Genomic DNA, 214,928 nt, shown 5'->3' on the forward strand with positions numbered 1-214,928 from the left:
TTCCGTTCGGGTCATGCAAGGCCAACCACGAAATCCGGATTCTTGCAATTTTCAGCGGCCTCAAATGCAATTGAGGATTTGGTACTGAAATAAATGCTCGTTGTTGTTTCTCGTTGCCTCTTGCACTCTGGCGGATTGTATGGATATCTGGTCGGAGCTTTGTACTCAGGTTTGGAATTTGTTACTTGTTTCTATCAAATACAACACAGACCGAAATCTGAACGTCGAGCTCTGCGTTTTTCATTCCGACTCGCTCGACAGACCAGGCCTCGCCATTCAGATCGCTAGATACTTGAAGGTTAACCCCTCGAATCGATGGGTGGACGACGCGCCCAGTATCGAGCGCTTCGTGCCTGCTTCCACACTTTTTCGAGTGAACACGGTACTTGTTCTCTTTGCGTTCTGACGCACAAGAAATAGGAATACTTGTCAAAACGTATATGGAAGCAACGCGGTTCTCGTCACTGAACAGTTATGCTAAATAGTAATAATTTCAACATAACTCCTCGCCTTACTCTTACTACGCGTACGCCCAGTGTACGAATTTCATCTGTGTCACCTCAATTTCGCTCGGCGCAGCCGCTCAAGTGTATTTTCCCTATCGGCTCATACAAAAAAAAACACCTTTATAAAGACACAGTGGTGGTCTCGTTCTCATCTCGCATAGCTGCTGGCATTTATATCATAGCTGCTGAGATACCGGAGCCCTCAATTGCTTCCCATGTGAACGAACCTGGAACGAACCAAAGAGTGTGCCCAGTATTGAAGGTACCACGCCCCCTTGTAAACAATGCAACTCGGAGATGTAAACTATACCAGGTAAGATCGACGAGAACATACTCACCTTGTTGAGTGTACTCTGAATTTGCTGTTTGCGCGGGACTAGCGTCACTCGACGTGTTTGAGCATCCTTCGATCTCATAGAAGAGCGAAGCGAGTGAGAAAGAGTCATCTAGTTCTTCGGGTGGGAGAAACGACGTGCAGGTAAGTAAGCATCAAACGAAGGAAGAATCATTCATTCACCTTCTACGGGATCAGCATGAACGTTCGAGCCGAGCAACACTGTGTTGGTGACAATAAATATCAGTTATTTGGACTACGAGAGTTGGAAGGGAGTATAGCTGACGTTCCGAATCACCTTTGACCATCGGCAAAGACGGTACATCGTCCAAATCAGCGGGAATTTCGTGCTGTTCTGTCCATATCATGATAATCCATCAATAGAGAGCGGACTCCAGAGCTAGTCAACTTACCTTCAACTATCTCCTGAAAGCGAACCTCGGCAGGAACGACATCATATACGGGGTAACTAAAAGATTGTGCGAAATCCGTGCTTGCAGGGTCAAATCCCCTCACGATTTGGTAGTCACGAACGGCTTTATAGATCTTGGTTGACCAGGATATTTGGAGGGGAATCACTTCGAGGGAGAGCTTGAAGGGAAGGCCGAGGTACTTGCACATGTCTGGCGTGAGCGGAGTTTGGCCGGTTGGGTCGAACGACCAATGATAGACAGCATTTGAGGAAGGACGGAGAATGAAATAAATCGGTGTGTCGAGTGATTGGCGTCGTTGACGTTTGCGTTTGGATTGCTGAAGTGTGCCTCTGAGCTTGAAGTAAGAGAAGACGAGCTCTGACGACGTTAATGCAGAACTCCCAGTGTCCAATAAATACTCACTATAGCTGGAAAGGTCCTCGTCTATCGAGATGTTGTGGGCGTGAAAAACACTCGACGCTTGTGTGAGCCAAGGGACCGATTCGTTAACAGAATCTACTTGTATCTTGCGTCGATTGCCTCTGAGACGGAACCTAAAAATAGATCAGTCAATTAAGGTCAATTCGACAGAGGTTTGCCTTACCTTGTTGCTCTATCTGGCATCCGTTGCCTTTTGCCAAGACAATCTGTCCAACTCCGCCACCGTACATTCTCGAGGAAAGCAATCGTCGAATTTATCAAAGTTGAAATGACTTGAGTGCGACGACCGAGTGCGATATCATCAAGTGTTTCAACATGACCGGCATAACTAACTGTGAAAAGAAGCGCCCGATCGTTCTTCTTGCTAGCGAAATATCGAATGACGACGTCTTCTTGCAGGAATTCCACGTCGGAAGGAACTATGACATTGGACTTTTCATCCCTCCAATCCCGACATTTTGGCCCAATTGGTCCACGACAGAATCTTCCCTGCGTAGGATCCATCCACAGCTCGTTCCTTGAACATCCCAAGCTAGTCTACTTCATTTATTGGTTAACATTGATTATTAAAGCTACATTGGCTACTCACTTTCAATAAATGGATACAGAATAACCCCACCCAACCTAGTCCAATTTCAATATGTGCAACAGGTACGAGCTCTGAAAGTGCATTATCATCGAGAGTTCATAATTCAGCGAATGGATATATACCTCCACAGAATATCAATGAAGGAACCGACGACCTGTCGTAACCAAAAAGTGGAACATCCCTACCAAAATGGTTCATGGGGCGCAACCGAAAGATTCATAGCATACCTGAGCCAGTCCTTTGAACATCGCGAAAAATCCCGCCTCCATTCCTGTCGAATCCAATCATCATGAAATTATGGCAGACAAACCAGCCCTCCATGCCTACCTTCATCGCACTTCGCCCGCGATACGTCTTCACAGTGAATTTCTTCTGTCCAAAGGGCCCAGTGATGTTGAGCTCTGCAGTATAGACCGCCATTTCCGTGTCGTCCTTCCCATTTGAACACAGCCGCCATGAATAACAGACTCCGTCCTTGCTCTTGTATATATCGCCCCGCTTGATTTCGGTGTACTGAGAGCATGACATGAACAACCAGCTTTCATACAGAATTGCACTGATGCATACCTCGGAAAGTTCTGGTAGATCTCTGCTAACCTTCTTGTTCTTGCCTCGCGTCTGAACGATGTTGTTATGGGTCGTGTAGTAGTTGTTCTGATCCCTTCCGACATTCGAGAAGTTGCCCTTGCCGATCTTGACTTTAGATGCACCGGTAAAGACCTCCATGGGGTAAAAACGTGCTGGAGTGGTGTCAGACGGAGAAAGAATGGGAAGGTGGTAGTACTAGTCGTAGAGGATGAAGGGCAGAAGGCACATGTTTGAATGCTGTATATATATCACGACAGACAGAATAGATCATCGCCATCATCGTCGCCTTGACACTGCTTGAGGGAGATATCGCGGCCTAAAGTTAACGGGAGAAGAACGTCAATCTCTGACTGCCAATGGCTTGATGTCGTTGTAAAGTACCGGCACAAGCGTGAAAGGCATTGCTCCACATATGGAAGGAAAAGCCCTTGCTTTGTATCCTATCTACATACTCACACAGTCGATGCAGATAATCAGGTACTAGCTAGGGTTCCGGGCTTACACACATCAGCATTTGGGCACTTTGATGGCGCGGCTGCCCCGGGTTTCGGCGGGTTTTGGCGAATTTTTGGATGATCACACAACCGCACCACCCGACAATTCCACACAACCTCACAATCCACATATATAAATTGTACATTAATGAATAATTTTATTTATACATGAGTTTAAAATCTGCCAAAATGATGAATGAAAAGAATTACTATAATTTAGAATGGTCTTATGGTGAGTGGTAAAGTTTAATGGTAGAGATTTGGGTGGTCAGACAGGTCCATCAATCGATTGCGAATAAACGGACTGGGGTTGCTGATGGCGTGGTTGTCGGTTGTTCCGGGTTTTCTTGGGTTGCACAACCCAAGAAAACCCGCGGCAATCAAAGTGCCAAAATGCTGATGCACGAATGCTCGCTGCGCTCGGATGTGTTCCTGCCCTTCACCCAGCTAGGCGGGGCTTTGCCCCTGCACCCCATCGCCTTTTTTTTCTTGAGAAATATGCACCGCATGCGGCCCGGTAGCTCGCTTCGAATCTCAGTAGCAATAGAAAGTAAAATTTCATTGTCGCCATGTATTCTAAATCTTTTTCATTCAAATACCACTGTGTTGACTGGGACGATTACAACTCCACGTTGTCATACAGTTTCTTGAAGGTGAGCAGGAATGAAACGTCGAATCTTATGGTAGCGTGTACATTTTTGCTTTTGCCGACATTTCTTACAGCGATCGGAAAAGGTGTGTTGAGTGCGTCGGGGTATGAGCGCTCTAATTTCAGCTCCTTACAGAGCAAGCTCCTCCAATTTGTCTTAGCACGATGACAAGTCTTGCATTGGTCGTGACTGTGTGTATTGCTGAATGCGTGAAGCAGTTGAACTACGTTGCAGGACAGGCATCTTTTCCGGGCTGGTGGGTGAACTGTGAGGGATTCTTCAGTATTGCTATCTCAAGGAACACTGGGGAAAACGGGCATGATGGTTTATGAGATTGTAAGACAATACAGAAGATTGAAGATACCTGGCGCGCGGCTATATCCTCTACGACTGAACACCCTGTATGTACTATTCTGTTTGGGGATATGCAACATTTTCGAGTACCACTTCCACACACCACTTACCGTATCAAAAATTTGACTAGAGTATTTTAATAGTGCTCAAAATGTTAACCTGAATTTATGAGGATTTTAGGATAGCTGTAAGAAGCCTCGGAGAGTGTCCGAGGGTGATTCGAGAAGTGCAAAGTGTTTTGTCACGTATCGTCACGTCTGGCAAGACTTCGGCAAGTAGCAAAGCTCGCGCCAAGCCAGCTTCGCTTACAGGTCGATTTGGGACCTCTGCTGTATCGTTTGGCTTATTCCACACTACCGTTCACTCCCCTGCCTCTGAAACCTTGTATCTAATGCTAGTGTTTTCGTTTACACTTAACTACGTATCTAAAATTTTGAGATATATTCCGGAATGTACCGTTCCTGGGCTGTCACGCTGTAATCACAACCAGATCTGAGCTATATTTTGAATTTCATTTCATATCCTTTGTCTTTCAGTGGCTACAACTGTACATACAAGCTCATGTGTAGTCTACGGATCCTACAAAAAATTGCCAAGCCCACAAATAAACGGGAAGACCAAGTTTTATCCAATTTTGCATATCCTTGTCATTTGCACATCGGAAACCAGAATAGTATTACCTTCCCTATCCGACATATCTTACTGGCGGTGAAAAAAAAACATGTCGTAAAAGTGGTAAAAAAGTATCGATTTCTGTCATTAAACTTCATAAATGGGTGATAATAGGTCTTCTCTTTTGATTTTCGAGGTTTTGGAACAGGTAGAATGGAAGATGAAAGGGCTGCTCGTCGCCTTTGGCAACGACCACACAGGTCGCGTAACGTTGAAACGGAAACGACAAACAATTACAATCAAAAGTGGACCGGCCCCCCACCCGACGATAATAATTGCGAGCGAAGCGAGCAATTATTACAGAAAACACATCCATAGACCGTCCGCCCGACAGACCAGGCACAACTATTCGGATCGCTACAACTGAGATACTTCATTCCTCGAATGAACGGGGTCATTAAAGCGCCCAGTATTGAGCACTTCATGCCCACTCGAAGAGGAGAAAGACGATAAGTAAATGGAGGAAACCACAAGGATGACTAGTCAATGTACATCTAGAAGCAATGCGAATTGGAGGTTATTGGCGGTTGTCCAGACGTCCAACCATTCCCTTCGCGACTGACTCAAACTGGCTCAGTTACTCCATCCATCCATCCAAAACATACTCAGGCCTTTTTCTAGTTCCCGCCCTCTACTACATTCGCCTGACCGTTTCAGTTCACGTGGATCTTTTAGTGACTTCCTCAGCTTCTCTCTTCCAGTTCCTCCGTGATGCGAAGTCTTTCATTGACAAGTACTGTTTATTCAACAGGCGGTGCGTCTGGAGAATCAGGCACCGGATGAGCTCTGAGGAGATGAAACTGGCATACTCCATCCCTGAAGTGGATGGAGAGTTGTCGAGGATTCTGGCGTTGCGAGTGGATGACAGTTGGTGGCCATTGAGGGCTAGCTTGGGCAGTGGCTCCGTGGTGACAGGGCGATATGTTCCATTTGATTTTCCACCGGCAGCTGTAGTAGAGGGTTGGTCAAGAATGAAAACCAATTGACTGGAAGGGAACCTCAGCGCTTGGTATACCAGTGGTAGCGAATCAAAGTTCACCACTAACAACAGGAGTTTTCGCAAATGCGATTAACGGAGAAGTGAGACTGAGGTACCTGTGGTGGCAAATCATTGAGGTCCGTATCGTCTTCATTGTTTATGAGGTCTGGCGGAGGGGAAGATCCGATGCATAGGCGAGGTGGTGTAGTTTGAAATGGCATACCGTTCATCTCGACAGCTTCAGCATCCAGACCGAAACTAGAATCACGACGTTCAGCCAAGATCGTCTCCTACTCATCCAACGCCACTTCGTTCGTCTCCTCGACTCCTCGTTGCTCCTTCGGGTTCCATCGTTGAAACAGGCCGCGGCGTAACGCGTTATTTATCCTCCGTGCAAGTTCGACGCTGAGTTTGTCGAAGGTCCAGCGGGAATGGGTGGGTTACTTTTGAGACGTAGGTGTAGTCTCGGACCATCCTGCCACGTGCCTTAACCTCCCATATTGGATAATGTCTATGGATCTGTTTTTTTAATTTCGTTGATTATGTTCATCCGGTCGTGAGGTATGGGATTGAATCGAGTACAGATAAGATGTTGATGATTCAATTTAAAACGACAACGACTCGGACTCGAGCAGCAGGAGGGGAAGGTGTTCTTGAACCATTTCTAGGTCGTACAGGCGGCGTGAGAGTCCGATTAGGGGTGAAAATTTCCAAGATTGAATACGGTCGCGGTGAGAAAAACGGAGTGGGAAGACCACGTGGTCGCGTCCACTGATCAAAGTCAAGAGAGGAGGGGGGTCAATACCCTGGACAGTCCGATCCGGGATGTACCAAAAAAGGGTCTCATTTTGGCCGACACTCCGATCCTAGTGTACCGAAAACCGGCCAAATTGAGCACCATGTACGATCCCTAATGTGCTGAAATGGCCTAGTCGGTAACCAAGTCCGATCCGTATGTACCAAATATTGGCTCGCCAGGGTTGTCCTGGCTGAGGGTAGGTACTTGACCGTTTTGATCTTTTCGACATGTCGTATACCCTAAAAATTAGTAAAATAATCAGGTGAGGTTGTATCGGTTATGTACCAAAAATGGACCAAATTTTCCCCACCCGATCCATATGTACCGAAAACCCGCCCAAATTAGCCGAAAAGTATGTACCAAAAACAGCCCAAATTGGGGTCAAACGGATCGGACATGATAGCCAATAGACCCCCCTCCTGTCAAGAGCCTCTTCAAGAGCACCTCTCTCCTTCCTATTATCTTCGTGGGAAGGCATCTCCAACGTCCATGCATTCAAGAAGCACTCAATCTTCTGTTTCTCTCCCACTCAACGCTCCATCTCAATGCCACCATTCACACCTCTCTTCATCAATGGACAAGAGGTCTCCTCGAGTACTGGTCGCCAGTTTGAGGTCCGCAATCCCCTTTCTGGCGAGGTAGTAGGTACTGCTGCTTCAGCAACCAGCGAAGACTGTAAAGCTGCAATTGTCTCGGCATCCAACGCATTCAAAGTATGGTCACAAACTAGCCTTGGGACTCGCCGAGATCTTCTTCTACAAGCGGCCGATCTTGTAACTACTGACAAATACAAAAACAAGATCCTACAGTGCGTTAGAGAAGAAACAGGTACATCTAATATGATGGGAACTTTCAGTTGGATGATTGCAGCGGCATATTTGAGGGCTTCTGCGACGCTTGTGGGGGATCTGCGGGGGGAGAGGTTTAATTCTGATCGGAGCCCGGGAACGGTGGTGTGGACGGAGAAGAGGCCATTGGGCGTGATGTGCGTTCAAGCTGCAATTCCTCCCGTTGATTTTTCTAATTTTCCTTTATTCACAGTTTCTCTCAATCCCCTTGGAACGCACCAATCACTCTCACCCTCCGCGGCGTCATCGTTCCCATTCTATGCGGCAACGCTGTCGTATTCAAGGCAGCTGAACTCAGTCCTCGAAGTGGCTCGATCGTTTATGAGCTGTTTAAAGAGGCCGGTTTTCCCGATGGTGTTTTCAATTTTGTATCCATCTCTCGGCAAGATACTGTACGCCACGATTGACTGCAGAAATTATCGCCCATCCTTCAGTGAGGAAGATTACGGTGAACTGTAGCTTTTTCATACATATTGACTCAAGCGTTTGAGCATTAAGTTCACGGGAAGCGACCGGGTGGGAAGGATTATCGCCATGGAAGCACCATGCGTTTTGGCATTAGGTGGAAAAGCTCCTGCGGTGGTAAAACATGATTTTCTACATGTCGTGTTCCATTCATCACCTCATATCCCTCTCCATGTCCTCAACGACGCCAACATTAAAGAAGCAGCAAAATCCATCGTCACCGGCGCCATGCTCCATTCTGGTCAGATGTGCATGTCTACCAGACGTGTTATCGTACAAAGCAGAGTTGGGAAAGCTCTCACGGAAGAAATTATCAACCTTGTTGGGCAACTGAAAATCGGAGATCCTAATGAGGAAAAACTGGGATCACTTTTCTCTGAAGATCACGCCGAGGGCGTGTTGAACTTATTGCGAGAATCGCAAACGGCAGGGGCCCAAATTTTGTTTGAGAGTGTGTCCAGGCAGGGGGGTGTTGTGGAACCACATGTGGTGATGGAGGTGAAGCCTGGGATGAAATTGTGGGATCGAGAGTCGTTTGGACCTGGTAAGCATTTATATTCTAGCCCGTTCGTTTGTCTTACCCTTGTAAATTAGTGCTTGTCATTTCGGTCGTCGAAACTGTTGATGAGGCTGTGGAACTCGCGAATGCTTCGAACTATTCGCTGACCTCTTCACTGTGGACGTCCGATCTCTACAAGGCTCAGGAAGTCGCGTCGAGGATTAATGCGGGTAAATCTTGAGCTTCCTTTCCTATGCGTATTAGTTCTCACTTTTTGGGCGAATGCAGGGTACACGAACGTCAATGGAAGCACGATCCACACTGAACCGACACTCGCAATAAGTGGCTTAGGGTTCGTCGAATCCACCACTCTCATCCAGTTCCGTTGCTGATGGTCTATATATCAAGCGGCTCTTCGGGTTACGGTCTTTTCGGAGTAGATGACTTCACGTATGAAAAGTCGGTGGTGGTTCATCCGGCGGGACAGCCGTCATTATTATTCGATTGAAGTTTGAATTCTGGCAAAGATGTATGACTAGGACAAGAATACTATGATGATACGTGCAGCAAGTATCTCTTTTCAAAAGGAAAGTTACAATAGTAGGTCCTTATGTGTTGTCGGTTCAACAGGAGGTGTGCATGGGATAACCTATTCGGAATATAATTGACATCCTCCCCAACTTCAAGTTTCATCGATCATCCCCCGATTCCCACCCTTCATTCGGAATCTGTTTTCGATGCTTCATCCTTCTAGGGCCTAGACACCCGATGCAGAGTCGTATTTACATGGTATGCGAGCGCCTTTAATTGAGTATCTGATCATCTCTCGCTGCCGCTGAGTACCTTGGACTCTCAAGTCCACACTGGAAGCATGCGGGGCCGGACACCGACATTGTACATTCACAAACCGTAAATTCCGAACCATATTCATTTTCGGCCTCTGTTGCGTCTTCACAAACGCCTCAGCCCCCTTGAACTTTCGGGTCGTCTTGGTGGATCAGTACTAGTCTGTTTGATTTATCGCAGGTCTTTGTCTTAGGAGTTTAGTATTTATCGCCCCCCCCCCCCCAAGCCTCATTTCACCAGCTACACGGTGTCGGAAAATGTTATATTCCTATCGAGTATCCCTAAAAAAATGAACATGTCCATAAATACTTGAATTTTGAACTTTCATTGCTCCACAAGACTAGGTAGGATTGCTACAGCCGAGATATCTGAGCCCCCGAATAAGCGAGGCAAATAACGCGCTTATTCGTATGCGCTTCATGCCTACTCGCAAAAAACAAATCAGACAGGAGTTTTAACGTGGAAGGAAGTGGGAGCATAGCTCACCTTTCTGAGTTTTTACTCTGTTTGCCTTGTTCACGGATCCTGGAGAGAATCGGAGAGGTACTTGTGAATGGGAAGTGAAGTATGTGGTCACATATTGAGGATTACCTTCGGCCTTGATCTCATGGAACAGCAGATCGAGCAAGAAAGAGTCGTCCAGTTCTTCGGGAATTGGGTCTAATAAAGATGCAGACAAGTAGGAGCGGGACAAAAGCAAGAAATAATATTTCACCTTCCCCCTGATCATTGTCAGAGAGGTTTGAGTCGAGAACTGCCGTGTTGGTGGCAATGGATATGAGTGGTTTGCATTTCAAGTTAGATCCGAGTAGAGCTCACATTCCGAGTCGCCTTTGATCGTTGGCAAAGATACATCTTCCGATTCGGAGGGAATTTCTTGTTGTTCTTTTCATAAACCATGCGTCAATGGAGAACATCAGATTCGCTAATCAACTTACCTTCAACTATCTCCTGGAAGCAGTTCTCGGCAGGAACGACATCATATACAGAGTAACCCAAAGATTGTGCGAAATCCGTGCTTGCAGGGTCAAATCCCCTCACGATTTGGTAGTCACGAACCGCTTTGTAGATCTTGGTTGGCCAGGATTCTTGGCATGGAGCCACTTCGAGGAAGAGCTTGAAGGGAAGGCCGAGGTACTTGCACATGTCTGGCGAGAGCGGAGTTTGGCCGGTTGGGTCCAACGACCAATGATAGACAGCATTTGAGGAAGGACGGAGAATGAGATAAATCGGTGTGTCGAGTGATTGGCGTCGTTGACGTTTGCGTTTGGATCTCTGAATTGAGCCTGTGAGCCTGACAAAAGGGTAGGCGAGCTCTGATCGAGTTAGAGTGGAACCGGGAGTGTTCAAGGAATACTCACTATAGCTGGAAAGGTTTTCATCCATCGAGACGTTGTGGACGTGAAAAACGCTTGACGCTTGTGTGAGCCAAGGGACCGATTCGTCGACAGAGACTACTTCCATCGTGCGCCGATCATCTCTGAGTCGGAACCTAAAATGGATCAGTCAATGAAGGCCAATTCGACAGAGGTTTGCCTTACCTTGTTGCTCCATCTGGCATCATTTGCCTTTTTCCGAAACAATCTGTCCAACTCCACCACCGTACATTCTCGGAGGAGGCAATCGCCGAGTTCGTCAAACCGGAAATGACGCGGGTGCGGCAGATTGGGATATCGTGAAGTATTTCAGAATGACCACTGTAAGCAAGCATGAAAAGAAGCACCAGATCCTCTTCCTTGCTAGCGAGATATCGAAAGACGACATCTTCTCTCAGGAAATCCACGTCGGAAGGAATTGTGACATCAATGTCTTCTTCCCTCCAAATACGACACTTTGGTCCAATTGGTCCACGATAAAATCTTCCCTGCGTAGGATCCATCCACAGCTCATTCCTTGAACATCCCAAGCTAGTCTACATCATTTCTTGGTCAACAGTAACTATCAAGGCTACATTGTCCACTCACTTTCAGTAATTGAATGTAGAATAACCCCACCGCTCCCAGTCCGCCTTCGATATGTGCAACAGGTACGAGCTCTGAAAGTGCATTATCATCGAGAGTTCATAATTCAGCGAATGGATATATACCTCCACAGAATATCAATGAAGGAACCGACGACCTGTCGTAACCAAAAAGTGGAACATCCCTACCAAAATGGTTCATGGGGCGCAACCGAAGGATTCATAGCATACCTGAGCCAGTCCTTTGAACATCGCGAAAAATCCCGCCTCCATTCCTGTCGAATCCAATCATCATGAAATTATTGCGGACAGACCAGCCCTTCCACACCTACCTTCATCGCATTTCGCCCCCGATACGTCTTCACAGTGAATTTCTTCTGTCCAAAGGGCCCAGTGATGTTGAGCTCTGCAGTATAGACCGCCATTTCCGTGTCGTCCTTCTCATTTGAACACAGATTCCACGAATAACAGACACCGTCCTTGCTCTTGTATACATCACCCCGCTTGATTTCGGTGAACTGGGGACATGCCATGAGTAACCAATTATCCGTACAAAATTACACGTACCTCGGAAAGTTCTGGAAAACCCCTGCCAATTTTTCTCTTCTTGTCCCGGGTCTGAACGATGTTATTATGGGTTGTGTAGTTATACTGATCTCTTCCAACGCTCGAGAAGTTGCCGTTGCCGATTTTGACTTTAGATGCACTGGTAAAAACCTCCATTTTAGGACGATTTGGGTCTGTCATTGACAATGGAATCGGAAAAACGAGGCGTGGTGTGGCAGACAGAGGAAGAATGGGAAGGTGGTAGTAGATGATGAAGGACGGGAAAGCACAGGTTTGGATGCTGTATATCTTCTATTGGGTCACGACAGACAGAATAGATGATCCTTCATCGACATCGCCTCGACACTGCTTGAGGAGATATCGCGGCCCAAGATTAACGGAGGAACGTCAATCCAATCTCCGGCCGCCAATGGTTTGCAGTGCCGGCACAAGAAAAGGCATGAAAATGCACCACGGAAGGAATACAGAAAACTGCCCCCGATTTACACTTCGACGCGTAAGAATAACGTACACATCATGCTAAGATTCTCCTCAAGCCAGCAGTTCGTCAACAACTGTAGAAAAATCGGTGATAACTCTGTTGGCGCCGTATAAGGTACAAAGAGGTAGTATATGCTTGCTATCTTTCATCCGCTTCTCTGTTCCATCTACTGCCTTGCCCCGAGCCTTCATCCATCATCTCTCCCAATTCGCGCCCATGGAAATGGTTCATATAGCAGATCCTTCGTTATGTTAAGGGAATGATGGCCCTAGTGCGTGATTGAAGGTGAGCTTGGTGGAGGGCAGGTAGGCATTCCAATCTGAATCTATTAGAGCTAGCACTGGGCCGTCTGAATCGCATAGTCGAGCTGGTAACAGCTCCCGTCAAAGCCTATCGTACGCTCGAAACATTTGTTGGCCGTTTATTGTAGCCTGAAAAAGGGGAGTTTGGAGCGAAAGATTGAGAGGGCTCATTTTTCGCTTCTTTGCGTTCTTTGCGTTCAGTGCCGGTGAGGTTCAGGCCCACAAATGGGGCCGTGAGCAAAGAGCTGGGGTTACTGCACAAGCCCATTCGTGGCGCGTTTAGGTTTGACAAGATACGACTTGGCTTGAGTGCGGGAGTACGTGGAGGCTAGTTGGAGAACGAAGGTGTTGAATTTTTGGATCGATGTGTAAACACCGGGCTCGTAGTACTTGTAAGTATCCAATAGTTTAGGACACTTTACCGTGGTTGGAACCTCGTAGTGCGTGATCTGTGTTCAATGTGAGATAGACGAAGCTTGGCATCGGTAACGGATAGGAGACGAGGGCGCTCGCGAGAGGCAGATGATGGCAGAGAGATAGAGGATCTAAAGAAACCCTCGATGTGTTGGAAGCAACAGAGACTAGAAATGGGAAATGGATAGTGACGCTTCTAGTTCATGCAACGGCGGTGTGTGACCGACGGATGCAACTTGAGAATCCCGACGAACGTGCCTGCCAGGTCCCTTCAGCGAGTCACTCCATTATCTGCAAGTCAAAACTTCAGCCCACCGTCCAGCCAAGTCATCCCGAGTTTATTCCTCATATATTTCCTTCCGTTGGAGACGAAGACGATACGATGTGCGGTCCAACAACAGCTTCCCCCGCTTCTCTTCATCTTTAAGTGGATCGTGACTCCTGGCCTGCGTACTCGGATGTCCAACTATCATTTTACCACCACCACCATCAAACCACAAGCCTCTAGGATTCCAGATAACCAGCACTAAGTAACAGGATTTTCCCTCCCTCCGCGAGCGCGAAGTATGCTCCCAATAAGAGGACCTCCATCCAACGCGATATATAGTTTCGTGGTTCCAGGGAGTGGATATAGTCCGCGAAAGTGGCTGGAGTGAGAGTTTGCCGTCCTCGGGACGTGTTTTGAATGATTACGGAAAGTTGACATGGGGTGCAAAGAAAAGGATACATCGAGGACAAACTTCAACTCGAATTGGCGTCGATAGAACCGGCGAGTAGCGACACACCGTTCGCGTTCATGGCTGGTAGCCGAATAAGCTCTGGTTAGTGTGCATCGACGATGAGTTCCGCTTCCGGCTCTGGATACGATGGAACTGTAAGTAAAAGTAAATATTGAAGGTGTTGATATATAGAAGTACATCCGTACCAGGTGTGTCGTAGTTTTATACAAAAAATCACCTCGTTGCGACATAGGTCTTCATCTGTAACGACAGTATTTGCTCCTAAAAAGATTTTGCAAGTTTCAAACGGGGTGTTCCAGCGTGAAGGGAGTCAACAGCAACGTACATAATGAATCCTCGACATTCTTCCGTTATATCGTGTAAGACAGCACCAATGCTGCCATGTCCAAGGGGCGTCGAATTCGACCTCCATTGAGCCACCTTCTTTCTCAACACGAGCCTAGAAACGACCAAGAAACGACTCGGATGGTTTCTCGTATTAATGGTCGAGAGCTCGAGACCTAGACTCAAGATGAGAACGAGAATTCCGAAAAGAATATAAGTGCTGTACCTGCGTATCGAGATTGGATATTAAGCTTTGTTGAAATTTACGGCAATGGCTCGTCGTCGTCGTGAACGTTGATGTGCAGCTCGAGGACGACATTGGTGCCTGGTGCCTAATCATGAGGCCGTGATGAGTGGCTGTGTGATACCGTGAACTCACGAGTGCCCACATTTATACCACGACGCCTCCATCCTCATTCCCGCAAATCGCCCAGTACCACCTCCCGTCGACCGTTCAAACTTTCGCATCATCAAATTTCCGACATTCGGCGAAGGAAGAAATATATTGCGATGAATCGTTACTGCGTGGACGGCAGATGTGTAAAACACGGAGGGATGTCGTTGGCGGTTCCGTACTATAAGGTATGAGAAGGATTTGACACACCAGTGAACCACGACAAAGACGACGAATGCGTGAGATCGTATCGAGAATGAGCTGCTATCTATTCGTCTCGCTCTCGGTATGTTGTCGAATTTTCTCCCGAATCTCTACTCATCCGAATTCTAGTTCATAATCTCGAGCCTCGAGCATGAATTTTAGCCATGCATACTTCGACTGCTCCCTCGAGGATGGGCTGATCTCGTTGTCAAGAAGAGATGATTGAGACCCGGGGCCTAACCAGTTAACTGCTGGCTGGCCATATAATGGAAAATTAGTGAAGGACAGAGTATCCCTCAGGTTCGCTACAAATTCGGCAAGAGCTGAGCGGTCCGCATTCAACAGATCGCTGAGGGAATCGAAATCTGGAACTTGAACAGACGTTCCTGAAGTTTCAAGGTACCAAATAGACTTTTCGCGACATATTTCCCTGGATCGCATTCCAGGAGTTACGAGTTGCAACAAAACTAACTTATATTGTGTTTGTTTCGCAGATACACTCCAGACCTTGTAGTAGTACGAGAACCTGTCAAACCAGTCCAAGAAATCCGACTCCTCCTCTTCCCTCATATCCCATCCTACGTGTCAAGTGGTCGATTAAACCTTGAGGTGTCCTGTACGAGCCGTCCGATACCGTATAGAATCCTGTAAACCCGAAGGCGAGCCCTGAACCGACGATTTAATTTTTGCCCTGAGCATCACCATTCGTGATTGCAAGCCGACCTCCGCTCTGGGAGGGAGGTTCAAGTTGCAAAAGCTTGGTCAACTGAACCAGCTCCTCGGCAGTCGGCAGAATAGCCGGGGTCAAAGAAAATGTATTCGTCTCTGGGTGGTACGTCTGTCCAAGCACCACGAGAGGTCCATATGACCAGACTCCTTTAGCAGGTGCATCTTTTGGTGCCGTGTAGTTGATTGTAATGTCACTGGTGGTCGTAAAGTCGAGCTGAAGGTAAAGCGGAGAGGCATTCTCAGTCAAACGGTTGAAATCCCACAACAGTGAAAGGTAGCTGCTTACCCTAATGGAATTGGTGATGGCGCGCGAGATCATCATGTCCGTCTCGAGGTTCTGCTCGAACCAGACCAAGAGTTTCTTCTTGGGTGTCAAGAAGACGTCTCCAGACAGAACTGGTTTCTCAGCAACGTAGATGGAGCTGTACTCGCTGCCGATAAGCGCGTCAACACCGAAGTGGATGGGGTCCGTGTACTGGTTGTGAACAGTGAATCCTGCTGCAGGATTCACTGGCCCAGATGCAGGGCCGAACACGCCAGCGGAGCTCAATGTGATCTCTTGACCTGCATTATTGATTCAGGGAACTGCGAGAATTGCACAAAGCGTGCAGTGCTCACCTCCCAAGATTGGGTTCTTCTTCGTGGATGCCTCTACCAACGCGCCGTCTGAGAACGAGTTCGTGCCAAAGACGCGGTAACGGTCTTCGAATCGGAACGTGTTCTGGAACAGGAGTTTGCTGAACGAAAGGGAGTCAGCTACAATCCAAGGTGAGTGAACGTGTTCTTACTTTACACCTTGGAACACGACGTTGTATTTGCCGTTTACTTCCTTTGCGATGCAAAGTCTGTATCCGTATTCCTTGAGTGCAGTCAAGGATTCGTCGGAGATGTAGACTTTGAGGCTGTACTGGTTGTCAGACATGATTGGAAATGTTGTGAGAAGAGTTAATGCTGCTGAGTGCTGCTGCTGAGGATGTTCTGGTCTGGAGCTTTATAGGGCTTATATACCTCTCAGTGAGTTGTGTATCCTCTCACATAATACGAGCTCGTAAGTTGTAACTTGTCAAACTTCATGGTGCCAACGACTGGAGAACCGGCGTTATATCAACGCCGAGTCCAACGTAGTAGAGTTCACTGAGCCGAAATTTAGTACTTTCCGTTGACTTTTACTTTCCGGTTGAAAGACATCTCGAATGCACGTCCTTGGCCCAGGAACAATGACCATATTTTGACTTCTGAACCGCATAGGATATATCGCCGATATACCTTTGAATCGCATTTATGCTAACAATGGATTTGATAATTTTAATCCGGGAATTGCCGGCAGTTGAATCCAAGTACAGTACCACCCGCCGTTTTGATCCGGTCCGCAGAGGTTCAACGACTCTACCACTGGCGGCCGTAAGGTCATTTTCCCTACAGTTTCAGGTCCCTGTACGGTTGCCGAGCTGGGCCAGGTTTATAGCTTCCTCATTCTACAGTTCTCCTCCTTCCGCCGGTCCTCCAAATCTCGATTGTTATTCGTTCTGTCGGCTACTGACCACTTCAATTTGCTATCAATCGACTCACTACAAGAGGCATGGGCGACTAATATCCTCGGAATTCTCCGAGTCATGGAGTCCGAAAGAGGTCGCAAGTTGCTAGAAGTGCCAGTAGAAGACACAGCCTCCCATATATTTAGCGAACGTCTATAATTAATTAAACAATAGAGTAGAATTAATTAATATCAGGGTTACTCGAGAGCTCGTGCGCACGTTCGAGAAAAATCCTGCCAGTGACTGTCAGGAGAGTTGGTCTGGAGAAGCCACCCAAAATCTTTGATTCTTCGTACTTTCCATTGTGGCAAAATAGAACTCTGATGACTAGCTCTATTCTCGCCGCTGTATATTCAAATACGGCATCTTCGGAGGCCTGCAGTGGCGACAAAGACGACATATCTACTATCTCACTTAAGCTTTCGAGACTCGACAGTTTGGAACGTCTCCGAACTGTCAAATCATGAGTCACCATGCAAGCTAACAATATTTGGTTGGACCTTGGTCTAGAGAGGGCACAAAGGGGTACGGTTGCAAGTTGAAAATACAAGTGTCACGGCATATGCAGGTCCGTCAGAATCGCTTTACAAGTGCGTATCCGGTAATCTCAATAGTGGTAAGTTACCTGCATTGGTTTACAGGTGGCGCATATGTCTGATGTGGGAGCGGCGAACAATTCACATCACTAACGGCGTGCATTCAAGATGTCTTTCCGGCAAGTAAAAGTCAACAGAAAGTACTGAATTCGGCTCAGTGAACTCTACCAAGTTGGACTCGGCGTTGATTCAACGCCGGTTCTTGGCACATGAAGTTTGACAAGTTACAACTTACGAACTCGTATTATGTGAGAGGATACACAACCCACTGAGAGGTATATAAGCCCTATAAAGCTCCAGACCAGAACATCCTCAGCAGCAGCACTCAGCAGCATTAACTCTTCTCACAACATTTCCAATCATGTCTGACAACCAGTACAGCCTCAAAGTCTACATCTCCGACGAATCCTTGACTGCACTCAAGGAATACGGATACAGACTTTGCATCGCAAAGGAAGTAAACGGCAAATACAACGTCGTGTTCCAAGGTGTAAAGTAAGAACACGTTCACTCACCTTGGATTGTAGCTGACTCCCTCTCGTTCAGCAAACTATTGTTCCAGAACACGTTCCGATTCGAAGACCGTTACCGCGTCTTTGGCACGAACTCGTTCTCAGACGGCGCGTTGGTAGAGGCATCCACGAAGAAGAACCCAATCTTGGGAGGTGAGCACTGCACGCTTTGTGCAATTCTCGCAGTTCCCTGAATCAATAATGCAGGTCAAGAGATCACATTGAGCTCCGCTGGCGTGTTCGGCCCTGCATCTGGGCCAGTGAATCCTGCAGCAGGATTCACTGTTCACAACCAGTACACGGACCCCATCCACTTCGGTGTTGACGCGCTTATCGGCAGCGAGTACAGTTCCATCTACGTTGCTGAGAAACCAGTTCTGTCTGGAGACGTCTTCTTGACGCCCAAGAAGAAACTCTTGGTCTGGTTCGAGCAGAACCTCGAGACGGACATGATGATCTCGCGCGCCATCACCAACTCCATACGGGTAAGCAGCACCTTCCACTGTTGTGGGATTTCAGCCGTTTGACTGAGAAATGCCTCTCCGCGTTACTTCAGCTCGACTTTACGAGCACCAGCGACATTATAATCAACTACACGGCACCAAAAGATGCACCTGCTAAAGGAGTCTGGTCATATGGACCTCTCGTGGTGCTTGGACAGACGTACCACCCAGAGACGAACACATTTTCTTTGACCCCGGCTATTCTGCCGACTGCCGAGGAGCTGGTTCAGTTGACCAAGCTGTTGCAACTTGAACCTCCCTCCCAGAGCGGTGGCCATCTTGCCATTACGAATGGTGATGCTCAGGGCAAAAATTAAATCGTCGGTTCAGGGTTCGCCTTCTAACGGTTTATTCGACTTGACTTGATTGATTTCCCCTCGACAAGTAGGATATAGCGTGAGGGAACAGGAGGAGTGGGTTTTCGTTAATTGATTTGATATGTTCTCATAGTATAAAGTCTGGATTGTATCTGCGAAACAAGCACAATATAGTTTGGTTTGGAACACTCTATTCGAGCGGAGAAGAGTCGTAGGTTCGGCGGATCGGTATCGAGTTCGGCAGCGCAGGAATGTGGCGATCGCAAAAGCGTCATGTAAATGTTTGGTAAACTGTGGAAGGTTTGATATGTAGTGAAGGAACCTTCGCAACCCGTGGATGACATGACGTCGAAAAGATTCATAAATGACGACCGGATAGGGAGGGGCATACAAAAGTCCCCCGAAAAGCAAAGAACGGAATTTTTCCCTCATCCTGACGAAGACTGTATCATCAATTAGGAACCTTCCGTTAAGGTTCCCAGATCCCTTTTTCACCATCCTCCGGCGTTGTGTTCTCGAGCTGTTTATGTTGATGCTACGATGACCGGTTTAGATATCGTCAAAGATGTATGTCACCACGTACCAGGCTCTTCACAACAAACGAGACTCCTCTGAGCTCCGATCTATCCTAAAGCTCTGTGATTTCCGGACATTGAGACACTGTGGGTAGAACCTGTGGTGCAGTAAGCTCTCAACGACTCGGTCCTCATAATTGGGTAAGGCAGCTTACATTAACCCTCTTGTGTGGTATCCCCTGCCCCAGTCAACCGCTCACAAGCTCTAACTGATCCACTATTCGAAAGGGTCGAGCCGCTTTCAGAAAGTGGACTAGCCTCTGGGTTCTCGGCTTGGAACGTTGCGCCAAATTGGAATGGATCAACCTTTCTGTCCTTGATATAACCGATTCCAAGGTAAGCTGGCAAATAAAATGTGAGAGGAATGATGGCTCCCTTGGTGCGAAGATTTCCGTTCGAATGCGGGGAAATCGCGTTCAGTAAATATTCTTGTCGCAAGGAACAAGTCATGGATGGACTAGGATGCCGTGCAGGGTGAATGGTAATGGGATCCCGATGGACAGGGAAGGAGGCCCATCACCCTGTAGTAATAAAGTTGCGGTTCCGTCGTCGACAATTCCCCGATGGACGGTAAATTGTTCGTACACGAAAAATCCTGGACTGAGCCGAGCAAAGACAAGGGCCTATGGATCCGACCCGAGATTACAAGGACGACGGTGTGTTGAGGTGACGATGTGGCGAAAAGGTAAGAAAGGGTTGGGTGGGAAGCGAGTAAAATAGGAATCGATGATAGACATCGAGATATCTGCACTGGGCACAAATGAAGATCCATAACCACAGTTTGATTGTGGGGCTTCGATGAGAATTCTTCCGCTAGCAGTAAAATGAGAATGGCTCGTTTGTCAATTCATGGGTTAAAATGCACCTGAAGGCTTCTCCATGGTTGTTTATTTCACGAATCCTCCAACTCGAATAGAAAGACGCACAGCGGATAACTGCAACCGCCCTCACAAATTCGTGCGTTGGCGGGGAACGTTCAATGTTCAAGCTTCAAGGACAACACGCGCAGCGGTCTGGGGTAGTGAGGATAAGTCAAGGAAATTGGTAGAAAGAATGGCTCGCCATACCGCTGGGGGTTTCAAGTTTGTCGTATCCCAAAGAATCCGTCCAAACGTAAAAACAACCATGCCGTGCACACCTTGCTCGAATGTTGTCGGTATTGTTTGCCAAATTTGTGAGTGACGGTTGCCGCTCTTTGAAGCTTGAACGGATGAAGGATTCCAAGACGAAATTCACACGCTAACATCCTCACTCGGACACTATGAATTCGTTTGACATTCCCGGATTGTACAGTACATTGATTGACTACAGCGAATTACAGCGGATTTCCGACGTCATTTGGTTGCTTAGCGTTCCTACCGATTTCTCTTCAACCTGGTCCTACTGTCCTCCCTTGCCTTTTCCTCGGTTCCGAGTGGTCTTCCCCATTGCTGTTGCCGATGTAGCCTTCTGGAAGACTGTTAGCCAGAAGAACGACGTTTTAATGGACTTCCTTACCTCCGAGTTCTTTGCCCTCGACAGCTGTTGATACCGCTATAATAAAAATGAGTAAACGCAGTATAAATAAACTGAAGCTTACCTCCAGGCCATCCTTATTCTTCTGTTCAAAATCGTCCCAATGAGCTTCGAATTCATCTGCCGACTTGCCCTTATTTTCAGATAAGCTCTGCCAATCCGCCGCATACAGCCTTCTGAGGTTCTTTTCTTGTATGCCGTCAACACTAGATTCGACAAAAAAGTTGGCCGGTGCTACATCTGGTCGAGCTGGAGCGGCTTTGCTGTAGTCGTTCTCGATGCTGTCCGGGTCATCGTCAAGGTCATCGTTACTTCTGTCGTCGTAGTCGCTTGAATTCCTAGTATCGTTGTCGAGGCCAACGCCGCTTATTCCAACATCCACTCCCTCTCCGAAAATTTCGTTACTGGGGGTCGCCTCGGCGGAGTGTTGGCTTGTGTCTGCTCCTTCTATCTCTCCTAGAGTGGATTGAAGATGAGTATGCTAAGAAAACCTTGTATTAGAGGTATAATCCACAAGAGATGACAAGCTTATGCACATACCGAAGTTCTCTGCCTTTTCCTTCTAGTTCTACCCCCGACATTCTGCAATTCTTCCACGGTGAGTCCTTTTTCCAATTCTCTCTGCTTTGCGTGTGAGTAGTATGTGCTCTTTGAAACTGTTTTGCCTTCGGGCAGTCGAGCGCGGCAGAACCTCTGACAGGTACAGATGTATTTGCGCGGTTCCTTGCGTTGGGTGGACATGCTGGTGAGAGGGAAAGTTGCACAAAAGGACGCTAAGAAAAAAGAATTTCATTTGAATGGACTACGCGTGACGATACAGGGAGTAAAAGTCTTGGAGCTGTTGACAACGGAGGAAAGAAGTACTTCGTCAGCGTTTGTCGGACCGCGTCAGAATTATCAGAATTCCCACAAATTTGTCTGCCCGCGTCTGATACTGTCTGATAACGTCCACCGACATCTCATTGGGCTTCAAGCTTCAAGCCTTCAGTATTTCAATTCCAAAGCTTCATGGCATGCCTCAAGATATATACCGATCTTGTACCAGTACACGACGAAACCCTCGATTTTCTGTCTTCAAACAACGCATAGCGGCACTTACGAGTCCCTAGTATCCTTTGATCCTTCGAATATTTAATCCATACCTCAGGGCGGCAATCCATTATTATTTCAAACTCTCCCGCTGAATGCAACGACTTAGCTTCCGTTTTCCCTCTCGAGTCTTTCAAACTAGGCTATTCTTTGATCACTCGGAAGTCTTGGGTTCTCGACGGAATGATATGCCTCGATATTCAAGTTTGGGCTGGTGATGCTAGTTGCGATATGTTGAAATTCGTATCATATGTGGTCGTGCGTTGAAAGGAATACGCAAACAACGTTTATGGTGAACCAAGGACGAATTTTTGGGCTGGAGGGAAGACGTTCGGAGGTTGCGGCTGGTCACTCCTGGGTCGTTATATTCGACTGTTATCAGGTTTTTACATCGATGTCCTTTTGGTTATTCTTTCCAAATTACTCGACGCTGGTCAACGCTTGTTCCTATAGGATTCTGATTAGGGCTTGTCGGAAGGCCCTACAAGTACGATGTTTGATGCTTGTTGGGATCGGCATCGGCGAAGGAGTACTGTGGGATTGTGCATGAACTTACATTCTCTCCGAATTCTGCCGGCCTGGTTATCTTTATCCCCCGACTGTCGTGGTTTCCCTTGGACTATGTTTGTCTTTACCTCGCTCTCCACTGCAACCCGCCTTCGCATCACATGTACCCAATAACGGTAAACTAGCGCCGAGTCCAGCCTATTCCTGATTATGACAGAACAAGGCAGTGTTTTCATCACCATGACGAAGTACACGGCCTCGTGTCTTCTCTTCATCTCTTAGTCCTTGAAGGACTACGACCTCGGCTCAAGTTCCTGGACAATTGAGATTCAACTAACGCCTTGCAAGCTTGGCAAATCACGATCTGTTAGCTTCCAGCTCCATGGCGTAGCCTTTTCTCTCAAAGGACATCGTGAAACTTTGGTGCGGCCTTTTACGTATGATAATCTTCGCAAGGACAGTTGCCAATGTTTTATGTGCAGAGACTGGAATCTAGCATTTATTTTACTCTTGACCGCCTCTTCGGCCATCGACTGATAGCATTTTAGCGTTGTTATGCAAATAATCAACCAAAATTCTGTTGTACTTCGTGATCGGCTTGGATTGAAGTTACCGACCCATATACGTGTAATTTTCATTTACGCTTTCGCGCGGCGCCGTTCAAAAATCGTATTATTATTATTCCTCTCAGCTAATACAACGAAAAGACGTTTATTAAATTACAATGGTCGTTACTCCCATTCTCTAGAATGGTCGGCATCAGATCGCTGCTGCTGAAATCCCCGAGCCTTCGACAGCTTCCCATGTGAACTGGCAAAAGATTGTGCCGAGTATTGAACGCAGCGTGCCTGCTCGAAAAAGCAACACTCAGGAAACCAAACCATGGAAGGCGATCGACGAAGAGGAGATGCTCACCTTGTTGAGTGTACTCCAAATTCGAAGTTTGCACGGGATCGGCATCATTCGACGTTTTTGAGGATGCTGGACACAAGGAAACAACAGAATGAATGGACATTTACAAGTATTTAGATTGGAAGTTTACCTTCCGTCTCATTGAATAGTAAATGGAGCGTGAAAGAATCATCTGATTCTTCGGGACTTTGGACTGAGCGAAAATACGTACATGTAAGTGCGAGCGTGAAAGGAAGGAAGGAAGGAAGGAATTATTCATTCACCTTCTATGTGGCCATTGTAAGCGTTTGAGTCGAGAACTGCTGTATTAGCACAGTAAGTGGCAGCGATCAGAAGCCGAAGTGAGTGACTCACATTCTGAGTCTTCTGGAAAAGCATGGACCTTTGGCGACGGTAAAGCTTCCGATTCAATGACAATTTCGTCCTGTTCTGTTTAAGAAAAGAGCGCATGAGTGGAGATGGTCAGGTTTGAAGATACTGAATTGATTTACCTTCAAGAATATCTTGGAAGCGGTTTTCGGCAGGAACGACATCAAAGATAGGGTATCGAAGAGATTGTGCAAAATCCGTGCTTTTAGGATCAAACCTTCTCGCGATTTGGTATGCATAAAAAGCTTTGTAGATCTTGGTAGGCCAGGATATTTGGAAGGGAATCACTTCGAGGGAGAGCTTGAGGGGAAGGCCGAGATACTTGCACATTTCTGGCGAGAGCAGTGTCTGGCCGGCTGGGTCAAACGTCCAACGACAGACAGGAGTAGGGGAAGGAAGGAGAATCAAATAAATGGGTACACGTAGTAGTTGGCGTCGTTGTCGTTTCCGTTTGCATTCCTGGATTGTACCTCTGAGCTTGAAATAAGGGACAACGAACTCTGCCGGAGTTAGTAGCCTGCAATCAATACTATTTAACAACACTCACTGTACGTGGAAAGGTCCTCATCCAATGAAATGTTGTGAACGTGAAAAACGCTCAACGCTTGTGAAAGCCATGCGCCCTGTTCACCGATGGATTCTACTCGTATCTTGCGCCGATTGTCTCTGAGACAGAACCTAAAAGTAAATCAGCCGATGAAGGTCAATCGTTCTTCGGAAGATTACCTTGTCGCTCCATCTGGTATCACTCGCTCATCGTGAAGACAATCTTTCCAACGCCGCCACCGTACATTTTCAAGGAAAGCAATTGTTGAGTTTGTCAAACCTGAAATGACCTGGGTGTGACTGGTTACCGGGACGTCAACTTGAAGTATTTCAAGATGACTGTAACTAAGCGTATAGAGAAGCCCTCGATCGTCTTGCTTGCTAGCGAAGTATCGGATGACCACCTCTTCTTTAAGGAATTCCACGTCGGAAGGAACTAAGTCATTGATGAATTCATCCTGCCAATCGCGACATTCTGGCCCAATTGGCCCGAGACAAAATTTTCCCTGCGTGGGATCCATCCACAGTTGGTTTCTTGAACAGCCCAAGCTGCGCTATACGATTAATCGATTAACAGTGACCAAGAAGGGCTACAAGTTCCACTCACCCTCAGCAACGAAATGTAATATAACCCCACCGAACCTAGTCCACCTTCAATGTGTGCGAGAGGTACGAGCTCTGAAAGTACAGTGCGAATGAGCCTCAGTGAGCATCCTGATAGTTTCCGGCACAGACCTCCACAGAATATCAGCGAAGGAACCGACGACTTGTTGTAACCGAAAAGTGGAACGTCCCTACCAAACATTTTAGGTCCTCGTGTGGTATAATCGAAATGATCCATAGCATACCTAAGCCAATCCTTTGAACATCGCGTAAAATCGCGCCTCCATTCCTGTCGAATCCAATCATAAAAATTGACCAGGGCAGGTAAACTCTCCACCCCTACCTTCATCGCATTTCGACCGCGATACGTCTTCACAGTGAACTTTTTCTGTCCAAACTCGGATCCAGTTATGTTGACCTCTGCATGATAAACAGCTGCCTCCGTGTTGTCTTTCCCATTCGAGCACAACCGCCAAGAATAACACATGTCCTTGTTCTTGTAAATATCACCCCGCTTGATCTCGGTGAACTAGGAAAATGCCATCAGAGTCGCGATGGATATTTTAGAAGTTACGCAGTACGCACTTCGGAAAGTTCTGGTAGGTCCCTGTCAAACTTCTTTCTTCTGCATCGGGTCTGAACGATGGTCTGATGGACCGTGCAATCGTTGTACTGATCCTTTCCCACATTTGAAAAGTGACTTCTGTTCATCGTGATCCCAGTAGCGCCTGTAAGGACCTCCATCGTTGGATGATTCGAGCCTAACATTTGGTGAAATCGGAAACGAATGTGGGGTGGGGTGGCGGACGGAGAAAGAATAAGGGAGGGGGGAGCGGTAGAAGGTGAGGGGGTTTGAATAGTTGAATCTCATGATCAGCTCATGACAGGCAGAAATAGACGCCTCGACCGTGACATTGTTTGAGGAGATATCCAAAGCAAATCTTTTCAGAGGATGAAGATGAAGGATGAGAACGTCAATCCAATCTCCAAAAACGACGAATACTGATGCAGATGGTTGAAAGTTGGTGTGGAATGTGCCGAAGCGAAGTTGGAGGCATATCATTACGTTCGTCGTTGGTGAATCCGATGGAATAATACATACATACCGGCCCCAATCAATATCGACCTGTATATACACCCAATCTAGCAAAATAACGACATAGATACAATTACTGAAGTTTTCCTTGAAAGATCGTTCGACGATAGAAAAATCGGGTGATAACGCTATTGCACCGTATTCAATTACCAAGATTTGGTACAAAATAATTTGTTTTTCTTTGGTTCTGGCAGATTGTACCGTGCGCTGCAGACCTGTACTTGGGTTTGGAGTTTAGTCCTTATTTATCGAGCTACCGATTGATCCAATTTTGCATAGGTAAGTACATCGGCGTTCGAAGATTTACGGTCCCATCCGCAAGTGTCATTAAATGAAACGCGCCCATTAGGCCGTCTGAACCCGCAGTTTTCATTCTGACCCACAGGCGTCCTCATTTGAATCGATACACCTGAGATACTTAATCCCTCGAATGAGCGGGGTAAACAACGCGCCCAACATTGAGCGCTTCGTGCCTACTCGAGAAACAAAAAGAGACAATAAGCACAAAGAAGAAACCTCGAAGCGAGGGGATTTCTCACGTTTTCGAGTAAGAATGGTGTTTGTTCGCTTTGCGTTATACGTGGATCCTGACGAGACAAGGAAGACTTGTCAACAGACGTCTAGGAGCAATGCGAGTTAGAGGTTGCTGTACCTTCGGCCTGGATGTCCTCGAACAGCAACTCGAGCGAGAGAGGTTCATCAGATTCATCTGGACTTTGGTCTGGGCCGAAACAACATGCAGTAAGAACGTGCGCGACAAAAAGCAAGAAAGCAAGATTTCACCTTTCCCTTGATGATTATTATCGTCAGATAGCTTTGATTCGGGCACTGCTGTAGTGTTGGAAATAACAATAAGTACCAGCGATTTGGGCTAGGAGTTGAAAGTTAATATATCTCACGTTCGGAGTCTCTTTGACGAGCATTGACCAGCGGCAATGGTACATTTTCTGGTGCAGGGGGATTTTCGTGATCTTCTGCGACCTATGGAGACGGACAGACGGATCTACTTACCTTCGACAATCTCTTGGAAGCGGTTCTCAGCAGGAATGACTTTGAAGATAGGGAATCGGCGCAAAAACAGTGTGAAATCCGTGGTTCTGGGGTCCAATCTCCTCGCGTTTTGGTAATCGTTCAAGACTTTGTAGATCTTGGTTGGCCAGGAGTCTTGCCGGTAATCGATCTTAAGGGATAGTTTGAAGGGAAGGCCGAGGTATTTGCACGTTTTTGGCGAGAGCGGAGTTTGGCCGGTTGGGTCAAAGGACCAATGATAGGCGGGAAAATGGGAAGGAAGGAAAATCAAGTAGATGGGTGTGGGTAGTAGTTCACGTCTTTGATGTTTGCGTTTGGATTTCTGAAGTGTGCCTGTGAGCTTGAAATGCGGCCAGACAAGCTCTGATGACCACGCGTTAGCCTGAAATCAGCAGTATTTACAAATACTCACTGTAGTTGGAAAGGTCCTCATCCTCGTCCAATGAGATATTGTGAGCGTGAAAAACACTCAGTGCTTGTGAGAGCCATGAATACTGTTCGCTGATAGATTCCAATTCTATCTTGCGCCAGCCATCTATGAGGCGGAATCTAATACTAGATCAGTCAATGACATCATTTGCTTTCGTGGAAGGTTACCTCGTGGCTCCGTCTGCCCTCGTTTGTTCAGTGTCGAGACAACGACAACTTTCCCAAGTCCACCACCGTGCATTCTCGCTGAAAGCAATCGTCGAATTTGTCAAACGTGAAGTGACTTGGGGATGGTTCGTTGCAGGGATATCTTCGACTCGGAGTTTTTCAGCACGACTAGTATAATTAAGCACGCCAAGAAACCAAAGATCCGCTTGCTCGCCAAGACCAGTCAAGTATCGGATGAACACGTCTTGTTTGAGGAACTCTACGTCGGAAGGAACCATGATATCGACGTCTTGATCCTTCCAAAAGCGACAGTTTGGTCCAATTGGTCCACGACAGAATCTTCCCTGAGTAGGGTCCATCCAGAGCTCGTTTCTTGAGCATCCCAAGCTGCTCTATATCACTGATTGATCAACAGCAACTATCAAAACTAAATGTTCCACTCACCCTCAACAACGAAATGTAATATAACGCCACACCTCCTAGTCTACCGTCAAGATGCGCAAGAGGTATGAGTTCTACAGGTACGGCATCAACAAGATATCCATATTACTACGCAACTGACTGAACACGTACCTCCACAGAATATCAACGACGGAACCGATGACTGGTTGTAACCAAAAAGAGGAATGTCCCTAACAAAACATTCAATTCGTTGTATGGAATAACCGAAAGGATTTATAGCTAGTACCTGAGCCAATCTTTCGAACATCGCGAAAAATCCCGCCTCCATTCCTGTGAATGCAGTCGTGAAGTTACCGGTACAGTACAAATCACAACTCTGGACCTTACCCTCGCCGCGTTTCGACCACGGTATGTCTTGACAGTGAACTTACTGTCCCCAAGTCGGCCAGCTATCATGATTTGCGCAATATACACCGCCGCCTCCGTGTCGTCTTTCCCATTCGAACACAACCGCCAAGAATAACACACATCCTTGTTCTTGTATATATCACCACGCTTGATTTCGGTGAACTAGAGTAATGCCATTAAAGTTCCGTTCGACATGTGGTTTTACACAGATGCACACACCTGAGATAGGTCTCGTAGGTCCTCGTTGATTTTCTTCTTCACTCGTGTCTCCACGATGGCTTGATGGATCGTACAGTCGTTGTACTGATCCCTTCCGACGCTTGAGAAGTTGGCATTGCCAATCTTGACTTTAGATGCACCAGTAAAAGCCTCCATCCGTAGGACGCGTTATTCGAGCCTGTCAATGAAGGACGCGCGGCTGTCAGGAACTTGCAAGTGATGGAAGAAATGGAAGATGGTGGTGCTCGCAGACAAAGGGCAGGAAGACTCATGTCTTATTAAGTATGCTGTACGTGTCATATCAGAACAACAGCATATTTCCCCATAACCCTAATCATTGCAGACACAAATAGATTGTGATTGAAGCGAACTAGGGTGTCATCGCTGCGCATAAGCTTGTGAACTGGGGACCAACCATGAGGCCGTAAAGTTGAGATCCTGCGACTGGAGATTGAGCAGAATTAAATAACTGTGCAAAAATGGAAGAAGCAAATGGGAGAAACTTACGTATTCAACAGCAAACCCGAGATGAACGATGATGAGCATCACGGACAATGAGGAACGCGTCTTTGCTAATATGCCAGTGAGAATCCAATCTCTGTCTTTCCTTAGCCCCACTACGCAAGTCAACTTGAGTCATAAAACGTCCCTCCTAACTCGAGATTCAATCATGCTGAAGCAGTGGGTCCGTGGTCACACGAGGGTTGGTCGAGGGTGAAGGCAATTGACCGGAGGGCGACCTCAGCGGTGAGGATACCAGTGGTGGCGAATTTTCACCCCTAACAGCCAGGAGTTTTCGCGAATGTGATGAACGGGAAGGTGAGACTGATATATCAGTGGTGGCAATCAATGAGGTCCGGATCGTCGTCTTCATTATTGATCAGCTCTGGAGGGGAAGATCCGATGCATAGGCGGGGTGGCCGAAGCCGGTGTAGTTTGAAATGGCATACCGTTGATCTCGACGTCTTCAGCATCCAGACCTTTCAGCCAAGATAGTCTACGATCTCCGACATCACTTCGTTCACCTCCTCGTTGCTCCTTCAGGCCGCGCCGTAACGCGTTGGTTATCCTCTATGCAAGTTGAAGGCGACGCTGAGTTTGTCGAAGGACCAGCGGTAGTGGGGGATTACTTTTGAGGCGTAGGTGACACCAGAGGAAAGTGGCTGTAAGTCACAGAGGGTGCATTTCAGTCTCTGGCAGAGGAGGGATTGACTCATCGAGAGAAGGAGAATACGTTGATTTTCTCTGGTGGGTATAGGAAGGCATTGAGAACGTTTTGATTTCCAGCGTAAGCACTTGTAGGCTGTCAGAAGACATGATGAGGATGTGTATAGAGGGCATGTCAATGATGGGGATGTGTATAGAGGAAACGAAAGGAACCACATGACCGCGTCAGCGACGGTGCGAAATCAAAGCGAAGGACGGCGAGCCTGGCAGTGACCCTCATCATGGCTTGACGCTGCGCAGCTGTTTCTACAGTTGGTGTGACAAACGACATACCTTGTCAACATCGCCGAACCTTCGAGACATTTTCGGAGAATGTGTCTGCATGAGTTATCGGTGTCACTGTTATGGCAGTGTAATGGCAACGGCGAGGGCGCATCGGAGTCGGGCTGACAGACATCGTGTTGCTCATCGCCTGCGACGCCCATCGTCATCCGTTCATCAGGAATGCGTAAGGTCCTTCCGATTTTCTTTGTCCATTTCTAGTATTGATCCTGGCACAGAATAGCTAGGCGCAACTCATAGGCTTCATCGACATCCCTCACGGCAACCGAACGTTCACAAGCTTATGCGCAGCGATAACTCCACAATTCGCTTCAGTCACAATCTATTCTGTCTGCAGTACATGCGCCTTTCTGTCCACGACCATCACCTTCTTCCATTCTTCATTGACAGACCTGAATAACGCGTTCTGATGGAGGCTTTTACTGGTGCATCTAAAATCAAGATTAGCAATGCCAACTTCTCAAGCATTGAGATTGGATTCTTGCTGGCATATTAGCAAAGACGCGTTCCTCATTGTCCGTGATGCTCATCATCGTTCATCTCGGGTTTGCTGTTGAATACGTAAGTTTCTCCCATTTGCTTCTTCCATTTTTGCACAGTTATTTAATTCTGCTCAATCTCCAGTCGCAGGATCTCAACTTTACGGCCTCATGGTTGGTCCCCAGTTCACAAGCTTATGCGCAGCGATGACACCCTAGTTCGCTTCAATCACAATCTATTTGTGTCTGCAATGATTAGGGTTATGGGGAAATATGCTGTTGTTCTGATATGACACGTACAGCATACTTAATAAGACATGAGTCTTCCTGCCCTTTGTCTGCGAGCACCACCATCTTCCATTTCTTCCATCACTTGCAAGTTCCTGACAGCCACGCGTCCTTCATTGACAGGCTCGAATAACGCGTCCTACGGATGGAGGCTTTTACTGGTGCATCTAAAGTCAAGATTGGCAATGCCAACTTCTCAAGCGTCGGAAGGGATCAGTACAACGACTGTACGATCCATCAAGCCATCGTGGAGACACGAGTGAAGAAGAAAATCAACGAGGACCTACGAGACCTATCTCAGGTGTGTGCATCTGTGTAAAACCACATGTCGAACGGAACTTTAATGGCATTACTCTAGTTCACCGAAATCAAGCGTGGTGATATATACAAGAACAAGGATGTGTGTTATTCTTGGCGGTTGTGTTCGAATGGGAAAGACGACACGGAGGCGGCGGTGTATATTGCGCAAATCATGATAGCTGGCCGACTTGGGGACAGTAAGTTCACTGTCAAGACATACCGTGGTCGAAACGCGGCGAGGGTAAGGTCCAGAGTTGTGATTTGTACTGTACCGGTAACTTCACGACTGCATTCACAGGAATGGAGGCGGGATTTTTCGCGATGTTCGAAAGATTGGCTCAGGTACTAGCTATAAATCCTTTCGATTATTCCCTATAATGAATTGAATGTTTTGTTAGGGACATTCCTCTTTTTGGTTACAACCAGTCATCGGTTCCGTCGTTGATATTCTGTGGAGGTATGTTTCAGTCAGTCGCGTAATATTACTGATACCTTGTTGACGCCGTACCTATAGAACTCATACCTCTTGCGCATATTGACGGTAGGCTAGGGGGCGCAGAGTTGTATTACATTTCGTTGTTGAGGGTGAGTGAACCATCATGTAGCCTTGATAGTTACTGTTGATCAATTAGTGATATAGAATAGCTTGGGATGCCCAAGAAACGAGCTGTGGATGGATCCTACTCAAGGCAGATTTTGTCGGGGACCAATAGGACCCGAATGTCGCTTTTGGAAGGATGAAGACATCGACGTCGTGGTTCCTTCCGACGTAGACTTCCTCAAACAAGACGTGTTCATCCGATACTTGATTAGCGCCGGCAAGAATGCCGATCTGTGGTTTCTTGGCGTGCTTAATTATACTAGTCGTACTGAAAAACACCAATTCGGAGATATCTCTGGAATTCACCACCCACAAGTTACTTCACGTTTGACAAACTCGACGATTGCTTTCAGCGAGAACGCACGGTGGTGGATTTGGGCAGGTTGTCGTAGTCTTGATACTGAGCACACGGGGGCAGACGGATCAACAAGGTAATCCTCCAAACTGAAACAACCGGCCTTCATTGACTGATCTATTATTAGGTTCCGCCTCAAAAATGATTGGCGCAAGATCGATTTAGAATCTATCAGCGAACAGTTTTCATGGCTCTCACAAGCATTGAGCATTTTTCACGCTCACAACATCACATTGAATGAAGACCTTTCCAACTATAGTGAGTATTTGTAACCACTTCTGATTTTCAGGCTAACGCGTGGTCATTAGGGCTTGTCTGGCCACATTTCAAGCTCACAGGCACACTTCAGAAATCCAAACGCAAGCATCAAAGACGTGAACTACTACCCACACCCATCTACTTGATTTTCCTTTCTTCCCCCTTTCCCGCCTATCATTGGTCCTTTGACCCAACTGGCCAAACTCCGCTCTCGCCAGAATTATGCAAATACCTCGGCCTTCCGTTCAAACTATCCCTTAAGATCGAATACCGTCATAACTCCTGGCCAACCAAGATCTACAAACTCTTGAACAATTACCAAAACGCGAGGAGATTTGACCCTAGAACTACGGATTTCACACTATCTTTGCGCCGATTCCCTATCTTCAAAGTCATTCCTGCTGAGAACCGCTTCCAAGAGATTGTTGAAGGTAAGTAGAACTATCTGCCCAGCGCCATCGACGATATTACTACTTTATGAACAGAACATCATGAAAATTCTCCTGAATCGGAAAATGTACCATTGCCGACGGTCGATGATCGTCAAGGAGACTCGGAACGTGAGTTATACTCACTTCCAACTCGTGGTCCATGTCACTGGAACTTATCGTCAACAATATAGCAGTTCCCGAACCGAAGTTAGCTGGCGATAATCAGGAGAAATTTGAAGGTGAACAAATTAATGGTTTCTTGCTTTCGTCCGCACTCGTACTTAACTACGCGTCATTTCGGCCAGACCAAAGCCCGGAAGAATCAGAAGAACCTTTCTTGCTCGAGTTGCTGTTCGAGGACATTCAGGCCGAAGGTACAGAAGCCTTCAGTTCATGGTTGCTTCTAGATGTCTATTGACAAGTCTTTCCTGTGTCGTCAGGATCCACGAATAACGCAAAGAGAGCAAATGCCGTGTTCACTCAAAAATGTGAGAACTGCCCTCGATTCGACGTTTTCCTCCCTGTGCTTATTCTCTTTCTTCGAGCAGGCACGAAGCGCTCAATACTGGGCGCGTTATTAACCCCGTTCATTCGAGGAATGAAGTATCTCAATTGTAGCGATTCGAATGGTTGCGCCTAGTCTGTTGAGCGGTCGGAAAGAAGGAAGCACAGTTTTGTTTAATAACACCTGACCATCTACATTGGCTGCCATGTGGGTATGTAGATAGGATAGAAAACAAGGGCTTTCCCTTCCATGGAGCAATGCCTTCACGCTTGTGCCGGTACTTTACAACGGCATCAAACCTATTGGCAGCCGGAGATTGGCGTTCTTCTCCCGTTATCTTTAGGCCGCGATATCTCCCTCAAGCAGTGTCGAGGCAATAAAGATGATATTCTGTCTGTCGTGATATATCTACAGCATTCAAACATGGGCCTTCCGCCGCCCTTCATCCTCTACGACTACCACCTTCCCATTCTTTCTCCGTCTGACACCTCTCCAGCACGTTTCCACCCCTCAATACACTCGAAATCGTTCTACAATGGAGGTTTTTACCGGTGCATCTAAAGTCAAGATCGGCAACAGCAACTTCTCGAATGTCGGAAAAAATCAGTACAACTACAACTACTACAACAACATCGTGCAGACTCGAGGGAAGAAAAGGAAGGTTAGCAGAGATCTACCAGAACTTTCCGAGGTACGCATCAGTTCCAATTCTGTATGGAAACTGGTTGTTCATGTCATGCTCTCAGTACACCGAAATCAAGCGGGGCGATATATACAAGAGCAAGGACGGTGTCTGTTATTCATGGAATCTGTGTTCAAATGGGAAGGACGACACGGAAATGGCGGTCTATACTGCAGAGCTCAACATCACTGGGCCCTTTGGACAGAAGAAATTCACTGTGAAGACGTATCGGGGGCGAAATGCGATGAAGGTAGGTGTGGAGGGCTGGTCTGTCTGCGATACTTTCATGATGATTTGCCAGGAATGGAGGCGCGATTCTTCGCGATGTTCAAAGGACTGGCTCAGGTATGCTTAGGAATCCTTTCGGTTGTGCCACATGAACCATTTTGGTAGGGATGTTCCACTTTTTGGGTACGACAGGTCGTCGGTTCCTTCACTGATATTCTGTGGAGGTATATTCATTTGCCGAATTCTGAACTCTCAATGACAATGCACTTTCAGAGCTCGTACCTGTTGCACATATCGAAGGTGGACTGGGAGCGGTGGGGTTGTTCTACATTCAATTACTGAAAGTGAGTGGACAATGTAGCCTTGATAGTTACTCCTGACCAATAAATGATGTAGACTAGCTTGGGATGTTCTAGGAACGAGCTGTGGATGGATCCTACGCAGGGAAGATTTTATCGTGGACCAATTGGGCCAAAGTGTCGCATTTGGAGGGAAGAAGACTTTGAGGTCACAATTCCTTCAGACATGGATTTCCTGAAAGAAGATGTCGTCATTCGATATCTCGCTAGCAAGGAAGAGGATCTGGTGCTTCTTTTCATGCTTGCTTACAGTGGTCATTCTGAAATACTTCACGATATCCCAATCTGCCGCACCCGCGTCATTTCCGGTTTGACGAACTCAGCGATTGCTTCCTCCGAGAATGTACGGTGGTGGAGTTGGACAGATTGTTTTGGAAAAAGGCAAATGATGCCAGATGGAGCAACAAGGTAAGGCAAACCTCTGTCGAATTCACCTTCATTGACTGATCCATTTTAGGTTCCCTCTCAGAGATGATCGGCGCACGATGGAAGTAGTCTCTGTTGACGAATCGGTCCCTTGGCTCACACAAGCGTCAAGCGTTTTTCACGCCCACAACGTCTCGATGGATGAAAACCTTTCCAACTATAGTGAGTATTCCTTGAACACTGCCGATTCCACTCTAACTCGATCAGAGCTCGCCTACCCTTTCGTCAGGCTCACAGGCTCAATTCAGAGATCCAAACGCAAACGTCAACGACGCCAATCACTCGACACACCGATTTATTTCATTCTCCGTCCTTCGTCAAATGCTGTCTATCATTGGTCGTTCGACCCAACCGGCCAAACTCCGCTCTCGCCAGACATGTGCAAGTACCTTGGCCTTCCCTTCAAGCTCTTCCTCGAAGTGGCTCCATGCCAAGAATCCTGGCCAACCAAGATCTACAAAGCCGTTCGTGACTACCAAATCGTGAGGGGATTTGACCCTGCAAGCACCGATTTCGCACAATCTTTGGGTTACTCTGTATATGATGTCGTTCCTGCCGAGAACTGCTTCCAGGGGATAGTTGAAGGTAAGTTGACTAGCTATGGAGTCCGCTCTCTATTGATGGATTATCATGATATGAACAGAACAGCCCGAAATTCCCGCTGAATCGGACGACGTACCATTTTTGCCGATGGTCAAAGATGACTTGGAACGTGAGCTAAACTCCCTTCCAACTTCTCGTAGTCCACCAATACACTGGTATCTATTGTCGCCAATGCAGAGTTTCTCGGCTCGAATGCTCATACTGATCCCGTAGAAGGTGAACGAATCATCTTCCTTCCTTTGGCGCTTGCACTTACCTGCACGTCGTTTCTCCCAGATCCCGAAGAACTAGATGACTCTTTCTTGCTCGTTTCGCTCTTCTATGAGACCGAAGGTAAACCTCCGATTTAAAGACTCCTAGACGTCCGTTCATTTCTGTTTCTTTTGCGTCCAGGATCCTTAGACACGTCGCCGAGTGACGCTAGTAGTCCCGCGCAAACAGCACATTCAGAGTACACTCAACAAGGTGAGCATGTTCTCCTCAGTGTTACCTGCTATGATTTACATTTCTGAGTGCATTGTTTACAAGGAGGCATGGTACCTTCGCTACTGGGCGCACTCTTTGGTTCGTTCACATGGGAAGCGGTAGAGGGTTCGGGTATTTCAGCAGCAGCCATGTAAATGCCAACGGCCGCGCGATGAGACGAGACTACCTGTTTTGTTGTATGAGTTGATAGGAATAACACAATTGAATGGCTGCGCCGGGCGAATGTGGATACATGCATTGAGTGGATAGCATAATATACACGGTAGGCCACCCAATGATGATAGTCGATACCCATGGCTCCAAGTGCCTATAATTATACGGTAGCGCGGACGAAGTCTTAGGCACATATTTGAATCTAGAAAAAGGACTTGTCAGTTGACGCAAAATCTGAGATCAACAACTAGATGGGTAGAAGGATGAAGCTTACAGGAGACCCAACCTTCAAACTCTGATCGATACCTGCACATGCTTCCTGTGTACAATCTAAGAGCGCCACTAAAATGTCTCTTCCAGAGGTTGCCGCCGTCTATTACTGATTCGCAACTCCCTCGATACAACCGCCAATTCTGCGCCGGTTTCTAGCGGTCGTCGAAAACGTTAGGAACCACTTGAATTTCGATAGGGCCAACTTCCGGATGTGAGGGGAAAGTCGACAGTGAGAGTGACACCCGATTGTATGAGCTGGTGGATCGGCTGTAGGTGGACGGAGACGGTCGACGACGCCTAAGGTTAACGATTTGGATATTGGTAGTGACAGCGTATTCGCTCTGCTTCATTAATGAGAAAGAGGTCAGTTGATGAATGGGAGAGAACATCGGTAACGTTCTTGACAATGGAAGGTTTTGAGGCTTGAAAGCCGCTGCTATTCTTGGATCATTTCCTATAGTTCGACCTTTCTCTTGGCTGATCGTCTCGGAAGAGCTGCGTTCACCCTGATGGATACTGGGATCGAGAGAGGACGCGTCCGCTGACAAACACATCTGCCCTTTGTTGCCCGTGTAGTTGGTCTATTTGAGCTAACACACTGAAGCTCACACTGTAAGTTCCTCTCATCAATTGGTAGGAACTATTGAAATGTTTATTTTCTCAGAGTCACGGCCGGTAGATCATGCATCATCAATTCCACTTCGGCAACACGACCTCTGTTGGTGTCCACCATTTTGCCCTCGGTTCCGGGTCTTTTTGCCTTGATCGCTTTTCGACTCAGCATGTTGAGGCATGTTCAACAGCTCAGGCTACTCGAGTCTGGGTGCTTGCTGCTTTCGTCCACTGAGCAGTATGGATTACCACATACAAAACGACAAACTCCTGACCGGTTGAACATTCTTTACGCAGTTCACCAATGATCAGAACACAGTGAGGTTCCATCCACGAGCCCGACCGCAAAAATCCGCCGGAATTGTACGAGGGGGGCGCGAACACACCAGGGACATTAGATACAGGCTACGGGAGACGATGTTCAGGTTCGGGGCCCTCAACTGCACTTATGACTCACCTCCGGTAGCACGCTCTTCGTGATGGGCAACAAGACCTCCGACTCCGGTGGCAATGAATACCTGGACGTGTATGTGGTTGGATTCACTGTCGATTTGGATTGGTCAATATCCTCAAATATCCCCTTTTCTTCTTCTTTTCAGCCATGACATTTAGCATTCTGGAGGCGACGGCAGGTGTCAAGGAGAAGCAGAGTAATACTGTACGGATTTGGTCAAAGCTGAAGGTGCATCGGCTTTTTGCCTTCCTTCTAATGTTGGTGCTGAACTTCCAACCCAGCGAACACGTAAAACGCTTCTAAACACAAAGGGTCCAACAAATGCCCTTCTCAATCTTTCGCTCCAAACGTCCTCTTTCTCCAGGCTACGACTCGAGGCTGTTCTGCTGTTCGACGAACTTTTTCAGTGTACGATACGTTTCTCAAGAACAAGCCTTCTCGATCTCGGTAATGCGACTCAGACGGCCAGTGCGAGCTCCAACAAATTGCCAAGCTCTTGTCATATGGAAACGGGTCGCGACGCTGTTATTCCTTAACATAACAAAGCCTCTGCTATATCAGCTATATCCGTTGCCAGGAATTGGGATAGTAGATTCCAGTGGAGGCGTCGGGGGCTCCCCCGAGTTCACCTTGGCTTTAACATCTTGGTCTGAGCGGAAGGCGATGAAGGTTCGGAGGGAGGGAGTGCATGGAAATAGAAGCAGATAAAGATAAGAGGAAGCTGCAGTCGGAGTAAACATGGCAGTGGGAGGGAAAACCGGAAGTTCTGGGGGAAAACAAAGATGCCCGTTATGGTTTTCGTCGAGGTATGCGCATAACCACCATGCACTGCAACATTTAACGAAGATTCCCGGCGGAATTATCATTAGAGGTGAAGAATCTGAGCTTCTGACTTCGAATCGCATATACTCCAAGACGTCGCAGTAACACTACTCATATGGACATCCGACACCCGGCTAATGCACCACGCCTATATACCTCTTCTACGGTGCAACAGCACTATCGCCCAACTCTACTACAGTTGCTCAGCAATCTACAGGCTCAAAGAGAACCTTATCATCGTATCTATGTTATACACCTCCAAGTATACACATGTACGTAGGTCTCGAATTACTTTTCCTTCATTGAGCATTTTCACCCAACGCTTGTATCAGGACTTTACAACGACTTCTAACAATTGGCAGTGGTCATTTCGAAAACTGCATTGACGTTCTTCCCCCTTGTTCCTGGGCCGCAATATCCCCTCAAGGGAATTTCTGCCTGTCATGTACAGCATTCGAAAATGTGCCTTCCCGCTCTTCATATTCTGCCACTAGTATCACATTCCACTCCACGTTCGTTTTCCAACTCTATCCCTCAATGACAGACTCAGATCGTTCTACGATGGAGGTCTTGACCGGTGCATCTAGAGTCAAAATTGGCAACGCCGCCTTCTCGAGCGTCGGAAGGGACCAGAACAACTATTACACGACCCATAATAACCTCGTTCAGACGCGAGGCAAGAAGAGGTTACCAGAACTTTCCGAGGTACGCATCTGTGTGATTCCGTATGTGCAATTGGTTGCTCATGGCATGCTCTCAGTTCACCGAAATCAAGCGGGGCGACATCTACAGGAGCAAGGACGGAGTCTGTTATTCGTGGCGGCTGTGTTCAAATGGGAAGGACGACACGGAAATGGCGGTCTATACCGCAGAGGTCAACGTCACTGGATCCTTTGGACAGAAAAAGTTCACTGTAAAGACATATCGGGGGCGAAATGCGATGAAGGTAGGCGTGGAGGGTTGGTCTGTCCCTGAAAAATACATCATGATTGGATTCGATAGGAATGGAGGCGCGATTTTTCGCGATGTTCAAAGGATTGGCTCAGGTATGTCACGAATTCTTTCAATTGTGCCGCGCGAACCGTTTTGGTAGGGATGTTCCACTTTTTGGTTATAACAAGTCAGCGGTTCCTTCGTTGATATTCTGCGGAGGTATGTATTCATTCACAGAATCATGAACTCTCGTTGACAATACACTTTCAGAACTCGTACCTGTTGCCCATATTGAAGGTGGACTAGGATGGGGGGGCCTATACTATATTGAGTTACTGAGGGTGAGCAGTCAATATCAATATTGCCTTGATAGTTAATATCGACCAGTCAATGATCTATAGCACAGCTTGGGATGTTCCCGAAACGAGTTGTGGATGGATCCTATGCAGGGACGCTTCTATCGTGGACCAATTGGGCCAGGGTGTCGCGATTGGTTGGATGAAGACATCAATGTCATAGTTCCTTCTGACGTGGAATTCCTTAATGAAAATGTGGTCGTCCGATACCTGTCAAGCAAACAACATGATCGGGGGTATCTTGCTATGCTTAGTTATACTGGTTATTTTGAAGAACTTGACGATATCCCAACGAATCGTACTCAAGTCATTTCAGGTGTGACAAACTCAACAATCGCTTTCCTCGAGAATGTACGGTGGCGGAGTTGGGAAGGTTGTCTTGGCACAAGGCGAGTGATGCCAGATGGAGCAACAAGGTAATTTTCCAAAAAACAAACGACCTTCTTCGACTGATTTACTTTTGTAGGTTCCGTCTCAGAGACGATCGGCGGATACAAGTACACTCTGTCAGCGAAACAGTCCCTTGGCTCTCACAAGTAATGAGTGTCTTTCACGTTCACAATGTCTCATTGGACGAGGATCTTTCCAGCTACAGTAACGTATTTTCTGAATACCGCCAATTTCAGGCTACTTAACTCCGTCAGAGCTCGTCGTCCCTTATTTCGAGCTCTCAGGCACACTTCAGAAATCCAAACGCAAACGACAACGACGCCAACAGCTCCATATACCCATTTATTTCATTCTCCGTCGTTCCTCTCACCTCCTCTATCATTGGTCGTTTGACCCAACTGGCCAAACACCGCTCTCGCGAGATATGTGCTCGTACCTTGGGCTTCCCTTCAGGCTCTCCCTCCGAGTGACTCACTGTCAAGATTCCTGGCCAACCAAGGTCTACAAAGCCATTTGTGACTACCAAATCATGAGGGGATTTGACCCTAAAAGCACGGATTTTGCACAATCTCGTGGTTACCCTATATTTGATGTCGTTCCTGCCGAGAACCGCTTCCAGGAGATAGTTGAAGGTAAATCAAACAGTATCTTCAGATCGAGCATCATCACTCATGCAAACTTTTCTCAAATAGAACACGAAATTCTCACCGAATTGGAAGCCTTACTACCGCCAAAGCTCAATCACTTCCAAGAAAGTTCAGAATGTGAACTACTTACTTTGTAACCTGGCTACTCGTTCTTATTTTACCGCGGTTCTAGACACAATCAGTTACGACGACCACGTAGAAGGTGAATGAATTTTTCTCCCTTCCTTTCATGCTCGTACTTACCTGCACGTCGTTTTCGCCCAGACCCAAGTCCCGGAGAATCAGATGATTCTTTTGCCCTTCATTCACTGTTCAATGAGACCGAAGGTAAACCGCCGATTTAAAGACTGTTAGACATCCATTCATTTCTTTATATTTTGTATCCAGGACCCTCAAGCATATCGAGTGACGCTAATCTCGTGCAAACATCGAATTCAGAGTACACTCAACAAGGTGGGCATTTTCTGGTCGACGTCGTTTTCCATGGTATAACATACTAAGTGCTACGTTTTTTAGGCACGATGCATTCGATACTGCACCTATTTTTTGCCCCGTTCACATGGGAAGCTATCGAAGGCTCGGATATTTCAGCGGCAGCAATTTAAATGCCAACGCCATCTCAGAGAATGGTAGTATCAACCACTGTACATTCATAAACGTGATTTTCGTTGTATTACCTGACAGGAATAATAACATTTGAACACCCCGTCGCGCGAAGGCAAAAATGAAAATTGACATATGCAGGTAAGAATGGGCCGGTAACTGTAACAGCGACATACAGGATATATTAATTGGAGAACCTCACCTCCAAAACACTACAAAGCCATCAGTCAAGGGTCGAAAAGGCGGTAAAACGGCGTACGCAATGCTCTGCAATCTAAATGAGAATAGATCATATCCCTTGTGAGGATGATCGTATGGAAACGGCCGCATCCAAGTTCACCAGGCGGAGGAAGAGGAAAAAGAGGTTATAATTGAACTCGGATTCTTCGCAGCGCTTCCCTAGAGTAGACGGAGAGTTGTCGAATATGGTAACGAGGTTGATTTGACTTTACTGACAGTTTGTGGCCATTGAGGTTATCAATTTGGGCACGAGAAGTGGATCCGTGGCACCAACTCGAACCAATAACAGGTGTTTCCGTGAATGCGATTGACAGGGAGGTGAGATTGGGACTGATGTTGGTATCGACATCTTCATTGTTGATCAGCTATGAAGGAAAGTTTGTGTCAAGGGAGGTGGCGAATTAGGCGTATTTTGTTTATATTCCCGACGCCGTTCATCTCGACATCTCTAACATCCGAACCAGAAATCACGACCATGGCCCTCAGCAAAAAATGTCTCCGGCTCATCCAACACCTCTTTGCTCCTTACGATTCCATCGTTTGATCAGGCCGCAACGTTGGTCATCCTCTGCGCGAGTTGGATGCGAGGCTGAGTTCGCGGAAGATCCGACGGTTATTGGGGTGTAGTTGACGCCAGAGGAAGGCGCTGAGTTAGACTGTAGAAAGATGACGGTATCGAAAGTGGGGTTCACGGAGGCGTTCATGACTTCCGCTCAAATTAGTCTCTCGCTCTCACCAATTGTCCCAATGCCACTCCAACAAAAATATCTTCTTTAAAACATCAGATTCGGCGATGTTAACAGGAATCAAGATACGTCGTTTCTTCCCAGAACTCACCGATAACAACAGTATAAATCATGATGATCTGAAGGGTTATGCTGCCACCGTCCTTCCTTTTATAAGTATTATCGTAGCTGACGCGGTCATGTGATACCGGTAGTGTGCGTGACATGTTGTGGCATCTCAATTTCGCAAGGTAGGCCTGTGTAGCGAGTAGTTCGCCCCGTTTCTGACTCAGAAACTTTGCGTCCATATCTATTATTCACAAGAAAGAACAACCACAAGGCCTAGGCCTGGGCAAGTGGGAGACCCTTTGTTTCCGAGTTTGGCTACGTGAGTCTGAGTCACTGCCTCCACGTGATGGTGTTACAAGCGCGCCTTTAAATTCCAACCACCATGAGCGATACACTCAGTAAGTTTATTGTTCATTCACCTCATGCTTCCACCTCCTCCCAGTCACAACTTCTCCTCATTACCGCTCGAAATTTATCCAGGTCCCCATTCCGTGCCCAGGAATCGGCCTCCTCACACCCCGGATCGCCGCGATGGCTCGGAACTTGCTAGCTTCTCAAATACTCCTTACAGCAAGGGAACAGCATCTCATTACGAAGAAAAGTACTATACCCATGAGGATATCGACAAGATTCTTTGTTATGATATTGCGAATGACAAAGGAGTTGACTTGACCCTTTTCATGTCGACAGTCCTCCACATATCCAATTCGCCTCCATCTACCGACGTCGAAGTCATTGACGAAATCGTCAACTCTCCCGAGTTTATCAGGCTTCTTGAAGACTACAGCAAGCCTGTCGATCGCGAGCAAGTCAAGTACCCAAAATTCACAGAACTATGTAGATATGCTATTGCCCAGATGGTAGAGAAGAAGACCACGAAGAATGAACTGGGTTTTACGTTGTGTGTCAACGACCCTGAGTATCTTCGCGGGTCGGAGGGCGACCGAAAGCCAGATACGGTCGGTACTACAATTGAGGCAATCACTATCAGAGTTCGAGAGTGGGATTACGAGAATAACGGGGAAAAGAAGAAGCAAAACGGGAAAGAGGTGAAATCACAGTGGGCTGCAAGGCAAGCTTCGACGCCGACTCTCGAAAACATCATCGAGGCGATCAACTCACCTCCCAAAATTCCGCTGATGTGGAGCGACCTCTTCATGTTCGCCGAGTTCAAGGTTGAGGGGTACGACAAACAGGATATAAAGAAATCTAGTGAGTAAAGATATCTTTACTGTGTTTTGGGCTGTGCTAACTATTTGGCGGCGGTAGGCTCTTCCCAACAAGTGTCAGCATCTGCCCCTACGACCTCTGGTACTCGACGATCAAGTGAGTTCACATCTTACCATTACGGTGACTTCCTTTCAATACCTTACCTTCCAGACAGATCGAGCCACCACACTAGGAAGTCCCAACTCACTAAAACCTCCAACTCCCACCCTCCTAGAAGTAATGGAGCTGGCCGCTCTCACGCTACCTCCCGGGGTGGAAGCACAGCAGGTCCTCTCCCTCTGAGTGGCAGTGGTGTGGGTATTTCCGCTTCCGGTGCCTCCTCTTGTGCTAGGAGTACTTCATCCAAACGCCCTCGAGACGAGAATTCCGCGCGAGGCATGGGTCGTCAAACAAAACGACAGAAGTTAACTCCCATGAATATCCGTGTGCAGTGTGCCGGATATGCCCAACTCATGTTCAATCGAGGAGGGATTCGCACCCATGTTATTGGCGTTCTCGTCACCGACAATGTACTCGAGCTCCTCCTTTATACGCGCTCGGGGGGCTGCTTCACGACACCTCTCAATTTTGCCCACAATCCTAGTCTTTTTCTACGGATCTTGCTTGCATTCTCAAGATTGACCCGGTCACAGTGGGGTTTCTTTGATGAACTTATCCCTTGCACATGGTCTCTCCCTCAATACCCGGTCCTTCATGGGAAAACCGATCCGTGGATGTTTAAGGGAAAGACGCTTGAGGTTGGAGAACACAAGTTCAAGGTATCAGATATCCGCGTCTTTCCCCGTGGTTTGATTGGTCGCGGGACATGGACGATTGGGTTAATGGACAAAAGCAAGGAGTTGCTCGGTAAAGCAAGAGCTCGAAAGTTGATCCTGAAGATTTCGAGCGCTCCGACGACTCGACAAGCCGAGAGTTTCTTCATCGAGAACGCGAGGACAGTGGTGGAGGCTCACGTTGAGGATCAATGGGCTCTGCGCCACCTTCCGGCTATACTCGATTCGGGAGAGTTTGAAGGTGCTGTGTCGTTTGAACATCTCTTTGGAGAAGATTATGAAAAGAGGACCCTTCGATACTTGGTTGTGGAAGAATTATTTCCGATTACACACCTCACCGACCCTGAAGAGTTGAGACTGGCATTCAAAGACATTGTCAAGTGTGAGTATGTACTCTTTGTCCACGGCTAGATTCTGATGATCGAGTTCGACAGGTCATCGATGGCTGGTCACTGTTCCGGGGATCATGCATCGTGATATCAGCGTTAACAACTTAATGTATCGCGTGGATGGCGACAGGAAGTTCGGCGTCCTCAACGACTTCGATTTAGCGTGTACTTTGGAAGAAAATCGCCGGGCTACATCTAAACAACGAACAGGCACCAAGCCTTTCATCGCAATAGATCTTTTGGCACTTGTCAAGAGAACTGAAGGAATGGCGAAGCACTTTGTCCGCCACGACCTCGAATCTCTTGTCTATGTCTTCGCATGGATCGTTTGCCGCTATGAGAATGGACAGGAGATCAAAGAACCACCGCTTGAAGAGTGGTGTAAGGGCGACTGGCCTCGTGTAACCACGACCAAACGTGCTTGGTTCCTGGACACAGAACCCGATCCTATCACTCCCCGGTATAAATCTCTCCGTCCGATTCTGATCAGGCTCAAGTCACAGGTTGGGGATGGATTATATGCACTCAAGAGGCATACTGCAAAGATCGACTTAGATCCTCAACTTGCCGGAATTATCCCATTCAAACACGAAACGCTAGACGACCATGTTACATACGTCACAATTCTAACTGCTCTCGATCCTCCACCCCCATACACAGACGTTATCGTCCCATCATAATATTCAACCGTGTTTTCTATTCTCTTAACTCGATTGTAGCGTTCACTTTTTACGTTCGCATACATCTCTCGTTTCTCTCAATGCTGCTTCCTGTACCCCTTGCATCTACATATGTACTTAATATCACTCTACATTACTTCCTGACTAGCTACGTCCACAATAAAGACATTCGGAACGTCGGATTTCTTGGTAGCAAAAGTGAAGGCACGAATTCGAAAACGGTCGACTCGTTGACCCGGCGAGGTCGTGCCGTTACTACTACTTTGAGCTTCAGTTGAGAAACCCCGGGAGAGTTCTACGACATCTCTTGGGATCTTCTGTGGCCTTCTGAACTACTTTCACCAAACTTTTACATTATTTATGGCCGTTGATCTGATGACTTCTGATCTAGCTTACATAGCGCTTGCACTTTCTTCAGTTGCCGCGGCAGTAAGGAACTCACAATAACCCTCGGTCCTGCTTGCCATCACAACCGCCGCTACTTGAAGACCAGACGCTGCCAAAAATGCGCGAAGCGACGGAGGTGAAGACATTGAGTGAAGCTGATGCAACGAAGGAAAGGACTGAAGTGACTTGTTGGCCAGTATCAGGTACTTCCCTTGGTTCCTTTCGTTTCACGTTTTCAGAGTCGTATCTTCCGACAACCTACAAGTGCCCACGCTGGAAACCAAAACGTTCTCAATGCCTTCCTATACGCATCAGAGAAAATCAATGTATCCTCCTTTTCTCGACCCCTCCTTTGTCAGAGGCTGGCCGAATGCACCCTCTGTGACTTACAGCCACCTTCCTCTGATGTCACCTACGCCTCAAAAGTAGCCCGCCCATTCCCGCTGGACCTTCGACAAACTCAGCGTCGAACTTGCACGGAGGATAACTAACACGTTACGTCGCGGCCTGTTTCAACGATAGAACCGAAAGGAGCAACGAGGAGACGAGGAGACGAACGAAGTGGTGTCGGATAAGTTGAAGGCGATGTTGGCTGAATGTCGTTGATTCTGGTTTCGGTCTGGATGCTGAAGATGTCGAGATGAACGATATGCTATTTCAAACTACACCACCTTGCCTATACATCGGATCTTCCCCTCCACCAGAGCTCATCAATAACGAAAACGATACGGACCTCATTGATTTGCCACCGCAGATACCTCAGTCACTTCTCCGTTAATCGCATTTGCGAAAACTCCTGTTGTTAGTGGTGAACGTTGAATCACCACCACTAGCATCCCAACTGCTGAGGTCGCCCTCCAGTCAATTACCTTTCACGCTCGACCATCTCTTGACTGCTGCCGGTGGCAAACAACGGAACCTGCTGTCGCCCTGTCACCACGGACCCACTGCTCGTGCCCGAGCCAGCCTCGTTATCTGACATCCACTCGTAACGCCAGAATCCTCAACAACTCTCCATCCACTCCAGGGTTGGATGGAGTATGCCGGTTTCATCTCCTCAGAGATCATCCAGGGCCTGATTTGCCAGATGCACCGCTTGCAGTAGAAATACTTGTCATTGAAAGACTTCGCATCACGGAGGAGCTGGAAGAGGCTGAGGAAGTCACCAAAAGATCCACGTGAGGGAAACGGTCAGGCGAATGTAGTGGAGGGCGGGAACTAGATAAAGGCCCAAGTATGTTTGGATGGGTGGATGGAGTAACTGAGTCAGTTTGAGACGTCTGGACAACCGCTATCTCTTCCTCCCCCCAGGTACAGCAACCTCCAATTCGCATTACTTCTAGATGTACATCGACAAGTCATCCTTGTGTCGTCGGGATCTACGAAAAACGCAAAGAAAGCCGTTTTTACTCGGAAACATGAGAAATCCCGTCGAGTCGCTTTGACTTTCCTCCATTTACTTATCGTCTTTCTCCTCTTCGAGTGGGCACGAAGCGCTCAATACTGGGCGCGCGTTATCAACCCCATTCACTCGAGGAGTCAAGTATCTCAGTTGTAGCGATCCGAATGGTTATGCCTGGTCTGTCGGGCGGGTCGGAAAGTTACGGGTTCAAACGGTTTATGGACGTGTTTTGTTCAATAATACCTGACCATACATTGACTGTGTGAGTACGTAGATAGGATAGAAAGCAAGGGCGTTTCCTTCCATTATCCATATGTGGAGCAATGCCTTTCACGCTTGTGCCGGTACTTTACAACGACATCAAACCATTGGCAGCCGGAGATTGACATTCCTCTCCCGTTATCTTTAGGACGCGATATCTCCCTCAAGCAGTGTCGAGGCGATGTTTGTCGTGATATATCTACAGCACTCAAATATGTGCCTTCCACCGCCCTTCATCCTCTACGACTACCACCTTCCCATTCTTTCTCCGTCTGACACCTTCCCAGAACGTTTTTACCCCTCAATACAGTGACTCGAATCGTTCTACGATGGAGGTCTTTACCGGTGCATCTAAAGTCAAGATCGGCAAGGGCAACTTCTCGAGTGTTGGAAAAAATCAGTACAACTACTACACGACCCATAACAACATCGTTCAGACGCGAGGCAAGAACAAGAAGGTTAGCAGAGATCTACCAGAACTTTCCGAGGTACGCATCAGTGTAATTCTGTATGGACGACTGGTTGCTCATGTCATGCTCTCAGTACACCGAAATCAAGCGGGGTGATATATACAAGAGCAAGGATGGAGTATGTTATTCGTGGAATCTGCGTTCAAATGGGAAGGACACGGAAATGGCGGTCTATACTGCAGAGCTCAACATCACTGGGCCCTTTGGACAGAAGAAATTCACTGTGAAGACGTATCGCGGGCGAAATGCAATGAAGGTAAGTGTGGAGCGTTGGTCCCGAGCAAACTCATAATGATTGGATTTGACAGGAATGGAGGCATGATTTTTCTCAATGTTCAAAGGATTGGCTCAGGTATGTACGCTATGAATTCTGTTGATTGTGCCACATGAACCATTTTGGTAGGGATGTTCCACTTTTTGGGTACGACAGGTCGTCGGTTCCTTCGTTGATATTCAGTGGAGGTATATATTCATTCGCCGAATTCTGAATTCTCATTGATAATGGACTTTCAGAGCTCGTACCTATGGCACATATGGAAGGCGGACTGGGAGCGGTGGGGTTATTCTATATTGACTTACTGAAAGTGAGTGGACAATGTAGCCTTGATAGTTACTGTTGACCAATAAATGATGTAGACTAGCTTGGGATGTTCAAGGAACGAGCTGTGGATGGATCCTACGCAGGGAAGATTTTATCGTGGACCAATTGGGCCAAAATGTCGGGATTGGCCGGAAGAAGACATCAGCGTCATAGTTCCTTCGGACGCGGAATTCCTGAAAGAAGACGTCATCATTCGATACTTTGTTAGCAAGGAAGACGATAGGTTGCTTCTTTCTACGTTAGGTTATAGTCGTCATTATGAGATACTTGACGATATCCCAACCAGTCACACCCGCGTCATTTCCAGTTTGACGAACTCGACGATTGCGTTCTACCAGAATGTACGGTGGCGGAGTTCGAAAGGCTGTCTTGGCTCAAGGCGAGCGATACCAGCTGGAACAACAAGGTAATCCTCTGTCGAATTGACCTTCATTGACTGATCTATTTTAGGTTCCGTCTCAGAGACGATCAGCGCAAGATAGAAGTAGATTCTATCACCGAAGTAGTCCCTTGGTTCGCACAAGCGTTGAGCGTTTTTCACGCTCACAACATCTCATATGATGAAGACCTTTCCAACTACAGTGAGTATTTATTGAAGATGCCGATTCTGTGCTAACATCAGCAGAGCTCGTCGAGCCTTGCCTCGAGCTCACAGGCACAATTCAGAAATCCAAACGCAAACGGCAACGACGCCAATCACTCGACACACCCATCTACTTCGTTATCCTTCCTTCCCCTGATCCCGTCTATCATTGGTCATTGGACCCAGCCGGCCAAACACCGCTCACGCCAGACATGTGCAAGTACCTCGGCCTTCCCTTCAAGCTCTCACTTCAAGCAACTTCCTTCCAAGAATCTTGGCCAACCAAGATCTACAAAGTCGTTCATGACTACCAAATTGTGAGGGGATTTGACCCTGCAAGCACGGATTTTGCACAATCTTTGGGTTTTGTTGTATATGATGTTGTTCCTGCCGAGAACCGCTTCGAGGAGATAATCGAAGGTAATTTGACTAGCAAATCTGACCCTCTCCATTGATGAATTATGATATGAACAGAACTGCACGAGATGGAACTTGTAGAATCGGGAGATTCACCATTGCCAGCGGTCCGCGATGACCTGGAACGTGAGCTATACTGCCTTCTAAGTTCTCGTAGTCCAAACCACTGATATTTATTGTCACCAACGCAGCGTTTCTCGGCTCGAACGTTCATGCGGATTCCACAGAAGGTGAATGAATGATTCTCCCTTCCTTTGAAGCTCGCACTTACCTGCACGTCGTTTTCTCCCAGATCTCGAAGGACTAGATGACTCTTTCTCGCTCGCTTTGCTCTTCTATGAGATTGAAGGTAAACCCGCGATTTAAAGACTCCCAGACGACCATTCATTTCTGTTTCTTTTTGCGTCCAGGATCCTCAAACACGTCGTCGAGTGACGCTAGTCCCGCGCAAACAGTAAATTCAGAGTACACTCAACAAGGTGAGTATGTTCTCGTCGATGTTACCTGCTATGGTTTACATTTCTGAGCGCATTGTTTACAAGGGGGCATGGTACCTTCGATACTGGGCGCACTCTTTGGTTCGTTCACATGGGAAGCGGTAGAGGGTTCGGGTATTTCAGCAGCAGTTATATAGATGCTGAAGGCTATTGTAGTTCTCAGGGAATGGTGCCACTGTAAGTGTTGTAAGAATAGTTCAATAATATTATATGGTAACGAAGGAAGAGGCCTCGAAAGAATGGACATCCAGGATTGGTGCAGGCGTGGTCTCTAGAGACGTCATAATCAGTACTGCAATGAACACTGAAAGGGAGAAATCGACACACCCAGACTATCCGTTCACCGTGCATACTTGATTTCTAAAAATCCTAAACCTCCAAGTTGAATCGACGACTAGTACAAGCTCAGTAAACTTCGACCAGGCTGCGAGACCACCTAAAACGCTTGCCCTTCCAAAACCAAATTATACTCCACATCTTCCGATTCCCGTGGTGGGCTGACAGATACTGACACTCTAACGTCTCGATGGATGTTCAACCCACATGGAAACGTGCCGACTTGACTACTTCGGGGAGAACTCCTCATCGTTGATAAAGGAGTCGAATCTTCAACGTGGTTGCGCTCGACTGTGAGCCCCAGGCCAACACGAACCATGATAATCAGAGGGGCAAGGGCCTAGTAACAGATGCGTGGAAGTCAGATGTCTAGGACTAAACAGGAATTAGAACAGGAAATAAAAACATACAATGACCTGAGATATCATGCACGACATAATAATAATGGCATCGTCGTGGTCGCCGGTCTTAGCGTCGAGAATATTATAGATGGTGAGTAGAATGAAAAATGTTGGGATGATCATTCCGGATTCCATCCTGTCAACAATGAAGCTCCTCAGTAGAGAAACCAGGAGAACTTGCGAATAACGGACGTTATGGCGATGATGGACTCATATTTCTGCGGTAGATTGCCTGCGATCCCGTTGCGCATGAAGCGCTGTATACGCCTTTTCATCCACCACATCCGACCGACTACAAAGCAGCGAAGATCAGGAATCAGTAACGCTCGCATTCGTCTAAAGCCATGATTTTTTACCGATTAGAAGCGTTAGCAGAGCATTGGCCATTGCAGCCAGAATCAGCGTAGCGGACGTGAACGGCAACGCCTGGTTTGTGAAATTGTACAGGCGATGTAGCGTTGCGAACTGTTGAACCTTCATATACCGGCGCAGTTCGTAGAAATAAACACCTATGAAGAACAACAAGGTTACCCCCCCAGAAATCCCAGGGGGAGGTTGCTACGTACCGGTCTCTGCAACGAAAATACCCACAGGAAGAGCGATAACGAGAAAACGACGATCCCAGATATTGAAGCAACGATAAGCCTAGACATGGCAAAGTACCCGTTATCAGCTGGATTTGGCCACAAAGAAGATGGAAAAACAGTAACTGACCAATACAATAAATGCAGTCAAACTGCCAGTGAAACACAAAGCAGCGATGCGCAGTGAGCGGGTATAATCATACAATAGGGGGACGAAAATAACGTACTCGACGAGATGAAAAACCACGTATTGAATGATGCTGCCAAAGGCGATCCATGAACAAAGTTGATCAGTAATCCATTATCAGGGAGGTGTTTGTCAGAAATTTCACCTGCAAACCTGGAGATTGATTGAGGTAGTTGAGTTACCAGGCAGTGGTATGCTGAGGTACCCCCCTACTACTATCGTTGTATTCACTACGGCAGAGATACTCGCGAGAACAAATAATATGGAGGAGGATATCATGAGAAACATGGTGCCTTCGCGAACTGTCCGTTGTCGAAGGAGGTACATCCCTACCGCAAACAGGACAGTATTGACCCCTGCCATTTATGGATTAACGATTGGCGAGTAAACGTTGAGTAAGTGACTGTACCGTAGAGTAAAATATGACCCTGGAAAGAGGGGGGGAAAAGGTAAGCGTTTCCGCAGACGAACAACACAAACTGAACGGACCCAGCCAACAAAGAAAAGCGCGACCAATGGTGAAGGTAAGTTCAGTGAAGTGTCCATTTCGCTGTTAGGGCGAATCGTAAGGGGTAAAGAGACCACCAAGGACTCTGGTATAAAAGCTTCCGGAATCGTACGACTAATGCCCGGTCCAAGGTCCCAAAGACTTCCGAGCTTGAAACTCACGATACTGGGGGATAACGGAAAGATGAATAAAGATTTGATACCCGTGAGTTGCAGGGTCAATATAAAAACCGGAAGATCCAACTCACTTGAGCCCTCTACAAACCCATGCGTCGACGGAAACCAACGAGGGTCTGAGTTTTTTTTTGCTTGTCAAACCTGTCCCTTCGAGCCACTGGGTCGCCATTGGCTATCGAAGTCAGATCAAACCGGCCTCGACATTGTATCTCTGGAGGGAGAACAACAGATCATGCACAGGATATTGCGCAAGCCTCATCCTCGGATCGCCTTCAAGCTCCACTTTCGTGGTATAAATAACGGCTGAGTGACGGGACGTTGCCCTTATTCTTTCTGGGGCATTTAACTTCGAACGTCTTAACGTGAACAATCGCAAACACTCCATTCCGTCGTGCGATGTGATACTGAAACGACCACGAGGTCTCATATCGACCTTGATTGAATTATCGTGTCTTCAGAATCAAGCGTTAGCAAAATCGACAATGATTATAAAGTCTAGGGAGGACTCACAAGCCCCCATAACGGTGCCCCCAACACTTGTGTCCTTCGTAACCACATCGCTTAAGAAGGAAGCTGCGGGACTGCCGGAGTAGATCGAGTGCATGGGATCAATCCGAGGAAAATCAGAAAGGCTGTGTAGATACGTACCCACCCCACTGAGACTTTCTCTCAACTCTGCACCCAAGTTCCCGCCCAAACAAAACATTGTCCAGCGTAGCTTTCTCCAGGGAAGTGTAAGCGGGACAGGATCCAACGCCACATGCATGTGTCCAACTTCAAGGATTAAGATTAATCGGTTAGGGCTTGAAGGCCCTTAACTAGTACAACGGACTCGAGAAGCGGGGAACGTGAAACTGGGAAGTTCAGCAGTACCTGGCGGCTGAGATCCGCTCGCCCGTTACATCTGCCCGTCATCTGAGTTACAGGATGACCTTCTCCGCTAGTGCGGAGAGCTCCCAACATGCGGTCAATAGCGAAGCGGATCCTTTGACAAGCCACGCATATATAACCCTAGGCCGCACATAAGAAAGGAAGCCGGGAGGTAAAGCTCGATTTTGAGTTCGAGGCTGAAGGCTCTAGGAAGCACCCATCATGACCACCCTGCCCTCGCTTTGAATAGTCCTGATGGTCATGGAAACGTATCAAGAGCTGGAAGACATTCCACGAAATCGAGGCAGCGGTGGTGGTGGACCGGATCAGTGATCGGAGTTTCTGAATCGCACTGGCAAATTGACATCGAGAGAAGCAAAAAAGTAAGCTGAGGCATGGGCGTCGGGCGTCGAGCAGACCATTCGGAGAATGAAAAGGTCGCTGTATATTTCTTGTTCCCCAGATATTTTATCCCTCGGTTCCAAAAGCGACGTAACGAGCTGAAGGATAAGCGTTGATGATGGAAGGGTGACCGGTGAACTGCGGTGGGGTCTGACGAACGTCCGACTCTGTTGATAGCGGAAGCGCTACTGGTTGCTGTTTTGTGATGTAGGGAATCAATTGGGATAGCTGTCGCCTTCTGGAGACAGGTGGACGGTAATGCCGAGCAACATTATCACAAGAAGAGATATTGACTTCCTCCCTCTTCTCGTCTTAATTTCTCGCTCCCTTCCACACTTTTGTGTAGAATCCCAACTCCCGGCCATATGCATGGAGGTGGGGTGGCTGATAATGTCAGGAATTAGCGGCTGAGCTTATGGAGCTTCAGAGAGAATTCGGAGGTAGAGGAAGGCAAATATTCCGTTCTGGGTCTATCAGAACCAGCATTGGGTCATGACCGTATGTTGGGGAGGCTCCAGAATGACACGACACGCTGGTGAACGAGAAACAGTGCGCGTTTCAACAACACAGAAGTTATCTGGGAGTTTTGCCCATGACAACGGTGAAGGCAGATACTGATCGTTATTGGCTCGTCCGGAGAACCAAGATTGAAATAGGCGCGCAGTTGTTTTTGATTCCTAGGGATTGAGTCCAGTTGGAGAACGAATGAAGTGCGACGAAATCTGCGAATGGAAGAAGCTAAGCTTCGGAGATGTAGGCCAGTGCCGAAACGTTCGTTCTTCCTGTCACCGACGTCATCACAGAAGAAAATTTTAAATTTTTTGTGATATACCCGAGGTCGAGGGCAACACGCGGCCTACTCGCTTCCATGAACTCATTCTTCAAACACTTGCAACGACTATATGAACATACTATAACGAAACGATAATGACCAGCATCATGCCATTTCCTCCACGAGCACGGAAATCTGCTGGAATCGTACAAGAAGGACACCAGCACCTTCAACAGACTTCCGAAATGATACACCAACATAGGTTATCTCTTGCTTCTCAGATCCGGAAATTTGATGCTCGTTGGGCTAGGTGCGTAGCCTTGTCTGTGTTGCGAATGAATAACAATCTTATGTTCTTTCGCAGCTTGTTCAATCTAGCACCGGTGTTGAACAAACTCACAAAAGGCCGTCAAATGCCTGCGGAGTTCCGAGATAATGCGCAGGTTCTGTTGGACGACGTTCAGGTTTGAGTTATCCTCCGTATTGCACTACATCGATCTCAATTCCATTCGGTAGCACGCTCTTCGTGATGCACATAGTAGAAAACTACCGAAAATCCCCGAAGAGGGCGATAGCATTATACCTGGACCTCCTCCCCCTGTTCCTATTACCACTGGACGTGTACGTCGTCGCGTTCATTATTTTTTCATGCACTCAGATCCACCTTTTTTAGCCACGAAGTTTGGCATCCTGGAGGCGACGACAGACAGTAGATTCTCAAGCTCCATCCGAGAAGCAGAGCATCGTCGTACGAGTTCGGTCGAAGCTCAAGGCGCGTGGCTTACCGTTTCCTTCCCTCTTAAATCTGACCCACAATCCTTCCAGCGTAAAAGAGCCGTTAAACGCAAGGGATCCAAAAAAGGCCCACTTTCTCGATTCAACCCCTTCCGCTACAAGCACCCAAAACCCCACCCCCAGGAAGAAAACATTACTACGGGGGAGCCTCCTCCTCCAACTAGCACTACCGTTCGACATAAATCGTCTCGGCAGACAATACGTTCCGGCGGGAGCCCCAGATCTTCAAGGAAACAGAAAAGGTCTAAATCGTCTAAATCTTCATCGAATTCTCGGTTACGCGACTTTTACTCCCAAAACCCTGCACCACCGACGATGCCTCGTCTAGTAGACCCCAATTGGAAGCCCCACCTCCCCCCTGCGCCAAACTTTTCTCCTATGAAACTCGATATGAGCTCCATAGGTCGTTATTCACCGACTATAACGAAACCCCTGATGTATCAGCGGCCTCCGTGGCCGGGAGTAGGGATTGTGGATCCCGACGGACCGATGGGAAGCGTAACGCCTAGTTCGCCACAGCCTTATTACCTTGAGGTTGGTGAGAGGGGAGAGAAGGAGAGAATCGGGAAGCAAAAGAGAGATAAGAGAGATAAGAGAAAATCGAAAATCTCTTCTCGTGATGATGGTTTGAGGGAACGCGAACGCGAACGCGAATACAAGGAAGAGGAGGACCGACAGGGTTCTCGTCGACGGCATACACATAAACACCATCGTCATTCTCATCGAGTTCGCGATGCTGATTCGAGTGAAGATTCTCGACGTGATCGTGATCGTGATCACTACCACCGCCATCGATCTTCCAGAGACGATTATAACGATTCCAGGAGAAGAGAAAAAGAACGGGAAAGAGAAAGAGAGATGTCTGAACCTCGTCGTACGAGTACTAGACGACACTACAATGATGCTTCCCGAAGGAAACATGGCTCCAAAGGGAGCTCTACACCGCCTATTTCTCCATCTTATACATATACGACACATCATCGTCATGGTTATCAGCCCACTGTACCACAGATCGTTGAGCGATCTAGGTTTCAGGAGAACTTCAGTGTCATTTCGTGATTGGAACCTTACTATCCATTAATTTTTACTTCGTGTTCGTCGATTGGATTCGGGTCCATGGTACGGATGTATCGACTCCTTACGATATGATTTTAATGTACTCAAGTATATAGTTTTGGGATATAAGAGACGACTACGGAGTACGAAACAGTCGGAAAAACACGAGAACTTTCCACGGGGATCTTCCGTAGAGTACATCAGCGCAGCCATGCGGCGCTATCTATAACCAGTCTTGTCCACCCACTACCACCATATTTCTTCTCATTCTCTTCTGACTACAACACCACCCTTACACCGTCGTTCAGCACCGTCCATGGTGTTCCTCACGGATGCATTCAAAGTCAAAATCGAACGTTGGAGTGAATCAGTATCAGTATAACAAGTCCACGATCAATCGTCATCAGCAGTATATCTGCGGTGCAGTATGCAACGCCGATATAGTACATGTGTCTTCCTGTCCTCCATCTTCTACCACCATGATATCCCATATCTTTTCCTGAACGCCACGCTACCCCCGGTCCATCCCCACGTTTGTTTCTCGATCTCTCAATGACGGATTCGAATTCTTCTACGATGGAGGTCCTTACCGGCGCATCTAATATCAAAATCAGCAACGCCAATTTCTCGAGCGTTGGAAGAAATCAATACAACTACTACACCCAGACTACCATCGTTCAAACACGAGACAAGAAGAGGGAGACTGGCAGCGGTCTACCAGAACTTTCCGAGGTACGTACCTTTTCAATTCTGAATGTACGGATAACTGGTTGCTCATGGTATACTCCCAGTTCACCGAAATTAAGCGGGGCGACATTTACAAGACCAAGGACGGAATCTGTTATTCCTGGCGGCTGTGTTCAAATGGGAAGGACGACACGGAGGCAGCTGTCTATTATGCAGAGGTCAACATCGCCGGATCACTTGGAGAGAAGAAGTTTACTGTGAAGACATATCGTGGACAAAATGCGATGAAGGTATGCATGGACGGTTGGTCTGTCCCGAGCACTGAAATTGATAATGACTGGATTTGACAGGAATGGAGGCGCGATTTTTCGCGATGTTCAAAGGATTGGCTCAGGTATGGTCATGAATTCTCTCGATTGTGCCACACGAACCATTCTGGTAGGGATGTTCCGCTTTTTGGTTACAACAAGTCGTCGGTTCCTTCGTTGATATTCAGTGGAGGTATATATCCATCTCCCGAATTCTGGACTCTCGTTGACAATACACTTTCAGAGCTCGTACCTGTGGCAAATATTGAAGGTGGACTAGGACAGGTGGGGTTATATTATATTGAGCTACTGAGAGTGAGTGGACAATGTAGCCTTGATAGTCAATGCTGAGCGCTGAACATTGAATAATCAATAATATAGAAAGCGTTCAAATGTTCAAGAAACGAGCTGTGGGTAGATCCTAGGCAGGGAAGATTCTGTCGTGGACCCATTGGGCCGAAATGTCGCGATTGGCGGGCAGAAGCAGACATTGATGGAATAATTCCTTCCGACGTTGAATTTCTCAAAGAAGACGTTATCATCCGATATTTCGCTAGCAAGGAAGACGATGGGGTGCTTCTTCATACGCTTAGTTATACTGGTCATATTGAAAGACTGCACGATATCCCGGCAACCAGTCACATACAAGTCATTTCGAGTTTGACAAAGTCAACGATTGCTTTCCTGGAGGATGTATGGTGGTGGGGTGGGCCAGATTGTTTTGACAATGGGCAAGTGACGCCAAATGGCCATGGAGCAACAAGGTAATCCTCTATCGAATTGGCCTTCAGTGACTAATCTATTCTTAGGTTCTGTCTCAGAGATAATCGACGCAAGATACAAGTAGACACCGTCAACGAATCAATCTCTTGGCTCTTACAGGCGTCAAGCGTTTTTCACGCTCTCAACATCTCATTGGATGAGGATCTTTCCACCTACAGTAAGTATTTATTGAGTACCGCCGATTTCGCGCTAATGTCAGCAGAGCTCGTCTTCCCTCATCTCAATCTCACAGGTACACTTCAGAAATCCAAACGTAAACGACACCGACGCCAATTACTGCATACACCCATTTATTTCATTATCCGCTGTTCGTCAAATCCCGTCTATCATTGGTCGATAGACCCAACCGGTCAAACTCCGCTCTCACGCGAAATATGCAAATTCCTCGGCCTTCCCTTCAAGCTCTCCCTCCGAGTGACCCAATTTCAAGAATCCTGGCCTACCAAATTCTACAAACACATTCACGATTACCAGATTGCGCGCAAGTTTGACCCTAAAAGCATAGATTTCGCACAATCTCGCGGTTCACCTATATTTGATCTCATTCCTGCCGAGAACTGCTTCCAGGAGATAGTTGAAGGTAAATTCACTAGTTCTGGAATTTGGATATGACCCTCTCCGTTGATGGATTATGACATGAACAGAACAGCACGAAATTCCCGCTGAGTCGGACGATGTATCGTTTTTGCCGATGGTCAAAGATGACTCGGAATGTGAGCTACTCACTTCGGAATCTGATCACTGATACCTATTTTACCAACACAGCGGTTCTCGACTCCAACGCTTATGCTGATCACGTAGAAGGTGAGTGAATGATTCCTTCCCTCCTTTGACGCTCGCACCTATTACCTGCACGTTGTTTCGCCCAGATCAAAGTCCCGAAGAATCAGATGATACTTTCGCGCTTCATTTACTATTCGGTGGAACCGAGGGTAAACTTCCAATCGACTTCCAATATGTACATGTCCATTCATACTAGTTTCTTTGTGTGTCTGTCCAGCATCCACAAACGCGTCTCACTCCCTGGATGATGTGGATTCTACACGATCCAGTTCAGCAAACCCGGCGTACACTTGCACTCAACGAGGTCAGGCGTCCCCTCCGTCGATGTCGCCCTTCATATGGATTTGATTTTATATTTTCGAGCAGGCACGATGCGTTCGATCCTGGACGCACTTTTTGCCCCGTTCACATGGGAAGCTATTGAAGGTTCGGAAATTGCTGCAGCAGCGATCTAGACTGGAATAACTCTAACCTAACCCAAGCCTGGCCACGAGGTTGAGCAGGAAAATGTTTGAATTGCGCCGAACTAAAAGATTGGAGAGACGCATGTACTACTTTATGACCGTGAAGGTACTGCCATGTTTCATCATAATCAGGAATAATTCTTTATCTCGGGAGTGTGGGTTAGACTTGGCGCAACTCAGTCGTTATGTCGTTGTTGAGAGTGTATGATCGAAGGCGGGTTGCAGTGGGAAACGAGGGAACGATGAACGTAGTCGAAGACATCAAACTGCCAGCAGGAGTAGGGACACTCACGAGAGAGAGCTCGTGAGTTACATTCGACCAGTTCGGCAAGGGAGGGGTTTAGTTTGAGAAAAACAAGAGTAATAATTACAGCGCTGATCCTCCGAGGACGCAATGACGGGATTAAGAAGATAGCCTGTGGTCTAAAGAGAAGCAGTTAACTAGTGAATTGATGAGGCCTGTCGGTTATGGGAGAGACCTGGTCGCTATGCATTAGGATGAAAATTCGGGGAAACAGATGGATCAGCAAGAAATTTACAGCCTTCAGACAGCGGTAGGTTGATGATGGTCTGCGGTATTCTCGTTCGAATGGAGCCTGATATAGATAGTTCCCTGATGCTAAAACGACGCATTTTGGAATTTTTGCTCGAAATTTCAGGCCAAATGACGACGTTGGCAGGTTAAATATGGTGCTGCGACCTCGCCATCCCGCCAAAGCCGGGACGAAGGGCCAACAGTCAACTACTCTTTCCTTCTGCATCAACGCCTCCAGATCTTGGCACTCTACAAGTAGTTTCATTTGATCTTGAATCACGGATCTGTCAACCAATCGACTCAAGGTGTTCAATATCAGGAGTCTAGGTAGTACACTCCGAGCTGCGGTAAGGGGAAGAGGAAGCGACAAATACGGGGAATCGACGGAGAACATGGAGGGATGATCGATGAAGTCCAGTGAGATGTGCTCGGATGTAATCTGATGCTACCGGACCGTATGTAATGAATCGTGTGAATTCTGAGAAATCCGTATCTCTCTCGGATATTTTCTGATGACGCGTCGTTTGTTGGAGGCCTCCGTCTCGCCTTCATCTCTCTAGCTTCTCCGACTGTCCGCAATATCTCGACATCAAAGTCACAGAAGTAAAAACAACTTAGCCATTTCTTCACCATGGCCTAGAGGCTTCGATTCCTTGCCCGAGTTTATGCACATAGGCGTCTGCTGTTGCTCTCCTCACTCATAGTTCCTCCTCCCCTTGCGCCGTTTCCCTTCGCTTTCTTCGACACTGCAGATTCAAATCGTTTCATCCTAATACCAATGACGAGATTGTGACGTAGACCGCACCAAGACCGCACACACGGTTCACCCGTGAAATCCTTATATACAAGCACAACGCCAGAGTCGTCCCCATCATTTCTTCCTTCCCTTCCACCACCAACCCCCCATCTCATTGTCCCACTTCCCAAACGATGACCCACTTCATAGGTACTTGTACCCAAACTCGAACGCCTCATGGAGACTATTGATGCGTACGTGTGTCAGTTACCCTTTTTTCATGGCTGAGCTTGACGGTCACCATCTATAGTCACCGCTACCACAAAACTGAGGTTCAAGCTCCCAAGACCACGATACCCAAACCGAAGAAGGTTGTATGGAAGGTACCGGACTTGGTTTGCCGGAAGTAAGTAGTGCTTTCGTATTTTATCACCGTTTCTCACAATCTTTTAGGTGGTTGTATGCCCATGATTGGAAGAAGGTGCCGGGTAACGAAACCAAGTCGAAGAGCATGTTTTTAGAACACCGGGTCGAGTTTGAGAAGACCGAGAAGGATGGTCGGTTGCTTCAAGGTAATGTGCTTTTTCTCTGCCGTTTCATTTCGATCTACTGATATCTTTGATTTAGCACTATCAGAAGTTATCACACGAGAAGAATGTCGAGGCGAGTTCCTTCCCTCCATACTGGTACCATTCTTTGTTTACTGACTCATTCATACAGGCGGTCCAGGTCAGCAAGAAGGCCAAAGCTGACTCCAGCGAAGGCGTTGGGTACGCGGCAGTAGGATAAGGTGGAATGGATACAGGACTATGTTGTATAGCACAATAATGTTGTTAGATGAAATTGTACATGATCAGATAAAGGGATGGAATTGAATCATACGATTGTCATACGATAACATACAGTAAACTCTGAAAATCGGATGAAGCGCTATGTTATCAGACCTAAATACGGTCCTTCACCCCCACTCAGATTTCCAACGATGTCATCTGATACCGTCTCAAAAACTACCTTCTTAAGGATGTTATTGGATGGAACCAGACGTTATCAGAGTCATCTCTGGATCATCCAATAACGTCTGATGCCATCCGATGAAACCTCACTGGGGATGAAGACTCGGAGAGTCGCTCCGACTCGCGCCTCGCGCCAACCCACCCCAACCCGACGATTACGTTACAATTTGAGTCAGCGTTTCCTGCCAACTGCCATCTTCCGAGCCCACTTGTTCCACCGTTCAACGTTCAACGTTCATTCTTTGGGACCATTTGGCAGAAACAACCAATAAAGGTAAAGTCAACTCCAATCATAAATCAATGAATGCTTACGTTCTAGTTCTAGTCTATTATCGTGCCAGTCGTGGTTTGAAATCATCCAAACTTGAAGGTTACTTGAAGTTTCGCACCTCAGTGAAGTTCCTGTACCCTTTCGTCAGGTCCCGGCAAACGATTTACGTGGAGTCCTACTCTTCTCTTACCCATAGACACCGCCATTTGGCAACCGGTTAAAGGCGAATTTACGTCGTTTACCCACAAGGCTTGACTTGGAAACTACACCATAAACTTTGTCAATACAAGGGTCAAATTTGACGCAGGAAACATTACATGGCACTTCAGTATCGCTGAAATGACGAAGGCCTTATACAAGTTTTTTGACGAAAGACTCTATTCGGTGTTCCATGTTGGTTCCAGGAATTCGCTTTGACATAAATGAGGCTCAAGCTAGCATTTAAGAGCGTTTAACAAAGTTTCAAGCGCCACCGCCACCAACCTACCCGACCATTGATCTGGGAATAGGCACCCTATCATTCATTGTTGCGCTTTACTCCACCGCTTCAATTGGCATCACCTATCATCCACTTCTACCTCAACATGTCAGACAGCTGTCAGTATCTGCTGAAAATATTGAAGTTTGGTTTCCGGTTCCGAAGGGCTGGGGGCGGTATTAAAGCCCACCAGGAAGGACAAATTTCCCCATCGACTCCGACAACTCAGACCCCAACGACACATTCCTTTTAAATCATAAATGAAGGTGAGGTACTTTCACCCAGTCTCAAGCACCGTGACTAAAGCCTCCGTTTCTACAGTTTTTAACTGTCCTCACTGCCTTGGCTTTTGCTACAGTGACTACCGCTGAGCCCATCTATCGAGTATGTCCTCGTTCCCTGTTCCCGACCCCAGCTCTGACATCCCCTTTCCCTATTATACTAGCGGGCTTGCGATACCGATACTAAGTGCCTCTGCAACGGTGTTCAAGGCCTGTTCTGTGGCGACGAGTCTGTCAACGCTGCCTGCACCAATGGCTATGTCTTTGAATGCACCGTGGACGTTGGCAGCGCCTGCCGGTATGGCCACAGGGACTCCTGCAGGGATTGCGGAAAGCTCACCTGCTGAACGGTATTTGGGTCGGAAATTTTGAACATCGCAGCACGAACCCGAGGGACTCTTAGTACGACTCCCGCCTTATAACTTAACCCTCGTTCGTACTTTATACCAGTAATCACTAATTACTTTGTATCATGAGCTTGAACTTGTGCTCCCTAGGTAAATGTCTGTTTTCACCCGTGCCTGATAGTGTGATATGTGAAACTATACAATTCTCGGGATCCAGGAACACGTCTCAGTAGCCTTTCCCTCGTTGCGACCCGAACCCAAATATTCTATCTCCTCTCTAGCTCGAGTCAAGATGGCGGCAACTTGAATTGGACTTGAGAGATCGACCGTCGCAAGAAATTTGGTGGCCCATCTCTGCGATCGACACTCTCACATTTTGATCGGTCGTTCGTCGCTAGCGATGGGCAAAGATGCGATTCGATTAATCATTGTCATTCGGCGGTTCTCCAGTTTCCTATCCGATACTTTTACTTTTTCTGGGTGATACTTCCATCTTTGATGCCAAGGTAAATCTATTTTTATATGGTGGTTCGTGCCTCGCGGCGTCGAAAATCCGACTCCAGAGATTACTTCCGCCTGTGTTGGACTGTAGACATAGATTGAGACTTTACGGGATGATCTGGAGTACGACCCAGTTTCGGACAGCAAGAGCTTTGGGCGGCCTAGCATTAACAGTTCGAGGCAGTCAGTGATGAATCGATGAGCGCTCAGCGTGGCATGTACTAAGATCGCCACCATGTTCTACCTTTAATTGACATACCCAATAGGAAGTTCTGTCGCCCCAAGACTCGAGGAATGTCACTCCGTCGTTGAAAGTCTACGAGGAGGAGTAACCCAGTTTGAAGTTTCTAGTAGAGGGACTCAGGTGAAAGGCCAATTCGATGACAGGCTGCTGCGATTTATAGAGCTGGTGAAGTACTTGTAAATCCAAGAACATTACGACCACGAATACGCGTTTTTGAGTACCGGAAGTTCGACGGTCGATGGTGCCGTGACTTGACGATGTCAGCGGGCGCCGGTCGAGGAGTATTGATATCTGAGTCATGAAATTTTGAAATTTGAAACCAGGCTGTTCTTGGGCGCTGGATATTGCTACAAAGTGGAACGAGCGAGCATTGGATATTGGAATATTGAATATTGAATCGTTGCCAGTTGGGGTCCATGAAGTTGTGAGTTTGACCGTGTGAAGTTCGATCCCTCCTTTTTTCAACATTCAACGTTCAACGTTCAACGCCGACCCGAAGTTCGAATTTGTGAATGGCGCCGGCTACTACCGGCATTCGAGCCCCACAGTGGAGCATTTCCGCGCCATTTCGAGAGATACTGAAGCCATTAGGTGTAGGTGACTGGGATGATGCGGTGTTGGGTTATCGTAGAGGTTTGTGATGATGGAAGCGTGGATGTGTCTTCTCCTGCACATAGATCGTTTCGTGCACAATTCTCCCTGGTGGTGAAGAGGATGTTATCTGCTTTCAGTGGTTTGGAAGACTTTTTGGTACGTCCGATTTCTGCCTGCGTCCGAGTCAATGAAAAAATTTGTTATTCGTAGCGTCTTGCCATCGCTGTTCTCCTTTACATTTCGCATTTCCCTCCCAACACAAGAATGTACGAATTTATGAACTGAGCCGGCATACAGGCACCGGGGGGCTGAAAATCAACCACGTTCCACGTTCGTCATGAGCGATCTCTGGGATACTTTGAGAATTCGAATCGCCCAGTGGCCGCGTTACAGCAAGTTCTTCTTATTAACCGCTTGTCGTCATTATTATTCGAGCTGCTGTGTGCGCGTCCCTAGTATTCGAGTGGGGAAGATGTGCGTTATCTTCAGAGTTGGATGTATCTCTGTGGGTGCGCTTCGGTCAAAAATAACGTTATCCTCACTTGTTCACAGCTTTTCAGACGCTAGCGAGAGAACCCTTATCGAGTTACCCAATCAAACTATCTTCGTCGATCTTCGTCCAAGCACGGTCCCTGGTCCCTCACAGATTCATTGACGACCAAAACCTGCCAGTTTGTCCCCGATGACACCTTTGCTCACAAAAGAAACTGTTTTTATTCAGAGAAACATGTAAAATTATGACACGAAATTTCGATATTAAATCACACTTCAAATTAGGGGAAGCAAAGCCTTGACCACGATGCAGTTTCTCAAAACAGTCCTGGGAGCACTCTATACCTCACAACCTTCCTCCATGTTTCCCATTCCTCCCCGAACGTTCTCTTCATCAACTGGTCTTCATCCACCGTCCGCATCGTCAAGCAAACATTCGTTACGAAGACCGCCATGAAAGCCCATAGTCCCACAACCAACTTCCAAGCATCGTGTTTGAGAATATCACTCTCTCGAACCCACGATCCAGGGGATAGGTGATATACTGTCAATCCGGTCGAGATGAGCCACACGGCAAGGTACGAAGGATGTCGGACGAGGGAGTAAGGGCCTGAAGTTACGAGTTTCGGGCCTTTTAGTGTGGTGTTAAAGGTGAACGATTTCCCTAGGGCGTTATAACATAAGATCCGGAAAAGGCCCCCTACGATACCGATGAGCAATCCGAGAGTTGCGGTGTAGCCAGGGGTTTGGGATATTCCCGTTGGGAGCGGGATGTATTCAACGAGAGGGATTTTGTAGACGGGCCGTAAGTGGTTTAAATAGGTAGTGACGATGAATAGACATTCAATGGAGGTCGCGATAGAATATCCCATCTGTGAAGAAGTTTAGAATTAAAGGAAGAGAAAGGCGGGTGATATCGATCAACCGGGGTAGACTTACCCTGAGGATTGGGTTAACATATGTTGCGACTCGCATTAAGAGCCACTCTCGCTTCTCGGACAACGAGGGTCCAAAAGGTGGTAGGTTCGGGTTACGAACAGGAGGAGAATACTATGGTACTTAAACGCGTCAAAAAATCATTTGATTTTTTTGCGTGAAAAAATTTCCCCGCAGAGTCAGAAAATCATCGCGCAGTTTGGGACATTCGTCGCAAACTCAGCCCCGCAAATCCGCACAGTCATATTCTCAGGACTTGATCGCACAATCAGAAAAATGTTTAATCACACAGTTGGGATTGTGCGCTTTCCCCGCACAGTTGCAATTATTTTCCTCGCACTATTGATTGACAGTCCGGCTATTGTAACCCGGTCAACCCGGTCAGGTTTTCTAGTGATGGCGTGCCTCGGCATTCTTCGGCTGTCACTAGTAAAGGTGACGTCTTTATCACAAGTTATCCGGCAAAAGCCGACAATCGGCGGCGGCGGACCGCTGCTTGCAGTAAACAGTTGACAACAACGCTTTGCTGGCAGCCTTCGTTTCCTCATTCCCCTTCACCGTCATGAACCAGTTTTTTCAGTCTGCTCCAGGTAGTGATAAAGATCAAGGGGCCACGAACTTCAATTTTTCTTTTCACACACCACAACTAACCTGCTTTGAAGGAGGAATCAGACTGGATCAAGACTGGATGAGGGATTGACTATATTTCCTCTATTGGTGGCAAGGGCAAGGCAAGGGTCAACGGTGAGTTCGAAATACTTTCCTCAGAGCCCGTCATCTCAAATTGAGCCTGCCATGCACATATCCTAGGTGTTCAAATGACTGACTCGTCGTCAGGGTTTAATGTTTAACGTCAACATTCATCTTCAAAGCTTCACCTCCGAGTCACTTAACCTCCCTATAATCAGCCCCTTCTGTCCGAACCCATTCCTTACCTCATTCGGGCCTTCATTTTATCGGAACCGGTCCTCAAGTTAAAAAGAAGGCATTAGTGAAGCGAAGGCTTTGACGACCAGTTTTCCCTCTTGACATTCCAGATCACCTTGAACAAGGCTTTCTCTTTCCCTGTATGAATGACGAATGACGTACCCTCTTTTATCTTGAAATTACCTATCGTACCCGTATTCGATAACATTGTAGATCTTGTCATCAGTGAACTCTTACACGTTACAGGGCCTCTGGATATGGTACTTAAACGCGTCAAAAAATCAAGTGAATTTTTTGTGCGGATTTTTCCCCCGCAGAGTCAAAACAGTGTCACGCAGTTGGAGACATTCGTCGCAAAGTCAGCTTTGTGAGATTTTGTGCGGATTTTTTCCCGCAGAGTCAAAATGGTGTCGCACAGTTGGGGACGTTCGTCGCAAAGTCGGCTTTATGAGATCCGCACAATCACAATTTCCGATTTCAATCGCACAATCGAAAAATATCTCACCGCACAGTCCGGATTGTGCGTTTTCTCCGCAAAGTTGCGATTATTTTCGTCGCACATTGAAATTCATATTTTGACGGTCCGGCTATTATTACCCGGTCAAGCCGGTCAGCTTTTCTGCTTCGGCACTCTCTTCGGCAGTCACGAGTAGCAGTGACGTACCCAGAACAACGTGTCCGGCAGACCGACGATCGGCGAGCAGCAGACCACTACGTGCTGTAAATAGCTGACAACAACACTGGTCCTAACACATTTCTTCATCCCCTTCATTGTATTGTACATTGTACTGATTATCTTTGGTTATCTTCTTTGTTTACCAGTTGTTTATTTGTTTACCTACAGCTTTAGTTTATTTGGTTACCTTGGGTTACATTCTTTTAGTAGATCGTCGCTCGTTCTCATACTTTAGTCTATCTTGAAATACCAGTGGTCATCTCAGTTCTCTCAAGTAGTTCTTTCTTTCTTGTGTGTGGTCAGCATTTCATGATGCTGCCCCCACAGTAGTGATAAAGATCAAGGATAGTAAGATATAATGGCCATGAAGTTTAATATGAGCTTTTCACACATTCCAACCAAGCAACCTGCTTTGGAATAAGACTAGATGAAGGATAAGCACATTGTTTCACTGGGGTCTTCACCCAGCTTAACCTCCCTATAATCAACCCCCCTTCTGAGTCCTTACTTATTTCTGCCTTAATTTTATCAGTACCAGTCCCTTTTACATATACCCCAGTCACAATCTTCCTCAAACCTGTCACACTGCATCGAGGAACACTTGTTAATATTTGGCTGATTTATGTCAGGAGATAGTAGAATAATCAGTAAGTACTCAAATTATTGCTATTCATTAGAAGACATTAACTGACAGCACCCAGAAATTACAAGCCTATACCTGAGGCGAGATTAATTTTTGAAGCAATCAGTCACAGGGGAGATATGTGAGTGTGGAGGAAAATTGCTACTAAACATTCTAACTATGGTATTCTGTAGAAGGTAACTGTTTCTCTCTCCCTCTTCTCTTTCTTTCTTGTTTCTTTGAAAGGGTGTGTCTATAAGTATGTAAGGCTAAGTAAGAATACACCAATTGTCAGTATGTACCATTATCGTGTACCCCAAAGAGAATTTTACCTGTACTTGAATATCCTCTCTCTCGGAAACTCAGGTGAGTGTTATGTCATCACAGAAAACTTGACCGGGTAATAATAGCCGGCAAATAGCCGGACCGTCAAATCCTGAATTTCAATGTACGACGAAAATAATCGCAACTTTGCGGAGAAAACGCACAATCTGGACTGTGCGGTGAGATTTTTTTCGATTGTGCGATTGAAATCGGAAATCGTGATTGTGCGGATCTCACAAAGTTGACTTTGCGACGAATGTCCCCAACTGTGTGACACCATTTTGACTCTGCGGGGAAAAAATCCGCACAAAAAATTCGCTTGATTTTTTGACGCGTTTAAGTACCATAGAATACGTGCGGTCGAAAAGGTACACGGAGAGAATCAGGAGGGTCAATCTTGAGACCGTTCCTACAAGGTTTATGGAATGCATGCTGACCAGTAGAGGAGTACTGTGTAGGAAGGGACACTTTGACAGTCCTTTTATACCCCTTCATTCAAACGCTAACTCGGGAGCGCTCGTTCAGTGAATATGAATTTGAAGAATGAGTGCTGAACGGGGTGTACCTGTTTCGGTGCTCCACCGACAAACCCGCTACGCCTATAGTGCTACATATATTATGAATCGGATGTATTTCCACCGTGTCAGCATCCATGAATGTCGTAGAGATGTAGGAATCCCCCCCGTACGTTATTGATTATGCACTTTGCAGGATAGATAACTAAAGAGATAAAATAAGTGTGTACATTAGTGACCGACCTCACGGTGGCCCCACGAGAAGTACACGAGTTCTCGCATCGAGGCACGCCACACGATTGCGGCGACCATCTAGGAAGATCTGAATTCATTAGAACCTGCCACAAATCACAATCTACATCACAACACGCCGCAAGCTGAGGCCGCGCGAAAAAGCTCATCAATCGAATTCACCGGTCGACAATTACAACTCCTTCCTGCTCACACCTCTCCTGAAGAGCAAATGCCCGCAATGGGTGCTCACTATCGGCGGAAAATGTAGCCGATCGCGGTGGTAAAGCTTACGGTGATGGACGTCGACTCTGTACTAAGCGAACAGAGATGGCATCTCCCCCATCTCTGTACATAGTATGAGATGTACCAGATTATAATGAGTTCCTCGCCCCGTACTACATAATAGAAACCACCGTTCGCTTCCAAGAAGCCGAAGAGCTTTTTTAACGCCTCCCCAACGCCAAGTCCCCGCCAGACATACATATATATCGGCTACTCCAGCCTAAGTATGGTGTTTCAACCAGTACTGAAGAGAAATTGTGTACGCTGCTCGCGCTGTTCGTATGGGAACAGGAATCTCCGCAGCCGCAGCCATGAAAACAGGCTGCGAATACCACTGCACAGTGTAGCGTGATCAACGTTTTTTATTTTATTGCCTGACAACAACAACGCGGTGGGACGCGAATATACTTTCCAAAGGTGTGAAGTCGAGATTACGATTATGCTAGTCATGTTTGGATTGGGTTTGGATAGGAAGAGAACTAGGGAGAGCTAGATGACTCGTAATGGTTACGGCCCTAGAGGGAGAATCGAGCAAAAGATTCAAGTATGATTGGCGGATAGAGAACGTCTATGGAACTTGCTAGTAAACCACTCATGAGAGAGGGAAAAGTTCGAGTCCAAAGCCATCGTGAAAAGCGTAATCGGTATCCTCAACTTGAATCATCCCGGTGCCGAATTCCATCTTTTATATCAAACGCAGGACGATATCGGGGAACCACCTAAGAGAAAGCCTTCTGAACGTCGAAGCGAGTTCCATCAACTCGGAGTCAAAGAAAGCAGGGAGCACGACGATTACGAGTTTCCTGTCATCAAATACAGCCCTCGAGAAAGGTAATGGTCTCGGGGGATTTTCGTATTGGCACCTGTGGAGTCCCTTCCACCATTTCTGTATTCATCGGAAAGGTATTTCCGGCAACCCTTGGATGAGATGTATCGGCTGATTTCGAGGCGATTTTGATAAGGATGATTCCGAGCCCGACCAGCTTGCGAGGTTTGCGGTACGATGATGTCGGCGGCGGGATAGAATACTTACCGCCCTGGGACCTATATGTAGGTCACGAGCAGTGCCTGTATCGGTTCGCGGGGGGTTGAATTCGCACGGAAGATCTTGAATATCGAACTTGGATGCCAAATCGCAGTAAGCCCAAAGTAGGCGATTGCATTTTAGGGGAAACATACATCTTCCTTGCCTTCTGGTACTTGCGATCGCCGGTGCCATATGTACCTTCTTCTAACGGTTCGAGATCAACACCACAGCTCGACCTACCCATATATCCTCTTCTCTTTGAGTATCTCCTCTATACACTCCTCTCCCTCGGTCGTTGATACGGATACCCTAGTGCTGTAGGATCCGTCGAATCTCGACGCGAAGGAACTTCTAACGGGGAATGATGTGCACCCGCTGCTTGACCTTCCTGAGGAAACCAAGATGCAAGCTGTTCCCCGAAGAGGTGGATGTATGGTTTCGAGATTGAGGTGTGCTTTGAGCGTGTCATAGTGTGGCAGTAGATGGAATGAATGAATGGAAGCCTCGTTTTTCACATATTGGGACGATTTTTAGAGGGCCTGAGATAATCGTGTAAGCGCGCGCACTGGAAAAGAGAGAAGTGAGGCGGAGGCGGAAAAAACTCACACAAAATGCCTTAGAGCTGCATAAGGCCAGGGAACACTCTACGTCGCTATCCGCTCTGGTAGCAGCCAGCGGAGGTGTTGTTGTTCGGAGGGTTTGAGAATAAGAAACGTTCAATGTGGCTGGTGAATCGAAAACGTCTAGGGGGCTGTGAGGCCTAGAGCGCGGGCTCTAAGAAGAGGAATCCATTTTTCCTCGTTTGTTGTCGTTCGTGTCGGTAGGGTTCTTTACATCAAACACTCTTGGAGCCTGGTTGTGGGAAGGTAGACACAATAACTCTGATTGCGAGAGGGTAAGTTTGCCGCTTGCCATCTTACGCAAGCTGTTCGGGGTGCTCACGACGAAGGGGATCTTCAAACCTCTTTAAAGTCTTCCAGGCAGCTTTGTGAAACATTGATCAAGTGTATCGGTGCAGAGGACGGTCGCGACTGTAGAAGGTCATGATGGTGGTCGCGTCGGAGTTGTTCCGCTGACAAAAGCGCGTCTTTCCTCAGGACGGCCAAGTTGCAGCGTCCGGATTCAACGTCAAACCATTGCCAAGAGGTGGTGTGGGAAGCTCTGGGTACACGAATTCATGCAGATGCTATATCGTGTTGCGACCGATCTGCCGACACTGGGTGCAATGTACTGTAAAACGCATGTATTATGTTAATGTTTATGGTGAATTTATTTTAATTTTTTTTACAAAAATTCTGGTGACTTATGTTAAAATTAAGCTTGTTTTATACTTTAGAATTTTTAGAATAATACTTAAAGAATTCAAACCATAGTACACATGTTTTATATTGAAGCTATAAAAAATTTACATTAAGGTTTATTCAGAAATTATGTTAAAGTCTTGAACATCAAGTATAATATAAGCAAACAAAAATTCTTGAATTGATTATAGAATAATTATGTTAATACCATTCTTCAATATAATGTTACATCAAAAATAGAATAACTCAGGTGCATTATACTATCATTATATTGCTGTAGACATTTTGTGAGAGATAACATAAGTTCAAAATACTGTATTTGAGTTATGGTAGTATTATGCTAAATTATAAGCCAGATATAAGTCTCTCAGACCATTCATCATCTCAACAGGTCATTGAAAGCAAGTTTAGTATAAATACAATATAAATTACAGATGTTTTACTTTACCAGTACAATTGAAAAAAAATGTATAATATAAGTACACTTTAGTCACTATAGATATTATAGAATGCTTATGTTAAATGGTTTCTGATTGAAGTGGAGGTTGAAATTCAATTATCTACACCAACCTATAATGTGGAGAACAAGACATACCACCCGTTGAAATTACCCTAAAAGAAATATAGCTCCTGCCTTCTATACTAGTGTTTATTGTAGTAGCCTTAGCTGTAAGTCTGCATCAATAAGCTTGCTGGTTATGATATAATGGTGCAGCAGCAACAGTGGTGGGTACTGCCAGCGTCCTATCAGCAACTGAACCCAATTTGGTGGTGAATCTTCTTGGCTTTTAAGGGCTTTTTGGGGCTTTCATCACGTTATATGACATAGTATAGCATGATATGACGTAGTTTAGTGTCATCTGACATGGTGTAGCGTGATACGACGTAGTCTAGCATCATCTGACATGGTGTAGCATTCTTACAGTGCCATATTACATAGTACATCATGTCATATGACGTAGTGTAGCGTGATACGACGTAGTCTAGCGTCATCTGACCTGGTGTAGCATTCTTACAGTGCCATATTACATAGTACATCATGTCATATTATATAGTACATCATGTCATATTACATAGTACATCATGTCATATTACATAGTACATCATGTCATATTACATAGTACATCATGTCATATTACATAGTACATCATGTCATATTACATAGTACATCATGTCATATTACATAGTACATCATGTCATATTACATAGTACATCATGTCATATTACATAGTGTAGCATGATACGATGTAGTCTAGCGTCATCTGACATGGTGTAGCATTCTTACAGTGCCATATTACATAGTACATCATGTCATATGACATAGTATAGCGTGATACAACATAATATACTGTCATTTGGCATCATATAGCATTATATAAAATATACTGCCATATTATATGTTACATGTTGCAATATCATACAACCTATACATACATAGCCAGACTTAGGGACCTGCATGGGAATGAAGAGATGTCATGAATCGTTCACTTTCTGAAGCATGTCCATCTGCAAGGAATCCCCAGAAATCGATTTTTGGGCATTCTGGGCATTCTGGGCATCTTGGGCATCTTGGGCATTCTAGAAATCTGTACTCTTCTATTTTGCACAGCCTTGCACAGTCATTCCACAGCTTTTCATAGTCATCCATAGTTATTCCATGGTTATTCCATGTTATTTCCTATTGGTTAAGCTCTATCCCCATGTAGGTAGCTCAGTAGTATATAAACCCCATGTATATTGGCTGAATCCCCAGCCTTATTATTTTGTACCCCTTGTTTCTAGTCTGGTTTGCTACTCTCAATAGAGTCCCTTTGTGTCAGGAGTCGATCCTTGGGTGAGGCGAGCTGACGATTGAAGGGGAAAAAGGAATGACTCCTAGGTAGGATTGACCAGACAAGAGTGAAGTTCTACTGTACACTTGGAGTACTTATATACTACACTACTTAAGGGGTAAGGAGTCGAGGGGGCAGGGGCCTCCCTATCTACAATGGTCTACGGCGATCGCGAGTCGGACAGAGTGCTCAATGGTAAGGGGCTGAAGGGGTGGAAGAGAGGACGATTGCAAGGATCGAAATGATCAAGCACGAAGGCAGGAGGGGTTGTGATAACACGTGAAGTACTATGGAGGAGTACTCGGAGTACGGTGAGTTCGTGACACTTTGCTTTTTCCCTTCTTCTCTCTCAGTGTGAGTTCAGTACTACTCCATAAAGTACTACCAAGCGCTCTTCCCTGTGTCTGAGTTCTGTACTACTCTAAAAAGTACTATCTAGTATTCCCCTCTGTGTGAGTTCAGTATCACTCTAAAAGATACTATCAGCGCTTTCTCCAACACCTTCTTGGTGCTCTCTGTGTAAGTAATTATCTCAGAGTAACTCTTGTCGCCTCGGTGGTCCCCCTTTTGTTGTTAATTGTGTTCTTGTGTGCTCGCCACGTAAGCCTTAAAACCCCACTTGTTGGGTGCAGTGGTTCTAGAGTATTCAGTTCGTGACAAGAGACTGTTGAAACTTGTTCAGTAAGTTGTTGAACATTGACTTGACAAGCAAACACATTTCAACAATATTTTCTTTAGGTGAATAATTGTCAATGTTGGAGTACCCGAGGACCTTCAACATCCTCATACAAGCTTCTCCAATATATATGACATCTCGTTCAAGCATGCTCACTGGTTGCAGAGGTGACTGGGTGATGAGGGTGCTCGGGGTACTGTTGACGAGCTTGAGGCACAACACTGCATTCTAATCCTATTCAGAGGGTCTGTGAAACCCTACTCAGCACTGCAGCTATCACTAAGCCACACAAAACTTCAGATACAGATCTGCACCTCTTGATCCAAGGCTATACTAAAAACTCATTTGGTAGGGAACTATCACGCCCAATGAGATGTTAGTAGACACTAGCGGATATTATCAGACATTTTCAGACCAACTCATGCAATTCAGACAAAATTCAGACACATTGCAACAATGATGTCATGATAACTGTGCCATTTTTTTTTTTTAACTTGGCACTCATTGCTCAGAGAACTTGAAAAATTCTGTTTCAACTTACCATGTCAGATGACATTATACTATGTCGTATCACGCTACACTATGTCATGTGACATGATGTACTATGTAATATGGCACTGTAAGAATGCTACACCATGTCAGATGACACTATACTATGTCATATCATGCTACACTACATCATATGATATGATGTACTATGTAATATGGCACTGTAAGAATGCTACACCATGTCAGATGACACTAGACTATATCGTATTACGCTACACTATGTCATATAACATGATGTACTATGTAATATGGCACTGTACAATGTTATATAACGCTATACCATGTTAGATGACACTATACTATGTCATATCACGCTACACTATGTCATATGACATGATGTACTATGTAATATGGCACTGTAAGAATGCTACACCATGTCAGATGATGCTAGACTACGTCGTATCACGCTACACCATGTCAGATGACACTAAACTACGTCATATCATGCTATACTATGTCATATAACGTGATGAAAGCCCCAAAAAGCCCTTAAAAGCCAAGAAGATTCACCACCAAATTGGGTTCAGTTGCTGATAGGACGCTGGCAGTACCCACCACTGTTGCTGCTGCACCATTATATCATAACCAGCAAGCTTATTGATGCAGACTTACAGCTAAGGCTACTACAATAAACACTAGTATAGAAGGCAGGAGCTATATTTCTTTTAGGGTAATTTCAACGGGTGGTATGTCTTGTTCTCCACATTATAGGTTGGTGTAGATAATTGAATTTCAACCTCCACTTCAATCAGAAACCATTTAACATAAGCATTCTATAATATCTATAGTGACTAAAGTGTACTTATATTATACATTTTTTTTCAATTGTACTGGTAAAGTAAAACATCTGTAATTTATATTGTATTTATACTAAACTTGCTTTCAATGACCTGTTGAGATGATGAATGGTCTGAGAGACTTATATCTGGCTTATAATTTAGCATAATACTACCATAACTCAAATACAGTATTTTGAACTTATGTTATCTCTCACAAAATGTCTACAGCAATATAATGATAGTATAATGCACCTGAGTTATTCTATTTTTGATGTAACATTATATTGAAGAATGGTATTAACATAATTATTCTATAATCAATTCAAGAATTTTTGTTTGCTTATATTATACTTGATGTTCAAGACTTTAACATAATTTCTGAATAAACCTTAATGTAAATTTTTTATAGCTTCAATATAAAACATGTGTACTATGGTTTGAATTCTTTAAGTATTATTCTAAAAATTCTAAAGTATAAAACAAGCTTAATTTTAACATAAGTCACCAGAATTTTTGTAAAAAAAAATTAAAATAAATTCACCATAAACATTAACATAATACATGTGTTTTACAGTACATTGCACCCAGTGTGAGGAAGAAGAGAACAGACGGGAGCTCGAGCCCAAATTTGGTGGTGTCGATTTCAAAGAGCTGGAAGAGGGTATACTAGTAGAACCCAACTTGGATATGACTTCTAATCTTATGGTTGGAAAAGGTGTGTCCCCTCAATCGCGATCATTTTCTTTTGGCTGAACGTGATTCCTAGGGGAATATCTGTTCATCTGAGTATGTTCTAAGAATTTGATATTCACCAGATTCAAGATTTGCATGCCATTCCATACTTGCAGAGCTGCTAACATTGCTCAGAGCTCAACCTACTCAAAATACAGAAACGCCCCACCACTGCCTGCATCATATCGCGAACTCGCGAGCTGGTTCTGGACTGGTACCTTCGACCCACCTTATCGACTAGACGAAAGTCCCGAAGCACGGGATGATTCTTTCTCGCTCGATTCGCTGTTCCATTGAGACTGAAGGTAAACATTCCAAATTTGAATTTCTTTATATATTTTCGTTCATGGTAATTTGCCAAAAAAAAAATTGTTCCGTCCGCGTCCAGGATCCACAAACACGTCTTAAGGCTCCCCAGATGATATGGAGTCTGCATGATCCGGTTTAGCAAACTCGGCATAACAAGGTAAGGCATCTGGTCCTCCCTCGATGTCGCCTTCATGGTTTGATTTACTGAGTGGCTGCTTTTCTTCCGAGCAGGGACGATACATACTGGGTGCAAGTTTTGCCTCGTTCATATGGGAAGCTATTGAAAGGTCGGATAATTTAGGTAGCTATGTAATTTCCTCTCGGAGAGTGGGAGTACCTTGAGACCAATGTCTTCAAAATTTCGGTATCATAACCGACAGGAATGATAATATTTGAATGGAATTTGAACGGGACGCCGCGTAAAACCTAAACATGAAATTACATGTATCGAACGATTTATGATTACAATACCTAAGGCGAAATTGTAAGTCCAGTAACAAAGCTACCGAATATCTGTCGGTGGCCCGCCTACTAAATTACTAGGGAGCTGCCATGCGAGGGCAAAGATGGCAACAAAGAGAGAAATTGAGCGTGCAAGATCCGATAAGAGCTGAGGCCCATGGGGCGGGAGAGCTTAGTTCAATGCCCTAGCTTTCTCAAAGATGATTTTGGCAGTTTCAGATTCATACCGTCTCTTCGTCCATTTCTGCTCCTTGAATGCAACATATCGGCTGGTCAACAGACCGTTCAAATGGCGAATTATAAACATGCTGATAAGAACGAGTGTGGACTTCAAAGAAAGGATAAAATCATTTATTCACCTGTTACCTGATCCCAATCGTAACCGTTTGGATCGAGAACTGCTATAGGGACAACGAATAAGTACCGGTTCAGATTGAAAGTTAGAGGTGAGTATAGCTCACATCCCAAGTCATTGTGGACCGTTGGCAATGGTGGATTTCCCGATTCTACAAGTTCCATTTCGTGCTGTTCTGTTCATATCATAATTCATCAATGGAGAGGGTCGGATTTGCTAGTCAATTTACCTTCAATTATATCCTCGAAGCTGTTCTCGGCAGGGACGACATCAACTATAGGGTACCAAAGAGATTGTGCAAAATCCGTGGTTTTGGGGTTGAATCCCTTTGTAATTTGGTAGCCACGAACAGCTTTGTAGATCTTAGTTGGCCAGGATAATTGGTAGGGAGTCGCTTCGAGTGATAGCTTGAAGGGAAGACCGAGATACTTGCACATTTCTGGCGAGAGCTGCCAAGTCTGGCCGGTTGGGTCAAAAGACCAATGATAGACGGGATCAGGAGATGTCCGGAGAATGAAATAAACGGGTATATGGAGTTGTTGCCGTCGTTGTCGTTTGCGTTTGGATCTCTGAAGTGTGCCTTTGAGCTTGAAATAAGGGTCAACGAGCTCTGCTGATGTTAGCGCAGAATCGGCATTTTCAACAAATACTCACTATAGGTGGAAAGGTCTTCTTCGTCATATGAGATGTTGTGAGCATGAAAAACACTCGACGCTTATGCGAGCCAAGGGTCTGATTCATTGACAGAGTCTAAATCTATCTTGCGTCGGTCGTCTCTGAGGCGGAACCTAAAAACAGATCAGTCAATGAAGGCTGAATTCGATAGAGGATTAACTTACCTTGTAGCTCCGTCTCGCATCACTTGCCTTGTGCCAAGACAATCCGTCCAACTCCGCCACCCTATATTCTGGGTGAATGCGATCGTCGAGTTTGTCAAACCAGAAATGACCTGGAGGTGACTGGTTGCCGGGATATCGCCGTCAAGTATTTCACCATGACCATAACCAAGCGTATAAAGGAACTCCCAATCGTCTTCCTTGCTAGTGAAGTACCGAATGACAACATCTTCATTGAGGAATTCAATGTCAGAAAGAACTATGACACTGAGTTCTCCTTCCTGCCAATCAATACATTTTGGTCCAATTGGTCCACGACAAAATTTTCCCTGCGTATAATCCATCCACAGCTCATTTCTTGAACATCCCGAGCTGCGCTATATCATTGATTGGTTGACAGTATCAAGGCTGCATTGTCCACTCACTCTCAGTAACTCAATATAGTATAACCCCACCAATCCTAGTCCCCCTTCGATATGTGCAACAGGTACAAGCTCTGGAAGTACATTGTCAACGAGAGTTCAGAATTCAGCGAATGAATATATACCTCCACAGAATATCAACAAAGGTACCGCCGACTTGTTGTAACCAAAAAGCGGAGCATCCCTACCAGAATGGTTCGTGTGGCACAATCGAGAGAATTCATGACATACCTGAGCCAATCCTTTGAACATCGCGAAAAATCGCGCCTCCATTCCTGTCAAATCCAATTATGATGATTTTTCCGGGGGGACAGGCCAACACTTCACGCCTACCTTCATTGCATTTCGCCCGCGATACGTCTTCACGGTGAACTTCTTCTGTCCAAACGATCCAGTGATGTTGAGCTCTGCATGATAGATAGCTGCCTCCGTGTCGTCCTTCCTATTTGAACACAGCCGCCAAGAATAACAGACTCCGTCCTTGGTTTTGTATATATCGCCCCGCTTGATTTCGGTGAACTGGGAACGTGTTGTGAGCAACCAGTCGTATATCCCAAATTAATACGTGCCTCGGATAGTTCTGATAGACTCCTGTCAACCTTCCTCTTCTTGCCTCGTGTCTGTGTTGGGCAGTAGTTGTAGTTGTAGTTGTAGTTGTACTGATCTCTTCCGACATTCGAGATGTTGTTGTTCCCGATCTTAACTTTGGATGCACCGGTAAAGATGTCCCTCGTAGGACAATTCGAATCCGTCATTTTGAGATCGAGAAACGAACGTAGGGATGGGGTAGCGTGGCAGCTAGGAGAAGATATGGGATGATGGTCGTAGAAGGCGAAGGGCAGGAAGACGCATGACAAAATGCTGTATAACAATATATCGGGGCTCCATACTTCACAGCAGAGATGGCACTGCTGAGGAATTATAGTGGCCCAAAACCGGACCGTTCAAGACTAGTTGCTGATTGGGTTTAATTTACGGATGAGAACGTCGATCTAGTCGAGAAACAAGGTTGAGCAAACAACTCACATCTTGGAAAAGAACGCAGTTGAACGTTTGAACCGTGAACGTCACGCTCAGCACCTCCGGCACGATTCACACGCATTTCTTTCTCTTTTTCTTCGTGATTCGGCGTAACCCAACAAGGTTTGTGGTTTTTCAGCGTCCGATGCCGCCTGTCGCACTTCGATTTCCTGTCTTTCAAGTAGGCACGATGCGTAGGCTCGTACGTACGCTGCTCGCGCCTTTCCTATCGCGCCTTTCCTGTCGAAGAGTCAGGAATCTCCGCAGCCGCAATCTAGAACCCAATAACTAGACGTATAATACGAGGCTGCGAGTACCACCGTACAGCGTAGCGTGATGAATGTGTTACATTGTATGATGTATGACCAGACAGCAATACCACATTTGAAAGGTGTGCGACATGGATATACTGTCGAGAAACTCGAACAGAGAATAGGCCAAGATTACGATTACACCGGTTAGGTTTGGATTGGGGTTGGATCGGGAGAGAACTAGGGAGAACTAGACTCGTAATGGACGGCAGTCGGGGGGGGGGGGGGGGGGGGGGAATGGAGCGAAAGATTCAGAAATGATCGTGTAAGGAATAGAGAACGTCCATGGAGCTTGCTAGCAAGTGAAAAAGAGAGGAAAAGGTTCGAGTCCAAAGGCATCGTGAAGATCGGTATCCTCAACTTGTCGCTTCTTCTCCCCTACGGTCCTCCTTCTCCCCCTCTCGCCTCGTTCACCTCCTTCTCAGTCATCTCATCCCGGTGCCGAATTCCATCTTGTATCAAACGGAGGACGATACCGGAGTTGAAACAAGGCAACCGCAATGAGAAAGGAAATGGTTCGGGGGGATTTCGTGCTGGCACCTGTAGAGTCCCTTCGACCATTTCTGTATTCATCGGAAAGTTATTTCCGGCGTTCCTTGGCCCGCGATGAGATGTATCGGCTGATTTCGAGGCGATTTTGATAAGGAGATTCGAAGCCCGACCAGCTTGCGAAGTTTACGGTACGATGATGTCGGCGGCGGGATAGAATGCTTACCGCCCTGGGGACGAGTGTCACGTAGGTCACGAGCAGTGGGGGGTTGAACGTTGAACGTTGAACTCGCACGGAAGATCTTGAATATGTACCCTCTTCTAACGGTTCCAGATCAACGCCGCAGCTCGCCCTGCCCATATATCCTCTTCTCCTTGAGTATCTCTATACACTCCTCTCCCCTCGACCCCTCAATTCTTTCATGACGCGCCATAGCAACCACGTGACCCACTCGTAACCTACAGCACATCTCCAGCCTTGGAGCCGGATGCCCCAATACTGTAGGATCCGTCGAATCTCGACGCGAAGAAGCTTCTAACGGGGAATGATGTGCACCCGCTGCTTGACCTTCCTGAAGGAAACTAAGATACAAGCTGTTTACTGAAGAGGTGGATGTAATGGTTTCGAGGTTGAGGTGTGCTCTGAGCGTGTCATAGTGTGGCAGTAGATGGAATGAAATAGAAGCCTCGTTTTTCACATATTGGGACAATTTTTTAGAGGACCTGAGATAATCGTGTAAGCGCGCGTACTGGAAAAGAGAGAAGTGAGGCGGAAAAAAACTCACAAAAAATGCCTTAGAGATGCATAAGGCCAGAGAACACTCTTCGTCGCTATACGCTCTGGTAGAAACCGGCGGAAATGTTGTTGTTCGGAGGGTTTGCGAATAAGAAAAGTTCAATGGGCCTGGCGAATCGAAAAAGTTTAACGGGCTGTGAGGCCTAGGGCGCAGGCTCTAAGAAGAGAGATGCAGTTTTTCCTCGTTTTTGGTTATTCGTGTTCTTTACATCGAGCACTCTTGGAGCCTAGTTGTGGGAAGGTAGACACGATGACTCTGAGTGCGAGAGGGTAAGCTTGTCGCTTGGCATCTTGCGCAAGCTGTTCGGGGTGCTCACGACGAAAGGGATCTTCAAACCTCTTGAAGATCTTCCAGGCAGCTTTGTGAAATATTGATTTGAATGAATAATTCGACAGAGCTCGAGTAATTTAGTGACATACCTGTTGAACCAGGTAGGAAGGTCAGTCTATTGTATCGGCGCAGAGGACGGTCTCGACTGTAGAAGTCCTTGCCCAAGGTCATGATGGTGGTCGCGTCGAAGTTGGTCCGCTGACAAAAACGCGTCTTTCAGGACGGCCAATGCGGCGTCCAGATTCAACGTCAAACCATTGCCAAGAGGTGGTGTGGAAAGCTCTGGGTACAGGAATTCATGCAGATGATATATCGCGTTGCGACCGATCTGCCGAGGAAGAAGTGAACAGACGGGAGCTCGAGCTCGAATTTGGTGTCGATTTCAAAGTTGGAAAGAGTGCGTCCCTCAAACGCGATCGTTCCTTCTGGCTGAATGCGATCTGTTCATCTGAGTATGTACTAAAGTTCGATATTCAATATATTCAAGATTTGCATGCCATTTCATGCTTGCAGAGTTGCTAGCGCTGCTCAGAGCTCAGCCTACTCGAAATACAGAAACACTACACATCACCGCCTGCATCATATCGCAAACTCGCAAGCTGGTTCTGGATTCACTGAACGGTCTATTGATCCGGCTGATATGAAGGAGCAGAAATGGACGAAGAGACAATCTGAATTCGCCAAAATCATCTTTGGGGGTAGGGCGTTGAACTAAGCTCTCCCTCCCCACAGGTCCCAGCTCTTATCGGATGTGTACACTCAATTTCTCTCTTTGCTACCATCCTTAGCCTCGCATGGCAGCTCCCTGGTAGTTTAGTAGGCGGGCCACCGACAAATATTCGGTAGTATTACTGGCCTTACATGTTTAGTTTTTGCTCAGCGCGCCGTTCAAATGTCATTCAAATGCTATTATTCCTGTCGGCTATGATACTGAAATTTTTGAAGACAGTCTCGACTCTCAATGTACGAGGAGGCTACATAGCTACCTAAATTGCTGAGATGTCCGACCCTTCACATGGGAAGGAACGGGGCAAAACGTGTGCCCAGTATCGAATACATCGTCCCTGCTCAGAAGAAAAGTAGCTACTGTAAATCAAACCACGAAAGGCGACATCGAGGGAGGACCAGATGCCCTACCTTGTTGGGTATACCGAGTTTGCTGAGCCAGATCATGCAGACTCCATGGCCATATCATTTGGAGAGCCTTGAGAGGTGTTTGTGGATCCTGGACGCGGACATACAAAAGAAATTTACAAATTACCATGAACGAACATATAGAAAGAAGTATTCAAATTGGAATGTTTACCTTCGGTCTCAAAGAACAATGAATCGAGCGAGAAACAATCATCCCATTCTTCGGGACTTTCGTCTAGTCGATAAACATGCTGATAAGAACGAGTGTAAACTTGAAAGAAAGGATAAAAACATTCATTCACCTGTTACCTGATGCCAATCGTAACCGCTTGAGTCGAGAACCGCTGTGGGGATAACGAATAAGTACCAGTTCAGATTGAAAATTAGAAGTGAGTATAGCTCACGTCCCAAGTCATCGCGGACCGTTGGCAATGGTGGATCTCCCGATTCTACAAGTTCCATTTCGTGCTGTTCTGTTCACATCATTATTCATCAATGGAGAGGGTCGGATTTGCTAGTCAACTTACCTTCGATTATCTCCTCGAAGCGGTTCTCGGCAAGAACGACATCAAATATAGGGTACCGAAGAGATTGCGCGAAGTCCGTGGTTTTGGGGTCAAATCCCTTTGCAATTTGGTAGTCACGAACAGCTTTGTAGACCTTGGTTGGCCAGGATAATTGGCAGGGAGTCACTTCGAGAGATAGCTTGAAGGGAAGGCCAAGGTACTTGCACATTTCTGGCGAGAGCAGAGTTTGGCCGGTTGGGTCAAACGACCAATGATAGACAGGATCAGGAGAAGGAAGGATAATAAAGTAAATGGGTGTGTCGAGTGATTGGCGTCGTTGTCGTTTGCGTTTAGATTTCTGAATTGTGCCTGTGAGCTCGAGGTAAGGGTAGACGAGTTCTGCTGACGTTAGCACAAAATCGGCATTTTCAACAGATACTCACTGTAAGTGGAAAGGTCTTCGTCCATCGAGATGTTGTGAGCGTGGAAAACACTCGATACTTGTGAGAGCCAAGCGTATGATTCGTTGGCAGTGTCTACTTCTATCTTGCGCCGATTGTCTCTGAGACAGAACCTAAAAATAGATCAGTCAATGAAGGCTGAATTCGACAGAGGATTACCTTGTTGCTCCATCTGGCATCTCTTGCCTTGTACCAAGACAATCTGTCCAACTCCGCCACCGTACATTCTGGTAGAAAGCAATCGTCGAGTTCGTCAAACCGGAAATGACGTGGATGCGAGTACTGGTTGCCGGGATATCGTCAAGTCTTTCAGAATGACAACTATAACCTAACGTAGAAAGAAGCACCAGATCGTCTTCCTTGCTAGTGAAATATCGGATGACGACGTCTTCTTTCAGGAATTCAACGTCAGAAGGAACTATGACGTCAAAGTGTCCTTCTGGCCAATCCCAACATTTTGGCCCAATCGGTCCACGACAGAATCTTCCCTGCGTAGAATCCATCCACAGCTCATTTCTTGCACATCCCAAGCTTTTCTGTATCATTAATTGGTCAACAGCAACTATCAAGGCTACATTGTCCACTCACTTTCAATAAATGAATGTAGAATAACCCCACCACTCCCATTCGAGCTTCCATATGTGCAACAGGTACGAGCTCTGAAAGTTCATTATCGATGAGTTCAGAATTTGGCGAGTGAATATATACCTCCACTGAATATCAATGAAGGAACTACCGACTTGCTGTAACCAAAAAGTGGGACATTTCTTGCCAAAGCTGTTCGCGAGGCACACCCAAAAGAATTCATAGCGTACATACCTGAGCCAATCCTTTGAACATCGCGAAAAATCGCGCCTCCATTCCTGTCAAATCCAATTATGATGAATTTTCCGGGGGGGACAGATCAACCCTCCGCGCCTACTTTCATTGCATTTTGCCCACGGTATGTCTTCACAGTGAACTTCTTCTGTCCAAAAGATCCAGTTATGTTGAGCTCTGCGTGATAGATAGCTGCCTCCGTGTCATCCTTCCCATTTGAACACAGCCGCCACGAATAACACACTCCGTCCTTGGTCTTGTAGATGTCACCCCGCTTAATTTCGGTGAACTGGGAACGTGTGATGAGCAACCGGTTATGCATACGGAATTACACATGTACGTACCTCGGAAAGTTCTGGTAGACCACTGTCAATCTTCCTCTTCTTGCCTCGTGTCTGAACGATAGTAGTCTGGGTCAACAGTTGTACATACCGAATTAGAGTACACACGTACGGACCTTGGAAAGTTCTGGTAGACCACTGCCAATCTTCCTCTTCTTGCCTCGTGTCTGAACGATGGTAGTGTGAGTCGTGTAGTGGTTGATCTGATCCCTTCCAATGCTCGAGAAGTGGGCGTTGCCGATTGTGACTTGAGATGCACCGGTAAAGACCTCCATCGTAGAAGGAGAAGGATTCGAATCCGCCATTGGGGGACCGAGAAACGAAGGTAGTAGGGATGGAGTAGCGTGGCGGTTAGGAAGGAATAGGATGATGGTGGTAAAAGACGAAGGGCATGTCAAAACATCAGCGCTGCACAGCAGAGACACTGGTGAGGAATTATAGCGGCCCAAAACTGAACTATTTCAAAGGGACCAGTAACAGTCACTGATTGTGAATGGAAGGTGGACCGGTAGCCTTTAATTTAGTTTACGGATGGAAATGTCGATCTAGTAGACAAACAAGATTGAGCAGAACAATCGCATGTTGAAAGAGCATACGGTCAGCCTACGCGATTCACACGCATCTCTTTCTCTTCAACTTTCCACTCAAGATGACAAGGCGGCGGAGAACTAAGCGCTACGCCTTCCATCGGTCCATTGGGATTCAACTTTCAACTTTCAACTCCCGACCGCGAAGTCGGTTGATACAGTATTGACAGCAACAATACTGCAACACGGACAATGTCTAGCAAAATCGATTTCAAAGTTTACGCACTCGACCTCACAGCCTGGCTCATCAAATCTCGTCTTATGGCCATCATCACTGTCGAGCAGTCGGCGTACCAAATCCTCTGGTTGACAAGGCTTCTGTCAAGTGGCGAGTCTGGTGTCTCAACTTGAACTTGGAGGATAGGAATCACGTGATCTCCTTCGGTTACAATACGAGAAATTGCGCGCTGTTCTCGAAGGAAGTTTCCTCAAATAACAATAGCCCTCGTTGGCTCGCGGTGGAGACTCGGACGAGATGGAGGATTCTTCAAGACAGTCATCAAACTAAATATGCGTTGGGCTGGGAAGTGTTGCGAGAGAGTGGTTTTTGGTCTTGTACGGCTTTAAGCCGTGCTGGTGAGTTTTTCGAGCTCGTTTCCTACCACTTAAATTCACATCGAAATCTCAGGCTGCCCCCCACAACTGACCTTCCAATTTGTCAGAAACGAGATCTCCACGTCTCCATTAGCTCAGTCTGTCGCTCGTCATGGTCGCAATTTCCAGCAAGCTACTTCCATCCCGTTTCCCTTCAAGGTCTTATCCACGACATTCATCACGGTTTTCCAGTTCGAAGCTGCTCAGCTAAATGCGTATGTCTCTTATTTTACGCGATTCTTTGATTTGTTTCGCTCAAGCTGGCGTTTTTCAGTTACGAGCCACCTTCAGCAGTACCATTCACATTTGTAGAAATTAGATCGGAATCATGTCCGAGACTGGTTGAATGTTCTCGACCGTCGTCTTTCGATTACAATACTTATGGGACCCTGAACCATTCGCTTTACGACGGTATCCCTCAAGTCGAGCAGTGTCGGGATGCTGAACGGTGAGCGTGTCGGAAATGTGACACCGCTACCATAACCATCCATCCCAGTGCCCACTCTTTATTGACCTGGTATTCGCCCTGACTTCATTCTGCCATCCCATCCCTCAATGGAGCACTCGGAATCGTCCTACGATGCAGACATTCTCCCCACAGTGGATGGTGGTTGTGGTCCGCTGACAAAGTCGCGTCGTCCTCTCCGCGATGAACGTTTTGTTTGGAGATTCGATGGATCTCACAACTCTGTACAAGAAGATGTAGATGCTATGGCGTGTTGCGAAAACTGCCGGTCCCTCGAGGGAGTGGAGTGCGCGGATGAGATGAAGAGGTCAAATGGGAGGTCGACCTTATCGACAAAAGAGGTGCGTTCCCGCCAAACGCAATCGTTCTTATCTGACTGAGTGTAATTCCTAGGGAATTCGTGTCCATTTGTCTGAGCACGTATGATAAGTTTGATATTCAACATATTCAAGATCGCCATGTCGTTCCATCCTTGAATCCTGAAGCCTGTGTAGAGTCACCAGTGTCGCTTAGAGCTCAACTTACTCGAAATACAGAAACAGTCGACATTCCGCCCTCTGCATCATATCGCGAACTTCGCAAGCTGGTTGTGGACCGGTTCCTCGGACCCACCTCATCTTATTTGCCATTCAAACGGTCTTTTGATCCAGCCAATACGTCGCAGTTCGAGGAGCGACGGAAATCACTTCGATGATACAGAAATGCCGGTGGATGAAGAGAGAGTACCAATCTGAAACTGTCAAAATCGTGCACCGGTCTGGGCAGGAACACCCCCATCTTTCGGGCCAAAAGCCATTAGGAACCCAGCCCCCTACCGGACGTTGCATGTTTGCTGCCATCTTTGCCCTCGCATGGCAGCTTTAGTAGGGGGGCAAGCATTCGGTAGATTCAGTTTCGCGTTAGGTATGGTAATCGTAAATCGTTCGATAGATGTAAATTCCATGTTTCGCTTTTGCGCGGCGCGCCGTTCAAATGTTATTCAAATATTTATTCGCAAAACTTATGAGAACAGTGGTCTCAAGATACTCCCACTCGATGAGATGAGGTTACATATAACCATTAGGCAGATCATTGCTACTAAAATATCTGAACCTTCAATAGCTTCCCATCATCCATGTGAATGGGGCAAAAATTGTGCCCAGTATCGAATGCATGATCATGCCTACGAGTCGGAAGAAAAGTAACCACTCAGTAAATCAAACCATGAAAAGCGACGAGATGGCCAACTTTGTTGGGTGTACATCGGATTTGCTGAGCCAGATTGTGTGGCACCTACGTCATCCAGAGAGGAAGACGTGTTTGTGAGTCCTGGACATGGAGGTACAAAGAAATTTAGTGTGAATGGACGTATTGAAAATTGAAATTTTTACCTTCGGTCTCATAGAACAGCAAATCAAGCGAGAGAGAATCATCCCATTCTTCGGGACCTTCGTCTAGTCGATAAACATGCTGATAAGAACAAGTGTGAACCTGAAAGAAAGGATAAAATCATTCATTCACCTGTTACCTGATCCCAATCGTAACCGTTTGAGTCGAGAACCGCTGTGGGGACAACGAATAAGCACCAGTTCAGATTGATAGTTGGAAGTGAGTATAGCTCACGTCCCAAGTCATCGCGGACCGTTGGCAATGGTGGATCTCCCGATTCTACAAGTTTCATTTCGTGCTGTTCTGTTCATATCATAATGCATCAATGGAGAGGGTCGGATTTGCTAGTCAACTTACCTTGAATTATCTCCTCGAAGCGGTTCTCGGCAGGAACGACATCAAATATAGAGTACCGAAGAGATTGTGCGAAATCCGTGGTTTTAGGGTCAAATCCCCTCGTAATTTGGTAGTCACGAACAACTTTGTAGACCTTGGTAGGCCAGGATAATTGTTGGTAAGTTGCTCGGAGGGATAGCTTGAAGGGAAGGCCGAGGTACTTGCACATTTCTGGCGAGAGCAGAGTTTGGCCGGTTGGGTCAAATGACCAATGATAGACGGGATTTGACAAAGGAAGGATAATAAAGTAAATGGGTGTGTCGAGTGATTGGCGTCGTTGTCGTTTGCATTTGGATTTCTGAAGTGTGCCTGTAAGCTTGATATAAGGGTCGACGAGCTCTGCTGACGTTAGCACAGAATCGGCATCTTCAATAAATACTCACTATAAGTGGAAAGGTCCTCGTCATATGAGATGTTGTGAGCGTGAAAAACACTCGACGCTTGTGAAAGCCAAGGGACTATTTCGGTGATAGATTCTACTTCTATCTTGCGCTGATCGTCTCTGAGACAGAACCTAAAAATGGATCAGTCAATGAACTTGGTCGACAGAGGATTGATTACCTTCTTACTCCATCTGGCATCACTTGCCTTTTGCCAAGACAATCCGTCCAACTCCACCACCGCACACTCTCGGAGAACGCAATCGTCGAGTTTGTCAAACTGGAAATGACGTGGATGTGACTGATTGGGATATCGTCCAGTCCTTCACAGTGACGACTATAACCTAACGTAGAAAGAAGCACCAGATCGTCTTCCTTGCTAGTGAAGTATCGAATGACGACGTCTTCTTTCAGGAATTCAACGTCAGAAGGAACTATGACGTCAAAGTGTCCTTCTGGCCAATCCCAACATTTTGGCCCAATCGGTCCACGACAGAATCTTCCCTGCGTAGGATCCATCCACAGCTCATTTCTTGCACATCCCAAGCTTTTCTGTATCATTAATTGGTCAACAGCAACCATCAAGGCTACATTGTCCACTCACTTTCAATAAATGAATGTAGAATAACCCCACCGCTCCCATTCGAGCTTCCATATGTCCAACAGGTACGAGCTCTGAAAGTTCATTATCAATGAGAGCTCGGAATTCGGCAAATGAATATATACCTCCACTGAATATCAACGAAGGAACTGCCGACTTGTTGTAACCAAAAAGTGGGATATCCCTACCAAAATGGTTCCTGTAGCACAATCGAAAGAGTTCAAAGCATACCTGAGCCAATCATTTGAACATTGTGAAAAATCACGCCTCCATTCCTGTCAAATCCAATTATGATGAATTTTCCGGGGGACAGACCAACCCTTCACGCCTACCTTCATTGCATTTCGCCCACGGTATGTCTTCACAGTGAACTTTTTCTGTCCAAACGATCCATTGATGTTGACCTCTGCGTGATAGACTGCCATTTCCGTGTCGTCCCTCCCATTTGAACACAGCCGCCACGAATAACACACTCCGTCCTTGGTCTTGTATATATCGCCCCGCTTGATTTCGGTGAACTAGCAACCTGCCATGAGCAACCAGTTGTACATACGAATTAACGGTTACGTACCTCAGAGAGTTCTGGTAGACCGCTATCAATCTTCCTCTTCTTGCCTCGTGTCTGAACGATAGTAGTTTCGGTCGTGTAGTAGTTGATCTGATCCCTTCCAATGCTCGAGAAGTTGCCGGTGCCGATCTTGACTTTAGATGCGCCAGTAAGGACGTCCATCGTAGGACAATTCGAATCCGTCATTTTGAGATCGAGAAACGAACGTAGGAATGGAGTAGCGTGCAAACTGGGAGAAGATATGGGATGATGGGGGTAGAAGACGAAGAGCAGGAAGACGCATGTTAAAATGCTGTATAATGATATATCGGCGCTGCACAGCAGAGATGGGCACTGCTGAGGAATTATAGCGGCCCAAAACCGGACCGTTCAAGGCGGCCACTTGTTACTGATTGTGAACGACGGATGAGAATGTCGATCTAGTCGAGGGGCAAGATTGAGCAAACAACTCGTATCCCGGAAAAGAACGCACAGGTTGACTCGGACGGTTGAACCGTGAACGTCACGCTCAGCACCTACGGCACGATTCACACGCATTTCTTTCTCGAGCTCTTTTTCTTCATGATTCGGCGTACACCCAACAAGGTCACTTCGATTTCCTGTCTTTCAAATAGGCACGATGCGTAGGCTCCTACGTACGCTGCTCGCGCCGTTCCCACCGAAGAGTCAGGAATCTCCGCAGCTGCAATCTAGAAGCCAATAACTAGACGTATAATATGAGGCTGCGAGTACCACGATGAATGTGTTTTATTTGTATGAGGTATGACCAGACAACAATAACACATTTGAAAGGCGTGCGACATGGATATACTGTCGAGAAACTGGAACAGAGAGCGGGCCAAGATTACGAGCACGCTGGTTAGGTTTGGATTGGGGTTGTTAGAGAGAATGGGTGGCAGTCGGGAGGGAAATTGAGCGAAAGATTCAAATAAGATCGGGTACGGAATAGAGAACGTCCATGGAGATTGCTAGTAAACGAAAGAGAGAGGAAAAGGTTCCAGTCCAAAGGTATCGTGAAAAAGCGCAATCGGTATCCTCAACTTATCTCTTACGTTCCTCCTTCTCCCTCTCTCGCCTCCTTCTCTCTCGCCTTATCCCGGTGCGGAATTTATCTTGTATCAACGCAGGACGATACCGGGGTTGAAACAAGGCAACCGCATAAGTAGACCAGGAGGAAGCCTTTCAAACGTCGCAGCGAGTTCCATCAGCTTGCCATCAGCTGCGGCCCTCGAAAAAGGTAACAGTATCGGGGGATTTCGTGTTGGGATATCCCTCGAATCCTTACGACCGTTTCTGTGTCCATCGGAAAGGCGTTTCTGGCGTTCGTTGGATGAGATGTATCGGCTGATTTCGAGGCAATTTTATACGGATGATTCTGAGCCCCGAGGCCGAGGGACCAGCTTGCGAAGTTCGCGGTACGACGAAATTGGCGGAGGGACAGGATGCTCAGTAGCTCTGGGGTGTATTAGGAGTATGTAGGTCGAGTCTGAGCAGCGCCTGCAGCTCTGCACAGGCTTCCGGGGGTTTAGAATCGCACGAAAGATCTTGAATATCAAACTTGGACGCCTTCTCAGAACCAACAGATGAGTTCCCTAAAAAATGATAGTCAGCTCAAAATGGACGATCGTAATTTAGGGGGACGCACATCCTCCTTGGCCTTCTGGCGCTTTGAGATACTCCGTGTTCTCGCCACTGCCAGCCTTGTTCCATCAAAGCCACAGCTCGACTTCTTCTCCTTGAGTAGCTCCTTTATACACAACACGCCCATAAACAACCAAGTGACCCTCTGTACCATCACTTCTGATTCCAGTGTCGTATCTCGAATGCCCTAGCGCTATAGGATCCATCGATTCTCGATGCGAAGGAATTGTTAATGCGGAATGAGGCGCTCCTGCTGCTTGACCTTCCTGAAGGAAAGCGAGATCCAAGCTGTTTCCTGAAGAGGATGCATGCATGCCTTCGAGATTGAGATGTGCTTTGAGCGCGTCATAGTGTGGCAGTAGTAACATGTTGCGAGATTTTTAGAGGACCTGAGATGCTCGTGTAAGTGTACTGGAACAAAAAGAGAGAACGAGGCGGAAGAAACTCACAAAAATGCCTTAGAGCTGCATAAGGCCAGAGAACACTCTTCGTCGCTAAACGCTCCCAGTCCGTCGTAAATCAATACCGATATCCTTCACTTCATCCAAGTCTAAGTTGTGTGTAGCCCAGAGCAGCCCGCTCACGAAAGGCAACACACATATAATTCGATACTCCGGCCGTTCGATGGCGGTGATGACAATTTCATGTCCACGACCGCCATGGTTGGTAGAAGCCGGTGGACGTGGTGGTTATGTTCGGAGGGGCTGCGAACCAAGAGAGCTTCAATGCGCCTGCTGACGACAAAGTCCTAGCGAGTTGACTTAAGCCTCAGAGGACCAGGGCGTAGGCTCTAAGAAGAGAAATGTCACAGTGTTCTTCCTCGTTTGTTGTTCGTGTTGTTGGGGTTGTTTAGAGCCCTCTCGAAGGCTGGTTGTGTGAAGGTAGAGAGGTAAGTTGGTCGCTTGGGATCTTGCGCAACCTGTTCGGGCTGCTCACGACGAAAGGGGTGTCTGAGCCACGTAGGAAGTATAATCTGTTTTAGTGCAGAGGACGGTCTCGTTTGGCGAAAGATCCTCGTCGATTCTCTGCCAACTGTGGATTCAAGTAGAAGTCTCGCCTTCCTCGCCTGGTCGCGTCGGAGTTGGTCCGCTGACAAAGACGCGTTGCTCATCAGCAACGTTCATCCGCTAGCTGACGCGTAAGTTTCTTACATACCTCATGCGATTTTATTTGTTTTGCTCAGACTAGCTTTTCCAGTTTCAATCCGCCGGCCTTTCCGGGAGATTTAAATTAGATCGGAACCATGTTGACCGAGCCTGGTTCAATATTCAATATTGATTGTTCACAAATGAGTCGGTAGGAATCGGGTTCAGTCGACTGTAATCAATGCATTTCTCATTGGGATTCAATCTCGACCCTCGACCTTCGTTCATGATTAGGACTCATGGGAGCCCTGAACGATTCACTTTTCGACACCGATATCTCCCCCGAGTCGAGCAGTGTCGGGACGCTGAACGGTGAACTTGTCGGGAAATGATGTACTCGTTGGCAGTTGAAACCCGCCGCATTCAATGGGAAGCGCCTTCGTCCCCTTACTCACGCACTACCATAACTATCGTTCCCGCTCGCCCACTATCTTGAGTTCAATCTGTGACTCCATCCTCCAATGTCGGATGATCATCGTCCCACAATGAACGTTCTTGCCGGTGCATCCAGAGTCAAGATTGGCAGAGCCAACTTCTCGACAGTTGGAAGGGATCAGTACAATGACTGCACGGTACATCAGACTATCATTCAAACACAATACAAGAAGAGGAAGATTGGCAGGTACCTACCAGAACTATCCGAGGTGCGTATGTGTGCATTTTCATATCTCCCCACCACAGGACTCAAATGCCTTGTTTCAGTTCACCGAAATCAAGCGGGGCGACATCTACAAGAGTAAGGACGTCTGCTACTCCTGGAGGTTGCGCTCGAATGGGAAAGACGACACGGAGGCGGCTGTCTTTCATGCAGAGATTAATATCATCGGATCCTTCGGACAGAAAAAGTTCACTGTGAAGACCTATCGCGGACAAAATGCGATAAAGGTAAGAGCCAGGGTGTTGGTACACGGTAACCCGATATTCAAGACTGTATCCAATAGGAATGGAGACGGGATTTTTTGCGATGTTCTCAGGATTGGCGCGGGTAAGATTTGTGTTCTTTTGATCTTACCTGAGGAATTGAAAGGATCTGGCAGCGACATCCCTCTTTTTGGTTACAACCAGTCGTCGGTTCCGTCGTTGATATTTTGTGGAGGCATGTGTCCATTTGCATGATTGTACCGAGCTTTCCTTAACACCGTACTTTCAGAGCTCGTACCTGTTGCACACGTTGAAGGTGGACTGAGGCATGTGGGATTATATTACATTGAATTACTGAGAGTGAGTGATCAGCGTATTATTCTTGATAGTTGTTCACGACCGTTAAACGATATAGTTCAGCTTGGGATGTTCCAGAAATGAGCTATGGATGGATCCTTCGCAAGGAAAATTCTGTCGTGGACCAATTGGGCCTCAATGTCACGAATGGAGAGATGATGACTTTGATATCACAGTTCCTTCCGACCTTGATTTTCTCAAAGAAGACGTGGTTATTCGATACTTCTCTAGCATACAAGACGACCGGCGGTTTCTCGGTGCACTCACTAATAGCTGTCATGCTGAAAGACCGGAAAATATTCCCGCAGCCGATTATACACAAGTCATTTCAGGCTTGACAAACTCGATTATAGCTCTTAGCCAGAATGCACGATGGTGGAGTTGGAAAGACTGTCTTGGCAACAGGGAAGTAATGCCAGACGGAGCGACGAGGTAAGTAATCGTCCAAAAAACCAACCTCCACCGACTGACTCAATCTCAGATTCTGTCTCCGAGATGATCGAAGTAAGATAGAGGTGGACTCTGTCAACGAACGATACCCATGGCTTTCGCAAGCGTTGAGTGTTTTTCACGCTCACAACATCCCATTGGACGAAGATTTATCCAGCTACAGTGGGTATAAGATGAACCTCGTCGATCTTAGGCTAATTTTATCAGAGCTCGTCTACTCTTATTTCAGGCTCACAGGTGCATTTCAGAAGTCCAAAAACAAACGTCAACGACGGTGCCTATGTCCAACCATTTACTTGTTTTTCCGTCCTTCCCCTTATCCCCTCTATCATTGGTCTTTCGACCCAACCGGCCAAACCCCATTCTCGCCAGACATGTGCAAGTACCTCGGTCTTCCCTTCAAGCTCACCCTACAGGTGACTCACTGCCAAAAGTCCTGGCCAACCAAAATCTACAAAGCCGTGCATGCTCACCAGATCGCAAGGGGATTCGACCCTAATACTACGGATTTTGCACGATATCTGGGATGGCCCAGGATCTTCGAAATTGTGCCTGTTGACAACCGCATTCAAGGGATCGTCAACTCGGGTAAGTGGTCTATCTTTAAGATCTGACCATGTCCACTGATGGTACTTCTTTAATGACCAGAACAGCAAGAAATTCCCGCACAATCCGAAGGTTTGCCGTTGCCAGCTGTTAACGGCATGCAGGATGGCTCGGAACGTGAGCTTTAACAACTTGCTCCAACTCTTGGTCTGACCGCTGGCACTTATTGACGCGGTTACAGGTGTTCCCGAGTTAAATGTATCCTGCGATGGTCAGGTGCAAGGTCAACTTAGAATACACTTCCGTGTATGCTCCATACTAACTCGTTTATCATTTAGTTCAAGATCCCGACGAACCAGACGAGCCAGATGGTTCATTTACGCTCGACCTGTTGTTTTATGAGATTCAAGACCAAGGTAAACATCCACTTCCTATACTTCAGAAGTCCTTTTCATAAGTGTGCCTTTCAGGATACCAGGACGTGCACGACCCGCGAAGTGGTGTGAATACGGCATCTACTCGAACAGGTGATGAGTGTTTGATGTTTCTTTCCCCGTGAATAGAACTTACCGAGTCTTGTTGTCTTTCTCTTCAGCTGTAGGCACAACTCGGAAGCGTTCACAGCTGTACGGATTTTTCACCCCATTCATTCGAGGGGTTAGATCTCTAAGCTGTAGCAATCCGGATTGCTCAGTTACCTAGTTCTGTCAAGCGGTTTGGAATGAAATATGTATAATATGTTCTATGATACCCATCAATTGATTATAAGTTAACCAGGTGTTCAAAATCTAACATCTCTGTTGACGACGCGGCGCGCTAATGAGTTGCTGTCAAAAGCTTGTGGGTAGTTCAGTTCGCGCAGGCACGTCGCTGAAAGGCCACTTGAAAATGACCACAGAAGATGGACCAGAATCTGAGTTATGTAAGTAACTGTGGAATTCTCCAGAATGGGCATATAATAATTTGGCAAGCGACACCGTTCTTCCACCGCTGACTGCGTTTGCTCAACTCGAAGAAATGATCGCTCAATGCTGACGTCCTATTTGTCTACTAGTGTAGTAACTACTACGCATATCTAACGATGGGACTCCTTGCATGGTCTCCCGCTGTATTAACGACTAAGATAGGAATCAGTAAAGATCTAAAGACGACTTAAGGGGTTAGAAAGAAGAGAATTCAGGTACGAATGTTAAAATCAAAGCAAAAGCTCAGCAACAGCTTCTAGTTGATTATTGTATTCAATTATTTCATCATAGAAAGACAAATGGCTACGTGATAACATTATTGACTTTACTCACCAGTTACAAATCAAATCCTAGTAGATTTATCGACTTCACGTTGACATCTAAATGACACGAGGCTCAGCGAAAAGAGTAAGGAAGATGAGTGGAAGAGGTATCAGATGGGGTTGCCCGAATAATTGAGCTGTGGCGGGCACTTTCGGCAGTAATAATACGAAGACCGTCGTGATAAAACATCATGCAACGTGAAGGGAGAAGACAATAACACTAACAGATGCTCGCCAGGTTTGCACTAACTAGTTGGAGATGTTTGATAACCCTGCACCTGAAATAGATGGAACGTAAGTCTGAGGAAGACGAGGGGGTAGCACAGCGGATGGGGTCAGAAAGTAATAAAACAGCCTTGGAAGTGTCGTCAAGAAGTACCCGAAGGTATCAGGCGGTAATTCCGTGTATATCATCAGGAAAAGGGGTGTGTTTAGGTCAAAAAGAAGGCGGAACACCTACCACAACACATTCAGGACAGCATCCAACATCTGTCGAGGACCAAAGGCGTTCAACAATCTATATAGGTCTGTAATCAGAACGGGTTCAACCGGACCATATGAAAGATTTCAGTGTTAAAAGTTTTCAAAGCATCGGGCCACATGGGCGCTCATATACTCTAGTTTGAAAGATTTTGAATCATCTCGAAGGGGTTTGTGCATGGAAAAAGAAAAAACTGATAACCCACGCGTCTCCAAACTCGTCCAACCTTCGAGTTGAGGCTACAGATCTTCCTCCTCCCTTTGTATTCGTGTCAAGCTCATTAGCGGCTACAGTTATAGGGCAAGCCTAGGACAGAACAGGTGTCAGCCAAAGGTAATAAGACGGAAAGGAAATTAAAAGAGAAACCGATCAGTGTAACTATGACAAAAAGACACACATCACAACGACGCATAGGTAGGTCGCCGCCGCTCGATAAAAGTTGGAAATTTTCATCTTGTCGAAAGGAAATAGCAGTGAAACGGAGGAAGGAGGACTCACCGTGAGCGAACTTTTGCAGATGTCAAGATAGTGACGGAAAAAATCTTTTTGTCCACACCGCTTTAGGGCAGGTTAGAGATCCCGGTGCCCGGAGACAGCCGGCGCCAGCTGGGAAAAGAAAGTTTAGTGCTGACTCAGCCATAGGTGCTTGTAGGCGTCCTTCATGATGCCACTGCCCACCAGTGGGCTCGAGAGTATACTACTCATATGAGGAGAAGAACTCATTACCGCACTGGGGCACCTCCAGATAGATTCCTGAATGTTGACCAGGATATCGCCATCCTCACCTAGTAAGACGGCTCAGCTCTCGTCCTCGGAGTCGCGACAGCGCTGATGGTTTACCCCCACTTTACTGTCCTTGATTGCGCTTCCTCGACCTCAGGACCTACGGGACATTAATACTTCGCATATACCAAATGGAAATAGTCATCAGTTTACTGGATCACCAATTACAATCAATATACAACGGATCGCACTGTATCGAACCAATTCAAGCCGCTAATGACCGGTCTCCCAGCTCGTTTAGCGGTTCATTTTTCCCGGTGTCTCAAACATAGCTGGAAGTCTAAACACAGTAATCGTCTTACTCAGTTGCGTTTCTGAAATTACCGTATGCCCGCGTGCCTCATGTGTCTCAGTCCAGATCCTCGATTGGGTTCACCGGAATGAGTGGCTGGAGCCCACACTGAATCTCCCCGTGCATAAATGAAGGTACGCTCGATGTACTATCCATCTACTAACAAACTAAACTCACGAAGGAATGGTCGTCCTAGAAGCTGAATGGGGAAATGGAGAGCCAGATATGGCTCCGAGTCCCTGGCCTGCTCCTGGAACTTTGCCGTCAAACTCTCGGTATTTCCGTATTTACGCTCCAGCCGAAGTGCTATGGTGATTACATATTTAGTACCAAAAATCCCTGACGGGATTTGAAAGATTCTATCAGTTCAACAAGCCAGCTAATTGAAAATGTACCCGCTGGTTCTATTATTCTTGGATTTCGACAACCATTTTTGGACCACAAGCTACGCCATTACTGTCAGCGGTATCCGAGTGCCCTCCGAGATCGCGATCCATCTGGAGAAACAGAAACGTCCAGAGGCGCTGGATGTCAATGGTATAAATAATGACAATACCGCATCATGGATCTTGAGCACTCTTCAACGGCAACCCTTTCTTCCCTTCAACCTGCAGGCCTCTGGAATCCCCCCGGAAATCTCACCTCTTCATGTTCACCTCTTGTCTTCATTATCTACTCTTCAAATGTTCATGTTGACAGACCTAATCACAGTCAAAATATCACGCGACCTACAGTCTAACAGGATTGTGCGTAGTCAACGCGGCCAACAACGAAATCGTGCTCAGGATCCGCACGTGCCGTAGACGACATGGAATTATTTTGTATTCGGATTTGTCCCTCTCGACATGCGCAAGGTTCGAATGTCCCCCCCTCCCCCCCCTTACCTCTGCTTGATACACGCCTACCTCACAAAATTCGAGCATCGCGGGTAGCCAGCGATCCACCCGTGGGATACGATTGACACGCTCTCAGTTCCCTCCGAAACCTCACCAATAACTCGGAATATTACCGCCTCGTCATGATCTGTTGTCGGAATGTAGGTACGGTTCTCCCCTTAGCTTTGCCTCCTCTACTCTGTGCTCCGATTCGCTAGGCATTTTTACACTATCGTGAGTGCCAGCTGCTGTCGGCAACTCGGCCTCGTTTTATTTTATTTTCAGATTTTGCTTATCGACTCGCTGAAAGGTCGGCAAGAACACACGTTGGTACGGGTGTATGTAAAAATATTCACTTCTGATACAGGTGAATGTAAAAATACTCCGTTTTTGATACTATGTTTAGGAACAGCGCTCTAGGACTCTCATGTCCGAAATCCGAAGGAAAACCGTCGACGGGGGAAACAAGGAAGCTTCAAACGCTAAACGCCTCCAAAACCCACAATTTGGTTGGTTTCTCCGTCAAGCAATTCAGCCACTGCCACTGCGGAGATGTGAAGGATTTTGCTTTTGAATTCGTTCAATCGTCAATTCGTCAATTTGTATGTCATACATTTGGTAAGTAATTATTTCCAAACATCTCATTGGGTCCTGGGCAGTTCGCGTAGATAGGCATCTTGACGGCAGAAAAGAAGAGGAAGGGATACAAGGCACTGATCCATATAAATAAACGACGGGCTTCTTCAAAGGCCGAATCTTCAATTCGAGGTATTGGATCCTACTACGATCGGCTTTGTCTTGGACAATTTGGCAATGGTGGCATCATCCAAGCCCAGGTGAGCTTTAACGAGCTCAGGTGGGGTTAGTGCAAGCCACTGGGGTCATAAGTAGGGTCAGATAAATCATTTGCTAAAATAGGTGCGTGAAATTGTCAAAAACGAACCTGGTTCAAACTGATATCCTGGAAGCGGTCTGAGAAGAACCGTTAAATATAGATAACAGAACGTATTGTGGTGAAAGAAGTCACCTGTATTAAAGATCTCCAGGAATCTCAAGGTAGAGTTTCCTGTATTCTCCACGTAGTGGCCTATTGATAGTTACGGTTATCTTTCACCAAAAACAGATATAGATGACGTGTTGAACGAACCCATGGCAGTTGGAACGTATCCTAATGGCGACCAAAAAAAACCAATGAACACACTCTCTCAGGTTGCCACCAAATTTAAATGGCTCTCACCAATATCTCCGGCCTAGAATTTCAAAACTGGTCAGCCTTCAAGAATAGATGAGAACGGCGAAGCAAGAAACACGCGCTTACCTGGTAATTAAAGGTCCTCGCATTACTCTGGGACGCAAAAATGGTGACGCGTCCTTCGCCTTCACTATCAGGGTTGGCAATGAATCAGCATGAAGGATCATATCGATGCGGGACTCTGGTAACTCACAGGAAAAAGCTCCATTCGTCCATGGTAGGATGCCACTAAAACACCAATTCAGATTAATATCAGGGCTCCGCCTCTCACGGGCGTACTCACATGAAGTTCTCTACAGGAATTATTGAGTTACTCAAAATTCATGAATATCGGAAAAGATGATCACATACCGGATACCGCCAGGCATCACGGTGACTTCTGCAGCGGCGATCGTCTTCGATACCAGGAAGTTCCTTGAATCCACGATCTTGACGGATCCACCAGGAGTCATTGTTGCATTGAGCTTTGAGAAAGCGAACGTAAATGGATCGGGTACCGTCCCTTGGGGGCTTTTTGGGGCGTCGGAGTCTGGCGCGGGAACTATCGAATAGGGTTGTTGAAAACCGGTAAGCAACCATGTAAAGAGTATGCCAACTCACGAGGAGCCGGGAAAATATATAACTCTTCCGCAGGAATATGTGAGAACGCGTCTTGGCCGACACCAAAGTTCTTTTGTATGACTAAATGAATGTACGTGTGAGCCTCCGAACCCGAAAAACACTTGAAGAACCACGATAGATACGAACCTTCAGCGGGAACGTGTGCAAGCCAGTCCGTGAGCTATCATATATCAAGACTCGGTCAGGCCTCCAGGAATATGAAGCGGGGTTCCAAGGACGACTGACCAAAAATGTAGAGTCTTCGCTGAATGCACCGTCATCGAATATAAGCAGGAATTCCGATCCTTCCGCCGAATCATTCGTGGCCTGGAGGGAGTGAGGAATGCCTGGGGGGAAGAACCAAAGGTCTCCGGGGCCCACGGTCGCTACAAAGTTTCGTCCTTCACTGTCGACAGACGAGACTTGGGTCGAGCCTTTGAGAACGTAAGCCCACTAGCAGGTTACGAGTTACATCAATATTGATCAATACGTTATTGAATGAACGGAAATAGAAACTAACTTCAGACGTCTTATGCCAGTGCAATTCTCGAACGGCACCAGCTTCTAGCCGCATGTTGACGCTGGCCATTGCAGTTGCAATAGGCAGCTGACCATCTGATAGGTTCAGATATATCAGTGGAAACAGGAGAATGATTTAGAAAGTTTGATCCGTACCATTCTGGTTCCTCGCCCATCCACCGGTTTGCAAACGATTGTGACTCATAGCGAAAGGCCATTTCGCGTTGGCAACGCTTCCATGGTCGGTGCTCGGGGGTGCGAATAAATCTGGATTTTGGAGGTCGACAGGTCTGTTGTCAGGCCCCAGTAGAGGAGCCCCGAGCCCGCCGCGAATAGGAGCTATAGCAGGATCGTTTGCGTCCGAGTTCGGGCTCCAGAGTGGAAAGTTGGGATCGGTGGCTGCGAACGGGACAGTGGCCGTCGATTGAGAAGCAGAGGAGGTTTGAGTGGGCTTTTCGATGGTGGATACACCCGAGGAGGAAAGCACGGAGGACGACGGAAGGACGACGGAAGAGGACGCGTCCACGGTGGATGATGAAGCAGACCCAGAAGGGGCGGGTGCGCAAGCCGTCAGCTTGCTGAACAACAAAACTGAGAGCAGGAAGGGTACGTTGATACTGAACATCTTTGAAGACGTGAGCCTCTGTTAGTCAAGAAAGGAGTGAGTATCACCTCGTCTTTATACTCCAGAACCTGCACATAATTAATTGTTGATGTCTCGGTATGACCTTGGAAAATGCGTTCCAAAAAGATCATTCGTGAGGAAGAACTGGTTCAAAACACGTCCGTTGGTTCGTCCTAGAGTTGAGCTAATAGCTCGCCTGCTCAGAGCTCCATGGGGAAGACGTCAAGTAAGTGCACCGATCTAAATCTGATATTCAAGATGAGGTGAACGCATGACGATAAGTACTAAAAATATTTGCTACGTACCATTAACCAGGATAATTATAGATTCTTATCGGAATTAGATGTCCGTGAATAGGCCAAAAATCGGCTCGTCGGCGCTCCCCAATTGAAAGATGCGAGTAACACCTCAAGGAACACAGCAACACCACAGGAACGTACCAGCATTAACGATAAACGTCCTGCAAACTAGTTGTTTCTTGATTCCAGCCCATATCGCCATGTAAACACCTTTGCGTATCGCATCTAGCTCGCTTGCGATCATTACGACCGTTTGTTGCGACTGGGCGGCAGGATGTTTAGAGAGGACGTCCTCCCGATGCCCTCCCGCTTCTAAGCGTTCCATCATTCATTCATGTGAACCGCTAACATCGGCTATTCAATGGTAACCGCTAATCGTCAACCTTGCGCAGTGCACTCCTGCCTACGAGAAGTCGCTTATGAGTCAGGTACATGCATACGAACGGTCCCCGGGAAGACAGACAATAGGGATGACGCCGCGGATGTTAACTCTCATTCTATCAGTATCAGAAAATTGGAGGTGCTCAGCTTGCGGACATGAATTACTTGAGATGCCCATTGTTAAGAGTGGTAGGCCGTGCTACGACGGCGCCACGGGAGAGACGACCCACTATAGTGGTCTCCAACCGCGCTTCCGAGCATACTTTCTGTCTTCTAACCGGGACTTTGTTGCGGGAGAAAAAAACTTGTTCGGCTATATCGCACACTTCCCCGAATAGTACTTCCAAGTGAACTGTTAACGCGTCCCTCGTGAGCACGCAATTACAGAGGCGCAGGATCCTATATACCTTCAAGTATGCCCTCGCAATTAAGGCGGCGGTCTCAAGATCTCAGCAAGGGAGAACCTTGATCCTTGCAGAGCTAGCGATCGAGATTCTGGGGAGACATGAACCAGCTCAAGTCTTTCATGTAGCCATACCCCAGGATGGAACTGGGCACTTCTTTTCTTGAAACGAAGGCGAATCTGAATGTGCATGTGAAAATATTGCACGGGTTTGAAGGGTAGAATCTAGAAAAAACCACGAGCTTTGAGGCTTTTTGCTTCGGAGGTAATAATGCTGTTCCCTTCAGAGGTGGACTGTCTAGGATACGATTCCCGATGGCGGCGGACACAGATACATGTAGAGAGTTTGAAACAATCGCCACAAAGATGAACATCATACCGAGTTCAACATCTGATTCTGTGAACTCTCTGATATTTCGGAAGCTTCATCCAAAATATAATCGTGCAATCAAGATGACGAACTGCAGATAAACGGTGTAGTTCGTCTTTACGTCTGCGTGATATATGCCTCAAGCAGCAGCCGGGTTACGATAGCGGAATGCTATTAAGGTTTCATCCTAACAATCAAGTTAAATAAAATGCGGTCTGATTGCTATAGACATTGTAATAGCGCACCTTCCATTCGACATCTGCAGTGGCTCAGCAGCACGAACAGTGATCCTTGGAGTCAGATTTAGCGGGATAACTGGTCTATTCCAGGCAGGGTTACGATCGGGAAGTGCTATTTTTCATCCTATCGACTGTAAAATGCGATGGGTCTGTTTGATTGCTCCAGAGACAGTGCACGTCTGCCAGACGACATCAGACTCTTCTCTGCTAGGTCTTAGCCAGTGCTCCGCAGAACGAACAGTGATCGATGAATCGATGATCCTTGGAGCCAGGTTTGGCAGAATAACTGCCTTTTTTTGACTCTAAATCTTCAGGTTCGGATGGCTTTGCACTGGAGTGGTTTCTGGCGGCCATGAAAGCAGGTAACATGGTGGACTTGAATAACGCTCACCCAGATTTAAGCTACTTTCCTTAGCCGTAGGTTGGTGTTGTTGTTCCTATTTTCTACCAGTATTTTTGAATTCGTAGGCTAGATCAGAACGTCGTTGTCGTTAGGTACTAAGTGCCGTGTGGGTTGAAACTAAATAAGCCTTGAGCGAGTCTACACAACCGTCACGTGCAGTTGACCACCATTTGATCATGATCAAGCGCTGGGTCTTTTCATAGTCCAACCAACAGATCGAAACGAGGAAGCGTTTCAAACAAATCAAGTTCACATAATACTGACCAAAACACCCTAATGACGAATCCAAACGATGTAAATGCAAGAGACGAGATGTGTTATCAAAATTTGTTCAATGATTATTGACTCACCCAAAGCTGCAAGAACCGAGTAGTGCCATGAGCACGGAGCTCGTAGCTAAATTTGCAGCACTACTACAAGGCGGTTAGAAGAGAAGGAAGGGTAGCATCAGATGAGGAGGAGAATGTCCAACAATCACGGAAGCGAACTATCATTTCATACCCTGCATAAGAGAACAAAATGAACCATACCCTCTCTAGGACAACACTCAAAGATTTCCATCACCATTCAGATTTCCGACAAGATTTCCGACAATGCTCGATGTATTCACCAGGCTCGGCGCTGGACCCAGGTTTTCATCAGAACATTCAACTCGAGCCACTGTCTCAATGTGTTACTGAAGGTCGCTCTGCGTTCTCTGTTAGCTTCTTCAAAACTTTGACATCCATCACTCAATATCAATGTTTGCTATTGATCAGTCAAGTGTCAGGGACCAGATGATTTGGTGAAATTAAACTACGCAAAAAAATAATAATTACAGAAGGTCGCTGCAGCTCCCATACATATGTTGTAGTTGCACTTACCCTACGCTAAGGAGCTTGAACTGCGAAGTTGAAGTGCGCGACTGCAGCCCCGTCGAATTGGCTTAAGTGTAGGGACGAGAGGCCGGAACAAACAAACCGGAAGACTGCCAAACATAGGTCCATTTCGGATGTTAAGTATGCCCGCAAAGGTAGTTTCCGGATCGGTGTGAAACGGCCATCCCGGACGCGTGGAGGTGTCAGGTACACGCCTTTCAACTCCACCACTGTCTCCGTACGGGTTGTCTGTGGAATCTCTCTTGTTCTTAAGGAATCTGGAAGGAGGCCTTAACATTTCAAACTCTTGACATTTAAACAACTCTAGGGGCCGGCACACTAGCACTGGTACAGCCTCATGTCAGCATCGAGCGCGGAAGACTTCGAACAATGTGCTCACATTGCGACCGCACTCCTTGAAGATGAAGAACTGGTAAGGAAGTACAAAAAATCCATAACATGGGGCGTACAGCGTTATCAAAATGGAAGAAGTTCTAACAAAAAGAGAAAAGTCATTCACTCATTTTCTCTGGATACTACGACCGAGTTAACATTCTGCGCGAACATAGATCACTGTGTTTCCATGCAATGATTGCGATGTACCCCTGGCTAGACCCTTCCTCTGTCTACACTGCTCGTACGCTGGGTGCTGGAACAACAACCACATGGTTGATCACCTCAAGAAGGCAGACCATCTGTTTTGTGCGCGAGCTTTCTTAGGGTCTCGACTTCGTCGCTAACATGTATTTTCGCTCAATGTCAGGCGTTGACGCAAAATCAGGTGCCATATTTTGTTCTCAATGCGACGATTTATGTTACAACGCCAAGACTGAAAAGATGTACTTGGCATCGGTTCTGTCAGTTGAAGAGAAGCAGACAAGGTTTCAAGGTTTCCCACAAGCTAAATCGCTGCGGTGGCATGAGAGTTAATTAACCGTTCCTTCAGTTTCGAATAAGCCAAGAGAGCCCTTTAAAGCGTGGTCGCCTTCGGAAGAAGAGCGTACTGCACTACAAGGAACAGTTTCAATTCCTTGTCAAGGTGAGCGATCAAATTCTAGTTTTTGATCACCGTAACCTTCAAATGTTGTTTAAAGGCCGAAGGGGCCTTCTGAATCTTGGTCAGACATGCTTCATGAATGCGGTATTACAGTCCTTCGTTCACAACCCTCTCCTGAGGAACTACTTTTTGGGAGATAAGCATAACAGCAAGCTGTGTAAAACGGAGGATTGCATGTCGTGCGAAATGGACAAGCTCTTCACCGAGGTACAATCAATTTCTTTCGTGACCGAACTCGCTTACACTCCACATAATCCAGATCTACTCTGACGAATTGATGCCCTTCGGACCTGTCAGCTTTTTGACGACAACATGGCAAAAATCGCCCGAATTGTCTGGTTATGCTCAGCATGATGCGCACGAATTCTTCTGTCTAGCATTGAATAGCATCCACAGCTCTAGCAAAGGATCGACAAACATCTCGTGCAACTGTATTATTCACTCCACATTCGCAGGTCAATTACAAAGCGACGTCACTTGTGAAAGATGCCATAACGTCACGACGACGGTGGATCCTATGTTCGACATTAACTTGGAGCTGAAAGATAAGGACAAAGGGAATGACGGGGAAAGTACAACTCTGATGGCCTGCCTACGAAGGTGAGTCGTTTCTCAAGATCGTTGGTTTCTCATTTCGGAGTGAACTATTGCTAGATACACGCAGCCTGAGAAGCTCGGCAACAAGGAGTATAGCTGCGATAAATGTAGAAAGGCTACACATGTGAGTGAACTGTAGCGTTTTTAGCCCATCCTTCTCATGTTCGATCTAATTTTAGGATGCCAGCAAACGGCTTACTATCCGACAATTGCCGCCTGTCCTGAGTTTCCAGCTTAAGGTCATCGCCCCCGTTCTTGTTCATCCCCGATTTGGAGCTCAGCTCTTCATCTTTATAGCGGTTTGAACACAAAACGTCAGAAAAGTCGGCGTCAGCTCGGAAATTGGACTCCGTCATACGATTCCCAGCGTCATTGAACATGATGCCTTACACCACTTTCTCGGAGAAGGATAATTTTGCGTTAGTCCTCTTGCTTGATCTCGACCTGGGGTATGCGAGAATGTGACCTCATCCTTAATCTTTTTTTGGTCGCTCAGAGGTGCGGGACCCGAAGCCTTGTATGAGTACGATCTTTTCGCCGTGATCAACCACGAGGGGCAGATGAACAATGGCCATTACACAAATTTTGCCCGATTTCAAGATCAAGTATGCAACTGTGATTTCTGTTCACTTCTGCGCGTAATAATAACATGTTTTGCAGTGGTATCGTTTCGACGACGACAAGTGAAGACTCTCCCTCTTGGTTTTCCTTCGCGATAAGCTAAAAAGGCTTTCTTTCAGAATCACTCCTTCAACTCTCGGTGATTGTCTAAAATCTTCCGCGTACATGTGCTTCTACGTGAAGCGTCATCTAGAGTATAAGCCCCACATGACACCAGCGTATGTGTTGGTGCGGGAGGCAGAAGCGATCAGAGAAAAGGAGATGGAGAAAGAGAAGGAAGCGGCGAAGGAAGCGGCTCGGATGAAGGAAGTGGAGGATGCTTTGTTGGCTACTGTCTAAGGGATGTTACTAAGTATAACATAATTAAGATAGGTGGGGAAAACGAAAACAGTTACCCCACGCTGCAGATCTACACGTCTTTTCTCCCGATGATCCTGGTTCCATCTTTTTCCGCCCTCTCGATTTGTGCGCGTGAGCATTATATTCCGCGCCCGTTGAACCCTATATTTATTTTCGGCGACTCCTATCCTCGAGCTAACTACAATAAAGCATAAGTACATTCACCGGTACATCCATGAAGCCAAGCATGAGGGGGACCACCTCTGTGGCTCGGTTCAGCTCTTATCGCCGTTTTCTCTTGTGCGTGGAATTAAGCAATACATACGGCAAGTTGAGACTCACATTCCAAGTTATCGAACTAGGCACAATGGCTCTAACCACCCGTGAATTGACCCTCACTTGAGATCTCTACTATATAATGATAAAATAAGGCTTGTACAGCAATCAGGTCATTCATTAAGAATGTTTGGGCGATCGTTCCAGAACAAATCCGAAATTATATCGCAATGGAGGATTTCCAGTCCCGTTTTGTTAGTAGCGTTCTTTCTCTTCCTCTGTTTCTTTGTCTGCGTCCGTTCCCCCAACCTCTCCCCCATGTTTTCTGAGCCAGTCGCCTGATCTTCCACTCGAGCGACATCAACGGGTGCGTTCGTGCCATCTGATAACTGGATTGGAATTAAGAAGGCGCGAGAAAAACCAGAATCGTGAGCGAAGCCTTACATCTATTTTTACAATCACGCTGCCCTTCCTGAAACGTGCATCCACGTCGTTGTAATTTATTCCAAACCTTGAGAACAAGAGTTCATGCTTTTCTTTGGAGGCGGTCCCCTGATCGCAAATTCGAGTGAACGATTGGGAGATAAGACAATCGCTAAATCTGGTAACTAACCCGCAGCGTAGCGTGTGCTTCAGTTGTCGTCTGGCCTCCTTGGTTCACGAGTGCCCAAAAGGCAGTATTGTATAAGTTATTGATATGAGCTGTGGGGTGTAGATATCAATAGTAACGATAGAAATCCTCCGTTGGAGACGAAAGTAGAGGGGGGGGGGGGGAAACGACGCACTATCGGCCTGCCTCCAAGAAAAGTAATCTCTGGTTTCTTTTTCGCCCGGATACAGAACGAGTCTGCCATCGAACGATGGGGGATATTTGAGAGGATTGTCTGGGAAGTATTCCGCCCAATAAAACACATAACAAGACGTGAAATACGATGTCAGAGTCGAGACAATCTTAGCTTGACGGCGGTTATAAAGTGCTGTCGACTTCCGTAGTAAAAAACTGTTCATCCCACAAAGTATTAGAGGAGATTCGGATCATCATATTAGTCCATACGTCGCTTCAGAAAGCGTACTGGCGACAACATGATTGCATACCTGTACTCGTCAGATTCACCAAACCCCAGCACGATGTCCGGATACTCCTCCATCAAAGCTTCAGCGGCACGGTCCATGAGTTTCAAGGCTCTTAAATCATTCGGTTTCGAGAAATTGTGCTGATCAGAAAACCTGAACTTCATGAATCAGCAAATAGACCAAAGATCGCATTATCGCAGCGCACCGATGAAATGAATGCCCGTCAAGTCGGAACACGACAAATGCTCCGGGAAGAAGCGGATCTGGTAGCTCATAATTCTTCACGTATGAGAACCTGGTTCCGGACATGATGAGGATCGTCCTTGAGGGCGTACTGGAGTCCTGTCGATTTTGTTGAGAGCGAGGTTCAGGCGGTTCAGATCGACAAAATTTGTGGCAACGTGATGATCATAATCTGATCTAATCTTATCCTGAGCTTCCTATTCAGGAATGTGACAGACTGTGACACTACTTCATCGGAGTTGGCGCGAAAGCGGCGTTAAGTACTTTGTCCTTTGACAATTACCACGATTACCCCAGGAGTGCTTTGTCCTTCATTATAACTATACTCCGTCGTTCTCTTCTTCTGTACACTTTATTGACGACCTATTCTCTCATAATGAGTGCTACGTCCCCATACAGAGACTACTTTCGTCGTCGGACCATCGGTCGAGCAGCATCTCCACCGACCTGGGCATGTTACGAACAAATCTCGTATGACGATGAGTGCAGTGACAGCTACTCTGATTCCTGCTCAGAGGATGATGAAGACTATGGAAGAGGGGGAGCTGCAGACGACGACGAGAGTGACTCGGATGAGGAACACGTTGCACCCATGAGGGATGGTCATGTAGACGATACCAATGATATCGACATGGATATGGATGGTGAGGTTGATGCGGCCACGGCGAAGAAAGTTGTAGATGCCGGTAAAGACGTGAAGGGAAAACAGAAGGCTGTTGATTCCAACCCCACAGAGCATGAGCCCGACAATAGCGACAGGCGACAACGCAGAAGGCCTCAGCATGTTGTACGTCCTCTTCGACCTATTCTGACTATTCATAGAAGTCAAGGGTTTGTTTGGAACCAAGTGAGTCGCTCATGGTATCGCAGTTGAGGTTGCTGAATCCTATTTTCACGCGTCAGGATCTATTCATCCCGCCATATATCAAAGACAGATGTTCGTGGCCATACTATTTGTCTCTTTACAGCTATTCATTTTCTTTCCACTGCGACTCTAGACGTGGCGTCGTCCCCACCAAATTCTTTTGGTTTTGTGTCAACTTCGGTGTCCTCGACCAACTCTACACTCAGTGATTACGAAGTAGAAGTCGTTGAGATTCGGGTGCAGGAAGGAGAGCTCAAACGCATCATTCCATAGATGAACACTGGTAGACTAGGTACACCGCGACCCCATATTATTTATCTGGACGAATTTATCCTCTGTCTCTATAGCTACTATCATTGCTGCCATGTATTGTTATAGAAGTCATCTCTTCTCATTCAAAGTTCCAAACCTTCTTTAATTCAATCCAAATTCTTTCGAGGTTCGAAGATATATGTTACGCAAGTTGAACTTGAACCAGAAAATAAAGGGACCTTGGACCTTAGTCATCGCCACGAGGCTTTTCGTCGCTATCGCTGCCGACGACCTCGATTTTTTGAAATCGCGTTCACCTGAGGCATGTAATTGTGGTTTCCATCCAGCCACGAATGTCAACGTCAACCACCACAACTCCAGTTCACCATCACCCTCTTTCACCCAATGATTTACCATCTGGTCGTTCGCGAAGGAGCAGGAACTCTCCTGGAACGGACCCACAGAACTCGAACTACCTCATTCTGAAGTCACAATATGAGAAGGAAGGACAACCTGATTGGGATGGGAGCGTGCGGAAGTTGGCGAGGCTCAAAGGAGAGTTGCAAACGAGAAGATCACCAGAATCGTCTACGTCCTTGCCTGATTTATTCAACAGGGAGACCTCGACATCTGCCTCGACTTCCAGGTCTCCCACTAATGATCTGCGAACAGCACCACCTCTTATCGTCGTTGGCGGCGCGGCTAGTGCGGACCAACCTACAGAACCCACCGAAGCATCACCCTCGTTAATTACCTCACAAATTCTAGCTACAAAGTGGCACGAGTACTCGGATGAGGCAATCCAAACAGCCATATCCAACATTAGCTCTTCTTCTTCCCCAGCAGACGTATCTAATCATCCGTACCACGACGTCTTGCGTACGCTGTCGTTGGCGTTGAGCAATTTGTCGCGCGTCAGGATGGAACTTGAGCGAAGCAGGAAGGCGTTGGAGGAGAAGGAAATGGCCAGAAGACGCAGGGCTGAAGAATTGTTGAAGGATCTCATGCAGCCGAGCGAGAGGGACATCGTGAAGCGTGTTGTGAAGGAAATTTTTGTGGACGAAGATGAAGAACTAGAGGTGCAGCATCAGGTGCAGAGAAAGCAGAGTCTTATGGCGAGTTTCTACTTATTTTAGTCTTTCGAGACACGCCTTGACGTCCATAAGTAGTCTCTCGTCGATTCTCTATCTGAAGCTCTCGCAGACGAGTCGCATCTGTCTCGAAGCCTACCCAAAGAGGTCCCGTTTCCGATCGTACCCCAGTCATCTTCTGACCCTATCGCCGATGCCGACTCGCCCAGTATAATGGAACATGATACAGATTCAATATCCATTTCATCGCGAGTTTCCAAGACTTCAATTTCTTCCGAAGCCTCCAGATCCTCTCAAACAGTTGCTTCTCGGCCAAACTTTGGGAACTGGATGGGTGGCCTCTCGTTATGGGGGAGAGGTAGAGCTCAAACGATCAATGGCAAAGAAACTTCCCCTGCTCTTGACAGCGTTGCAGAAGCACTACAAGAAGCAGAAACGCCTGCTTCACGCGTAGGTGCCATTGAAAGGCAGCAACGACGTCGAACCGCGAAGAGTGTGTTTGGTACACTGGGAATATCCATTCTTAACCCCACTACATCGTCCACAACATCTAAGCATGCGAAATCGTCCTCTGTCACTATCGATGTAACGGAAGGGACATGCGCACCCAGCCCTGACGCGGAAGCTCCCGCTGGGGTTGAAGCGCCGGTCGATAATGAGCCCCAGCCTTTAGCGGATGAGTCATCATCAATACGATCGTTTAGGTCCAACCATACTGCCCACACAACGTACACTTCCCGCACGAACGCAACTGACGCATCGTTGGCTGCATCTAAATCATCTAGATCGGTTCCCTCCCCAGTTCAACCGTTGCTATCACCGATCTTCGCTGTTGCCGAAGGTCGTCCCTCATCGCAAGAGACGAGTGGCCTTCTAGATGATCCCCTAGACAAGGTGACACAAGGTACTGTGTCCAAACCTCCCTCCCAAACGATCAATTCAACTTTGGCATCTTCACATGATGCTCGTGTACCCCCAAAACAACTAAGTCTTCCTGAAATCCCTCTTGCGCAACTTCCCCAAGGTTCATCCCTCGCCGCAATTATAAATGCAACCCGCGTCATGACCAGCGACCCTGGAAGCGTTCTATTAGATCAAGGACAGGAAACGAGCGATCTGATTAAACGGCTCGCTTGGGATCTGGTGAGAAATGCCAGAGAAGAAGGTTTAGAGACCAGAAGGCCGATTATGCCCGGCAGAAAACTATCTAAGGCTGTCCAGAATGCTAGTACCATCACAGATTCGCTTGACCCCTCGAGCACCGAAAAGCCACCGGGTACAGGTTTGACCTTTGCGTCGGTGGATAGTGGAGACGCCAGGTCATCGCTTAGTCGGGCTCTCAGTTTCGGCACCTTTAGTGATCAATCTTCTTTGAAGACGCCTAGGGCCATTCCGAAATTCAAAGCCAAACCAAGACTACTCTCATCCGTCATTGTTGCTCCATCATTCGGCGGTGGCGGTATTTCCAGCCCGCTTTTCGGGGGGTTCATCGGAGGAGGAGGAGGAGGAACTATTTCTGGCTCAGGTGCGAGTGGTTCCAACGATTCTGGCGCTGCGAAGGGGGCCGAGGCATCTCAGAAACCCGGTGTTGAAATTTCCGCTGCGAACCCAGCTGGTGCGAGTGGTGCTCTGTCAGGTGCAGGTACTGCGCGCAACAAAAACAGTTCCTCTGTCCCACTCGAGTCTATCATACCAGCCATAGCCAAACCACCAACGCAATATCTTTCTCGGACGTATACGCCTCTTACAGTTCCTAACTTTCGATTCAACATTCCCCTGCCGTCCAGTGCATCCTCTAAATCCGTGTATCACAGTCAGGGTCAGGGTGATGAACCAGATGCCCAATGGTTGTTGGATTTGACTGATCGGTTCGGGTTCATGTATGACGTCTCGAAGTATGATCTACTGTTATTGATGAGGGCGAGGGAGTGTCAATGTACAGCGCCGGCATGTTTGACAGGTGTTAAGATTGCTGATAGGGTGGAGGATAATATGTGGCCTGGGGAAGAGGATGACGAAGACGAATATGAGAGCGCGGGGGTTTTGTCGAGGAAGAAAGCGAAGGATGAAATAGAGATCGTGAAAGGCAAATGCGAATGTGATGGTTTACCGACTCCTTTCTCTTTCAGGTCCCCCTCGCTTGGATCCCCAGTAGTAGAGGACGCGGAAAGTACAAAGAGTATCAAGAGCATCAAGTCGACGTCGAACGATGCGGACTCTAATCTCACCAAACCGTTGTCGACGAAATCTCGGTCGTCTTCTAAACGAACATCTTTATCAGTTTCCGCGTCTGCAATAGCCAGTACGCTTGCGCCATCCTCGTTATCAACCTCTACGACATCGGTATTGTCGGTGAACCCAGACACGCCCCGGCATGTCTGCGCGAATGTTGTACGACGTTTACTTGGCGATCTGATGGATATACACGATGAGCGGCAGAAAACTCAGCGTAAGGAGTGGGACAGTTTTGTCAAGCAACGGCGGGCGAAGGCGAAACAGCAGTCTTCATTGTCGAAGCCTTATTCGACGTCTACTACGAGCGCTGCTGCGATTCTCGGGCTCAGTAGTGGCTATGAGGAAGGAGAAGACGAAGAGCTTGATCACAGTGAGGGTTTGATTGGGTTTGCTCAATTTGGGTTGTCAAGTCACAACAATAAGGATGAAAGGAAAGAGTTCGATCGACTCGTGAGGAGAGGTATTCCTATGGTTCATCGAAGCAAGGTGTGGCTTGAGTGTAGCGGGGCTCTGGAGATGCGAGAACCTGGGTTGTTCAAGGATCTATTAGCCGAGGCTGAGAAGGACAGGCAAGATCAGGCAAAGGGGGCAAGCGTGTTGGTGGAGATTGAAAAGGACGTGGGGAGGACGATGCCGCTGAATGTGTTCTTCGGTGGTGATGGGGCTGGAGTTGATAAGCTGAGGAGGGTGCTGGCGGCTTATAGCAAGTAAGTGAATGGTCGTTGGGTTGTTTGACCAGCATTGACCCAACCCCTTGCCTGGTAGACGGAATCCTACTGTCGGGTATTGTCAAGGGATGAATCTCGTCACATCGACGTTGCTGTTGGTACATGCGGATGAAGAAGAAGCATTCTGGGTTTTGGCTGCCATCGTTGAGCGGTTGTTACCGGAAGACTTCTTTTCCCCTTCACTCCTTCCTTCACGCGCTTGTCCTATGGTGCTTCTCGACTACGTGCAAGAGTACACACCAAAGCTCTATTCACATCTTATCGACCTTGGAGTGGACCTCCCTGCGATTTGTTTCTCCTGGTTCCTATCACTATTTACAGATTGTCTTCCCGTCGAGGTATGTTTGATATCAGTCCGTTCATCTGGATCATTGACTCTTGTTTATATCTTCTTTTCAGACACTTTTCAGGGTCTGGGATGTATTTTTGGTTGATGGTCTTGATGTATTATTCCGTATAGCCCTTGGCATCCTCAGGAGTAACGAGCAGGAACTCTTGCGATGCCAGTCGATACCCGCTGTATATGTTGCACTAGAAAACCTTCCTACGAGAATGTGGGAAGCTGATAAATTATTACAGGTGAGAGGCCTCCTGTATTCAGGTTGGACACTCATCGCTCACGTTTTGTACAGTTAGAAGCTGACCTACGGACTACCATTCTGCATAACGACTTGGTCAACAAACGGAAACTACATGTCGCTTCACTCAGTCAACTTTTATCATAACACACGAACGATTTACAATTCATATATCTGCTCCGTCACGTTTTCTCTCATCCAATCTCTTGTAATAGACGGTCCGTTTGTTGGCGGTTTTTACGGTAGCTCTTGTAATTATTGGTACGTGATACCAGAGTATTATTCAGCATAATGACTTTCGGGTTGAGAAGCCTCCAGATGATGTTGATATTATCAACAGCTTCGAATATGACAGCACTAATACCGCCCGCTAGCCATGCCCCACGTCTCATTGAAGCTGTCCATGCACGATCAGCGTGTAAATACAACAGCATGTCAGCTGAGGGTTTACTCAAGTTGATCATTTCGAGCCGGCTTCGGGGTTTCTAAGTAGTCACCGTCGCCGAATACCGTGAAAGAAAACGAGAAGACAACTTTCCGGGTTCGAACTTCGGAGGAACCGTTATCACCACAGTAGTAGTGATGTTGACATCCGGGTAGATTCAGAATGGCCTTCAGTATACTTAGTAGTACTCACTAGTACTCACTAGCACTGCAGTGAGAGATGCTATGGAACGCTCGCGGGCGGGGCAATCGGATGGTGCCGAGATTATTTTTGCCCACGACCTCACAGCCTGCAGGCTGCGCTACGCTTTCGATTTCGGTAGGGCGTAAGAAGTTCCCTTCCTGGTTCCCTACCTACCTTCATCTAGGGCCTTTGGTCATTGTCACGGACAATGCCTGCAAAATATTCTCATGTCAAGAAACGCCCAAACAACCCTTCGCTAAAGAAGAATCTTCCGAACGGCACCACCACCAACAGTACCGCCAACCATTCATCTCTGAAGGAAGGACAACATGGCGGTCGCGGACATGATCATGGTCGCCATCATCACCATCGAGCAGTCGGAGCACCAAATCCTTTGGTTGACAAAGGCATTTCTCAAGCAATGACCGCCGTCTCTCAACTCGAACGGACGATATCGCGTATCCTGCTCTTGAGATACGAACAGGATATTGCGCGGCTGTTTTCAACGAGGATCTACTCAATAGCCCTCGTTCACCTCCCGACATTTGTCATGCGTTGCGTCTCGTTGGGAGGTCCTGGTTGGGCTGCGCACAATGCAGACTCGGACGAAGTGAAGGATTTCTTCAGGGCAGTCATCAGTATGGATATACGTCAGGCTGGAGAACGTGTTGCGACGAAGAGTATTCTATGGTCTTATACGGCTTTAAGACATTTTGTCAGTTCTTTTCGACCTTTTTCTTTGTACCAATTAAGCTCACACGAGCGTGTCAGGCACTGTCAAACAATGTCCCAGTATGTCAGAAACGAGGTCTTCACTCGCTCCGTCTACTGCCGCATTATGATGCGCTCAAAGCACATCTCGATACTCTTGAGGCCATGCCTCCACCGGTGTTCAGTAAACCACCTCATGTCGCTTCCCTACATGAAGGCCAAGCAGCGCTCGAAGAAGCTTGTGAGATCAAATTCGGTCTGGCCAAGAATAAGTACAAAGATAAAGACAAGAAGGGGAAACAGGGTGGTGGTTTAGATTTCTTCCGAGATCAAGCTGCAGCCGCACTCATCCCTCCCGAATGGTCGTTTCGAGATTCGACGGATCCCACAGCACTAGGCCATCCGGAGTCAACACCCGAGGAAGAAGCTCAGTGGAAGCTTCAGGTTCGATCAGGATATGAGAGGGTCACGCAGACCCTGTGGCGTGTCGCGAAAGAATTCAATGTTCGAGGATATGGAACTTTACTTCGGGAGAAGTTGACTACAAAATGGTGTGATTGTGGATGCTCCACCGATCACTTAGGCGAGGTTTGCGAGAGGACCGTCAGAGAAGATGAAGACGATCGTCGTAGGCTACGTGAACGTGGGAGTGGAAGGGGTAAAGATGCTGAAGGAGACAAAGAGAATGGTCGTGATTGTCGTGTCAGAGTTGGGAAAGGGAAGCAACGTGAGTGGGATGGTCGAGGGAGTGGGGTGTATGGATGGGATACTGAGGAAGAAGAGGATATATGGGAGGTCGAGCTCGACTTTGGGGGCGTCGATCCCGAAGAGTTGGAAGAAGGCGTAGAACCTGACATGACCATAGGAGAAGTCATGGAGCTTCGATATCTCAAAGCCGAGAAGGCAAAAGAAGAGGTGTGTTCCCTTGACATGTGAGCGCTTGCCTTGGGCTGAGTGTGATCCTTAGGGAAATCAAGCCTTCAGGAAAGGTGACTTTGAAAATGCCGTCAAGCACTACGAAGCTGCGCACAAAATTGAGCCGGAACTTCCCCATTACCAGCTCAACCTTGCAGCTGCACATTTGAAACTCTCAAAGTTCGTGGTTGAGTTACAGAATGAAAAGTCCAAGTTTTCGGTGCTGACATGTCCGTCTAGCTGGATCGAGGCTGAAAAGGCTTGCACAAAAGCTCTGGGCCAACACCGTAGCGGGAAGGGGCTCTTCAGGCGAGCCAAGGCGAGGAAAATGCTTGGTCGTGAAGACGAGGCTATGAGAGGTATGCAGCGTCTTCTATTCATTTGACCATATATTGAAGTTTGAATTTAAAGACCTGCGTGCGATTCTGAAGCTTCAACCCTCAAATGCTGAAGCCCGTGCAGAGTTGCTGGCATTACTCAGGGCTCAACCTACTCCGAATAGTCCAAACCAGAAAGCTCCCTATACCCCGCCACCTAAATCAACATATCGGGATTTCTACGTTACTTCACAAGCTGGTTCCTCCGGCTCAGGTTCGGGGTCGGGCTCATCTTCTTCACCATCCAGACCGCCTCCTAATTCAGCCGATACATCTCATTCAAAAGGTGCTGGAAATAGCTCTTCGATGGATGCAGAAAACGACGACGATATTCTATTGGGCATACCAAAACCGAAACCTCCGAAACCGCTACCTTTTCCGGCGACTGCCGCCGATGAGAGGAAGCTCAAGATTGTCATGTTTCCAGCTTCCTTTGACTCCAAGTTGATGGAACTAGCTGCCATGTTTGGAGGTCCTCCTCCTAGTCCATGCGATTTTGGGTCGTTTGGACCTGGGTATAGTCCTGCTTTTAATGCTGGATTTGGAAATGGTTATGGGGGGCCTACTGGGAATGGAAATGGGTATGCTCATGGGTATGGGTTTGGGGTGGACGTTATGGATGAGAAAGGACTTCCTAGTAATGGGAAAGGTGTTAATGCCTATACGGGGAAACATGGACGATGTAGGTGTGGGCGGAGCCATGGTGTTCGGAATCGGGGTAATATGACTGAGAAGGAGGAGAATGATGCGAGGGAGAGGGAGAAGGAAAGGATTGAAAGAGCGAAGAAGAGACAGAAGGAGATGGAGAAGTTGAGGACGCCTAATGTGATCTATCCGAGCTGGGAGAGATACATTGTGAAGAGGCAGGATTAAAACGAGTGATCTAATGCGAGATGACATATGCCTTCGAATGCGAATCGTTTTTTATCTCTTTTATTTACGGGCAGGTTCCATGGATGATGCTGATCTGCCGAGTGTACTTGTATCCTCGCTCAAGTTTTCATGGCGTTAGCCGTTTACGATATATCTTATTCTCCCGCTCCAAACTAACATATACCCTTGACGCGTTCTCTGTTTCATTGTCGACCACGAACAATTTGGTGTTGAGAAATGTCGTTGGATGTCGAACGCAATGCTCAGCACACCGTGTACACAACGCGTGGTGTCTCTTTCTCTATTCCTTTCTTTATCTTTCCCTCTTCGCCTGGAATGGGAATAACCGCCTCCAGAACATCAGTGGTGGTGAACCGTGACAGATTGTCCTCCTTTGGTCCTCCCCATTACCATACAGCCTTCCCTCCTCTCCTTCCTCTCCACTCAAGACAACAATGCTGCGGCGAACTAGACGCTATGCCGGTCCTGAAACACGGAATACAACGACATCAAATTTTCGGAGTTCATAATCTCGACCTCACAGCTGCAGCGTGCAGGCTCATGAAATCTGACCGTATCACCATCGGGCAGTCGGCGTACCACATTCTTTCCGCTTACTTTGGTGGTCAAGGGCGTCTATCAAGTAATGAAGCTGGAACAGACGATAATCGCGTACTTAATATCCTCCTTCTTGATATCAATCGCGCCTGTTCTCGAAGAGACTATTTTCTCAATGGCCTCGCCGGGAGATCCTGGTGGCTTGCTCAACAACAGAGACTCGGACGAGGTGGTTATCCTCGGGACAGTCATCAAGAATGGATATACGTTGGGTTGGGGAGCGTATGGCGGGAGAGAGTAGTTTTTTGGTCTTGTACGGCTTTAAGCCCTGCCGGTGAGTTTCTCATTTACTAGTGGAACTCAGTCCCGCCGCCCCCTCTCAAGTAACGTTCCGATTTGTCAGAAACGAGTTCCCAGCAGTCTCCACTCGCTCTGTCTAGTACCGCACTATGACGCGCTCAAAACTTTTAAGCAAGCCACGATCTCGGCTCTTCAGGGTGGCCAAGCGATGCTCGAGGAAGCTTGTACGACCAAATTTGGTCTGAACAAGTACAAGAAAGACGACGTTCCGCCGAATAACCGGTTCGTTTGGAGCTTCAACCGTACCTTACAGCACTAGGTCAGCCAGATTCAACAGCTAACCAGCCAAGAGGTGGTGTTGGAAGCTCCGGGTACAAGAAGTTCACGCAGGGTAGTGAAGTACGTGGATGAGACGATGAGGAAGAAAAGGTCAAAGGGGAGGCCCGCCGACAAGAATGCGAAGGAAGAGGTACGTTTCCCCCAAACGCAGTCATTCTTCTCTGGCTGAGTGTGATTCCTAGGAGACCATCTGTTCGAGCATGTATCAAAGTTTGTTATTCAATATATCCAACCTACTCGAAATACAGAATCTCGATATCACAATGACGGATTCGAAATTGTCCTACGATGGACGTCCTTACCGGCGCATCTAAAGTCAAAGTCTGCAACGGCAACTTCTCGAGCATTGGAAGGGACTACTACACGAACCAGACTACCATTGTTCGGACCCGAGACAAGAAGAGGAAGATTGGCAGAGGTATATCAGAACTATCCGAGGCACGTATTAATTTAGTATATCCAACTGGCTGCTCATGGAATTTTCCCAGTTCACCGAAATCAAGCGGGGCGACATCTACAAGAATAAAGACATCTGCTATCATTGGCGACTGTGTTCAAATGGGCCAGTTCAATACATAAGTTTCCATGCGTTAATCTCAGATATCTTTTCTTGTTCTTGCGTCTGTCTTATCGGTTCGCTTTCAGTCTTGCGATTGACAGTCATTAGGTTCTCAAAATCAGCGTGGAACCGATTCTTTGACCCTCCATTCACAATCAGACACCTTGGTTCTTTTTTTGGGCTGTGACATCTCTTCAAGGGCTATGGAGAGGATTAATCAGTTTGTTCCACCGATATTCAATTGTTGCGTGGGACGGGGTCCAGTACGGTATGTGGACAGAATAAGTTGAGGGAAGTCTGACTATTAGAGTTTCAATCCAGAGGTACGTATCTCTTGTGTTCTAAACGTTGACCGGATTCCGAAGTTCATCTTTCAGTTCACCGAAGTCGAGCCAGGCCGGACATGCGTCCTGACGTTCAGGTCATGGGAACAATGCAACCGAGTTAGACGTTATAGGCCGCGATATCTCCTCAAGCAGTGCTGAGGCAATGACTCGCATCATCTGTTCGGTCTCAGGCTGTCGTAACCAGATAGAAGATATACAGCATTCAAACCTGTGCCTTCCTTCAAGCTTCATATACTGCCGCTACCACCTTTCTCCGTCTACCACACACCAAACCTCCTTCCTTTTTCACTTCCATCCATCAACTTTGACAGACTCGAAATCGTTCTACGATGGAGATCCTTGCTGGTGCATCCAAAGTCAAGATCGGGAACAACAACATCTCAAGCGTCGGAAGAGATCAGTACAACTACAACTACTACCCAACACAGACACGAGGCAAGAAGAGGAAAGATGACAGGAGTCTACCAGAACTTTCCGAGGTATGTATTAATTCGGCATATACAACTGGTTGCTCATAACACGTTCCTAGTTCACCGAAATCAAGCAGGGCGATATATACAAAGCCAAAGATGGAGTCTGTTACTCTTGGCGACTGTGTTCAAATGGGAAGGATGATACGGAGGCAGCTGTCTATCATGCAGAGCTCAACGTTACTGGATCGTTTGGACAGAAGAAGTTCACTGTGAAGACGTATCGCGGGCGAAATGCGATGAAGGTAGGTGTGGAGGGTTGATCTCTTCCCCGGAAAAATCATCATAATTGGATTTGACAGGAATGGAGGCGTGATTTTTCACAATGTTCAAATGATTGGCTCAGGTATGTACGCTATGGATTCTTTCGATTGTGCCACACGAACCATTTTGGTAGGGATATTCCACTTTTTGGTTACAGCAAGTCGTCGGTTCCTTCGTTGATATTCAGTGGAGGTATATATTCATTCGCCGAATTCTGAACTCTTGTTGATAATGTAATTTCAGAGCTCGTACCTGTGGCACTTATGGAAGCTCGAATGGGAGATGTGGGGTTATTCTACATTGAGTTACTGAGAGTGAGTGGACAGTGTAGCCTTGATAGTTACTGTCAACCAATCAATGATATAGCACAGCTTGGGTTGTTCAAGAAATGAGCTGTGGATGGATCCTATGCAGGGAAGATTCTGTCGTGGACCAATTGGGCCAGAATGTCGGTTTTGGCCAGAAGGACACTTTGACGTCATAGTTCCTTCTGATGTTGAATTCCTCAAAGAAGATGTCGTCATCCGATATTTCGCTAGCAAGGAAGACGATCAGGGGCTTCTTTCTACGTTAGGTTATAGTTTTCGTGTTGAAAGACTTAACGATATCCCGGCAACCAGTCACAACCACGTCATTTCCAGTTTGACGAACTCGACGATTGCGTTCTACCAGAATGTACGGTGGTGGAGTTGGACGGATTGTCTTGGCACAAGGCAAGTGATGCGAGACGGAGCTACAAGGTAAGTTAATCCTCTATCGAATTCAGCCTTCATTGACTGATCTGTTTTTAGGTTCCGCCTCAGAGACGATCGACGCAAGATAGATTTAGACTCTGTCAATGAATCAGAATTTTGGCTCGCACAAGCCTCGAGTGTCTTTGACGCTCACAACATCTCATATGACGAAGACCTTTCCACTTATAGTGAGCATTTATTGAAAATGCCCATTCTGTGCTAACGTCAGCAGAACTCGTCTACCCTTACCTCGAGCTCACAGGCACAATTCAGAAATGCAAGCGCAAACGACAACGACGCCAACAACTCCATATACCCATTTACTTTATTATCCTCCCTTTGTCAAATCCTGTCTATCATTGGTCGTTCGATCCAACCGGCCAAACACCGCTCTCGCCAGGAATGTGCAAGTACCTCGGCCTTCCCTTCAAGCTATCCCTCAAAGTAACTCCCTGCCAATTATCCTGGCCAACCAAGGTCTACAAAGCTGTTCGTGACTACCAAATTGCAAAGGGATTTGACCCCAAAACCACGGACTTCGCGCAATCTCTTCGGTACCCTATATTTGATGTCGTTCCTGCCGAGAACCGCTTCGAGGAGATAATCGAAGGTAAGTTGACTAGCAAATCTGACCCTCTCCATTGATGAATTATAATATGAACAGAACAGCACGAAATGGAACTTGTAGAATCGGGAAATCCACCATTGCCAACGGTCCGCGATGACTTGGGACGTGAGCTATACTTCTAATCTTCAATCTGAACTGGTACTTATTCGTTGTCCCTATAGCAGACTCAAACGGTAACGATTGGGATCAGGTAACAATTGAATGAATGATTTTCCCAATTCTTTCAGGTTCACACTCGTTCTTGTCAGCATGTTTATCGACTAGACGAAAGTCCCGAAGAATGGGATGATTCTCTCTCGCTTGATTTGCTGTTCTATGAGACCGAAGGCAAAATTTTCAATTTTCAATACGTCCATTCACACTAAATTTCTTTGTACCTCCATGTCCAGGACTCACAAACATGACTTCCTCTCTCGATGATGTAGGTTCTGCACGATCTGACACAGCAAATCCGATGTATAACCAACAAAGTAGGCCATCTCGTCGCTTTTCATGGTTTGATTTACTGAGTGGTTGTTCTTCCGAGTAGGCACCATGCGTTCGATACTGGGTGCCATTTTTGCTCCGTTAACATGGGAAGCTATTGAGGGGTCGAATATCTCAGCGGCGGCGATCTAGTAAATGCCAACGGCTATGCAATGTAACTCCATCTCAGAGAGTGGGAGTACCTTGGGACCAACGTCATATTCATGAATTTTGTTATCACAACCGACAGGAATAATAACATCTGAAAAACATTGGAACGGAGCGCAGCGCAAAAGCGAAACATGATCAACGGAAATCTCGAAGAGTGATTTACAATTACCGGCGAAACCGCAAGACCAGCAACAAATCAACTGAATATTTGTCGGTACCCACCTAAACTACCAGAGAGCTACCATTTGGGGGCAAAGGTGGCAGCAAAGAGATGGATTGACCGTGCATCGTCTGGCTTCCCAATAGGTTTCGGCCCGAAAGATGAAGTGTTGGGGGCGTAGTAGGCAAGGAAAGTGAATTCGTCTCGGAATGAAATGGGGATTTTTGACCCGCAAGCCATGAGTTCAATGCCCTACATTTCTCAAAGACGAACTTGGCAGTTTCGTGTTGGTACGATCTCTTCGTCCATTTCTGTATCATCAAAGAGGTAGTTCCGGCGGTTCTTGAATGCGACGTATCGGCTGGATCAAGAGATAGTTTGGATGGCGAATACGATGACCTAGGTTGTACTGCAGATGCCGTCGAAGCATGAGTCGGCATCGAGGTTCCAACAGAGCGAGAGTGGTGACTAAGCTCCTTGCTCCTGCCTTGTCACAGTTCTCCACGTTCGACGCTCGCTCAGCGTTCGAACCTTTTTCACTCGTTTTTACATTCCTTTCGACTTGAGGCAGTCAAGTCCACCGGGTACACGTTCCAATGACTCACCAGAATGAACCTCTGGGCTCCCACCGATCCAACACGAACACTGCACAACCCTCGAGAGGAAATGCACTAGCATTAATCCAAGGTATCGCGATGGAAGGAGCCTCGTCAGGAGGAAATTCAAACCAAAGTCAAAGCGGCCCTTCAACACTCCCAACGCCGCCGAACCGAAGTCAAACTACTACTCAACACAGTACAGGAACGACGGCTCCACTTCCTAATCAAAACCCAAGGGAGCCACCCACTGTCCCCCCTCGAACGTACACACAGGCGGAAATGGACTCGGTGCTGCAACGTCTAGCAGTACTCGAAGCAGTGAGCAGGCAACCGATGGTAGCTAGCACGGAGGATATCGAGCGTGCAAGAGAGCTGGCTCGAGCTACACCTGAACTCTCGAAAAACAAACTGCTCCCAGATCCCGAAGAAGGTTTTAAGGAGGACCCACTGAATTTTCATGAGTAATTCTGTCCAACTCCCCCCTCCCCATATTTCCTGGCGATGAGGGCCACGTACATTCCGGCGCTACAACCAGAAGGCGTAGCGCCACGTAGGCCATTGGCCACAGAAACGGCTATAAGCCACGTTCAAGGCCTGAGAGCCACAGAAATAGGCCAAAGGCCACGGTAAAGGTGTTTCTGTGGATGCCACGTCCCTAGAGCGAGCGGAACATGGGCGTCGATTACATTTGAAGGCGGTTCAACCCCTCCACAGGTGCGACTGCTGGGGAATGATTTCGATGACCATGTTCCCAGCTAAGTACAGACCCTTTGCCGCCAACTCCAAATTGCACTGAGTCATAGTTGCTAACGCTGTCGTGCATGTCACAGCGGTCTCTGATCGAGTGAGCGAGGCAGTCAAGTCAAACAAATACGTCGCCTTGTCAGTAATTGCAGCACAAGCCGAACAGTTTGCCCCAGAGGAGGAGGAGATCACGTTCAAAGACGGAACCTGGAAGGCAAAGCCCCTAGACCGAAAGGGTGAAAGATCTCTGCCCTTCAATAAGTGGGTAGGCGCTAGCAAGGCATACGTCAAGTTAATCCGGGAACACCACGGGAATGTGAGAGCGGACAAGATGGAGACTCACTTTGAGAGCGTAGAGAGCATCTACAACAGTCATGGCATGGCAGTAGCATATCAGTATGATATATGCCAACGAGAATTAGCCTGTGCAAATTCAAGGCACGATGTCGCCCCTCTCGATCTTGCATCTTTAACTCTTATTGCATCAGCATCAGCATCATTATCATCGAGTAGGCTCGAGAATCTCCAGGCATCTGTGAACGCCCTCCAAGGTGGAAGCTCCCGCTCTTTCTCGAGTGGTACATCCTCTCCACAGAAGCGTAAATCATACGCACGAGACCCCTCTCCCATCCCATCAAAGCGAAAGACTGTATCCTGCTACAGATGTGGTGGTTCTGGTCACCTGATCGACTCCTGCAGTGAGACAACCACCAAAGCCGGAGTCTCCTGTGCAGTTGTAGTAAAATGTGGCAAACATCTAGCCTTGGCGGCACCTTCTGGTAAGCTCTTTTGCTTTCGGAATGCCAGAAGCTCGTCATGCCATTTCGAATCCAGCTGCTACGGATTACATGACTGCAGCATCTGTGGCGAGTCAGGACATGGTGCAGCCTCCTGCAAACACCTTGGATGATCACCCATGCAAGATCATCACACCACTTGACGCAGATCTCATTGAACATACATTGAAACAACAAAATCTTCTTGATGACTGGTCTCACGTTGTACATGGTATCCGACATGGCTTCGACGTAGGGATACGAGACAAGCCAAATTGCACATACACTTTTCAAGAACCACGCATCTTCAAAACTAGACCCAAAATTTATATCAACATACATCGCAGAAGAGGAGGCAGCGGGACGATACTCCCGCCCATATACCCCAGCAGAGCTAGAATCATTAATTGGGCCATTCCGAACATCTCCGTTAGGACTAGTGCCAAAACCACATACAAACAAGTTCCGCCTCGTGCAGGACATGTCATACCCAAGGAAGGATCCAAACATGCACTCCATCAATGCCAACATTCGCTCTGAGGACTTCCCAACTGCATGGGGGACTTTCGACAAAACAGTAGACCTGATCCTCTCCCTACCCCCAGGCTGTCAAGCGGCAACGTTCGACATATCGGCAGCCTACTGCCTCACCCCTATTCGTCCAGACCAGCAGTGGGCCTTGTGCATCCTATGGGAGGGCAAGGTCTGGGTAGACCGTGCAGTAATGTTTGGCTTGACCTCAAGTGCAGGCGTATTTGGCTCAGTAGCAGACATGCTGGTTGCCATCTACAGGTCATACGGGTTTCAGGCTTTATTGAAATGGGTGGACGATTTTCTTGTTATATGGTTTCCAGGAGACACATGGACAGAGGAGTACTTCATCTCGCTGACCTCGTGTCTTGGAGTACCATGGAGTCTGACAAAACTCAGAAGGCTGGCAGTGATACAGAGGTATATTGGCTTCGACTGGGACCTGGACACGAAATCAGTGTCACTTCCAGAAGAGAAACTCAAAGCGGCGATGAATCTGTTAGAGGATTGGCAGAAGGAGAATGCCAAATTCACAGCGAAGGAGGCAGCGAGTCTCCATGGGAAGCTGGTACACGTCTCATGCATCTACCAATTGATAAGGCCTTTCCTACCATCAATATCCTACTTCACCGGAATGTTCCAGTCAGCAAGATCACACCTTCGACCAACTCCAGCTGTCCAGAAGGATTTGTCCTGGATACAATACCTGTTGCGGGTGTCAAACCCTATCATGCCATTGAAGCCAAGGGAGCCAATAGACATGCAGTGGTGGGGGGACGCCAGCACTTCATTCAGCATCGGGATAGCGATTGGTCCTTTCTTCGCAGTCTGGAAGTGGGCTCAAGATGTCAAAGTCGGCCCTGGTCACCAATACAATATTGGATGGGCAGAAGCAGTCGCAGTGGAACTTGGATTGCGCCTACTCCTCCAACTGCGCACTGGAGGGCATATAGACTTCACAGCAGAAGACAGAATTCTTGTCCGTTCAGACAACGAAGGTGTAGTTCAGGTTGTACACAAGGGACGCGCCAAGAACAGAGAAGTGAACCAGACACTCAGGCACGTATACTTGCTTCAGGCGCAGAACCAAATTTCCATCAAGGCAATCCACGTTCCAGGCTCCACCAACATCAGCGACTCATTATCTCGTGGAGACATAGCATCATTTCAGCGCAGTTTCCACTCAGCCTCTCAGAACACCTCGCTGACACTACCAACCCATCTTTCACAGATGCTCGTACCTTGGTTTTGATGATGTTTAGCCCATATCAATCCCCACCCAATGTTCCTCTGGGAGTAAATGGTAGAGGGCTACTTGAAATGAAAGAATCACCTCTGCGGCCTAAATGTCACGCAAATGAACGAATCTTTAGGTGGATAGGTACCAACACCCCCCCAGCAAGGGTTCTTGATCATCCTCTGCTGCAGTTCATTGCAGAACGTTCTTCGGAAGCCTCTCTGAAAGATACAGCGGGTTACGGCTCTGGCCTCCGGAAATACCATATATTCTGCGACATCTTCTCAGTGCCCGAGAACAACAGACTCCCAGCCAAATTCCCCATCTTACTCTCCTTTGCACTTTGGGCAGCGACACTACCTGAATCTGTCGACGAGAATCTATCGGAAGGAGTACAGTTTGAACCAGTCTCCACTGACGTGGTACAGAAATACCTGTCAGCAGTCCGAGCATGGCATATCGCCCAAGGATGGAATGCTCCACTGACAAAGGAAGATCACGACAGGATCAACTGGCATCTAAGGGGTCTGGAGCGCTTGCAGGGATCACGCAAGCGACCGCCAAGGCCCCCGTTCACCCCATCTATGCTCACCGCACTCAAGACAACCTTGAATCTGTGCGATCCCTTTGACGCTTGCATTTGGGCAATGGCGACATGTGCTTTCTGGGGAATGATGAGGTTCGGAGAAGTATCGGTGAAATCCAGAGCAGACTTCAACCCAAACGTTCACCTCAAAAGGGAAGATGTCATCTTCGGACAAGATGATCTAGGCAATCCATATGTGACCCTCCTACTACCATCAGCCAAAACAGCCAAGCTTGGTGAGATCCAAAAGGTCCACATATCGGAACACAAGGATCTTTGCCCACTGGCAGCTCTCAAGAACTTAGCAGTTGTTGTGCCAGCGAAGGCGAAGGACCCACTTTTCTCATGGCGAGACACTAAAGGTTGCATCAGGCCCATGGTAAAGAAGGCTGCAATCGATCGCATCAATGCAATTACATCGGCGTGGGGTTGGGGAACTTCCTTCGGCCACTCCTTCAGAATAGGTGGAGCATCTTACTATTTGTCACTAGGGAAGAACCCGGAAATCATCAGGTTAGCAGGAAGATGGAAATCTCTAGCCTATGAAGCATATCTCAGGGCCTTTGAAAAGGTAGTAACAAGGCACATGAACACCTCAGGATTGTAGCTTCGTCACTCAAGTTGGGCATGCAGCGATCCGTCAGCAAAATTCCTGACACGCTGTAATGCCATTACAGCCCTCACGATCTGGTATAACGGGCACGCTCCAAGCTGCCCGTTGTTATCTAATCTCGGGGGTTCGCGACAGTCTTACAATACAGTCACGACACTGTTGCGAGACTGTCGCAAACCCTATATTTCGTTGCAATTTTTTTGGTGTATTTCAACGGATTTCTGGTAAGTCCAGCGAGTTGGAGTGCTTACAACGAGTTGAGAGGGTCGTGGCAGATTGCGGGAGCTGTTACGAATGGTAGGCGTGGTGCAGGGTTGTGGGGGTTAGTACGAGTGGTAGGGGTTGCAGTGGGTTGCGGGGTTACAACACTTTGTACGGTTTTCATCTAGTTGTAGGACGTTAGAATGTATTGTGAGCGTAGTAATAGATTACGGGAGTTGCAGCGAGTTGCAGGACTTACCATGGGTTAAAGAAGTCCTGTCTGTTTGCAGATGTAAAAATGGATCGTAAGAATAGCAACAACTTGTGATAGTTACAGCGAGCACGACCAATTATAGTTAATTTTTTAGTGTGCATCCCTCAGAAATCACTCATAACAAATAATGAGAAACACATTATAATTACTGGCATTTACAACCACAAGCAAGCACAGTCAAAGCAGCAGAACAAAAGAGCAAGCAAGAAAGCAAACAAAACCTAAGAAGAACCCCCGTCATTACCGCTACCGCTGCCACTACCACCGTCAATGTTCCAATCGCCGCCGTCACTACCGGCGTCGTCATGCTCATCACTGGCAGCCGCCCAACCCGCAATAACAGTCCCAATCTCGCTATCGGGTTCAACCTCCGCCGTCACTTCGTTCTCGTTGGTGGACCAAATCTGGCTATCATATAAGGTTAGAAAATGTATAACAAGAGAAAGATAAGACGCACCTGTTAAACCATTGGTATAGTGCCTTCTTATTGGCCTCGGGCATGGCTGCCAAAGTCGAACAGATCAAGTAGTAGAACCTCTTGAGGTTGAATGAGCAAACCACGGGTTTCCAGTCCTCTCCACAAGAGAGAGCGAACCAGGTCTGGAAGAACTTGAGGTCAGTGGGATCGTCGTGATCGTCGTGATGAGAAAAGAAAGATACCTGGGCAATGGTGTACGCCAAGGTACGGTCAGTCACAGCCGTCAAGTTATGTATTTTGGCGTTACCACGGCGAGTGGCTTTGCTAGGAGCCTCCAGGGCGGCACTTGGGCAGAGCCAAAGGGTTCGGAATGCCTACGCCAGACATCAGCTGGGGATAAGCAGGGAACAAAGACACTTACTCATACAATCAGATATCCACGAAACATGGCATCTGTCTGATCGGGGGCCATGCTGGTCCTGCTGTCGATGACAACCAGTCGACACTTGGATAAATCAAAGAGAAAAGCTGGGAACTGCGTGCAATGGAGCCTCACGGCTTGGCACTGTATGAGAGAGATGAGTCTAGAGGAACGACATGTAAGTGAAGTGAACGAAGGAGGAAAGGAGACGTACCGTTTACGATCATCATCGTCTTCTCGACAATCAACCAAGGGCACCATTTCCTTCGACGGGCATAGGAGAGCAGCAATCATTGGATGATTGTGACCGCGATTAGACTTGACCTCACGCTGGAGGGCTGGTTTGACGACGGAGTCGTCGACAATCCTTTGCTGGGGGTTGTTTGGGACGATATTGAGGATATTACCCTTGAGAGAATGTGTGTCTGTTCGACGTGCGCCGCGTGAAGCATCGTTGATCTAAGAAACAGTTAGCTACAAGATTGGGCCGGCAAAAAGGAGAGAGGAATATACCGTGCTGACGAGGATTTGTAAAACGTCATGGGCTCCGTAACGAAGGGCAGTCTTGCACTGGGAGTGTAGGGTAGGGTACCGTTCCTTCCATAGACGATATGTCGAATTTAAGTGTTCCTTTTCTTCCTGAGACCTGGAAATGCGAGTTATCAGTGAATAAAGAAAATTAACGGGGTATATGCGTACATATTCTGTCCAACAGCGAAGATATCCTCCTCCTCGTTTTCATTCTCATCGTCTCCACCATTGCCCTCGTCGTCGTCATCGTCGTCGTCATCGTCGTCGTCGCCATCTTCCCGATCTTGAGGCCACAAGACGCCTTCTGCGACCAACTCTTCCTTTAGGCCGAACCTGATGACGGTGCCGATGCAAGGTGTAAAAAGGTCGATTCCTCGAGGCCACCAGCTACCACATGTTCGATAGGGAGCCAATAACTTTTTATTCCTATGAGAAGAGGTATCAGCGCAGGTAGTGTCGAGTCTCAATGCATACCTTTTGACAATCTTCTTGGACCATTTTGCGAACTTCTTCCGACGCTGCGCCTCCCGATTTGCCTGCCTGGTTTCTTCCGCCAATCGGCGCCGATCGCCTGTGGGATAAGGTCCGTTGGAGTTGTGAGTGGGAGCTTGAGACGAAGCTGGAGGCATCTGGAACTGAAGAGTAATCAGTTAGAGGATCAGAGCAGAGAGGAAGCTAAAGAGAAGGGAGGAGAGGATGGAGTTCAAGAGAGAAAGAGGATGGAGGGAGGTGACGCGAATTTAAGAGGCGTCTGTGTGTGTATGTTTGGTATACGCGTCAGTCAGTTTCTAGCACAAGTGAGTAGATAAGATAACGTAGATCTATGGTATCTACATACAAAAAAAAATACAGTTTGTTCTAGATAATATGGCTACAAGAAGTGGTTGTACTATGATACATATGCCGTCCAAGGTATGGTAGTGTGATAAAAATCAAGATATAGGGCGTATTTTCGTTTTCTGGCCGTTCTGTTTGAGGATAGCATCTCGGACAGGCTTCATTGTCTCATTGGCCTTTGTCCTGTCCTTCACAGACTCCTTCACCCTTGCCAGAGCAGACCTGGGATCCAGTTCGAGCCGTTCGTCAGTCAAACGCTCATCGCCAGTCTCGGAATCCTTCTCAACGACCCCAACGACAATCCAGTGCTTATCCTCGCTCTTCTCACCAAGGTAGAAGTTGGAGAGGCGACGTACGAGCTTCCCAACATGCTCAGGAGTGCCCCCAATGACCACCATCAAGTTCTTTTCAGTGCTGGGTTTGATGGCGTCTGAAGACCTATCAATCCGGGAGAGATCGCTAACGTCTTGGCTACCCGCATTGACTTTGATGCGTGGTACAACTTCATCGTTGGGTTTTCGAACAATGCGAACGTAGTCATTTGTACCACCAACGGCTGCTTCAACATCGAGACCAACCAACTTTGGATGAACAATCCAGTGTCGAGGAGGAGCTGCTGCTGCTTCTGCCTCAACTGCGTTAACAGGGTCTGCAGCAGAGGCCCCGACAGCTGAGGAAACCGCAACCTCCCAGTCTGGATCCCAAGGCCCACAATCTCCTGTTTCGTTTCGTACGGGAGAACATGCTCTTGGATTCCAGGCATCTTCTCCTGTCTCTAGCATCTCCGTCAATTCGTTGGGTGATGGAAGGGGGGTACCAGGAGGAGTACCAGGAGAAGTGTCAAGTAGTAAACCTCTCCATCTCTCATCTCCCTCCTGGTACATTCTCATCAGCTCTTCGAGTGATGGTGTTTCAGGGCCGCTCGGGATATCCTTGAGATCGATTGCTGCGATGCGAGCAATGGAATCGAACAGGTTTTTTAGACCTTCGCAAGGGAGCCAGAACTCGTGGCTACGACCAAGCGGGCGCCAGACGTTGAGGTGCTTCTTCGAAGCAATTTCGACGACGTGGAGGTAGTCGATGACTTCGGAGGGCTGACTTCGATGCGCCTGGAAAACATCCAACTCGATTGTCAGATGTAGTCCGGACTTTGGATCAGGAGACCGGTCCAAAGCCACTTGGCGAACTGTACCAGTCAGGCCCTTGAAGTGAGAACCTATGACCTGCACTCTCGTCCCTATCCAAGGCTCTCTCGCCACTGACATCGCAGGCCCCACGCCGTAGATTCGTTCTTGGACCTCATTCAGAGGCCGCCAATCAACCAGCTTCATCTGCGAACTCGACTCAACTACATCGTTGTGGTTGAGGAGCGCATGACATTGTAGCTCAAGAACGTGTACGCTTAACATCAAGCGTCTTCCTTCCCTTCGCTCTTGCCGCACAACATCCTTCACGATACAACGTCTGTATGTATATGGGCCGCGTTTTACGCTAACGGTTACACCCACCCAAGGCGTATCGGTGTTCGTGGACGAAATGACCTCGGTAGAATTGGCGTGAACTTTGAACTGTACAAGGGTTAGTACACGCTTTGATATAGCACCCAATAAAACTCACCCTAGTCCGGTGAACGGTTTCTTGCGCTACTTCCAAGATACCGTCTGAAGACGAGAACACGAGGCCTTCCTTGCCTTCGTGGATGCCCTTCAAGACGCGAACGAAATCTCCGGGGTCTATGGCCTTACAAGCCTGTCGCACAGGTATGCCGAAATCACCATCGACGAACGAGACCGTACACATTTGGGGAAGTGTAACGTTGATTCGTGGGTCGAGACGCACAAAGGAGCCGGGAACTTTCCTCAGGGACTGTTTGGAGGGGAGGATACGGTCGCCAACTGCAAACTCCCAGTCTTCCGAATGAGGCATCGGGTATTGTTTGACGAGAGGGTGGCCTGAACGATTGAAGGCAGCCTCAAGTCGAGGAGATATGGTGGAGGTTGCCTCGAGCCTGGTTTTGGTGAATGTAGCAGAGAGGAGGCCGTGAATGAAAGTATCGCCTTTGAACGAATAACGTGAGGCATCCACATCGATCGCTGTGGATTTCCGGAACAGACGAGGTTGAAAAAGCGCAGGAACAGGTCTTGTACGAGTTCTTTTACGCTTGCGAGACTTAAACTCTTCGTTTGGATCGTCCAGGCGAGGAACGAGTAAGACATGGTACTTGTTGCCTCGCTTTTCGACAACTAAGGCTACGTCGCCTTTGTACCTGCCAGACCGCAAGCGCACCCATTCACCGGCACTGAATTCATGAGACTCGAACCTAATCTCTTTCATCTTCTCTTTCATCCAAATTTTCCCGCTCACTCCGCCCGCTTCCTGCCTGTTAGGATCCTTCAGTCGGCTCTGATCTTGCGTTTCCTGCGCTGGCTGCAAAAGTGTCTTGTCTATATAACGAGCTTGTAGATAATGGATGAAAGTCGACTCTTCCGTGTCTTCTATGTTGAATGTAGGTGTGGTAGGGTTATTGCCATCTTCTTCCGGTTGATCATCGATGAGGCCTGTGAGAGAAATGAGCGGGGAACCTGTAATATGAACGAGCCACATACTATCAAAGGGTTCATCTTCCTCAAAGTCGTCGGAATTGCTGTTGTCTTGCTCGGCTTCTATATCGAGGAAACGGCGCACGTCCGAAGCCTTCAAAAATCAGCAAATTGAATGTTCTGGAGCGAAGGAGCATACCATATTGCGATTATACTCGTGAACGGAGACTGTGAACAGAGAAAGTGCGATAACTGAGCCTGTAAAATCGACCTTCAGCACCATTGCTTGTTTTTTTTTTTTATTTTTCCGATAAAAAAAAAGTATTTTATAGGGCTATTTTGCTCCTATGTCTTTCTCTCATTCAGAGGACAACAATTCATTGTATCAATACTAGTCTACACTACTAATTGACGAAGAACGAAGGGAAACTTACCATAAGTTCACCAACACAAACGTTGATGATGGAGGTTGAGGAAGAGGAGTGGCATGAGTTGTTTCCCACGCCAGTCATTGTAGTTATTGTGCCGTGCCGGACAGATTTTGTCGAATATCCCACGGGTGTGCTGACCGGCAACCGGACTTCAAGTATTACCGGTCCACGCGGGATAATTAAAAGATAAGATAGTTAAATTAAATCTTATCTTTTAATTTAACTATCTTATCCCGCGTGGACCGGTAATACTTGAAGTCCGGTTGCTGGTCAGCACACCCGTGGGATATTCGACAAAATCTGTCCGGCACAGCACAATAACCCGCCCGCGGGCTGACCGTGGCAATTTATGCAGCGCTTCAACCACAACCACCATCATCAACGTCAGGCTGGCCAATTTCCGCCCATTTCCTCCTCTGTAAGTATCTTTTTTTATATCGTAGAACCAGCATATAGCGTAGAATGCATTGTAAAGCTCTTTAAATACATCATACAAAGAATTTAAGTCTACCGAATCGAAAGTCTCTAAATTTCTTGTTTTTTCACAAAAAAGTCCAGGATCCTTCATGTCACTCGTTGCTGACGGTTTCCTACGTGTTTTCTAGGTCATTTACAGGCCTATTTATTAACCCTCTGTGGCCATTCGACGTTCGTTCGTACACGCTTGCTTGTAAGTCGTACCATTTCGTTATTCGTATCAAAACTAATCATACACAGTTTCTAATGCCTCAATGTGTCGATTGCGGAAACGGGTATAGCATCCATGGACTGAGGGTACACGAGCCAAAATGCAAGAAGAAGAACCAGCTTAGCTACGCGCAAAAGAATAAACGCGTCAAGTTGAACCATCCATCGGAAGAACAACCGGAAGCAGGACCGTCTGGTGGTGATAACGGAACAGAAGTGGAACAGATGGAAGTGGATAGGCTGGAGGGATTTGCAACGGAAGAACCACCAAGGCGAAGGAGAAGAGAGACAAAAGTACCGGCAAAGTTCGAAGACTTCGAAATCTCGTCGATGTCTGCTGTTCTCAGAGGAAGACGAGGGAAATTGAACGTCGTTCTATCGACCCTCGCTACGCCCCTTGCAGTACCTACCCCTCCAGTACTATCTACGCCGCCGTCGCTAGCTATGTCTCCAGCACTGGCTACTCCTCCTCCTCCTCCTCCTCTGCCCGTTATCGAACGGTTCTATTACAAAACTGAACCGAACGACATCGGTGTATACCGCATTTACGACTCTAATGAACCTACACGATGCCCTGATTCTGACGGGGACGTCTCTCGATTCCTTGATGCTCCTACTCTTCAACAAGCGAAAGTACCGAGCCCTGCTCAATATATCCACAAGAGCATGGGTTTACCCTTCGATTTGAAGCAGCCCGACGCACCCGTCAAAGTGGACCCTAAATTCCTTGGGCCATTCGACAACGTCTCCCGCCTCCGATTGATGTCTTGGGCTGCCGAAGAGAAGAGCATAAGCACGGCGTCCTTGAACAGACTTGCCGCTAATGTTCTCTCTCAGCCAGACTTCCATCCCAGCCATTTCGAAGATTTTGACGCGCAGCGCGAGCTGAAAAGACTCGACAAATTCATTGAATTACTTGATGATGACCCAACCAACGTACGCTTGCTGCCTTTCGAAGCGAATGATGTCTGGCGTCATGGGTCGATCTCCATTCCGATGCCCTGCAAAGACCGTAGATTCGACTCGGAGGACGCGGCCCCACAGCTTGTTATCAACGATGTCTGGTACCGCCGTCCATTAGACATCATCAAGTCCGCTGTGAAAGACGAGGAGTTCATGAAGCTTCATCTTCGTCCATTCAAGGAATTCTGGGCTTGGAATGGTCATGTTCAGAGACTGTACGGGGAGGCCTACACATCGAATCGCGCCGTTACGATTGAGCGGGCTAAAATGCAGCGGTTGAGGGAGAAGGACGTTCTGGGCGATAATTTGGAGGCTGTGATCCTTTGGATGATGATGGCCTCGGACTCTACCCACCTCACAAACTTTGGAACCGCCTCCCTTTGGCCTATTTATCTGTACTTCGGTAACCGCAGCAAGTACGAACGTACTCATCCAAAATTCCATTCAGCTCATCACATCGCCTACATTCCCCAGATTGCCGACTTGGCCCGCGATGTATATCGCGAAGCCTATGGCCAGCCTCCTTCAGACGCTGTTATGCGGCATCTCAAACGGGAGGTTATGCAGGCTGTTTGGAGTCTTATCATAGACGACAATTTCCTAGATGCGTACGAAAACAGCATTGTTCTGGAGTGTTTCGACAACATCTCCCGACGCTTCCTCCCCGAATTCTTTTCCTATTCGGCAGACTACCCCGAGAAGATTTCCGTCGCCTGCACAAAGTATCTGGGCAACTGCCTTTGTGTCCGTTGCTTGATTGAAAAGCACCAAGTACGGATGCTAGGCTCCAAGCTTGATATGCAGCGTCGACAGACACTGCGTCGTGTCGACAGCACTGCCCGTCAGAACTTGGTCAAGACTGCACGGTGCCATATATTTAGTGATGGACGGGGTGTTGAGAGCGCGAGGGTGAAAGATTTGCTTGACAGTAAATCGCTCACGCCCATCGTCAACGCCTTTTCGGAGAAACTCTCGCAGTTCGGATTTGACATCTACCAGCTGCTAACGGTAGATTTGCTGCACGAGTTCGAACTGGGAGTGTGGAAAGCCGTACTCATTCACCTAGTGCGCATGCTTTACACCCTCAAGGATAGCTCTGTGGATATCCTGGACGAACGATATCGTCGTGTATCCACTTTTGGACGAGATACTATACGCAGGTTCCATAATAATGTATCGCAAATGAAGAAATTGGCCGCACGCGATTATGAAGATATCCTTCAATGTGCCATCCCCTGCTTCGAGGGCTTGTTCAGATCCGAGAAGAACAAGTCGAACAAGACAGAAAACCTCGTAGCATCCCTTCTGTTTGACCTCGTTACATGGCATGCATACGCCAAGTTTCGTTTGCATACCGATTCAACTGTAGCTTCCTTCGAAGAGGTTACCAAAGACTTGGGCAAGAGCTTGAGGTCCTTCCAGCAGAACGCGAAGAAAATCAATACGCACGAGACTCCCAAGGAGGTAGAGACTCGTCAGCGTCGTGAGGCAGCATCACGGAAAAAGTCTCAGGGCAAGGCAGCTAGCGAGACGGAACCAACAAAGGGAAAGAAGAACACGAAAGCCTCGGCGAAGAAGAAAAGTTTCAACCTTTCGACGGCTAAGACGCATTTTCTTGGGGATTACCCTCAAGCAATCAAGGAATATGGATCTACAGATTCGTATACAACCCGTAATGTGCGTGTCTTTCCAACTCCTCTGTTCCCTGTCAGTCACTGATTAGTGAATCCCCTGCAGAGCGAGTGCCAACACCAGCAGGTAAAGCGTTATTACCGACGAACCAATAAACAGAACCACACTGCTCAGGTGGTTCGCCACGAACAGCGTGACTGAGCCCTTCGAGCCATACATCGTAACATTCCTACTGCTGCAAAGCAGAAGGCCAAGCCCAGGAGGGTGAGGCACCTTGCTGGGGGACGTGAAGCGCTGTCCAAGACGGACCCTTCCGTATGCTATCATATTGCGAACGGGCAAGAATTTCGAGTGAATTTGTCGGAGTTTGATTGGGTGGACGAAGATGGAGATGAAGACCTCGCTCTCCTGGTATGTATCGCACCAACTCTGGATGTTCCGTTTCCTGACTTTATCGATGTAGGACTTTGTTCCCAAACTGAAAGACCATCTCCTCCACCAGTTACTTGGCCTGGATTCGAAGACAGAGTACAGTCAAGATGAACGCTCTCTTCTTACATTCACCAACGATTGCATCTACGCTCACCGAACTCTACGTGTCAACTACAACACCTACGACAGACTCAGATCTCAGGATTCCATCAATCCACGTACCCATCCCGACATCGTTACTCTGAACCCTGATGTGGCCGAGAACGAGGACATTCACCCTTATGAATATGCGCAAGTCGTTGGAATCTTCCATGCCAATGTTCGCCTTTCTCCTTCCCTTCAAACGAACAAGATACCCATAACCAAACGTATGTACTTCATCTATGTACGGTGGTACGAGTTCGACACAACCTGTAAGGCTGGGTTCAAAGAAAAACGGTTGTACCGTGTGTTCTTTCCGCAACCCGATAACCCCAAGGCTTTCGGGTTCCTGAACCCGGACGATGTCATACGTGGTTGTCACCTTATCCCGTCGTTTCATGACGGAGGTGCAGATACAACCACATCTTTGGTGCCATACTCAGCAGCGCGTCAACTAGAGCGCCTGAATACTCACGGACTGCGGGAACTCGAAGAGGATGACTGGAAGTTCTACTACATAAACATGTAAGTCTCCCAATATCTACACTAACGCCGACTCGTAACTAACTCTTACAACAGGTTTGTGGACAGGGACATGGTCATGCGGTATCGGGGAGGTGGTGTTGGCCATGTTCAATTCCACGAATATCTCAAATACTTTGAAAAGGATGCTGGCCTGTCCGAGCAAGCCTTGCCATTGTATGACTCGGACGGCGAGGAGATACCAGCCGCAACGAGCGACGATGGCGATGAAGACCAGCAGGAACTATCTGGACCACAGAACTCGAGTTGTTCGGAGTCAGAGCCAGATAGCGACTGGGTTCTGAGCGATCCAGGTGACCAAAGACCCGGTGAGGACGAAGACGAGGATAGTGGAGATGACGAGGACGAGGAAGTCGATGGAGATGGCGATGAGTACCAACATGCAACTGTATGACTTTGTAGGCTTGCCGACTCGATGTACTATATAAACACGTAGAGTTTGACTCGTAGTTATTCATTTTTCCCATTAAAATATGTTGCTACTGTTATATACACAACAATTCGATAGATCTGGAACAATTGATTGGGATTTTTACGACCCGTTACAATGTATTTGTGAAGTTTTAATGTAATACTACAGTTTTACAAGGTGTACTACGCTTACAACTCGTTAGAACATCTGCAACCCGATATTACACCGACGAACCATAACTACGGTTTGCGACGGTTGTATGGGGTTACAATGGATTGGGAAGGTTGCATCGGATTGTTCTACGTACTGACCGTCTTACCACAGCGTTGCGATCGTATCCCGACCTGTATTTCTCATTCAAATAATTTTATTGAGTCAGTCTGAATTGTGATACTATTGTAAGTCTATTAAAATACTGTTATAAAGTTATTCTAACACTATCTAACTGTAGTATTAAATCATAAACGCTGCAACCCATGGTATTGTGGTTGCAGCGTTTCCAGAATTTTGCTGATGTCACACTGCGGGTCTTTCCTCAGCATGGGTAAGCAGCGTGATCTTCCTGCGTTCCTGGTCAAGCTAACGCTTGCCCTCAGCCCAACCTACAGCTCCCTCGTATATAGCTCGGACCACAATAGACGACGTTGGATGGAATAACCAGACCAGAACCAGCTTGCGAGTCCGAGGCGTGTCAAGTGTTTGTTTCGATTAGGTGAAGCTCCGAGCAACGCTAGCAAGCGCGGACTTTAGAAAAAGCATGCAAATCTTGAATATATTGAATATCGAACTTTTAGTACTATGCTCAGACGAACAGATATTCCCCTAGGAATCACATTCAGCCAGAAGAAACCGATTGCGTTTGAGGGGACGCACCTTCTTCGACTTGAGATTTGAAGAGTTGGGTTCTATATCCTCTTCCAACTATTCGAAAGAATCGGCACCACCAAATTCGAGCTCGACCTCCCGTCTGTCCTATCCACAAGTACCACTCCCTCGACCGGCAGATCAGTCACAACACGCTATAGCATCGAGCTTTCCGCACCACCTTTTGGCAAATTGGCAACGTCAGTAGTGCACCCGCGATTAGGTCCCACGAGTTTTTAGCAAAGCATATTAGCATGAGACGTGTTGAACCTTTTTAGCGTAGCATATTAGCATTGCTAATTAGCCACTTATTAGCAAAAAAAAATTGAGGGAGAAATTTTCATCAAATTAGGCCTTTTTTGGCTCTATGCCCGTCACCGACTCTACGCTGCTATAATCTATGGTACAAATGACATCCAATCTTTTTCTGCAGGAATAGCATCCTCCATGGTGATTTATTGTCCCATCCTTCCCCACATCCTTCACCCATTCATCAGAAGAGGGTGGAGGGTCTCCATTTCCGAGTATAATGGGAGGGCATTTGGTAGGTTACTCATTAGAACTTTAGCCGGTGGAGGTCTCTTGCCTTCTCGACTTCCATTTGTTGAGTTTGAACACAAGAAAATACCAGCAAAGGCCGAGAGACGCGTTCTGAACGCGACAAGATTTAACACTGCCACTCACACGTGACACCTTCACGTCATGGAATTGAACTTAAAATTTAAACTGCTTAAAGAATGTTTGTACATCTAAAGGAGCGCTGTGAACCCTAATCCTATATATAATGGGACAAAGAGACCTGATTATCAGCGATTATCAGCGATTATCTCCAAAAAATGATCTATGCGACAGGACCAGGGTAAATTAAAGCGGAGATCGAAATTTCCTGCGTGCACGACAATGTCCCCTCCCTTTGAGCTACAGTAACGTAGTATTTTTCATGTTCCTGTTTATTTATTCCTACTGTTATCTGACATGCATCTATACTTCAACTGTTATGAGATGTAACTTTCATATTCCCACACACTTTTTTGGTAATAATTTGTCATCTCTCACTGTCTCCTCTCCCCTTCTCTAACTGTACTGTTTTTCCACAGGTTACAGGTTTTTCTGTGCATGGGACAGGGAGGGAATGGGGTAGGCCACCCTGTACAAAGTTCTGTACACAGTACAAGTCCTCCACCTGCTATTTATGTCACCCACTATACAACATGTACTGATTTGGCACAGAATACTTTCCCCATGGGTTTGTACCTGTAAAATGGGATAGAGCATGGCCATACCTGCAGATAGGGAAGTTGGAACAGCACGGGTTGGTGGGTTTTCCTGTGCATGGGATGGGGCTGGAATGGATTAGTCACCCTGTACAAGTCCCATACCCACCATACTTTTTTCCATGGGTAACGGGTAGGACAGGTGTAATTACGCCTCTGACACAGGATGTTCACAGAACAGGTCATGTGATATGAATACAGTGGGCCAAGGGACACAAACTTTCCCCCCATGGGTGATTCATGCTGTTCACTACCTGCAGAACTCCTACAGAGCACAAGTAAGCAGGTGTATAAACATGCAAAAAAACTCGGCACAAAGGGCCGGGTCATAAGCTTGTTAGCAATAAGTAACCTAATTAGCGTCAAATATTTGAGGGTTCTAGGGATACTGCTAATTAGCATTGCTAATAACTTTGACCTAATCGCGGGTGCACTAACAGTCCGGATGATGGATCCCTCGAATCTCCAAAAAATAAAACGTTCATCGCGGAGGGGACGACACGTCTTTGTCAGCGGACCAACTTCGACGCGACCACCATCATGAATTCTACAGTCGAGACCGTCCTCTGCACCGATACACTAGGCTGTCCTTCCTGGTTCAAAAGGTATGCTACTAAATTACTCGAGCTCTGTCGAATTTCAAATCAATGTTAACTTCCCACAACCAACCTTTAAGAGGGCTCGATTAAACAATTCTACCGACACGAAAAACAACGAGGAAAAACGCATTCCTCTTCCTAGAGCCCACTCCCTAGTCCTCAAGGCCTCAAGGCCTCACAGCCCGTTAGACTTTGTCGATTCACCAGGCGCATTGAACTTTTCTTATTCGCAAACCCTCCGAACAACAACACCTCCACCGGGTTCTACCAGAGCGTGTCGCGACGAAGAGTGTTCTTTAGCCTTATGCAGCTCTAAGGCATTTTTTGTGAGTTTTTTTCCGCTTCAGTTCTCTCTCTTCCAGTGCGCTTACACGATTATCTCAGGCTCTCTAAAAGTCGTCCCAATATGTCACCACTGTCACACTATGACGCGCTCAAAGCACATCTCAACCTCGAAAACATACATCCACCCTCTTCAGGAAACAGCTTGCATCTTGGTTTCCCTCAGGAAGGTCAAGCACCAGGCACGCCTCATTTCGTATCACAGTAACAGCTCCTTCGCATCGATATTCGACGGCTCCTACACCACTACGGGCATCCGGATCCAAGGCTGGAACCAGATATGGTGTAGGGCACGAGAGCGTCACTCGGTTGTTATGGCGTGTTGTGAAAGAATTGAAGGTGGAGGGGTGTGTAGAGGAGATACTCCAGGGAGAGGATATATGAGCAGGTCGAGCTGCGGCATTGACCTCGAACCGCTGGAGGAGGGCATACATACAGTATTGCAGACCACGGAGCATCTCAAGCGCCAGAGTGCAAGGAAGACGTGCGTTCCCCTAAAATGCGATCGTCTACTTTGAGCTGACTATGATTTTTTAGGGAAATCATCCATTGGTCTGAGAAGGTGTCCAAGTTGGATAGCCAAGATCATTCATGCAATTCTAACCCCCCGGAAGTCTGTGCAGAGCTGCAGACACTGCTCAGACTCGACCTACATACTCCTAATACCCCCAGAGCTAATGAGCTTCCTATCCCTCCGCTGACGTCGTCGTATCGCGAACTTCGCAAGCTGGCCCCTCCGCCTCGGGCTCGGAATCATCCTTATAAAATCGCCTCGAAATCAGCCGATACATCTCATCCAAGGAACGCCGGAAACAGCTTTTTGATGGACATAGAAACGGCCGTAAGGACTCGACGGATATCCCAACACGAAAACCCCCGATACCGATGCCTTTCTCGAGAGCTGTAGCTGATGACAAGCTGATGGAACTCGCTACGACGTTCGGAAGACTTCCTCCTAGTCTAGTTATGGGGTTGCCTTGTTTCAACCCTGTATCGTCCTGCGTTTGATACAAAATGGAATTCGGCACCGGGATAAGATGACCGAGAAGGAGGTGAACGAGGCGAGAGAGGGAGAAGGGGATCGTAAGGGCGAAGAAGAGACAAGTTGAGGATACCGATTGCGCTTCTCCACGATACCTTTGCACTCGATCCTTTTCCTCTCTCTTTCGTTTACTAGCAAGCTCCAAGGAGGTTCTCTATTCCGTATCCGATCATATTTGAATCTTTCGCTCAATTTCCCTCCCGACTGCCACTCATTACTAGTTCTCCCTATCCAACCCCAAACCAAACCAGCGTAATCTTGGCCCACTCTCTGTTCGAGTTTCTCGACAGTATATCCATGTTGCACGCCTTTCAAATGTGTTGTTGCTGTTTGGTCATACATCCTGCAATAAAATACATTCATCACGCTATTATACGACTAGTTATTGGGTTCTAGATTGCGGCTGTGGAGATTCCTGACTCTTCGATCGCTTCCTATACGAACAGCGCGAGCAGCGTATGCACGAGTCTACGCATCGTGCCTACTTGAAACACAGGAAATCGAAGTGCATGCGGCATCGGACGCTGAAGCGCTGAAGAACCACAAACCGTATGCCGAACCATGAAGAGACAGAGAAGGAAACGTGTGTGTCACTTTTGCATTGCGCGCTGTTCAAGCATAATATGCCGGTCTGCTATTGTAACGAACCGTATGAAAACTACATTAGTAAGTACAGCCCATTGGAAGCTACTTAGATCACTGCTGCGGAGATATCCGAACCTTCAATAGCTTCCCATGTTAACGGGGCAAAAAGTGTGTTCAGTATCGAACGCATCGTGTCTACTCGAAATGTAAATCAAACCATGAAAGATGACATTTACGGAGGAGATGGCCTACGTTGTTGGGTATACGTCGAGTTTGCTGAGCCGGGTCGTGCAGAACCCACATCACCCGAAGGCCAAGACTTGTTTGCGGGTCCTGGATGGACGTACAAAGAAAAATTTACCATGAACGGAGATATGGAAGTATTCAATTTGGAATATATACCTTCGATCTCATAGAACAATGAATCGAGCGAGAAAGAGTCATCTAGTTCTTCGGGACTTTGATCTGGGCGAAACGAGGTGCAGGTAAGTATGAGCGTCAAAGGAAGGAAGAATTCATTCATTCACCTTCTACGTAATCAACGTGAGCGTTTGAGCCGGGAACTGCTGTGTTGGCAAATAAGTCCCAGTGATTAGATTACAAACTTGCTCGTAGCTCACATTCCGAGTCCTTTTTGACCATTGGCAAAAACGGTACGTCGTCTGATTCAGCGGAAATTTCCTGTGGTTCTGTTCAAAACATAACCTATCAATGGAGAGGGTCACAGAGCTAGCCAACTTACCTTCAACGATCTCCTGGAAACGGTTCTCGGTAGGAACGATATCGAATATAGGGAAATTAAAAGATTGTACGAAATCCGTGGTCTTAGGGTCAAATCCCCTCATGATTTGGTAGTCATGAATGGCCTTGTAGATTTTGGTTGGCCAGCATATTTGGGAGGCAGTCACTTTGAGGGAGAGCTTGAAGGGAAGGCCAAGGTACTTGCATGTGTCTTGCGAAAGCGGTGTTTGGCCAATTGGGTCCAACGACCAATGATAGACGGGGTGAAGGGAAGGAAGGAAAATCAAATAAATCGGTGTACATAGTAGTTGGCGTCTTTGATGTTTGCGTTTGGATTTCTGAAGTGTGCCTGTGAACTCAAGAGAAGAGAAGAGGAGCTCTACTGACGTTAGCGCAGAATCGGCATTTTCAATAGATACTCACTGTAATTGGAAAGATCCTCATCCAATGAAATGTTGTGAGCGTGAAAAACACACAATGCTTGTGTGAGCCAAGGGACTGATTCGTCGACAGATACTACTTCCATCTTGCGTCGATCATCTCTAAGCCGGAACCTAAGAATAGATTAGTCAATAAAGGTTGATTGTTTTTGGAAGATTACCTTGTTGCTCCATTTGGCATCACTTGCCTTTCGTCAAGAGCATCCATCCAAGTCCACCACCGTACATTCTTGAAGAAAGCAATTGTTGAGTTTGTCAAGCCTGAAATGGCGTGGGTGTGACTGGTGGCTGTCGGGATATCATCAAGCAGCTCAGAATAACTATAAATAAACATATGAAGAAGCACCCAATCGTCTTGCTTGTTAGTGAAATATCGGATGATGACGTCTTCTTTTAGGAATTCCACATCGGAAGGAACTATGACTTTGGTGCCTTTGACGCCCTCTTCCAGCCATTCACAACATTCAGGCCCAATTGGTCCACGATGGAATCTTCCCTGCGTAGGGTCCATCCACAGCTCATTTCTTAAGCATCCCAAGCTGGCCTATACCATTGGTTGGTTGACAGTAACTATCAAGGCTACACTGTCCACTCACACTCAGTAAGTCGATGTAAAGCAACCCCACCAATCCCAGTCCACCTTCGATATGTACAACCGGAACGAGCTCTGGAAGTACATCGTCAACGAGAGTTCATAATCGGCAATGAATACATACCTCCACTGAATATCAACGAAGGAACCGCCGACTTGTTATAACCAAAAAGTGGAACATCTCTACCAAAAAGGTTCATGTGGCACAATTGACAGGATTCATGACATACCTGAGCCAATCCTTTGAACATTGCGAAAAATCGCGCCTCCATTCCTGTTGAATCCAATCATGACGAGATTGTCAGGGACAGAACCCTCCATGCCTACCTTCATCGCATTTCGTCCGCGATACGCCTTCACCGTGAACTTCTTCACGATGTGCAAACGATCCATTGACGTTGACCTCTGCAGTATAAACCGCCATTTCCGTGTTGTCTTTCCCATTCGAACACAGATTCCAGGAATAGCAGACTCCGTCCTTGGTCTTGTATATATCGCCCCGCTTGATTTCAGTGAACTGGGAACATCCCATGAGCAACTGGCCAGGTATCGAGTTACACAGGCGCGTACTTCGGTGAGTTCTGGTCGACCTCTGCCAATCTTCCTCTTCTCATCTCGTGTCTGAACGATGGTAGTCTGGGTCGTGTAGTAGTTGTTCTGATCCCTTCCAACGTTCGAGAAGTTGCCGTTGCCGATTTTGACATTAGATGCCCGGTAAGGACCTCCATCGTAGAGGAATTCGAATCTGTCATTAAGAGATCAAAGAATAAACGTAGGGATGGGGTAGCGTGGCAGTTTGGAGAAGATATGGGATGATGGTGTTAGAAGACGAAAGGCAGGACACATGTCAAAAGGCAGTATCATATGTACATATATTGGCGCGCACTGCATGCTGCGCAGCAGAGACGTTCAAGGGGCGTAAATGCTGAAAAGAACATATGGACCCCACTGGGTTGTCTCTTTCGCAAATTTAGGATTTGACTCCAATGTACATGCTTAGGCCAAATGTATTTCCACGTGTTCCTCGCCGAAAGGGGAATATTGCTGACCCTTCACAAACACCAAAGTTGTTTTGAGTACAACACGGTCGGCTTTTTTTTTGACGCTTGTTGTCGATGTCGCTACCGTCTCTGCTGCGCCAGTTCGGAGTTCAAGCTTATGATCAAGCTTAAGGTGGCAGTGTGTCACGGCTTTTATGTGGGATGCCAAGCACTCCTTCCCACCTTCTTCCCTGAAGATTGACTCTAAATCTCGCATATAAAGTACGCGTAAAGATTCGATGATCATTGATTTCAGTTTTTCGCGAAGGGAAAGTCGGAGAACCGAAAGCTTTGTGCCATCCCGTGACTCGGAACTCCGAGTCGAGCTGTCCACGCTGGTCAACACATTCAGATTCAACGTTCATTATTCTTCCCGATTCATCCAGTTTTCTTCCTCTCGTTCGATCTGGGCATCATTTCCTGGGCTGCTCTGTATATACTTCCGAATAACAGAGCTTGAATGAATCACGATTCAATCCTGTGCCGCGATATCACCTCAACCTGGCAGTGCTGTGATGGACAATGTCATTCTAGAAGCCATTGGGTTCTAGGACAACGTGCTGCGCCTGATATAAGGCGTACATGGATGATGCAGACAGGCGTCATACGAGCACCTCCATCATAATCTGTTCTTTCTTGTCCACCACACACATCCTCACATCCATTTCGTCTTTTCTCAATGACAGACCCAAATCGTGCGACCATGGAGCTTTTTACGGGTGCACATCTGGAAAATCCAGATTTATTAATTAGTATGAATTAGTATGAATTAGTACTAATTAATAATAATCGATACTAATTGGCACTAATTCAATTAGTATGAATTAGTACTAATTAGTATGAATTCGCTAGGTTATCAAATTAATTCGTACTAAAGTACGAATTAGTGGGCATTAGTAGGTAAATAAAAAAAGACATTTCACCATATTGTATTTTACATACTTCTATTAGTACTAATTAGTAGGCATTAGTAGGTAAATAGAAAAAGACATTTCACCATATTGTATTGTATATAGTGTACTATTTTATTACTATACTATAGTATACTCTACTATGATATTTTGAAGTAGAACCTAACTAATTTTACTTACTTACTTACATTTATTAGTATTAGACTTGTCCGAAATTGTTTCAAGTCCGAAATTTTTCCAAGTCCACTATGCATACAAATATAATAGATATACTTATATATATAACATATTAAAGAGTTACAATAAGGTTATAGTAGTAACGGTGCTTATACTTATAATTTTTCTTAGACCGGAATTGAACCTGGTGCTAGCAGTTATGATTGTGTTACACCGGCGGGTACCCCATATAAGCGGTAACTTGTATTTCATCAGTTCCTGGTCAATTTAGATGATTCTGGGGTGGTTTTGAGGGTTTTTCTACCCCCTGAATTCGATTTTGAGCTTATCTAATTGTTCCCATCACTCCTTGAAGAGATAGTGCTTGTACTGTGTTGAAAAACAGTGTATATCATGTATTTTAATGAGAACTGATTCAATCCAGGTTCATCTGGGATGTTTTCTAGGGTTCTTTGACCCTCTGAATCCGATTCTGGCCTTAGTTAAATTTTCCCACCACTCCCTGAATTGATATCATTGTTTGGCCAGAATTTTAACCATTTCAGCACTGTATAACCATGGTTGATGATAAAAATATTGGAGGTGGGTAGAACTATGTATTTTTGGGTGCTGAACTCGAATTTCCAATCAGCTTGATGATAGGATGTCTCCCTACTGCACTATAAATAAATAAAATTTATTCCAAAATATCGGAAATAATATCCATTTATTTCAATGAAAACTGATCCATTTTGTGTAATCCTGGGCTGGTTTCTAGGGTTTCCTGACCCTCTGAATTTGACTATGAGGTTAGCTGAGCTCTCCCACCCCTCCCAGAATTGATACCCTGGTGTGATTCAATTTCTGACCAATCCAGCACTGTCTGAGTAAGGTAGATGATAGAAATGGGTGAGATGGGTGGTAGTATGTGTTTTTGTGTGCAGAATCCAAATTCACAATCAGATTGATGATAGGATGTTTCCCTGTGACAATATAAATGAAAATATTTTATGCCCAAATATTGGAAATAATAGATATTCAATAAAGAAGGCAAATCAAATATTGAATCACAGGGAGTTTGGGGGAATGTTCTGGATATATGTAAAGGCCTGCCTACCAATTTTTGGACCTTGAAAGTGACAGCTGACCCCCCCCTAGGCAAAAAATGCTAAAAAAGCGAAAAATAATACACTGCATACAGATATTATTTCCACACCAATGATACTATACCAGTAGTTAGTAATATATAGGGGGAGTAGATTCCCAAAATATGTAAGCAATTGGACAATATTGTGGTCTGTGACCGACTCTACAGAGAGCAGACCTGAGGATAAGTAATTTCATCTCAAGTTTGGCCTAGTAGTACCATCAGAATGGACTTCAAGTACTGTTTTAGACCAGTGTTCTGCTTTCTTTGTAAATGTCTTCAGTGATAGAAACACTTACTACACTGTCTTCTAATATAAATCTAATTTACCCCTGTAATTCTGTGTAATAACCTATGCAAACCTTTTGCCCCAATTGCCCCAATTAGTGATTAGTATATAAAGTATGATTTTCTCTACCATTTTGGGTGATTACTTATGGAAAAACTCATATAAGTTTTTGCCCAATTAGTGCCAATTAGTGTCAATTAGTGATTAGTATCAATTAATGGAAATTAGTTTTGGATTAGTACCAATTATTACTAATTATTACTAATTACTACTAATTACTACTAGTATATAAAGTATGATTTTCTCTACCATTTGGGGTGATTACTTATGGAAAAACTCATATAACTTTTTGCCCAATTAGTACCAATTAATATCAATTAGTGTCAATTAGTGATTAGTATCAATTAATGGAAATTAGTTTTGGATTAGTACGGATTATTACTAATTATTACTAATTAGTACTAATTAGTAAAGTAGGTTTTCTCTGATGCACGCGAAGTCAAGATCGGCAGAGGAAACTTTTCGAACGTTGGAAGGGATCAGAAAAACTACACTACGATCCATCAGACTGTTATTCACAGTCGAGAGAAGAAGAGAAAATCTAGCAAGGACCTGCTAGAACTCTCCGAGGCGCGTATTCATGTATTTCTGTATGGCTAGTTGGAATCTGAAGCCATCTTTCAGTTCACCGAAATCAAACGTGGAGACATATACAAGGACAATGATGTCTGCTATTCTTGGCGGTTGTGCTCGAATGGGGAGGAAGAAACTGAGGCGACCGTATATTATGCAGAGATCAATATCACAGGATCCTTTGGACAGAAGAAGTTCACTGTCAAGACGTATCGTGGGCGGAATGCGATGAAAGTAAGAACGGGGGTTTGTTCTGTAACCAAGCATTCACGACCACTTCGGCAGGAATGGCGACGAGACTTCCTGCGATGTTCCAAGAATTGGTGCGGGCGGGGGCGTGACCCTCTGTATCCTTTTGATCGTGCCCGAGAAGCTGAAATGTTTAGTAGGGACATTCCGCTTTTTGGTTATAACAAGTCGTCGGTTCCGTCATTAATATTCTATGGAGGTATGTACCCGAAATAATCAGGATTATCACTCCCTGCTGACACTGTAGCTTCAGAACTCGTACCGCTTGCACAAATTGAAGGTCGTTTAGGAACGGTGGGCTGGTACTACATCGGTTTACTGAAAGTGAGTGGCCAATGTAGCTTTCTTTCTTTTGTAACTGGACACTAACCAACCCATGATGTAGAGCAGTCTAGGGTGTGCGGAAAGTGAATTGTGGATCGATCCCATCAAAGGAAAGTTTCGTCATGGACCAGTTGGGCCTCAGTGCGGTGGATTGTATCGTCATTACCGCCCTATGTCAATTCCCTCGGACGTGGGGTTTCTTGAAGAAGAAGTGGTCATTCGATATCTCGCTACCGTGGAACACGATCGGCGGTTCCTTAACGCACTTAGTTACAGCAGTGGCGACTCTAAAAGGCCCAAAGATGCTACAACCAATTCCCCTCAAGTCGTCTCGAGCTTGACTCATATAACGATTGCTGTTAACACTGCAGATGTGTGGTGGTGGAGTCTTGAGGGCTGCCTTGACAAAGGGAAAACGATGCCAGACGGAGCAATGAGGTGATTCTCCCAAATGAAATCAGCATCCAATAACTGATCTGTTTCGTAGATTCCGCCTCAGAGGTAATCGGCGCTATGTAGAAGTAGTCTCTGATGATGGGCATCCCTCTTGGCTTTCACAAGCGTCGAGTGTTTTTTACGCTCACAACATTTCGTCGGATGAGAACCTTTCCAACTACAGTCAGTATCCATTGAACTCTTAGATGTTCCAGGCTAACATCATCAGAACCAAAGTATTCAACTCACCTCATTTAACGCTAAACGGAACGATCCAGAAATCCAAGTGCAAACAACAAAGACGCCAGTCATGTGAACCCCTTTACTTGTTTCTCCGGCCGTTCAGTTTTCCTCTTCTGCTCAATGATTATTCCCCCATACGTTTCCATTTCTGGTCCTTGGATCCAACTGGCCAAATGCCGCTCTCGCTAGACATGTGCAAATACCTTGGCCTTCCCTTCGTTCTCTACCTCCAAGTGTATCACAGCCAACACTTCTGGCCTACAAAGGCTTACAGATACATCCGTGATTACCAGATTGCGAGGAGATTTGACCCCGAAACTACCGACTTTGCAAGATATCTTGGAGTTCCCATCTTCGAGGTGATGCTTGCCACAAAGAACCATTTTAAAGAAATCGAAGAAGGCAGGATATTTTCAAGGCTTTGGGACTGTTTGACCGCAGATGCTGACCAGAGATTAGGAGCAGAAAAAACTGAACACCTCTGCGAATCAGAAGATTCATCTTAACGGCCGACGCTGTTCACACAGACACCAGGGAACGTGAGTCACTTTCTTCAAGTCGCGATCCGACTATCAAATTAACTCTCCTGGCTTGCGGTCGTAGTAGGCGCAACGCTTCCGGACTCCAAGGAACTGTACGATGATACCCAGGGTAATTAAGCTCCGCATCTCCACGGCTCCTCATCTCTGTAGTTAACTAACTAATTTTTCAGAAACCCCAAACGCGTCCGACTCTCTAAATGCCTCGAGTCCGACAGGGATTTTCACCCAATCCTTGTCGACGTCGCGTTCGAATTTCTGAGTGTGTTACTTTTAATCGTCAAGCAGGTCGCTCACTATTTGCCCTGTTCAAGCGGGTTCAAGAGACCGAGGATTCAGTTCGAGGGAGAGTTCCGTCGTCGCTATCCGATATAGATTGATATATCGATCTAAAGTCCCCATCTACCGCATCTTCCTCCAGTCTTTGACATCCAGGTGCTAGACCCGATGACGTATTCTGATGATACATGCAATCCCATCCCATTTTCTATAGTTCCCCTTGAGAATCCTGCATGTTAAATTATTGAAGTTTCATGTTATTTTAATCACATAGTTCAAGCTCACCATATCGTATATTAGATTGATGTTGTACCCCTAAACAAAAAATCTGTACCTTTTCAAGGTCCAAATGTGTCCGACTCTGTAAGTTACGAGGGCTGCGGATTGTCGAAATTCAGTGTCCAGCTGGATCGCCTTGTTGCCATCGCGTCAAATTCCTGGACTGTTGTGTTTCATGTGTAGTGGGTCCACTATGATATGCGCACCCAAGGGTTCAGATCAGGATCGAACGAGGAGTCTGTCAACATTACCAGACTAGACTGATAGGCATGAAAACCTCCTCCCAGACGGCGTCCAGCGGAGGCCGTAGTGTGTGGGCGGCCTATTTATCGTCCGATATGAATTGGGTAGTAGTAGCTCGCGCATGTCGTGCTACATGTCTCTCCTACGTCTTCCTCCAGTATCCCACATTACGGTGGCCTGGACGTAAAATCATTTTTATTGATAGAAGGCATCAGCAAAAATCTGGCCACGCTGCGATGCCGTTACCCTGAGTAGTGACCATTATCACACTGTGTTACGGGTAGTGAACGTTATCACACTCGTATCTCTCCTTGTCACCTCCATCCAATACGCGGCTAGTCATCACTCTCAAGCATGTGACAGTTTACAGAGCAAGGTCAATTTCAAGTTGAAGGGCTGGAAGGGGAAGGCGGCGAATGTTATCACTACGGCGTGCGTTCTATTTTCCCCTTTTTTAGTTTCCGAGTATTTTTTGATAGTATATGCGCTGTTTTTAGAGAGAGATGGGAGTCCTCATCGTCATTGTCAGCGCTTTACACCTCAAGCATTCCCTGAACTCCCCCATGCCATGGTCAATATTGTGGCTTGTCATCGCTTCTTGCTCCTCGTGGCTCTCAGGTATGTATCTTTTCTTTTTGCTTCAATCTCGCTGCCTGTTGCTCATTATCCCGTCAGGTCTCTCAATCTGGGTCGGATAGTGCTGGGATGCTCTGTAAGTCATGGCCCAACTTTCCAACTACTGCATTATTGCTGATATTTTTTCAGATCTATTTACTGTTTGTGGTGGTAGCCAGACATCTGACGGTTCTACATAATATGTACTTTTATGTACTTAAATGAATGCAATCTATAAGCTTTATTCTTCTTGCGAGTGGCGAGTGCTGTAAAATTGAATTTTTTTTTGAGGATCAGGTGACCTCGAGTGGTAACTCCTTTCCGATAGCTACTATTCATCTAAATTACTATTGCTGGTTTTGATGGGTTGCAGCCATTGTAACGTCTATGTTATGCTCCACAACCCGCTACAACTCCTGGAACCCGTCAGTGGCTGTCACAACCCTCTGAATAGGCTGTAACACCTACTGCGCCTCACTACGCCTCATAACCCGCTGCAACTGGCCATAACTCGTTGAAAACACCCTCGGGTGTGGTAACGAATTGTTCTATGGGTGACAGTATCATGACAGTGTTGTGAAAATGTTGAAAGACCCTTACAAACCCTGGAGTTCTGTTAAATCGAGCTGCCACCCAGTACCTCAGATTGTGGTCCAGACAACGGATCCCGAGGTATACAACGGCGTGGTAGCATGGCCAGATTTTTGCTGATGAGGCAGGACCAGTAGTGTCTGCATTTCTTCTAGATTTGGCAACAAAGATTTCGTGTTACAAACACATTAGGAGCAGAAAGTTCACAAAGAATACTGAAAGTCAACTCCATCAATCTTCAGATTCTTCAAGAACTCTATGTCTGCACTAATATCATCATCCCCCGCGATTCGACAAAGATTTAAAGATATTTTCTTCAATGAGCATGATGGGTCCAAGAGACGTGATTTCAACATAGTCGGAAGCAATCCAGCATGGAAATCACCCACCTCAGGCAGCACCTTGACAGGTAACGTAAAGGCCTGTCAGGCCCCCGAAAAGCCGTGAGAAAGGGGCCTTAGAGGTCTTCTACGCCTTCCAAGTTACCCGATTACCGCCCTACTTCCTTCTACGTACTGCACCTCCTTCCTATCCTTCTACCGTCCTTTACTAGCCAACGTCATGTAGTGCTCACGTTACGTACCAGAATTTTCGAATTTTCAGCAGCTCTACTTTCTACCATCGTGATTTGTCTCGCTCAACATGGTTCATGGCAAGATAACGCGTAGCCTGGGCAAGAGGCGTCCAAAAGCAAGGGGAAACAAGTGGATAGATATACCTGGTAACGCACTGAGAGTTCAGGCAGCTCAGGCTCGAATAGCCTCACTCTTAGCTGCATCTGCTGCACGCAGAGCAGCCAAATCAGCAATACTTAGCTCTTCAGAATCGAGGGAGAATGAGAATGTTGAAGAGGATGAACAGGAAGACATAGAGGTGGAGGTAGTTGGAATGGCTGGGACAAACGAGAACGTCGGGGTGGACTATGGGATGGATTTCACGGATTTCGAGGACAACGACGCGTCTGTCCCTTGTTCTAGTATTACAGTACTTGACGACACGATTCCCAAGAACCCTGCAACCAAAACCAATGCCAGCAAAACACGCGAACCACGCCCCAGGGTGGCCTTTCGACTAACCACGCGCTGGAAAGAGCTTCTTCTGACACTACTGGATTCCCTTGTTCTCTACCATGACAAGACTGTCGGGAAATTGGACCCACTTCCATTGCAAATTTCCTCAAGTTGCTTAACAGGAACCTGTATCCTTAGGCAGTCAACAATACACTGCTATTCTTTCATCAGTACGTATACTATTTTATTGATCTACCGGTGGGTTTCTCACTTGCCACGGCAACAGGTCATCAAGACCTTACCGTTCCATACTGTGAATGTTGGACCTTGCCTCAAGTTCTCGTTCAACATGGACTTTTTCCCGCCTCACCTTCACAACCACGAACCGCGTTTTCAATTGACCTTCTGGACTTCTACCAAATCCTATGGCGGTACTCATGCGATGCCATCACATCATTCTCCAGTTCTCTTGCTATGATGTACAGATGTCGAGGTTTTACCTTGTGTGACCAAACAGTATGTACGTTTCTTTCTGACTTCGTCAGTACCAGCTGATCTGATCTGCTGCAGGGCACCATGCAACATGATCCCATTCGTTGGCCCCTTGGCCCCGCCGTCCAATGGTTTGACTGCTTACAGGACATGTTGGTTCGGAAGATGGACCATATTGTTGAGGAGTTCAAACTGGACATCGCTCCCATCAACGCCCACCTGCAGCCTACACACCTTACCCTGGGAAGCTACTCTGCTCCACCACCCTCTCAGGTACCGTCGTCAGACCTGGGTTGTCCACCCTCCCCCACCTTCCTGTCAACAGAACGGCCACCATCTCCGGTGTCTTGTCAAACCCCCTCACCAGAGAGGGCCTTTACTCCAGCTTTGCTACCATCTGCGAGAGCCGCCTCACCCCATTCACCTCAAGAAAACCCGCCTTGGTCAGAGGGCGAGTGTGCTTCCGTCTTACAGCGGCTATGTCCAGCATGTTTTGGTGGAGATAGGTTTAGACTCTCATTTGACATGTGAGTCCTCCTCCATCCTTTATGGTTATTTGCATCACTCACACTACTATAGTGGGGGAGATGTACACGTGGCTCTAGACGGGAACCTACACCATTGCCAGCTAGTATCTGCTGGCGAGGGTGTTCCGTTCTACGAGTCGGAGCACTTTCTCTCCAAATTTGTGGTGGATGAAATTGGGGATCGTGTTGCGGCAGCTCGTCAAAAGCCCCCAAAAGCTCGCACTCCAAAGGTTCCTGACGAGTCAGTAGACCAGTGTCAGGACTCGTACTATGCGGCCAAAGGAGATTCGAAGCACACATCATCTGAGATCTTCCGTGAACGAGGTTTGATGGGTCTCGTATGTCAACACGACGTACCTCTTCTTGTAGCATCTATAGACACCCCTGGAGAGCAACAGAAGTACTCTATTGCTCTCTTGGAAACCCTATTTACCTTACTTCCCAACTCAGCGACCGTCCTAGCCTTGTACGACATCGGTTGCGTTCTTGACCGAAGCTTGAATACGGTACGTTATCGGTTATTTGATTATTATCATTTTTTACTGATTGTGTACCAGTACGACTTACTCCCTCAGAAGTATAGTTCCAGGCTACAACTAGCGACAAGCATCCTGCATTCCTATGGTCACCAATGGGCATGTCAACTCAGATACAACCCTTGTCTGAAGCTTGGCTTGGGCTTAACTGATGGGGAGGGAACTGAGAGGCTTTGGGCCGCTCTTAGAAAGCTGATAGGTCCCGAGAGACAATCATCAGTAGGTTTATCGATTTGTTACTCCCTGCTATCACTGATCCACTGTAGGCTGCTCGTCAGAAGTGGATGCTCGATCGGGCCTTGCAGCATCTCGCAGAAGAGCGACAACTCGAACTTGGGGCGTAGTGTTGATGTTAAGGAGGCCAAGGCTGAGAAAACTCTAGCAAAGGTCCGTATTTCGTTAGCGGAGCTCCAGGTGTATTGGGAACAACAGAAGGAAGCGCAAATGTCAGTTCGCTCGCGTATGTACTACAGTCTATTCCCTTTACTTTTATTTACTGACTTGACTCACTAAGATGCACCCACTCGGCTACGAAAGGAGCTTGCGAAGATCCTTCAGCTGCAGTCTGAAATAGATACGCTTGAGGAGACAATCGCCGCCACCAAGCATGCCATCGTCCACTCACCCTCTCCATCCACCAACGTCACGGCCACTCTTCCTCAGCTCGAGAACGCTCACACCACACTCAAAGCAATGGCAGAGGACCTATACCTCTCCCTCAACATCTCAGAAGGATTTCCGGAGCTCAAGACTGTTCCGTTTGATTACCTCCAGCTGTTATTACTCACACGGGACCTCAAGATTAATATCCGGAAGCGCGGGATTGGCAGTTTCTTTGAGTGGGACAAGTTGGACCACGCTGTTGGCGGCGGCGACTTTGCTCTCGGTGAGTTGATGGTTATCTATTGATTCACATACGGTCACTGGATTTTCAGCTCAGGAACAAAAGCACACCAACTCACCTGTAAGTCGATATCCAAACGGGCTCCTGCACTTCAAAATTCTATCAAGAAATACAATCAATACATCGAGAAGTTGAAAGCAATGCATAAGTCAACATATTCAGTCCCAATTCCGAGACTGCTCCCGACCACGCTTGCAGCCCTGCGTGATCCAGAAACTTCCCATCTATGGGAGGATGTCTGGATTGCTCGTTCAGATTGCGAAGTTGCCCCACGATGGCTTGTTGACGAATCTGTTCGATCTGGGATACGGGCCATGCTGATGCTCGACCGCTGTCGTGAGGAGAGATCACGACTTGAGGATGAAGCCCGCAATATGAGCAGGTGGTATCACTGTGAGCTCTTTGCTATCAAGGCGGCGTTTTGTTCAGCAAAATGTAAGTAATCTTAGCCTGGATATGAACCATTTCAAACCTGATATCTACACTGTCAGATCAGAGATATAAGACGTTGTTTAGTCTGCTTCTTCAGGGGCACTTGCAGCTTGCCCTTTGGTGGGCAAACCCCCTTCTGTCGCTTTCTCAACTACAGGCAGAGGCGTTGACTCTAGCATCTGTGTCTCCGAGATCAACCTACAGTACATTGGATGGACATGAATGCGAACCGGATGAATTTGACGTGGGAGAGGAGCTAGACGTGGCCACTACAGACCATTATCTGACTGAGATATTGGATGAAGCCGACGGCGACGAAGAAGAAGGGGAAGTAGAAAGGGAAGAGGGAAAGCAAAAGGATGATCAAGTAGATGGCTCCATTCAACTTGTATGGGCAGTGCCGGTGCGTTCTGTTTTGCTTTTGCTCCGCTTCATACAGGTGTTGATACTTGAGCAGTCTGACCCTCCTGTTGATACCGAGCTCCTTCCTCTTCTCAAAACCTTTCCACATTGGCCGGTAGCTGGCAGAATGTCAGCCCCTCGCGTCATCCATACTACCTTGGGTGTTCGGCATGTTTTTACGGTCAGCGAGCTTGATAGGATGGATGATAGCACCTGCCGTCTCTCCTCAGATTGCGTGAACGGCCTTGCTGCTATCCTCCAGGACCTTTTGGCTAGAGACCTTTCAGCAAGTGGCACCTCAATATCATCACCCCGAACTGCCCAAGACGTCGCTATCCTCTCGACGTACCTAGTTCCAAAGGTTTTCTCCGAGGGCAACAATGCGGGCATCTGGCGTCTCACAAAATCCACCAAGTTCTGGACCGCATTGACGTGGATTTTACCAATACACGATACGGATATCAAGCATTGGATGCTTGCCATAATATACCTGAAGTCAGGCCGTGTTCATTTGTTTGACAGTTTGGGTTCTATGGGAATTTGGGACGATTGGCTACCGGTAAGTTGTGAGATTTTCCCCTCACCGCTACACTAACTTCGTTGTTTTGTCAGAAAATCCATATCGTTGTACATCGCCTGATTGCGACTGCCAATGACCACGGCGTGAAGCTAACGCCTCCAACTCCAGGCTGGATTGCATGGCCTCTAATGGTATGCTACTTCCACCTTTCTGCTTGAAAACGTTGTCTGAAGGTTTGAAAAGCTGCAACGGCTCCAGTCCAACGATTACGACTGCGGTGTATGGATCTTATTTGTCATGACGGCAATATTACGTGGAAAAATCATACCCACTACGACAGAGAAGGAGATCATGGAGTTTCGGTCATTGCTTGTGAGATTGATAAGGTATCTCCCTCTGTACAAACCTGTTTCGGCGTCTTCGGATGGAGGTGAAGATGATTTTATTTTGTTGTAGTTATGACTTTGAATATAATGTTTTCAAATATCATTGAAGATTATTAAGAAAATTCGTTGACTGCCTACGATATCAAAGTAATCCATCAGCGCTGAAACCAGAACTCTCGTTTTTCATAAGCCTCTTGAAGCGTCTTGTCTCCCATCGCTGCATGGAATTCAAGCTCTTCTACGTAGGATATGACTGCGCTAATTTCCACCTTCATCAACTTAATCTCTTCGAGCTCTGTAACGGCTCCCTCCGCTTCGTAAATTGACTTCCAGTGTTGTGCCAAGGTCTCAGACCATTCGTGTAGCGAGTCTGCATCTTTTTCAAAGAAGGAAGGAGAGCAATGAGGTCCTTTGGGTAAAGGTTTGAAGTAGGAGTCGTATAACCCCTCAGCATACATACGAGAGGTGTGGTTCACAAGCTTGCTGAAGTCGGAAAATATAGTTCGAGCGTCCTTGAGGTTGGAGATGGCCTTCGTTGAGAGTCTGCTTCTATTTCAACTGAGGATTGAGAGAATGTTTATGACAACCACTTGACATGACGCACCTCATACTGCCAGTAGCCGGTCCCTCTTTCTCCTCTTCTCCTTTCCCTTCCCTTTCAGGCCTCTTGATCTTCTGCATCTTCTTTCTAAACCGTTGAATACATTAGACAGGAAGTTGAATCAAAAATTGTACCAGACTTTTGGTTGCGAGCTTTCCAAATTTCAAGTTCCTTCTCTCGTTTGCGTCTGTGAAAAAACATTATTAGATGTGGAATGGTAAAGAGATTGTAGAACTTACTTGCAGTAACATTTCTGAGACTTGAGGTTGTTAGCAATTCTCCTTTCTTCTTTGTTGTAATACTTTCGAGGGCGAGGCATGGTGGAACGTTTTGGCAACAAGCATAAGCTGTACTTTACACGCGACTGTGGATGGTTTTGACTGTTCACGGTTCTTACTTTTTCATTCAAGCTCCGTAGACCACCATCGGCCACCATTTTTTCCAAAAGTGTCCTATTAATGGCCCTTAGGTCAAATGTCGAACAGCTAATTGAAACATTGACTTGCGCACCCAGAATAAGTCTTGATATGTTGCACGACTATTGGCTATATGCCGGGTGCCGATTAGCCGGACAACTGTACAGTTCTTTGAATTTGAGTTTCAACTCTAATGCACGCTCTGACCTACCACTACAACAAAACTCGCTACTACCACTTGGTACATCTGAGGAGGCAAAAGAATCAGCTGAAAGGTACGAGTCAAGGTACGAGATCACGAAATATTAATGTTATTTGCCGGACTCAATTTACCGAAGGCCGAAAAACATATGAATATATCCAAATTTCACCCGGACCCGAATCACAAGGCCACGTCCTTGGTTGTGTTCACCTCGACTATTGCACCTGTTCTACACCCTGCATACAGAGCTGGAAGGGAGGAGCTACTGCAATTCATCAATGCGGCTCTTGATGTTTGGTTAGCAGTCTGGCCAGAGGACCTAACAAAATTGGAGGATGGGGCTGACAGGCTGGAGGCGGTTAGAGAGGCCGAGTTGGACCAGAGTATAAGGATTGAAAAAATAAAACAGGTGCATCATGTCGAAATTGCCGCCAGTTGTTATTGAATCATAATACAGCAGATTGCCCATCAGGCCAATGCCGAAGCATACGAGTATCAGAACCGCCTCGTCTTTACGCAATCAGAAGATCGGTTTCAAAGTGTTTCCTGGAGGCTTCCCTTTGAACATGTGTTGCAGGATCGACGCTGGGCAACATATAGGGAGCTTCATAATAAGCAGGTTGAAGAAAAGGCACGGGAGGAGCAGCGACGCAAAGACCGTGAGGATAAAACCCCGGAGGAGATGTGGATGCAATCAGCTCTTGCCTTGTTCTTGCCTTGTTAAAGCCCTAGGATTGGTAGTATCGAGTATGTTTTTGTTGTTCAGCACCAAGTCATAAATGCCATCTAAACCCAAAGCGCTGGAGAATCGGCCGAAACGGCTTTGTTTGTTTTTCTTAGTTTTTCTCATGATCATTTTTCTGTTTACATTCTCACGCATCTTCACCATCACCCACCATCTGTCGTCTCAAAACTTGGAAAGACCTGAATGGTCTTCCTAATAATGCAACCTAAACACCCCCCTGTAGAGACCGGTAGAAGATAGTAGCAAACGTGTCTACTCGGCTTCTCCCCAGGAGCTAGTAGCACAATGTGATCCTACTTCTTTACTTCTACTGGTTTCTACGTCAACGCCGCTAATTAAAACTGTCCTGCAAATTTTCTCCCCTTTACCACTCTCTCTTTTTTACTATCTACATCGACTTCAGTGCTCTCTCCGACACTTCCCGCCTGCTTCAAGTAAGTTGATCGTGTTTTGAAACTCTCTTTAGCCTCAGTTTCTTAATTCTAAGGCTCGTAGTTTTTTTTTGTTATTGTACGCGTCGCGACGTGTCTCTGATCTCGGCCAACTTCCAGTAAGTATCCTCAAACTCTCACTAGTCTCGATCTTCCTAATATTATGCCTTACAGTTTTTGATTCTTGACGCATGTCTCATATGTCTCAGCCACCACCACCCTCTCAACTACGCGCATCTTTCCAGTGTATGTCTCAACAGGCACCACCCCCCTCTCAACTACGCGCTTCCACTGCTCCCAGCTCTCCATCAACTGTGGACGAATACAAAAATGTGTTTCCTCCCATCTCCAAAAGTATGCTGCAAGCGGTGAATGTGTTGGAACGCAAAGAGTCGTCTTCCGAACCCCCTCTTCCAAACAAAAGGCTCTTGACACCCAAAAAACACGTGCCCTCATCCATCCATGTGCTTGCAGCACAACGAAAAGCTGCGGCCAATGCACAGTTCCCTCAAAAGAACGCATCAACGCCACCTCCACCATCCCGACCACTACGCTAACGGCACTAAAAACTACTACAAGGTGCAGCAAAACACACTCCAAGCACGAAGTGCGCAAAACCAAACCCAACACTAGCAATTAGCGTAGTTGATTTGTGGAGGTCGGTATCAATGGACGCTCTCAGCAAGGTTCACTGAGAACTCTAAGATAAGACTTCAAGGGTGGGGCTTTATATGGTTCAAAACAAATTCAAATTCTGTGTTCACAAGTCAAAATGACAAAGGCTTTCTACGAAGTTCACTACTTCGAGGAGGTGTTCAATTCTTTCTAAGTTCAAATAGAACTATCAAATTCAATTCAAATTCGAGTCAAAGCGACTCTACAAGTTCAAGGTTCCCAAGTACCAAAGTGGCAACAAATTCAAATCAAATTCAAAGTTCAAATCTAATCTTTTCCAAATACAAACACCAACTTCGAAGAAGTGGGGCAAAGTATGAGCCAGAGTCCCCTAGTGAAAGCACTTAGGCTTCTGTCGTAGGTTACTGGGGAAATACTGCTGCTACCACCCTTCCTTATATACGCCTTTTCGAATAAATAATAATCAAAAGTCGAAGATATGGTAAAAAGTCGAAAATATAGAGAATTCCCTTTCAGAGATACCAAAGTACCCTTAATCAGGTATAGTACATGTCAATTAGATATAAAACTGTCCAGAATATAGCATTCCTTATTTCTTTTCCTCATATTTTCTTTATTCCTGTTCCAAGTCGGATATCTTTGACATTTGCATGTGGATACATCCTGACCCCTTTTTGTTTCCAAGGCGAGTCCCCATGTGCTCCCTTGTTCTCTCTTGTTCTATCCGATCTGGAATAGTCCAAAACTGTTCGATCTACATTCCAGGGATCGTTTCTATGGTTCTTTCCTGGTAGAATGTCCTTTCTGACCGGACTTTGTCGACATCCGCCCCTTTTCTTGTTTCCAGCTGTAAGTTACAGCCACCGGCATTGTTTCTGTTCCTTAAGTCCGAAGTGGACTTTAGATAGTTACATCCGTCTGATTGTTACTTCCAGATGTACTTCTAAGAGTTGTTTCCGTCTTTTCAACCAATATCGAAGAAATCAATAATTTGATAGTAAAATCAAGTGTCCCCATGTTTGCTACAGGTAATTGCGAGTGAGACGAGGCCTATGCAAATGAACGAAGGTTTTTAAAAGGCTGCTTCATCAGTTCCTACAGGTTTCGGAACGTCGAAGACTCTCATCTATAGGGTGTTTCGTACTTTCTGTACTTCGGATAACCCGCAAATAGACCCATGCTTTGACTAGCAGCTTGGGCTTGCTCTAATCCTCATATTATGTTCCCATTTTGATTATATTATATATAAAAATGTTTAAAAATGTGTTTATTTAGGTACTAGTAGAGTATATCTGCGATACTGGAGAGATATTCCTCAAGGATATCATGTCGAAGCCAATCCGAAAACGTAGCAAGCGCAAGGCAAACATCAAGCTCGAGGCCGATTCTGATTCACTCGAAGGTGTCGACAGTGATGAACTTGACAACAGCGATGAAGAAGTTGCAAGTGCTGCACCAGCCACGAATAAAGAAGAGGAGACACCCACAGCTCAACCACGATCCCTACGAAGTACAGACTGTGCCAAGTCTCAGCCTCCGGCTGCTGAGACTGCCACTGTCAAAACTAGGGCCAAGTCCCAACCGCCACCAAAAAACTTGTCATCTGCATCCGTCAAGAAGGTCTCGTTCCAGGATCCAGTGATCAGTGAGCATCTGTTTTGCCATGAAGACCGTTAACGTTACTGACCGCTAGCATAGCTAATGAAGATTCAAGATCTACTAAGGCACCTCCGGTCATCGTCACCAATGATGTGAGCATCTCTACCAACGTTCCGTCTAACTTCACTTCTCTTGAACGCCTTACCAGTACATTCCTCTTGATTACTCAACTCAGTTTCCCACTCTAATCTTTTTAACAGACCTTCGCAACAATACGGCCAACGACAAGCCGGCGATTTCCATGAAAGATCTGGACATGGTCACGACTGGCAAGCGTCCCTCACCCCCTCCCATGGATGAAGTCAACGCAAAGCGACCATGTTACAAGGATCCTACCCCTGCAAAAAAACCATTAATGGTGGCGGCGTCAACTCACACCAGCACATCTCAAAGCACCCCAGTGGCGAGTGTGCAACAAACGTACTCACCAGCTCCACCACTATCGCTGAAACCTCCTCACTTCAGCCCGGCACCTGGCGATGTCTCTCCCGAGCCCGTTCCCCCCTCGCATCCGCAACGTCATGCTACCCCTTCATTGACAATCACCCATCCTCAAAGCCCGGCACTTCCACTGGCTGCTGCGTCCGTTCCCCTTCCTCCCCCACCGCATCCGCAACACCATTCTACCCCTACGATTGCACAACCTCAATACCTGACCCACCCTACTAGTTTCCAGAACTACCCCCATCACCAGCCTCCTCAGCCCCAGTTCTCGCCGGAACAAGTACAGGCGGTGATGGCGATGATGGCCGCATCTGGATACCAGTTCCCGCAATCCACTGGTGCTGCCAACCCGTTTCTGGCACGAGGCCAGGCAGCTCAACCAGGAGGTAGTGTGTATCCTCCTCACTCAAACCATTTTGCTCCCGGGCACCCCATGCCCGATCGGTACCCCGTACACCCGGATGCTGGTTCCAACTACAGGCACAGAGGGGAGGTTGGTCAGTCCCCGTACCAAGGGGGAGACGCCAAATGAGTGTTGGGCTGACTCATATCAGTATATCTGCATTCTGTCCTCACGCTTTTCTTGTACACCCTACGCCTTTCTTGTACCTGTTGTTGCTACGCTGATCTACTAGTACTTATGCTACTCTACTTCCACTATGATCCTCTACTAACAGCCTTTCACTTTATTCCCACCTGTTGTTTACTCAATAAATATACTGTATTTGTTGTGTATTTTACCTATCCCCCACTATAGATGGAGAATGGGATGGAAAGATGCAGACGTAGCAAAAGGTAGGTAGTTACATCGCGTAACTTGGAAGGCGTAGAAGACCTCTAAGGCCCCTTTCTCACGGCTTTTCGGGGGGCCTGACAGGCCTTTACGTTACCTGTCAAGGCGCTGCCTGAGGTGAAATCACCCAGATTTAAATGGAGCTGCCGTAAGGAAGCTAAGGAAGTAACTCCGCAGTGTTTCTGAGTAAGGGTTTGGAGAAGGCTGTCTGCGGAATCGTCGAGACGGCTCGCTTTCAGGTGTTCGACATGTGACACAGAGGAAGACAGTAATAATTGACGTATATCCACATCGGACGCTGTGCAGAATAGTACCGACAGATTCAGTAAACGACAAGCAGAGCGTTCGAACAAGCTGATCCATTGACTACAGCACATCAATCCGTCCAATGTCAGAGTGCTCAATTTCGGGACCACGAGGTGGTCCAGGAGTTGAGATAAGGGAACGAAAGGAGCGGACGAACAGATTAGTGTATGGAGATATGGAAGAGATATACGAGGTCGAGGGTTTAGGGGGGAGTTCGATTGGATGAGGTAGGTGATCTCTAGAAGCTCGAGTTTTGGGCAACTAGCAAGAAATTTCAAAAAGGCATCGTCAACGACGAATTGAGAAGAAAAGTGAATGAGGTTTTTCCATGGCAACGATAGGATGCTAGGCAGGTATGCCTTGGAAATTTTAATTCCGACTCCCTGGTTCCAAAACGCATATCAGACTGAAGGATAACTGCCAATAGCTTTCCAAAAGGTTTTGTCAACTCCAGGTGCGGTAGTGCCGCTGTGAAAAATGCGTACTCTCTCCAAGAGTGGAGCCGCCGAGTGTGACAAGGGAAGGCTCAGGAGGGGAGATTGTGAACGTATTGGAAATTGTACCAGTTTTAGAGATAGATCTCCACCGACAGAGATGTTCTAAAAAATTGAATAGTATTGTCTCCGCCAGAACGATCCTCTCTTCCGATCTGGGCTTTTCATCAAAACACCACACAATTAACGACAATATGAGGGGGCAGGCTGCAGACCTCTCAAGCCATTGGCGAACCATGGTGACATGAAAATGCTTCGGACTCTCCAATGTGATTGTTGACCAAAGAGAGGAAGCATTCAATGCGACCGTCCGCCAATGCCTGCAGACGTGAATGAGGTCAATGAGCGGAGGCACGTCGCATTTCGGCCCAAAGTAGGTTTCAGGTTGGAAGTGTCGAAAAATGTTGGTCAAGATTTCAACAGGGATAGCATTGATCACTGGAAGGGTGGTATGCCCATGCAAAGGCATTTTTGGGATGGCGACATGCTCCTGGATCGCTGGGAGGTTGCTACCAAGCTAAACGACATGGCCATGCAGTGAGTTCGATCATAATCAACATATGTTTCAATGGAACACGTCCCACAATCTGGTTTTTCATGTGTACAGAGTTACCAACGGATCCGATGAAAACTTGTTGTAAAGAGCCAGAGGAACCAAGAGAATGACAAAAGAGTCGTCTTCGAGGTGAAGGGCGAGAGACATCAGGAAAATCCCAAAACACAAATTGGTGCGAATTAGGGATAATTCGTACCAATTCTCCCTAAGGAGCCGAATTTGAGATGGTTAGTTCGCTTGGCAGAATTTCGAAAATCAAACATCCCCCTTTTTTCATTAGCACTAATTTGTCCTTATTACCACAATTTTGCATGCTTTCATTGCCTTTGGTTGGCGCATATTTTCATATTTTTCTTACAAATAGTGACTTATTTTCACAAGCTGAAGTTTAAACCACATCAATTATATTAACGGTAGTTACAATAAAATACATGTAGTAATAATTAATATATACTTAATATATAGAAGAATCAACATTTCTCTGCCAGTTGGAGAGCAAAAAGACCTACATGCCTATGAGTATAGAGTAGAGCAGAAAAAAAGCTTATGACAGTCACCTGAAGACGAGTCAAAAGTATTGAGGATGGTCCTTGTACGTATGGATTTCATGTCATTCTAAAAATCCAGTAAAAAAATGAGCCTGCACCCGGGAACTAGAGGACGAATCAACTTACATCACGAGTTCATTCACGCCGTATTGTCTGAGGTATCTGAAATGTTAATAAATTTCGGCAACAAAAATTATTTATCACTCACAGTCAAAAAGTCGAGTAGTCCCTGCCAATTGGTATGAAAGAGTGATTGATGTTTGGAACGAATATGAGTGTTAGGGCTGGAGAAGGTAAAAAAAAAGGAAGATGGATGGAGGGAGGGAAGGAAGAAAGCGAAAGTTGGAAAGAAATTTTATGTGGACGAATTTATGCCCCGGTCCCGGATTACCCGGACAACTCGGACAATCCATGTGTTCGGATTCCACCCTGAATACATGGGCATCTCGGAGTAACTTCGTAAAAAAAAATTTTAAGTTCACCTCATCACCTGCAGTACACCCAAGTTATCAGTACAACATCAGGCTAGAATGCTCCCTCCTGCTGGTTTATTTTTGAGATTGTGTTTGTGATATTTTAAATATAAAGCTGTATACCAACAAACTTGCCTCAAATATTCTTGTACATTTTATTGTTTGCACAATTTCACATAAGCCAACAAATTTGCACAAATTATTTTGGTTAGAGCTCCAAATTTTACCTAATTTCCCCAAAAGTATCAGAAGTTCGGGAGAATTAGTGCTATTTAGTTCCCACTGTAAGTTAATTCAATCTAATTATGACTAAGGCATGCAGAATTAAATAAATTATAACTAAGCATGCAAATTGGGGGGATTAGTCGGATTTATACTAATTCGCAAATCGGGTTTTTCCTGATGAGCGAAATCAATTCAAAGTTTACACCCGACCTCACATGCACAGCCTGCACTGGTAGCCTGGCTCTTACCCTATGGCCATCATGATCACTGTCCAGCAGTCGATGTACCAAGCCATCTTCTGTCAAGTAATGAGTCTTACTGCGGTGGTCTCAAGCTGGAACGGACAATAATCAATAATCGCGCATCCTCCTTTGATATCAATCGCGGGACAGTCATGATTGCATTGGGAGCGTGTAGGGAGAGAGCAGTTTTTTGGTCTTGTACGACTTCAAGCCGTGCTGTTGACTTTTTCGATCTCTTCTTCTCTTTGACTAGTTGAACTCGCACAGAAATCTCAGGTTCGCCACCTCTTACAAGTAATTTGCAATTTGTAGATCTCCCCGTCCTCCACCCCTGGTACCATGACGCGCTCAAAGCTCACCACGACACCTCGAGGGCTCCAGTTTTCAGCAAGCCACTTCCATCTCGGCTCTCGTCAGGAAGGTCAAACAGTGCTCGAGAAAGCTTGCACGACCAACTTTGGTCTGCACAGCACAAGAAAGAATGTTAGCCACTCGCACCCTCGCCGTCAGGTATCATGTGACATTTCCAACCACTCGTGACGTTGTGATAAGATAACGTCCAACTGCCAGAACACGTCACCGAAGGGACTTCGTGCGATTTTTTTGATATGCACAAACTATTGGTCTAGCTCATGTACATGGTTGCCGGTGTACTATCCTTATATGTACGTTTCATTTTCTTTGCAGACAGTTCCCGTTCAATTTCCCCTCCCAGTTTGTCCACCATGTCCCAAATACGTTTAATGCCTTGATGTACTTTTGGATGCAGTCCACGACCCTCTTGTACTACAGACATGACACATTCCCATCATCGGTTTATATGGTCAATCTGTGCCCGAGAAAAGAATTTTGTCTAGTAAGTTAGTATTATTCATATTAGTATGTTTTGTATACCATCAGAAAATGACATAACTTACCGAATTGTCGGAATCATCAAAGGGTACCAGCATGTCGTGTGGTTTAGACTCAGGTACGCCAGCTGGCAAATCTTCTTCTGCGTCCTCGTCGTCGCTGTTGGTCCCTTCCTCCCCCGATTCCACTAACTGCTCCTGCACTTCGTCTATTTCTGAATATGTTGATTTCATATCAAATTCAGAGCTTGCCCGGCTCAAACTTCTACTGTGAGTCCTTATTGTCGAACCGTCTTTCCCAATAATGACCAGTTCAACATTATCTTCATTTCCACCCGGTGACATAGTTGTCTCAGCAGAATCATGGAGTGGCGCATTAATACCAGGAAGGATATAGAATGGAGAGAAATGATTACGGCGCAAGGATAGGAAGAAGGTGAGTGGTGTGGGGGTGCCAGTTTCGACTGCTTTCCTCACGAGATGTTTGCAGAGCATGAGATGGCTAATTTGATATGACACACAGCTACAAACCCATTCGTCGAGGCTAGTGTAGTATTTTCCGTGGGGCAAGAACAGTCAGATTCAAATTCTGCCTCGATTTCAGCCTTTTGCACCTCTGTAAGTCGTGACTTCTTCCCCAGTGTTGCAAGTTCCCTCTCGTATGCCCGCTCAGTGTCTGGCTTTGATAAATTCTTCCATGTTCTTCTATAGTCCTCCTGCCAGGGCGAGAGCGCTATTGGCCTTCCCTTGCGACGGAGTCCCTTCATGTTGACGATTTTTCTTCGAACTCGTGGTAGCAGATATTGGAGGACAACATGCACAACAAGGTCAAGGCGTGGCCGGTTAAACTGAGGTAAGTCATGGCGCTTCAGCTGCTTCCACGTACTTTCAACAATCATTGTTGTCTTGATTCTAGGAATTGCTTCACAGGTGGCCCGTGCCCAGAGGACCCACTGCTTCTGGGAATACCACCGGTTCCAGAGGTATGCCCAAGCCTGAGCAAGGTGATTATCCCGACAGTATTTGTAAATTTAATCTGCTGATCTCCATGTTTCAGAACAAAAAGTGGTGGACGGCACATTTTCTCCTTAATAGGTAAGCCAAATATTGGTTGTAGTACATCAATAACAATGAATATGTACTTACGGTCACTTGTTCCATAGTTGTCGGAGGTGGATCTGTGTTGGTTCCTTCACATTTGAGAGTTTCGAGCTCCTTTTCTAGCACTTGTAGGTTCGCTTCTAGTTGCGCTAACTTTGCATCTGACTCATCCTCCTTCGCCACCTTAGTTGCGATAAGATTTTTCTTCAAAGCAGCTAGATTAATTCTGATCTTCAATGGCTCCGCAGGTCATTCGGTTTCGGCATCATCCTCATGAACACCATCTTCTAGCCAACCAATCGTCACACCAGGTGCCCATGTAGGGTCAATGAAGTCAAAGATCTTGTGCGCTATATGAGGGTCATAGGCAGCTGGTGGTCGGTCCTCGGTAAGTCGCTTTTCTATATAGCGAACTGCATGCCAATAACATAATTGATGTTTGGCATCAGGCAGCTCGTGTCGACAGGCATTTATCTCGGACGTGTCCGAGAGTGTGAACATGATGTTCGGGCAGCGGATTTTGATAAAGCGAAGAAGGTCCCGTAACATGAGGTCCTTCATACCCGCTGTTGTAGTATCATCATGTGTCGTAAACATCAGTGCCAGCGGAATGGCCTCGCCATTTGCTTCACCAACGACAGTGTATAGCTCGTACCCTAGTGTGTTTGTTTTCCCTTTCAGTATATCGATAATGACTGACTTCGCAAATGATCTTGCAGACATACAAGTGGAATCGATAGCGATTTCTTCCATCCTCGAGGTGACATCATCAAGTATTTCCTTGAAGGCAAAGGCAATGTTTGATGTCCCTTTCAACTCTTGAATTGGAATCACCTCCGTAACAGACTCTCCTGCACATCTCTGGATAAGCTCTATAGCTGATAGAATTTGATCGTCATCTAGCCACCATTTGTGTTGACTAAGTTTTGTCCACTCCTTCCAGACTTGTTTTTGGGTTATCTCTGTTTCGGGGTCCTCCTGAAGTATATAACTCCAGATCTGAAGGTCATACGTTAGTTCCGACTTTGGAAACTCGATTTAAGCCAATGTTTACCTTCGATGGTATATCTGTTTGTGCTCCCTCATAAATTTTCTCCTTATGGTGCGTTGGGATACTGATGTTGAGATATTTAGAGTGTGGATGGTGCCGCATTTTGATACGGGCCTCATGCGGTGTCCCTGTTTGCATTGTAACCCGAGATATCCTTCACAGTTATATTGGTCCATTGTGGTTCGTTCACGGTGCTTATCAGGATCTGGATGAAGCCGTTTACGTGTCATCTCCTTCTCATTCTGTGCACAGAAAAAGACTGTTGTCTTTACATCTGCATCACCTTTTCCTGTTGCCGAAGATTTGTAACTTTTGAAGCTACAGGGTGAGTCATGAATATATCAAAGACAGATTTACATACATGAATCGATATCCGGTGTCTTCGTAGATTTCTCGTGCAATCTGCCGGGCAATAAAATCAATTGACGGCAGTCTACTAACCTCGCAAGGTTCCTCTGTTTCAAAGCTTTCCGGCAGATCTGGATTGGGATCCTCAACTTCACAAACGGACTTCTCCATCCCACCTGAGTCATACTCCCCAAGTTCTGACAAGAGGGTGCCAAGGTCCACAACAGCGTTGAGGACGACTGCCTTGTCTTTGTTCTCCTCTAATGACATTAGCACCTCCTCCCATTTCATCTCAACCTCTGGTATATTATCCCATTTCCATACGGTAGGCCCTGACTTCGGAATATCGCCATTTTTTTCTTCGTTCTGCAGTTGTGCGGACGTAGATTCTCCAGCTCCAGTCGATACCTTGGCAGCCATTCATTTCTGCTTCCTGCGTTCTTGATGTTTCTTGTCTTTTTCGTCACAATCTCTGCATTTTGTCTTGTACCCAAGGTCAGCACGACGTGGAAATGTCTTGATGGGGCCGTAATAGGTGCACTGTCGGCATTTTCTTTGGGATTCTGGCTCCTCGCATGGCAGTATCTCTGTATTTGGTGTCAATCCATGAAGCGTGTGATGCAGTGGAGCCCTACCACAAATAGGCTTTGAAGAAACACCGGTCATGCAAGTCAAAATTGTCAGTCGGACTTGTTCGGTTCACGAAAAGTTGACTCAATTTTAAGGTTGGTACTAATTGCAGGTGAGGGTGCATTGTACATTCATCTAAAGACTCATATTCTATATCATATTCTATGCTGCTATCCTATATTCAAATAAAAAGGAAGAGGAGAGAGACTTGAAAGCTTGAAATGTAGCATTGAATAGTAATGTGGTTTCCTATGTCAAGTAGATCTTTGAATTGAAAAGGCTAGACAAAAATTGAATCAGCAGGAATTTGAGACTATATTGCAGATATAGAGACAAATTTACTCACCAATTTTCAGAGCTTAGAAGTGACAGCTGTCCCCTGTAGCCTGCCGTCGATGAAGAGCGGAAGCAAGTCTCGTCGACGCGTCGTGTTCTGGGCAAATTGGTTATCTTATCTGTTATCTTATCACAGCGTCACGAGTGGTTGAAAGCATCACATGATACCTGACGGCGAGGGTGCGAGTGGCTAACATCAAGAAAGATGAAGTCCCACCGTCCGGAGCTTCAACCGTATCCGACAACACTAGGCTATGTGGATTCTTGATCAAGCGGTGGTGAGAGGGTTACGCAGATGCTATGGTGCGTTGCGAAAAAACCGCTGGTCGAGGTAGCGGGTGTGTGTGGACGAGATGCCGAGGAAGACTGGGTCTAGCTTTGGTCCCGAGAGTTGTAAGAGGGTATATAAAACCGATATAGCTCCAATATCTCAATGTCGGAAGAGGTGCATCCCCCTCAAATACGATTTTTCCCCTCTGGCTGAATGTGATTCCTTAGGGGGATCATCTGTTCGTCTGAATACATTTTAGGTCCGATATTCATTCAAGGTTTGCATGCCATTCCGTGCTTGAGTTGTTGTGCAGAGTTGCTATCCGATATCTAGATTGTTCTGTTCCAGTCTTGCATGCTTTGTTTCCACAACTTTTCTTCTACCCTTTTTCACCTGTACACTCGTATGTCCGCAAAACACCATGCATATGCCCTCCCACTTCTTCTCGACAAAAAAATTCAAAGCTTCAGGACAATCCTTCCCTTGACATTGCCTGCAACCAAATCGTCCATCACCCTTATAAATGATCAGACACGAAATCCGAACAAGCTAGGTGCACGTACTGGTTGATATCCTCGAACCTCCGAACGTCCACTTTGCACCGGATTTTACCAGCCTCTGCTAATTTCAAGGTTTCTTCCATATCTTGTTGCGTTCTACACAACAAGTACGTGAGTAAAGGTATTGGAACATTACAATCCCCATAGCGAAAGACGTACCCAGTCAACGTCCCAAAGATATGCAATAACTAGTATGAATGGCATGAAGACCTGGACACAACCGGTAAACGAAAGGCAGTAATACACTCACCTTTCCGACTAACAGTGGGAATGGAACCTTGAGCACTTCTCCTCCACCAGGTATACCGACGACGGCGAGAGTACCAGCTTTACGAAGATATTGCAATGCATCGTTGAATGGTTGAGGCTGAAATCTTGTTATTCAAGTTCTATCCATTTATAACCGCCGAGGAACTTACATGCCCGGCCGCAACAATAGCAGCGTGAGGTCCTGCGCCCTCTGCAGCCTGTACAACATCTTTGACGAGGTCTTTTGTCTCCTTGAAGTCGATCCAATATTCTGCCCCGAGTTTTGTGCAGAGCTCTTTCTTCTCTGCTCCCGTGTCTGGAGATTACGACAAGATGAGTTAGCTTTTTCGGTGAAAGGAGTTGAGGTTCGATGCCTTACCGATGGCAATAACTCTTAACCCTTGGTTAACGGCGAGTTGAACGGCTGCAGATCGGAGTTTTTCATTCCTGGATGGCTCGGTCAACCGTGAAACATACCCAAATGGCCCAGGCCGCCTCCGGCTCCCGAGATGGCGACCCATTGACCTGCCCTGGCGTTAGTTTGTTTGAGTGCTCGGTATACGGTTAGGCCCTATCCAAACTTAATATGAACGACAACAAAATGAAGAGAACAGGATGACATACAGCACATAGAAGGGGCGTTGCTTCGGCGCTATCTAGGCCTTCGGGTATCGGGGTGACATAGTCCGTGTATGATACCTTTGAGTAGCTGAATATACCTGCTTACTCCGATAGGGAGAGATAAAAAAACGTACGGCATATTCCTGAAACGTGCCATGCATATTAAACCCATGCCGGCGCGATTGGTTGAAAGAACAGCCTGTTAATGGATGAAAAATGGAATCGCGCACGACGGTTTATGTTGCAACACTGACCTGCTTCCCATCCCGTGCGGCACATTTCGCATCTGTGTGGACACTTTCCAATTAGCCAAGAGGAAACAGAGAGAGGAAAGGAGAGCAATTTTACTAACCTCAAACATACAGTAGCGAACCACTTCAACCCAACTCTATCTCCCACTTTGACCGGATTCGTTCCTGACGATGTACCTTCCCCGATCGCAACGACCCTCCCAATCCCTTCGTGGCCACCCACAAGTGGCAACGAAAGGAATTTGCCGGAACCCCAATCGTCATCCCTGATATGAACGTCCGAGTGACAACATCCAGTGTACTCCAGCTTTACGAGACATTCTCCAGGCTTCAAATCGGACGGTTGGGTGACTGGGAAGTCATTCTCAACTTCAATGGGTTGTTTGCACTTTTTGATGACGGCTGCTCGCTGGGTTTTGGGAATGGGGGTGTCATTTGAGGACATGCTGCTGGAGATGAGGAAAGGTAAATGCAATTGATGGTGCCGTCTTTTTATACGAATTATCAAGACCCCCACGCGGTTAACGAACCCGCGTGATCGTGATATTGGAAAATGACCCACCCAACAACCCGAATCCCCCATACAGTACGATCTCAACTAATTTGGAGAGGCGCCAGGGCGCCACCAGTGTTACAACAACCATTCCGACACTATTACTATTAGATGTTAGATGTCCAAGGTCAGTCTGACATGCATCACATCGGCACGAAATGGAAACGTACACGACCAGTAATCAGTGCATGTGGTAGTGCAGCCTATAGTCGATAGATTGGCCTAATTCCTGAGAAATGTACAGGGCAGAGAAACAGATCAGAAGCTACCAATCTGAAAGTAGTACTAGGTGGACCTACAAGTACCATCGATATCGGAGGTCTCTTGTCACACATTCCACCTCCAGCCTCAGGTCTCCTGTGAATCCCGGTTCCATCTCCGTTAACATGAAGGAATCCCCATTGCCGACCTTCACAAACACCAAAATCGTTTTGAGTCTACGGTTGGTCATTTCCTTTTTTTGACGACTCTTGTTGTCGATGTCGCCACCGTCCCTAGCCACTAGACCTCGTGTTGTTTTTGCTGCGCCATTTCGAAGGTTCAAACGTTCAAAGGTGGTGTGTGGCGGCTTCTAGCTGTAGAATGCAAGTTTATGCGGCGACAAGTCAGCGTACGAGGATGCCTTATAATTAAGCATTCCTGCCCTTCTTCCCTAGAAATTGACTCTAAATCTCGCATATAAGATATGCGAATCGAAAATTCGATGATCATCGATATTTAGTTTTTCGTGAAGGGGAGAAAGAAAGCTTTGTGCGCCCGGCCATCCCGTGACTCGCGACGAGCTCGTCCACGACGGTCATCAGATTCCGAATCAACATTCATTATTTTCTTCCCGATTCATCCAGTTTTCTTCCTCTCGTTTCGATCTGGGCAGCTCTGTATGTACTTCCGAATGACAGTGCTCGAATGAATCACGATTCAATCCTGTGCCGCGATATCACCTCAACCTGGCAGTGCTGTGAATCGTGATGGACGATGTCATTCTACTTAGAAGTCATTGGGTTCTAGGACAACATGCTGCGCCTGATATAGGGTGTAGACACGCGTCATACGAGCACCTCTATCATAATCCGTTCTTTCTTGTCCACCACACTGCACATCCTCACATTCATTTCGTCCGTTCTCAATGACAGACCCAAATCGTGTGACCATGGAGCATTTTACGGGTGCACGCGAAATCAAGATCGGTAGGGGAAACTTTTCGAATGTTGGACGGGATCAGAAAAACTACATTACGATCCATCAGACTGTTGTTCAGAGTCGAGAGAAGAAGAGAAAATTTAGCAAGGACCTGCTAGAACTCTCCGAGGCGCGTATTCATGTATTTCCGTATGGCTAGTTGGAATCTGAAGCCATCTTTCAGTTCACCGAAATCAAACGTGGAGACATATACAAGGACAATGATGTCTGCTATTCTTGGCGGTTGTGCTCGAACGGGAAAGAAGAAACTGAGGCGACCGTATATCATGCAGAGATCAACATCACAGGATCCTTTGGACAGAGGAAGTTCACTGTCAAGACGTATCGTGGGCGGAACGCGATGAAAGTAAGGACGGGGATTTGTTCTGTGACCGAGAATTCACGACCACTTCGGTAGGAATGGCGACGAGATTTCCTGCGATGTTCCAAGGATTGGTGCGGATACCCTCTGTATCTTTTTGATCATGCTCGAGAAACTGAATTGTTTGGTAGGGACGTTCCACTTTTTGGTTACAACATGTCATCGACTCCCTCATTGATATTATGCGGAGGTATGTTTAAAACTGGCAGGATCCTCATCCCCTCATCCATACCTTCAGAACTCGTACCCGTTGCCCACATTGAAGGTCGCTTAGGACTGGTGGGAGAATACTACGTCAAGTTACTAAGAGTAAGTGATTGATATTGTCGCCGGTCGACGCTGACCCAATCAATTGTGTTTATAGAGGAGCTTGGGGTGTTCAAGAAACGAGCTGTGGATGGATTTCAGGAAAGGAAGATTTTGTCGCGGACCAGTTGGGCCTCGATGTCGTTATTCGTATGATGACCCGAACACCAAGAACATCACAGTTCCCTTGGACTTGGAATTCCTTGAAGAAGAAGTCATCATCCGATATCTTCTTGGCAAGCAAGACGACCGCGAGCTTTTTTATGTACTCAGCTATACTGGTCGTTCCGAATTACTCAAAGATCGCCCGACAACCAATTACTCCCCCCACGTCCTTTCGGATTCCACAGGCTCAATGATTTCTTTTTGCCAGAATCTTCTGTGGTGGAGTTGGAAAGGTTGTCTTGACGATCGGCAGTTGATGCCAGATGGGGCAACCAGGTAATTGTTCGAAAGCCATTCGACCTAATTTATTGACGAACCTATTTTCATAGATTGCGCCTCACAAACAATCGTCGCTATGTAGAAGTTTCTCCTGCTGGTGACCCATCCACATGGCTTTCACAAGCGTTGAGTGTTTTTCACAGCCACAACATCTCACTGGATGAGGACCTTTCTACTTACCGTCAGTACTTATCGAACACACTTGATTACAAGCTAACGTCACCATCACCCGTCAGAGCTTATCTACCCTTACATTAAGCTCGCAGGGAAGGTCCAGAAATCGAAACGCAAACAACGACGCCGCCGACTGCATGCACCCATTTACTTGTTCCTCCTTCCTTCCCCTTTTTCCTGCCGGTTTGGCAGGCGTTTTTATTCTTGGTCCCTTGATCCAACTGGCCGAATCCCGCTCTCATTGGATATGTGCAAGTACTTGGGCCTTCCCTACAAGCTCTCGTCGAAGATATTGTATTTTCTAACTTCATGGTCTACCAAGACCTACAAAACAATACATAATTATCAAATTGCAAGAGGATTTGACCCTCGCACCACGGATCTTGCACAAACTCTTAGGTATCAAATTCACGCAATTGTGCCTCGCGAGAACCCCTTTCAAGAAGTCGAGGAGGGCGGAGTATCTTCATACACTTGCACCTCCCGAGAACCGCTTCCAGGAGGTCGAGGAAAGTGTCCTTTCCGATTATTTGACCTATACTGACACGAGATTTCGTAAACAGGACAGAACGAAATCTCTGCCAAATCGTTAGATCTACCATTACCAGCAGTCAACAATGTGGAAGCAGACCAAGGTGAGCGATTCTTCTCAACTCCCCGTCTGACCTCATATCGATCCTCGAGATTCTTAGAAGCGAATGAAGTTCTTCCTGACCAGCATCTTGTGATCGTTAGGCCGAATGAAGGTGAACTCTGGTCTCTGCCATATGATTCCTCGTCTTCGTATTCACGACCACTTTTTTGCGCTTTTCAGGATCCAAAAAAGAGTCTGAACTCGCAAGTTATGCGAAATTTGCGCAAACGGCGAATCCAGTGTCTACCCAAATAGGTGAGGATCGCCCTGCCGGTGTCGTCGATCACGTCCGAATTCCTGAGACTGTTGTTTTTTCTTGTAGGCGTAAGGCATTCGTTAGTGTGTCCACTATTTGCCCCATTCACGCGGATCGTATCCGAGAGTTCAGATCAGGATCGAAAGACGAGTCTGTCGACGTTATCAGATGTAGACTGATGTGTATGGAGGCAGTTTGAACCCACTAAACCTCCTCATAGACATAAAACACGCGTGTTGGCCCCATCCCGCACCCAGTGAAAGGGATATTACATGCCACCTTCTGTCGCCCAGTTCATATCGGTCGATACCTGATGCACTACAGCCCCTCTTGGATGCCATTCGTATGCCAATTCTTCGGTAAAAAATTTCAACGTAGCTTACGCATGTACATGTTATGCTCCAGTACTGTGTCCATCTCCTTCGTGTAGTATTCAACTTGCTTACGCGCGTATTCGACTATAACCTGTATCGGAAAGTACTTTACTGTAAAGCCAAAGTCTAGAAAAAGCTCTGGCTCAGGAATCAACCTTGCATCGTTACGACCTCTCCCTCACTTGCAGAATTGCCAGGTGAATAAACGGGCCCCCGGAGAACCTCCCCGCATAAACTTTTTTTCAAGTATCTTTTGATGTTATTACTAAGTTGTTGATCTTTGCACCTAAGTCGAAGAACCGATAGCTTCCCCGTACTAGTAGCACTCCGCTTCCTCGATTGGACCATTCGGAGCAGTAACGACTCGGAACGGTCAGACCAAGGTCGATACGAGAACTCCAATTCCTTCAAGTTCGGCAAGTATTGTCCCGGGGACGAAGCCATAAGGTCCAAAAAGTTATCCCATTTCTTGTCGGTGAAGTTGCACATGAGAATGCTCAACCGAGTTAATGTGCCAGAAAGACTGGCCAAGATGTCAAAGAGGAGAAGGATATTTTCGAAATATATCGATTTAAGGGTTAAGGAGGTGATTGAGGACTCCTTTATGAGTTGTCCGAAGGCTAAGGTCGTTTGGACGCTGAATGAATCCGAGCCGTACAGGCTACACGAGAAAGTCAGGTTTTCTAGATATGGAACTGATATGGTCTTGAAGAGGGGAAAGAAGGGGTCGCAGTATTGAGCTCCCAAGATCGCGACGGAGGTCAATCGGGTAGGGACGACAGTGGCAGACGCCCGGGCCGATTGGCCAAAAAAGCGAAAGTTGATTAGTTGGAGCGATGAGAGCATCGGGGAGTGCCTCACGATGTCGTAAAAATGGGAATATGATGCACCGCGATCGAGGATTAGACAGACTAACGACCTGGTATCGAGACGTGGATAAGAAGATCTTGAAGGATAGGACAGAGTAAGGGTGCGGAGGCTCGGGGTGAAAATTTTGTCAGGATAATCATCCATAGCTTCGAAACCACGAATATCCATCGTCTCGATAAGCGGCAAGGAAGTAGGGAAATCGTGATAGTCTTTCCGGCAAGTCATCGTCACCTCCTTCCATCGATGCGCATGCTTAACCAAGTCCTGGAAAACACTGGCGAAGCTGTCGCTGAGGGGTAAGTGAATGTGGAGAGGTAGTCTTCCCGATTTCTCTAGATAAAACTGGATTAGACTCTGGCGAGTGGCCTGAATATGGGGCTCCGAGTAAACTAGACAACCGTTCCGTGCTTTAAAACGAAGTTCTGAAAAGTGTATTCGGGTCCATAACTGCTGTTCCGAATGTATGATCTTTCTCCATCGTGAACATACGAGACTAAGTTTGAACGCAGGATGGCGTCGTCCAGAAACGGGACGATCCTCGCAGACAATGAAGAAGATTTTCAACATGAGTTCGACAGGCAGTGCATGGATTGATGGGCTAACCATTTCGTTCAGTTGAGTGGTTGCCCAGGACAACTCGTCTCTTCTCGCCTTCAACTCTTCCAATATCTTGGTCATCCTATCAATTTCATCTCCATACGCGGCTAGCTCTTTTTTGCCAGTACTGATATGGTTCTTCAGCCAGGAGACATCTCCATACGACGGAACGTGGTTGCAGGGATTCAACAAAAGATAATTGATGAGCTCTTTCGAGAATGGGTTGTGTCTGGGGGGAAACGTGGAACCACAAGAATCGCAAGTTCTCAGTGGAGACTTGATGAGTTTGAAGGTGTTAACGTTTCGCTTCTAAAGGCCTCAGGTCATGAAGATATGATATGTAATAGAGCGCTGGATACTTACCATTGCTGGCCTTGTATGTGTACGACGAGAGTGAACAAGAGAGGACTTAGTCTCCGGTTACGGTGATCAACAAGCGTTCACCACGCTGAAATGACAAAAATAATCGGTTGGTAAGAGTGAAGAAAAAAGAAGCGAAGAGGGTACAGTCGTTGAGCGAAATAGGGAGGCGGGTTGTGGAGTATGGCAAACACTGGCACCCACAGAAGGCGCCTACACTTGTTACAAGCCATCTCGTCGCACTTGAAGCTTGAAGAGCCATCTCAGTTCGTTATTAGTTCGTTCTTTTCCGAAGACTTAAATCCATTCTGATACGTGTTCATTTTCAATAGCACCCGACTCAGTGTTTCATGAGAGCTACATGTCATTCGATATTTATGACGTGGACAATGAGCTTTCCAAAGACATAGATCTAGAGCAGCATAGGAAGATGAAACGTCAAAATATCGTCTGTTATCATGCCTATTGTTCCTCGATATCATTGACCGCCGGCCCTTTTGTTATGTCTGCTTGTGTTGTCATGCTAGCTGAGCGGTTAATTCGTCTTTTTGTTTAGAATCGCAAATCTCACTGCAATGTAGTTGTCAGCCCCTTACTATTGTTTAGTGGGCAGTTATAACGACCTTAACTTTATCTCTACGGCTCCCAAGTCTTGCCCTCGCAACAATTACTCAAATTCTACTCCCATCGACATCCATTGTGACTTGTTTCCATCATTTCATCGTTCATACTCTTTATCGTTTGTATCACAGCCTAAATGAATCACACACCACTCCCGAGAGTTACGAGCCTTCATCCCCCCGGTTACGACCCTCAGCTTCCTCGGCGAACAACGCCCACGCCCACACCCCCAGGTCTCACAGTCACTACCACGTCACTTGCGGTTGACGTTGAGACGTTGACGAGACGGGCTTCCGAAGGGCCACCGCTCTCTTTCATTCCTCATATTCGAATGGATGAGCTACCATTTGACATGACATCACCCACATCTTCTTCCTCTACCCTCGGAAACCCTCGATATACATATCAAATTCTCCAGGCACGAACCGGTTGGGACTACACAGGGCCTCCCAAGCCACCCATACTTCACCTCGACTGTACCACGACCAGTCAATCGAAGAGATTCGCTTTCGGGCCTGACGAAGTTGATCTTGCTACGATCTGGAAGCCTATGGCTTGGGAACGATACATGGTAAACAAACGCGGTGATCAGGCGATGATAAACACCTGGCACGACGTGCTCTCCCACATCGTCAAGGCTGACGTTCGACCACGCTTTCAGGCGTTGAATTACGACCATTTCGATTACGAACCTGACTTCCTGTATTACACTGATGGGATTCCGAACATGGATTTCGGCTCGGAATCCGCACCTGACGAGGATTTTCGCAGTCTGTTGCAGCATCAACCTGCCGAGAGTTCGCGACAAATCAAGAGGTGGAGATGGACGCCGGAAGGCTCTGTTCTTGTTGAGGGTGGCGGTGAGGAGAAGAAACTCGTCCTCGACTCTTACAAACTCGTTGTGCCGATCTTACAAGGGTTTGCGTTTATCGGACGAGATACCCACCCCCATCATTTGGGACGTGGAGATATCAATCATGTGCCCTTGAACCAGTTGACGAGGCTTCAGCTGAGGAACGTGTTGATGACGATGGGTGACTGCTTAGAGATTATATGGAGATGTCCTCGGTTGGAGTCCCTGGCATTGAGTGGGGTAATTCACGACGGTGTGGGGTCAGAAGACTGTTTATTGGCCAGCACTCCCATCAGTACCGTAGTGTCTGGAATCCGGCATCTGGAGATCGCCGACCGCTGCGACGTCGATATCGTTGTCTTATTCGAGGAATTATCGGTTCCCAGTCTAGAAACTCTTAGGCTCAGTGTTTTGCAAGAGAGTCTTCAACATTTACCTGCCAGCGCGATTCAAGGTCTCGTCAATGATTCATGGATGTCCGTACGTAAATTTATCCTACCAGAAACGGATGGAAAGCTCGGTGCAATGATCACGGAAGCCGGAATGGAGAGAGCACTCAAGGTGGTAGTCAGGGGAAGCTAAATGACGGATTGAGTATTAGGTTATTATTAATATCGATCTGTAAAGTTTATAACATCCCAACGACTCATCTATAGCTAAAATCAAGGCCATCGACAGATAAATCTTTGACAAACCCGAAGTCGGTGCTAATGTCACCCCACTTCCTCGCTAGACGGAGATTCAAGGACACCTGCTGAAGTGCACAACAAAAATGGTCGAGGCGTGAGGTTAACATCGCCGAAAGCAAACCATCTTCAAAAGTACCGATAGTCAGATCCAGCCGCCGCAAGGAGGGGAGTGAGCGGGTTCCCGATTTCCAGGTGAGAGCCTGGATAATACTGCCGGCAGGGGAGAACCGCATGTAGCCTCTGAACTCCTCTAAATATTGTAAGGAGGAAGACAACAGCAAGTCTGGTATATCTGCTTCTGCCGATGGCTGCTCGCTGATCCGCATTGTCTTTAGCTGACATGCCGAACTTTCCAACATATCGATCCAGGAATGGCCACAGTGCCATTCATTCAAAGTCAGAGAGGTCAACGCTGGTAATTCGAGCTGGTCGAGGAGTGAAGGGAGCCCGAACGGTTCAGAAGATGAATATGATAAAGTATGGAGGGACGGAAGGCGGATACGGGATCGAGGGTGTAAACTTGCAGATGTTCGAACGAGAGAGAGGATTTTGAGTCCTTCCAACGCTTGGCAGCCGGAGAGAAAGTCCATGCACGCGTCGTCGACAGCAAACTGAGCAGTGAGTAAGATGAGGTTCGCCCATGGTGCCCCCAGAAGATTTGGAAGAGATAGTTTGGGATCCTCTGATGCCTCTATCCGAATGACATGGCGAACCGAGTCATATGCACCGATAGCTTTCCAAAACCTCTCGTTAGCTTCTGGCGTGAAACTTCTGCGGTTGCGTATATTCACTTTCTCCAGCAGCGGAGCCGCAGTCCGCGATATCGGAAGTTGTAGGAGGGGTGATCGAGAATGGATTGGGAAGTTCGTGAAAGAAAGAAAGATCGATTTCCAACGATGTAAGTATTGTGTAAAAATGGAGAGAATTCGTTCTGCCGTGTTCCATCGGAGAACTTCGTAATTGTCTAAGGTTAATGACAATGTCAAAGGGCAGCTAGTAGACCTCTCGAGCCATTGGTGAACCATTGTGAGATGTATGCGTTTTGGATTGTTCAACACGATCGTCGACCAAAGAGAAGGTGTATTCAATGCAACTGCCCGCCAATGCCTGCAGACGCCAATGAAGAGGGCGAGGGGAGGTATGTCCGGAAGGAGGCACACATGGGCTTCAGGTTGGAAATACCAAAAGATTTGGGACAAGATTTCGACGGGGATCGTGTTAATCGCTGGGCGGGTGAGATATCCGGTTGGGAACACTTTTTGAGTGTCAAGACGCTCCTGTATTGCACGGTAGTCGCTGTCAGGCTAAATGGTACAGTCAGGTCGAACAGAAACAATATATGTTACAATGTAACACATACCACGACCTGAGCTTCGCCGCTTTCCATGTCAATGACCAAAAGATCCGATGAAAGCTTGTAAGGAGCCAGAGGTACGAAAAGCACGACAAATAGTTTTCGAGGATATTCAGAGGTGATGGAAAACATTTTGAGGCAGGACTATTTGGCATGCGTAGAACAAGGTCGTCAATCCTCCAGTCCCTTCCAACGAAAACAAGGTAAGACTTCAATTCAGATGCAAAGTACAAAGTCGCTCACCATACCTCGTTGAACAAGGACAACCATATGTGGATCTTGTTTACTGAGCATTAGAACCATGGATATTATCAAAATAATCGTCCTCAAAGATGTCCGGATCCATTTGCAACAATGAATTCGTTACGAGTTTGGGAGGATGACGGAAATATTAGAAGGAAAAAGCGTCGGCGTGGGAAACGCCTCGAACCTCTCTTCTCAGTAACTCGTCGGGCAATACCAGATCCAACCATGGTCCATCCGGCGGATAGCCCACCTCGTATTCTATCTCGATTCAACAATCAGACCGTTGATGGAAAACTTAATGATGCTCCGTTGATGGTTCTCTTACAAACTTGTGGCGCTTTTGTAGGCTTTGCATTTCGGGAACCATGTTTCATTTCAGATAAAGCTCAAGAAACAGAAATTCTTCCAGAAAGCCAAGTATGGCGAGCGCTATGTCGTCGTGGTCCGAACGAACGCGCTCCCGTCTTGAATTTTACCCGACAAGAGCCGTTAACTCGAAATTTCAAGTCCAACATCGCCAGCGTTTTCAGTCAGCAGATCCCGAAACATGTTCGTTGTACTACCGCCACCACAGCCCACTCGCAGAGGGTCTGCAACGTTGCGCCACTTGTTGAGGATAGTCACTTTAGGATCCAGCTAATGCCGCGCTGTAAAGAAGATGGAGAATGTAACGGTGCCAGGTGGTGTTAAGCGTCCATTAAGCGCGTCGCCACTTCATATTGTTGATCAAATGGACCTCAGTATAGGATTCTCCCGACCCAAGTCTGACCCATCAGGAATTGTCAACATCGTAGGATGTCGATTCTTCAAGTCTGCTCCGATTAATAACCTGAACAGTACAGAGATGAACGTAAACATCCCAGATCGGTGGTGTACGACGTGATGCTGTTTACAGCCGTTCGGGAGTGGAATGTTCATTAATCATACTGACCCGAATGGGAGCTGCTACGCTGCGATGCCAAGAAACCACCCCTTCCTCTAAAACTGATTGACACAGAGACTTAGAGTGTGTGGTCCTTCCTTTTCTCCTCGATTCGCTCTACTGATCCTCCAGATATACAAGCGTAGTATCAGGTTATGATGAATACATGGCCTCCGGACGCACGACGTACTCTTTCACATCCTCAAGGTGGGTGTTCAACCAACACTTTTCAAGGACGGTCATCACGCCTAATACAAACCTCAATCACCATACGTCTACACGACATTCCGAGAAATTAGAATAGACCTCCAATTCCCAAAACTCGCAAAACCTGATGATGGCCTTCCCATCTGTCGCAGGCTGAGATTCCCTGGGATGGGGCCCGTTGAACTCTCCCGATCCACATGCTGGGCTGGGACTCCCGACTATAGCTTAATATCTTCCATTGCTATCCTCCGTTCACGATCGGCACTGTCCTCACGAGTCACTCTTCAAGTTTGGGCCGCGGGGTGTGAAGTCGTTGGGTCATAGAAGGTCTTTTTAAGTACAGCAAGCATGTATGTATCCCCCAGTCCTTTGTGTTTCCACCACCACCACACCACACACCCCTCGATCCTAAACAGCATACTGCACATCCATTTCCCCGTCTCTTGATGTCGGACACAAATTGTCGGACGATGGAGGTTCTCGCTGACGCTACTGGGACCGCCATCGACAGAAGTCATTTTTCAAACGTTGGAAGGGATCAGTACAACAACTACACGACGCACAATAATATTTATACAGGAGAGAAAAGGAAGAAAGTCGGCAAGGACCTGCCAGTTGACCTTTCCGAGGTTCGTGTCCATGTGCTGTGACCCCACCTCTAGGCAACTCTAAAGCCATCTTCATAGTTCACCGAAATCAAGCGGGGTGATATATACAGGGACCAGGACGTTCGTTACTCCTGGAAGTTGCTCTCCAATGGGAGAGAGTCAACCGAGGCTACTGTGTATCATGCAGAAATCAACATCACCGGATCGTTTGGGCACAAAAAATTCACTGTGAAGACATACCATGGACTAAATGCGATGAAGGTAAGAGTGGGACTCGCCGTTCTGTTCACGGTAAATTCAAGACCTCATTTTACAGGAATGGAGGCGAGATTTCTCGCGATGTTCTCAGGATTGGCAAGGGTAGGTTATGTATTCTTCTCATTATACCCAAATGACTAACATGTTTTGTTAGGAACATTCCGCTTTTTGGTTATAACGTGTCCTCGTATCCTTCACTAATATTTCATGGAGGTGTGTTGATTCGCGTGATGATTGCGACCTCTCGCTAACAGCTGTATTCTCAGAGCTTGTACCTCTGGCAAGTGTTGAAGCTCGACTGGGATTGGTGGGGTGTTTCTACATCCAGCTACTGAACGTGAGTGGTCCAAACTATAGCATCATTCATAGCTATTGTCGACCAATCAATGATACAGAAGCGCTTCGGATGTTCAAGGAACGAACTATGGGTAGATTCTAAGGGGGGGTTTCGTCGTGGACCAATTGGGCCTTTAGGCCGCCAATGTCACTTTTGGAGGGATGATGACCGCGACATTGAAATTCCATCCGACATGAAATTTCTCAAAGAGGAAGTCGTTTTCCGATACTTTTTTAACGTGCAGGACGATTTAATGCTTCTTTGTGTGCTTGGCTACAGCCACGTTAAGATACTGAAAGATATACCTGCCATTAACTACCCGCACGTCATTTCAAGTTTGACGAATTCGACAATTGCTTCCACCGAGATATGGCTGAGGACTCATTTCGACAAAGGTCAACGGATTGGGATTGGAGCGCAAAGGTAACCCCTCTGCCCAAAAAGTACAACTGGCCGTTCAAGGACTGACCTATTGTTAGGTTCCGTCTTATGGACGATCAACGCAAAATAGAATTATACTCTTACGGCGAACGAGAGTCATGGCTTTCACAAGCCTGGAGTGTTTTCCACGCCCATAACCTCTCAATGAACGAGGACTTATCCAACTTCAGTGAGTAACTATGGACGACCGTGACGACTGTCCTCAAGCTAACGTCGTCAGAATTCGTCCAATCTTTTTTCGAGCTCCGAGGAACACTACAGAATTCTGAACGCAAACAACAAAGACGCCAACGATGTGCACCCATCTACTTGATTCTCTTTTCTTTCCCTTCTCTCTGCTATCATTGGTCCCTTGACCTAACTGGCCAAACTCCGCTATCGCCAGACATGTGCAAATACCTTGGCCTTCCGTTCAAGCTCTCCCAGCCTACCAAAGCGTATGCTTTCCAATTCTCCGCACCCACCAAGATCTACAAAATCATTAGCGATTACCAAATTGCGAGGGGATTTGATCCCAAAACGACAGACTTCGCGCAACACCTTGGATGGCCCACCTTCAAAATTATACATCCTGAGAGCCGTTTCCAAGAAATTGTTGAAGGTAGACTTAGTATCTTCAGATGTGACCATACTGATGCAATATTTTGTTGAACAAAAGAGCATGAGGTCTGCACAGAATCAGGAGCTCAGTTACTGTGGCCTGTGGTCAGCGGTGTCCGGGAAGACTCGAAATGTGAGCTACTCGACTCGACTCGAAACGTGAACGACTGGTACTTAACATAAAAAATACAGTAGTTTCCGACTCATTGGACCTGTCTGACGGGAATCAAGTCGAAGGTGAAAGGACGATTTCTTTTCACTTCCGTCCACACTCATACTTATTATCTACGCATTCAATGTTGTCGCCTAGACTCAAGCCTCGAAAAGGATTCGGATGATTCCTTTTCGCTCGAATTACTGTTCCATGAGATTCAGGCCGAAGGTGACGGTGACTCTTCATATCCATGAACTAATATATGTCCATCCATAACTGATTCATACTTGTGCGTTCAGAATCCCCGACCACGTCCGACTCTGCGGACGACGTCAACCCAGCGGAAACAGGAAATTCCACGGCAGTTGGAGGAACAATTTACGTGAAATTTGCGCAAGCGGCGAATCTAGGATCCACCCAAATGTGTAAGGACCTCCTTGTCGGTGTCACCCACGCGTTCGAATCCTGAGACTGTATTTTTCAAGTAGGTATAGGGCATTCGTTAGTAGGTCCACTATTTGCCCCGTTCTTGCGGGTCGCATCCGCGAGTTCAAATCGAGGGAGTCCGTCGACCTTATTAGATGTAGACTGATGTATAGACAGTGGTTGTTCTGAACCCACCAACTTACCTCCTCCCAGACGGTGTCCAACGGAGGCTGTAGCGTGCAGACATTAGATGGCGTCCAATATCACGGCGAACTGGCGACAGAAGTATCACGACCATCGGACCGTATTACTACCCCTTCCTCCGTGTACGCACATAGGCGATGCAAAAAAAATTGGGACAGAGGAAAACTGTTCTCACTTCGCAGTGAACGCTTCAACACATTTGATGGCGCGTTGAAGAACCGCTCTAATGTAAAGTCTACCGTGACTACAACAGAACGGTCAAAACCTCAGTTGATTGGGCCCCTTCTCTCACTTGAGCATCTCAATGCTCATTCCAACTTGAGGACGTCCGCAAGTTTATTGGCTCGGAGTTACATTTCGTTTGATATTTGAGAGTCTAAGATCGCATCGACGAAGACGACTTGCTGCCTGGCAAGATGAACAACAGTGCTAGCAATGCTATCCAGACGCTCTTGCAAGGCCGCCGCTGCGACGTCGATAACAAGTCATTGCTGAAAGCCTACACAGCCTTAGTCTTAGTGAGCCGGAGTCAGTCTCTCGAGAAGAACGCCGCCAAAAAATTAGCTGGTGATGTTCTAGCGTGGTAACTCCTCTTGGAAGAATCAATCTTACCGACTGCTGATGCTACGCTTGCCACAAACGTCGGAACACCTCTTAAGGCAGATAGATTTGTAGACGGTGGCCCGGATGTAATACTATTGATAGAAGGTAGGACTAGTGGAGTCCGCATTTCTTTTTAGATATGGCAACAAAGATTTCGTGTACGAACACTACATTAGATGCGGAAAGTTCAAAGAAAATACTCAAGGTCAACCCCATCAATCTTCAGATTCTTCAAGAACTCTATGTCTGCACTGTCACCACCATTGCGGGCCGATCGACCAAGACTCAAATTTAAAGATATTTTCCTCAACGAACATGATGAGTCCGAGAGGCGTGACTCCAACATGGTCGAAAGCAATCCGGCCTGGAAACCACTCAGATATAGTTTGAGCTGCCGTAAGGAAGGTAAGGAAGTAACTCCTTCTTTTTGAGTAAGGGCCTGGAGAATGCTGTCTGCCGACAGTTTGGAGGACGCAAGGGTCACATCCAGCTTCTCTACATGTGTCATGGGGGAGGACAGTAATAATTGACTTATATCCACCTCAGGCCATGCACGAACGTATATCGATAGATCCCGTAAACGACAGGCGGAGCGTTCGAGTAAGCTGATCCATTGACCACAGTAATCGTTCAATATGAGAGAGGTCAATTTCGGGACCTCGAGGTGGTCCAGGAGTTGAGATAAGGGAATGGAAGGATATGATGAACAACTTAGTGTATGGAGAGATGGAAGGGATATACGAGGTCGAGGGTTTAAGGGGGAGTTTGATTCGTGGAGGGAGATGATATGTAAAAACTCGAGAGTTGGGCAACCAGCAAGAAATTTCAGAAAAGCATCGTCAAGGAGGAACCGAGAAGTCAGGTGAATGAGGTTTTTCCATGGTGCCGACAGGACGCTAGATAGGCATGTCCCTAGATCATTTCCCTCGATCCATTCGGCGGATCGGACTGAGGGATAACTACCAATAGCTTTCCAAAGGGTCCTGCAAACTTCAGGCGTGGAGCTGCCGATGTGATAAATGTGTACTTTCTCCAAGAGCGGAGCCGCTGAGTGTGATACGGGAAGGTTCAGGAGAGGCGATTGTGAACGAATTGGAACGTTCCCCAAATGTAGAGCGATGGAGCTCCACCGACAGAGATGTTGTATAAAAATAGACAGTACTGTCTCCACCAGAACGGTCATCTCTTCCGCTTCATGAAGATGATACACCCTTAACGATAATATCAAGGGGCAGGCTTTAGACCTCTCGAGCCATTGGCGAACCATGGTGACATGAAAATGCTTCGGGTTATCCAAGTTAATTGTCGACCAAAGAGAGGATTCATTCAATGCGACTGTTCGCCAGTGCTTGCAGACGCGAATGAGGTCAACGATTGGAGGTATGTCGCATTTCGGCCCAAAGTAGGCAGGTTGGAAGTATCGAAAAATGTTGATCAAGATTTCGGCAGGGATAGCATTGATCGCTGGAAGGATGGAATGCCCGTCCGAGGACATCCTATGGGTGTCAAGACGACCCTGCATTGCTTGGAGATCGCTACCAAACTAAACGGTGTTGGCCATGTAGTCAGCTCGATCATAATCAACAGATGTTTTAACTTTGTAGTACGTACCACGACCTGGTTTTCCATGTGCCAATAACCAACAGAATCGATGAAGCCTTGTTGTAAGGAGCCAGAGGCTAAGAGAAGTCTTCGAGGTGAAGGACGAGAAATGAGGAAAGGCGTCGGCGTGAGAAACGCCTTGAAAGTTAACCAATCTGCTGATTGAAAGCTTGCGATGACTCTTCGGCGCACGGCGATAATCGATAGATAGAAGTATAGACGGCATGATCATGAGTTCCCAGTACTGATCCTACAGGCTACTGTCTACAGCATGAATTTGAACCCTCGATTCAGTTGAGAGATCGGCCCGGTTCGGGACGGTACTTCTCCATGTGGCATTCGGACTCTGTGGCTTGCTCTGACCTCCCCGACTTGCCCCCGACTCTGACTCTGCCATCTTCATGATTCAAACAAGCATACCCAGAAGGTTTGAAGATCCTATCTGCTAGATGATATGGCCTGAATTCTCAAACCTCTACTTAGAATCCAGACCTCATGGGTTTCAGGGTGTCCGATGCTTGGACCTTTACTCAACTCAGTTACGGCCAAACTTGAAGCCCTTTGTTTAAGGAGCCTGTGCCACTACTATCTTCTCCAAACGTGTGCTGGTTCAAGCTGCTGACAATGGAACTCCACAACGTGGCAAGGTAATGTGGATGATTCGGTTAGGGCCAGGCAGTTGTTATAATTATAAAATGCACTGGTGAGTTGTGTGTCACTGTGTTCTGCCTGTCTTCTACTATAACCTCCTCTCGAAGTCTTTCCCCCCATGGCCATGCTTGAAGAAAACTTGGTACTACATGTGCAGGCACTGCAGGCTCGTTCCTCATTGAACGATATTACCAACAAGGCCGTGGGGGTTGGATTTACGACCGTTGATCGATCGTTCAACCCCAAGGAGGGCTCACCTCGTGTTAGCAAATGGGCTGCTGAAGGTGTTCATTCTTTCGATGTCGCTGAGCGCCAGAGGTTGGATGCAGGAGTTGAAAATTCTCCACACCAAGACCGTTTCGATATCGGGTTTCCGAATCGAATCGTTGCCGTCGGTGGAAAGATTTGCTTGGAAGTTCTGGAGAGTGAGCTCGACGCGCAGAGGGAGGTGTGTGTGTGGTGTTACTTTCTCGTATAACCTGAGTCGGCTGATAACCCGGATTTCTCTAGATCGAGGCGAAACAATCTTGCAAACCAACGGTGTTTATCCGCAGAAAAGATATAATTCTTTTTCGCCGCCACTCTCTTCAAGTATTTTTGTGCATGGATTCTCTGTATAACGCGATCTTGGGCTCCAAAACGCTACCACTGGAATCTACCGAACTTGCCCGCGTCAGTTATGATCCTGAACTGTATGATCGCCATGCTGTCCTCGTCTTGGTTGAGGAACTATTTCCGCCTGAGTGTAAAGGCATTGCCGCAAACAGGGTCTATTTTCGCGAGCTCGGTGTATTCGCTTTGTCACACGGGCGTCGTCTGGTGAGCACCCTCGCCCGGTAGCAATATTTAGTCTTGTCCTGAACCAGTATTCTAGCCAAAGTGTGCTGGACGGACAGCTTTCGTTTTCAAAATCTACCCACTTCCAGACACACGCCCACAAGGAGAGCTTGTTACCCTCGCCACCACGATCTTTCCTTTTGAAGGAAAGCCGACCATGACTGACGATCACTCCATTCTCCTTCGCGAGCCGGATTCCGCGGAGTACGAGCTCGTTGGTAGTAAGCTGCGTTTGCGTTTCCCGGATGTCCCGCAGGATTTCTAAGAAATGGACTTTCAACACATCTTTCATTCATCTGCACGCCTGGTGGACGTTCGGCCGTCGCTGACATTCTTTTTTCCTCCCTTTTTATCCTTTCATCTTTGTGGCATTCGTTGATGTTCACCGGGTTGCCCCCTGACATTGATCATAAGGTGTGCCTTTACGTTGCTAGAACTCCAAATATTCTGAGCTGATCACTTCCTCACTTTTAGGTGTGTATCAAAATATGCCTTCTGTTATGTAGAAACAAATGTACGAATATGAGCGGTACGTGGTAGACTCCTCATCCCCGAGCTGAATTGCTGAGGTCGGATTTAGATATGATTTTTTTCATGTAGATACAACCAAGGATTTGATATGATTGTGCTTTTCTTACGACCTAGTCTTTTGGTTCGCCTCCTACAGGTGCGATCGACATGGGAGACCATTTGGCCTCCATAAATGATAGATCAGGCTACAACCGGCAAGTGAGCGTTCCTACCCAAAAACATTTCAGCTTTCAGGCATGATACAGAGAATACATACCATAGCATACCCGTGCCACATTTCGTAGATGGTAAATGCAAAAAATACCGGGGTCCCCGGTGTCATATGCCATGCCGTTACGGACGAGCTTCCCGCTCTCACCTTCCTCTCGCCTCCGGGTCGACCGCATTGTTCAACATGCACGATGACAACAAACACTATTCCTCGATTCACTTCAAATGATCTCAGTACAGGTATCATGCGCTCTCTCTGAAGGTCTGAAGCGAATATGGGAATGTGCTAGTCACGATGGGATATAATACCTTATGAGGTACTCATCCTCACCCACATCATCAGCAGTTTTCCGGAGACCCCAGGCAGCAGCATCTTCATGGCCGCGACGGAGACTGAAGGAATTGAAATCCGTCGAACAACGCCTCTTCCAAAACTCCAAATATCACTCGCCTTGCTCATCTTCCATGCAGAGCCTGTAACCGCGACTGTCATCTACCCTTTCATCCCAGCATTCGTTCGAAGGACCGGTATTACCAACGGCGACGAGAAAAAGACAGGTTACTATGCTGGGATAATCGTGAGTCTATTCCGACTGCTTTTTCTCTGTTCGGACGTCCATGTTGATTGAACGATACAGGAATCCCTGTTTTTCGCATCAGAATGCCTTTCGGTTTTTCATTGGGGTCGTGCTTCGGATCGGATAGGAAGGAGGCCTATATTGCTGTTAGGGCCACTAGGGCTCACTCTTGCAATGTTGGGATTTGGTCTATCGAGAACATTCTGGCAACTCGTCCTATTTCGATGTGCTCAGGGCGCATTCAACGGAAATATAGGTAAGGCTGCACCTCATGCTCTGCGAACACGATCTAAAATTTCTCTCATAGGTGTAGTAAGGACCCTCGTTGCTGAGATTGGTGTCAAACGCGTGAAGAAGATACATTTTGAAAACCGACTCGTTACCATCAGATAACTGACGACACGAATATCGCAGACGCGTTTACGCTGATGTCACTCATGTTGACTATTGGTCATACCATAGGGTGAGTCGGTCCTTACTTTCTTCCCTTCAAAGCCGCTAACAGCGATGACAGACCAACTATGGGTGGACTTCTATCGGAACCTGCAAAGCGCTGGCCTAAAATATTCGGCAATGCATTCTTCACTGAAAACCCATACTTCCTCGCATGTGCAGCCGCTTCAGTACTCGCATTTACCGCATTCGTGCTCTCTTTCTTCTTTCTAAACGAGGTATATGTTTCTTCCTCTCCCTTCTCCTCAGTAATAACCCCTTCATCTCTTTCCCAGACTCTCAAAACCCACGTAAACATCAATCCCAACCGTGAACCATCCGAAGATGAACCACTCCTCGACCACCAAAATACGCCAGATCAGCAAAAGAAAGCACCTCCCTCCCTCTACGCCATCGTCACTTCCAACCCTCCTCTCCGCCGGTGCCTCGTCAGCCACGCCTTCCACGCCTTCACCAACATGTCTTATCTAGTTCTCGTCCCTCTCATATACTCCACCTCCATCTCCAACGGCGGCTTTGGATTATCACCTTACCAAATCGGCGTCGTCCTAGGAACATTCGGCGTATGTAACGCTGTCCTTCAACTTTTCGTCTGGAAGCCAATGCTAAAACACATCGGACCGAAAGAGATGTTTATCCTGTCGTATACATTTCATATGATCAGAGTTATCTTAATGATGCTTGCTAGAATTGCAGCAGCTAGAGCGGGGAAGGTAGATTGGTTCGTTTGGGCGTTGATTGCTATCCAGATGGCGGTGTCTACGTTGGCTGCTACCACATATAGTAAGCTGTTGTCTTTTCCTGTTTTCCGTTTCCATCTGCTTCCCGGTTACCTAATGGCTCCTTCACAGATTGTATATCAATGCTGATCGTGAAAGCGTCTCCGCAAGACGTGCTTGGGACCGTTAACGGCATTCAACAGATGATCTCGTCTGGTCTACGAGGACTGGCACCGACCGTTGCTTCCTCTCTTTTCGCTGCCTCCTTGGCCCTCGACTGGCGGCTTTCCGGAAGTGTTGGCGGTATATGCAGATACCTCGTCGATGTATTGCAGATCTTCCTGATTGGATTCGGTGTTTGGTATTCGTTGAGGCTTCCGCAATACCGACTCATTTAGACCTGTCCTACATGTTGTCGTGATAAACAGGTTTCCCTGTTATGTACATATCACCAGAGATGCTCATACAACCATATTGACTCTCATTTCGAACGGTCGACGTCAGTATCCGGATTCCCACAGGTGAGTTATGGGGCCGCCTACATCATGATCATATCGCAAACTTCGCGGGCTGGTCCTAGTTCCGTTGACTCTCTTGAGCGACACGTCTCATTCAAGGAACACTGGAAATACCTAATCCATAGATACAGAAATGGACGAAGCGATCTACTGCGCATTAAAAATTTGAGACCATCAAAATCGCTTTGGCTGACCTTGGAGTTGAACTCATACATGACTTCCGGTTCCCAGGACTCTCCCTCCCTCCGAGACGAATTCACTGGTCACAGTGGCAGGCTAGCCTACGCGCGCCCACTGACACCTTCATCTTTCGGCCAAAACCTATTACGAACCCAGGTCTTAGCGGACGACACACGCTCAATATCTCTCTTTGCCGTCCTTACCCTTGCATGGCAGCTCCCATGGTAGTTTAGAGGAGCACCGACAAACTTGATTCGGTTGGTTTATCACTGGTCTTACAGTTTCGCCGTTGATCTGTTTTAATCGTAAATCGTTGCGCCAGACTTTCAAGAACGTATCGATGCATGTAGCAATTCCAAGTTCCGAGTCCGAGGTACGAGGACGAGGCTGTTGCTAATTTTTCTGAGCTTCTTAAGGGTGAGAACTTATTTCCTTTTATATCCACTTTGACACCTTCTCTCACCGCAACCGCCATGTCGCCCCCGCTCCTCCCATGAAATCCTTCGCAATTTTTTCACTTCGCATAGTGTTAGCATATTTAGTATCTTTTATAGTCTTCAATATATGGCTACTTGATCTTCGTCTTCTGTTCCAACTTATCTGATGATTCTACGATCATCCTTTTGACCCTTGTGCTTCAGACCAAATCTCGGTGCCCGTTTTTCCACCTCCCCTATTTCATTTCCAACACTTCTCCCAGCGAGACTTCAGCGAGACTTCAAGAATCGTACCCATTTCTCAAGGCCCCGACTCGCTCGTTGCTACTCTTTCTCATCTTACGCGACGCGGATCTCAGGTCGAACGTTGGCCTTCTGGATGAAGATAATGGCGTCATTAGCGATAACAGTGCATTTTGAACGTAGCATGCAATTTTGCCGAAGAAAGAGATTGGGAAGAGAAAACCGCAGAGTTCGAATCGTGAGGTGCGTCTTTCATGTATGTATTTTCGCCTTTTCCCTGCTTACCCAGTTGAACAGCGCAGTGCTTGGTTCTACCCAAATGACTGGTCGCCTATCCTAATTTCCGTGATGGCGAAGGCTTTGGTTCAAACCTCAGCTTCATGCCCAACGGCAGCTCGTTGAGCTTCCTCTCAGCCTTCCATCCTTCTTGAAAGCCAACTCACCATACCAAAAGGGTCTCGCTATCGTACAACTCTCCGAACGAATCACCCAATGCGTTGTATGGGAAGACGATAAAGCTCAGGTCAACCATGGATTCCGACTTCAAGTGCCAAGCTTTCGTTTTTGGCGTCTTCCCGACGACGCTTACGTTCGATTTTCCTTCATTACGGCTCTGCTTTACATTGAAGGCGGCGAAGGTGGCCTTCGACTCCGTCCGACCGTCAATTTCTCCATCCTCAAGTTCTTCGGTTTCGAACAGACATTCAAGAATGCCTTGGCTGTTGAGCATGGGAATGGAACGGGTGGTTCAGACTTGACCGAAGGGCAGTCAGAGGTGGAGGTTAGGATTAGAAGGTTCTGTCTTAATCTCATGCCGAGTTGTTGAAGCATGGATACCATAGTATGTACGTTTCTCTCGGTATCTTTATCGCAAGCGATCCTGTCTTTTAATCGTTTCACTTCCTTCTAGGTGGTGATATCGGTTACCGTTTCGGTGCTTACAAGGAGTTCAGAGGTGCTTTACAGGCATTCTTACCGGCAAATGGCTTCATGTGGGAGGAAGACAAAGTAAAATACCTCCAGAAGCGGATATGGCGTTACCTAGGTCGAGTACGTACGTTTCCGTTCTCTACAAGTTCGACTATTCAAACTGATCGTTAAGAATTCTCTAGATGAACGCCAAAGCATACCTAGAGTATAACCCCACGAAGCCAACTGTCGTTGCCATTTCCGGTTCTGAGAATTCACCCAATATACCGCAGTGACCGCACTCGAAGTTATCGAGTGCGGTGCTACGTCGTCTCGCTCATTATTACAACCAGCAAGAGTGTTTTCAATCAAGTCGTTGAAACCGCTGCAGCGTTCAAATTGAAGGGAGGGTGTCTTGAGGTTATAAACAATTCGCTGCTGAGATGGAGTATCCTTACGTGGCGTGAACCTCAGGTCGAGCGTCGGCCTTCCGGAGACAGGGTTAACTGCTTCCATCTATTTGAATACATGCATTAGGATTGCTAACTACCATTGCCCTGTAGCTTACACATGAACAGTCTAAGGGGATGTATAGTATGCCTGTCCTTGGTGAAGATCCTCGTCACCTCGGACTCGGCCATGCCAGCGGTCCCCCGCTGGCCCACATACCCCAATGTTCATGTTTGGCTTTTGCGCGGCCGCCGCGCTGTTTAAATGTTACTCCTTACTTCCAAGGTACACCCGCACTCCGAGGTTTGGTTACTTAACCGTTGGTATCTATTACTAGATCGCTGCTGCTGAAATATCAAAACCTTCAATAGCTTCCAATGTTAACGGGGCAAAAAGTGTGCCCCATATCCAACGCATCACGTCGCCCACTCGAAAAAGAAATCTGATCATGGAAGGGGGACGACATCGACGGAGGAGATGGCCTACCTTGTTGGGTATACGCCGCTGAGCCGGATTGTGCGAAACCCACATCGTCCGAAGGGTGAGATATGTTTGTACATCCTGGACGCGGATACAAAGGAATTTACCGTCAATGGACATATACAAGTATTCAGATCGGAATGTTTACCTTCGGTCTCATAGAACAGCGAATCGAGTGAGAAAAAGTCGTTTAGTCCTCCAAGGTCTAGGAGAAACGACGTGCAGGTAAGTGCGAGCGTCAAAAGAGGGAGGAAATCATTCACTCACCGTCAACGTGGTCAGCATGATCATTTGAGCAGAGAACCGCTGTGTTGGCAAAAATAAGTCCCAGTGATTAGATCACAAAGTGAGTAGCCCACATTCTGAGTCATTTTTGACCATTGGCAAAGATGGTACACCTTCCGATTCAGCATGAACTTCATGCTGTCCTGTTCATAAAATATTGGATCAATAGAGAACGTCGGATTCGCTGGTCAGCTTACCTTCAACGATCTCTTGGAAGCGGTTCTGTGCGGGAACAACATCGAATATAGCGCATTGAAGAGATTGTGCGAGATCCGTGGTTTTGGGGTCGAACTTCCTCGAAATTTGGTATTCATGAATTTGTTTATAGACCTTGTTAGGCCAGGATAATTGGTAGGGAATCACTTGGAGGGATAGCTTGAAGGGAAGGCCAAGGTATTGGCACATTTCCGGCGAGAGCGGTGTTTGGCCGATTGGGTCCAACGACCAATGATAGACGGGATCAGGAGAAGGAAGGAAAATCAAGTAAATGGGTGTGTCGAGTGATTGGCGTCGTTGTCGTTTGCGTTTGGATTTCTGAAGTGCGCCTGTGAGCGTGATTACAGGGAAGACAAGTTCTGATGACGTTAGTGCAGAATTGGCGGTGTTCAATAGATACTCACTGTAGGTGCAAAGGTCCTCGTCGAATGTGATGTTGTGAGCGTGAAAAACACTCAACGCTTGTGGGAGCCAAGCAGTTCGTCCGCTGACAGATTTTACTTCTATCTTGCGCCGATCGTCTCTGAGACGGAACCTAAAAATAGATCAGTCAATGAAGGTGAATTCGACAGAGGATTCATTACCTTGTTGCTCCATCTGGCATCGCTCGTCTTTTGCCAAGACAATCCATCCAACTCCACCACCGTACATGCTCGATGAACGCAATTGCCGAGTTTGTCAAACTTGAAACGACGTGGGTGCGATTGTTTGTGATATCGTCAAGTCTTTCAGAATGACAACTATAAATAAGCATATAGAAAAGCCCTCGATCGTCTTGCTTGCTAGTGAGATACCGAATGGCGACATCTTCTTTAAGGAATTCCACGTCGGAAGGAACTACTATGACACAGAGGTGAAGTTGTTCCTGCCAATCACGACATTTGGGCCCAATTGGTCCACGACAGAATCTTCCTTGCGTAGGATCCATCCACAGCTCATTTCTTGAACATCCCAAGCTGGCCTATGTCATTGATTGGTCAACATTGTCTATCAAGGCTACATTGTCCACTCACTCTCAGTAACTCCATGTAGTATAGCCCCGCCCATCCCATTCAAGCTTCCATATGTGCAAGCGGTACAAGCTCTGAGAGTACATTTTCAATGAGAGTTCAGATCTCAGAATTCGGTGAATGAATATATACCTCCACTGAATATCAACGAAGGAACTGCCGACTTGTTGTAACCAAAAAGTGGGACATCCCTGGCCAAAACCATGCGTGTGGCATCGAAAGAATTCATAGCGTACCTACCTGAGCCAATCCTTTGAACATTGTGAAAAATCACGCCTCCGTTCCTGTCAAGTCCGATCATTATGAGTTTGCTCGGGACAGACCAACGGTCCACACCTACCTTCATAGCATTCCGCCTGTGTCGTCCTTCCCATTTGAACACAACCGCCAAGAGTAACAGACACCGTCCTTACTCTAGTGTATGTCACCCCGTTTGATTTCGGTGAACTGGGAACATGTAGTGAATAACCAGTTGTATATACCAGATTAATATGTACCTCAGAAAGTTCTGGTAGACTCCTGTCAACCTTCCTCCTGCCTCGTGTCTGAACAATGGCAGTCTGTAGTAGTTGTTATTCTGATCTCTTCCAACGCTCGAGATGTTGTTGTTGCCGATCTTGACTTTGGATGCACCGGTAAAGACCTCCATCGTAGAGCGGTTCGAATGCGTGATTGAGGGATTGAGAAACGAATGTAGCGATTAGCGTGGCGATGATATGGGATCGTGGGCCGCCTGGTGGTTGAAGACGAAGGGAAGAAACTTGCATGTCAAAATGCTATACAATATATAAGTATATATACTTATATTGTTGGCCTTTGACTCGAGATCGATGCGGTGTCGCTCCCCAGGCCTTCTCATCACACCACCGTCAGCTTTCACACCAGACACCAGTCGCTTGCCTTTCTTTGAGGTCGGGTGTCCACGCTCTCCTGTTTCGTCGTGATCCATGGCTGTTGCCATCTTCGCAGCATCACGTCTACTGCTGATTCAACTTTCAGCCACTATAATTCCATCATTTCTTCTTGTCATGTCGGATATGGATGCCTATGGCGTGCCATGAGTCCAGGGTAGGTGAGAAGAGAGATGATTTGAAAACCGGCTGCTTCAAAAGCGTATTATCATCTATCTGTGCAAAGGCCCAAGCTTGCTGATGTTCCAAGTCAAAAGGTGAAACTTCGGCTTGTTATCGGTTGGGACACGTCCATTGTGGCGGCGAGTGGATAGCGACATGCATCATGGCCCGTGACGCAAAAGTAATTTGAATACACCATCGCACCAGCATGTCGCAAAGTTATCGGCGGCCTTGTAAGCGGAACGTTTTTGATATCCTTATAATGCCCTTTTATAGGCTTTTTACGTCTCATCCGGCGAGTTATCCCTCCCGAAAAGCGGCATTTTACGACATGAATTCAATTTTTTACCCTTAAAACCTCCCTTAATTGGTACCTTGCTACAGGAACGTTTTATTATAAACCCCAATTGCCTGATTTTACCTTAAAATCCCTTATAAGCGCTTTTAACCAGTTTCGGCAACTTTGCGACACAGCTTCACAACCAAGAGACCAAGGGCCCCAGCTTGGGCAAAGTAGAACAGAAGGAGAAGGAATGGCAGCTCTCTGTGTCTTAGCACTAGACGGCTTGTAACACGTAAATCTGCAGAAATAAAAAAATAAAAAAAAAACACCATCGCCTTTGAGTAAACATGAAGCCTCTCTTGTAATCACCGGTAAAGGGTGAGGTATCGCTCGCGTAGCTCAGTGGTAGAGCATTGTACTTATGGGTTAACATCATCTCGCCTAAGCAGGATATGCAAGGGTCTCCGGTTCAATCCCGGGCGTGAGCATTTTGAGCTCTAAGCTGATCTTTTTTGGGATAATATATGAAAGAGAACCTGTGAAGACTTCTGTCTGCTCGTCGCGTACTAACTAGCGATCATGGATACTTACGTAACTGGCAAGAAAGTCTGAACGATTTCTTCAGTCTACAGACGTACAACGTTACTTATGCCGACAAGAAATTTTCGGTTCTGAGACTATTTGCCTCCAACTTCAGAATTCAAGGCATCACAGAAAACTTATAGGTGGAACTCCATGTAAAGTCTCTGTCCGGTCCATCTTAATAAAACGCAATAAGCACCTAGTCAAGGAGAGGAGATTACGGAAAGCAGGTTTCACTTACAGATCTGATCTACGCCCCACTCAGGCGTATTAATGGCATCAACATATCCTTCTTGCTCAATCGCTACAGCAGACCAACTAGTGTAATTCTTACTCGGGCCTCCATGGACTACCTTCCTAGGAGTGTTGAGCCAGAAAGAGGTGTACACCTGGACAGCCGGTTGGTTTGAGGTTATGTCAAGTCTACGTGATTCCAGTAAGGACAATGAGGGGGAAAAGCAAGTTCGAAAAACAAACCTGATCCCAGACTTGTCACTCCAAAGCGACGTTCCCGTCCTCGAAGACACATTACGGTCGTAAATCCAGCAATGGTCATATCCCTGACATCCCGGTCCACAGAGATCCTTCGTAGTGTTCCACCTTGCCCCGATCTCCTGTTCATTTCGGAAGTCGAAGGGAGTACCGGTAGCTGAGATGAATTTACCGGTGGGGATTGCGTTTCCGTCGAGATCTACGACTTTGGAGGAATCGACTTGGAGGTGATGGGACAGAATGTCGTTGGTACCATCTTGGAAGGCATCGAGATTCCTAGAAGATGTGCTTAAAACCGGGTACTATGATACACATGTGACTTTCCCCCCTCACCAATAGATATGCTGCGTGAGCATGATGGGCGTCTTCTCGGTAGCAGTGGCGAATACCGAGGTCTTCAGGGAACCTCCATTGGAGACTGAATGTGTTGCCTGAAAAGAAATAAGGGAAATGAGAAAGTGATATCTTTGGGGAAGACCTGATTGGTGCATACGAAAGCGGTAACGTTTCCGGGGAACCCTTCATCAGCGGGGTCGACATGCTTGTACGTTACACTGGTCGGAGACCGTGAGACGATGGTCCAGTTCCGTCGATCCCATCCGAGGATACCGCCATGAAGAGTCACCTAGACACAGCATTATCAATATACACCGTCTCATACGGAAGGAGATGAAAGGTTTTGCATACTTGACCTAAGTAAAACAAGTGAGCTCGAGCTTCAAGGCATTGGCAATGTCATACACACCGTCATGATCATTGGTAGGAATTTGGTATACACCGGGACCAGGGGGCTGCGCATATTTGGTGATAGGAATAGAAAAGGTTCCTTTCGAGCCAGACGAGAAGAGTTGAAGGGGAGCTGAACTAAAAGGGAAAACACACTACACACCGTTCTTCAACCTGTTCGCATAGCGGCCCACGATAGGATTGTATAGACAGACATCAGTTCCGGAGAAGTCGTTGAAGGGTGAAGAAGACTTATGAAAACAGGATGGTTGGGGTCTGTCAATAAGTTGGTCTATCTTCACATTAGCAATAAGGCCAGATTCTCAATTCTCGTATGGGTACTTACATTGTCGTCATAACCCAAAATAACGTCTCTTGCTTTCCCGTTCCGGTCCTTGACCCAAAGCTCAGTCATGGTTGCGCCAACTGAAACGAATTTCGCGGTAATGGAACCATCAGGAGCTGAGAGAGTAGTCACGTCGAACGGCTATAGAAAGGCAAGTTCGATGTCAAAGCCTGTCTTAAGTTTTAACGAGCATTCAAATATACCCAAGCCGGTTCAGCAGCACGAACGAACGACAATGAGGCCAGAAGGAAAGTGGCGAAAGTAGTCGACAACATGATGGCGTAAAATCTTCCTCCTTCCGCAGACAAGCTGTTAAAAAGAGCCTTTGTCGCGACATAAACGGGAAAACGTCGCGTTTATGGGGATGTTTGAGCGTGCCTTGTTCGACGGCGGCTGGAAAATCCGATGACTTTCCCACGACCAAACTCGAACGCCCTTCTTCCTCTGTTCTCACAAGCTCTCCTCATGTGTGCAATTAGAAATCTAGACCTGCATTGTAATCATTTGAAGTATACGAGAATTTCGAGTATTTACTGAGTTATTATGATGTCTTTTTATATACGCGTGGCACTGTATAAAAATAGAAGCTGACTTCGAGTAAATCTGTATCAGCCTGTACATGATTCCCCGTCGGGCCCGCACACTACGCTGGTACGTGTAGCATCGTTGTTTTCATCGGAGAATGCCCGGTTCATCGAATGTATAGCTTCAAATAAAGGGTTATATTCGGCGAGTTGGTGATAGCGAGTGTCTGTCCTCCTGAGAGAAGGCCCATAGAGTCCATGAAGCCATAATGATACATTGTGGCATTGACAAACATCAAACATCAGCACCAGAACCACCGTGACCACGGTGTTCGTCAGTCGGTATAGACCCGTACCCGTGGCAGTACGGCGTTGGTAGGTACTGATACGGCATGACTTGATGAGTACAGCGACCATATGCAACCTGAGTTGAATGGACGAATTCGCATGACATTAATGAAGTGGTTCACGAAACTGATAAGTTGCGGTACTTACCATTACATGCGGATGATGAAGATGGAAGGTTGAGTTGATGAGTTGCGATATAGTACTGAGTTCAATTTCGTTACATTTTTGCGCTCGGGGGGAAGGTTAACACAGTCTGTACCTCAGAAGATGCAAGCACACTGGATCTCATGATGATTACCATCGTTGTGCTCGTCCTTCACCTCTGCTCCATGACCGCGAGCGGGGGGGCCGAGAGTCGTCCCATCTTCGGTCGCGTGTTCGATGCGCTTCTTCGACGTCCCTCCGATTATACATATCTCCGTACCCAGAAGAATTATGAACTCCTCCGTGTACAGTGCTGGGTGTTTCACTACCCTCCATTTCACGCTTCCTGCGCCGTATGAGTGCTAACGCGCGCTCCCTTTCTGTTGACTCCCTAGCTATCCGGGCGTTGACTTCTGGAGGATGGGAACCGTTCATGACAGGAGTAGGTTTCTGGTATGACTGTGAAGGACGAGTCTTCATGGAGGAGGAGGAAGCAAGTTGATGTGTTATCGAAGTAAGGGGGTCATGTAATGACTTTCGGGCACTATCCCGCTTCCTAACAAGAAATAATCAGTAGATATTGGTTACCTTCAGACACAACGACATACCTCCGCTCCTCATTTTCATCGTCAAACACTCCTTGTTCCCGATTCTTGTTGGAATACCATGGGTTCAGATCCTTGCTGGATGGTGCCAAAGCGAACCCTTTCTCCGATTCGCTTGCCGTTGTTTTCTTGTTGACACGAACGGCAGCAGTGATAGCGTTCTACGATATTAAGAGGTTCAGAACACGGATATTGCACAAAATAAAAGATTGGCTTACCTGCTCCAAATCCTCAAAGAAATTTATGTGACCACCAGAGGTCGAGATAGACGGAGCCGTAGGTGGTCGAAAATCCTCGTCAATCTGTTCTTTCTTCTTCCCGCTTGGCCCTCGTTTTCGCAGAAGATCTATGCGAGCCTCAGAATCCTACAGCACAACAAAGTCTTGAGAAGATTATTCATGTAAACCCTACTTTGGGACTCACCGCCAGCATCAGGCGACCTTCCTCCTTGGCCTCTTTCAACTTGGCCTCTTCTTCATCTCGACGAACCTTTTCGATATTATCCCGTCGATACGGATGGTATGATTTGTGATGAGCGATGTTGAGCTTTCCCATTGTTGATGGCGGTTCCGGGGAATGTTGTAGTCATCGAGCGTGACAACAAGCCTCAACAAGCCACCAGCTTACGCTTCACCTGTGAAGTCACCCTCTCATCCCCCATGGCCACTCGACCGACAGTAAGTTCTCTGTAGACCTATGTGTTTCTCATATGTTGACACGCTTGCAGACAAAACTCCCCGCAGGTGCCAACCGTATACTATTTGTCAAAAACCTGAACTACCAAATTACCGGAGAGGATTTATACGATTTGTTTGGACGGTATGGGAGTATACGACAGATCCGGATAGGGAACGAGAACAAAACTAAAGGGACTGCATTTGTTGTTTTCGACGACGTTATGGACGTGAGTTCTTTCCAATCTGTTTTCCTTCCCGTTCTAAACTAGGAGTTGTCAGGCAAAGAATGCACTAGAACATTTGAATGGATTTCATTTGCAAGAGCGATACATCGTCGTACTATACCACATGCCTGCAAAACAGGATGCCGCTGCTGCAAAAGCTGATCTGGCCCGTCGAGAGGAGGAGTTGGCAGCCTTGAAAAAGAAGCACGATATTGGAGATGAATGAGGACTACTTGGCCATGTATTTCGTCTCTTTCCTATTGTTGTGCTGTATCAATAATTACCGTCTGCTGCTCAGGCACTTAGGGCTTGATGAAACGTCGTGAGAGAGCATATGAAGTTGGAAGAAACAAACTTTTCCGAACCAGTATATTGACCTGAATTTGTGAAGTGTCTTGGAAGTGTCATAACGTCAACTAGCAAACGAGTCCAACTTGCAACAGGCCCTGGTTTCATTTGACCCCGAACCCGGAGTATCAAATCTAGGGTTGAACTAGTACCACCATCTGCCCAGGTCCCCCATGGCAAGTAGCACCAGCTAAACTTCACCGTTTTCTGCCTAACATGATTCCTGCTGTTCAACTAGGATATCAGTCTACTCGCCTTGCGGACGCCATTGAAGACATGCAATTCCTGTCACTCCGCGTTCCCTCCGAACCCCAATCCCACCATAGAAAGAATGGATGAATATCTCTCTCAACATCGCAACCGTCGCCCGTCATATAAGGAGCTCACCGGGTTGAAGTACTGCCTTGACTCCGCCAAACAGGACCTCAAAGCATACACCGAAGAAATCCAAAGGATTGGGAAGGTGTTGCAGGAGCTGGAGACTAGGAAGGGAGTTTTAGCACAGGCGACGTCACGAATCGAACAACTCCTTCGCCCATCTATTCTTCGCCTCCCGGTGGAAATCTTGTTGGCCATCTTCTATATCTACGTTGAAAATTCTGGAAGGAATGAGGGCAAATCTTGTGCTCACCCTGCTCTTACTATCGGCCGCGTGTGTTCGCAATGGCGGGATGTTGTGTACTCATCTTCTGGCCTTTGGTCCGAGATCTACGATGAAGAGATCCCGTCATACGACTCTACCAGCGGTCGGCGTTTTACCCAGCTCTGTCTTCGCAACTCTGGGGAATTACCACTCCAGATATCGTTTCTGTCCCATACTCCCGAAATGCGGGAACCATTTCTCGAGGTGGTCAAACATAGCCGCCGGTGGAAGCACGTGACGGTTGACTGCTTTCCAAGTTATTGCGACTTTCCAGCCGATGTTCCTATGCTCGAGACATTGACTCTTACCGGACCATCCCATCGGAAACTACCCGCCATCAAGGTTCTCAGCCCGGCCCTACGCAGGCTCAGGTTATACGATGAGCTGGGAGGTTCGTTTCGTTTCGACACTAGCTCTCTGACACATTTTTCCTTGGAGAACGTGATCGACTTCTTTACCTTTTTCAATATCCTCGAACGCTCGCCCATGCTTACTACCCTTGAAGTAGAAAGGATGACATTCCGCTCGTCAAAGACCCTCGATTCTCCCTTGTCTCTTCCCCAATTAACTTCCCTGGCTATCCGCGATCTAGGTACTCGCACATCTCCCGTGTGCTCATTTTCCAACAATATCGCGGTACCTCAACTCACGAATCTCAGCATCGCTGGCAGATCAGATTACGCCCTTGGCCTTTTTGATCCTCAAATCACATCGTCCCGAGCGATCTCTATCTCACCTCCACCGCTCACCTCTTTGACTCTTTCCTTCCTCTTATTCAATTGTGTTCAGGATCTATTCGATATCCTCACTCCTTTCAATGACACTTTAACGAGTCTGAGCCTCGTTATGTGCTTGCTCGGCTCTAGAGGAGAATGGGACGAACTCCTGAGACGGATGACCTTTCCTCAGTCGGACAGGTTGTTGGAAAACTTGAAGGAGCTGGAATTTGGATATCGTCCGTGGACGCGGGATTACGATACTCTCTTTCTCGATATGGTTGAATCGAGGTGGCGGGTCGACAACTTGACGTCGAGGTTGTTGCGACTACGCGTGGCGTGCAGCATCGACAGCGACAAGATGGGTGTTGCAAATAACCTTTCTGTACTTTCAGAGCAAGGTCTTGAAGTGGATATTTATTCCTCAGAGACTTAGACTCGCGTGAGCGGCACGAAAAGCAGCATTACGGAGCGATGGGATCGTTCGGGCTTTTATCAATCATGGACTCGGAGTGGCCCACATCTCCACTCTTGGTTCACCTTCCCTGGTCGTTTTTTTTACCGATGGATCAGTAGCGGTACTCACCGTGCCCTATGATCCTCGTTTTCTTTCTCTGTTTCCTCTTTGTTCCTCAACTGGCGGCTCTCCGATGGTATTGGCAAACCAATCTCCAGTAGCATATGCAACGACTTAGTAGTTGATCGTTTAGTATCCGTCGTGGCACCCTAGTCGGTGACCCGTCGGACCTCATCCAATTTCATGTAAAGTAGTAGTATTCCGACGAAATACGTACACCTATCTACCTTACTCTACATAGCCATTGGGCATCTAGATCGATGGGATGAACGAACTCCGTATTCATGGAGGAACCTTCGGAGGGACCATTGCCATCATTTTCGACAACCTGGAGAGCAACAACCCTATTAAGAACTTCGTCGACAGCGTCGGCTATGATTACGCCATGGGCCATAGCCCTATTTTCCACATATTTCGTACCGACAATAAAAACAAGTCCAACGAGAAGACATCACACCCTCCTTTCGCGCTGTCGGAGGTCTCTGTATGAACGGTTGATGTGTTGATACGAAAAGCCAGACCTTGAGCTGGAAAAGATTGGTCACCACCGATTCCGCCTCAAGAAATTCGGTGGATATATCAAGTTCCGCTGAAAACTAAGAGATCGACATTTACAAATTCCCTTGGTCGACCCCGCTCGAGCCTATCCCAGTTTAATCCTTCCTCGCTATCGGTTCCAAGTTCCCCTGCCTGAGCGTATCTAATTCTCTTTTTCTCCCTCAGTGAGCACGAAACGACCACAAGGAATCAAATAAGTCTATAACTCGGAAGCCTCCTTGAATACCAAACGCCAAAAATAATCAAACCAATCGTCAGTATATCCACGAAATATCTGCAGACACCGCCCGAACCCCCTGAGACTTTCCAATCGAGTGCCAAAGACACTGCGAAAAGTGAAGAGGCCACTATCGGCGCAAGTCCTCGCAATCCAGACGAAATCATCTGTTGAATACCATTAACGGCTCCGAGTGCATTTGGAGGTGCGGATTTGACGATTAGAGTTGTGATCGCATCTGGGCCAGGTTATAGTAGTAAGTATCCAAAAAAAAATCCAAAACGACTCATTCGAGGAAAATAACCCACTGTACGCAGTAGCAGCCAACGTAGACGCGCCCATCTGCGCAACGATAAACGTCCAAACCAACCAATTAGCGCTCCCCACCCTCGCCGCGACAACTCTCGCAAGCGTCATCATCAACATCCTCAAGGTATGAAATGAATACGAGAGGATGAACATCTTCTTCGGTCCGATCCGCTTCAGCATTGGTTTCCAGACGAAGAGTTGGAGGATGCCGTTACATACACCATATATGCCTAGAACTATCCCGATCTGGTATGGAGACAAGCCGAGGCCACCAGAGGGGATGGAAGTGGAGTATACGAGGGGAATGAGGACTCGGTAGGACATGTGAGTGAGGGAAAAGATAGCAAGGGTGATGAGGGAGCGTTGGAGTGGAAGGTTTGGGACGACGATTTCGTAGATTGTAAGTTGAGCTTTGTTCTGATTTTCTTCGTTACTTCCGGCGAGGAGAGGATCACGTTCTGATGGTCCATCGCTCGACGGAGAAGTATTAAGGGTCTAATAAGAGATGTTGCTATGAGAAGCTCTGGGTGGGAGAGGGAATATTACTTACCTCTTTCAAGAAGTGGAATGCGAATATGAATGCCGTGAATGCACACATCGCCGCGGCTGCACATGCAAGGAAATAAGGATTCTCGCGGAAGAATGGGTGCCTGAATGTGCGAGGCCATTGCTCTGCAGGGTCTGACAGAATACCACCCATGGCGGGCCTAGGACAACCATGAGCCTCATCGTTGAGCAACATAGGATAACAAAAGATATACCCAATCGTAGAGCCTACGTTCCAGGCGAGCGTTAAGAGCGTCAAGGCGTCTGCTAGGTTGGTGTCGTCTGTGAACTGCGTCCCCAGGGTGAGTCGCTAAGCGGACGATATTTGAGGATACAGGCCTACCTCCACCATAAGGGTCTTGACCACACCTAATAAGATCTTGAACACACGCTCTTCAAACAGTACCATCCTATACTCACCTAAATTTCCATTAAACACGCCCTGCGCACATCGGAAAACCACCAACTGCCAAAACGTCTTTGACAACCCAAATCCCAACATCGCAACAGTCAACCCGAGCGGGCCAATGAGCAAAATCGGCCGTCTTCCAATCCTATCTGAAGCTCTACCCCAATGATAGACAGTAAGACATTCCGTGACAAAAAACAGAGATTCCTGTGATCATCGTCAGGAAATGAATGCTCATCGAAGGGTTTGGAACGTATGAAACTCACAATAATCCCAGCATAATACCCCGTACTTTTCTCATCTCCACCCGTAACCCCAGTCCTGCGAACAAAAGCGGGTATGAAAGGGTATATAACTTGTCCAGTGACTGGTTCTGCATGAGCGATCAGGAGCGCGACTGTCGTTTGTAATTTCGGGAGAGGTGTTGTTTCGCGTCGACGCTCCGGGTCTGTAGGTTCTACTGCCATCTGCAGCTGCAGGATTCCCTGCACGGTTGCTCACAACGACGATGGATGGGACGGGTGTGCAGTGTGATCATGACTCAGACTGTGTTGAAAAAGTAAATTAAAATTCCTTTTGCGGCTAACCGATCGAGAGAACGTGACGTGGGCGTCTGATCATGAATCGCTTTGACATGCGGAGTCTTTTTCGAAAATTTCGATAGAACGTTCTAGATCTCTGGGAAAGGACTTCTCGAAGCAAGCGGGGTAATCGCAATTACAAGTTCGAAAACTCCTATTTTGCATGCGGAAGACGAAACGCAAACCACAATCCAAGCAGAGTGACTCCCATCAGTACAACATACACAAAATATCCATCCAAAAGCCCCGACTGCAACGACAGAGCGAACAGAGAAGACGCAAACGCTGGTCCAACCGCTCTCGTTCCAGACGCGATCATCTGTGCAAGTCCGTTCACAGTCCCAAGTGTACCCGCCGGCGCATTTTCCACGTATATAATCGCCAACGGAGCTGTAAGGGGGCCCCCGGGGGCGCTCAGTGTCACCAAAACAAAGAGAAAAACAAACACTCACTGTAAGCCGTACTAACCAACAACGCCATCGCCTGCTGTAAGACAACAACAACCCACACAGCCGTAGTAACACGCCCCGCTCGTCTGACCATCACCCGTAATATCATCAATCCCAAAAAATCACCCAAGAAACTCGCGTATGCTACAATAAACATCGTACGAGCACCGAATTTTTTCACTAGCCGCTTGCCCAACGTGACTGAGTTGAGAGCATTGCAGACCATGAAAACGCCTAGAATCGTTCCGATACGTGAGGGTGCAAATCCTAGCCCTCCCAACTTGGTTGAAGCGGAGTAGATGAGGGGGATGAGGACCACATGGCTTATGTCTGACAGAGCTAGGAAACCTTGACAGGTGAAGGCGATTTTGAGTTCAGGTGTTAGAAGCGACCGATACGAGGGCCGTTGAGGGAGGCCATCCTCAGGCCGTGTCGCGACCGACTCAGTTGATACGGTTCCATAGCCGTTTTCAGTATTGTTTTCGGCAAGCAAAGCTCTATTTTCTCCAGATTTCCGATCACGATCACGTTTCGTTTTAAAGTGCGGGTGAGTCTGAACATCAGAATCAGTATCGGCCGGTGTTAAATGGGACTCTGGAGAAACGAAGTACCTCCTTTAACCCAAGTAATGCCAAGACAAACGCCACCAATGAAAGGAGGCCGGCAATAGCCAAAGGCAGGAAGTACGGATAGTCGATAAAGAGCCACAAGTTCCCGAACACATCAGGCCATCGTGTCGCGGGATTGGCGAACATACCTCCAATAGCGGGTCTAATAGAAACAAATGTTGAGCACGCAATTCCGCTAGCGGGTTGTCCTTGTCGGATTATTTTTACTTACCCTAACGTTGCGCCCGATGTCCATGCAACCGAGATGAGGGCGAACGCGTCCACCCTGTTAGTCTCGTCCGTCAGCTACAAAAGAAGGAAAGACAGTTGGGATCAAGTCAACAATTTGCGTCATCAGCTCCGTACCTCCGCAAGAACAGTTTTAGACACCCCTTGTCAAAGCATAAACATGTATTGAGTTTTGAATTGACTTTGCATTAAGTTGAACTTCCGAACTGACCGATGTTTCCGTTGAACATCCCCTGGGCGCATCTGAACACTACGAGGGGCCAAAACGTCTTTGACAACCCAAACCCCAGCATTGCGAACGCGAGGCCAAGTGGTCCGAGGAGCAAGACCGGCTTTCGCCCATACGAGTCGGATGCGCGGCCCCATATAGCGACAACCAGGCTTTCGGAGAGGAAGAACAAGGATTCCTATAGTTGACTCCCGTCGTCAATACATAGTTCATGGGAAGATGATTTGAAGAACTCGCTATAATCCCCGCATAATACCCTATCTTGGTTTCGTCCCCTCCCGTTACGCCAGTCCTTTCGATAAGCTCCGGGATGAACGGGTAGATAACTCCTGCAGTGATTGGCTCGACGCCTTGAATCAGAAGTGCAAATAGGATTTGAAGTTTTGGCAGGGGCGTCACGGCAACGGAAGGTGGTGGTGATGGTGATGCTTCAGGAGAGCTGGATATCGATGATTCGTTATCGTTCGACATGGACATGAGACTGAATCACAGTGTCAGAGCGTACTCTTATAATAGGGAAGATATTTAAAACTGAGTCATAGTAGTACCCACCAATAATGAGTCAATGATATTGTTTTGACGCTGTAGCTGAATATTGACTCATAAGTACCACTGGCAGTAGAAGGTGTCCTTGATGCTATGTTCCCGCTGACCCAGGTCCTACTTTCAGTTTATTGGAATTCCAAAGAAAAAACATACTGACTGAGAAACGTGCGTAAGGCAACCGGGGTTAGATGAGTGCCACTAGAAAAGCAGTTGAGGGAGAAGGGAAGGACGATGTGGTTCAACATACAACTTCCGTCTCCATCGGTTCCAGTGTCACGGTTGACAGGACCGGCGACCGAAAAACCACGTTGTTACGTCACATCGCTTAATTAATTAACTTCTGACTATATGTAAATACCTGAGTTACTTTTGTGACGTAGATAGCCAATGATATCCAATGGTATCGCTTTTCGCTTTTTAACTTCGTTGCACTCCCGGGCCGAATAACAGTTACAAGAATTTTTGCATGCATGAAAATAAAAACAAGGGTATGACTATAGAAGAAAAGAACGAAAAAGAAAGCGTCCAACAGTCTACATACTATTACATTTTGGCTCCTTCCTCCTCCTCCATAGTAGTATCGGGATTCAGTTATCACTGAATAAGTTTATAATTCGGAAGCTTAAGCGAATACCAAACTCCAGCCGTAATCACCACCAGCTGAATCAAATCCGCCATATACCGACAAATCCCGCCCTCACCACCCGTGACCTTCCAGTCAAGCGCCAACGATACCGCGAATAGAGAGGACGCGACTGTCGGCGCCAATCCCTTCAACCCGGACGAGATCATTTGTTGTATCCCGTTGACAGCTCCCAGCGCGTTCGGAGGAGTAGATTTGAGAATCAGCGTTGCCGTCGTATCTACGCGTGCCCTAGCTTCAGCAAAGAGCCCATGCAGAGGAAGGGGGGGGGGAGACACTTACTGTAAGCAACAGAAGAAAACATAGACGAGGAGATCTGCGCAGCGATCAACATCCACACCATCCAATCGACAGTCCCCGTAGTCGCTACTGCCATCCTCGCAAGCATCAACATCCCTATCCTCACTATGTGAAACGAATACGAAAGAATGAACGTGTTCTTCAGCCCTATACGATTCAACATCGGCTTCCACCCAAACACTGGGAAGACAGCGACACAGACGCCCTCGACGCCCAGTATCGCCCCGATTTTGTATGGTGACAGTCCTAGACCGCCGTTGGGTATCGATGTGGAGTAGATGAGGGGTACGAGGACGGTATAGGACATGTTCGTGAACGAATAAAACGCATGACAAGTGAGTGATCGTTGCAACGGAACATTAGGGATGATGATTTCGTGGAGTGTGGGTGACGGTTCATTCGGCGGTGGTAACACTGGCAGCACCGGGTCGTGGTGGTGAGTTCGTGCAATTTCTCGTGGTCGTGGAAGGAGGGGATCGCATTCTGATGGATCCGTTTTGTGTTCCTTGTCGGAATAGTCCCTGAGAGTCTGACAATATGAAAAAGAAATGAATTCAGTAAGTGGGGGACCGTTGCCAACGAGAATGTATTATTATTTTTTACCTCATTCAAGAAGAAAAAGCAAATGACAAATGTGGCGAATGCCAAAAATGCTGGCCCAGCACAAGCGAGGAAATAGGGGTATTCTCTGAAGAACTCATTACCGAATATACGAGGCCATCGTTTTGCAGGATCTGTTAATAGCCCACCCATAGCAGGCCTACGGGGGGCAAATTTAAATGAGAAATCTATACAATCACATACGGGGACGTAATTGCTTACCCGATGGTAACCCCAACGTTCCACATAAGTTGCAAGAGCGTGAGAGCGTCCGGGAGGTTGGTATCGTCGGTAATCTATAAAAATAAAATGAACAGGAGTTTCTACGCGCCGAAGAGACCGATATACCTCTGCCAGGAGAGTTTTGACGACCCCTGATATAGATGTCAACATCGAGAACAATGAATTCATGAAACATCCGAGTCCACTGACCAATGTTCCCGTTAAAGACGCCTTGAATGCATCGAAAGACCACCAGTTGCCAAAAGGATGTAGACAAGCCGAAACCGAATGTGGCAATCGCCAGACCAAGCGGGCCTATCAACAGAATCGGTCGTCGTCCCAGTCTATCTGAAGCTCGACCCCAATGGAAGACACAAAGACATTCCGAGATAAAGAATAGAGATTCCTGTTACGACGACGTCGGGTCAACCTTCGGCATCAGTGCGCGCATAGACTAGGACGGGACGACTCACGATAATTCCCGCATAGTGTCCAGTCTTCTTTTCGTCGCCATTCGTGATCCCGGTTCTACGAACAAAAGCGGGTATAAACGGGTAGATAACAGTCGCTGTTACAGGCTCTGCATGGGAGATGAGAAGCGCAAGGGCTGTTTGAAGTTTTGGGAGTGGCGTCGTTCTCGGACGGCCGTTTTCGTGTTTTGCGACCGTCATCGTGACCTAGGCTCGACTCGTTCCGGATTGATACCACCACCACCAGGAGGGAGGGAGAGGGGATGAAGGATACGCTGCATCCTTTCAAAGCTTTTAATCGTATCTGATTCCCCGAATAACGAATCTAATCTTTTGCTCCCGCTGCCGGTTAGGCATGATGGTTCTTGAACTCGGTGCTCGACAGCGGAATAGAGAGTAGTATTACACGGTTCCCGTTATCATACCTGTATGGAAGGCAACTTCTTCGACAGATATCTGATGGACCTTTTCTTTATATAACCTGAACCCTGAGTCGAGGAGTCGGATTGCCTACCCAGCGTTACCCACAAGCGTGATTGCAGAGAAAGAGGAAGGAAGGGACGGACACAGCCACTTGGCGCCAGCTCGAATCCTGAGAAAATGGTCGTGGCTGTGCGTGGAAATTCTGCTGGGACCCATAAATGTCCATATCACAACACACGTCTTCTCAAAACATCACTCTCCTTTAACCTTCCATGACCACTTGGCATTGAGATAATTTCTGCGCAGAACTGGTCTGCACATCGAGTGGAACTGCGAGTTGCAGCATAAACCCACGTAATACTGAACAAAAAGAGCAAGTTGATTATTCGAGTGGAGTCGTCGGTGGAGGATGAGAACGGAAACAAGCACTTCTCCCCACTGTGATGCATACGATTGCTTGTAAGACTGGTGTAAAAAAAAATTCCACGGCGTATGACTGCTCCGGGTAAAAGGCCGGTAGAGGCGATTTTTTGGCCTGCGGTGAGTGACGAGTTTCTTGTAGCCCTCCTGACCTTCCTCGCAGTCTCGTACGATTCAAAGGCCATCACATACCTCCAAAATCGGTCTCCAAACTAATGTGAAGTGGCGAGTGAGGGTCAACAAAAGTGAACCACACGGACTCGATGCTCCCAAAACAAGAGATCCGAGTCTTCGATGACGATACTCGCGGCTTCCAACTCGTGTCTCCGATCAAGGAGAAGGCCTACTGGTTACTGGTAACCCTGATAGACTCCATCGCGGGACCCGTCATATTTAAATACAAAACCCGGCTTTAACGTTCGCGGCCGCGCGACTGTTCCTTCAACGCAAAAGACGCCCGAAGAATCCAATCCTCCTCCTCCCGAAGAACCCACTCGTAAAAAGTTCGATTCGATGTCTTCATCTTCGTCGCTGAAACATA

At 46.9% G+C, this 214,928-nt stretch overlaps 57 protein-coding genes and 1 non-coding gene across 68 annotated transcripts; 31 read left to right on the plus strand and 27 right to left on the minus strand.

Annotated features, from left to right (window-relative positions):
* Positions 1-504: 504 nt before the first annotated feature.
* E1B28_011711 (uncharacterized protein) lies at positions 505-3,349 on the minus strand. 4 transcript variants are annotated; one of them, XM_043160798.1, is made up of 12 exons: positions 3,253-3,349; positions 2,851-3,187; positions 2,611-2,796; positions 2,511-2,554; positions 2,406-2,464; positions 2,284-2,354; positions 1,858-2,231; positions 1,677-1,807; positions 1,254-1,631; positions 1,139-1,195; positions 845-958; positions 505-780 (listed from the first exon to the last, which is right to left on the minus strand). In XM_043160798.1, exons 2-12 carry the CDS (start codon positions 3,007-3,009, stop codon positions 683-685), a joined length of 1,671 nt encoding a protein of 556 aa, XP_043006565.1. In that variant the 5' UTR covers positions 3,010-3,187; positions 3,253-3,349; the 3' UTR covers positions 505-682. The 4 variants fall into 4 exon arrangements, with proteins under 4 accessions (XP_043006565.1, XP_043006564.1, XP_043006566.1 ...); XM_043160797.1 differs by adding an exon at positions 1,024-1,062 and having other exon boundaries at positions 505-958; positions 2,851-3,349; XM_043160799.1 differs by adding an exon at positions 1,024-1,062 and having other exon boundaries at positions 1,127-1,195; positions 2,406-2,554; positions 2,851-3,349.
* A 4,015-nt stretch (positions 3,350-7,364) lies between these two features.
* E1B28_011712 (uncharacterized protein) lies at positions 7,365-8,074 on the plus strand (the record flags this gene model as incomplete). Its single annotated transcript, XM_043156769.1, has 2 exons — positions 7,365-7,804; positions 7,861-8,074. The coding sequence occupies 2 exons, from the start codon at positions 7,365-7,367 to the stop codon at positions 8,072-8,074; spliced, it is 654 nt and encodes a 217-aa protein (XP_043006568.1).
* Positions 8,075-8,201: 127 nt separating this feature from the next.
* On the plus strand, positions 8,202-9,139 carry E1B28_011713 (uncharacterized protein; the record flags this gene model as incomplete). Its single annotated transcript, XM_043156770.1, has 4 exons — positions 8,202-8,676; positions 8,727-8,861; positions 8,920-8,983; positions 9,040-9,139. The coding sequence occupies 4 exons, from the start codon at positions 8,202-8,204 to the stop codon at positions 9,137-9,139; spliced, it is 774 nt and encodes a 257-aa protein (XP_043006569.1).
* A 583-nt stretch (positions 9,140-9,722) lies between these two features.
* E1B28_011714 (uncharacterized protein) lies at positions 9,723-12,464 on the minus strand. Of its 3 annotated transcripts, XM_043160803.1 has the most exons (13): positions 12,005-12,464; positions 11,770-11,955; positions 11,669-11,712; positions 11,564-11,595; positions 11,442-11,512; positions 11,019-11,389; positions 10,839-10,969; positions 10,416-10,793; positions 10,297-10,362; positions 10,193-10,231; positions 10,069-10,137; positions 9,964-10,002; positions 9,723-9,900 (listed from the first exon to the last, which is right to left on the minus strand). In XM_043160803.1, the coding sequence occupies exons 1-13, from the start codon at positions 12,182-12,184 to the stop codon at positions 9,818-9,820; spliced, it is 1,689 nt and encodes a 562-aa protein (XP_043006572.1). In that variant the 5' UTR covers positions 12,185-12,464; the 3' UTR covers positions 9,723-9,817. The 3 variants fall into 3 exon arrangements, with proteins under 3 accessions (XP_043006572.1, XP_043006570.1, XP_043006571.1); XM_043160801.1 differs by having other exon boundaries at positions 10,069-10,231; positions 11,564-11,622; XM_043160802.1 differs by having other exon boundaries at positions 11,564-11,712.
* A 2,513-nt stretch (positions 12,465-14,977) lies between these two features.
* E1B28_011715 (uncharacterized protein) lies at positions 14,978-15,433 on the minus strand (the record flags this gene model as incomplete). Its single annotated transcript, XM_043156771.1, has 1 exon — positions 14,978-15,433. One exon carries the CDS (start codon positions 15,431-15,433, stop codon positions 14,978-14,980), a length of 456 nt encoding a protein of 151 aa, XP_043006573.1.
* A 109-nt stretch (positions 15,434-15,542) lies between these two features.
* Positions 15,543-16,514, minus strand: E1B28_011716 (uncharacterized protein; the record flags this gene model as incomplete). Its single annotated transcript, XM_043156772.1, has 3 exons — positions 15,543-16,156; positions 16,211-16,329; positions 16,381-16,514. The coding sequence occupies 3 exons, from the start codon at positions 16,512-16,514 to the stop codon at positions 15,543-15,545; spliced, it is 867 nt and encodes a 288-aa protein (XP_043006574.1).
* A 1,461-nt stretch (positions 16,515-17,975) lies between these two features.
* On the plus strand, positions 17,976-19,107 carry E1B28_011717 (uncharacterized protein). The gene is made up of 4 exons (XM_043156773.1): positions 17,976-18,218; positions 18,270-18,388; positions 18,443-18,720; positions 18,792-19,107. Exons 1-4 carry the CDS (start codon positions 18,085-18,087, stop codon positions 19,053-19,055), a joined length of 795 nt encoding a protein of 264 aa, XP_043006575.1. The 5' UTR covers positions 17,976-18,084; the 3' UTR covers positions 19,056-19,107.
* A 1,791-nt stretch (positions 19,108-20,898) lies between these two features.
* On the minus strand, positions 20,899-21,909 carry E1B28_011718 (uncharacterized protein). The gene is made up of 3 exons (XM_043156774.1): positions 21,686-21,909; positions 21,128-21,626; positions 20,899-21,079 (listed from the first exon to the last, which is right to left on the minus strand). Exons 1-3 carry the CDS (start codon positions 21,884-21,886, stop codon positions 21,000-21,002), a joined length of 780 nt encoding a protein of 259 aa, XP_043006576.1. The 5' UTR covers positions 21,887-21,909; the 3' UTR covers positions 20,899-20,999.
* A 1,487-nt stretch (positions 21,910-23,396) lies between these two features.
* Positions 23,397-26,088, minus strand: E1B28_011719 (uncharacterized protein). Its single transcript, XM_043160804.1, has 13 exons — positions 25,757-26,088; positions 25,515-25,700; positions 25,417-25,460; positions 25,304-25,362; positions 25,176-25,246; positions 24,749-25,122; positions 24,570-24,700; positions 24,145-24,522; positions 24,008-24,082; positions 23,917-23,955; positions 23,784-23,846; positions 23,657-23,722; positions 23,397-23,589 (listed from the first exon to the last, which is right to left on the minus strand). The coding sequence occupies exons 1-13, from the start codon at positions 25,937-25,939 to the stop codon at positions 23,501-23,503; spliced, it is 1,758 nt and encodes a 585-aa protein (XP_043006577.1). The 5' UTR covers positions 25,940-26,088; the 3' UTR covers positions 23,397-23,500.
* Positions 26,089-26,471: 383 nt separating this feature from the next.
* Positions 26,472-30,498, minus strand: E1B28_011720 (uncharacterized protein). The gene is made up of 15 exons (XM_043160805.1): positions 30,423-30,498; positions 29,430-30,225; positions 28,923-29,366; positions 28,683-28,865; positions 28,582-28,625; positions 28,467-28,525; positions 28,338-28,408; positions 27,894-28,285; positions 27,709-27,845; positions 27,279-27,659; positions 27,167-27,214; positions 27,051-27,098; positions 26,920-26,988; positions 26,807-26,854; positions 26,472-26,740 (listed from the first exon to the last, which is right to left on the minus strand). Exons 3-15 carry the CDS (start codon positions 29,076-29,078, stop codon positions 26,637-26,639), a joined length of 1,740 nt encoding a protein of 579 aa, XP_043006578.1. The 5' UTR covers positions 29,079-29,366; positions 29,430-30,225; positions 30,423-30,498; the 3' UTR covers positions 26,472-26,636.
* A 7,482-nt stretch (positions 30,499-37,980) lies between these two features.
* On the plus strand, positions 37,981-38,460 carry E1B28_011721 (uncharacterized protein; the record flags this gene model as incomplete). The annotated part of the gene is made up of 3 exons (XM_043156775.1): positions 37,981-37,996; positions 38,070-38,152; positions 38,206-38,460. 3 exons carry the CDS (start codon positions 37,981-37,983, stop codon positions 38,458-38,460), a joined length of 354 nt encoding a protein of 117 aa, XP_043006579.1.
* Positions 38,461-41,781: 3,321 nt separating this feature from the next.
* E1B28_011722 (uncharacterized protein) lies at positions 41,782-42,798 on the minus strand. Its single transcript, XM_043156776.1, has 3 exons — positions 42,753-42,798; positions 41,935-42,686; positions 41,782-41,887 (listed from the first exon to the last, which is right to left on the minus strand). The coding sequence occupies exon 2, from the start codon at positions 42,617-42,619 to the stop codon at positions 42,419-42,421; it is 201 nt and encodes a 66-aa protein (XP_043006580.1). The 5' UTR covers positions 42,620-42,686; positions 42,753-42,798; the 3' UTR covers positions 41,782-41,887; positions 41,935-42,418.
* A 271-nt stretch (positions 42,799-43,069) lies between these two features.
* On the plus strand, positions 43,070-45,961 carry E1B28_011723 (uncharacterized protein). Of its 2 annotated transcripts, none has more exons than XM_043160807.1 (4): positions 43,070-43,107; positions 43,190-43,921; positions 43,979-45,094; positions 45,147-45,961. In XM_043160807.1, exons 1-4 carry the CDS (start codon positions 43,092-43,094, stop codon positions 45,779-45,781), a joined length of 2,499 nt encoding a protein of 832 aa, XP_043006582.1. In that variant the 5' UTR covers positions 43,070-43,091; the 3' UTR covers positions 45,782-45,961. The 2 variants fall into 2 exon arrangements, with proteins under 2 accessions (XP_043006582.1, XP_043006581.1); XM_043160806.1 differs by having other exon boundaries at positions 43,074-43,921; positions 43,979-44,035; positions 44,094-45,094; positions 45,147-45,958.
* A 228-nt stretch (positions 45,962-46,189) lies between these two features.
* Positions 46,190-50,575, plus strand: E1B28_011724 (uncharacterized protein). Its single transcript, XM_043160808.1, has 14 exons — positions 46,190-47,914; positions 47,980-48,319; positions 48,375-48,557; positions 48,610-48,653; positions 48,705-48,763; positions 48,815-48,885; positions 48,938-49,308; positions 49,353-49,483; positions 49,528-49,905; positions 49,960-50,028; positions 50,094-50,132; positions 50,195-50,251; positions 50,313-50,381; positions 50,445-50,575. The coding sequence occupies exons 2-14, from the start codon at positions 48,161-48,163 to the stop codon at positions 50,534-50,536; spliced, it is 1,722 nt and encodes a 573-aa protein (XP_043006583.1). The 5' UTR covers positions 46,190-47,914; positions 47,980-48,160; the 3' UTR covers positions 50,537-50,575.
* Positions 50,576-50,600: 25 nt separating this feature from the next.
* E1B28_011725 (uncharacterized protein) lies at positions 50,601-54,639 on the minus strand. The gene is made up of 15 exons (XM_043156777.1): positions 53,240-54,639; positions 53,102-53,172; positions 52,663-53,043; positions 52,397-52,580; positions 52,317-52,335; positions 52,053-52,263; positions 51,948-51,980; positions 51,851-51,872; positions 51,703-51,781; positions 51,493-51,645; positions 51,329-51,428; positions 51,146-51,272; positions 50,849-51,075; positions 50,727-50,793; positions 50,601-50,670 (listed from the first exon to the last, which is right to left on the minus strand). Exons 3-14 carry the CDS (start codon positions 52,758-52,760, stop codon positions 50,769-50,771), a joined length of 1,278 nt encoding a protein of 425 aa, XP_043006584.1. The 5' UTR covers positions 52,761-53,043; positions 53,102-53,172; positions 53,240-54,639; the 3' UTR covers positions 50,601-50,670; positions 50,727-50,768.
* Positions 54,640-54,790: 151 nt separating this feature from the next.
* E1B28_011726 (uncharacterized protein) lies at positions 54,791-56,489 on the plus strand (the record flags this gene model as incomplete). Its single annotated transcript, XM_043156778.1, has 5 exons — positions 54,791-54,945; positions 55,000-55,099; positions 55,152-55,256; positions 55,309-55,407; positions 55,461-56,489. 5 exons carry the CDS (start codon positions 54,791-54,793, stop codon positions 56,487-56,489), a joined length of 1,488 nt encoding a protein of 495 aa, XP_043006585.1.
* Positions 56,490-61,019: 4,530 nt separating this feature from the next.
* On the plus strand, positions 61,020-61,534 carry E1B28_011727 (uncharacterized protein; the record flags this gene model as incomplete). Its single annotated transcript, XM_043156779.1, has 5 exons — positions 61,020-61,036; positions 61,093-61,188; positions 61,236-61,354; positions 61,410-61,445; positions 61,503-61,534. 5 exons carry the CDS (start codon positions 61,020-61,022, stop codon positions 61,532-61,534), a joined length of 300 nt encoding a protein of 99 aa, XP_043006586.1.
* Positions 61,535-65,320: 3,786 nt separating this feature from the next.
* E1B28_011728 (uncharacterized protein) lies at positions 65,321-65,978 on the minus strand (the record flags this gene model as incomplete). Its single annotated transcript, XM_043156780.1, has 2 exons — positions 65,321-65,875; positions 65,943-65,978. 2 exons carry the CDS (start codon positions 65,976-65,978, stop codon positions 65,321-65,323), a joined length of 591 nt encoding a protein of 196 aa, XP_043006587.1.
* Positions 65,979-77,363: 11,385 nt separating this feature from the next.
* E1B28_011729 (uncharacterized protein) lies at positions 77,364-77,978 on the minus strand (the record flags this gene model as incomplete). The annotated part of the gene is made up of 4 exons (XM_043156781.1): positions 77,364-77,455; positions 77,546-77,587; positions 77,648-77,716; positions 77,771-77,978. The coding sequence occupies 4 exons, from the start codon at positions 77,976-77,978 to the stop codon at positions 77,364-77,366; spliced, it is 411 nt and encodes a 136-aa protein (XP_043006588.1).
* A 3,629-nt stretch (positions 77,979-81,607) lies between these two features.
* E1B28_011730 (uncharacterized protein) lies at positions 81,608-81,917 on the minus strand (the record flags this gene model as incomplete). Its single annotated transcript, XM_043156782.1, has 2 exons — positions 81,608-81,774; positions 81,836-81,917. 2 exons carry the CDS (start codon positions 81,915-81,917, stop codon positions 81,608-81,610), a joined length of 249 nt encoding a protein of 82 aa, XP_043006589.1.
* Positions 81,918-81,974: 57 nt separating this feature from the next.
* Positions 81,975-82,461, plus strand: E1B28_011731 (uncharacterized protein; the record flags this gene model as incomplete). Its single annotated transcript, XM_043156783.1, has 2 exons — positions 81,975-82,198; positions 82,260-82,461. The coding sequence occupies 2 exons, from the start codon at positions 81,975-81,977 to the stop codon at positions 82,459-82,461; spliced, it is 426 nt and encodes a 141-aa protein (XP_043006590.1).
* A 171-nt stretch (positions 82,462-82,632) lies between these two features.
* Positions 82,633-85,605, minus strand: E1B28_011732 (uncharacterized protein). 3 transcript variants are annotated; one of them, XM_043160809.1, is made up of 14 exons: positions 85,124-85,605; positions 85,011-85,061; positions 84,770-84,955; positions 84,667-84,710; positions 84,556-84,614; positions 84,436-84,506; positions 84,007-84,383; positions 83,830-83,960; positions 83,408-83,785; positions 83,285-83,353; positions 83,183-83,224; positions 83,053-83,115; positions 82,884-82,971; positions 82,633-82,810 (listed from the first exon to the last, which is right to left on the minus strand). In XM_043160809.1, the coding sequence occupies exons 1-13, from the start codon at positions 85,310-85,312 to the stop codon at positions 82,916-82,918; spliced, it is 1,716 nt and encodes a 571-aa protein (XP_043006591.1). In that variant the 5' UTR covers positions 85,313-85,605; the 3' UTR covers positions 82,633-82,810; positions 82,884-82,915. The 3 variants fall into 3 exon arrangements, with proteins under 3 accessions (XP_043006591.1, XP_043006593.1, XP_043006592.1); XM_043160811.1 differs by having other exon boundaries at positions 84,556-84,955; XM_043160810.1 differs by having other exon boundaries at positions 84,436-84,955.
* Positions 85,606-86,966: 1,361 nt separating this feature from the next.
* E1B28_011733 (uncharacterized protein) lies at positions 86,967-87,348 on the plus strand (the record flags this gene model as incomplete). The annotated part of the gene is made up of 2 exons (XM_043156784.1): positions 86,967-86,995; positions 87,048-87,348. 2 exons carry the CDS (start codon positions 86,967-86,969, stop codon positions 87,346-87,348), a joined length of 330 nt encoding a protein of 109 aa, XP_043006594.1.
* A 4,328-nt stretch (positions 87,349-91,676) lies between these two features.
* Positions 91,677-91,976, minus strand: E1B28_011734 (uncharacterized protein; the record flags this gene model as incomplete). Its single annotated transcript, XM_043156785.1, has 1 exon — positions 91,677-91,976. One exon carries the CDS (start codon positions 91,974-91,976, stop codon positions 91,677-91,679), a length of 300 nt encoding a protein of 99 aa, XP_043006595.1.
* A 745-nt stretch (positions 91,977-92,721) lies between these two features.
* E1B28_011735 (uncharacterized protein) lies at positions 92,722-95,760 on the plus strand. Its single transcript, XM_043160812.1, has 14 exons — positions 92,722-92,904; positions 92,988-93,397; positions 93,456-93,638; positions 93,695-93,738; positions 93,791-93,849; positions 93,904-93,974; positions 94,030-94,403; positions 94,453-94,583; positions 94,629-95,009; positions 95,070-95,144; positions 95,209-95,250; positions 95,306-95,383; positions 95,438-95,494; positions 95,563-95,760. The coding sequence occupies exons 2-14, from the start codon at positions 93,215-93,217 to the stop codon at positions 95,667-95,669; spliced, it is 1,785 nt and encodes a 594-aa protein (XP_043006596.1). The 5' UTR covers positions 92,722-92,904; positions 92,988-93,214; the 3' UTR covers positions 95,670-95,760.
* Positions 95,761-95,916: 156 nt separating this feature from the next.
* Positions 95,917-97,241, minus strand: E1B28_011736 (uncharacterized protein). Its single transcript, XM_043156786.1, has 4 exons — positions 97,134-97,241; positions 96,942-97,042; positions 96,716-96,772; positions 95,917-96,533 (listed from the first exon to the last, which is right to left on the minus strand). The coding sequence occupies exons 1-4, from the start codon at positions 97,146-97,148 to the stop codon at positions 96,476-96,478; spliced, it is 231 nt and encodes a 76-aa protein (XP_043006597.1). The 5' UTR covers positions 97,149-97,241; the 3' UTR covers positions 95,917-96,475.
* A 2,053-nt stretch (positions 97,242-99,294) lies between these two features.
* E1B28_011737 (uncharacterized protein) lies at positions 99,295-103,114 on the minus strand. Its single transcript, XM_043156787.1, has 17 exons — positions 102,770-103,114; positions 101,988-102,714; positions 101,730-101,928; positions 101,214-101,682; positions 101,059-101,153; positions 100,785-100,991; positions 100,686-100,719; positions 100,539-100,619; positions 100,290-100,479; positions 100,222-100,231; positions 100,132-100,166; positions 100,005-100,068; positions 99,924-99,936; positions 99,834-99,854; positions 99,714-99,773; positions 99,630-99,658; positions 99,295-99,561 (listed from the first exon to the last, which is right to left on the minus strand). The coding sequence occupies exons 3-17, from the start codon at positions 101,811-101,813 to the stop codon at positions 99,445-99,447; spliced, it is 1,509 nt and encodes a 502-aa protein (XP_043006598.1). The 5' UTR covers positions 101,814-101,928; positions 101,988-102,714; positions 102,770-103,114; the 3' UTR covers positions 99,295-99,444.
* Positions 103,115-104,846: 1,732 nt separating this feature from the next.
* E1B28_011738 (uncharacterized protein) lies at positions 104,847-107,338 on the plus strand. Of its 2 annotated transcripts, XM_043156788.1 has the most exons (12): positions 104,847-105,145; positions 105,204-105,336; positions 105,398-105,523; positions 105,581-105,673; positions 105,729-105,898; positions 105,951-106,291; positions 106,346-106,412; positions 106,468-106,527; positions 106,586-106,707; positions 106,785-106,893; positions 106,949-106,971; positions 107,029-107,338. In XM_043156788.1, the coding sequence occupies exons 1-12, from the start codon at positions 104,993-104,995 to the stop codon at positions 107,246-107,248; spliced, it is 1,617 nt and encodes a 538-aa protein (XP_043006599.1). In that variant the 5' UTR covers positions 104,847-104,992; the 3' UTR covers positions 107,249-107,338. The 2 variants fall into 2 exon arrangements, with proteins under 2 accessions (XP_043006599.1, XP_043006600.1); XM_043156789.1 differs by having other exon boundaries at positions 105,581-105,898.
* A 280-nt stretch (positions 107,339-107,618) lies between these two features.
* Positions 107,619-108,980, minus strand: E1B28_011739 (uncharacterized protein). Its single transcript, XM_043156790.1, has 6 exons — positions 108,804-108,980; positions 108,620-108,751; positions 108,310-108,524; positions 108,138-108,226; positions 107,969-108,076; positions 107,619-107,913 (listed from the first exon to the last, which is right to left on the minus strand). The coding sequence occupies exons 1-6, from the start codon at positions 108,905-108,907 to the stop codon at positions 107,698-107,700; spliced, it is 864 nt and encodes a 287-aa protein (XP_043006601.1). The 5' UTR covers positions 108,908-108,980; the 3' UTR covers positions 107,619-107,697.
* Positions 108,981-109,111: 131 nt separating this feature from the next.
* On the plus strand, positions 109,112-110,216 carry E1B28_011740 (uncharacterized protein). The gene is made up of 2 exons (XM_043156791.1): positions 109,112-109,778; positions 109,840-110,216. Exon 1 carries the CDS (start codon positions 109,218-109,220, stop codon positions 109,713-109,715), a length of 498 nt encoding a protein of 165 aa, XP_043006602.1. The 5' UTR covers positions 109,112-109,217; the 3' UTR covers positions 109,716-109,778; positions 109,840-110,216.
* A 95-nt stretch (positions 110,217-110,311) lies between these two features.
* On the plus strand, positions 110,312-114,737 carry E1B28_011741 (uncharacterized protein; the record flags this gene model as incomplete). Its single annotated transcript, XM_043156792.1, has 5 exons — positions 110,312-111,073; positions 111,128-113,991; positions 114,050-114,350; positions 114,412-114,591; positions 114,645-114,737. The coding sequence occupies 5 exons, from the start codon at positions 110,312-110,314 to the stop codon at positions 114,735-114,737; spliced, it is 4,200 nt and encodes a 1,399-aa protein (XP_043006603.1).
* Positions 114,738-115,426: 689 nt separating this feature from the next.
* Positions 115,427-118,094, plus strand: E1B28_011742 (uncharacterized protein; the record flags this gene model as incomplete). Its single annotated transcript, XM_043156793.1, has 5 exons — positions 115,427-115,933; positions 115,990-116,844; positions 116,897-117,024; positions 117,085-117,203; positions 117,256-118,094. 5 exons carry the CDS (start codon positions 115,427-115,429, stop codon positions 118,092-118,094), a joined length of 2,448 nt encoding a protein of 815 aa, XP_043006604.1.
* A 477-nt stretch (positions 118,095-118,571) lies between these two features.
* Positions 118,572-119,105, plus strand: E1B28_011743 (uncharacterized protein; the record flags this gene model as incomplete). The annotated part of the gene is made up of 2 exons (XM_043156794.1): positions 118,572-118,986; positions 119,056-119,105. 2 exons carry the CDS (start codon positions 118,572-118,574, stop codon positions 119,103-119,105), a joined length of 465 nt encoding a protein of 154 aa, XP_043006605.1.
* A 474-nt stretch (positions 119,106-119,579) lies between these two features.
* Positions 119,580-120,037, plus strand: E1B28_011744 (uncharacterized protein; the record flags this gene model as incomplete). Its single annotated transcript, XM_043156795.1, has 2 exons — positions 119,580-119,729; positions 119,780-120,037. The coding sequence occupies 2 exons, from the start codon at positions 119,580-119,582 to the stop codon at positions 120,035-120,037; spliced, it is 408 nt and encodes a 135-aa protein (XP_043006606.1).
* Positions 120,038-142,031: 21,994 nt separating this feature from the next.
* Positions 142,032-142,624, plus strand: E1B28_011745 (uncharacterized protein; the record flags this gene model as incomplete). The annotated part of the gene is made up of 2 exons (XM_043156796.1): positions 142,032-142,201; positions 142,255-142,624. 2 exons carry the CDS (start codon positions 142,032-142,034, stop codon positions 142,622-142,624), a joined length of 540 nt encoding a protein of 179 aa, XP_043006607.1.
* Positions 142,625-143,381: 757 nt separating this feature from the next.
* On the minus strand, positions 143,382-144,636 carry E1B28_011746 (uncharacterized protein). Its single transcript, XM_043156797.1, has 7 exons — positions 144,509-144,636; positions 144,087-144,464; positions 143,965-144,033; positions 143,872-143,907; positions 143,747-143,809; positions 143,597-143,677; positions 143,382-143,539 (listed from the first exon to the last, which is right to left on the minus strand). Exons 1-7 carry the CDS (start codon positions 144,609-144,611, stop codon positions 143,451-143,453), a joined length of 819 nt encoding a protein of 272 aa, XP_043006608.1. The 5' UTR covers positions 144,612-144,636; the 3' UTR covers positions 143,382-143,450.
* An 11,463-nt stretch (positions 144,637-156,099) lies between these two features.
* On the plus strand, positions 156,100-158,369 carry E1B28_011747 (uncharacterized protein; the record flags this gene model as incomplete). Its single annotated transcript, XM_043156798.1, has 7 exons — positions 156,100-156,115; positions 156,170-156,541; positions 156,605-156,994; positions 157,051-157,394; positions 157,449-157,952; positions 158,006-158,104; positions 158,157-158,369. The coding sequence occupies 7 exons, from the start codon at positions 156,100-156,102 to the stop codon at positions 158,367-158,369; spliced, it is 1,938 nt and encodes a 645-aa protein (XP_043006609.1).
* A 13,439-nt stretch (positions 158,370-171,808) lies between these two features.
* Positions 171,809-173,924, minus strand: E1B28_011748 (uncharacterized protein). The gene is made up of 11 exons (XM_043156799.1): positions 173,441-173,924; positions 173,343-173,374; positions 173,223-173,287; positions 173,092-173,166; positions 172,945-173,038; positions 172,847-172,891; positions 172,638-172,783; positions 172,469-172,585; positions 172,378-172,406; positions 172,222-172,314; positions 171,809-172,174 (listed from the first exon to the last, which is right to left on the minus strand). The coding sequence occupies exons 1-11, from the start codon at positions 173,920-173,922 to the stop codon at positions 172,117-172,119; spliced, it is 1,236 nt and encodes a 411-aa protein (XP_043006610.1). The 5' UTR covers positions 173,923-173,924; the 3' UTR covers positions 171,809-172,116.
* A 1,565-nt stretch (positions 173,925-175,489) lies between these two features.
* Positions 175,490-176,961, plus strand: E1B28_011749 (uncharacterized protein). Its single transcript, XM_043160813.1, has 6 exons — positions 175,490-175,527; positions 175,585-175,643; positions 175,692-175,762; positions 175,818-176,200; positions 176,254-176,384; positions 176,440-176,961. Exons 2-6 carry the CDS (start codon positions 175,610-175,612, stop codon positions 176,919-176,921), a joined length of 1,101 nt encoding a protein of 366 aa, XP_043006611.1. The 5' UTR covers positions 175,490-175,527; positions 175,585-175,609; the 3' UTR covers positions 176,922-176,961.
* Positions 176,962-177,636: 675 nt separating this feature from the next.
* Positions 177,637-179,474, minus strand: E1B28_011750 (uncharacterized protein; the record flags this gene model as incomplete). The annotated part of the gene is made up of 3 exons (XM_043156800.1): positions 177,637-177,767; positions 177,824-179,417; positions 179,472-179,474. The coding sequence occupies 3 exons, from the start codon at positions 179,472-179,474 to the stop codon at positions 177,637-177,639; spliced, it is 1,728 nt and encodes a 575-aa protein (XP_043006612.1).
* Positions 179,475-180,225: 751 nt separating this feature from the next.
* E1B28_011751 (uncharacterized protein) lies at positions 180,226-181,524 on the plus strand (the record flags this gene model as incomplete). Its single annotated transcript, XM_043156801.1, has 1 exon — positions 180,226-181,524. The coding sequence occupies one exon, from the start codon at positions 180,226-180,228 to the stop codon at positions 181,522-181,524; it is 1,299 nt and encodes a 432-aa protein (XP_043006613.1).
* A 64-nt stretch (positions 181,525-181,588) lies between these two features.
* E1B28_011752 (uncharacterized protein) lies at positions 181,589-183,397 on the minus strand (the record flags this gene model as incomplete). Its single annotated transcript, XM_043156802.1, has 3 exons — positions 183,229-183,397; positions 182,992-183,171; positions 181,589-182,935 (listed from the first exon to the last, which is right to left on the minus strand). Exons 2-3 carry the CDS (start codon positions 183,115-183,117, stop codon positions 181,589-181,591), a joined length of 1,473 nt encoding a protein of 490 aa, XP_043006614.1. The 5' UTR covers positions 183,118-183,171; positions 183,229-183,397.
* On the plus strand, positions 183,340-183,700 carry E1B28_011753 (uncharacterized protein; the record flags this gene model as incomplete). The annotated part of the gene is made up of 2 exons (XM_043156803.1): positions 183,340-183,573; positions 183,641-183,700. The coding sequence occupies 2 exons, from the start codon at positions 183,340-183,342 to the stop codon at positions 183,698-183,700; spliced, it is 294 nt and encodes a 97-aa protein (XP_043006615.1).
* Positions 183,701-183,870: 170 nt separating this feature from the next.
* On the plus strand, positions 183,871-184,684 carry E1B28_011754 (uncharacterized protein; the record flags this gene model as incomplete). Its single annotated transcript, XM_043156804.1, has 6 exons — positions 183,871-183,911; positions 183,973-184,021; positions 184,069-184,103; positions 184,229-184,237; positions 184,295-184,360; positions 184,453-184,684. 6 exons carry the CDS (start codon positions 183,871-183,873, stop codon positions 184,682-184,684), a joined length of 432 nt encoding a protein of 143 aa, XP_043006616.1.
* A 122-nt stretch (positions 184,685-184,806) lies between these two features.
* E1B28_011755 (uncharacterized protein) lies at positions 184,807-187,350 on the plus strand (the record flags this gene model as incomplete). The annotated part of the gene is made up of 13 exons (XM_043156805.1): positions 184,807-184,989; positions 185,047-185,229; positions 185,285-185,328; positions 185,381-185,439; positions 185,493-185,563; positions 185,622-185,986; positions 186,043-186,173; positions 186,225-186,605; positions 186,663-186,737; positions 186,797-186,841; positions 186,915-186,992; positions 187,058-187,183; positions 187,244-187,350. The coding sequence occupies 13 exons, from the start codon at positions 184,807-184,809 to the stop codon at positions 187,348-187,350; spliced, it is 1,848 nt and encodes a 615-aa protein (XP_043006617.1).
* A 678-nt stretch (positions 187,351-188,028) lies between these two features.
* On the minus strand, positions 188,029-189,835 carry E1B28_011756 (uncharacterized protein). The gene is made up of 2 exons (XM_043156806.1): positions 189,603-189,835; positions 188,029-189,534 (listed from the first exon to the last, which is right to left on the minus strand). The coding sequence occupies exons 1-2, from the start codon at positions 189,618-189,620 to the stop codon at positions 188,179-188,181; spliced, it is 1,374 nt and encodes a 457-aa protein (XP_043006618.1). The 5' UTR covers positions 189,621-189,835; the 3' UTR covers positions 188,029-188,178.
* Positions 189,836-189,994: 159 nt separating this feature from the next.
* Positions 189,995-191,346, plus strand: E1B28_011757 (uncharacterized protein; the record flags this gene model as incomplete). The annotated part of the gene is made up of 6 exons (XM_043156807.1): positions 189,995-190,020; positions 190,077-190,131; positions 190,263-190,296; positions 190,352-190,692; positions 190,755-191,063; positions 191,119-191,346. 6 exons carry the CDS (start codon positions 189,995-189,997, stop codon positions 191,344-191,346), a joined length of 993 nt encoding a protein of 330 aa, XP_043006619.1.
* Positions 191,347-192,199: 853 nt separating this feature from the next.
* On the plus strand, positions 192,200-192,793 carry E1B28_011758 (uncharacterized protein; the record flags this gene model as incomplete). Its single annotated transcript, XM_043156808.1, has 3 exons — positions 192,200-192,400; positions 192,461-192,656; positions 192,708-192,793. 3 exons carry the CDS (start codon positions 192,200-192,202, stop codon positions 192,791-192,793), a joined length of 483 nt encoding a protein of 160 aa, XP_043006620.1.
* Positions 192,794-192,837: 44 nt separating this feature from the next.
* E1B28_011759 (uncharacterized protein) lies at positions 192,838-193,970 on the plus strand (the record flags this gene model as incomplete). Its single annotated transcript, XM_043156809.1, has 4 exons — positions 192,838-192,863; positions 192,915-193,071; positions 193,129-193,636; positions 193,705-193,970. The coding sequence occupies 4 exons, from the start codon at positions 192,838-192,840 to the stop codon at positions 193,968-193,970; spliced, it is 957 nt and encodes a 318-aa protein (XP_043006621.1).
* A 1,809-nt stretch (positions 193,971-195,779) lies between these two features.
* E1B28_011760 (uncharacterized protein) lies at positions 195,780-196,155 on the plus strand (the record flags this gene model as incomplete). The annotated part of the gene is made up of 3 exons (XM_043156810.1): positions 195,780-195,795; positions 195,861-196,000; positions 196,063-196,155. The coding sequence occupies 3 exons, from the start codon at positions 195,780-195,782 to the stop codon at positions 196,153-196,155; spliced, it is 249 nt and encodes an 82-aa protein (XP_043006622.1).
* Positions 196,156-200,044: 3,889 nt separating this feature from the next.
* E1B28_011761 lies at positions 200,045-200,144 on the plus strand. Its single transcript has one exon. It is a non-coding gene; the product is annotated as a tRNA-Ile (tRNA).
* Positions 200,145-200,356: 212 nt separating this feature from the next.
* Positions 200,357-202,077, minus strand: E1B28_011762 (uncharacterized protein; the record flags this gene model as incomplete). The annotated part of the gene is made up of 10 exons (XM_043156811.1): positions 200,357-200,415; positions 200,480-200,661; positions 200,716-201,006; positions 201,064-201,161; positions 201,224-201,355; positions 201,382-201,422; positions 201,476-201,594; positions 201,651-201,748; positions 201,803-201,943; positions 202,006-202,077. 10 exons carry the CDS (start codon positions 202,075-202,077, stop codon positions 200,357-200,359), a joined length of 1,233 nt encoding a protein of 410 aa, XP_043006623.1.
* Positions 202,078-202,277: 200 nt separating this feature from the next.
* E1B28_011763 (uncharacterized protein) lies at positions 202,278-204,011 on the minus strand. Its single transcript, XM_043156812.1, has 5 exons — positions 203,847-204,011; positions 203,642-203,788; positions 203,427-203,584; positions 202,822-203,374; positions 202,278-202,750 (listed from the first exon to the last, which is right to left on the minus strand). The coding sequence occupies exons 1-4, from the start codon at positions 203,976-203,978 to the stop codon at positions 202,969-202,971; spliced, it is 843 nt and encodes a 280-aa protein (XP_043006624.1). The 5' UTR covers positions 203,979-204,011; the 3' UTR covers positions 202,278-202,750; positions 202,822-202,968.
* A 71-nt stretch (positions 204,012-204,082) lies between these two features.
* Positions 204,083-204,550, plus strand: E1B28_011764 (uncharacterized protein; the record flags this gene model as incomplete). Its single annotated transcript, XM_043156813.1, has 3 exons — positions 204,083-204,100; positions 204,151-204,327; positions 204,380-204,550. The coding sequence occupies 3 exons, from the start codon at positions 204,083-204,085 to the stop codon at positions 204,548-204,550; spliced, it is 366 nt and encodes a 121-aa protein (XP_043006625.1).
* A 295-nt stretch (positions 204,551-204,845) lies between these two features.
* On the plus strand, positions 204,846-206,467 carry E1B28_011765 (uncharacterized protein; the record flags this gene model as incomplete). Its single annotated transcript, XM_043156814.1, has 2 exons — positions 204,846-204,848; positions 204,911-206,467. The coding sequence occupies 2 exons, from the start codon at positions 204,846-204,848 to the stop codon at positions 206,465-206,467; spliced, it is 1,560 nt and encodes a 519-aa protein (XP_043006626.1).
* Positions 206,468-207,267: 800 nt separating this feature from the next.
* E1B28_011766 (uncharacterized protein) lies at positions 207,268-209,174 on the minus strand. The gene is made up of 7 exons (XM_043156815.1): positions 208,914-209,174; positions 208,659-208,854; positions 208,582-208,607; positions 208,454-208,527; positions 208,243-208,399; positions 207,692-208,187; positions 207,268-207,621 (listed from the first exon to the last, which is right to left on the minus strand). The coding sequence occupies exons 1-7, from the start codon at positions 209,112-209,114 to the stop codon at positions 207,356-207,358; spliced, it is 1,416 nt and encodes a 471-aa protein (XP_043006627.1). The 5' UTR covers positions 209,115-209,174; the 3' UTR covers positions 207,268-207,355.
* A 153-nt stretch (positions 209,175-209,327) lies between these two features.
* On the minus strand, positions 209,328-211,553 carry E1B28_011767 (uncharacterized protein). 2 transcript variants are annotated; one of them, XM_043156816.1, is made up of 9 exons: positions 211,467-211,553; positions 211,316-211,411; positions 211,001-211,244; positions 210,746-210,941; positions 210,652-210,677; positions 210,518-210,591; positions 210,289-210,448; positions 209,681-210,230; positions 209,328-209,618 (listed from the first exon to the last, which is right to left on the minus strand). In XM_043156816.1, the coding sequence occupies exons 3-9, from the start codon at positions 211,238-211,240 to the stop codon at positions 209,383-209,385; spliced, it is 1,482 nt and encodes a 493-aa protein (XP_043006628.1). In that variant the 5' UTR covers positions 211,241-211,244; positions 211,316-211,411; positions 211,467-211,553; the 3' UTR covers positions 209,328-209,382. The 2 variants fall into 2 exon arrangements, with proteins under 2 accessions (XP_043006628.1, XP_043006629.1); XM_043156817.1 differs by lacking the exons at positions 211,316-211,411; positions 211,467-211,553 and having other exon boundaries at positions 210,746-211,275.
* Positions 211,554-211,903: 350 nt separating this feature from the next.
* On the minus strand, positions 211,904-213,745 carry E1B28_011768 (uncharacterized protein; the record flags this gene model as incomplete). The annotated part of the gene is made up of 7 exons (XM_043156818.1): positions 211,904-212,172; positions 212,235-212,781; positions 212,856-213,012; positions 213,075-213,148; positions 213,201-213,226; positions 213,285-213,480; positions 213,548-213,745. 7 exons carry the CDS (start codon positions 213,743-213,745, stop codon positions 211,904-211,906), a joined length of 1,467 nt encoding a protein of 488 aa, XP_043006630.1.
* Positions 213,746-214,928: the final 1,183 nt, after the last annotated feature.

This window comes from Marasmius oreades, chromosome 7 (genome assembly GCF_018924745.1).
Source record: "Marasmius oreades isolate 03SP1 chromosome 7, whole genome shotgun sequence".
Lineage (NCBI taxonomy): Eukaryota > Fungi > Basidiomycota > Agaricomycetes > Agaricales > Marasmiaceae > Marasmius > Marasmius oreades.

Coding starts and splice junctions, on each gene's coding strand:
- E1B28_011766 (XM_043156815.1), bottom strand. CDS start 209,114: ATGGCAGTAGAACCTACAGACCCGGAGCGTCGACGCGAAACAACACCT. Junction 208,608..208,658: donor CGTGTTTAATGGAAATTTAG/GTGAGTATAGGA, acceptor AGATCTTATTAG/GTGTGGTCAAGACCCTTATG. Junction 207,622..207,691: donor GTTGGCTGCTACTGCGTACA/GTGGGTTATTTT, acceptor AACCTGGCCCAG/ATGCGATCACAACTCTAATC.
- E1B28_011739 (XM_043156790.1), bottom strand. CDS start 108,907: ATGTCCGGAACCAGGTTCTCATACGTGAAGAATTATGAGCTACCAGAT. Junction 108,525..108,619: donor GGTGAATCTGACGAGTACAG/GTATGCAATCAT, acceptor TGGGATGAACAG/TTTTTTACTACGGAAGTCGA. Junction 108,227..108,309: donor TTCTTGGAGGCAGGCCGATA/GTGCGTCGTTTC, acceptor TACACCCCACAG/CTCATATCAATAACTTATAC.
- E1B28_011722 (XM_043156776.1), bottom strand. CDS start 42,619: ATGAACGCCTCCGTGAACCCCACTTTCGATACCGTCATCTTTCTACAG.
- E1B28_011719 (XM_043160804.1), bottom strand. CDS start 25,939: ATGTTAGGCTCGAATCATCCAACGATGGAGGTCCTTACAGGCGCTACT. Junction 25,363..25,416: donor TGTTCAAAGGATTGGCTTAG/GTATGCTATGGA, acceptor AATGTTTGGTAG/GGACGTTCCACTTTTCGGTT. Junction 23,956..24,007: donor TTTTCCAGAAGACTCAGAAT/GTGAGTCACTCA, acceptor GTGCTAATACAG/CAGTTCTCGACTCAAACGCT.
- E1B28_011718 (XM_043156774.1), bottom strand. CDS start 21,886: ATGTCCACCCAACGCAAGGAACCGCGCAAATACATCTGTACCTGTCAG. Junction 21,627..21,685: donor GGAAAAGGCAGAGAACTTCG/GTATGTGCATAA, acceptor AGGTTTTCTTAG/CATACTCATCTTCAATCCAC. Junction 21,080..21,127: donor CGAGGGCAAAGAACTCGGAG/GTAAGGAAGTCC, acceptor ACAGTCTTCCAG/AAGGCTACATCGGCAACAGC.
- E1B28_011735 (XM_043160812.1), top strand. CDS start 93,215: ATGTCGGATGATCATCGTCCCACAATGAACGTTCTTGCCGGTGCATCC. Junction 93,639..93,694: donor GCGGACAAAATGCGATAAAG/GTAAGAGCCAGG, acceptor TGTATCCAATAG/GAATGGAGACGGGATTTTTT. Junction 95,010..95,069: donor TCAAGGGATCGTCAACTCGG/GTAAGTGGTCTA, acceptor TTTAATGACCAG/AACAGCAAGAAATTCCCGCA.
- E1B28_011725 (XM_043156777.1), bottom strand. CDS start 52,760: ATGGCGACCCAGTGGCTCGAAGGGACAGGTTTGACAAGCAAAAAAAAA. Junction 51,981..52,052: donor ATCAATCTCCAGGTTTGCAG/GTGAAATTTCTG, acceptor CGCCTTTGGCAG/CATCATTCAATACGTGGTTT. Junction 50,794..50,848: donor TATAATTTGGTTTTGGAAGG/GCAAGCGTTTTA, acceptor AGCTTGTACTAG/TCGTCGATTCAACTTGGAGG.
- E1B28_011738 (XM_043156788.1), top strand. CDS start 104,993: ATGTCAGCATCGAGCGCGGAAGACTTCGAACAATGTGCTCACATTGCG. Junction 105,146..105,203: donor GTTCTAACAAAAAGAGAAAA/GTCATTCACTCA, acceptor GCGCGAACATAG/ATCACTGTGTTTCCATGCAA. Junction 105,337..105,397: donor GAAGGCAGACCATCTGTTTT/GTGCGCGAGCTT, acceptor GCTCAATGTCAG/GCGTTGACGCAAAATCAGGT.
- E1B28_011737 (XM_043156787.1), bottom strand. CDS start 101,813: ATGATCTTTTTGGAACGCATTTTCCAAGGTCATACCGAGACATCAACA. Junction 100,720..100,784: donor GCGAAGACTCTACATTTTTG/GTCAGTCGTCCT, acceptor GATATATGATAG/CTCACGGACTGGCTTGCACA. Junction 99,562..99,629: donor AGGATATCAGTTTGAACCAG/GTTCGTTTTTGA, acceptor TTATGACCCCAG/TGGCTTGCACTAACCCCACC.
- E1B28_011711 (XM_043160797.1), bottom strand. CDS start 3,009: ATGGAGGTCTTTACCGGTGCATCTAAAGTCAAGATCGGCAAGGGCAAC. Junction 1,808..1,857: donor ATGCCAGATAGAGCAACAAG/GTAAGGCAAACC, acceptor ATCTATTTTTAG/GTTCCGTCTCAGAGGCAATC. Junction 1,196..1,253: donor CTTTCAGGAGATAGTTGAAG/GTAAGTTGACTA, acceptor TGATATGGACAG/AACAGCACGAAATTCCCGCT.
- E1B28_011736 (XM_043156786.1), bottom strand. Junction 96,773..96,941: donor TTGGACGAGTTTGGAGACGC/GTGGGTTATCAG, acceptor AGACCTATATAG/ATTGTTGAACGCCTTTGGTC. Junction 96,534..96,715: donor GCTGTCCTGAATGTGTTGTG/GTAGGTGTTCCG, acceptor CATCTATTTCAG/GTGCAGGGTTATCAAACATC.
- E1B28_011724 (XM_043160808.1), top strand. CDS start 48,161: ATGGAGGTCTTTACCGGTGCATCTAAAGTCAAGATCGGCAAGGGCAAC. Junction 48,558..48,609: donor GCGGGCGAAATGCAATGAAG/GTAAGTGTGGAG, acceptor TGGATTTGACAG/GAATGGAGGCATGATTTTTC. Junction 49,309..49,352: donor ATACCAGCTGGAACAACAAG/GTAATCCTCTGT, acceptor GATCTATTTTAG/GTTCCGTCTCAGAGACGATC.
- E1B28_011720 (XM_043160805.1), bottom strand. CDS start 29,078: ATGGAGGCTTTTACTGGTGCATCTAAAGTCAAGATTGGCAATGCCAAC. Junction 27,846..27,893: donor AGGGCAGACGGAGCCACGAG/GTAACCTTCCAC, acceptor ATCTAGTATTAG/ATTCCGCCTCATAGATGGCT. Junction 27,660..27,708: donor TGAGGACCTTTCCAACTACA/GTGAGTATTTGT, acceptor CGTGGTCATCAG/AGCTTGTCTGGCCGCATTTC.
- E1B28_011732 (XM_043160809.1), bottom strand. CDS start 85,312: ATGGCGGATTCGAATCCTTCTCCTTCTACGATGGAGGTCTTTACCGGT. Junction 84,956..85,010: donor GTCTACCAGAACTTTCCGAG/GTACGTACATGT, acceptor ACACGTTCCCAG/TTCACCGAAATTAAGCGGGG. Junction 83,116..83,182: donor CGATTGGCATCAGGTAACAG/GTGAATGAATGT, acceptor TTTATCGACTAG/ACGAAAGTCCCGAAGAATGG.
- E1B28_011714 (XM_043160803.1), bottom strand. CDS start 12,184: ATGACAGACCCAAATCGTCCTAAAATGGAGGTTTTTACCAGTGCATCT. Junction 11,956..12,004: donor GTTTTCCAGAACTTTCCGAG/GTACGTGTAATT, acceptor GCATGTCCCCAG/TTCACCGAAATCAAGCGGGG. Junction 11,390..11,441: donor TCTACATTCAATTACTGAAA/GTGAGTGGACAA, acceptor GAAATGATGTAG/ACTAGCTTGGGATGTTCAAG.
- E1B28_011746 (XM_043156797.1), bottom strand. CDS start 144,611: ATGGAAGTAGTATCTGTCGACGAATCAGTCCCTTGGCTCACACAAGCA. Junction 143,678..143,746: donor ATTGTTCTATGAGATCGAAG/GTATATATTCCA, acceptor ACGTCCATCCAG/GACCCGCAAACAAGTCTTGG. Junction 143,540..143,596: donor CTCGACGTATACCCAACAAC/GTAGGCCATCTC, acceptor CATTTCGAGTAG/ACACGATGCGTTCGATACTG.
- E1B28_011748 (XM_043156799.1), bottom strand. CDS start 173,922: ATGGGGGATTCGGGTTGTTGGGTGGGTCATTTTCCAATATCACGATCA. Junction 172,315..172,377: donor ATCTTTGGGACGTTGACTGG/GTACGTCTTTCG, acceptor CTTGTTGTGTAG/AACGCAACAAGATATGGAAG. Junction 172,175..172,221: donor AGGTTCGAGGATATCAACCA/GTACGTGCACCT, acceptor ATCATTTATAAG/GGTGATGGACGATTTGGTTG.
- E1B28_011717 (XM_043156773.1), top strand. CDS start 18,085: ATGTCTGACAACCAGTACAGCCTCAAAGTCTACATCTCCGACGAATCC. Junction 18,219..18,269: donor GTCGTGTTCCAAGGTGTAAA/GTAAGAACACGT, acceptor CCTCTCGTTCAG/CAAACTATTGTTCCAGAACA. Junction 18,389..18,442: donor GAAGAACCCAATCTTGGGAG/GTGAGCACTGCA, acceptor TCAATAATGCAG/GTCAAGAGATCACATTGAGC.
- E1B28_011763 (XM_043156812.1), bottom strand. CDS start 203,978: ATGGGAAAGCTCAACATCGCTCATCACAAATCATACCATCCGTATCGA. Junction 203,789..203,846: donor AAGGTCGCCTGATGCTGGCG/GTGAGTCCCAAA, acceptor GTTGTGCTGTAG/GATTCTGAGGCTCGCATAGA. Junction 203,375..203,426: donor GATGAAAATGAGGAGCGGAG/GTATGTCGTTGT, acceptor ATTTCTTGTTAG/GAAGCGGGATAGTGCCCGAA.
- E1B28_011749 (XM_043160813.1), top strand. CDS start 175,610: ATGTCATCGACTCCCTCATTGATATTATGCGGAG. Junction 175,644..175,691: donor CTCATTGATATTATGCGGAG/GTATGTTTAAAA, acceptor CCATACCTTCAG/AACTCGTACCCGTTGCCCAC. Junction 176,201..176,253: donor ATGCCAGATGGGGCAACCAG/GTAATTGTTCGA, acceptor CTATTTTCATAG/ATTGCGCCTCACAAACAATC.
- E1B28_011767 (XM_043156816.1), bottom strand. CDS start 211,240: ATGTCCATGTCGAACGATAACGAATCATCGATATCCAGCTCTCCTGAA. Junction 210,449..210,517: donor ACATCGGGCGCAACGTTAGG/GTAAGTAAAAAT, acceptor TGTTTCTATTAG/ACCCGCTATTGGAGGTATGT. Junction 209,619..209,680: donor GTTGGTTAGTACGGCTTACA/GTGAGTGTTTGT, acceptor GCCCCCTTACAG/CTCCGTTGGCGATTATATAC.
- E1B28_011740 (XM_043156791.1), top strand. CDS start 109,218: ATGAGTGCTACGTCCCCATACAGAGACTACTTTCGTCGTCGGACCATC.
- E1B28_011723 (XM_043160807.1), top strand. Junction 43,922..43,978: donor ACAGGATATAAAGAAATCTA/GTGAGTAAAGAT, acceptor TGGCGGCGGTAG/GCTCTTCCCAACAAGTGTCA. Junction 45,095..45,146: donor ATTCAAAGACATTGTCAAGT/GTGAGTATGTAC, acceptor CGAGTTCGACAG/GTCATCGATGGCTGGTCACT.